Here is a 282,987-nt window from a genome sequence, read left to right as displayed (position 1 = left end):
AAATATATAAATATGAACACTGCACAAATTGCTGCTTTGTATTTTATGTAAATGCATAAAAATTGGAAAGAAAGAAAGCTTTTTTTTCATTAGTTCCTGCTTGAATCCTGCTTTAGAAACTGGAAAAATACTTTTGAGGGGTAGTTCCTCTCTCCCCTCCTAAAAACACTGTCTTGCTGGTTATGCATGCCCATATTAATCCAGAAAGAGCAGCAGCTCCAGCAGCTCCTCCTCTAGTCTGACGCTGAGGCACGCAGGCCCTCTGACAGATGATTCATGGGCCCTGGCCTCCTGAACGTGGCTTCTGATTGGTGGTTGGCTTGCAGTGACCCACGGAGGCTGTGATGAGGTGCTGGCACACTCACACAGCTCCAGGGAAGGACTACAGAGTCATGCAGTACACTCATGCCTCTGACTGCTCTCTGGTATATCTGCAGAGCCCGTTGCAGTATGGGAATATGTCAGAGCTGCTTTGGCACGCTCGTTTTCATCTGGGTTGTGTTAAGGGTGTTGCCAAGCTGAGGAGCAAGGGTGTGGCTAAGAAATATGGGAGCCATGTGCAGGAGGGGCACCCCTTTCCTTGTCATCTACCTCGCCAAAATGTAGACACAATTATATTTCATGCATACGTTTAATGAGGGGCTGCAACTAATGTTTATTTGCATTATTATTGATTTGATTAACTTGTCTATTATCTTTCAATTTATCGTTTTGACTATAAATAATGTCAGAAAATTAGCTTGTTTTGTTAGACTAGCGGTCCAAAACCAATAGATATTGAGTTTACTATAATATATGACAAAGGAAAGCATCACATTCTCACAATTGAGAATTGCAAATGTTTTTTTTTTTTTGAATGACTAAAATGATTAATAGATTATCGAAAGAGTTTTCTGTCAATCAACTGACCGATTCATTGACTGATTGTTGCAGCTCTAGCAATTATTTTGGTCACTATGTTGCTAACACTAACTGGCTGCTGAAGCCATAACCACAAAACCATGACCAGCTAGAACCAGTTCAAAACAACATAATATATAAAAAAAAGAAAACACATTCAAATCCAGACATTTAAGAGGCCTTCACTTTGCTGCGGGGCCTGCATGGATAATTAGAAGCACTCTTCCCACCACTGTGATGCCCCAGCTGTAGAGAAAAAGAAAATCTGCCATAGTGAGGCACCGCTGTTCACCCTGAAGCCTCTTCAGTATGCTGCTGCTGATGTGAGGACAGTGTGGATGACAGCACATTATAACAAGAGTATGTGTGATGGTGGAACATAATCTTTAACATGTGCGGCTTTGATTAACACCTCATATACCGGTGAGAATTCAGAGGTAAACACCAGAGCTGTTCACGTTAATTAGCTCCCGATAAATGAAAAACAAAAGAGAAACAGCCTTATCCTCAAGATGCAGAAATCTTCTTGAGCTAAATTGAAATAATTAAGTGAATCTATTTCTAAATCAATGCTGCTCTTCATAGAAAAAACAAACTAATAACTGAATACTGTAGTTTTCTGGCTCCATCATCTGGTTAGAGGGACTGTGCACATCAAACACAGGAAATAAACTGCACTTGTATGCAGAGGTCATGTCCTCTGGGAAGGATTTGACAAAATGTCATTATATTCCTCACTGGACTGACTTAGTGTTACTACAGCGGTGATGTAACACCTCCTGCTGGTGTCTCCTGCACAGGCCTGCTGGGGCAATATCATCATCCTCATCATCAGGATACGAGAGACTCCTCAGTAATTATTTGAATACATATATAAAAAAGTAATTATTAGACCTTAAGAGGAGCTTGTGTGTCTGGAGAAAGGAAAAAAAGAAATGCTGAACCCTTGTAAGTAAGAGTTCAATAGCAAACCTTTTTTTCTAACAGTGTAGATTCAGAGAGTAGTAGATTCATACATTATTAAGCCCCTATGCAGCTTTATGACCTCTGTGTGACAGAAGGTCATAAATCTCTCAGTGAGGGATATGTCATCATTATTTATTGCAAACAATGCACATTCCAAGTGGTTTATCCATAACAATATTTTCTTCTGTGTTTTTTTTTTAATAAACAAGGAAAATATTGAAACATTATTTGTTGCAATAACCAAAAAATATGTAAAATAGAAGACTTACCCATTGTAGAACTTTAATAAATCCCAGCGGTTGTTTGATTATTGTGAACTGCCCTTGGGCCACCAACTGTCGAAACAAAACAACAATAAAAATCAGAAATCAGCATCAGAGTTTCTCGCATTTCTATAGTGACTCTCGCTCTCACTAGTGTCTCAGTAGACCGGGCATGATGATGACGACACGACGATGCTGATGATTAAAAAACGTAAACCTAATTACCTCATTCTCATAGCCCACAGGCCTGGCCTACTGCTGGCACCTGCAGGTGTTTGTTATATAGCAAATATCTGCCTGTGAACAAAGTGACTCAACTACCACAGCTGGTATCTCTGTGGGCATATGAGATGCTGTACAGCTACAGTGTAGTAATTTATTGAGTTCAAATGATGTGCGTGCGTGTGTGTGTGCGCGTGTGTGCATATGTGTGTGTGTGGACCAGGTATTCCTCATAAATCTGTTTACACAGTCATTTTGTGGGCACTTATGGGGACAAAAAAGCAAGTCCCCTTAACGTAAATCATTAATTTTAGGGTGAAGACTTGGTTTAAAGTTAAGGTTAGTTTTAGGTTATGTGAAGGTTAGATTAAGGTTAGGGTAAGTCTCCAGGAAATTAATGTAAGTTAGTGTAATGTCCTCTGAAGTGATGAAAACACGACTGTGTGTGTGTGTGTGTGTGTGTGTGTGAGAGAGAGAGAGAGAGAGAGCGAGAGAGAGAGAGAGAGAGAGAGAAAGAGCTCCTGCAAGCATTACAATTAGACAAAGCTGATTAACTGGCTCTTCTCTCGCTGCACGCTTCACGCCAGTCTTTTTATTTATTTATAAGAAAATCTCGCGAAATGTGTTTAATTGACGAGGCGTAGAGAGGGGTGGGTGAGTAGGGGGGTGTAAAGGGGGGTGGGCATTTGTGAGCAGGTGAATGCGACACCGCAAAGAAGGCGGCGTGTCCCTGCGTGCATCAATAAATGGCCGCACAGGAATAAGCAGCAGTGATGGGTTTTTCTCTCATGCTGTGGGGGGCCACTTTCACCCTGAACGCTCGCTGCTTCTCCCAGAAAAGCCAGCGCTCGCCAAACATCCACATTAAACCGATGACGCATGTGCGGACAAAAAAATTCATGTGTAGGACAGCCTGACAGCCTGATATGCGCGCAATTTACCGGGAAAACCTGGTTGGGCTTTGTCGTAAAACACACAAGCTATGTGGAGAGATGAACCGTGGCCATAGAGATGCAGGAGATGTCCTTTTCAGTGTCTGGCCTACTGCGGCTAAACGAAAACACCAAGGACCTTAGAAATTAATTAGATTCCTGTTTGTTATCTTAGCAACGGCAGGCTAATTGAGACGTGAGCAATCCGAATCAATTAGCGGAATCTCAGGAGATAATAGGCTACATCCTCTTCTTCGTTCACTAAATGTCATTGCTGCAGCAGATCTCTGGACATCCTACACATTTTGGACTGTCAGCGGGCCGCTCCATCATATCGACGGCAGCATCAGTAGTGGAAAATTGTCCAATTACGTCGCGGTCCGTCGTGCCTTTACACAACGGCAATTTTTTAAACATGCATTAATTGCAATTTCGACTCCAATTGATCGAAAGCATTGCATACAAACGGTAAGGTTGGCGGATTTGTGATAAAAAATATCTTTATTAAAGCGCAAGACAAAATGAAAATGATAAAAATAAATGAACATCAGCTACCAATAGAAAACAGTAATGAAATAGACGATTTCCCCCTTAAAGCCTTACCTGGTTTACAACATCCATCTTGGCCGCTTACTCGCTGATAAGAGGATCAGAGGGGCGGAGGGATGGAGGCGTCTCATCCGGAACAGCCCAGGGGAGGATGACGCCCAGGAGGAAGAGCTGGACTGCGTCACGAAGCTGGGCGAGGACGTGTGAGGCGTCGTGACGTCAGAAAAACTATTGGACGTGGAGTAAAGACGAGCGGAGCCGTCTGTCCAATCGCGGCGCCGCTTTATTCTAAGGCAGCTGAGATTGCCCGGGGGTTATAATGAAGAGAGGAGCGCATGGAGACTGTTCACGCTTTAGTAGGCAGGAGGCGTGATGTAGAGGGGGGACATTAAAAAAAAGGTTCGTGGACTGCTGCTGGTCATTAGCAGACAGCACGATCACTTGACATCAACGAAAATATGTTGTGTTTTTAGAAAAATATGTTTTCCATTTTAGTAGAACTTAAGCCTTATTGTGCAAAATACAAGTTCAGTAAAGAGAGGTTCAGGTACTCTACATTCATGCAAATACTACAAGGTGTGAATGTGAAATGTGTAATTTATAACTGAACAACAGACACATATAGGTTATTGTTATGCATGCTTCTTTTTCCTTTAAAAGGCAGAAGTGAAATCCAGATGTTCACCATCTGTCAGTCCATTAATGGCCGATTATATAAGTCGCTCTTTTGTATTTTGCTGCAGTTTTCAACATCAATTGAAACACTGCTGTGAACAAACAAAAGGACATTTGAGCTCAAGTACACTGTTTGGAATATTAATCACATTTTTTAAAAAAGCAGCATACATTTGAGAAAACTTGCTTTATTTGTACACATTAGTTGACAGTTACAAAAATCCAAAAGCAGATTTTTTTTTCTATTAGTTTGCATGTTGCATCTTAGAGGATATTCATTATATTTAAATATTTCTCTAAAATAGCTAATGCTGCTGGGAACTCACGAAATCAATGTTTCCGACTGGATCTCTGATACCAAGTGTGTTACAAACTGTGTTTAATGTGTTTGAAATTTACAGTTTATGTGCCATAATTGCAGCTGAACATACAGTAAATAAAGGTATATAAAGTGGTAACAATTCAAGTATAGTACAAAATGAGAATACAATGCAAAAAAAAAGTTCTTTTGTCATAATAATGCTAAGAGTTGATCATATGCAGCAGTTATAATGTTCATAGGAATCCTTGTTGAGTCCTGCCATATACTGACATATGCTCTTAAAATCAGTGTGTGTGTATGTGTGTGTGTGTGTGTGTTTTGGCATTCACAAACAAAAGCATATCATCAGCATCACCTTTTACCTTGGGACATCATGGTAAATAGACGAAACGGATGCCCCATGTGTTAAAATCTGATACATACAGTATACAGACATGCTCTCAAAATCTCATTTGTAGGATGTTTCTTTTTTTTTCTCCATGGCAGATATAAACACACACCACATAAAAAAGATTTTGTTCTCTTTTTTTTTTCTCTTTACAAACTTCATACCTCACTTTCTCACACAGTTATTTCAGTTTTGCTGATCTCAGTAAGAAATCACACAGTTCATTTCATCGGCCAGTTCATCCTCAAAGCGTGAAATCGACTGACTGGTTCCCCGAGCTATCAGGTCAGCGGCAGCATTCTCCATTTCGTCCAGACTCATGTGACAAGCTTCAGCAATCTCCCGCTTGGCAAAGCTCACAAACTTCGGGTCCCTCGCGTAGACACCGAGACCCTCGGAGATCAAGATCTGACATAAGCAAGAAAAAAAAAAAGCAGTGGAACAATGATGTGAAACCGGGATTATGCTTGCAGCCACTTATTCTCTCTCGCACAAAAGCACAACATGCATTTTAACCTGACATTCACAAAGTCCAGGCTAAAGAGAATTTTATCAGCTGCCAAATCCAAGAGTCACTCAGCCAAATTGAAATGCACTCTTATCAGCAGCAATGTTATTTCTTTTATTTCCTCTATAATAATGTAAACAGTACAGAAGCAACAAACAGACTTTGATTTAAAGCACACTTAGGGGAATGAGAGAGTACTTCTCTAAGAAGAGTTTCTCTCAGTGGTGCATTGATATATATATATAAGTGTAATATCATATGAGCTGATATCAGCATTAAAGTCAATATAGTGTTTTTCTTCTGATATTGACAGTGAGATTTGCACTTTTCCCTGGTGAATGTTTGTTTGGTGGCTTGTTCAAGCTGAGGTGCAGGACAAGACGTGTGTTCATGTTTGTTAGTTAGATAAGAGGGAGACTTTAGCAGGAAAGCTAATGCATGTTGTTGTTCAGAGTCCGTGGCTCTTGTGTTATGTAGCAGGATGCTATCAGGCTCAGTGTGACTGTCTGCTCTGCCTATGATGATATATTTATATACAGTAGATAGAGATCTAATATCCAATGTACATTTCTCCCTTTGGGTGTTCTCAAAGGAGAACACATGGCAAGGGATTTGCAGAGTAGTTCTGTATGTTGTAGCAGACAAAAATGCAGTTTAACTAATGCAGTTGGACTTTAATATGTATAGAATATAGTATATAGGAGGATGCATATCCAGGTATCTTAAGACAGCTGTTAAAATGCATATTGGTATCAGCAGATGTAAGAGGGAAAATGTTGGTATTAGCTTAAAAAAACTCTAAACCACACCACTACAGGGCTCAAAGTCATGTATAATATTGTATAGGTTTGTATATGATTGCTGTAGGTTTCTCATCCACAAAAATCACCTGCTCCATGATTACTCACCGACTCGACAAGACTGTCTGCACTGCCTTTATCTACGAAGCCCTGGTTGACAGGCGGCACCCTCATGCTGGTGAAGGTCCTCGTTTGACCGGGGTACCAGCCGGGACGGCTTCCTACAGGGAGGCTGGCAGAGCCGTCGTTCCACAGCGGCTGGCTGGTGCCGGTGGCTTCGTCCACCAGGATCATAGGGGTGTAGATCAACTTGCCCCTGCGTGCCGAGGGGGTGATTATTCCTGGAACAGGAGTGGTGCCAGCTGCTGTTGTGTTAGCCCAGGAGGCGGACGACATTGAGGAAACGCTGCTGGGCCGGGAGTCCAGGCTGTGCTGGGTCTGACACAAGGAGACAAAGGAGAAGATAAGTGAAACAAGATGACACAGACTTAATGGTTGAAAACTTTGAGAGAGTGTATGTTCCACTGTTTTACCTGTAGACGGGATCTAGTTGGAGATGTGTTCCCACGGTAGTTTCCTGGGATGGGGACGTCATCCACACTTCTCTGTGGCCTCAGACATTGGAAGTTAAAAGCAGGCTTATGGCCTGAAACAATGAGCAGGAAGGTGTTAGGAAATCGACAAGGACTATATATACATGACTGTAACCCTGTGTGGAGGAATTTAATATTATTAGGTTTACTTCAATCCCATGCATATATCATACGTGTGTATTCCACAGCATAGTTACCAGTAAAAACCACTCAGTGAACTTCTACATCCTACAGATTATTCTAGTAGCCTCCAGACTGATTGATGGTATTACACCTATAAATAAAAAAACTAGGACCCAAGCCACTCGATCAATATCGGCACTGATACTGACCTGATTAAGTGGACTGGATATCGTCCATGACGTCATCAGTCCACATTAAATACAGTTTCTTCATCAATGTCATCATTAAATTAATTGTTGCCATTATCCAACTCAGTGTATAGTGCCACAACCCTCCCCTACATGTTTCCTTACATGAAAATGAGTTTCTCACAGTAAAGTATACAGATTTTAAACTTTGGGGAAAAAAACAGCACTTGAATTAGATCAATACTTGGCAGATACCTGATCTGAGGTAATGGGATTGGTTTGGGGAGAGAAAAACTTGGATGGGTGCACCCTTAAAAAACACTTTGTATCCTGGAATCTGATGTGAAATGTAACCTTACTGTCCTTTAGTATAAATCCTGTTCTACAGAGCTCAAAAAGAAGAAAAGCAAATAAAAGTGAAAACAATAAAAAAAATGAAAAAGTAAATTTCTCACCTCTCGGTATGGATGGAAGTAGCCGTCTCCTGACAAACTGTGTGTTGCCGTTCTCATTTCCATTGTAGCCATTCCCAGTGTAACCACTGACAGTGCTGCCATTTTCATGGCAGCCATTCACAGTACTCCCGTTGCCATTGGCGCTGATAATGCTGCCATTTTCATTGTAGCCTGTGTATCCGTTCCCATTATATCCATTTGTGGGATAAGGACTGGGACTTGCAGCAACACTCCCTCCATTCATGTTGGTGCCATCGTAACCGTTGCTAACGAAGCCGTTGGTATCATAAGGTATCTCCCCGATGCTGTTAGCTCTTTCCAGACTCTGTTCATTGTAGCCTGTCTCAGTTGGTGCAGGAGAGACGGCCTCTGGATACACATACCTACAAGATCCACACCAAGACTTTTAGCATGAGTTAACATTTCTAAAGGAATAGTCTGACGTTTCAGGAAAAATGCTTATTTGCTTTCTAGCCGAGAGTTAGACGAGTAGATCGATACCACTCTCTTGTCTGTCCATTGAATATGAACCTAAAGCCAGGAGCCAGTTAGCTTAGCATAAAAACTGGAAACAGCTAGCCTGGCTCTGTCTACTGGCACCTCGTAAACTCATTTATTTAAATGCTGGGACTATTTCTTTGCCAGGGGCAGTGACTTGTCTGCAACCTCAAAGTGCCATCAAGACACCACGCAGTCACTGTTCCCGGCCAACAAATACTGCCCCAATAACCCCATAAAACCACAACTTGGTACTTAGTTATATTATGTTTATTAGTGAGCGGATTTTTTAAACTTTTGGACCGAGCCAGGCTAACTATTTCCCTCTGCTTGCAGTCTTTATGCTAAGCTAAGTTCAGCTAGGCTCCAGCTTCATATTCATCATACACACGTGAGAGAGGCATTGGTCTTTTCATCTAACTCTTAGCAAGAAATCAAATGAGTTTATTTCCCAAAATGTCAAACTATTTCTTTAATAATTTATTTATTACATATATAAAGTGCCTCTGTCTTCACTTTGGTTCTTGTTTCTTACCTGTCTACTGATGCTAGACTTGCAGCATCTCCCTCACTGCAGTAAACCTGCTCAGCTACTGCGGTTGTAGCTGCTACGACTGGTTCTTCAGCTATGACCTGTTCAATCGTTATCTCAGGGGTAGGAGGAGGAGGCAGCTCACTGATGGAGTCCACCCTGTTTGCAGAGAACAAATAATTTAGGGGGAAAAAAATGCATTTTGACTTTCTAAAAAAATAACAGGACCATTCTGTGAATTTACAAATAATGCAAGAAACACAAGTTCAAACTAGAAGAGAGCACTCAGTAGAGTTCAGATCTCTGCCAGGTGTGTACAGTAAGATGGTGGCAAAGATACCAAAAATGGGGATTTATTCATCTCGAATCGTGCCTAACTTTAGTGGATCATAACATATCAGGTATGGAATTAATGTGCAGATGCTCCAGTTCAAGATGAGACCAAACTGTTCTATGGATGCCAGTGTTTGAGCCACGACAAAGGCCAAAATTTGGCCTCCAACAGACTAGGTAAGCTTTGTTTTTAGCCTAGCCGATTGCTGGAAATGCCTTTTGCTATGTCATAATGCAATGCTGAAAATACACAAGTCTAAACTTTACAATTTACTCATAAGGAATCTTATCAATATTTATTTGAATTCCCAACATAACCTGCTCTCAAAGTAACGAAATTTGGCACCAATTGATCTAACGTGGCAACAAGGCATGATTGGTTGTCCCTGGCGGAAACAAGCTTCCAAACTGAAGCAGCTGTTGATCACTTGTGTCTCCAACCGGCTGGTTAAGAGGAATGAAGAGTCAGCAGTCAATGGCGGTATAAAACAGAGCAGTCAATAGTGTAATAAATAGATTTTTCAAAAATTGTGAATCACCGTAATCACGAGAGGTCCTTGAGCATACAGTCATAGATGTGCACAAAAAGTATTCAACTGATGAGATTCAGTGCTATGCAAGATGGTGGAGATATTAAACACACCTGATGGGCAGGGGGTCGGACTTCACAGGCTGCTCTGTTACAACGCTGACTCCAGCCAGCTCTGATCCTGGTCTCTGGTGCTCCTGCAGGCCCGTCACCTGCTCTGTGATCACGCCCCCGTTTTCTACCTTGGGCTCTGGCTCGACGATCACAGTTGTCTGCTCTATCAGTGAGTCTATAGGTGGCATCGGCGTGCTGGCGGGCGTAGTGTTCACTGAGGTTCCAGGCTCGCTGTCGAATATCTCATCACCTGTCATCTCTCCGTCCACACCCTCCTCTTCTTCCAGGTCACAGGCCATTGCCAGACGCATCTCTGGAGCCAGATCCTGCAGTGTCCGCAGCCCTTGCTAAGAACACACAGATATACATATAAACATACATACATACAAGGTACGCGCTAATACTGATTATCTAGCAAATATCCTAAAGTGGAAAGCACAATTTAAATCCTTTACCTGAAGAGAAGCTGCCTTGTCCTTCTTTTTGGATTTCCTCTCCCGCTCCTTTCTCTTGCGGAACTTTTTAAAATAGTCCTGAATCAAGAAGCTGGCATAAAACTTCCCACAAGTCACCTCATCGCCTGAGAAGGTAAAGGAGAGTGGTAAGTGGATAGTACTACTGTACAACTGTACTGTTCTACTCCAGTAATACAAACGATTTCTTTTGGATGTTGAGATTTGTATTTGTTTTAAATGTCTCTTTTATTCAGACAGGCAGTACATTTTTGAAAAACCTTGACAGGACCAATGTGTGCATCTACTGTCAAAAGCTTTATTAAATGTTTTCTCTCTTTTTTTATCATAACTGGCAGCTCTGTAATTTTTTGATGTACCTCTAGGTGGAGGAATTACTTCATCTATGAGCTTGGGTTTAGTGCGCTTCCAGAGCTTCTTAATGATCACCTTCAGCTCTTCATTCTGCTGATCGATGGGGCCTGAAGGGGACACAAGCAGCAGATCCTTTAGGGAAACCAGCAGCCAAAGCATCACCGAGTAAAGATTTGTCTTACAAGTACGATGAGCATGACTCTGTGTGCGTATGTGTAGAAGCGCTAACCTTCAGTCTTGATCTTCAATGAGGTTCGCACAAGAGCAAACAGAGTAGCGTTGAAGGTGACTGTCCCATCAGGGTGCAGTGGGACGTTCATACAAACCAGTCTCTGAGAGGACAAGAGGTCGAGACACATGGAGTGAGATTTATCTGTCTATTCCTGCTCCGAGTATCAGGTGTGCAGCCCTGAATGCATGTGACTTACCTTGCAAGCGACACGATGAGGACACAGTTTTCCAAAACCAAGAGGTGGCTGAATCCTACGCAGCATAGTGACTACATCAATGTGCTTTATTCGACCGCTGCAAGAACACAAAACAGACATTTACTGACAGATTAAAAGGAACTAAGAACATTTAGGAAACATTGAGAGGGAACGAAGACAGAAGAGCTCAACAAAAGTGGCAGAGGATGTGAGAGAAAAATGGGTCTTACGTGGCTTCGGGATCGTAGTCAGACCAAACTCTTTTAAACTCATCCAGGTGGTGAGTACCGAGGACGGTCCAGTCTCGTGTCAGGTATTCAAAGTTGTCCATGATGACAGCAATGAACAAGTTGATAATCTTGATGAAGAGAAGGACAGAAACACAACGACTTGTGAACAAGTCACATATAAAAAGAGATTTGATGACTGATTTAAAAACTATTAAGCCGGGAACATTATTGTCAATTTTCAAATCCTACACATACAGTGACTTTAAGGCAAATTAATAAAAGTGACTAAAAACAGTCAGAAAGATCAGACATCGTTTTACATTACTGTGTTATTATTTGCTTGTATATGCATATGTTTATCAGTTTTCATGATGATTTACTAGTTACATGTCAGTTTACACTGTTCTATATAGCAAAACCCAGCAGGACACAGGGGTCTGGGTCTATTTTAGCTGCCAGGAGGGTCTCATTGGTTTTTTCGCTAAAGGTCGAAGACCACACACAGACTGATGGATGTCAGCTGTTCATGCAAGACACATGTAAGGCGACAAGCTGAACCTGGACACTGAGGTTGTAAATCTGTCACCAAAGGTCTACAATAACTAAAAAACATATGAGCCTCCACTTTCAGTTTTGTTATTTCCAAATTAGAGTCTAATCTGCTCTTGCACAATTTCCAGATTTCTCTCCTTCATTGAACCTGGTTAATGTTTTAAAATGGCATAGAAAGGTCACAGAAATGTTACCAAAATATTTGCACCCTTTTAAATCAGGATTTTGTGATTTAGGTGTGCTGGCTGGATTAATGAAATCCACGGATGTGGGAGTTTGGTGTTCTCTGAAGAGATGGGAATTGAAGAAGACAGGATAAGCTTTTAAAACTGCTACTACTCAGTTTCTGTAATACTATCCTCTCTACTTTCATCTGACTTTGATCCCATTTGACCCGACAGTCTGTAAAACACAAGTGTGAATTAATTATGCCTAAATTTAATTTGGGGTCAGGAGGCTGAATTAAGTGATATCAAAGGAGGGAAAATGTTTTACTAAATGATCTGAGAACCGAGCGATTAAAAGAACAAAATCGAAGCGGTCCTTAATCCCCCTTGGCTTCACTCACCAGGTAAGCACAGAGCATGAAGAAGCTGATGAAGTAGAGGTAGGACAAGTTGCTACCGCAGCTGAACTCTTCACCAGGCTCAGTGTCGGATTCTGGGTCACAGCGTCTACCGGGCAGAGCTGCCAACATGATCTCCTGCCACTGCTCTCCAGTGGCACATCTATAAGGAGACAGAGACATTTGTCCTTTATTTACACATCCAGACTTGTTTTAACCCCTTAACATCCACCCTTTTTATAGAGTTTTTGCCTATTTGGCACACCCAAATGGAAAAGCTTATAACAGAAGAACTGTAAGGCCACGATGCACATATTAGGCTTCATTTGACATCTTCTAGTTTCTGGAAATGTGTTTGTTTAGCATGTGGCTACAACACAAACAAAACTACATCAGTTCAAATAAGGCTTAAAAAAGTGTTTTTGGTCCTCGTCTATCATGAGTCATATTTGAATAACAATAATTAAGACATGCTTTATGCCAGAACTATGCAGAACACCATAAAAAAACATATAATTTTCCAGACCTCTAGGCCTAACCTTATGGGAACTAGGGAGTTTTTAGTTTGTGGTGTCACTGGTGTCCCCGAACCTCTCCAATCATCTCCAATAGGCGAAATTGTGCCAATTGCTTTTACTCATTACTGGGTGATGCTACAACTGGCTTAAGCGGGTTGCTGGCGACCCGGTGGATTTTAAGAGAATAAAGGAGGAGAGTGGAATTATTTGGATTTTCCTCCAATTAATGGAGGAAAGAGAAAATATTGTTTTGCTGCATAAAATGCAGCTCAAAGTGCATTTAAAACAAGAAATAAAACATTAAAATAAATTTAAAAAGATGTACTTCAATAGCTAGTGCTGTAACTGTTGTAACTAAACTGTGAAAATCATTTATTTGTTTCTAACTAAAATAGCTCACCTGAAAAGCACCAGAACAGCCATGAAGAAAGTTTGGAAGTTGCAGTTTCTGTTGATATGTGTGTTGTCGTCAACGGCCACTTTCCCAAATGACTAAAAAGGAGAACAGTGCATAACAGTAGGTGGTTAAAATGAAATGATTTTAAAGTAATTCTATTTAAAACACTTGATTTGATGAAATAATCCTGAATCACTTTGATGAGAGAGACTCACCTGCATGCCGATCACAGCGTAGATGAAAAAGATCATTGCGATGAGCAGACCGACGTAAGGTAAAGCCTGAGCGGATGAACGTCAAGAGCACAGTTACAAAAAAATAATTTATAACTCTCATGACAACATACTGCAGTCAGCTCTTTGCTTTGTGTTATGTGAATTATTTGCACTGACCTGGAGGGACTTGACAAAAGTCCAGAGGAGGGTTCGGATGCCCTCTCCTTTGCTGAGCAGTTTGACCAACCTCAAGACTCGGAACAAACGGAAGAACGTGATGGACACTTTTCCACTTTCTCCTTTACCCTGGAAACAGGTAGATAAATACACGTGTTAATAGTACTTGCACATCTAAACAAGAGAGGAAAAGTAATCACAAAGTCAGTATGTAATGAGATAAAGGCCTGTGAGAATAATTTGGAGTTCTCACCTCTCCGTGGCCGCCTCCTCCCTGGATCGATAATTCAGGGGATCCACGAAAGGAAGAGACACCATGTAGGAGGAAAGAGATTAAAAAACCATCAAGCACAAATGTTTTATTTTTAGAGTAAGAAGAAGAAACTACTTTAATGAATTATGAATTATGTTTTCTGTAATACCGTCTCATTACTGCTGGTATAAATATTGATTTTTTTTGTTGGTCTAAAAGTAGTCAAATTTCAACATATTTATTCTAACAATACTGTTATTGGCCTATAAAATATTCAGCAATGTAAATTGGTATTTGTACAATATGAATTTCACCCAAGTTAAAACTCAGAAAATCCCAGAAATACAGAGGACATGACCTCAGTGTCCTAAATTTTAGATATTACACTTTTACACTTTTTATAACTGCACTACATTTTTTTATTCTGGTAGCTGTATTCTCTTCTGATATTATTCCCAGTATCAATTTAACTGCTTGTTATGGTATATAAAGGGCCTTTAATACTGTATTTGAAAATGATACAGGAATTTCAGTACATTTGTTTGATTTGACTCCCCTCCCAAATAAATCCAGGTGATGAATTCTCAGATTGGTGTTATATTTTTTTCACAGCAGAAGAGGATGCACTGCTTCACATATGAGCTTTTGAAATGTGTCTATACAATAAGCACGCTGTGATTCTACAACAAGTTTTATGACCTCTACTTTGTGTGGACAAACTTACACTAAACTCAGAGACCGCAATGTCCAACACGCTCCCGACCACAATCAGAGCATCGAATGAATTCCAAGGATCAATGAAATAGTGCTGAAGAAGGAGGGAATAAACAAAGTGAGTCAACAACAGATAACGCTGATGGTTGTCGTGAAAGTTATTTTCAAAGGTTAAAGAGTGAAATCTCACATGAGCCCGGAGCGCCAGTAACTTGATGATCATCTCTATCGTGAAAACCACAGTGAAGATCATGTTGAGGATGTCCATGATGGAAGTAAATAGTTTTGACTGCTCGTAATGCTAACGAGAGAAAAAAAACAACAACACAAACCTTCACATCACAACTCTGACACAATTTCTGTATTTTTTCTTAATGAGAGATTTGTGGAAAATGGTACCTGAACAGCCAGAGTGAGGGTGTTGCCCAGAATCAGCACAAACATGACGTACTCAAACTGGCTGGAGTTAATGATTTTCCAGAATTTGAGCTGGGATGGGTTTTTGGGAATGTAAATCTTTATAGGTTGAGCTTTCAGTGCATAATACACACACTGGCGCTGGGAAGAGCAAAAAGAAGAGAGCAAACGTTATTCACGATGAAACCACTGAACAAATGTATTTCATATTTAAGAGCATTAAAATCATGGTAACACTTTATGTACTATTTATTTATCTATTTATCATTTATAAGCAGTATATAAACATTTAATAAACAGTTTATAACACACTATAATGTAGTTATAAGCAGATTATATTTCAGCATATATTTATGGGTGTCCACAAAAGGGGTTGTAGTTGTTGACAAAAACATTAATTAGTGTGTTATAATCCATTTATTAACTGTCTTTATACTGCTTATAAATGCTAATTTGGGGGACTTTAAGTACAGTGTTAGCAAAATCATTGAATTGGAACAAAATTATTAAAGTTTTGTGAATAACTAACTTGATTTTTGTTGAGTTCGCAGTTTTTGAACTCGGCCTCTCCTTGTTCTCGAAATGTGATGATGACAAAACCCACAAAGATGTTCATCATGAAGAAGGCAATGATGATGATGTAGATGATGAAAAAGATGGAGATTTCTACTCGGTAGTTGTAAATGGGTCCTCTGTTTATGGCATTAGCATCTACAGCCCGGTAGAGGAGCCTTTATACCAAAAAACACAAACATGTCAATTTCACAGAATGCAAAGCTTAAATTAAACACAATGTAAGTAAAAAGTCGCTACTCACTGAGGCCAGCCTTCAAATGTTGATACAGTAAACAAAGCCAGCATGCCCATTAACACATTGTCAAAGTTGAAATCGCTGTTTTCCCAAATCCTCTCTCTCACCATGGGGTGGTTCATATCCCCGTCTTTATAGACCACAAAAGTTCCCCTGAAATTAAACGCATACACACGTTTTATGACATAAACAGTATGAGAAGAGACTAGCAAGTGCTGCATATTGTGTAAATAAATGAAAAAAAACACTGACTTGCACTCATCAGGAGTGTGTTTTGCTTCATCTGTGCAGCTGTAGAATCTGCCCTGTAACATGATCAAGTTTTTACTATTAGAAACACTCACTGTGCATTTATTTCCTTTTTTTTAAATCCTGCGGGTAAAAGAAAAAAATACAGTAAGGACATAGAAATGAAAAGACTGAAAGCATGAACATGTACCTTGAAGAGCTGCACTCCAATACAGGCAAACATGAACTGAAGGAGTGTTGTGACAATCAAGATGTTGCCGATGGTGCGGATCGCCACGAACACGCACTGCACCACATTCTGTGAACATACGAACAACAAAGCTCACGTGTTACCTTGATTACATACATAGCAAATAAAAATAGCAACACCTATATGATGTAATATGATGCAATCCAATAGCTTTGCAATAAATACTTAGTTAAAATATAATGAGAATATAAGAAAGACAAACACAAAATTGGTCATTACAGTAGAGCTGCTTACCTTTAGTCCCTTGGCTCTGTTAATGGCTCGAAGGGGCCTGAGCACTCGAAGTACTCGAAGAATCTTCACCACAGAGATCGCACTTGAGCTGTGAGCAACAAAGCAAAGGATTTAGTTAAAAAAAAGATGATAAATAAATAATAATTAGTAACAAGGGGTAAAAAAGTGAGCATATTGTACTGGAAAATGGAACAGATGTGAATCTACAGTAGGAAACTTTCTCTAACTAGACACCAACAAACCCTTAACTTTTTAAAAGATATATCCCTTTTTATACTTTTACAGTTACACAACTATTGATTTTTCTCTAAAAAAAAAAAAAAAGGACTGTCAGCAGATTGTTTCAGGTTTCTACTCACTGTAGAAAGAAGGATGTGAGCGACACACTGACGACCAGCAAGTCAAGAAGGTTGAAGGCGTTTCTACAGAAGGAGCCGGTGTGCAGAAAAGCTCCGTAGACTGTCATCTAGACACGACCGAGGAAGTGAAGAAACAAAGATAGAAACAATCTGATCTAATTTTGATGACACACTCTCATGTGCTTTTGAATTATACCATGTTTCAAGCACATCATTTAGTCAATTTCAGCTACTGAAGCCGTTACCTTTAGTACGATCTCCACTGTGAAAACCGAAGTGAAAACATAATCGGCGTAACCGAGAACCTGCAGACGACAGAAGTTAGATTAGTATTAAAGCTTGTTTTGTTGTGAAGTTGGACGTGATGCTGATGTGGTTAGTCTTACGATGTTCCTGAATGAGTGAGATTTGATTGGATCCTCAGCAGCCAAGGAAATACTACTGAGGATGATGAAGATGAGGATGAAGTTGGTGAAGTAAGGGTGATGGATGAGGTTGTGGCAGGCGACACGCAAACTAAAAAATGGGAGAAAATTGGACCAAAAATTATTTGACCATGTAGAAAAGGGTACAAAACAAGTTCATGGCTTGTTTTGTTGAAAGTTTAGTAGGACGGAGACAATGTGACACGTGTACTGGATGATCTCGGTTTACCAGTTTTTCTTTCCAAGAATGAAGAAGGAGCTTCCATCTGGGATTGGGACGATCTTTTCTTTGGGTCCTGAGAACTCTGGCTTCAGTGGAGCAACTCCTGCAATAAAGAAAAAAAAGAATACAAGGAAGATATAAGCACATCTAGTGTTCCTCCTGCAGGGCGTGATGTCCGTCAAACTCACCTTCCAGTCCCTCAATGGCCCTCAGCTCCTCGTTTTCCTGCCAATCATCCTCTTCGTTCTACACACAAGACACAAGATCAGCTGTTGTTACTGCGGCAATTCGCAATTTATAAATGTCCAACATGGTGCAGGAAAAGATTAAAACACTCCGTACCCCTGCATCTTCATCCTCTTTCTCTTCATCCTCATCCCACTCTTCTTCCTCTTCCTTTTTCTCTCTGAAAAAACAGACAACAGGCAACTACTGTTAACCTAAGGCAGATTTGCCTGAAAGTAACAAGTTTTTATATACTTATTTACACTAGTCATTGTACTTGCAGCCGGAAATTAACAGATGTGTTTGATACCTGCTCACTATCACCTTTTCTTATGTCAAACTTACTCGACTTTTGTCTTTCCGCCGCCTCCTGCCAAGTTGTCTACAGCGATAGCCAAGAAGACATTGAGCAGGATGTCTGATCACAGAATGAAGGAGTCAAACTTGCTCTGTTTGGATTGAAATACCTACTGCATCATGCATTCTCAAACTGCAATAGGAATCAGACAGTAAATGCACACACACACTGGCGATGCGTTGATCACTTCATGGAAAAGGATACAGTTACCACAGACAAAGAGGATGACAAAGTAGATGCACACCACCATGTTGGGGAAGATCGGCCCTCCGTAGGCCATAATGCCATCGTACATCACAGCGTTCCAGTCCTCTCCAGTGAGGATCTGCAAAGAAATAACAGAGACAGAAGAAGACAGACAGAGAGAGAGAGAGAGCTGTAATTAATACCATGATACAGAAAAGAGCCGATAAATAAACGTAGAGAAGATAGTATCACTGTGAGATATTGAAGAGATGTTAATCACCTGGAAACAAGTGAGCAGAGCCTGGGGGAAAGAGTCAAAAGTACTTCTCTTCATCTGAGTCTCGTCAAAGTTGAATTTGCCTCCAAACAACTGCATACCCAGCAAGGCGAAGATGATTAGGAAGAGGAAGAGCAGGAGCAGAAGGGAGCAGATAGCTTTCATGGAGTTGAGCAGTGAGTTGACCAAGTCAGATAAGGCAGCCCAGTGCCTGGAAATAACAAGACAGTGCAGATACACATGAGGAAATGCACAGAAGATAAATTAAATGCCTTAAAAAAAAGGTTGTGATTAAAATCAGTGTTTCCTTCCTCATGCAGCTGACTGAAAAGCTCCAGATGTGTTACCACTAAACTGTCTCACAGCTGTCCTCCTTAAAGCTCTGGTGCCAATTACCGAGTCATCTTGAATATCCTGAGCAGTCGGATGCAGCGAAGCACGGAGATGCCGATGGGCGGGATAACTTCCATCTCTACAAGCAGTGTCTCGAGGATGCCACCGCACACCACAAAGCAATCAAAGCGGTTGAAGAGTGCCATGAAATAGATCTGCAGGCCAAAGGCGTACATCTTCATCAGCATCTCCAGGGTGAACAGCAACAGCAAGATCTTATTGGCTCGCTCTGAGAAAGGAACAGAGGGAAAGATGTGGAGTCAAGTGTTGTTATTTTTTCTGATTATTTACAGTAGAATCAAAGTGTAAAGCTAACCAGAGTTCAGTTCTTACCTTGCATTTCTGTGAGCCACTTTGGCTGTCCGTAATGCTCGGAGGCACTGGCCACAGTGTTGAGAAACACCAGCAGAAGCACCAACCAGTAGAAGTTAGTGGTCTTCACGGCCACACGGCAATTCTTCCTCATGGTATGGTTCAGCTGGCACAACTGGTCACTAAAGAAAGAGTGGAAATAGTATCTTGACTGTAGAAGTGCATCTGGAGGAGTTCTTCTGATACATTTAGTACATTTACAGTACAGAAAACAATAAAGAGTGCCTGAGAATCTGCCCCCCAGTTAGTGGCTAATGTAGCCCCAAATCTCCAACAACAAGTAGAGATGAGAAACAGGCGACAGAGGTCTGGTAACCTCACTTCTTTCTAACTCCACACACCAAATTTAATTTTATTTTCAAACTGGTAGTCTTCCTCCACAGCCAAGGCACTTTATCTGACTTTGCGCCACTCCGTCTGAAGCTAGAAAAGGCTTTTTACAACTTTCTTCACATAAGTAGTTGCCCTCCTGAAAGACCTGTAAACGGACTTTGATGTGTAAAATTGGTGTTTCCCTTTAATGTTTGGAATATAGACCTTAAAAATCCATGATATAACAGTAGACTGGAATAGAGTTTGAAGGAACATTTCTTTTTTTTTTCTCAACAGTCAGATCTGACACATTTAAATCATCCATAGATATTTTTTATCACCTTGTAAACATCCCTCACAAATGTTCTTCTAGTCCTCTCTGTCTTTGTCTACAAAAGTCATCTACTAATTATATTAATATGTTTTAGGAATGTGAAGAAGGGTTTTAATTTTGGGCACAGATAAGGCAAACCTTATGAGATATAACGCTCTTTATAATACCATGCTGCACTACTTAATAGGTTTTAAAACAACATGACATTGTGACACAAACAGTGATTGACATGATGGAACGTTACAAATCATACAAGTAAATCTCTCTGAAAGTTCATGCTCTTTAATATCTTTTTACAGTGTATGATGTTGAAAATCTTACCAGAAGCTATTGGCCATCATCTTCGCCCTGAGAAAGAAAGAAAATGAGAGAGATTCATTGAAAGGACTTAATCACCTCCCGCATGCCAATAATGAATCAAAACAATGTTGATATTTTACTGTCGCCTTACATGAGAGAAGCACAGAAGCCGTTGTCATCATCGAGGTATGCTATATCATCATCAGAGTCTGACTCTGTTGAAAAGACAGGTGAGTACTGACTGTTAGAGAGCATCAGATATAGCGCTGTCATTGATTAATCTGCAAATTATTTTCTCGTTTAATCAATTAATCGTTTTGTTTACGCTTATTTTGTCCAAAACCCAAAGATTTTTAATTTACTGTCACATATGACAAAGAAAAACAGCAAATTCTCACAAGCTGAAACCAGAGAACTTACTTTAAATCACAGAAATGATTATTCGATTACCAAAATAGCTGCCGCTTAATTTTCTGTTGATCAACTTATTGATCAACTTACTAATCATTGCGGCTCAATCAGATAAACATAATGAGAGACAGTGACAGCTGACATACCTCCTCCATCCTCACTATGTTTATACCAGCCAAACTTCTTCATCATCTTTTTCTTGGCGATCGCAGCACCTTTCGAGACAAATAGAAGCAGATGACTGTAAGCATACAAGAGTAGATGTTTGGGTTTAAGTGTGAGAGTATGCCATGTAGATGTGTGTCACACTGACGTTTATTTCCTTCTTCATCCACATCCTCGGCCTCTATGAGCCAGTCCATGTAGCCTATCATGTCCTCCTCCATCTGCTTGCTCTCCTGCGCCTTCTGCAGCTCCCCACGCGCCACAGCCTTTTCTCTTTCCTTAGAGAACTCTCTGTGCACATACACACGTAAACGAACTTAAGGAACTCAGGAAAACATAAAAGACATGTCTCTGTTTATTATTACACAATAAAGTTACAGAAAGCTGAGGCCTGCAGTGCTGCGACTACCTACCCGCTCAACACACCCAATACAAGATTGATGATGAAAAATGATCCAAAAATGACCAGAGAAACAAAGTAAATCCACGGAATCTCAAATCCAATGGCGTCATTCATCTGTGCAGAGAGACAGAGACAGAAAGTGTGAGTATTTTCAATCAGCAGTCAAAAACAGAGAAATAATTGGAAGATTGAGGATCCTGGAATATGTCTGTGTACCCAGTACAACACGTCTGTCCATCCCTCCATAGTGATGCACTGGAAAACTGTCAGCATGGCGAAGAAAATGTTGTCGAAGTTTGTGATGCCGCCATTGGGACCCTCCCACTTGCCCCTGCACTCAGTCCCATTGCCGACACAAAAGCGCCCGTTGCCGGCAAAAGCACAAGGTGTCGGGTCATCTTCTATAATGAGACCTAAAGCAAACAAACAGCAGGAGACAGACAGGAAATGAGCCCACACATCTATGAAATATAAACATTTATAAAAATTTCACTTGCTTATAGTTTAGAGAGCACAGACCTGTGACCGTGGAGTAGCATGTCTTGTGCATCCTGCCGATAAAGAGCTCCAAGCCGACGATAGCGTAGATGATGATGACAAACATGACCAGCATACCAATGTGGAGAAGGGGGACCATGGCTTTCATGATGGAGTTCAACACAATTTGTAGACCTGATAGTAAAGAAAACACACAGTTTTCAGTAGGTGCATGTCGGATGATCACATGCAAAAAAACACATTTAAACAAACTGTGATAAATGATAAACGCACTTGGCACTCCAGATACAAGTCGAAGCGGTCTCAACACCCTGAATGCTCTGAGAGCTTTGACATCCAGGCCTCCAGGTTTTCCCGCAGCGTGATGGGCCTCTCCTGGTTTATGATCTGTCATGGCCTCTGCTATCACACTGAACAACCTGCACAAACACAGACGATAATTCTTAAACTTTACTTCTTTTGTAGAACACTTATTGATGCAGATAATGACTACATGAAGCACCAAAATACCCGACAATGACGATGACAAAATCAAGAAAGTTCCATCCGCTGCGAATGTAGGCGCTGGGGTGCATGACTAAGCCGTAGGCAAGAATTTTAGTGAAGGTCTCGATGGTGAAGATGACAAGGAAGACGTACTCGACTTGTTCCTGAGAACAAAAGAAAAGGGAGTGCATGGTTAGGCAAAATTGGAGTGACTTTTTTTTTATATCAGTGAGTGCGTCTGAAAGGAACAAATAAGGAACTGAAGAAAATGTCAAGTTATTATCACGGTTAAACAAAGACGTTTAGAAACTTGATTACTCTTCACCACCTACAGCAAAAAAAGGCATAAACTGACTTGTTCTCGCTCCAGTGAAAACAATCACGTGCGTAATCATTAAGGGCCGACTGCAGTGACTTTCTAACCTCTTAACCCACTGCCTAACACATGCTTAAGCCTGTCACCAGATCTCTTAACTGAAACCTTTAGCTTAATGCCTCTAATCACTGCTACCTCTGTCATTCAGCTATAACCCCCGTCTGGTACGATAGCCCAGACATAATGTGGTTTAATGTAAAGATGACTGGTATTCACAAAAACAGTAACGTTCACCAAAACTTGATCTGAAAATGAATGATTTTAACTGATGTGGAGTCTCTTTGAGGAAGTATAGGTTAAACTGTCAGCTTACCTTCTATGCACAATCCAATAAAGGGATCTACTAACATCTATCCCGCAACAAATGTGGTTGTGTGTGTCCCTTTTAACTAAAAACACCTTAACTCAAAAATTTGATCACTTGTTCTCTCTACAAACTCGGTAAAGATTGTTTCCAACAGTACAAAAAATGTGACATGTGACAATACAATGTGAGACTGTAAATATATAAAGCTTTTGTTGTGTCATATTGGATCTTATTTGCAAAATGAAGACTTCTAATGACCTAAAATAACAACCTCTTTTTAGTTAGTTTAGTATTTTTTAGTTTACAGAAAACATGCTGAGGTGGGCGGGGGGACAAGTGACGAAGAGAAAGATGAGGCAGATGGTTGGTGTCTAAGTAAGTCATGATCCCTGAGTGGGTCACCTTGCCATGGTTAGAAGACAACTTTTCCCTCTAATACCATTACCATCCAGCAGAACACCATTATCTTCTCACTAGTTGCCCGTGCCTTCTGACTACAGCGTTTTTCATGAACAACTTTTCACAAGCCAGTAAAACAGTTTTTCCTCAGAGAGGAGTGACTCTCAGGACAGTCAGAGGAGATGTTCTTAGTGAGAGCCAAACCTTGGAAACATAATCATAATATACAGAGTAAAAGTGTTATCCCAACACTTTCACTTTCTCGCTCATCCTCTCGCTGTATGATGTTTCACTATATCTAGGTTTGTATGTATTGCACAGGTGCATGTATGAATGGATAAATCCATCACAAAAATGAGGGAATCACTGGAAGATCCTTCACTTTTGGATGAAGACCTAAAATATCTACAATACTTAATTTCCTTTCTTTCCCTTGTCTTAACCTTGTTTTTGTGATGTATTCTGTGATATTTTTATAATGACGTTACATTAAGTTTCTGTGTCTCCTTTAGAGGCCGTATACAATACACGTCTAGTTCTCATTGGGTAAGATTTAGCCTTCTTACAGATGATATACGCTCACACATTCTGCACTGTAACACACATTGATGAAATAAAGTTTTTTTTACAGTAAGTCAGCTGATTGTTTCCGAGCATTTTTTTTTTTACCACATTTTCTTTAAAGCAGGCCATTAATCACCTCCATGTGATATCAGATCATCTCAACTTCTACGTGAGCCTTATTTATCTTTCATAACACCATGCTCAGGGTATCATGTTAATGTTTTCCTAACTTTCAAAATGAGTTAAGGGAGCACGTTAAGCTGAGCTGTCTCTCCACTGGAAACTCACCAGTTTGTGATTGGTAGCGTTGGAGTCATCATCGGGGTACGGCTTGGTGACCCCCATGGCCACACAGTTGGCAAAAATGGCAAGAAGAATGAAAATATCAAAGGGCTTGGGAACTGCAGTTAAGGGTACAACAGGCCTCATGAATGCATCTTTTTAACTTCAGCTGACCTACATCACAACATATTCTCATTAACACGTTATACATTTGCATCATATGTGGGACTGTCTGTATTAACACACACAAACCAGTATGTGTCTGTGTGTGTGCGTGTGTGTGTGTGTGTGCCAACACAAACATCCTAAATGACTCAGAGAAGGATATTTCCACTCCACTAGGGCCAGTGCTGCCATGCGGATGGGGTTGCTGAGTGTGAGGCAGCAGAGAGCTCGGGGGGCCCTGAGGGCAGACTTGTTCGCCTGCATCGCCTTCTTGGCCCCCCCTCCTCTTTTTCTGGCCGAGCCAGTTGACCCGAGGGTGTCTGATTTTCCTGCATCGCCCGCAGGAGGGGCATCTGCTAAAAAACAGAAAGGACACGGCGATAATTATGCTATTCTGTGTTTTAAACATCCTGCATATGAAATGTGAAATGCATTTCACAGCTATTACATGACCACTGACAGATTTATGATGTGTTTTATGTTATTCTGGGCAAGTAAATACATTATACATGTGGGGTAATAGTCTAGAAATTGATTAGTTTTAGTTGTTTTTTTTTTCCTAATAGAAATGTGGGTCTGTCTGTCTGTCATTCAAAGTTAAAACAAACAGAATAAGTGTGCCCAGATCTGGTTGGTGCTCCTTTTAGTACTATCTCACATAAGGTTATCATTATTAATTGCTACTGTCAGCCCACATTTTATTATCCCACACAATTAGGAAAGGATTTGACACGTGGCTTTAGTCACAGACAGGTATTCTGTCCTGCAGGCCTCATATTATAAGACCAGATGTGACCTACTTCTTTATTGGGAGCAGTGTGGCACTTAGCCCGACACTATCCCCAAGTAGGCCTGTGAACACCTGTTGACATGGCCCTGCTCAGAGAATAAGCCTGCGGGTACATTTATTATCTCATCCATTTAAAAACTACAAGAGTATCTAACAAATATGAACAGATGAGAAGTAAAACACACTGTCCTGTTGTGGAAACCTTTAATATGATGCCAGTTGTTGGTTGACTAATTATTATAGCAGGTAAATACTTTGATTGTAATAGTTGCAAACATGCTTTATTATCAAGGTGAGCTATGTTTGACCAATCTAATCATTCTTTCCTAATTGTGTGGTTCTTTCACCCTCATTCAATATCTGAATCTTTAATTATTTAATTATTTTAGAAAAACAGGTCAATCTTGCACCTACAATATGACACCTGCGATGTTTTTTCCAGCATAAAGCTTTACAATACAGTGAGCCTCATCCAGTTTGTAATGCGTACCTTTGGAGGTATAATGTCAATACTTTTACTATTCTACTTAGTGCAAACTCCACTTCAGAGACATTGTAAAGATTTCCTACCTTTCTTTGCTGGATCCATGTTCGCAGTTCAACACCACGCAATCAATCCAGAAAACCCACCATCAACACCTCAAGGGATCTGCGATGCCTACTGGATCACAGATATGAATTTGGCCCCCCAAAAGAGAGAACTTTCTAAAGGTAAAAAAGGACCATCTGCAGCCTGTCATTTCATATCCACATGCAGCACGCCGGTACAGCTGAGAGGCAACGGGCCATCCTGCTCACCGCCTGCTTGTATCCTAGAAATCCAATTAAAGCCGCTTTCTGGTAATTTCTTAAGCGTGGAAATGAAAACGGCAAATGCTTTTTATCTTTGCAGGCACATAACGGCGAGGAATATTAAAACAAACGTCTCCCCATATCCGCGGTGGTCAGCCGTCGGGATTAAACTAGTTGAGCCGTTTAAAAGGATGACAGTGGAAATCTTTCAAGGGGAAGGTAGAGGTAAACTCAGGAGAAACCTTTTGGTTCTGTGGGATTTTGTTGCGAAGTTAAAATTAAATTGAAGAAAAGAATATAGAGAAGTGGTGTCAGGGTGAAGAAGATGGGATGGTTCACTTCTTGCAAGTCAGAAACCTAATTTCAGGACCTTGGACAGAAGCAGCTGGTGGGTGCAGTACCTGCACAGCGGCGGCAGGGGGCGCACCTCCACAGTGAATAATCACCTGTTATTACCATTTGCTGTATATAAATGGTATTATTAATATATTTATATACAGTCAATGGTTATTACCAACGCCAATTAATAATTTTAAGCTTTTCTAAATCTACAGCCATGACAGAAAAATAACACAAATCCAAATGTTAAAGAACATTTGATGCCTTTATTTGTTTTTAATCAACATTTGCATGATAAATACTGTATATTAAGACATACAGTAAAATAAATAAACATTCTATACATTCTATAGTTTGACAGCAAAACACTGGATCATGCTGCTAAATGACCTCTCTCTGCTGTGACAGATGCTTCCATTTTAAGAAAACAGAGAGATTTCAAAGTGCTCGGTTGCTTGATGGAAAACGCAGCGATCAAAGTGATGAAAGGTCCACAGACCACTAGCTCACTTAACTGTGAGCAACAGTGAAAAGATAAATGTCAAAGCAATTCTAGCAATCATTTCTAGGAGCTCATTCATGGTTTCAACATTGCAAATAAGACATGATTTGTGCTCATCCACTCTAAGATAATTACTATCCAGCAAAGATTTAAAATTACAAAAGCTGCCAGGGGGGCAATAACTTAAGAGAAACTGCAGAGAACAGAATGAGGTTTTACTGAGCAATGACTCATCTTTAGCACACAGATAATTAAAAAATATACACAGTTCTTTGCATTGATTGTCACAGCTGACACACAACTTAAGACTTGGAAACAGATTTTCAGAATACCACTCTCCACGGTAAAATCTCACTGAGCAAAGTGTGATGTCACAGACATCTCATTTCTCATATTACTCTACCTTTCTACATTGCAGCAATTAAAACAATGGCTTTACTGTTTAATAAATCTGTGCATACAATTGTAACATTTTTGGAAGCTTAAAAGGAATAGTTTGACATTTTGGGAAATGTTGTTTAATCTGTATAAAAATCAAAGTGTAAAAATACCAATTTGCCATTTTATGAGGGGTTATGAGCTGGACTATTTCTTGGCTGGAAGCAGTGACGTTCTCCAGTTTTCACTAGTTGCCTGACAACCTCAAAGTAATGACAAGACTCCAGGAAATCACTGCACTTGGCCAAGAAATAGTCTGGCACAAAAGCCCTGCAAAATGGCGAATTATTGTTTTTACAGTTCTGTATTTGTTCAGATTAAACAAATTAAATATAAGAAGTGTATAGTGATGTTTAGAGGTGCGGGTAGACAAATTTCGTTACTTTTGGACAGAGCCGGGCTAGCCGTTTCCCCCTGTTTCCAGCCTTTATGCTAAGTTAAGCTAACTGGCTGCTGGCTCCAGCTCATACCTGCCAACACTCCCGATTTTCACGGGAGTCTCCCTATTTTTAACCTTTTCTCACACTGTGTAAATTCACCTGTTAATCTCTCGATTTCATAGTGATAAAAATCTAAAATCATATGTCGCCTTGATGTTGAATCAAATAGATTTTATAAATACATTTCATCATTGCATATTTAATCTCAAAAGGTCACAGTGATGACACAATCACCATTAATATAGAATATGTTGACGATATTCTGGTGGTGCAAACATGAGGTTAGTCAGAAGGATCCCTATTCACACACAAGCAGTCACTCATAAATAACAGGAACTCACAGTAATTTGCCCCTGAGGTATAAACACATAGTGCAACTATTTGATACCACTGCAAGGACCAGTCTCTCCACGTCCTGGTCATCGTGATACCTGGTGTAATGTCACGTGCCCCTCCTAACTTTCTGGTCTGACTCACTGTGTCAACACCTGGTCTCAGTTCTTGTTTCCTTCTACTGAAACTGCCCCTTTGCCCCCTGCTGACCATCATCCTTTGGAGGTAACTGACTGGGGTCATCTGCAAAGGGAATAGCTGGAGAAGACAAAGAAAAAGTTAAGTCTTTGGTAGCATCTTATATAATTAAGATAAAGTGTATTATACTGTACATTGTTCATATCTGCTGATCAAATAACCTTTTTGGTTCCTTCTGTCTCATCCACATCACCACTTAGTGACTTCCTACATTTTACAGACTGTCTTTCCACTATTCTCAGAGAAAACGTTTCAACTTTTTGCATCCACTGTGTGTAGGTACAATGAAAAAATAGTGATTGTGAAAGAGAAGGATGAAAAATTAGAACCACCTCTTACTCAGAACTTCGTACTTCTGCTTTGTGGTGCATACCGCCTGCTTCTTCCTGTTCCCCCAAGCTAATGCTCTAACCTCTTCACCTCTGCCACTCTCCATGTACATTAAGAGTGACCCACATGATATGTGTGTGTATGAAAGAGAAGGACATCTGATAACACACACAAATGTTTTTGGATAATTCCTTTTCTAGTAAGAGTTGTGCTTCAAAGCATTCCTTGGTTTCAGGCCTCTACCATGAAACCAAGTAACACAGACTTCAAGACTATTTCCCTCCAAAATCTGCACAAACTCTGCCTGAGATCTCAGAAAACCTATTTCTGATGTGCATAGCAGAACTTCATGTATTGGAATGTTTTGTGCATTTCCTTTTTACTACAGTTTGGTGTTTAATTGATATCTTTGACGTGTGTTATAGCAGTAATAATTAATGTCAGGATAACTTGTATTTACACTGTGTACATGTCATGTTTGATGTCACTTAACTGCATAAATAATGACCATTTGGGGAAAACTACTCTCAAATTTACATCTGGTATAGCATTCAAGATATGTCCAAATTTGAGTATTGGAAAATCTGTTAACAGAGGTGTGACCCCTGGTCGCGACCCATTTAACCCAAAACTATAACTGGTTCAGACATCCTTTGTCCAGTCTCTCTTTATTTATTTCTTAGCTCTTGGCTCTCACTATGGCTTTATTGATGCTAATCTCGGTGACGATACTAGTACTGTGTTTCAGCCTCGTCTATGATGGATTTCCTTCCTGAATGCGTGCTGCACTTCAGAGATAGTAGCCTTTGCCATTTGTTTCTACAGGAAGGACAACAAAACTTCACATTCACTGTACTAGTGATGTTTTATACTGTTCAAAAATCTTTTATTACAAATTACTGTAGCTCTGCTGGAGGTGCCTTGATGCCACATTTTCTACATTTCACAGAAATACTAAAAATAAAACACATAACTAAATGACCACTGTGCATTTAAAGTGGATTTTCCTTCAGTGTTGCAGACTGTCACAGTCGACTACCAGTTGCAAATTGCGGTTATTCACTTAAAGTTATTTATAATGTCATTTATTAGTAATAATGCAGTAATAACACTTGAGTGTTTAGGGGGTACTAATCATACCAGAGACTCTAATTACACTAAATGAGTGCTGAGGGACTGAATGATTTTCTTCTGGTTCCTTTAAATATCATTTGCAAAACTCAAAAAATCAGCTTCACTCACGGTTCTGAAACTGCTGTGCTGTGTATCTGGTCAGGAGGATGCCGAAACCCTCAATCAGAGCAAGTAAAATTCCTCCCATCATGGCTGAGCCCATCATAGTTAACGGCCCACCTAGAGAAAAACACAAAATTCATTCATCTGATGTGGGCAGTGGCACAGGAGGCTGGTGTCAAGCTCACTGGTATGGTCAATGTGACTGATCGATACAACAGTAGTATAGTATTTGGGCCTCCTCTTACTGCGTGCTGCCAGGATGGCTCCAGTTAGTGCGCCACTTGTTATGGAGTTCCAGGGATCTTCTTTCCCTCTCACGCGAACTAAACCACAGTCAATTGTGGAGAAGAGCCCTCCCCATACAGCAAAGCTACCTGCAAAAACAAACCAGTGGGTGATAACAGATCTGGGTGAATGTATGATTTTAGTTTTGGACAAAGAAAATATAATCAGCAACAATTATGTGAAATAACTTCAGCTACCTAAATATAACAAAACCCTTTTGCAGGTAAATAATGTAATATACACTGTGAATGCTATGTGCATAACTCTTGATATTTCAGTACATAAGAAGGTCTCCTCACCTCCAATCTGTGGAGCTCTTACCCTCACTGCGTTTGCACTGCCTCTCAGTCTGTGTCCGACACCCTAAAACATTAGATGACTGTTGAATTCTGGCTTTAAAAACATGATCAGAGTCAGAGAGAAAACAATTATGAGGTGAACTCACTGCAGGGGCGTTTCGAAAGCCCTTGACTGCCTGGAACACCCCTCCTCCAATTGCACCCATGGTGAAAGCACCTCCACAGTCATCCACTATCCTCCAGGGACTGCAGGAATGCATTAATAAGAGAGATTAGGAAAATGTAAAGATGAGATAGAGGATGTACCATCAAATACCTCAGCTTTGTTATGTGAGGTCTGTATTTTCAGCACTGCAACTAATGATTATTTTGATTATCAATAAATCTGACAATTATTTTCTCAATTAATCGATCAATTGTTTTGTCTATAAAATGTCAGAAAATGGTGAAAATACTTGTCATATAATTTCTATGAGTCAAAGGTGACGTTTTCAGATGTCTTGTTTTGTGCAACCAATAATCCAAATCCCAAAGATATTCAGTTTAACATCAAGTATGAAAAAGAAAAGCATTAAATTGTCACATTTGAGGAGCTGAAACCAGCAAATTTTTTGGCATTTTTGCTTTAAAAGATGACTAAAACTATTATATGATCATCAAAATAGTTGCCGAATCATTTTCATAATCAATCAATCCATTAATCGCTGCAGCTCTCGTAACCACATACACTCTAACTCACATTAAGTTGCAGTATGTCTGTGCCATAAAAAGAATATTGACACCATAACAAAATTCACCTTTTGCTACTGATGATGATGATTTTGGATTGTAAAGTTAGTATCTAGGAGATAAAACTATTAGTGTGTGGTTCATACACTGCTCTAGCGTCATGATACCTGAGCTGAAACTTTTGATAGAATAAGCGAATAGTTAGTCAATAAACAGAAAAGTAATCAACAACTTAGATACTGATTAATTGCACTCATTTATCAAGCAGAAACATCAAACATTCTCTGGTTACACCTTCTCTAATGTGAAATTTTTTATGCTTTTCTCAGTTTTATTGTATTGGAAATTGAATATCTTTGAAAATGTCACATTGGGCTGTGGGAAATTGAGATTTTTCCTTGTTTTCTGACATTTTATAGACTAAACAGTCAAATTAGTCAAACATTAAAGGATAAGTTCATAATTTCTTTCTTAAAACATCAGTCAGGTGCTCAAATCAACATTGAAACAAATTTTTCCTGCCATAATCATTCCTCCTGTTCCTCCCTTCATAAAGCACTTACAATCTAAGTGATGGGGGACAAAATCCACAAGCCTCCTTCTGAGCAAAAATGTATTTAAAAGTTTATCTGAAGCTAATATGAAGCTTCAGGCAAATCAAGTAGATATCTTTCAACGTCACAGTATTTTTTAAGCGCCAAAGTCCCTCTTTATGTTACTGTTTGACGCTAAAAAGACTGTAAATGTGGCAGATATCCACTTGATATGATTAACTCAGACTGCGGAAGCCTCATATAAGCTACAGATACACTTTATACATTTTTAATACATTTTTGCACAAAATGACTGTGGATGACACACTGTGGATTTTGGCCCCCATCACTTACATTGAGAGCGCATAAACGTTAGGTGCAGCAATATCACACAGCTTATGCAAAATAAATTAAATATTCTTGTACAACTGTAGCATACAATTCACAATATAAGTTTGTATAATTATTTGAGCTCTAATAGCTAGGAAGTCTGGCAAGACCCCCGCATATTCCTGTAATACAATCACTGTCCTGAGAGCTTGTCCAGTATTGATCTTCAGTTGAAATCAATACTGTAACCTTAGTCTGTCTCTGTGCTGCTCAGTGGGGGCTTCACAAATTCTAAAATTTAAACTGAGCTGTAAAATATTATTACAGTAACATGTATGAACTATATTCTACGGTGTGTTTTCAACTTAATTCGGCTAACCATGCCTTCAGCTGTCACTTAAAAACACCCATAAAAGGTTGTTGAAGCTTGACACTAGTTAGTTGCTGCTTTATCTTTTAATATCCCTGACCGTTAACTAAGCTAACCGGCTAACCAGCAAAGCCTCTCTGTTAATTCTACCCACAACTTCAACACGACACTAAAAAATACAAAACAAAGAAAACCATGTCCCGTGTTAACAGTTTTTAAATGTGCAGAGAAGGACAAATGTTTTAAACCTAATCTCACCAAGGTTCACGGGCATACTCCTCCATGTTTGTTGTCGTCAAGAGAACCGTGCTACGTCATCAGTGTGCGCGCCCCGTGTGCTGTTGTGGGAAGTCGTCTCATTACGGACTGTACTGCTGCTGTTGCTCTGCTCGTTACGATCAAAGAGGCGATTTTCTCACTACAGGTAAACATAAAATGATTTTTATTCCTTCCCTTTTTTCCAGAAAAGTGTAGGTACTTAGTGTTTGTGTAATTGGGGGGATTATTTATGAATTTGAGGAGACAGTTGTTGCCTTTGTGTTTAGCCCTGTTGCTGTGTTTCTCACTGTTGCAGCATTCTGCATCCACGGTGGAAATTCAACCAGTTATCTCAATGTTTGCAAAGTTTTGAGTGGAATATTTTTTAAGCTGCCCACACACCCAAACACCATAGTTTATGTTTAAGTCACTGTAGTCGTTTTAAAACTACCAACTGTAGATTTCTCGATTCATCAATTGCTTGTTTGGTTCATAAAATGCCAGAAAATGGTGTAAAATGTCGTTCACTGTTTCCCAGTGCCCAAGGTGATGATATCAAATGTCTTGTTTTGTCCACAACCCAAAGATATTTGGGTTGTGGACATATTAATGTAATCTGACTATTATTTTCCCATATAATTAATGAATCATTTGGTCAATAAATGTCAAAATCAGTGGAAAAAGTCCCATCACAATCTCCTAGAGCCTTATTATGAAGTTGTCAAATTGTTTAATTTCTCCAACCAACACACCTAAATCTAAAGATATTCAGTGTACTGCCACACAAAACAAAAAACCAAAGCAAATCCTCACAAATGATAAGATGGGACTTTTGAATCTTGGGTACTCTTGCTTGAAAAACGAGTAATCAATTATCAACATATGCCACTTAATTTTCTGTTGACTGACCGATTGATTAATCAAGTAATCAATTACACTCTATCAATTGAATAGTATTTTTTGGATTGTGTTTGGAAATTTGGACCAGGGCTGCAACTAATGATTATTTTCAGCATCGATTAATCTGCTGATTACTAGTTTGAGTAACTGATTAATTGTTTTGTCTTTAAAATATCAGAAAATATAAATAAAATAATAAATAAAAATGTTCGTCTTATTTCCCAGTGTCCTAGGTGACGACACAACATGTCTTGTTTTGTTCAACCAGAGGGAAAACCCAAAGATATTCCGTTTATAATGATACAAAACAAAGAAAAGCAGCAAATCCTCACATTGGAAAACCTGGAACCAGAAATGTTTTTTCTTGCTTAAAAATTAATTTTAAATATTAATCTGTTATCAAGATAGTTGAGGTTTGCAGTCATCATGAGTAAATCCTCACTTCTCTGTGTTGCAGGATGCCTCTTCCTGCGGCACTGCTGGCCCGCTTGGCCAAGAGAGGGATTGTAAAACCATCAGAGCAAGGTAGTAGAAAACATTTGACCAAAATAACATGAACATACATTCACATATTTTTCTTTATGTTTTTTAATTTCTTGTGACAATTTTTCTCCTCCTTTTCATCCAGAGGCAGATGAGGAGATTATTGCTGAAGATTACGATGACAACAACGTAGATTACGAAGCCACCAGAGTAGAGAATCTGCCACCAAACTGGTATAAAGTGTTTGACCCCGCTTGGTACGTATACTTGATTTCTACAACAAATTCTCACTTTTGACTGACATTTTAACATAAATACATTTTTTTGCATGTGTGGTTATTTTGGGGCCACAAAAACAGAGATTTAAACTGGTCATAACACCAAAGTCAAGACCATTTACATATTAATTTAAACCTCATTCTGGCACTGGGACTGCCCTGCACTTAAAGCTCAAGAGTAAAGACTGGACTGCAATTCTCAGCATATGGTGGCTGCAATAAAATATTATTATTATACAGTGAAGTCAATCCGCTATTAACCCCAAATAAATCCCCTCCAGATATGTTTTAGGACACGTCTTATGCTTGTAATAATAAATTGTCTTGTGTTTTTTCCACAAAAACTGTTCAGTTACCATGTTAAAAATCCTTAAAATGACATCTACAACATCGCACTCATTGCAACCTAAAATGTCTTGTTTTGTCCTGACCAACAGTCCACAACCCACAGCTTTAAATCCAGTATTCAGTAGTTCATTGGACTCCCTTTGACTGTTAATGGCTGCCATACAGACATCGGTGCTTCACATGACTACTTAAGGTTGATGAGTGAATGCTATGTTCAAATTCATCCCAAATGCATTCAGATAGGATTGTTGTAACCAGACTTCACCTAAATGTTCCTGCATGGTGGCTGTGAATGGATGAACCGCTCTGACATTAAGGCGTCAGTCTCCCGCTGTATGACAGTGTATGACAGTTAAATGACCATGCAGGACGGGTTTATAGCCTCATGTTGTTTACACATAAGTCTAAAACTTTGTGTTGCTGTCAAATTATGGATGTTCTTTGGACACTTGTAGATTGGCACCATTAAAAAACCATTGAACTCCACATCTGGGAAACGTTCAAACGTTGCTCTCCTTGTCTTGTGAGATACATTCACATAGGAAGACAAATGCAGAAACGTAGTGTCTACCTGTAAATCCATATAGAAAGGAAGGGTTGGGTCTCTTTATTTCTCTGTCAGTAACTGTACATTATTTTGCTCTGTAAGATTAGTGTAACCTCTAAAGACACTACAGTTTGTTGTTATTGGAGTTCTGGCTGTAAACTAGACCCCTTTCTTCTCTTTTATCTAGTGGTCTTCCTTATTACTGGAATGTGGAGACAGATTTGGTGGCCTGGCTGTCACCAAATGACCCATCTGCTCTGATAACCAAACCTGCCAAGAAACTGAGGGGTAAGAAAAGTAAACTCATAATGCAGTTTTCCAAAATTCTGACAATGGTTTATTTTGTGACCATTGCCTTTATTCTGTTTTTTTTGTTGTTTTTTTTTAGCTGAGGGAGGAGATGACAAAATTGAGAGGCAGTTTGAGAAGCCGGACAGAGAGCGAGAGCGGGACAGGGAGAGAGATCGGGAAAGAGACCGGGACAGAGAGCGAGACAGAGATGACGGGAGGGACAGAGACAGAAGAAAGCAGAGGAGAGAAGACATCGCACCGTACAACAAGGGCAAAAGAGGTAATGTTTACATCTGTGTCATACTGAACAAGCATTTTTTTTTTTTAAACTGACCATGCTTTTTACATGAATGACTGTTACATATTTATTTTCCTTTTCAGGTAGAAAAGATGATGAAATGGACCCAATGGATCCAAGCGCATATTCTGATGCTCCAAGGTACAATATCAAATGCACCCGCAGTCCTTTTTAAAATATGAGCAGAAAGTCCATTTATTAACACAAACTTGTTCATCTTTACAGGGGCACATGGTCAAGCGGTCTGCCCAAACGTAACGAAGCAAAGACGGGGGCAGACACCACAGCGGCGGGGCCTCTGTTCCAGCAGCGGCCGTACCCGAGTCCAGGAGCCGTGCTTAGAGCTAACGCAGCTAACCAGATACCGAAGGAGTAAACCAAACTCCCAGGAAGACAACAACTCACTCACACAAAGACGCAGCAGCTGTACAGTATGTCTTCCTTTTTGCTCTCTGACAAACCGACATCACTTTAGTTTTCTTTTCATTGTGAAACGTGTGTACATGTCAGAAACGGAAGTGCTGAAGTTTTTGTACCGCCAGTGCATTCATACTCCTGTGAAACATGTAGAACAGTTGTAAATATGTTTTTATAAGAACTAAAGGATAGACTTTCTTGTTGTTACTTGAACCATTAAAGGACGTCATTTGCTAATAAACTTAAAGATCACTGTGGAAATGACTCATTGTGACTTTTTTTTTTATGGCTGCCACCAACGATTATTTTAATTACTGATTAATCGGTTTGTTATCACAATTTCCTGAAGGTGATGTCATCAAATGTCCTTTTTTTGTCCAACCAGCAATACAGATAAAGCGACAAATCCTCACAATTGAGAAGCTAGAACAAAGGGATGTTTGGCATTTTTGCTCGAGAACCTAAACGATGGATCAAAAACTGATTAATTAAACAAATAATGGCTCTACTTTTCTTTATATTGATGTGGTAGATCTTATAATAACATCTGTGCAAATTAAATTCTCAACAAGATTTTTATTAAAAACATTGCAATTCTTTAAAATCTTAAGAAATCCATTATTTTTGGATGTTACAAAAAAATAACATTTGGGGTCAGATGGGGTAAAAAGGACAGGAAATACTGGAGTAAACATCAGAGATCCATCAGTGGTCGGTCGCTCCGACATAATGACAAATCAGGTCATAGTCTAGTGTGAAGATTTTCTCCTCGAACCTGTCGAGCTGGACCATCGCTCTGCACTTGTTCTTGTCCCGCTGGAGAATACGGCCCACCTGAACACATTAAATACTGTGATTAGTAGCAGCGACACTTAATCACATTCAAACAATTATCCATCAGGACAGACGCTCACCTGTCCCCTGTGCTCTCCCAGTACAACCATTATTGAGTCATATTCACTTTTTGGGACAATAGTTTCTAGCATGTTCTGCTTCACATCTGTCACACAGAGAGAAAAAAAAGAGTGGGTTACTCAAAGAGTTTTTGTAATAACAGTTACTATAGCAACAGTGATTCACCAATAACTCAGCAGATATTTAATTTCACTAATGTGTCAAAACAATCTGAGCCAATAAGGCACTGATTTCTGTACCAGGGCTTAACATTTAGGATTATTTTCATTATCAATTTATCTGCAGATTATTTTCTCAGTTAATTGTTTAGTTGATAAAATGTAAAAAAAAAAATTACAAAATAAAGATTTACAGTTTCTCTGAGCCGAGGGTGAATTTGCTCATTTTTAGGGCTGTATTAACAATTATTTTCATTATTGATTAATGCGTTTATTTTAATTAGTTGTTTGGTCTATAAAATGTCAGAAAAAGGTGAAACATGTCAATCACTGTTTCCCAAGATGCCAAAAATTATTGCTGGTTGCAGCTTTTCAAATATGAGAATTAAATGTTTGCCTTTGTCATATTTGACAGTAAACTTATAATATATTATTATATTATTTCAAAGGTGAAATTATAAAATTTTACATTTTTTCCCCCAATTTTCACTATTTCTAACATTTCATTGACAAAGTGATTATTGAGATTGGCATAGAAATCAATAATGTAATTAATCATTAGTTGCAGTCCTACATTAAATCTTTCATTCAATGCTGAAGACAATAAAACATGAACATTTCCAATGGGAGTGATACTTGGTATAGTCACTGTAAAATGTTAAACAAACTTATAGAATAAAAGTATTAAAGTAAAAAAAAAGTATTCTATAATAAGCTGTTTATCAGAAGATGCATTGATCATAAGAAATTTTAATTCCTAACAACGACTATCTGGTATCTATGTCTAAAAATCCCATCTGTTCATCCAAGAACGCTTTTTCTTTGTTTTTGTAATATTTATCATCTAATGTAAATGTACTTTCTAGAAAGCTTTATCCATAGAGACATATATATATACACAGGATCTACGAGCAGGAGGAACGCCCCACCACCTGGCTCTATGGGTGTCACCTCAGCCAGATGCAACATGGGAATTAATTGGCACGGTTACAACACATATTTTGCACATTTCTTGTACAACTCTGACGAGGGAATAAAGACACTAAACACCAAGTAAGAGAGTGAGATGACACTGATGACTCACCCTCTAACAGTCTTCCCTCTTCAGTTCGACACACGCAGGTAGTCGGTGTCAGGACGTCCTCCACACGCATCTAGAGGAAAACATTCAAGAGGAGTAAGGCTACAACACCAATAAGTTATATATTCCCCTTTAATTTTTTTGACAGTGTGACATATCCACAATGTAAGGAAATGTACAATATGTGTGCAAGAAGCTGGGGAATAAATCTGGTTTAACAGATTCCCTCAGCTTTTCCTGATCTGAAATAAACCACTTGATGTCAAACGACTCGCGGGAGGCTTAAAAAAAGCTTTAACAGTTCAAAAGAAGAGAAAGTGCTTTGTGATGATGTGATTATGTGATATCAGATAAGCGGCGCGTTGGTACCTTTGAATTGTAGTACCTGCCCCCTTTGAAAGCTTTGTCTATAAAGCGAACTTTCAAGTCTCTCTGGAGCCAGGAGGGGGGAGCCGCTGGTCTCCTTGCCTCCTTCTCTGGAGGCTTCTCTCTACAGAGGAAACACAAGAAAAACAAATATATTGTATGTTTTCTCTAAAACGACTGTCAAATTAACCAGTTGGTATACAGTCAGTGACAAACATGAAAACCATATCGTTGCATCTTTTTGTGGAAAGTACCTGTCTTGACTTGATTCTCTGTGTTTCCTCTTCCTCTCGTCTCTCTCTGAAGACTTGTGTTTATCACTGACTCCTCTCTTTCTCCTCCCGTCTCTGTCGCTCCTTGTCTCGCTCTTTCTCCTTCTCCTTTTCTTTCTCCTTGTCTTTGTGTGCTTTGCTCAAGCGACCTGGTCAGTGAGAAAACAGTGTGACTAACATGACATGAATTAATATGAGGCACTGCGGTGTCTGTTCAACTCTTCAGTGGTTGTGTTTTTATTCTAGGAAGCATCCTAGATTACTGAAAATGCACCTCGTGTCACTGGACGAGAGGTTAAACAGCTACTAGGGCTGCAGCTTACAATTATATTTATTATCGATTGATTTGACAGCTATTTATTCTATAAATTAATTAATTAATTGTTTGGTATGTCAGAAAATAGTGAAAAATATCCATCATAATTTCCCAAAGCACAAGTTGACATAGACGACAAAGAAAACTAGCAAATATTCATATTTGAGAAGCTGCAAGTGCAACATGGGAATTTTCGGTATCTTTGCTCAGAATATAAGTTGAATGATGAACCGATTATTAAAATTGTTGATAATTAATTTCTGACTAACGCAGGCTGCTTCAGATTTGTTCCTTCAACTGGAAACTTCATACACAGTTATCCTAAATAAAACATATCATTATTCATTACTGGTTATTTCTGTTTCTGTTACAGTGTCATATTGCTAATGCCATTACATACAACTGGTTTACATATTATAAAAAAACATAAATTATAATTGGTTAGAACAGAAAATGGGCAAGCATCACTTTGGTATTTGATGACCTCTGAATGAGACTAATGTGAAGTGAAATGTTTGTCATGCAGGAACATAATCTTCCATGAATGTTGCCCTTTTCTGTATGACTTGTTCAGAGATACTCACTAAGGTCTTTGCTGTATTTGTCGTATTCCTTGCGCCCAACCAGTTTAATACCATACTGGCTGATTGTCACAGTCTTGCCGCCAATAGCCAGCTTTACCATAACTCGAGCGTTGTCTGGATCAACGCCTTCAATCTGTAGAATATGAATGACAGTTGAGACAAGTTACTCTGAGAAAACATTATATAAAAATAAAGCTAGAAGCTGTTTTATTCCTTCTTTCTCTTAAAGAGATACAGTAACTGTTCAGCAGAGGGTGAATGTGGAGACAAACACATTTCAGATCTACGGTACCTTGCCATAGAGTTCTTTATGTGCTCCTGACTCCACCAGCACACAGCCTCCAGGGCCCATCACTAGCTCCTCCTCCTTCTCTCGTTCCTCGCCTGGCTTGGGCGGGCGGCGATGCTTGTTGGGCTCCAGGTCCTTTATCGCTGAGCGATCTGCTCCGAGGCCCAAACCTTTTGGACGGAGCTGGTGTTCGATTGGCTTTACATGTCTGTAGCAGACAGATTCATTAAACAAAGAGGGACATGGGCAGGAAGTACAGAAGGCTAGATTTGTTTTTCTATAGGTGGATACAGCTTGAGCCAAACAACTTTTAATTAAAAATGAGGTTTGTATGGGTAAGATTGAAATAGGTTGATTGACAAATGACTCTGCCAGTAGCTTGTCCTTATGGAAAAAGAACGATTCATAGTTTATTGTTATTACTGCTTTTATAGAGTTGTATTACTCACTGTTTAAAGGTGCGTCCTATGCCTTCCTCTTTGTTCCAGCCCATCCCCTTCAGCATGGCGAGTCCATAAGCTTCAACAGGAACGCTTTCATAATCTGCCTCAGTCGCCTGATAAACACATACAGTTATATTATCTGTTTGGAAAGCCAGACACACATTAAATGCTCAAATTCCCAAAGAAAAACAGACACCACAGTCTACATCAAACATGCGTATCTGGCCTAAATGAGGAGCTTATGTAACCTTTGAGTTCCAAAACACAAAAAACTGTGGCAGCTGACAGGGAGAAGCAGTTTGTGATGCTAGTCTTACTCAGCCTTTTAGCTCCAGGCTGACTATAAGTCACCAGGCAGCAGCCACAGCAGCCATGCTCATCTCTTTCTGCACTGAACGCTGCCCTCGCAGGGAGGCTGGGAGCGAACTCTCACAGAGACGGCATTAAAATGAGCTCAGGGGCACAGTGAGCGAGTTCCCCCCTGTCTCTCATGTTCTGACAGTCACATCCACAGTGACTGAGAGCAGATATGGACTGACAGTGATGAGGCGTGTGAAGCCTCTGATGAAAAGAAACAGAATAAGATCAGATTGGCTGCCCACATGTCTCTGGGGAGAAATGTTGATGCCTGTCTGCCACCCAAGCTGGACTGTACTGACAAAGCCATCCGTATACTGTACATGTGCACAATTGTGTATGCGCTCAGGGGTTTTATCCTGCTCAGTTGGCACTTTCGCACACACTCAAATTTCAATCTAAGTCATAGCAGCCACAGTCTGCCAGAGACTTTGTAATGTCAGGCATTTTCATCTGCTCACTGAAAGGCCTCTCCAGTAGATTATACTATTGATTTCTATACAGATTTGAAGAAATTCAAATTAACAAGGGGTCCATAAGCCAGTTCCTTCCTTAAACAACTATTATCCAAATACCCTTGAGCAAGGCAGTTAGCCCCAAAAATATTCAGGTGGAATTGTCAAGCTGCCAACAGTAGAAAGCAAAATAAATAAAAGTATAAAAGCAATTTCAAGGCATAAATATGTGCATTTACATGAATGTTCATGACGGCATGGTTGGAAAATAAAACGCTATCAGCTAGCAACATCTACAATACTTACAAAAAGGAGTAGTTTGATTTTTAAAATAAAGTCAAATAAAATGCAGTACATGAAAAATGTACCCTCTTCGACTTAGAAAACTTTTGTTCATATTTGGAACTTTATTCAATTAATCTAAACTACCAGGTCTATTATCCATTTCCCCTTTTTTTTAATTAAGGTTTTGCTTTTCCTCTCATTAGTTATTTCTGTGGCATCCTCTCAATTTAGAATTTCATTTGAGACCATGAAACATCTCACTTCCTTCGCCTATTCAAATTTCTCTCTTGTTTAGTCGTACTTTCTGTGACTGGTCCCATCACAGTTTCCTGGAGTCCATGGTGACATCTTCAAATTGTGTTTTCTGTCTGGCTAACAGTCCAAAACCCAACATTATTCAGTTTACAATGATGTAAGACGAGGAAAGAGCAGCAAATTATCACATAGTTCACATCTTTTGTCGTGCACTTCAGCTGCAAATTATTTAGTGTTTCTGTTCCCCGTATCTCTGCAGTGTTGGTCCCTATACTTACAGACTCGGGCCGCAAGTCCACTTTTATGGTGTCTCCATCCTCAAATCCATCTGGCACTTTGTTTTGCATCAACAGGGGGATGCTGAGGTTCAGGTTCTTTTCAGCCTGAGTGCCATTCTGCCACTGATCAAGCTGCCTCCGTGAATCTACAAGCATGAGATGGAGAAGTGTAAAAAGCTTTATCTGTTAACTAATGATACCCTCAGCCTTCCCAGCAAGCATACAGTAAACAAGCACTACGCCATGGGACCATTTGTGCCCACTGCCATCAGACTGTACAACAAGAACTGTGACAACAGGATTAAACAGCTGTGAAGGCCCACCACCATCACAATCATCATCTCCATCCCACCCCACACACCACTTCATGATGTACACTTGTGCAATCTAATGCAATCAAATACAACAGCTCTGCCATAAATTTGACTTTTATAAGGCTTATGCATATACAGTTTTTGTTGACATCATGAGAAAGGTGATAATTCTACTTTATGTTTATTACTGAGATTGTCGGGGATGGTGGTGTACTGGAGTACATTATATTGAAAGGTGTTCCTAATATTTTGCTCTCCTCATGTAAGTTAATGGAGTGGACAAAATATTAGGAACACAATTCAATTTATATATAGTATATATCTATAGCTACATCTTCCAGAACCATTACTTCTGCACATATTTTGCACAGCTTTTCTATTTTTATAACCCACAAGTCAGGTCATGTAACCTAAGTATAGTAATGTGTATAATGTTTATAATGTCTATAGACTGAATTCCATTTACTCGACTTTTTATTTTGTTGTGTTTATTACAGCTAGTTTATACAATAAATCACAAAAAAACAGTTTACACACACCTTCAATGAGTTCTTTGACAGCCTGAGACTCCACGGAGTCGCTCTCCTGGGTTGTTTCCTGTGTTTTGCCTCCTTTCGCCTCGCTCTGGTCCGCTCGGCCCGGTTTCTGCCAGCGGTTGTTCTGGATCAGGGGGATGATGAGCTCTTTGGGCTTTTCAGATGGTTTTGTGCTGCAGGACATAGAGAAGTTAGCGAGCTTCAAATGACGATTTACTTGCAGCGGCCGAGTTTACACTTACTACCACTCTACCGCACATAAAATCACATAAGAGTTTTAGTACTAGATAGTTTTAGTAGAGTGAAAACGTAGCAGTTACGTCAATGTTAACGTATAAATGAAATCAGGTTAACAGTTAGCATAACGTTACCTCTTCAATTCATTCCTGTCGATTCCGGTCAAGTAATCTCTGTCATCTTTCTTGCTCACAGCGTCGACAGGTTTAAATTTACTGACTGTTTTAGTAAAACCGAACGATACCGCGGCCGTTTTTTTCTCTCCTTGCTCCTCTGAAGTAAAAGATTTGGAAGCGCCTGTATCCTCTTCTTCGTGCGACGCCATTACTGTTTGGAAACGACAAACGTTGGAGAAATGCATTCTGGTAGTTGTAGTTTTATTTTTTTGCATCGAACGTGCATGGTGTCAGGCGTTCCAAGACACTACAATTCCCATCATGCATCAGAATTAAAGGCGCAGCAACCCGTTGGCAGAGCGGACTTGAGAGAGATTTAGAGGCTTTAAACCAAAATTTGATTATAAATTATAATCCACAGGGAAAAGAAAACAAGCGAGGCTAGGATACAAAAAATACAACTAAAATACAATAATATGTGACTATGTCAGTCACAATAATCAATCAAATTAAACTTTGTGGACTAAATTGCCAAAACACACATTGCAAGGTAGTCTTTCAACATCTAATAGCATTTTTACAATAATTCTATTTTTCACTTCTTTGTATTTGTATTGACTATCGGTATGGAGCACAGATATTTTGCATAATTATGCTGCATGCTCTTTTTCACAGATTTTCCTTTGAATGTGTCTTTGAAGCCGGAATAGCCCACTAATTGATGTATTCAGACTGATATAGCCTATATAAGCATGTTTTTCATTGCTACACGCGAATACAGAGCCTGTTTTCCCTGTAGTGCTCATTAAAGTTTGATCTAAACTTGCATACCAATGCTTTCCAACTAGCTTTCTTCTTTCACCCCACCCAAATGAGGCTCGCCACAACTGGATAAATATAAGCAATGTAGACTTGAAAAACTGCAGGTTCTAATTTGGTTATCACGCCTTTAAGTGCTGGTTGTAACTCGTAAGCGAAAAGTGATGCTGCTGATGCAGGTAGAGACAGCCTAGAATAATAAGGGGCGGTACTTTTAACTCTTTTTATTCCCCTCCCCTCGACTCCTCAACTTCCCAAGATAACCTTCTCATTTATCAGTGTTTCTTTCCTTCAAAAGTGCCTTTTAGGAGCAGCAGGCACAAAAAACAAATCCACACTTTCTACCAGACATCTACAGCCTGTTTTATCTGATCCATCTAATCTTCGACAATTGACGCTCCGCGCCCTGAGAGCACCGCGCCTGCAGTTCAATGACACCTCTACCCGGTCAAATCGATATTACCGACGTTTGTCTTTTTGCCGGTTATTTCAATAGGATCAACCAGAATATGCATCTGTAAGCAATTAACCTGCCGGGGAACCGCCAGACGAAGACCTGTGGGGAGGATTTGCCGCGTAAAAAAAAGCGAACATGAAGGTAAGACATTCATACTCAAATTAAAGTCCAGCACTTATATTGTTCACTAGTGAAAGACACTCCTCACAAGTTTAAAATTGCACGTTTAGACTCTGACATTTATCCATCCTCCACGTTGCATCGCCTGTAGCGGTGCAGCAGCTGCTAAATTTATAAGCGGCCGCTGTCAGATTTGCCCGATAGTGTGTGTGTGTGTGTGTGTGTGTGTGTGTGTGTGTGTGTGTGTGTGTGTATTTTCCCCCCTCTCTCCTCTCCCTCTCTCTCTCTGACTCTCTCTCTCCCTACAAGATCACCACAGCTCTCTGAACATCACTAGTGTCCAAATATCCCGTCAGCCGTGCACATCTTCTCTTGACTTTCTCTGGGATAGCGTGGTACCATCTACTCATCTCTGCATCCACACTCTGCTCTTTATCACACACCAGGCTGCTTTAAAAAAAAAAATCAGTATTTATTAAGTACAGGATTATTATTTAACCTCAGTCGGGTCAATGTATATAGACGCTTTCAAACGGATCCTCTTTGAAAGGCTGAACTGCTTGAAAAGAATGTGTGTGTGTCAGCGACAAGGCAGGTCAGTATTTTTCCCTAAATATGAGAAATGTGAGAATCTGTTGTGTGTAATCTAAATCTGTGTATGTGTGTGAGAGAGAGAGAGTGTGTGAAAGAGTGTGTGTGCATGTAAACTAGTCAGCAAGTGTGGGTGTGAGTGTGTGTGTGAGACAGTGAAGAATGTGGGTTTGTGATGATGGTGGCAGATCATTGTCTTTTGACAGTTGAAGTTTACCTTTTTTTTTGCAGGTGGTGATTCTCTGTGTGTGTATGTGTGTGTGTGTGTGTGTGTGTGTGTGGATATGAACTCGTGATTAGGTTTGAAAAGTTTCTTTAGGCTATGTTGGTTTTTTTTTTTTCACTTTTTCAATCTCCTGCTCCAGAATTGGTCTTAATGAAATGTAATCAGAAGCCCATGTTCATTGCACCTGCACCCATTTCCCCATAAGAAATAGACTTGACTTGAAAAATCTGTAGTTCACAGCCAGGTGTGTGTGCAAGCATGTGTGTAGGAGTGTTCACGAGTGCCTCACGGCTGTGTGTGTGTGTGTGTGTGTGTGTATGTGTATGTGTGTGTGTGTGTTGTTGCTGTTTGTTTAGGGTGTGTCCCTGCTCGATTTAGGGAGCTTGTTTTGAAGTGATGGATTTGTGACCCTGACTTAATAGTGTACCTTGCTCTGAGTTTGGAGATCAGTCAAGGTTATGCTGTTATTATGAATCATTAATTTGTTGGAAGAGAAAGGTGAGACATGTGGTGTTGGACTGTACACACATGCGCTCACGCTGCTCTGCTCTTCACACTGTTTCTCCACAGCCTCATCTGAGCCCAGCACCTGATTTGCACTGTAACTAAGCAAAGCCTTTGGGTTTTATTCTGCGTTTATCCTCCTTTGATTCCAGTTCTCAGCCCAAGTTTTTAAACCACCAGTAAGTGTAAATGCATGTCGACGTAGGAACACGACTCCGCTCCCACTACTAATGAGAGAGGAGGATGAAGTGAGGTGCATTTCTCCTCTGTCGTAGTAAAGCATGTCATTTGAGAGTTGTTGATTGCCTAATTATGTACCTCCTGTGTCCTTCGGCATCATGCATATTCATGCTGCTGTTTTAAGGTGTGTGGAAAACAAAGTATGCATGTGTGTGTGTGTGTGTGGTCCGTGTGTGTCTATGTGTGTGCAAGGCAGTTTACCCTTGACAGGGCAGGGCTACGCAGGCACATTCTCCCATCTGTGGTCCAAACCTTTGCTCCCAGCCACTGCATTTGGATTCTGCAGTTGTAGCATGCTCTATTCTTAGTTCTCCTCTCAACAGTTCATGTAGAGTCTGATAGGAAATTTCACCGATAACAATAACAACAACAACAACAACATTCCCATGCTGGAACCAACACCAGAGCCCCTGCTTCCCTGCCTGTATACGTCGAGATTCAATTTGGATCGGATAAGCCGCTGTTAAGTGGTTAGACTCCGACTGAGGTAGCAAATCAATAACTAATCAATGATACTGTGTGGACTTACAATTTACACAGTGCCATATTTGAAATGTCAAGAAGGCAATGAATCCATGTATCCTTGAGTCAGATCTGAGTTGGACAACTGGGATCAATATCAGGTGGTGAGACAGGCAGCAGGAGCAGGCGAGGGTCACCTTCACCCATCCCTACTGAATCAGCAGTAGCTCTTTTACACTCACACACATATACTCGAAGACACACACAAACACACACACACACTTGACGTTCTGCTTAGGTTACTAAACTGACCTCACAAAAAAATGCTCATTATAGTGAACCTTCCCTCCTTTCCATTTCCTTATGAATAATTCATTTTGTTATTATGATTTCAGACATTCTTTCATAAGGTTGCCACGCCCTCTTCTGTGTTGCTTCTACTTTTTATCCTCCAATTTACTTCAAGGCTGTATTTCCCTGCATCATCCTCTTTTAATTTCCCTAATTCTCTTCTCTCTTCTGTCTGTCTTATCCATCATCATTGTTGGGGAGCTGATCTGCTCTGTTTAATTAAACTGCTCTCTCTTCCTGATGAGAGCTCATCTCTGATCGCAGCGAGCGGTGTAATGCGTCCTGGCAGATTGAGTAAGAGAACCTGTTGTCACAGTGGTATTCCTCAGAAGAGCAGAGTGTACACAACACAACATGCCCCTCTGATGTGCCCCCCTGCCTTGACCTTGATCCTGTGACGTTAAAGATACGGTTTCTCCGAAGGGAACATCACTGTGCTTGTGTCATTCTGTCAGGTGTGTGTGTGTGTGTGTGTGTTTGGGTGTCAATCCTATGCTCGCAATGTTTTAATCTCACATTAAGTCCCTTTGTATGCAGTCAACACAGGAGCAGCTTTAATAAAATCACACACTGGAGTAGATTTTGGATTTATAGTTGGCGTGCGTGCAGCGAATGTACTTTTCATTCCATGTTTTCTTATCAGCTTTTTCATGTATTGAGTTTATATTGATTGTGTAAGAGAGAAATACTTCCGTGTGTGTCTATATTACTCTGTATGACAGAGGGAGATATTTTGTGTTTTTCAACCCACACGCATTTAATCTTTTATTTTTAAATCTGCCACTGCTGTCTGTTTTGTGTTGAGCACTCCCGTGCCCTAGATTTGAAAGTGAGTGAGCATCAGGGAGCTTTAGTTCACCCCATGTTGCTTGCACAGTTTGGTGTAAATGTTGGGAGGGAGAGGTCAGGGCACAGATGTCAGATAAGACGGTGAAGTCGGAGCTGGGAGAAAGTGCTATTGTGCATTTTCCGTTTGTCTGCCACTCCACCAGTCTATTCAGATGAATTTAAGGTCACTGGTTATTTAAGATGCTTTACTTGGCTGACCTCCATCATCACCCATGGGAGGATGCTGTAAGATTAGGAGCAGTTTGCTTCGCTACAGGTCAGAGTGAAGAGAGAAGCTTAATGTGGGACGGGTTCAACCGGAGGGTCTGTTTTCCACACCTGTCCTGCACTCTGCACCCAATACCTCCCTTAAAACTAGAGCGCCAATTTGGACAGTCCAAGATTTTCATTGTCTTATTTTTGTCTTTAACATCACTAGTGGAAATGTTAGAGAGTTTGATTATCTTAAACTGATGTATTGACAACTGCATTCAAAAAGAATATTGTACAGTACTTTCTTATTAGGGCTACAACTAACAATCATTTTCATAAACGATTAATTTGTCAGTTACTTAATGACATAAACTTGATTAGTCTCGATTCATTGTTTGGTCTATAAAACCATTTCCCAAAGCCTAAGATACATCCTAAAATATCTGGTTTTGTCCTGACCAACAGTCCACAACCCAAAGATATTCAGTTTATTATCATAGAGGACTAAAGAAATCAGAAAATTTAAGAAGCTGGAACTACAACATTTTGGCGTTTTTTCATAAAAAATAACTTACAACAATTAATAGATTAGCAAAATAATTGGCGATTAATTTTCTGTCAATCGACTAATCATTTAATTAACTAATTGTTGCAGCTCTATTTCCTATTAATGAACTGTCGATAAGGTTTTCACCAATGATCAGTCAATAAAAATGTAAAAGACTTGGTTGTTAATTATTATTTTCATTACTGATTACTGACATTTTTCAAATTTACCAATTAACTATTAAAGGTGCAGTGTGTAGAATTTACTGGCATCTAGCAGAGAGGACTTGGCAGAAATGGAATATAATATTCATAAGTATGATTTAATTAGTGTATAATCACCTGAAAATTTTGTGTTTGTTACCTTACAATTAGCCCTTTATATCTACAAAGGGAGCGGGTCCTCTTCCACGGAGCTCGCCATGTTGCAATGTCATGTTTCTACAGTAGCTCAGAATGGACAAACCAAACACTGGTTCTAGAGAGGGCCTTTCCTGTTTTTCACAAGTTTTGTGGCCACCGTAGGTTCTCCTGCCACTAAATCCTACACACTGGTCCTTTCAGTCTATAAATTGTAATGAAGAACAGTTAAACCTCCAGGTAAATCATCACATTGCTTGTTTCCTCTGATCAACAGACCAAAACCCCAAAATATTCAATAATATAAAGAGAGAAGAGCAGCAAATTCTCATATTTGAGGAGCTTGAACCAGACAATATTTGGTCATTTGATAAACAATTACACCACTATCAACATAGTAAGTTATTGATTTTCTGTCTATTGACTAATCAATAAATTGTTTCAGCTCTATTATTAGAACTTACATACGTGAGCAGATGCACAGAATGACTTGCAGTTTTCTTGCTTGTCCTCTTGTTGTAACACACCCTTTTGAAGTTTGCAACATTAATTTGAAAATATTATTTTCTACTGGGTGAACAGTTTTAAATCCACAATAACAGTTGATGAATCAATCAATAAGCCATCAGTCATGCAATTAAGCACTTAGCATGTTAGCACTAATAAAAATGTATACTGATGATTGTTCTCGTTAAGTTTACCTCTGAATGTGCAGTAACAGTGCACTTGGTCAGTAATAACTTTATTATGTAACCATTGCTCATGTTGACTTTCGTCTGGCTTATGCAGACTTACAAAGAGCCCTGAGTCTTTTCAGTTGTTTATTCACTGCGAGCACTTGCAGAGAGACCAACAAATGGGGCTGTTAGGCATGCTGGTCACATTCTAGCTGACAAAACACACAGTCAGTCCATCAATATTCACCAAAAATCACAATTCATTGCCTTGAACTTTCAGTGGGCATGCATAAAATACCAAATACGCTTACATAAATTCGTTCTAGCCGAGCTAATTGAACAGGCCAATTTCATTACCTCATTTAGAGCGGAAACAGAATGTGGACGACAGAGCGAGCGTGGCTCCACCAAGTCACACCAACAACATAGAGCAAGCTTTCACGAGCGTAAAGTGACTGTGCTGCTCATGTGGTGCAGAAAAGCTGTTCAGTGACATGAACATTTAGCATTAAACAATCAGAGTGAGAGCATGACAGTTAGATTAGAGCAACATCTGACAGCAAAAGCTTACTGTGTTAAAGGTTTCTTGGTATTTGCCAACATGTTGTCAGGCCCAACTGGGTACCCCTTTAGCGCCATTTTTCAACGTGCATTTACTCCAATATTAACCCCCCCTGCAGCGCTATCCCACGCTGTGAGCATCAGTCTGGAGGGCAGACTGGAGGACGTGATGCTCTGTAGTATTTTCTTCCTGTATGCTCGTGTTAAGGTTTTCTTTAATGTATCCTCTTTTAATATCTTTAACATTTCTCAACACAAAAACACAAGTGTCCATGATAACTCAACAGTACGATGTTAATGTAAATGTTAAGGCCATCAGTTTTTTGGTATTTGCTTTTAATTCCTGAATTTATTCCAAACTGATTAAGATTTTTCTGTTGGTTAATGTTGGAGTGCTTTATTGGATGACGTGGCTCAATATTAATTGAGGAAGAATATCTTTTAAGAAAGATGATTTCATATTAAATATCCTCAGCCACATATTCTTGGAAATATGAAATTAGATTTCACATTTTACAATCACAGGCTATAAAATGCCTTTTCTTCACAGAGATAGTGGCATCTGGATTCGGGTTGCGGCTTACTGGCGGCAGACAACCCAAAACAGGAGTCAAACGCTCCCAGTCCGCCTGCAACGCATCGCTCTTCCGTAGCTTATCGCTATCAAAAACTGACAAAAAAACTTTGTTTCTCAGAATAGAAGGTGAAATAATTAAAACTGATGGCCTTAACATTAACCTATTGTATTGTTGAGTTATCAAGGACACTTTTGTGTTTTTGTGAAATGTTAAAGATATCATTAAAATAAACCTTAACATGGGCTTTGACAGTGAGGAAAATACTTCTGGGCCGCAGGTCCTCTGGTCCGCCCACCAGACTGATGCTCACAGTATCATATAACTCCGTGGGAGAGTTAATATTGGAGTGAATGGACAGCCCTGCATGTTGAAAAATGACGAAAAAGAGGTACCGAGTATATTAAAAAGTGATGCCAAAGGGGTTCTGACCAAGCGTCCATTTGTGACGAGTTGGGAGTGAGAACGTGTTGTCTTTGCAGAAGTTTCACAAAGTCTGCCGTGGTCAAAGCCGATTATGTCAGAGAGTGATCTACCAGCTGAGGGATGGTTTGATGGGGATGAGAGCCGGCATCTAGATAGACATCAGTAGCATGGGGAGAATCACTAGAGCTGACAGTCACTGCTTTCACCATGAAGCCTCGCTCATGTTATTGATACAAGGGGGATGTTAGAATAGATGGATATGTTGAGCTGCCAAAATGAAGGGGAGTGTCATAGCTACCAGTCATGTGGTTGATGAAATGCTCTCTAATGTTCAGTGCTGCTGTTTCAAGTAGAAGTGTGTGCACCCTGGACTTCACCCTGCTGGATAAATCTGTCACGGCAGGTTGTTGTTTTCGTAGCCTTGCCGGAGCTACTTCTTACTGAGCAATTTAATTATTCAATTGTGTTAATTGATGTGTTTAGCTTACACCCTTTTTTCCTGAAGGTCTTTCAAGATGCTCTCCACCAAGTGCTATTCCCTCATGTCCTTGATTCGTTGCTTGTAGTTGACTTTGAATTATTGAGCTCCATGGCAAGGCTAATCTAAAACCGTGTTCTCTGGGCGTGTAACTTTAATAAATGAACGCCCCGGAGATCCAACCTGAAATAACTGCGTAGTTAATTTGTCCTGTGATAAAGATATTTAGCTCATGACTATGAGCTGCCAGGGGTAAAATGGCCCCAGCTTTTGAAGAATTTAATAGCATAGGACCTGAAATTGTAGCATACGCTAAGCACTTCTGCACCATAAGGTCTTATTACAGTGTAGGGATCTTGAAGGGGACACATTCTGCACATTTCCAGGTCAATATTTTTAATCTGGGGCTCTACTGGAATATCTTTGCATGATTTACAGTTAAAAAAAACTACTCCTCATTTATCTTATACAGACCTTTTACACAGCCACTCAGTTCAGCCTCTTTCTGAAACAGGCTGTTTTAGCTTGTGTCTCTTTGAGGCCCCCCTCCCGATGAGTCCACTCTGCTCTGATTGACCAGCTCTTGGATGCTGCCCCCGGAGACTTCCGCCAGCTCCGGAGGCTCCTTCTTCACTCGAAATGTCAACTTCTTAAATATATCCGTACACGTTTGAGCTTGAATTCAATCTTAAATATCTGAACAACACAAACAATATAAGGAAAAACCTTAGCAACAACCTTAGCATCAAAAGCTACAGAACGGACGGCTGTTTATGGGCATGTGTGACAAGCCGACGTCAGCTCGTCGACAAGATAGAAAAACTGTGGCAAACGAAGTGTTGGGAGCAGGTTAAGTTTTGGAACTTTGACCATGTTTAGCACAGATATCCGACATTATAACAGTAAATAAATGACAGAAAATCACAAAAAACATAATATGCCCCCTCTAAGTTTGTTAGAATGAAGCTGAGATCACTAATTTGACTCTCTTTTAGTGGAAAAAATAATTAGGTCTATTGTGGTTAATTAACTAAGAACAATGAATGTTCTCAGAATAATTCAACCATGAGAATTTATGCTATTCAGGGTAAAAAGACATTTTTCAAACTGAAAACACTACGTGGCACAGCTGTTTGTACTATACACTGTCATAATAGCCTTGAGCATATTTTTTATGCTTTTGAATAAACAAATGTGATGAAGAAATAAAAAATGACCTCTAAGAATAGCATCCACGTCAAGAGGATGTGTACTGTATTTTGCCATTGACAGATTGCTGTGGTTTGAAATTACACTGGAGGACCAGGCTTTGCAAGCTGTAGAAATTCTGAGCAGGTCGCTTGTAGAGAGGAAGTCAGTGAAACTGGATATGTGTTGGTCAGCTCTTTCCTGACCTAAAGGTCAGAAATCTCAATAGTGCATTCTTTTTATAGGGTTAGATATCCTTGAATCTGTATATTGTGTCCTCCTCTTTGTCCAGTAGTTCATCTGGAGTAATATATATGTTGTTTTATTTTTAATTTAAACAGTGTCTTCTCTTCAGTTTACTGTCACATATTTCCATTTTGTATTAGGGGAGGTGTTGTGTGCATTGAAATAATTTGGGGTTATGGTTTTTCCTGTAATATTGCTGCAATTAACATTGTAAGATTTATGATATATCAGTAACTTTGACCTTAATGCACCTGTTGTCACTTTCTATTTTTGACATTTGGATAGTTTGGGGTAATATGGATACTGCTATAATATTTTATGCTCATCAGTTAAGCAAATTTCTGTGGTCGTCTGTTTGAATGGTTGAAGCAGCTTATGTGTGTGTGTGTGTGTGTGTGTGTGTGCACGTATGGAAGTGTTGTGATGCTTGCCCATAAGCCTTATGAATGTTGGACAGACAAATGTCATGAACTAGTTTTTTCTCATTTTTATTCACATATTTCTACTTTGAAATAAAGAAACATGTATGACAGTATGATAGCTCAAATTGATCTAAACAAAGAAAACCGGCTGTGTTTAAATACTTTTAATATTACTTAAATAAACCTTACACTTGAAATTGTATTTATACAAACTGTTGGATTCAGTTTTTATTCTCAGTATAATCCACTGTATTACACAGAATTACATAACTGTGCAACAGCATGAGATCACAAACAGTATATCCCTCCCCAACCTTGATGGCTACCAAACGCTGTGTTTTTAATGGACACACTAAGATGAGTGTGCACGGCCGGTTTGTAGCATCAACAACAACAGCAGCAGCTCGAGAGCAAAGCAGTGTCAGGGTGTGTGTGTCTGCAGCAGGACGAGACCAGGCTTCAGTGAACCTGACAGGCTGTGGCTCATTAAACCCCCATCAGACGCAGGAGGTCAAGACAACAACTACAGCTCAGGCGACACACTCTGTCTCCATGTGTATGATGTAGATACACGCTGCGACTGTGTAGGACCAACAGCATAGGATAATACCCCGGACCTATCAGTTGTTTTATTTTTAGCATTTTAATCATTGCTGCCAACTGCTGAGAAGTTCAGAGAAATCTTTAGATAAAGCATGGAAAGACCAGTGGCTTATAGAATTATTATTCAGGATTGATGCATATGGGAATATATGTGATTAGATGGGAAAAGTTGATTCCTTTTTTTTTTTTATTCTCTTCTCACAACACATTTAATGCATGTTGTATGACAGTGTTTCGTGTGTGGGTGGATGGCTGTATGGCTGGCTTTGGGGAAGCAGGTCGACAGTGTTGCTGCAGAAGGTTTCACAGTGGGGGTAGAGAGAGAAGGACTGGGGGCTCTGGGTTTGGCAATGATGAAGCGATAAGCATAATTTCAGGTTGAAACATGCCGACGTAAACAGCGCTACTTGTTTGATCGTGTTTATTCTAAAGTGCTAGAACGACAGTGACAACCCCCTGGCTTCGAACCAAGACTGAAATGCAAGTTGTGTGTTTTTCTGGGTTCTCGATGTTATGGCAACCAGCTCAACTGTTTTCAAAGCTCTGACTCATGTCGCCTGAGCTGAAGTCCTGCAAGGTCAAACAAGTGAGTCCTATGCCAACCTCAGGCTGTGTGGCGCCTCTCGATCTCTATCTGACCTCTGTGCTTCCCCCTTTCTCTCCTCTCCTATTACTCTTAGAGTTTGGGACAAAAACACACACAATCCTGTATCTGTATTTCATGGTTACACGACTCATTTTATTTCATACATACAGTCTATTTCTGCTTTTTATTTTTTTTGTTTTCCACTCCCTGCCTTCCTCTTCCTCATTTGTCCATCTCTGTACACCGCCTGGGACCCCACTTATTCAGCTGAGCAGTAGGAGAGTGGATGAAAAAAAGAGGATCTCTGTCAGATCTGTCAGTCGAATGGCCAGTCAAGTGGAAAGGATTAGGCGTATCCTCTCCTTCCCTCACTCTTTAAAGCAGTCTCGTTAGGCCTGCCGGGCCAGAGGGCCCGAGGGTGCCCCTGCTAGGGCTGGACTTGGTGTTACACTCACGGAAGCCCGGGTCGTGTTATCCCCACTCAGCCGAGGGTCATCATAGTCACAAAGTCGCTTAAGAGGATTGGATCGTGGTGAGGTGATGTGTAATAGCTAATCTCTTGACCACAATGGAGCTGGGGATCAGTAGTGTCCATAAGAAATATTGTATTTGATCAAGCTTTTATTAGCAGGTGTCCCAAAGTAAGTTTAAAGGAGTAGTTTGGCATTTTGAGAAATATGCTTATGTCCGTCTGTTCAATATGAAACTACAGCCAGGAGAAGGTTAGCTTAATTAACATGCATAAGTGTTAAAACAATTTGTTGAAATTGTAGGGGGTGTTATGTCATATTTATGTTTTTATGCTTCGGTTTTTGCTCGGATTAAACAAACAAGATAAAACATGATAATTAGTGAGCTTTAGAGGTGCTGGTAGGTGAATTTTTTTACCTTTAGACCGAGCCAGGATATCTGTTTTTGCCTGTTTCTAGTCTTTATGCTAAGCTAAGCTAACATCTCCTAATTCCAGGGTCATATTGAATAGACAGACATGAGAGTGGTATTGATCTTCTTATCTAACTCTAGGCAAGAAATCGAGTAAGCTTATTTTCTAAAATGTAAAACTATTTCTTTAATAACGAGCTTTCTCTGTCCTATTATGCACGTGTTGTCTTCGTGTCTTTGATCTTGTTACCCCACCTTGTGTGTCTCTGCTGTCCCTTGTATCAAGGTGACAGTGCTGCTCTGATAATGTCAGAGGAACATTGTCTGCTCTCTCTGGACATCACAGCTGTCACGTCACTGTCGACTCAAACAAATCTTCACCATGTCAGCTACATCCTCAGCCCAGACACTCACACAGCTGCTCTCCAGAAAGCATGTGGCAGTAAAAACACATTATTTTAATTACAGCTTTGCCTTAAGACTTCTCGCCTTAGCTGCAAAAAAAAAAGAAAATAAAAGAAAGAAAATTAAAAAAAAAATGCTGCTGAAAGATGCTGTGACTGAGACAATAGGAGATAGGGATGAAGAATGGAAACAAATGAGGTAGTTATTCATTGTCTAGAAAAATCTATAAAAATCTATATTTCTATGAAGGCATCATGCATCACCGTTGATACAAAAATGATTCTGAGTACTCCGCTGTCCGACTGCAGCTACAGGTTCTCAGTTTGCCTGTCAAAACGTGTGTGCATTCAACGACCCGTACCTTTTGTCAAGCGCAAACTAGATTTTCCCATGTGACTGAAAATGTGCTGGAATGTGCATTAACTCTGATGTTGTGTGTTTACATGAAAACATAACGTCAGCCTGTTAGCACGTAAGCATGAGCATGAGGGAAAGTGTCTCCGTTTCTATTGGTTGGATAGTCACGTGCTGTGCTGTAGTATGTTTGCATAAACAAAGACACAGTTCCCATATTGTGTTATTCCTGACTTTCCGGCTGCCGTGCTCTCGCTCTTCTATGAAGTTGAAATTATTCATGACTTTTACGCATTCTGATGTGAAACACAACAACTCCCCAGATCCTCAGACATTGACAGCTGACAAAGGTTAAACAGCTGAACAACCTTCTGCTGGAAGTCGCAGAATCTCACCATAATTTGTTATGTAATTGACACTTATTTCCCCCTTTTCCTACTTGTCTCACACTTTCTGCTCACCCTCCAATCTTGTTTCCTTTTCTCTCCAGCTCATTTGCCATGTCTAAGACAGCGGTGAAGAAGCTGCACTGGCGTTCCAAAGTGCAGGACAGCTTTGTCCCCTTGCTAGGCTCGTCGGGGGAGCTGGGGATCGCCGTTGGTGGAGGAGCAGATTATGGAGAGTTTCCTTTCGTCACCTCGGCTCCCGGGGGTGGACTCACAGTGGGTGATATCATCCTAGAGATTGGGGGAACACCTGTATTAGGGATGACATTAGGAGATGTCCGTGGTGTCCTTAACTCCTGTCCCCATCCTATCCGCATCAAAACTGTGTCACCAGGTATGACTCAGCACGCTAACACAATCCTCCATCAATTAGTCGGCAACTCATTGCCCATAGCTGCAGACAATTTAACTTGTTGCTATTTATGATACACGCCATTGCACTTGTTTCATCACACTACATCCAGACAATCTGTTACACTGCCATCCAATCTGTCATCCATAATAATCTCGCTCAATAACCCTCCACTGACTCTTACAAGCCAAATCTGCAGACTGTAGCGTTCCGATGATGATTTGCTCTCGTCAATTAGTCTGGATATGTCAAGGCGATCGGTCAATATGTGGGAAGGAGGTCAAAATTGCTGTTGACAAATGACAAGAGTGTGGCGATATAGTTGTCTGTCAACCGCGAGGGGCCTTGATGTTAAGAACAGGGGGCTGTAGAAACGGATGTCTTTGTTGGCTCTGAGCACAGCAATATGTCACCGGAGTGTCACCTGACTGCGGCTCCCGATGGCCTTGCTTACTAGATTGATAGCTGATTTGGCCACAGGGGTGTAAATGGGGACCTTTGCTCCTGGTCCCCCTGCTGCTGGTGAATCCATTATCATTTTTGAAGTCTGCCTGGGCAGCTTGACTGCGTGTAGTGTGGACAGTGATGGATGAGCTGATGCGCCGGGTTGCTGCACCACACCTCCTCCTACTCCTACTACTACTACTACAACTCCCTCTGCTCCAGCCTCAAATACAGAACACCAGGCAGCACTCCGCAGAGGCAGGCAGCAATTTAGAGGTTTTAGCACTAATATTGGTGCTCTCCGGACAAAAACAATGAGTATTGTGGCTGTTTTACAATGTTCCAAATTCCTATAGGCCACTTAAGCCCCTTTCATACATGCAGTCTATCCCTGAAATGTTCAGGAACATTTCCTGCATAGGGTCATGTGTGAATAGCAGTGGGGATCGATATTCAGGGAAATCTGTACCGTCAATTTCCCACCTCAAGACCCAGTAACATTTCAGGGAAAATGCCGGTACGGCTGTGTTGTAAATAAAAGTGGTAACATTGCAGGGACAAGCACATAAAGGGTTATGTCTGTCTGATGAAAGACGCTTTCACGTTGAGCGAGATAACCAGTCACAAGACTCCGCTGATGACGTATTTTAATCCACAACTTTTTAAGGTTATGGTTGCCTTGCCAATGCTTTTGCGAGTGATTTGTCTTGCAAACATGTTGAATATTAAATGCGTTACAAGAACATTGATGTTGCCCACCATGTTCCTGACAATAATAAGAGCCGTCTCCCGCCGCTAACACATACATCCGGCCTGGCTTCTTCTTCTTTTTTTTAATGGTGGTTGGCATCCATAAGTGTTGCATTGCCGCCATCTGCTGAACTGCCCCATCTATTCCAGCATTTCCATGGCATGTGTGAAAAGGCGCAAGACGGAAATGTTCCTGAATATGGACGTTGCCATAATTCCTGTATGTGTGAATAGTAAAAATCACCTGCGGTGCCTGAAAGGTTATCCCAGTAATTTACCGGGAACTATGTGGGAAAGAGACTTTAGTCTGCAATGTTTCTTAGTTTTGACTCGTGTTCCACTGATTTAAAGGGGACATCTGCACATTTACAGGTCTATATTTTTATTCTGTGACTCTACTAGAATATATTTGCATGATTTACAGTTGATTGACAATAAAATCCTTACTTATCTTACACTGGCTCTTTATGCAGCCTCTAAGCTCAGCCTCTATCTGAAACAGGCTATGTAAACAAACAATAGTAGTAGGATCTCAGTTTTTTTTTTGTTGTTTACTCAACATGTCAACTTCTCAAATACATCTGTACATGTCTGAGCCAAAATCTGATCTGAATATGCAAGTCAACAATGCAAACAACCTGTGGAACCTTAGCAACAACCTTAGCAACAAAAGCTACAAAACGGGTGGCCGTTTGTGGGCATGTGCCCACAATTTGACATCAGTTTGATGAGGAAGTAGAGGTAACTTTGCAAATGGAGTGTTCAGAGCAGGCTGAAGCCCCAGATCTTGACTTTCAGGGAGCATTTTTACATACATTCACCTCATGTTTTTAAACTTGACCATGTTTAACATAAACATCTGAAATAATAACAGTATACAGATGACAGAGAATCACAAACAGCATAATATGTCCCCTATAAATTCAACTTGGGTGAAAACCCAGTGGACTCACAATTCCAGGTGGCAGGGAACACTGTCATAACGGCCATAAATAACACACACACACTCACACACACACGCATACACATACATAAGTGGAAGGAGTTTTAAATTTCCATCAATGTTTTATGATATCATACCAAGGCCTGGTGGCTCTTTTTTGTATTGCTATTAACCTTGACATCTGACTGCCTCGCCTTAATGGTAGCTCATACATGATATGTTTGCACAACTTACAGGGGACTTAAAACATGTTACAAAATCCAAGCATAGCTAGCTCATTCATTTTCAGAGAGCTGATGTTCAGGTCTGAATTTTTCTCTTCACCAGACTAGGAAATATCATCTGTTTCGTAACAGGAGGAGCAAAAGCCCATCAATTCTCCCAAAAGGCAGGCTGCTAGATTCATTTCCCTTTACAGGCAGCAGCCATATGTGGCCAGTCATATGAACGTGCAGATGACTGCCTCAACTAATAAAGTTATACCACTGTGACGTGTTTTAATAGCACAGCAAATTCAGCCTGCTACTGGGCAGAACCACTGTAACAGACAGAGGAGGTAGGGGGGGGGTGACAGGGGCGTGGGTGGCTGGGTGGCAGCCTGCAGGGGAAGCACCGGCAGAGTGGTCGTCTGTCAGAGTGACAAGCTGGAGATGTGCCTAGCCCATCCATAACAGCAAGTAACCTGTCATCAGAGGTAGTAAAGCACTTGAGATGATATTAAGAGATCAGAGAGAGGAAACTGAGCCCCGGCAATCAGCTCTGACTCCCCTGGTGAAAGCCTCAACTGTTGTGTCTGGAGCAATTAACCTCAGCAGGTTGTTTTATATGCATGAGAGACTCTGGAAAACACATTTGATACTCAGGATCTATGTGAAGTGACATAGGGAGATCAGTATGTGTGGATGTGAAAGTGTAGGTTGTAAAGTGATAGTGTTAAATCAAGCTGGGAAGCAGTAAAGATTTGTAGTTTTAAGAAATTTATGTCTCTGTTTGACAGGCTACAAACAAATCTTAGAGTAGGAAATCATCAGTCTGTTTACTTATTGAGCTTTTTTTTTTATGTGTATCTCTCTCTATGTGCTCCCGCCTCTCAATGCCACACTTGCTTCTTTGCCCTTCCCTCAGGCTCCACATTGTGCAAGGATCTCAGGTTGTATCTGAGTAAGTGCTTCACACCCGGCTCAGTGGACAGTCAACTTCAGCAGGTCATCCGAGAGAACCTCTACCTCCGCGCTGTACCTTGTAAGTCCCCATCTGTGCTTCTCTTCCTGCCTTTAATATACTTTATCTGTCATATACCTTGTCTCCATATTTCCTGTCAGTCATGCCCTTTAACTCTCCTGTGTGCACCTTTTGTCCTGTGCTGTCATGGGCTGCCATTTAGACACAGTGCTCATAATATTAATTTATTCCAAAGAATATCTCTCTTAAGCTAATGACCTAATTAATTCTTTGATAACACTTCTCGGGATTGCTGCCATGTGAATATCTTGGTGTTAATTGGTGTTTAAGCCTACAGAACTGTTTTCCACACTTCCTTGTGTCAATATATGCAAGCAGAACTGGAATGAATTAATGAAATAATGAAAAACTTGACAAGACTAGACTAAAATATCAACATTTTCTTGCTCTTAACTGTGACAGAAAACACCACAAGTGCAATCAATTTGGACATTTCCATAGCAACAGTCTGTATCTTCACAACACTGGGTTCATCCTCAGTGGCAGTCTCCCCATTTCAATCCTCACCCCTGAGCTGCGGGCTATTGCTTTGTTTGGGTGGTGGTAAGACAGTAGTAAATCTGATTGTAGTTGTGTTTGACAGGTTCTTTTTATTTGTACAGTCTTCCTATAATCCCCTGAGAAAGAGGCAGTCCACACAAGCAGTTTAATTTTGATGCTTATGAATAAAATCAAGTACAATGGCAGCCAAAGGCATCTAGTTGTAGTACATCTGTTGCTATCTTAATCCCCTACAACATGACGTCACTGGAAACGGCCAGAGGATATAGCAGATGAGTGGGGTTTTCTGAGAAGACCTATGTGTTTTCGATGTAATTTTCTGGCCTGTGTTGTGTCTGTTTTGTCTTTTCTTATTAAGGTGGTAGTGTGGAAAAGACAGACCACCTAGTGTAGTCCGTAGTCTTAACCTTGCTGCGGCAGGGAGTGTGGAGTTGCTGCTAATCTCTCCTTTAGTCAGGAAGTAGGTCATGTGGGACAGTCTGCCACCACGCAACACTACACGCTGACAGTACAAGGCACAGGTCAAAACTGCAAGAAAGATAAAACCGTCTCTCTTAGCATACGATATGTGTACTCGTATTATGGGATGATTGCAATTTTATTCAAGCTTTCTCATTACTTAGCTATGCGTGCATCCTGTTATGTCCACAAGCAGCTGCTCAGAGAGTGAAATGCAAGTATGAACATTAGTGCTTTTAGCCATGTTCTAATCAGAACTGGATGGAAAATCAGATCAATCAGAAAATTGATCTTCGGTCAGGAAAGGTCTTGGACTTGTTCACTGCATATACATTGTATTGATCGACAGGATATTGTAACACATTACATAAAGCTGGTTGGCCCGGTCTTCCCCTGCAGGTGGTGTAAAACTTTGAAAGCAACTTCCCGTGTCTGAGTGCTTTCTTTTAGTAAGAGTGACAATAAGGCAGGCTGAGCCCCCGGGTGTGTAATCCTCTGATCTGCTGGAGATGACACAGTAAGATGCTGTTGTTCTCATGCCGATACCAACACACGCATGCTCTCCTGATCCGGAGACGGCGCTGAAAATCATCACATCTCATTACAGACCACTTGTAGATACATAGACGCAGAATGTTCTTCGTTTTATTGTTTTTCTCTCGAGGAGGCAGCTGTGCTTGATTTAGCAGGAACTAAAAGCTGAGGAGATTTCATCACTGGCTCATTGTGGCCCCCTTCAGGACCATATGTATGTTCCTCCTGTATTAGGAGACTTCTTGATGTTGTTGTTTTGTTGATTATTGAAACTTTAAATTACCTAATTTAAAGAGTAATTAGCTTCAGAAGTTCATGCATCATATGTTTTCAAAATGTTTTTACCATAAGGAAGCAAAGAAAGTATGGCGAGGCTTCAGTGTTGATTTGGATTTTTTTTTTTTCCGTTTAGATGCTATTTCTTCTTCTGACACTGTAGTACACCTGTGCTATTTAGAGAGTATCACAATCCTTGTATCCTTTTGATGAGACAATGTTCTCTGATGTTGGAACTGGCAATGATGCAAGTAATATCAATACAAAAGCTCAGTCAGGAGGACAGTGTATATAAATGGAAATGAATGACAGAATTAAGTAAATGCAGGCTACTATATGAATAATCTAGAGGGGGGAATTAAATTAAAAGCAAACGTCTATCAGTGCCAAAATGGAGGAGGGGCTGACTATAGCCTAGTAGCTCTTTGTGCTCATATTGAGGCAGACAGGATGTGTACTATTTGGTGGTAGCTTTTAGGAGCACATATCTAGACAAATAACAGAATACTGTATGTTCAGTGAGCACTTACCAAACAGACTATTTTATAAAATACAGCTTTTTATTTCATGACTATAAAAACTACCCTTTTTTGTCTCTTTATTCAAACCAATTTGTTCTGTGTGCAGGGTTTGCAGACCTCGCATTACCCTCCTGAACTTTCCCATCCATATTTCTATAATCACAGTAACCATTTGTACATGTGCCCTTGGAGGATTCAGAGCCAATGTCATGGTTTCAAGGCTGGCTGTGTCTCTGTCTCCTACATAAAAGACTTTTCTAATTGTCTTCAGAGTGAGTCAGAGATAAGAAACCTCATCATTTAGTTATTCTAATATGCTTGCTCCAATGTTGTCAGGCAGACCATCTGTGGCCTTTTCAGCTGTGGCGTTCATTGTTAGCTATTTGTGTGCGGAGATCTTGACAGACAGCTCTCTCTGGGTGTTGATACAGAGTTCTATGTAATTACCTCTTCAATCCCTATCTCACCCCTGTCCCTGGGGATCCGTGCGTGGCGCCTACAGGGACAGGCGAGGAAGAAGAAGATGTCAATAATCCATCCTGTTCCCCCGCTGACATGTCATATATATCTCCGAGGAGGGTGCATAGATATTGAATCCCTGCCTCACACCATATCAGCTGGAGAGATACTGTGTGTCTTGAGTGGAGGAGGAGAATTATTCACATGTCAGATATCATCAGGAGATTTGCTATCAGATCTTTAATTAGACACCTCTAATTTTCTTTAACTTCACAAACTGCACATGTGGATTTAATCAGTTGGTTTTTGTAGTTTTTGGAGACCAGAGGTGCTTCACAGTGCGGCACAGACTGGAACAGAGGCCGGACAGAATGAAGACATTATTAGGTGCAGTATCAGCAGGTGGACAGGGGTGAACTTTAATGATGGTCAATCACATCAGCTCTTTTCATCTCCTTTAAAAGCAGCAGACATTTTCTTAATAAGCCATGAAGAGAGGGTCAAACCTCTCTGAAGAAAACTGTCCTTCTCAGGGAAACATGGGAAAACTCAGCTAGAGCTAAAACAATCAGGTGATCAGTTGATTAGTTAACTGACAGAAAGGTTATCAGCAACAATTTTGATAATTGACATGAGATGACATTACATTTTTTAAGTAAAAATGCCAAAAATTCAGTAGTTCCAGCTGCTGAATATTTGCTGTTTTTTTAAAGTCTTTTTTGATAGCAAACTGAATATCTAATGGTTTTGGACTGTCGGTCAGCCAGTCGGCTTCAACTTGGGCTGAGGAAAATGTGATTGTAATTGTCACGATTTTCTTACATTTCATAGACCGAATGATTAATCGATAATGAAAATAGTTATTAGTTGCAGCACTTAACTTAACATAGATGTATTTTGTTATTTTTGATAGGTCTGTGTGTAGCCTATACCTTTACCACTGAAAGCCATGAAATTTGCTTTTTGGGTTTACTGTTGTGATTAAAAATGAGTAAAAACAGGTGGAAATTTACTGGGGAAAAATTAGCTGTTAGCCCAACAACAATGGCTGTCTTTTCTGCTGGCCTGAAATTAGAAAGCAGTGCCTCCTCAGTCTGTGACTGATCAGGACGTATACAGTAAACACACTTGGTGCTACAGAAAGAAGAGGTCAGGCTGATGGAGTGGCTCTCTCTGATGTTAATGTATGCTCTTCATGTTTTTCTGTGTGTGTGTGTGTGTTTGTGTGTGTGTGTTTGCGTGCATACTCTGTTCAGTCCTGCATGTGTCATTGTGGCTGGGAGAGCTGCTCCCAGGACAGCAGTGTATTAATCATGGGTTTTATAGGGTAGCTGGGTGTGACTCCCTCCTGCCGGCCCCGTACTGACATCACATGTGGTCTTCCAGGAGAAGCAAAGAGATTTGTCCTTAGTTCAGGCTTGGTGTGATTTTGTCTTGGGAGAGGAATTACTTGTCTCAAGGTCAGAACGGGTGCGTTGTGTCTCAATTTGCAAATTAAAATTATTCCACCAGATTTAACTTAATGGGTAACATAAAATGTGATATATTATACACCACACGCCTGTATATGTATTTACTGGTTATGAGATCTCGGCGAAAACACAGCAAACACTTCGACTTACCTCAGTGATCCTGTAATGATGTGGGATGTTTTTCCTGCTGTGGTTTAGACTCAGTGCTCTCTTCCAGGCGAAGGTCAATGTGAATCAATTATGATGACAGAACATTGATCATCTGAGTGCTCCATCTTTGCTATAGTGATAGAAAGACTTTAAGACTTTCACAGTGCCTCATTAATGTTTAATTCTGTTCTTATTGATCTGTTACTAATAAAGAGGCCTTGGTAAATGCCTACCGTCATCATCATGCTCTTCAAACCAAAGGGCAAGTTTTGGTTTGGGGGTGGTTGCTCTGTTGCCCTTAGACTGATTGTACAACAAGAATGAAACGCTGGTTGTTATTATTCATTAATGTTCCAATTAAATTAGATTGGTACCTTTAAATTTGTTTGTAACTGTGAATACAACCAATATAGAGCCATTATTGTTGTACTATTTCTGTATAATTTGCCAAACTAATGTAATGCTTGGACTAATTATAGCTTGCTGAATCGCTATTTTGTTTAAACACTGAACTCAGTGAGAAAACTAATGATGATTCATCACACCCAGATCCAGATGAGGAGAAAATGCCTTGCTTAATTTGCATATCATCCACATTAAAGCGAGCAGCATTTTTAGCCTCATGGCTCTGATGTATGACACTATTTTCTCTTTTGTTCCTCTCCCAGGTACAACCAGACAGCCCAGAGACGGGGAAATCTCAGGAGTAGACTACAACTTTGTCTCCATTGAGGAGTTCTTCTCTTTGGAGGAGTCAGGAGCGCTGCTTGAGAGTGGAAAGTTCAAAGGTGAGGCTTAATTAGTTGAACTTGTGAACTAGCTGCCCAGGGAACCAGAGACTCCTCAAAGACTGCATGGTGATTTATCATGCAGTGCAGATTGTATAGTTTATCTTAATGCTTTTAATTATAACACACTGCATGCATTTTCTTTTCTTGATTACTTGTGCTCAGAATTTCTGGTATTTAATTAGTGGAAAATGATATAAACATCATTTAAGTGAATTATTAGTTACAACTCAATGCACCAAGCTGAAATTATGCATTTCTCTAAATGATAATTATTATAGTTGCATGTTTTTAGTGATTTATATAATTGAGGTACTGTTACAGTCTTTGTGCTGTGTGTCAAAAAATAGCTCTACATTTTGGGAAATACACATACTCACTTTATTGCTCAAAGTTAGAGGAGAAGATAACACTCTGATGTCCGTTAAATATGTAACTGGAATCAAGAAACTGTTAGCTTAGCTTAGCTTAGCTTAGCTTAGCTTAGCATGAAGACTGGAGTAAACAGCTAGCCTGGCTCTGTCCAAAGGTAACAAAAATGGAAAGGTGATGACAAGACATCAGGAATTCACTGCGCCTGTCCAAGAACTAGTCCAGCACATAAACATCCGTAAAACCACAACTTGTAGTTTTTTACTTCTGCTTTTGTACAAACAAACAAGATAAAATGTGTCAATTACTGAACTTTAGAGGTGCTAGTAGTCAGATTATGTTGCCTTTTGGACAGAGCCAGGCTAACCGTTTCCCCCATTTTCAGTCTTTATGCAAAGCTAAGCTAACCAGCTGCTGGCTCTGGCACATAGACATGAGAGTGGTATCGATTTTCTCATCTAACTCTCAACAAGAAAATTAATAAGCTTATTTTCAAAATTGTCAATCTATTCCTTTAAAGACCTTTTCTTTTCTTTTTCATATACTCCATGTGTTCCTTACCAATTTGTTGACAGTTTTGGGTTGTGATGAATGAAGCTTCCATAGCTAATAATAAGAGGACAGTCAGTAGGAAAGCTATCTCTTATGCATATTAATGCCATCAGGTGTTACTCAACTCATATGTATCCCACAGACTCCTCCCCACGTAAGGGTCAGAATGCCGCCTCTGATTAAAAAGCCTCCATACATTAGCATCCATAATTTATAAGAGATTAATGGGAGCAATAAATGTCATCCTCACCTGCCTTACATGTGACATTGACAGACACATTGCCACAGCAAAGCAATCAGGAGTGTGAGCAGCTTTGTGCGTGCAGTAGCCTGCAGAAACCAGAGTAAATGGTGCCGGCTGGTGACCTTGTTGTTGAGTTCAGTAATCTAATGTTTCCCCTCAACCCATTTGGATCTCTATGAGCCAAATGTACGGGTGGAGGTAATTTCATTTCTTGTTTAGCAGCTGGAGCAGATGGTTAGAATTGAAAATATAAAACATGTACATCAGATGATCTCAGGGGAAACATACATACATAAAGACATGTAGTATGTGTGCATAATAACATGGACCTGCTTTGCTACTGAATATCTGAATATAAAAATCTTTTATTTACCTCATGAACTCATATCAAATTGGACCTAAGATGTTAATGTAGACTGGATGCTGTTACTGAGCACCTTTAGATTTATGTCAATGACTTTTACACACAGCATTTCTACTTCAGTAATGGTATCAGTTATGACATTTGTTTCGACCAAATGTGTAGTTTTTATTTTACAGTTTTATATACTCAGTGCAATTCAGTTTCTCAAGGCAACACGTCTTCCCCTGTCCTTCTCTGTCTCAGGGAATTACTACGGCACACCTCGGCCTGTTCACATCAGTGCAGACAGTCCCCCCATCACCTACCAGGAACATCGCAACCTGCTCAGAAACTTCCGCACACGCAGCAAATCCCTCAGCAACCTGGAGAAGGCTGCAGAGGACGCCGAGAACAGCGAGGACGACTCAGGCCTGTCAGGCAAGGGTCACTAAACCTGGTCTATATGTTGTTAAAGGTGCTAATACAATGATATATACTGTAGTATCTTAAGTGGGTTTTCACATATTTATTGGGGGCCTTTTTAGAGCTCAAGATCCAAAGATGTATCAATAGTAAAAAAACACGTAAAATCAGTTATGCCCTGCACAGTGGCCAGCAGCTAAATACTGCATTGTCCCCCTATCTATAGCTTCAGTCTCTGATACCCAAATTAATCAATCATTAGCACAATTAGTATGCTCTAAACTCTCGATGGGCCTGTGGCCTCATCGATCGCTGGATCACCTCCAAAGGAAGGTCAGGTTGCCTTTAGGGCAAGCAGGCAAGGAGGTAAGCAGATAGGCAAGCATGCACACAAGGAGGTGAGGGGAAAAAACTGAAGACCTCATGTGACACAGAAGCAGAAAGTGTTTGTATTAAACTCTGGAATAGCCAACACACGGTCGATATAGATGTGATGGATGACTCGTTGTACCAGACACTGTTTATTATGTTAAACAGAAGAGCCTAAAAAAGCCCATTTATCACTTCGTCCACGCAGGTATGAAGGCAGTTTTGGAGAGTGAACGAGTGATAAGAAACTAGAACACAAGAGCTGAACAGAAGGTGGGTATGAGATTAGACGGTTAGGGTAAGGGAGCAAAGCAGCGGCATAGGGTGGTGGTTTAGGAGGCAGGTAAGAGGGCTGAGTGTTAGGAAGGGTGGAGGCAGGGAGCCAGAATGGCACAAGAGATAAGAGAGAGGCGGGCAGAGTGGGAGGTGAGAAATGCAAGCAGGCAGAGATCCAGATAGTTAGAGACGTGCTCCAAACAGGCAGGTAGGGCAGCAGGCAGCAGTGACTGGGGAGGTGAATGCAGGATGCAGGCAGGATGGAGTTTGAGAGAGCCATCCAACACCCTGACCTCTGCTGAGTCATCTTCTGAAGTGATACTGTGTGGGTGGATGGGCTCGGCAGCAGTTGTCGTGTGCAGCAGGACTCAGGACGCCCTGTGTTATGTCCAATGCCTCTCAGATCCACGCTGGAGCTCACAGCTGAAGGACAGCTACAAGGACAGCTAGGCAAAAAAATATGCTTATTTTTCTTCCTCTTGTAGTATGGCATGCATGGTCACACACTCTGCCTCCTTAGAGGGAGGACAAAGCTGACTGAGATGCTGACCTCAGGTGTTTTTGCCTGACAACTCCCGATGGAATTGCCAGCATCAGGTCATTACAGCTTTTTTAGATTGTGGGAGAAACCTTTTAACTTGCTGCATGTGTTAAATAATATATCACCTTTCTCATCTTTAACACTCCTTCTTGCCACTGTCATTACAGGAGGCTCTGCAGGTGTCAGCAGCAGCATCCATCCCAGCTACCGGTCCTCCGGTCGGCCCCGGGCATCCAGCGGAGGGGATAGTCACGCCATAGAGAACGGCATCATCAGCAGCAGAGGTGGTGCCAGGGTGAGAGGTGTGATGCCTGATCACTGGGAGCAGGCCTTCAGTGATCCAGGAGAGTCTCACTACATAGAGTGAGTTTCTAGCTGTTCTTTACAAATCTGTTGTACAAAAGGAAATACCTACTCATTATATTGCCGAGAGATAGCAGAGAAGAATGAAACCACTGTCAATATGAGAGCGGTATTGATCTTCTCACTTAACTCTCTGCAAAAAAGCTAATAAGTCTATATCCTGAAACTATTCCTGTACTCTGAAAAGGGCTGCATTGCACAATTATCTGGACTCTGTCTTGGCAGGCAAACTCATCTCTGTTCTTAGTGTAAAAATTCCAGTGCTGTCTTAATATATTGAACGCTATTATGTCTCTGAGAAGGGCGGCTTCTCTTTTGCTTTCCCCTTTGTCTCTTCAAGTCACAACCCAAAGAGGACCAGCTGGCAGAGCCCTCGAGCTTCAAGCAGGGAGACTGTCTACAAAAATGAATGTGAGCCTCTTTGTTTCTTTTATTTCCCGTTTCTTTCTGAATGTAATAATTGGGACACCGGTGACACATTTAACCCATTGAACAGCATAAATGAAGCTACATATTTGTCAAGAACGGAAGTAACAGGCACAGCCAGCTTGTTAGAGTCAAATGAGATGGAATGAGCTTTTAGCTGAACAGAAACGAGTAAGTGATTAAGGCCTAAAGCTCGGAGCTTTTGGCAAATAGCCAGACCTACTGCTGAGGCTGGCAGGGTCAACACACGGATGGCATGTGCATGGCAACTTAATTTCATAATTTGGTCACATGATTGGATGTTAAAAGAACAAGAACATAATCTAGTTTGTGATGCTTGTCTGGCATGGCTGTGAACTGTAAAAAGTCATCTGTTATAATGTAATTTCAGTTTATCTCAGTAAGTTGCAGTACACTCCTCTGGCCAGCAGAAGGTGATATAGTTTCCATCATAGCCTGAGTTACCTGCATGTGAGAGGACTGCTGTAGAATATGGTACAAATGCTATCTGTAATCCAAACTGACACTGTCATAATGTGCTAGTGCAGACGAGAGATTTATGCAACTCCTGTAACCACTTTACAAACATAGAGTTACAATAAGAAGGACAAGTAAGAGGGAAAGAAATGTGTTCAAGATTCAAAATATACACTCACCGGCCACTTCATTAGGCACACCTGTGCAAATCTAATGCAATCCAATACAACAGTTCTGCCATAATTTCTACATTTACAAAGCTAATAGATTTTCAGTTTTTGTTGACATTGTCAGAAAGGTGATAATTCTACTTTATGTTTATTATTGAGGTTGTAGTGGGTAGTGGTGGTGTACTGGGGTGCATTATATTGAATGGTGTTCCTAATATTTTGTCCACTCCATTAACATACATGAGGGGGGCAAAATATTAAACATAAAGTAGAATTATCACCTTTCTGACAATGTCAGCAAAAGCTGAAAATGTATAAGCTTCGTAAATATAGAATCTATGGCAGAGCTGTTGTATCGGATTGCATGGGATTACACAGATATACCTAATGAAGTGACCAGTGAGTGTATGTATATATGAAATATATGTAATAAAATGGATTATGTTGCTGATTTTAAGAAGGTAGTCTGTAATGTATTCTGCTTTTAATGCAGTCTTTCCGCTAAATGCTTTGGTTTGTGTGCATGTCTATTTATTTATAAGTATTTTTGTTAAGTGCCATCTGGCGATTGGTTTGTTGTGTTCAGACTTTCTCTCTCTCTCTCTCTCTCTCTCTCTTTCATTTCCCTCACTCTTAAAACGCCTCAGTTCTAACCATTTAGTCGTTTAAATGTACAGGACTTAAACGGTCTTTCTCTGATGCTGTTCTGGAAGGGGTTTTTTTTCCATCCTTGCTGATTTGAAGACTTTTATGACTTTTCCTTGGAGGTGAGCATCTTCATTATCTCATCCTCGCTCTGTCTCTTTATATTCCGGTGACTTTCAGGGTTCACAGACCAGCCTGGAGAGCTCAGGGGTTTCCCTGTGCACACACATTTGACTAAGGGCTCCAGAGGGTTTGGGTTCAATATTGTGGGGGGCAGCAGGCCAAGAGAGTTCCTCCAGGTGTACAGTGTGACGGCAAGTGGACCCTCGGCACTCAAGACAGGTAAAAATACATTGAACAAGGGGCGATTACTGCATGGGAAAGCCAACTTAAATGTATTGCTGTGTAATAAATTAGATGAATTTTAAGGAATTTTGATCAGATATCCACTGAAGAGAGGAAGGAACATATTCTCAAACAAAAAGACATTACTTATCAGTATATTATTTGCAACAATACTAAACTTATCATAGCTGTACTCGTGGTGGAGTCTTGCAAAATGTTGAAGCAGGAAATATTTGAATCAGCGGTGTGTTTTATCAGTCTATCTCTCTACATCGCTGTCTCCACTCTTTGGGATTATACTTTTCTGATCTCCTGCAGCAAGTGTATATCACAATCAGTCCTTAATCCCCAGGACCAGCGCACCATAATCTAGCTATCATACCACACGCATATGCAGCGCTACGCATCCAGTTCACAAACATATACACACTCACACAGAAATGCCCGTACAGGCAGATATTACCACTCCAGGAAGCCAGAGCACAGGCTGTCTCTGCAGGGACTGATCTAGTTCATATCTGTTAATAGGCTGGTTTAGAGGGATTAGTTGCTTGGATTAGTCCACACCCACACAAAACAACAGACAGCGTTTCATTTGCAAACTACACTGATCTGCACACTCAAGCATATGAAAATGGTCAAAAAAGTTAAAACGATAATGCATAAAAAGAGCTTTTCAGAGTAACCTACACCACCCAAAGGCACATGCGTTTTGACTGCAGATTATTAAAAATGCAAAGTGTTATATTAAATGTATTGTTTCTATACACACCTGTGTCTCTTTCTGCTTTGCCAGCGGACATCCTGGTATACATCAATGACGCCTGTGTGTTGGGAGTGTCTCACAAAGAGGTGGTCGAGATGCTCAAGTCAGTGCCTGTGGGCCACAGTGTGGATGTAGAGGTCAGAAGAGGGTATCCCATGCTCTACAACCCGGACGGTTGTCCCAAGCAGCCCCCGCCAAGGCTACTAGACAGCGGGGAACCCATCCTACCACCCACCACCTCCCAGCCTCAGCCTCTTCACCAGCTACCTCGCCTCCCGACACCGACTCCCCAGACCCAACACTTTAACTTTAACGGGGTCTACAATGACGGGAGCTACATGGAGCCCGGGGTGACTTTAGATGCTAACGGAAATGCCACGTCTTTTGCTACCAGACAGCCATACTCATACAGGCGCTCCAGTATGAGCAACACTGCCTCCTCCTACTCTCCTGCGCGACCACCTCGTTCCGTGAGAAGTTTAGCCAGACTGCAGTCGCTTGACCCGACGCTGGCCAGCCAGAGTGACAGTGAAGTTGTTTCTGCCATCGGTTCACACAGGTAACGCCTGCACATATGACACAAAGGAGATTCTAGGGAGATGAGTGCCTGCAGAGATTGAATTTAAGTGCATTAATATGAAGCAGCTGATTGCAAGTGATGATTACAATTTAAATTAATTTTTCCTAATTGAGACTGATCTCTCTGAGGTCCAGAACTGTGGGAAAGTTAAGATTTTTAAGATTAACTTTATTATTATACAAGAGGAAAATTGGTTTGCAGTGTGTGCACAAAATGTAACATACACAACAAAAATGGCATATGTCCAAAAGTACACTGAGATTAACATGAGACTCAGTGAGAAATGAGATTTAACCCAATAATGAAAGGGGAATTTTAGTGAGGTAGCACATTTTCATCAGCTATTTGTAGATTTAGTAGATTTGATTTATTGATTAGGACAGTGTGAAGTTTTAAACATTAAAGATGCACTGCACCGGAGTTAGCTCGAAGCTAATTTGCATCCGTAGTCCAGCACAACAACAAACAGGACAAAGCAAAAAAAAAACCACACAGATCACACCATACAAAATACAAAATACAAAGCCACACACTACAGCACATCACATGAACCCACAATGTGAGAAAGCACATTTTGTATATATGTGCAACAGGCACCTGGCTAATCCATTTATTTAACATTTTAATATGAAAACATGTGTCAAAGCAAAGATGTATTTACCATTGATTTCAACTCCATTCTTCTATCTCATCAGGGCTTCAATGATCCGTAATCACAACAACAACTCCCTCTCAACACCCCCTCATCCGTTACGTTATGGAACGTCCAAGTCATCTGAGAGCGACTTGTCCACCTGCACCCTATCGGGGTCCCGGCTGCCCCTTCCTCAGTCCCCACGGAGGCCCTCGTCCTCCCCCGTCGGCCCCCGGAGCGCTCACTCCCGTCTCTTCAGACCGCAGACATCCCACCTCAGACCTCCTCCGACACCTGACAGCCCCCACCACCGTGGCTTCAACGGTTTCCATGGCAACACCAGCCCCACTGCCAGCCCTAGCAGTGTGTCCTCCCCTGGGGCGATGAGTGTGGGCAGTGGAGCTGGCGGTTTCAGCGGCGGGGAGCTGGTGCCAGTGGCCTTGTCTCAGTGTGAAGGAGACAGAGGTCTCGGCTTCAGCGTGACAGCCGGCGGTCCGGGAGGCAGCATGACAATAGTTAAAAGAGTCTGGGACAGGAAGCAGTGCAACTCCCTACAGCCAGGGGATGCTATTGTCAAAATAAACGGAGCTGATGTCCAGAGTCTCAGTTTTGCACAGGTAATGAAGGACCAAACAAGAGGGAAGGAAGGAAGAGGAAGCAATGCAAACTAAACAAAATTTATAGTTAATGAGTTAAAACAGCAGTTTCCAACTTTATTTGTTTGTGAGAACTTGATACAAACCCTTTGTCCCAGAGTTTTAAGCAATTAGATCAAAGAATGATTTTTCCTTCTCAGACTGATGCATTTGAATTATTTTTAGGGGCCTGAAGAGCTAAAACTATAGCCTTCGTTATTCTACAAAGAAGGAAACATTTGTGAAAAGTCTGAAAAATAAACATAATTGTGTATAAAAAGAATTTAGTTTTTCTTATGTCCTACAGAAATCATCTTGTGACACTTTCTTTGTGTTTAATTGGTTGTGCGTTCCCACTGGGACCAGCATCGTCTCCCAAGCCTTAAGTTAGCTCAAGAGATGAGCATCTGATTTTGAAAATGTGTGAAATTTAATCTAATTATCTCACATTTCGCTGCGACATACTTATGTGTTCACAGGTACAAACTGTTCTCCAGGAGCACACCAAACAGGGAGAAGTCATCTTGTTGGTTTACAGGGGAGGTAAATGTTTCACATTTGTTGTAGATTTTTATTAATTGCCAACCAAATTTATTCACTATTATTCTCTCTCCTTAATTATCAGGCATCTATCATTCAACCGTCTCCCCCGGCTCTATTCGGAGACTCCCCCCTCCTCTACTTCGCCCTCCTCCTCCACCTGTTGGCTCAGACAACTCCTCTATCCTCCCAGAGGCACTACCTGTGCCCCGTACTTCGATCAGCACCCCTCCCTCCCCGCTTCCCACACGTTCCTCGCTGATCCAGAGCACCAGTTTCTTGGAGTCGATTCCAGTGACCCTGACCATGGAGCCCAAAGACTGGATCAACACGGGCCTGGAGGACGAGGCGGCTGGTGTCGCAGAGCCTGATTCAGGTCTGGAAAGGCAGGGTGTTGAACGAACTCAGCCGCTCCGAGGGTTTGAAGTGGAGCTGAGGAGAAAGCCAGGAGAGGGCTTTGGGTTTGTCATTGCCTCTCAGGATGTGGAGAATGGCAAAGGTGAGAGCCAGCTACCTAGAGACAAATCATTTTGTGTTTCAAGTTAAATGCTTTGAATATATCAGATATTTTGATCATCCTTAGATGTCAGTAGACCTCAGCGGTGTATGTCAGAATTGGATGGGCAATACACAGCATTAGTTTTTAGTTTTCTGGCCCAGTAGAACCATTTGGTTATCTGCCCGGGGAAACAGGTTTTATTTGGATGCCCTTGTGAACAGAAGCACCATTAGGTAATTACAGATTAAAAAGTAGTCACCATGGCCACATGCCACCGGATGAGTCATGACACATCATGAACCCTTTTCTTGTAAAATGTTTTTTTTCCCTGGTTGATTTTATTTGCATTGTTGCAAGAAATCAGTTTTGGCATCCGCTGTTGTCAGTGACCAGTTTATTATGAACTGCACTTAAGCTGGCAAAATATAATTACTCAAGTGTATACTTTCTGTCCATATTCATTTAAAGCTAAATGCAAATGCATTTCTCACATAACCATGAGTGATGTTTGGTTGACGTTTTGATGGCCTAAACAAAATCTTTTTGAAAAATCTAACAAAACCAACTAGACACAGTTGTGTGTCATCCTAGGTCTCACCATCTCATCCCCCTTTATGATATTTCACACCGTGTTGGAAGCCATCAGGATAACTGAAAACAAATAAAAAATGCATGCAGGTACACTCACAGCTCACCTATTAATATGGCACTTCTCATCTCTGTATGACCTTCCCCAGTTTTTATAGGATCTTGCAAAGCCACGTTTTACTTTACACAATCACACGCTTACACACATTTGTGCCTTAGTTTCTGTGCCCGTACACATATATTTTGTTCCATGTGGTTGTGTTTGAAGAATAGGGTGATAGTCACTGAGGTCAATATTCAGAATCTCATGCGTGACGCCCGATGGTCTGGCTTATTAAGAGGTTTACAGGTTATAGACGGGTTTTATATGTGCTTGTGCTCTTTTTAATTCAATTTGTCCCCTGCAGAATGACCTTTTGTTGAAATTATCGCATAACTGAGGTCTTAGTCTGTCTTTCTCTGCTTTGACTTGACAGGAGGCTTGTTTATGTTCTGTCTGGGAAGGGAACACATCCTGCCTTTATTAGCTTTTAGTGAAGGGCTTATGAATAGCAGGTTATCCGCAGCATCCCCATGATGTATTACCCCCTCTCCCCTTCCCATGTCTTGTACTGGCTGCCCTCTGTTCCAGTTTGATGCAGTTCAATTTGCTTTATGGCCTGAGCGAGCACACATTTATGTTTTCATGGTGAGATTAAGGTTGTAGGTGCACCTGTCTCTGCAGCACCTCCCCAAACCTCCTGTCCCCACCGTGTCGTCGTTCTCCCCTTCATTTCACTCTTGTCACGTCACAGAAAGAGGTCCCCTCTGTCTCTCCATATCTCCTTATTTCCTCTATCATTTCCCCCTTCCATCTCTCCCTCTCATCAGTCTTTCTCTCCACCGCTCTTCCCTCACAAGCTCCCACCCACTCTCATCCCCCCTCTCTCTCCCTCTCTCTCTCACACACATACACACCCCTTTACTCTGCAGTAAAAGCGTCCAGTCTGGTTTTTCAAAAGATTAAAACTCTCCCTCTCTCTCCCTATCTCAACCTCCCTCCCTCCGCATCTCACCTACCTCCCGCTCTCTCCATCGCTCTCTGAATGCTTAAGAGAAATGCTACGCTGAACGTTTCCCTCGCAGAGGAGCAACAGAGGGGAAAATCCACAGAGGGACAGCGAACCTGTGTTTTAGCTTCCTGTTGACCGTCACATGTGATTCTCAACACCTCCAAGCTGCCTGACACGGGACTTAGGATTTTATTTTATTTTTTATGCTTTTCTGCGCATGCTAATCAAAGAGCCATGCTGGAAAGACTACAGTCTGCTTTGAAAACTGTGAAGGAGTCTAAACGTAATTATTCGCTCCACTTCTCGTTTCGTGTTTACCAAAAAGAAAAATGGGGAGGGATTGGTGCAGTGTTTACCGTTTAGGTTTGTGCATGAGCTAGAGGTTTTGAATTCTGTGTTGCACTCTGAAGTTTGCTCAGGCGGATGTTTTGACTGTGCTAGCGTGAAAGTTAGATGCACAGGCTCACATGTTCTACATTGTAGGTAATTGATCAAACTGATGCTGAGATAGATATGTTTTATGGTCATTTTTACAGTTTTACCGGCTGATGAAGCAGAATTTACAATGTTTTTAACCCAGTTGGGCTTAAAGCAGCACATGACATGATGTGGTAATAGTGTGTGTATTATAGCCATTAGTGAGCCACACAGGCAGCTAAATGAATGGATTTAACTGATGATATTAGCAGTGCTCTGCAGTGAGTCCAGCATGAACTAACCTTCACACACACTATGAAGGATCCTGCTCAAAATCAACAGTGATCTCTGCCGTCTCTGTCATGTAGTAGGCATCTGCAGGCTGCTGCGGGAAGGTGCATCTGAGCTGCAGAGGGGGATTTTTACAATGGTGGGGAGGGGGTCTGCTATCACTCCTGAGTAGTGATCAGTGCAGCACGTCAGAGGCTGGCTGGCTGGCTGGCTGCTGGGCATACCGCAGTGGGATTATTCTGGACAGGAGAACACAGAAAGCCAGAGGAAAAGACACTACGATACAAAGCAGTCCATTTGGATGCATCTGTGTGTAGTTTAAGTGTGTTGTCTGTTTGTGTATGTGTGGATGAGTACATCTGTTTCAATCCCTCTGCGTGTGAGTCACTCTGTGTGTGTGTGTGTGTGTGTGTGTGTGTTATTTTGCACATGAGTACAATAACACTGTGTGCGTGTGAGCATGGGTGTTGCATGTGTATTCATGTGTTTTGGCGACTGTTGACGTTTGGCTGATGTATTATGCATGATAAGAAGACTATTTGCAAAGCTGCCTTGGCTTTGATTTGACCTGATTGCCGTTTCTGCCTGGGTCACCCAGATTAGGCCCAGATTGGAGATGTGTCTCTGGGCTCTAAATTATAGGCTGCAGCTTTTAACTGGATCATCATTCCAATGTGAGTGACATACACTTCATCTCATATGGCATATTCCTAGCCCGCCAATTCCAATATTAATCTGTTAGCAAGCATTTCATGGCACCCTATAAAACGATTTTGTCATGCTATTTTTATCCTGAGAGGATGTAGACGGAAGAGAGGGTTACAGTATGTACTTCGGCTGAAAGAGAGTCTCAAAATGTTTATGCTGCCTGATGGGTTACATAAGGACACTGCCAAGACTCTAGAGGGGCCAGCTGTCACCAAAACACAGCATACTCTCAAAGAGGGGTCAGCGAGAGAGTAATAGGGAGTTTACTAAAATACAGAAAGAGGAACAGAAGATAGAATTAGACTGTCCAAGCTAAAAAACAGTAAGAAGCTTTTTAGTTGGCACAGGAGATTAATAGAAGCAAATTTATTTTCACGTGGCTCAATATTTTTCTCATCAACCTTAGACACTGACCAGAGTTAAGCCTTATTGTGAGCAATCTTTCCATAGAAAAGATAAGACAAATTGAGTTCATGAAGCCAATTGTCCCTCCTCACACTGTGGTTTGTATCTTCTTTTCAGTTCAAAAGTCAAATGAATCCACCAAACAGACGAGACGAGCGCACACTTGCAGATTATTTTTGACATTAGCTACACAGTCCCGTGGATAATAGCTCAGTAGGAGTGACATGTGGTGTGTTTTGGGGTGTCAGCGGTGCAGAAGCTTGGGAAAGATGGACAGCTTTTTCCCACACAGAGGAGAAAAATATTTTGTGGTGCCAGCATGTATTACAGTGTCTGTTTATGTGGGTTCTTTTTGTATGCCAGCGGCTTACTAATGCAGACAATTTGGGGATCCTAGAAGAATCACTGACGCTGTATAAACTGAACTGTAGATATCTAAAGTCTGCCGTTATGTGCAGTTTGACAGATTGGGGGTGTAAAAATATTGCTGGAAAGCTTGTGCTCCGTGACAGTTTGTTCTTGAGGATAAGACAAATTATTGAACAGCAAAGAGCAGTTCCTGATGTGTCAGCGGATGGAGGGATAGCTTGATAGATGGGAAGATGAAGTAGAGGAGAGTGTTTCAAGGAGACACTGGGGGAGGTGTAAAGAAAGGCTTCTGTAGGAAGTAAAAACAAAAAACGATCCGTAGCTTAATTACAGCTTGTTTTAGGAATTCTGGCACAAACTCTGGTGAAATAAATCTTCCTGCTTTTAGATTTATCTACATTTGACTCCACATATTACTCGCTGCCTTCAGTTAAAAGGAAAGCTCGGGGGGCTGAATAGAGTTTTTGTGTTCCAACTGCAACTTTAGTCCAATATGACACACTCAACAAGAAACTCAAGCAACAAGTCAATTAAAGTAGATGTAACTGTTGGATGTCTTTTTGTCCTCTCTTCAGCTGCTTCTCTTCTCCCTCACCGATTTGTGACGGTCCGGCGAGGCAGTCCAGCAGCCAAGAGTGGTCAGATCCGCCCTGGAGATCGATTAGAGGCAGTAGAAGGACGCTCAGTGGTGACTCTGCCTCATCGGGAGCTTGCTCAGATCCTCCGCCGAGCGGGAAATACTTTACGCCTCACTATTATCCCCCGTCCTAGTACCTGTAAGCTCAAGCAACCAGTAAACACACACATAGACGCTCTTAATTCTTCTTCTTAACTAACTTTTACCTTTATCTCTTGCAGACTCTTCAAGCCTTTCAGAAACCACTGAGTATGACCCTGGTCACAGAAGCAGAAAGGGTCAGAGGTCACGTCCAAAGGTGAGGGCAGCACCGTAACTTAGCATAACATCCTCTCTGCTCCTTTAAACATGATTCTACTTTAGCTCATCCTATCCAATGCCAGAGTATGATATTTCCTGCAGTGATGATTTGGCATCCTCCCTGTCACTCTCTTTGTCCTCGTCTTCCAGCGTGACTCCAGGTATTACAGTGTAGACCTGGATCGTGGCCCCTCAGGCTTCGGCTTCAGCCTCCGAGGGGGCAGTGAGTACAACATGGGCCTCTATGTCCTGGCACTGATGGAGGGAGGGCCGGCCTCACGGAGCCAAAGAATGCAGGTGCGTCAGATTGCTGTCTGTATTTTACAATATGTACAGTCTCCAATTGTAAAAAAGTGATGCAGTTTTGTATTCGGTCTCTTGACTTTGGAACAACCCGAGGAGGTTAAACAACCCCTTTTACTCTAAAATATTTGTATTTATTTCTCTCTTTTCTATATTTGATTGTATCATTTTCTAAGTCTCTACTGTTATTATTTATATAAGTGTTGCTGCTGTATGATAGCATGTGCAGTTGTGCATTGCTTAAACCTTTCACAGCACTACTTCCAACACACATTTGTAATCAGTGTTGATCAATAACAAAGTGCTTGTATTAACGTACCAACATGTCCCGTATTCTGTTCAGTCATCTTAAAAATGTGTTGGAAAATATGCAGATGAGGTTTACTTTTGCTAAACCTCTCCGAGTCAAAGCATGAAAATGAAAGCCCCTGAAAACCTGGTTTCAAATCTTACATTTGTCTCAATAACATTAAATATTCATGACTAAATGAGCAACAATTTTAGTGTTACAAGTGTTGAAAATAAACATCCTTAGGTATTATTTATTGTAAGTTTAACACTCAAAAACTCTACATATCTGCTTCCGCAGAGCTGTGTGGGCAGCCTGGCAACATAAGCATCACATTTTGATTCATATATCGCTAAATTCTGATTGGTGCGCAGAAGTATGTGACATCACGCTTCAAACCACCAAACACCCACAAACCAGTGAGATGAGCACAGACAAAAACACAAATACAGAAATCTCTCATTGAAAATACTTGTTTTCAGGGACTTTGAGAAGCTGCTTAAACTGCAGCAGGTGTTCTAAATGTGAATAATGTGACACAGTGACACACAAAATTAAATAACTTGAACTTGACTGAGATTAATTAGATGCTTAAAAAAAAAGAATGTCCAGATGCGCTTCAAAATAAAGATATTTGTTTTCCCTCCTTACCTTCACAACAGTTGCATATGGAAAAAACTATTATGATAAATAAAAGATGCAAAATAAGCTAGCAGGCAGGTGCAAGCTGTGCAAGATCTAAAGACTGTATGCTTTCCAGTCAGCCACACCACTAGGTTGCAGCACTTGTCCTTTAAAGGAGGATCAGCATTAATAAACACACATTGCACACACAATACAAAATGGCCAGTATATAAAATTAAAGAATATAAATGAATACAAACTAAGGATTTGGCTCCTACAAAAGCTATTTAAAAAGAGACCTTTTGTATTCTTATTACTAAATAAGAATACAATAGGTCTTTATGTATTCTTACATTCTTACACATTCTGACATGTCACAGTAAGAAAACAAAGGTATAAATAGTGAAATTAATGATGGCTGAATTCCCATTTTGCTGCTTCATTTTAATGGTACTACTGGCTCATTGTCACACAAGAACAGAGACATCATTGATGTTATTAGTAACACCTTTCCTTTGGTGACAAGTCAAAATGTCTGCTGTAAAAAGGGCCTATCTCAGCTACTTTTACAACATTATACTACTGAATGTTGAGCTATTTTGATGAGATAACCAATCAAAAGTGTAATGAAAGTTGTTTTTGTGATTTGCGGCTGCAGGTGAGCGATCAGCTGGTGGAGATCAATGGGGACAGCACAGCAGGGATGACCCACAGCCAGGCGGTCGAGCAGATCCGCAGAGGAGGCCACCGAATCCACCTGGTGCTCAAGAGAGGAAACGGCTACGTGCCTGACTATGGTAAGACAGAGTAGGAAGGTTTAGGAAACACCATTTGTTACAAGGAAAATTGTTAACATATATATATATAAGATTTAAAACAGGGAAACTCTTTGGCATGTGACGCGTTTGTCTTGGGTGTGTAATCTCCTTTCTTCTGCTTTTTCTGCGGGACTGATTCTAACTAAAATACCTTTTCACTCTTTATTCACTTTCCCCCTTTTAACCCATCTGTACCACTTTTACTTATTTTTTTTTACTTTCACTGTACCCACCCAACATTTTCCTCCTGCATTTTGGTCTGTCTTGCTTTTCCTCGTTTCATCTTCCAAACATTTCTCTCCTTTCTGCTCCGCTCCTTCCTTTCTTTTCTTTTCCCTCTTCTCTCTCTCTCTCTCTCAGTGGAGCTCTCCAGTTTGTCTCTATGTATGACCAACTCCAAGCTAGGCGAGCCTTGCTTCTATGTCATTGGACGGACAGAGAATACGCGGTTGGTAATGGTTCCTGTTAGTTCTCCCATTTTCTGTCTCTCTACATTCCTCTCCTCAGTCACCACTGCTGTCTCTGCATGTAGTGGAGGATACCTTAAAGCCTGTGTGCTGGACTCCCTCATTATAGAATCATCTTGATTATCAACTGAAGTAATAGCATGGAAATGTACTTTTTAATTTTGTAAGCACACAGTTTTATTTACAAAAAATATACTGTGTACTGAATATACTGATAATTTCTAGTGGAGGGTTATTTGAAGGTTGCACTAAAATAGAAAAGCAAATGTTGTTACACAAGCTGACCCAATGCACTTCAACAAAACAAACAAACAAAAAGATACTTTCTGGATTTCAGAGCTCTTTAATAACAGATTACATAATGCTATTTGCCAGAGATTTTGCTCTTCCTCCCTTTTACCTGAATATTCAGTCTGTTTTGTCCTCTCTCCATCCCCCTCCCATTCAATGTGTATCTCCAGGCCGTGAGCACAGAATCACCTCCCCCTCCCTCCTGCATCACCCCAAGGAGCAGGGTTTGGCTGCAGTAGAGTCCGCTGGGCGGAGGGGGCGCAGCTCCAAGCAGAAGAAGAGAAGCAGGTCTTCAGATGGACGAGAGAAAAGGAAAGGAACAGAAAGGAGAAGGAGACGACGGGGCTCGTGGGGAGGAGAACGCTCGGGTATACGAAGCCCCATCTCTGAGCCTGTGGAAGAGGAGGGAAGGCGGGGAGAGAGGTCTCGGGAGGCCAGGGAAAAGAGGAGGAGGAGAAAAAGAGAAACTCAGAGTTTACCCAGAGATGCCCTCAGGAGTTATGATGATAGCGACGCAGAACGAGAGAAGGTGAGGGGAAGGAAGAAGGAAAGGGAGAGGGGGAGAAGCAGAAGCAGAAGCAGAGGGAGGAAAAGCAGGAGCGAGGAGAGAGTGAGGAGGGCAGAGGATGAGCAACCTGAGCAAGAGGAAGAGCAGGAGGTACCTGCTGTTGAGGAAAGAGTGGAAGAAAAAGTGGAGGAGGTGGAGGAGGAAGTTGATGTAGAGAGAGAAGAAAGTGAAGAGGATGTTATCCTACCCATTCCGAATCCTAATCAAAAGCTTCCCAGACCCAAACAAAACTGGGAGGTGAAGTATGATGAAAACTGGGACATGGCAGCAGAGTACAGGGAACTGAGGAAAGTGAAGGAGCTGGAAGGTGAAGGTGTGAGGGAGCAGGAGAGGTCATGGGATGGGAATAGAGAGACAGAGTTGAGCGAGGATCAGAGAGACGATCACGCACAGAGTAGCGGGCACGTCGAGGGGCCTTTACCGAGTGTTGCTGCGATAGATGTGGTGTCACAGAGAAAGCCCTTCTCCTTCCTCACCTCCACACTGTCCATAGAGCAGCTCGGGGATGATGAGTCAGAGTCTGGAGGCAGCCAATCTGATGGCAGCGTGTCTGCTGCCAGTATCTCAGGCCTTTCTCTGGCCGCCACAAAAACAAACGGGCGCAGGGCCGTGATGCTGCCAGGCCCATGGCTCACACCCAGCCAGCAGAGGGTGGCTCAGGTCTTAGATGAGAACAGGAGCCCCGGGAGCCGGACAGGGCAGGGAAGAGGAAGAAGCGCTGTCTCTTGACTTCAACAGGGAATTAGAGCGTGCAGCAGCTGAATGATACCGTATCAGATTCTGTCAGTTTCACACTGTTAGAGCTCGACTTGTTTTTCTGCAGCTACCCACACTAACAACACTCACGTTTCTTCTCTCAGTCACTTTGATATCTACAGTAGTATGAAGTCATATTCTTTGTGCCTTTTTACAGCTGACCTCTGGCTGATGTTAAATGTCGATATTACAACTTGTAAATGGAAACATTTTATGTCTATTTTGCTGGTGAAACAACAGTGACATTGTCTTTTTTTTTAATGTTGCACATGTCTTTAAGTTTGCAGCGTCTGTGATAGATGTTTCCAGGACAACAAGGTATTTCAGACATCTTGGTTTAAACTACTTCCTATCTCTCTCTCACCTCTCTGCTTCTCTCTGGCTACTTTAGCAGAGTGTCGTCTTTTAAGTACCCCCTGTACGAAGGTACTGTACAAAGACTGCATAGACATTCACTTATACCTCATGAAGAAACTGAGCAATAATAATGCAACTGTCCAAGACTATCAGTCATCCACATCCACTGCGCCATGTCGATCTGGCCTGAGGGGAAACAGTCTAACATGTTTGTACATGACCCGTTTTTGTGTTATCACTACATGTGCACACTTGCCACGACTTGTAATGTTGTTCCATATAAATGAATATTTGATTGTGATAATGCAAATCCCTTTTTTGACAGCAGGTGTGAAATATATATTCTGTAAATATTTGTAGAGAAATAAATAAGAGGACCTATTGTAAATACTACACTAACTGGAGCCAAGCCCCGATTTGTATTACTCTATTGTAATACATCATGATATATATCTATATATATACATATATATATATATGCAGTATATCTATATATTACATACAACAACTACCCATTCATATTATTTATTATTGTGTGATGAGAAATAGTGTGGAAATTGGTATATAGCTTTCGTGAAGGCTCAAACTAAGAACTATATTGTACCTGCCCTATTCATAAATGAATGTTTTTGTAATATGCTGCTTGAGTGTGAATTAGGATGCTCTACTTTGTACCCTACTTCAGAAGTCAGCAAAAGATGCCAAAAGTATGCATCCGGTGTGCATATTTCAAGTACTGTTAATATTGTGTATCTGGTGTCAGAACAAAACCACTATCTATATTCTAGAGAGTGCCGTGCCCATTGTGCCACGTACAGTTGCCTTGGTAACATAAACCACCTTATCCTAACCACTTATTTTTCTTACTGTGAAACCCTTGCTCTGAGGTCTCAAATAAGAGAGGTGGGCGAGCCGTTTAGTAATTTCACTCATGCCAAAAATAAAAAAAAAAGGCCCTTACTGTAAATCCATAGAAAAAATAATAATCATAAGCTTCTGCAGAATCCGAGCTCAGTGTTGTGTCTGAGATGTCATAATAGCACATTATTTTCTTTTGTTCCCTTTTTTTTAAATTCTGTTAAGGGAAAAAAAAACAAAAAACAGGAGTCAAGGTGAATGGATACTGTGAGATGTTATTTTTCTATGAAATTATCTTTTTTGAAATACTCAGGTTTTCAGATACTTTGCTCTAGAAAAGCCATCAGGAGGTAAAGCTACAGAAAGGACTTCACATAATTTTCATAACACAGACCGGATTCATATTATTTAAACGTTGAGGCAATTGTATGTTCCTTACGGCAGCATTAGGAGACGCAGACTGTTATTTATTACCAGCCCGTAATTCTCTAAAGGTTGATGCTCTAAGTGAAGTCATTCCTTCATTTGTTCCCATCATGAACAAATCACACAAGTAAGACGAGTTGCTTGGTGTGCCCTGCCCCGTTTGTTTGCATTGCTGTGCCGCACAGACTGGAAGCACAGTGACCAAACCTTAAAATCCCCCCCAACCAATGACCATACAGTGTAGCTCGATAGCCTATATGTAAGACTTATTTTATAACGTTTGCTAATGTTCTTTTTTTAGACTTTCATTTCCCAAGGGAGATTATATGGCTGAACTGTAAACACATTCTAATAAAACTGCAAATAAACTGCTGAACCAATTTCCTCAGTGGTCATGGATGTCTTTCTTTTATTGCTTTTTTGAACACCAGAAGAGTCATGGACAGCAGATGGCAGCAAAATTATAGGCAACAGTATATTTAGGAAACAAGATGAATGTGTGTGTGTGTGAGTCAGAGATGTGATATTTTTAAGGATCCCATAAGATATTCAGAAACAGTTAGATATGTGCCTGAGAATAAATCAGAAGAAATTAAAGACTGGAAAAAAAGCTGCCCTTGGTTACGAATGAATGAGATCCATCAAGGGGTAAAAACCGGATCATTTTCCATAGATCAATTATTTAACCTGCTTTTTGCGAGAGCAGGGATTTTACATTTTCCAAAGCAGGGACACCACTCAGTCTAATATTAGTTTCCTATAGTGTACAGCATCACCTGTGTGAGATATACACGCAGAAAGAGAAGACAGGGAATATATAGCGTCTCAGTTCAGATATGAGCACTTAAGTACTGCCACTAAAAATAACATCGCTCTGAGGCCTGTCTTTCTCTCATGTTGTCCTAAGCCGCATCCTTCTGTTCAAGTCAGCTCAGACCCAAAAGAAAAAAAAAAAAAAAAAAAAAGAACAGCAAGGAAACCAAAGCTGCTCCCAGTATGACTGCAGGGTGACACTGACTTAAAGAAGTGGACTGAGGAGAGAAAGAAGGAAATGTTCGACAGAGGATGTGGCATTTGTCTCAAAGGCATTGCGGCACACTGTGTAGTGTTGTTTTCTACATGTGCACTCCGGATTCACAGGCGCTCAACAGGGTTCCTCAAGTGTGTAAAGCTACAAGCAAAAAATAAGACTGTGGCTTCCGAAAAGGGAGAGAGGGAATTATAATATATATATATATATATATATATATATATATATATATATATATATATATATGTGTATATATATATATATATATATATATATATATATATATATATATATATATATATATATATATATATATATATATATATATATATATATATATATATATATATACACCTCTGTTGAAAACTGCACATTATTTTTGTTACAAAGTCTACATTGGCTTTTTACCCCTAATGACAAATGCATCTTCTGTAGAGAGATGGGAAAAGACTGTGAGCTGTGTTATTTGAGGAAAGGAAGTGGAAAGTGAGTCCCATTTTATTTTGTGTTGGACATATTATGATGATTTAACAGTGTCAGATTGCCATGAAATGGCTCAAAACCCACCTGAAATGAAAAGATGATCAAAAATTGAAATGGCTGTTCAGATTCGATGCGTTGAAGGTGGCTAGTTTTTTTCAGGTTTGTCTCTCAAAAGCCTGAAAAAGAAGGCAAAACGATTTATTCAACTAGTATTTATTCCTCCATAGCATATGTTTTGTCAGCAATTTATGAATTTTGTTGCAGACATAATGGTCTGAAAATCTGATAACCGTATAAATGATGAATGAATAATAAAAACTTACATTTATTAATTCGCTATTTGGTTTTGTAATTGCATGAATGTTTTCCTGCAAATGCATTCCTTGTATGTGCAACACTACATCTTCATGCTCAGCAGTAACTCTTTTCTTTTGAAAGTCTTGGCAGGAAGTCCTCCATCATTGTGCTGAACCTGACAGTGATGCGCTCCAGAGGAACATCCGCACGCATCGCTGCAGCTCAGACGCGCAACGAGCGAAACCTCTCGGTGTTTGTGCGCCACCGCAGCGGAGATACACCGGCACACTTGTGATGGATTACCGACCTGATACAGCTGAAACTCGTCTCAGATAAGTAGGAAAAGGACGCCACCTGTTCGTGTAGACCGATTTCAAATCAGCGTCGAAAGCCAAAAGTATAGTTTAAAGATTTGGCACAGCCTATTGAGACTTTTGGCACAGCCTATTGAGACTTTCGGACTGTCCAAAAATATTTGTCGACCCCCCTTAAGAGGTGTCAAGTTTTATCTCCAAGACCAGTCTTCATGAATGCGTGACGTGGAAGTAAACTCTGCGTTATTCTTGGATGAAAAAGCCCAGAAACACTCACTATGGGAAATAATCTGAATTGAAAGCACTAGGATGTAGTTTTGGCGGACCTGAGGGGAGGATTTGGACCTCAAGAATGAACTTCGTAAGCCACCACTGCTTACTTTCTGTGCTATAAAGACACATTAAGCCATGGGTTGAAAGCGACGATGATAGACTGCGGGGATGTTCAACGTGGGAGGGAGCAGAATTTTTTGTGTTATGTAATGATTGACAGTGCCTGATAATTAGTGGTAGATCATAACTAGAGCCACCCCCCCATTCACCCCTGCCCCCCTTCCCCTGTGTGTCGAGGAGGCTGAAGAGTGGAAGGTGTATTTGTTTATCATTAACTTAAAGATGATAGCAGAGCTCTTGAAGTTAATGAGCAACATATGTCACAGGTCAGTGGATAAATGAGTATTCTGCCTATTTTTCTGCTTATTTTTTGCTAAAACAAGCTGAAGTTCATTACAGATTTAGTTAATTTAGACAATTCTTACCTCTGTCACTCCCTCCCACCACCTAATCTCATTCTGTTTTTCAAATATTTTCCTTAATGAATTCATATTTATCATGACGTCCCAAACTCCTGAACCGCTCCGTGCTGAATCGGCATGGTCTTTCAAAATGACTTCAGGAAATCAGACAATCAACAGTGTCTTTAGCTTCTTTTTGAACTTTGAACTCCTTTCTCTGCATTGCAACGGTTTTAATGGCTGCTAAGATGTTATAATGCTCATTTCTGTCCTCGGATTTGGGGATATGTAGTCATTCTGAAATTCTCAACCTCTTAATCTCTGTGACTTCCTGTTTCTGAACGTCTGAAGCCGATAGTTAATCTTCACCAGAGCCTTCGTCGGTCCCTCCCTCCCCTCCACTCATCAGGGCTGGTGGGGGGGGTGGATCTCGGCCCCACGGGGTCGAAACCGTGGTGGTGGCTGGTGGTGGCGGTTATACCCCTCGAGGCAGGGCTCCCACCATGGAGACCAGCCCAGAGAGCCCCAATCGGGCAGTGGAGTACCTCCTGGAGCTCAACAACATCATAGAGAGCCAGGCCAAGCTCCTGGAGACCCAGCGCCGGCGCATAGAGGAGCTGGAGGGCCAGCTGGACCGGGTCAGCCAGGAGAACCAGGACCTGAGGCAGGAACGCAGCCCACGGACGCCTGGCTCGGACACCCCCGAGCAGAACCACAACCACAGCCAGCCTCTGTCCCTCCCCATTCATCATGGCAGCGGTGGTGGTGGCAGCAGTGGGAACAGTAGCCCCTCCGCAGTTCAGGCGACAGCTGGAACAGCCGCAACTCCAGCGCCCAGCAGGGAGAGGAGGACGCACACCAGGCTGACCCGAGGTCTCTCCTGCGGCTCCTCTACCACCGAGCGAGACCGGCTTGAACGCACTGACAGCACAGACACCAACACCAGTTCCACTATTCGCAGAAAGTAAGTTCTCTTCTAACACAGGGGCTTCACCAGGGGTCCACAAATGAATGACGAGTGTGGCTTCATGTCAGTGATCTTGTCCAAGCTCCTGCTTAATAAGGTTTGACGCTCAAATTAGTGGTGATGACCACAGGCTGCATAACATCTAATATGTGACAGAACCTTCAAATGCTAAGCTCAAATTATGACAGGCTGTATGGAGCTGCAGCCTTCCTAGTCATCAGAGATAATCCTCGCAGTAATGGGACTAAACCTCAGAAGGGATTTTTTAATAGACCACCGTGAGGAAACACGCAGAGTGCTGGGGGATTATGGGTAGAGTGATAAGTGCTCAAGGTGTCCATTTTATCATGCTGTGTGTGATTTTTGCCTGCGGAGGGCTTGATTTGTGTAATAATCACAGTCTATTATGAGAGGTGCGTAGGAGTTGTTATAGTAGTATGCTGAGGAAAACTCTAGTCCAGGCAGGGGGGTGATGGGTCTTTTTTGCGGTGAACCGAACTTTCTGGACCAGCGAAACCCTTCTGTATGAAAAATCCACCCACTGTTTGCTAAAAATGTTTTTTTCTTTTCCGCTTAAGTCTTGAACTACTTGAACTACTCTGAACTGTAGGCTGATTGGTCTCTAAGAGAGAGTTTTTCTTCCTCCCTCCAAACTCAAAGCTGACCTGTCGTTAGAGTACTGCAAACGCAGCTTTGGCAAATAGCAAGTGCATCTGTCCTCGCTTTTACTTAACCACGCACACACACACACACACACACACACACACACACACACAGAGAGATAGAGACAGCTTTTGTTCTGGAAGCATTAAGCTTTGTGAGTAGGCAGCAATTCATGTGAAAAAGTACACTGAAAAATATATTGTTGCAGTCTTAGTGACAGAAGCCATCAGTCCTTATGCATAATATAATAACATTTCTCTACACAAAATCATCTTAAGCAATTATTACTGGATTTTCACTCGCTTACTGTCAGCACTATGTGTTTTCTTATCGTCTCAATCCCCTTCACAGCGATTGATTCAGACTTGACCAAATCCCTTATCGATTATCTGTTCCTCTGCTGTCTGCCTCTCTGTCCCTCTCCCTTCATCCCTGAGGGTGACTTAGTCATTAGACAGATGCACATATTAGTTATTTATGTGGGTGTTAAATGCAGTGATGAATTGCAAATGTAGATCTTGCTGATTCTCCCTTGTTAATTCCCTGTAGCTGATTTTGGATCGAGGCTCAGACAAGCGTATCATATGAAGTGTCACATTTAATAAAGATTCACCCACACAGAGGAGCCATATTGTCCCTGTCTGGCTGTGACTCAGCCGAACCCAAAACTGGCCTATTAGCTTAGGTCAGCGACAAAACTCTCCTCTCTGATAACGGATCAGATAAGAACATGAATATCTTCATCGTCGGCGCCTGTGACACTCTAAATATGGCTCAAATCAAATGAGGAGACAGAAGGAAGAGAGAGGGACAGGATGAGGAAAAAGATGACAAGGGGGAGGAAAGTGACTGAGCGACCTTACTCAGCGTGCCTCGGTCTAAAAGAGAAAAGGTGGAACACACACACTGGTTCGCCATCTGTCAACAGGGTGTGTAAGAGAGGGAGGGAGAGTAGAGAGGAGAGACTGGGCCAGAGAAGGCAAGGCTCAGAGAGGTGCCTTTGCTTTTGTCCAATTAGTTTCTGTTCCCCCAGCAGGAGTCCTCATATCTGTCCTGTGCTCTCTGTGCCTCACAATTTTGATTCCTGACAAGGAAACTGAATGAACTGTCCCCATTTTTTTTTGCCATGTGTGCATCAACTGCATCAAAGCAAAGTTGCCCCTCTCCTCTCTTTTCTCCCAGCGGCCCGCAGTAAACAGCTGTCCCAAATGCTACCCTATTTCATTCTTCTCCTCCTGTTAATGGCAGTGTGAACAATGTGAGTCTGAGGCCTTGGGGTGAAATGATATTTGACGTCAAGTCCCTCCGCCAAGAAGCAGCAGGGTTGAGGGCATTGCCACAGCTCACTGTGAGTGCGGCAGATGTTTTTTTTTGTTGTTGTTGTTGTTATTTTGGGAGAGGTCATGCAAGTGCATTTTGTCGGAGCCTATGCATGTGTGTGTGTGTGTGTGTGTGTGTGTGAAAGAATGTATCTTCATATATGTGCACAAAAATATGTGAAAGAGGGAGGGAAGCACACACAGAGTGCATGAGAGATTAATTAGTGTGACCAGAGTATAATTACCACTGGCCCAAGGGTGATAATTACTGCTGTGCATATATGTGTGTGTCTTTTTTGTTTGAGAGAGAGAGAGTGTGTGTGTGCACTGCAGGATATCACCTGGGATGTCCATTAATAGACATCTAATATGACCCCATAGTCCGCCATAGAAGCTGTCATGTCACTATGATGTGACAGTTCTCTGCATGGGTGAGAGATTGTAACCTTCATTATGTGCTACATATATGCAGCTGTTCTTGCACAGCTCACAGGATGAGAGGCAGGGGCAGCTAGAGGTCTTGGCGACAGCCCCAATGGTGCTGATACTCAGAGCAGTATTATTATATAACACCAAAAAAAAAAAAAAAAAAACAGGACCAGAGATATCTTTTCCCTTCTTCAGTTCACTTTCACTGTCATGGTGGGAGTGTTCAGAAGCTCAAAAGAGCTCTGTGAAGGTGCTTGTCTCTTTGCTCGTCTCTTTATTCCATCATCCCGCCATCTATCTCCCTCTCCACGCAGATAGAGCATTGTGGACAGGTGCTTGTCGCTTTCTGAAATTGACATTAATTGTGTTCGGGGAATATGGAGAACGGTAATGGGCTTTTGTTTCAGAAGGAGCTTAATTTGTTAATTTTGTGTAGCTCTACTACACATTACCCCATCCCCTTTACAAGCCCCATTCCACCCCTTCTCTCTCTCTCTCCCTTTCTCTCTCTCTGTCTCCCTCTCTCTCTCTCTCTCCCTCTCACATTCCCACGTACACACACTCACTCTCTCCCCCTCGCTGTTTCTGTTTCCCACTGCTGCAGATATGACTCAGAGAAGCTGCAGAAATTACTTTTGTGCTATTCTCTTTCTCTTCCCATCTTTGTTCACCCGCTCTTTTTCCTGCTATTAAGTGAAGCACGGTTATTGTGATTTGATAATTCTTTCTTTACGCTAATAAAGAGCTTGTAATGGTCGGTCAATTTGGGCATTTTGACCAGCATTTTTACATCGTAAAGTACCTAAGATAGCGCAGATAAAACTTGGACAAATGAATTGGCCCGAGGCAAATGTGTGGGTAAGCTCCGCTGAGCCTGTACTGACCTGCTCCGAAGAGTCTGTATGATGTGATGGGAGGTAATCTATTCTCTGTAGACTCACCACGACTTTCTAGAAGAAATACAGAGAAGCAGCAGCTGCAGTTCTCACAAGAACTCACTCTCCTTCATATTTACTATTTCAGGATATGTAGTGGATTAACAATGTTTAATTTTGGCCAGAATGAAAATATCGCAACGGTGCTAATGATTACTGTGATGCAGTTTAGCTTGACGTAAATTTAAATGATGGATGTGTGTGTGTGTGTGTGTGTGGGAGTCAACTGTATGTGGGTGGTGTTTTTGCCTTCTACTCACCATTTCTGAATGCAGCGAGTGTTCATGGCTTCATACGGTGCGTGCACAAGAAACATCATACTCTTTTGCATTTATATGTGGTCATGATATACTCGGGATTCATTAAGCACCTGCATTTCATCCTCAGAGTAGACTAACCAATGACCTTACTTCTCTCTGTAGATAGTCACTCAGGATTTTACGCTTGATGCACAAACGCTAGTTTCTTTATTAGCATGCATATTACATGTAAAGGCAAATGGATGTTTGATTTGACGGTGGTGTTATGTTTCAATACATTGTCAATACGGCAAAAATGATGAGGTCTTCACCTATTCGAACAGTTTCTCAGCAGCATGTTCTTATTAACTCTCCATCTTCCATCCAAAGAAACAGGACATTTCTCAGCAGACAGACAAACTATGGGCTATGCTATAGAATAAAAACTCTTCAGCGACGTATTGTTATACCTACAGACACACGGCCTTGCCTCCGTCATTCATTTACCATAGCTACCCATCCACAGTTATACACAGATGGATGCTGAATGAAAAAAATACCATCAGACCTGGCTTTGTTGAAGCGATGAGGAGACAAGTCAATAGCTGTGATGTAAAGTTTTTTAAAGGAAGTGAAATGTCCTTGGACCAGCAATACTGTGAGAAAAATAGTTGCTGTGGAAACTGTAAAGCTGTCCTCAAGGCAGTTACAATATTACATTTCCATCTCCCCCCCCACCGCCGCCCTCCACGTCCAGCTCCCCTCACCTATCCAGGGGTGGTAGCGGAGGGCAGGCAGCTAAATATCCTGATTCTGACACAACCTCCTTCCCTTTTTCCTCCCCCTCTTGCCCCCTGTCAGTTCTGAGCAGCCTCTTTTGCTTTGTTTTAAGTGGCAGCTGTGAGGAGATAACAGTTGTGTCCGAACAACAGCCGTGGTAAATTAGAGCAGAGATTAGCGGTCTCACTTTGTTATTAGAGAGGAGGGCAGCGTGCTAATCCTGCTGTCCATTCATCAGTGGGTTGAACATCACTGTGGATCTAATGATGACCTCCCCCTGGTGTAGTATGTGTAGTTTTACACATCATAACACCGGCCTCCGTAAGTCAGCATTTTATTAACGCAGTTGCACCTCCATAGTCTTCTCTGTGTTGGTTCTATGACTTTATTCATTGTCTTTCCCGTTCAAATGCAGATAAATGGCACTTTTGAGGCGGGATGTTTGTCAAACACTCATGCGCACGTTCTGTGTAGCAGAATAGGGAGACTGGTTACCGTGGGAACGCTATGAGCTCTTCTGTGAAGAACTCTGTGGGCGAGAGACACAGAATAGAGAGATGAAGAGAAGAGAGGGTAGGAGTGGGAGCAGGAGCAGGGTGAAAGACAGAAGCAGGATTGAATGACGGCTTGATAGGCATGGAGGAGACGTATTGAAGACAGATGAGTGCTGCGACGTTTTATTTATCACCGGTTACAGGTTCGCTCTCATTGAAAAGTTGGGATGTGGCGTCTCTGGCCGGCGAGCACAGACAATTAGTCATGTTTTATGACTGAGATCTGTTTCAGACTTTACAGAACGTCCCCTAGGTGATCTGCAGGGATATCATTTTCCTGAATTACTCCTTCTGCAACTCCCACATCACATTTAAATGAAGTCTAATTGTTCTTCATTGGGTGAATCATATCCATCTACAATCAAACACACACACACACACACACTTATACACTAGCACACACACATACACACACATGTGCACGCACACTCACAGGGTACAGCAGGTGCCTGGTGTGCGTAGTTGAGTCGTAACTGTAACTGTGCCCCTCCTTGTCAGTGCTTTCGCCTGGCAATCAACGCCAAACGCCCACACAGGCAGTCCATACTGTTGCCAAGCAGCAGGAGACTCAAGCTCGCAGTGGAGAGAGCGGGGGGAGTTTGGTTGTGAGCTGCTGGTAGAAGGGGAGGGGTTGGTGTGTATAAAAACACTTAACTTTAGGCTACAACGCAGCGTGTGTGGTTATCAAACGTCTCTGTTTGTCAGCAGGAGTCAGGCGGGTCACATGCTGGAGGTGGGATGACGCAGTGCGCTCCCACACTCTTATTTCGTAGACAATTGTGGGAAAAAAAACGGTGAAAGCACAGTTTGAAGCTCGTACCACATCTGAATTGGGCGGACAGATTATACCCCTCTGGAAAAGCCATGTGGATGTAAATGGGAGTGCTCTCTGACTATTAGGATGCCGGGTGGGCTCGCTTTACAAAACAGGTGTTTTTGGCGTGCGTGTGTGTACAGAAAAATCCTGCCACAACAGTGCAGGTGATGTCTTTCTGTGATCGCCGCATGTGAGCCTTGTTCTTCCTGCTCGTCTATACATAGACACACCTACACACTGACGACCCCTGTGTCACCGCATAGGTTCGAGGAATCACTGACTCCGGCAACTCCACATCCTGTTTCCATTTCACAGTCCTCCTCCCCTCTCCACCGCTCTTCCCTCCATTCCTCCTCTCTTGATTATTTTCACCCTTGCCCTCCTCCGTATTCAACCTCTCCCACTCTCATGTAGCTCTCTCTCCTCCCACTCTTCTTCCTGCCTCCAGCCTCTGTCATCTCACTGCTTTAAATACACGCCACCTCACACATTCTCTCAATGTAGCACTTTTTCTTGTAGCCATGACTTCCAGCGCCCTCTCTGCGCTTCACTAATATTTTTTGATCTGTGGTGTGTTGATTCATATCTTGATCTCTTTATTATTATGCTGTTGTTCTGTGCGTGTGCTAATGACAGAAAGAGAGATATATACATACAATGAGAGTGTGTGTGTGTGGGTAGTATGTGTATTTTGTTCTTCTATGGAAGAGTAGAAGAAGGAGGGGGACAATTGGGGCATTTTACAGCCTCTGTGTGTGTATGTCTGTTTTTCTATGGCGCTCTGGGATTTAGGCATAACTGCTCACAAAGCAGAAATCACATCCTAGATTAGCCTGTCAACACTTGCCACACAGGGGAAAGTCTAACATTAGGCATTAGTTACCGCTGGTAAAATACAAATCTTGGCATTGCAAGACCACAGTGTGTACAAGCATTGCTCAGGCTTACGTAACCGCACCTCTGCCTCTCCTCATATCTCCATCTGAACAGGTCAACAGGTTCGCTGTTCAGAATATTTAGTTTCTCTGTGTTGCAGAGACCTAATAAATACAAATTAACTAGACACAGCTCACATCTTGTCAGGATATTCTGCAAAATAGAATCTGTGCTTGTAAATAGAGCCTGAAGCATATTATTATGCTTGAGGCGCTGACTTGTAAACTCTGTGTAATCTTTAAAAATAAGACTGAACAAGGAGCTCGTGTTCCACATGCTGTTGTTAAAATAGCCTTTGACAACTTATTCTGATTTAATTGGAACTTTTTATCATCTGCACTAAGCAAACGAGCACTCCGCCTACATGATTATATCCTTAAACACTCTCATTTTTATCAGTCTCATTCTCCTCTGGCTAGAAAACCCTGAACTCTTGCTAACAGCCGTGTTCAATGTGCTAGACTTGTCTATATTGCCCCTGTCGGCATGCAGGAAGCAGAGAAATCTGTCAAACATGAGTTGTACTTGTACCCGTGATCAGCTGGATTAAAGGATAAGGCTGGTGATATTTTATATTTTGTCACTGTCAACAAATCCCATGAAAAGACGAAAACCAACAAAGCCTTATTCCTCTCTCACTACTTTCCAACTTCTCCGCCCTGTCTGTGGCACTCAGCCTCAAGCCCATTTGTTCCCACTGAAGATGTAAATCTTCATATCATTTTCTATAATCTCATTTTGAAAAAAAAGTCTTGGTAATTTCCTAAAACAGGCACAGGCACAAGCACTGTAATTTTAGCAAAGGTTACTCAAATAGGAGTAAACAGCGCATTTATTTGGGACTATTTTCAGCCACTGATACGTTGCCAGTGAGTATTTATGACAGCGTGTTGGTGTATGTGGGATTAACTCAAAATAAACTACTGTGCCTATGTTAATAGTAATGAAGCAACATATCACCTTGGTGTGATGCAGTGATTCGTTTTTGGAATATGGAGGTCTATGGCACAGAAGAAAAATCCTTAGCTACACAGACAATACTTTTTAGTAGGTAGGATCAATTTAAAGCGGCAACTGTCAGTCGATTCATTGATTTGACAGAATCAAACAAATAATCACTTACACAATAACTAGTTTGATAAGTAATAATTATTTAACTCATTTTTTTTAAGCAAAAACGCCCAAAATGTGCTGGTTCTAGCTTCTCAAATGTGAGGATTTAATGCTTTTCTTTGTCATACATGATCGTAAACTGAATATCTTTGAGTTTTGGACTGTTGGTCGCCGGTCAAAACAAAACATTTGAAGATGTCACCTTTAACTCTTGGAAATTATAATGATAATTTTTCACTATCGTGTCATTTTATAGACAAAATGATCAAGAAGATGACCAGCAAATTCATCGATATTGAAAATACTGGTTAGTTGCAGCCTTAGACCAATTAATTGAGGGTTTTGGTCTTTTTTATGAGATGTATAAATATATTTTTTTATATTAGTTAATGCGACCATCTTTTTCCCTGTTGGTGAGTCTTACACAGCTTGCACACCACAGTGAATTGCTAAAGTGTTGCAGTATCTTGCTCTCTTTTGCTGCATCGTGTCTCTGTCCCTTTGCCTCTCTGAGAGTGTTTCCATGCTTAAATGACAGGGACTGCGTGTCCTTGACAGCAGCTGGCCCCAGCGAGAAACCAGCCATTTACATGCTAATCTCAACCACTGCATACTCTTCAGCTGCTCACTCACAATCTGCAGATGAAACATCTCTAATTCCTGCCAGAGTAAAGGGGTAGCGGAGAGGCTTTTGTGTTATATGTGCACTTTTGCATGCATTACAGAGAGTGGTTTCACATTTTTACACAGGATGATCTACTGTAGACCAGTACAGAGCTTTATATAATCCATCAGAGTGGTTGGAGTTCCTCAAACAAAACTTTCCTCATTTAACAGCTGTGGCTCTGAGAATTTGTACATTTCAGTCTTTTTCTTAGATTGACCTCGAGCTCTGTATACTCTCCTTATGTGCTCAGTCTTTGAACTCTTTGACACACCTGCAACATCTGCCAGGAGCTGAGTTGCGTTCAACAATACCTTTTCCTGTTTATTATGGCTCGTCTCAAGAAGATTTCACCTTGTTTTTGTGAGAGTTTGTACAAACTGTCACACATCTGCCTCCTTTTTAAATGTGTCATTCTTTGTACTACCATTGCCACTCTATGATTTGTCACTATCAATGTGCAGCTTCAAATCAGTGCTCTCTCTCTTTCTCTGTCTCTCTTTCTGTCACTGTCTGCTTTAGCGCTGACTGTTTGTGTGTCTGTTTCTCTGCTTTCTCCATGCCTCTGTGTGTGTCGTCCGTCTCTGGTCCTTCCTGTCAGTGTCCGGCCGTCGTCTATCTCAGGGCAGCCCATCTCGGCTCCCACCACTCCCACGGCAGCGGGCAGCGCTGCCTTTGCTACTCTGTTCCCCACCAGTCTGACTGTTCACAGCTTCGTCAGTCTCCATCAGTACTGCTGCCCCTCTACTGACCAAAACTCACAGCAGGAGGAAAGGTAAGGGCCACCACGGGGCCTGAAGTACAGTGAGTACAAAAAAAAAAAAAAGAAAAGAAAAAACCCCTCAACCACATAAGATGCCTTGCAACAACCCTTAAGCCTGTCAGTAGACTACACCAGCTCTCCTTGTCCATCTGTCACCACCACTTTCTTCACATGTCATCCTTTTGTGCCTGCTTTCTTATTTTACCTCCTGCACCCGCCCCCTCATCCTAAATCCAACTAAGGGCCTGTGCTTCAGTCTCCCACCACTCCCAGGTGTGACTAATAGCTGGAGTTAGGCCCTTCTATCAGCTAGGAAAAACACACAGCTCCCCACAGAGAGTGAGAAGTAGCAGTCATCTTCAATAAGCAATGGGACCAAGGTGGGCTGAGTCACAAGTGAACCTGGTGAATTTTCACCCTCTTTTCACTCCTTCCTTCCTTTATCCTCCAACTGATGATGCTCTCAGGCACATCAGTGCATGATGCTCCAACACTGCCATCTAATGGCATCAGAAGGTTGTGACGTGCATATACACAGTGAATGGAAAACACCTTCTTTTTGTTTTTTTAATATGCCTGTTATGTCCCTGTTTTAACTAAAAATGCACTAGCTTTTTCTACTTTCCAACTATTCGCATTCTCTGCTTTTTTTGTGTGTGTCTCATTCTCTTTTTCACTCTCCTCTCCGCTGTTTTGTCTGTTTGCCTTTCCTGTGTGTCTTTCTGTCTTTTGGCTCGTCCCGTGTTGCTTTCCAAGAGAGGAGGGTGAGGATGAGGGTGCCCATCAGTTCTGTTGCTCTGCCTCAGGCTGCAGTAGCCCCTCCTCTCGCTGAGCTGAGCAGAACTGAGGTGTGACTGACCCCCACAACAACTCACTCGCCCATTTACCTGTGAAAAAGACTATCACAGTTAATGCTGCCAGAAAACGGGAGACCTCACTGTGTACCAAAAAGACAGTTTTGCTGCATTTTAACAGGGAATAAAACAGAAATGCATGCTTGTAGTCTTTGTGACATTAGTATACATTAATGTAGAGCCACTGATTTATTTATATATCATGTGGTTTGTGCACTAATTTACATTTTAAGGAATCTCAGTGTTGTCTTCTCTTTGCATTCTTTGCTATTTATTTCTTTACTTGCAGCCATATCAGACTGTCAGAATGCATTACCATCGTCTGCTCATTACTGTCGCACTCATGCTTTTCTTGGATCCACTAGTTGAGTCATGTCAGTTTGGATGTGCTCAGTAGTCACTATTCGTTATCTGTGCAAATCACTATACAGTCCTGTCACCAACCATTATGCAATGTCGGAGAAGCTAGCTTCCTATATGATGTAAAGACATTAATTGTATGCAGTTTGTTTAACATGTTGATTTGATAGTTCCAACACATCTGGTATTTACTGTCTTGTCTTATCATCGTGTTTATTCAAGATTTACCTTGTTGATTTAATGCTGAACAAAATAAAGATCTCTAGTTCCTGAAGGCAATTCATCTCTTCCTTTTAAAATGTCTGAAGGTGAAATATTTGTCGGTTTAAATGCTCTGTGTTGTTTCAGTCATGCAGGAATGTTGCTCGTACACACCCTTCACTCATCTCCGCCTCAAGCACAATATACTCATCTTCACACAAAAATTAATTATAGAAATTCTATTTTCAGTGATATATATTGATTGTGTGGTGTGTGTAATCCTGCATGTAGTCCTTGAATGTTGATGAGAATTGCTTTCTCTGCAGAACACACAGTACTATTATTGTCGGGTGAAAATCCGTCCCCACTGGAGTCAAGTTTGGAAGAAAATCAAGGTTTTTTTTAGCCAAGAGTTGTATTTCTTTGTGTTTCTAAACTTACACCAGAGTATGTAATCTTTCATTTAAGGGAAAATCATGAAAATATTTGTAGTGATTGTTTCTCAGGACATTTATACACTAGCTATGTGAACTACTGAACCTCAGAGAGCATAATTTGAGTCCATAATACTTAAATGTTACAGAAAATTGTTATTTGACAGTATTTTCAGGCAGTATAGACTCTGTTTTTTCAAAAAAATGTGACAACTTCCCTCCTTGTCCATTTCATCTACATTAATTATGTCTAATTTTCCTTAAAAAAACTGCCATGTGCTCCATCTCAGCTGTCTCAACACATTAGTCGTGTTCTTTCTTTCACCTGTATTTATATAAACAGTATAAACACTGATGTGTCCCATCATTCATTTAATCTCAGAGGCGAAATATGAAAGCAAACCAGGAAATGACATACATTTCTTTTATTTCTCCTCCCCCCCTTTTCTCAATAAATGATTGTAGTTCTTCTAAATGTGCGTGTGTGTCTCTGTCAGTTCCAATTAACTGTACTGTCTTGACGTGCTTTTGTTTGGTTTGGTGTTGTGTAATAAAAGTTACTGCATATGTCAGTGATCTGGAGCAGGGAGGGTGGAGGACGAAAGCTGGGCAGGGTGAGGGAAGTTCAGAGCTGTCAAAAGACTGTCAAGAATGTAGCCTGTACAGCTTTGCAGGGCGAGCGAGAGAGCCAATGTGAAAGTGTGAGCGATTCAGAGAGAGATAGAGAGAGAGAGAGAGAGAGAGAGAGAGAGAGAGGGTGTGTTTGTTATTACGCTGCTCCAGTTAGTATGGGACCTTTCTCTGACAATAGCAGCATGGTAAGAACTCAGCCTTTTTTTTCACTTTTCTTTTACTTGTAAAAGTGTCACAAAAGAGTGTTTGGTTTGGCACCAGACAGAGATGTTATTTGTTACGCCAGTGTGTTTGTATGTTGGTCTACACCGCAGTGATGTAGTACCAATGACATGTGGTTTGTACAGTAGTTCACCTCCAGTCTGAAACTTTGTACCATCTCAATACAGCACTAGACAGTTTAATACCAAAGATAAATAGTGTTTGTTGAGTGCTGATAATTAATGAGGTGCTTTTTTCCATTGCACTATACTAAAATAAATGATATGGTTGAGTGAGCGAAATTCAAATGGAGAGGAGATAGGAATGATAAAGTAGCTCCTGACAGCTACCTGTTTGACAGAGTGTACATACTGCACAGATGACAGATCACATAACATTCAAAGTCAGTCTGGATAATGTGCCAGCCTGTCATGGGTGTCGCTCTTGAGGAAATGCATCTACAATACCGCATACAGCTGTAGAACAAATAACATAATTGCTTCATGACAAATTACTTTAAGTAATCAATCTGATTTATCTTAAGTAAATTAGTAGTGATTCTAAACACTGCTATAATGGTGTTAGTTTAAATCCCCTTTAGAAGCACTTTGATATGTTCTCTGTAGAGGCCAAATCAACTAGGCTCGACCTGGAAGTGGATCTGTGAAAAAACATCATCAATGAAGGTTTACATATTTTACCCACCCATTTGTATATACAAGACTTATCTCTTCATTCTTTCCTGCCACAGAGATTATCTGATAAATTTGTGCTTACAAAACACTGCCAATTTGCAGCCGCATCCCTGTAACCTTGCAAATATTACAGTTGTGCAAGGGTGTTCTCTTTTGCAGTAATTCACCACCTGGGTTTAACAAGAAGCGTCATCCTCTGCTAACAAAACCGCACAGCTTGTTTGAGCTTTGATGGTCTGCGTCACAGAAAGAAGTGAACAATGTGTGTGTGTGTGTGCGTGTGTGTGCATGTTTGATGGGAAGCTCGCAGCTTGAGACAGCCAAGTGGCCATGAGTGTTGGTGGTGGAGGAATGCTCCGATCTGACCCATGAATGATTTGATTGTTTCCTTTCAGTTTGGCCACTTGGAAGAATGGGATCACATGTGACAAAGAGAACACAAACGGTCCTGGTAGTGGATTTATTTTCATGATGGATGGAGCATTTCTAACTGTGTTTTCGATCTCTTTGGCTGCAGCTTAAGCCCTGAAATTAATGGTAAATATTATCACATCATCAAAGTAATTAGCTGGGATCTTGCTGAAGGCCTTTCTGCTCCCTTTTTTTTTCATCATTCATAGTTCGCATTTGAGTCGCAGGAGTTGTGAATACTGGCAAACAAGCTTTTGGAACAAATGGCACAGAATTGACGCACAAAAAAGATGAAGAGACTGGAAAGGAGATATGAGATAACTACACTGAGTCAATGCTAAGGTGGAAATGAGTCAACAGGCAGATCGATGCAGTTATTGGCATCTCCATGGCAGGCAGCAGAGAGGTTAATCTCCCAGCCTCCATGTCCTGCTGTGGGGTTCGATGGCACTGTCAGACCTACTGCCACTCTTTCAATATTATATGAGTGAGGGACAGTTTGCAGGGGACTGCATGGAGTTGACATGACATGTACTTAACTGTGCACACCCCCCTTTTCGCTTTTCAATACCTGTCATCGGAGCGCTTGTCAATTTCTGCCCACTTCTTTTATTCTTTTAACACTATTAGTAATCGCTCTCCTGTTTATTAGATTCCAACCATCTGTCTCAGCTCCAATTAAATGGTTGTTGGTTGTGAAACTCCGGGTTGGTCTTTATGAGGGAGCCTCCAGAGAGAACCTCTCTCTGGCACTGTAACAGGAATACAGGGTTTCTTACATAAGTAATGAGGTGCAGATGCCAGCTGCGATATGGCCACACTCATGTTTTATACAACAAACTTTTTACTCATATATCATCCTCACCTTGTTTCTCACTGCATATTACTGCCTGGTTCTTGCCGTAGGCAAAACCAAATGAAAGTCCTGTTTAATACATGCACACTTGGAGGTGGGCTGCAGGGCCTTGCGTAGGGAAAAAAAAATCCATGCTGAAACAGAATTCATTTATTTTATCGCAAATATTTGAACAAACATGGAGAGTTTTAATGTAGGTCGTTCTCAACTTGAAAATCTTTCTCCCAAAGCTCAGAAGAATAAATTCGAATCTGTGATGTTTGAATGGTGCATTTACATAGACTGTGGAGGTGAAAATCACTGTGGATTCTGACACATAATCCATACAGTTGATCTCTGCTTCAGTGGTAGTGGAGCCACTGCAGAAAATGTCATTTTTCTCTCAACTGTATTTTTTTATTTTCCTTTTTTATGAGATATGAACAGATGACAGGTGTTGCTTACAAGGATTTAGAGCTAAAATCAATCCAATGATCAGCTATGAATATTCTGAGACAAATTTATGAAACCAGGCTGGTGGCTCCCTAATGTTGTGTTGCATTTATTTTAGGTTTATGTGACTCAGTTGAACGAAAATACCATCTGCTCCTGCTGATGTGCATGGCAGGAAGTTAGAGTGAGGCTGAGTCCCTGTCTGTGTCTACCTGTTGGCACTACACAGAGGCACTTATGTGGCTAGTTTCCATTCCTTAAAAGGAGCAGTTTCAAGCAGCTCTGAAGAAGATAGAATTTTCTTTTCATACAGTTTATACAACACAATATGTAAATAGCTACTAAAAGTGAAATGATTAATTCAGGCTTCCATTGTTTAATAAACTAACAAATTTAGACAATGCTGTATCTGCATGGTTCACCCTCCACAGAATTACTGTTATTTTAACTGTTTTCATAACAAAACAAATATTATGTAGACTGTCATTCACAACCTGTGGAGCATCTTCAACACCCACCTTAATGGTGATAACAGTCAATACATTGTCATGGCAACTACGCTTCTCATCCTAACAACTGCCTCGCCACCCACAAAGGTCCCACAGCAACCGTCACCAAGCAACCCCCTCCCTCTTCTCAGTTTCTCTATTTAAGGAGCAGAGGAGGAGGAATGATATGATGCTGCACAGAGACAAAAAAAAAACCCCAACCTTTTCAAGAGATGGAGTTATGTGCAACAACTTGTTGCTCATAATTGATTTGCTAAAAAAAATGGGAACAAAGCAGAGCTTGTTAATGCTGTCATTTATTTTATGCAAACAGTATGAATATAAATAAATGGATTTGCTGTTAAATGTAAATGTCTTTGCTTGGCTGTGGTGATAAGGGCTTTCCTGTAGATGTCAGAATTGTCTCCTTTTTATTTTTTTTACAGGGCTTATGTTATGCAACATAATGGAGTTGTTCTCATGGTTGTTGTTAAACTCAACAATAATTTAACCAGGTCATGCGTTGCTTGGAGGCACAGGATGTCCTGCTGAAAGACCTCGCATTGTACAACATTTTCCCCTCTGTCCACTCCACAAGATTCTGCATTTTGGTATTACTTTCAAAATCAAACTGCAACTAATTAAAATGCCTACAAGTTATTTCCTTTTTCCCTGAGAAGCCTTTTCCTTTCTTGGCTTGTTTTTATCGACTAAACATTAACACAGGAAGTCTCTGCGATCCAGTGGAACAGTGACAAATCAAGGAGGGAGGAAGGAGAACATTAGCGGACCCTCTCAAAGCAAAAATGGTGGAGTTAACAAGGCACCTTTTTTGTTATCTTCATTAATGCATGATACAGAGCCTAAACTGTGCAAAACGGTAGAAACCACACATGCACTGCTTTGCCACCAACATTTGCTTATTGCATGTGCAGAATGTAAATGCCTCCTCAAAACTAGGCAAGTTCCCTTATTGTGGCTCTCTGCTCTCTGCTTTGTTATGGGACCGTGCATAGCTGACAGAAGGGGGTGTGGCTAAGGCAAAGAGGAAATGTAGGCTGAAGCATGTGACTGTAATTGTTCTCAAAACACAGACTGACTAATTGACTCGGGGTGGATTTTGTCTGGGCACAAGTACATAGCAGGACACTGGAGGATTTCTGGACTTGAATCCTGATAAGTTTTGTGATTATTGCTATGCTAACTGAAAATACAATTGATACCATTTGACTCCAGCTAAACTTTATTGGTGATTTGGTTGCAAATCTTAGCTGTTTGTCGTAACTTCTGTGTAACGGCCTGAGTGAGAGTGAATCTGGGAGATGTTGATTCCATGTGTTCACTCTCATAATATTTCATAGTGTTCTTCAGGCTATAGGAGTCTATTTTACACCTGCTGCTAACGTAACAACCTGGTCTTTCCTGTCAGTATGGTGTTTCTGGTATGTAGCAGTGGAGGAGTGTATTTTAGTAGTTTATGACTCTTCAAAATGTGCCACTGCTGTGTTTTACAGACGAGGAGGCAATGAGAAAAAGTCAAAGACTAGAAGACAGTATAAGGCAGTGATGGCAGTGCAAAAGCAGCAGTAGGCTTGTCTAAACTTAGTAGTATATTAACTCATCCTCTGGACTCGATAAAGGAAGGAGATAGAAGGCAGAGACCTTTATGTCTATTGGATCATCAACTCATAATGTAGACAAGGAATGTTGTGACAATGCTTTGAAGCAACAGGAATTTCTGACTACATTACATTTACTGGTGATAACAAGTTCACCATGAGTTTCACTAAGAAATGGCTGGTTCCCCACCGCGCTAAACTTTACATGTAAGTCTGTAAATGTAAACTATACTAATCCTACATATTCAGTAACACTGAACTTCATTCAGTCTCTAGTTTGCACTTAACACACTTCAGAGTGTTTGGTGTAATCATTGTATAATCAAGCCACTTATGACTCAGTCTGCTTGCTTCTGCTCCTTTTTTCTGTAGTGTGGAAGGGGAATCCCAGTGTCAGGAGGCGGGCACCCACAAAGACAGCTCTTTCAGCCAGACGCCATACCTGCGTGGCTCAGAGCGCTACAGTGACACCAGCAGCAGTGCTCCCTCTGGCTCCAGGGGCCCTTCATGCGTGGCTACCCCCAACTCAGCCAGCTTGGCCTGGGCCCTGCGAACGCGCCACCAACCTGCCAGTCTGGCCCTCCGCAAGCAAGAGGAAGAGGAGAACAAGAGATGCAAGGCCCTCTCAGACAGCTATGAACTCTCAACAGATCTGCAGGATAAGAAGGTATCAATATCAAGGATACTGTTGGTCAGGGGATTTATGTTGCTAATGCTGGTGTTATTTGGATTTCCTAGAAACAAGAAAAATTATGTAAATGATGGATTCCTTTCAGTGGGGGATCTTGGGTGCAAGATATCCAGACAGTGAATACATAATTCAAAATCAATTTTTTTTCTTTCCTCCCACCGTTTGCCAGGTGGAGATGCTAGAGAGAAAGTATGGTGGCTCCTTTGTAAGTCGCAGAGCAGCGAGGACCATTCAGACCGCCTTCAGACAGTATCGCATGAACAAGAACTTTGAGCGACTCAGAAGCTCCGCTTCAGAGAGCCGCATGACACGCCGCATCATCCTGTCTAACATGAGACTTCAGTATTCCTTTGATGAGAGACAGCCTCAGCAGCAGGCCCAGACACAGACGAACTTCACCCACAGTGTGGCCATAGGGCCTCCTCATTCCCCAGACACAGACCGCGCAGGAGACTACACCCACCTAGAGGACTCCTTCTCCAAACAGGTAACATTGTTGTGGGTTTTCTTTGCCTGGTTGGCCCTAAAGTCATCAAGTTCCTTTCATATACATTTATCTATATTTATGACATGGTAGTCTCAAAGGTCTTCACAGAGTGAGAAAGAAACAGACAAAGTAAAGAGGAATAAAAAGAAAAGAAAAACCTGACCAAATTGGACTCATCAAATAACTGAATACTGAAAGACTAAAAGATATATAGATATATAATACTGCCAGCCTTAGATCCTCAGAGCAGCTCAAATGCTGTTGACACAAAATTAAATTTTTTAGACCCATTACACATCTATTTTAGATGTGTAACAGGTGGACTATAATGAGTTTTACTTTCTAACATGTGCTGAAGTAGAAAGTGTTGCTCCTGAGCAGTCCTACTAACCCCTACCCCACTTTTCGTTCCCTCTAGGTCAAGTCCTTAGCTGACTCCATAGACGATGCCCTTACCTGCCGCGCGGGTCGCGATGACTCCCAGGAGGGCAGCAGGGAGGGAGGAGGGATTAGTGAGGACTTTGGGGAGTGTGTGTGGAGCAGCAGCAGCAACCCCTCCTCTCAAAGAGGTTTGGGAGAAAGAGCCAGGGGAGCTGGAGGAGGACTCAGCATGCATGGTGACAGTACGGCCACCTCATACAGTGACGTGACTCTTTACATGGATGATGGCATGCCATCCTCTCCTCTGTCCTTGGACCGGGCACCCAGCAGCACAGATACAGAATACTGGGGCCCCGGTGGTGGTGTTGGAGGGCGTGAGGACAGCAGGGACACTGAGGGAGGGGGCAGCAGTAACAGTCGGCGCAGCACCCCATGTACCGAGTGCAGGGACTATCGTCTAAGAGGCGCACATCTGCCTCTCCTCACTATTGAGCCGCCGAGTGACAGCTCAGTGGATATGAGTGACCGTTCAGACCGGGGCTCCCTGAGCAGACAGCTGGTCTACGAGCAGGAGCCTGGGGTAGGAGCTGGCTCCCCTCAGGGAACCCTCAAACATTCCCCCAACACAGGCACCCGCCCTTCCTCCACAGCAGCTGCCCAGGGTCAGATTCGGGCCCCTGGCAGACCCATACCCACACACATCCCTCACCAAGTGGCGGCACACCACCACCATCACCACCACCCAATCCACCATCATCAGTACCCTGACACACCTTCTTCTTCCTCATCCCCCCAGCAGCCCCCCACCACCCCTCTGTCCTCCTCCTCCTCTACAGCCCTGCCCTCTGGTGGTCTGGAGCAGCCGTGCTGCTCAGACGGAGACAACGACTCACTCAACTCCACTACCAACTCAAATGAGACAGTCAACTGCAGCTCTGGCTCCTCGTCTCAGGACAGCCTGCGGGAGCCTCTGCCTCCTCTGGGTAAGCAGACCTACCAGAGAGAAAGCCGCCATAGCTGGGACTCTCCGCCCTTCAACAGTGATGTGGTGCAGAGACGCCAGTACCGCATAGGTCTCAACCTCTTCAACAAGTAAGATGCTTGTAACACTAATAAGCACAAGTACCTATAAGCAACTGTTTTGATGGCGATAATACAAACTGAACTGGTAAAGTTGTAGTGAGAAAGTTCTTGTTCACTTCTCATTGATTATAGGAAGCCAGAGAAAGGGATCCAGTACCTGATAGAGAGAGGCTTTGTGTCAGATACTCCAGTTGGGATTGCTCGCTTCATCCTGGAGAGGAAGGGTCTGAGCAGGCAGATGATTGGAGAATTCCTTGGAAACCGACAGAAACAATTCAACAAAGATGTTTTAGAGTGAGTATGGGAATAGAAAGCATGTGAGAGATCATTAGCAGGAATTTAATTAATATTCGATCTGAAAAGATTAGACAAATATGTTATACGAGATCACAATTAATGCATATTTATGTATCTTCATAAGGACAAAAGATTAAAGTTAGGCCAAATACAGACCAGCATACGTGCAAACCACATTTTAGCTCACATATTTCCTGCCAAGTCTAGATAGATGGACAGTTAGGCAAACCTGGTCCCCTCCCTATTTGTGCAAAGATGGTAAATGCTATGTGACGATGTACATGGATGGTTGACTGTTACTGAGTCTCCAGGATATGGAATAGGAGAGGTTAAACTGTGATCTCTGCTGTGTGTGTTTCAGCTGTGTTGTAGATGAGATGGACTTCTCAGGTATGGACCTGGATGACGCTCTGAGGAAGTTCCAGGCTCAGATCAAAGTTCAAGGAGAGGCCCAAAAAGTTGAAAGGCTCATAGAGGCTTTCAGGTTTGTGTGTGTTGTATACAGTGGGTTTACTGTAGAGCGATAGCTAAAAAATACACTGAATTTACAATGTTTGAACATGTCGTTTCCTTCTCTTTTGCAGTCAGAGATACTGCGTGTGTAATCCAACTCTGGTTCGGCAGTTCCAAAACCCCGACACCATCTTCATTTTGGCCTTTGCCATAATCCTCCTCAATACAGATATGTACAGTCCCAATGTCAAAGCCGAGAGGAAGATGAAACTAGATGATTTCATCAAAAATTTGAGAGGTACTGCTGGACAAAAAGACATTTATTTCATACATGGCTTTATGAAACACATATTACAGAGTATTAATGATGTAGCGTGTTGTATTTATGAACACTATCTACAAAGGTCCCTTTTACATACATTAATCAAAGTATGTAATGGGATTTTTAGGTTTTTGGGGAGCTATAAGTGTATGTAAGGGTTTGCTTGTAGGAATTCAAATGCGTCATAACCGCAAAATGTGTTGAAATTTATAAAGTTATAAATATAAGTATGTGTTGATTAGTAAGAGGGTTTTTTAGTAGTGTTTTAATTAACTTTCTAATAGGTTTGGCTCCCTCTCGTGTGTGAAAACTAGGAATATCATATTAGAATTTTTGGATCGGATACACTGTACAATGTGTGATTTGTATGGTGCGGTTTGATTAACATCATTTCCTAAAACCTTCTTTTTCCTTGTCTCCACCCCAGGCGTAGACAATGGTCAGGATATACCCAGGGACCTGCTGGTTGGGATCTACCAGCGGATACAGAAATGGGAGCTACGAACCAATGATGACCATGTGTCCCAAGTGCAGGCGGTGGAGAGAGTCATTGTGGGCAAGAAGCCTGTGAGTTTTCTGGGGCAAACTGTGAATTCATGACATTTTCTGATTTATTCATGTTTTTGTTACAGCAAGGAGTAAGGCAGTCAATATGGCATTGTAATATGTTGTCACTACTAGTTTATTCAACTCTCATATCTGTCTATATAGGTGCTGTCCCTTCCCCATCGTAGGCTGGTGTGTTGCTGCCAGCTCTATGAGGTGCCTGACCCCAACAGACCTCAGAGGACAGGAGTACATCAACGAGAGGTCTTCCTCTTTAACGATCTTCTGGTGGTAAGACTCATATTCGTCACTTTTCAAAGGGGAATTCCACCAGTTTCACATCCCAAAGTTGGTTTATAGTCCTTGGGCAGCACTACTGCATATGAAAAAAAGTTGATTAAAGCCTTTTGTGCGTGAAGTCTGACAAATTGCACCAAGTGATGTCACTCGGTTTGGATTGAAGACCACCAGTTTGAAAAACAGCTTGATACTTTGATCATGTGATTCGTTTTAAGGGCCCTCTGAAATTATCCTATCTCTGTTGTGCATCAGGTGACTAAAATCTTCCAGAAGAAGAAAACCTCAGTGACTTATAGTTTCAGACAATCTTTCCCTTTGGTTGAGATGCAAGTGCACCTGTTCCAGAACTCATGTAAGGCACCACTTTTCAATTTGCATATTTCAACTATTAGTAATTATCCTCTATGATGATTAAGTATTCTCTTTCTTTCTGTTTGCATGTCTTAGACTACCCTCACGGTATCCGCCTGACCTCAGCAGTCCTGGGTGGAGAGAGGAAGGTTCTTATCGTCTTTATGGCACCCAGTCAGCAAGACCGCACCCGCTTTGTTAGCGACCTCAGGGAGAGTATTGCTGAAGTGCAAGAGATGGAGAAATATAGAGTTGAATGTAAGTACCCCATCTACTGGCCATTACTGTGAAATGTAACTTTAATGGGCATGATGATGTGTATGGGTTTATACAATGGTTCTATTTATGAGGAAATGGATTGCTGGTCAAGTGTTTGTTGGTATCGGTATATGGATCCTCTCTGCATCGTGCCTCTGTCTGTTTTTATTTACAGCGGAGTTGGAGAAACAGAAAGGTGTAATGCGGCCCAGCTTGCTCACTGGGGGCGTAGTTGGAGGAGGCGTAGGTGTGAAGAGTGATGTTGTGAATGGCACCATGGGAAGGACAAGTTTTGATGACAACTGCTCAGTGGGTGAGGGTCTCAAACGCACTGCGCTCAGCTCATCTCTCAGGGACCTATCGGATACAGGTGAGACAACAATTCCTCAGAGAATGGGTCAATTCCATTTCCTTCCTGTCAGCTGTGTTGAATTTGGGAAATCCCACAGTGATTTTGTTCTCTCTTTATATTGCTACATCCTGTTCCTCTTTCTTGCTGACACTCAGACACAGCTTATGCAGTTCTTTTTCCAAAAAAACAAAAACAAAAAAACGTGAACAAACATCTTCCACTCTTTTCTAACCTGACTCTTCCTGGTGGGGTGCAGGGAAACGTGGTCGCAGGAACAGTGTTGGTTCTCTGGACAGTACCATGGAAGTAAGTCTCAAAGACTAGATGTAGACCTGTAACCTCTAACAGACCTGCATTTCCCCTCACTGGTGCTTTATCTTCCCAGCACGCTCAGTGTGTGTACAGTGTGCATATAGATGGTGTGCGCATGTACATGCATGTCCGTGTGTCCAAATGTACCTGTCCTGCACTGACACCCTTTGCATGGCTATGTGCGTTAGAACTTGCAAGAAAATAGTCATAGAAATATTTTTGTGTGTGTTGATGTAAGTGGGAACAGGGGCTGTATTGCGATTCTCCAGTGATTTTTCTAAAGCATGGTGATACTTTATCCTCCCAGGGATCCATCATTAGCAGCCCACAGCCCCACCAGCGCTATCCAGTGCCAGGTGTGGTCCCTGGCTGCTACGGAACAGAAGACTTCCGGCCTCACCGCCCCATCCTGAGCCCCGGAACGGGGGTGGGGGGTGGGCCGGGGCAGCAACATACCACTGCTGGGACAGGAGTTGGGGGAGTCTCCAGCAGTGTAGAGAGAGCAGGAGCGGGGAGCGGCCCTGGGGGGAGCAGCAGCAACAACAGCGGCTCCTTCCTGGGTTCCCTATTCGGCAGCAAACGCGCCAAACCACCTGGGCCCCTTATTCCACCGGGGCCACCCTACCCCGCACCTGTCCCCCCACCGACTACGGGAGGGCCCCCTCCTCACTCCCCTTCATCTCTGTGCCAGTTGGAGGGGGGACCTTCCAAAATCCAGGCGCTGCACGCACAGTACTGTCACGCAGCCACCGTGCAGCCCCCACCACCTTACTACCATCACCATCGCTACCACATCCAAAGTGTCCATCCTCCTACTTTGCAAGGTGTGCCCCCTCATACTATACAGAGAGGCCCACTACCCTGTCGTCCACCGCTTGGCCCCCCACTCGCGCAGCACCCACAGCTGGCCCATCTCTCCCAGCTCTCCCAGCATGGCCTTCCGGGTCGTTATGCCAACATGGTGGTGGGATGTCCCCCCCCCCTTTCTCCTCTCTCCCAACATTCCCAGAACCCACAGTTCGCTCTCTACCACGCGCAGCCCACACACTCTATCAGAGTGGGCGGCGGCCCTGGTACCAAACTTCCACTAACCTTGTCTCACTCCCACCCGCACCCCCACGCACACTCCCAAACCCACCCCGGACACGTACACACACCACACCCAGCCAGCCACTCCACCCATCAAACACACTTCATATTCGGCACTCTGCCCCACAATCTACCATCCGCCTCCGTCAATGCGCATCACACAGCCTCCGCCGCCCCGTATCTGCCCCAGTACCCTCCTCTCTCTTCCATCCCCCCTCCCCCTCCACACTCCCCTTTACCCCCCCCTTCGTCCCCCCTTACCCCTCTTACACCTCTCTCCCCTCACCCCCCCCAGCACCCAGGGCAGCCTCAGCAGGGGCCACAGGTGACGGGGGCTGGAGCGACAGGTACAGGGGGCAGCTCCAAATCCAAGCCTATCAACCGGATAAGTACCGTGGTGTGAGCAGGATGTGGGGCCCCAGGGGTCAGAGGTCATATGATAGAGTGGAGGAGGTTGGCAGAGCTAGGGCTAGGACCAAGTCTGCCAGGACAGAAAGTAACAGCAGCAGCGCTAGTGACAAGAGGAAACGCAGCTTACTCCGTCTCTGTTACTTTCACCTCCGTTTCCCACATATGTAGGTGGAGATAAAGAGCACAGCTTGAGTTGAATGGCATGTGCACACATCCTTGAAGCCTGCAAACACAGAAACCCACATGTGCACAGTACATGAACAAACACTGCACACACCTCCATATACAATCAAAAAAGTTTATAGCCATATAATTTAAGATAAAATTAAATCTATATCTAGGTATATTGCCTCAGTTTTAATTGTTTCAAGTCTAGTTGAGTCTGTATGAGACTATTTATATGTACAGTACCAAGATGTGATAATGTAACACTGGAAAAACAGAGACCATATATATCCAGCTGCTTACATGGGGATGTAAATAAAGACTAAACCACCAAATGCAGTCCAGCGGAGTTTGGAATTAAAAGCAGCAGAGAGTTGCAAAAAATGTCCCTTGACTTTGCAATAATTTACTTGGCTTCATGATGTCTCTGTCCATTCTTGCAGGTTCCGCTTTGCTGACAGGCATCTTTTTTTTCTTTTTTTTTTTCTAAAGAAGACCTCAGATATGTTGCTTTGTCTTAAACTTTTAAAACCAGTGCACGGTTTCCTGACAGTCTTTTGCTTAATGGTCTTTTACATGTCAACAGGAGCCAATTCCTTGTGGGGTATGGGAATTAATGATACAATCAATAATATATTTTGAATGTTTCTGAAGCTTCTTGCTGTTTTATCGATATTATAATATACCTGCTATGAGTATGATGAATATTGTCCAATAATTGTTTTGATCAGTGATTAATTATATCAGCAGATGTTTGTACATGGTTATAGAGAGTATATGCACATATAAATTCCCTCAGTTTGACATAATCACTAGAGGGTGTTCTGATATGTGAAGTGTGATTTATTTCCATCGTACCATGGTTTCCATTGAGTTCATCTTTTTAATAATTAGTATTATTGATTGTTTAAAATAATTAATGAGGTTTAGTTTTGTTCAATTTGATTTGAACACCGACAATATTCCTCCTTTTCTGTTTCGTTAGATGTGAGCAAACAGGGCACCCTTTTTCAAATGGGATCTTAAACAAAACTTGAACTTGCAGAGTGGCTTTGAGTAAAAGTTTCATTTTTGACTTTTTATGACGCTCCCAATATTGGAAAAAGGCTTAAACATGGCTGTGAAAATTGGAAAAAGACATGGATTTCACAGTTATATAGGGCACCTATGCTTACTTCCTCGCAGTCATCAGAGTTACTCATTGTGTGTTTTTCTATGTTTTGAAGAAGCACGCTTTTACATGAGGTTTTGTGGTTTTGCACACGTGATGTCTTAAGTCAGAAATGGCCTTCTTCTAATCCTCCCTCTCCTGCCACTTTTAGAAATCTCTTACTACATTTTCTGATGCCGTGGCATCCTGCTGAGGGCTTCTTGTTTAAAAAACATAACAAGAGTCAAGAATGTAAAATAACCTACAGGTACATACTGTATTTCCCCCCTTTTTTTCTGTGGGCTTCGTGTAAGTGTTACCTCTTTTGCTAGTGCAATTTTTGAGGTTGTAATTGAGCACTGATATGGTTTACCTTCAGTGCCATTGATTACCAAGGGAAAACTATATGTATTATGATTCATGAGAGAATGAATGGTTGAGGACAAAGTAAAGAAGGATGTGAAGTCTATGGAATAAGCTGCTGAAAGAGATGCTGAAATTGAAGAAGATCTAAATCCTCAAGAAAAGGATTTAAAGGGGGTTTGGAGCAAGTCAAGAATATCAGATGAAGATTTTATAAGTATGTGTTGGCTAGGCTTTTCCTTTTATGGTGTCCTTTTTGACTCTTCTTGCATGAATATATCTGCACTTATTGAATAGATTGTACTGTATAAACCTGAATGTACATATTATACTATACATAGGCTTCTTATCATAACTATGGGATGAAGAAATCCCATTCTGTATTCAGGTGCGTGCATGTGAGTGCCACTAAGTATGTACATATAAAGGAGGGACAAGGATAAGGAAATGTTGGCCAAAAGGAATATTGACTTCTTTTTCTTTTCGTATTATTTTAGACTGAAGGTGAGAGAATGAGTTACCGTGATATAAATTAAAGCCTAAAAAAAAGTTTATATGTCAGTGCACTTATTGATATTATTTTAAACAAATCATTTCCCTTTTTCTTTGTGTATGTATTATGTGTACTGAAAGAATAGAGAATTGAGATGTGAATATTTATTGCTTCTGATAAATTAAAGTGTCCTTGCAGTGAAGTGGCCTGTGTGTGTAGTTTTTATGTAACATTGAAGTCTGCTTCCACCATTAAAATGCTCAAAATATTGGGTTGTTTATAGCATTAGTTGACCTTACCAGATATCAGAAGAGGAACATAATACATTAAAGATATATCGGGGGATGTAAGCTTAGCATATCGACTCTTTGAGGAGGGCAAGAGGGGGTCACTGTGGCATTAAAGGACGGGTTCACCATTTTTCAAGTCTATCTTAAAACAACAGTCAGGTGCCCAAATGAACATTGAAATAAGTTTTTCTTTCCACAATCATTCCTCCTGTTCATACTGTCTATTAGAAGATCCCTTCATAATGCATTTACAATATAAGTGATGGGGGCCATAATCCACAAGCCTCCTGTGCAAAAATGTATTTTAAAAGTTTATCTGAAGCTAATATGAAGCTTTAACCATCCAAAATAGTCAAATCAAGTAGATCTTTCAACGTTACAGTCTTTTTTGTGCCAAAGTCCCTTTTTTTATTACTATACTTCCACCGCAGCTCAACAGGGAAACACTGTCTGAGGAAACACAAAGAGGGAATTTGATGCTAAAAGGACTGTAAATGTGGCAGATATCCACTTGATATGACTAACTCAGACTGCTGAAGTCGAACATAAGCTTCGGATAAACGTTCAAATGCATTTGTGCACAAAATGACTGTGTGGACACACTGGAATTTGTCCCCCATCACTTACATTAAAGTTCATTTGAAGGGGGTCTTTTAACAGCCATTATGAACAGCAGGAATGATTACAGCGAGGAAAACCTCTTTCAGTGTTCATATGGGCACCTGACTGTTGTTTTAAGACAGAATTGAAAAATTGTGAACATATGCTTTGAAGTAATTTCAAATTACTTTTTAACAAGTGGGCTACACTATCACACTATCTTATTATGAAAGTTGGAGTGACATCAAAAACTATAAATGTATAACCTTTTTATTACCCTTGAACCTGGCTTTAAAAAAAACAATTTAGTGTAATTTCCATTTTCCTAGTTGAATTTCCATTTTATTTTTATTAAAATTGTGCTCTCCACTTTGCCAGCTACTGGCCTCTGAAATTATTTGCAATTTAGAGATTATGAAACGTTATAGAACCACCAAGCAGCATATAATTAAGGTAAAATTCACTACAACTCAACCAGTTGCCTCAGCCAAGTTCTGCTTGCTCATTACTAATGACACATAATGAGATCCACCCATGTGAGTATGATTTTCTTTTTATAGCATACATAATTAAATAAAAAAAAAAAATTAAATGCTTTTACTTGTAGTGGAGTAAGGCTCTAAGCATTCCACCACTGGGTCCAGTAAGTACTAACATTAATATTACTGTTATTTTGATTTTCACTGTCTATTGGAAATCTGCCCCCCCCCCCCCCCCCCCCCCCTTATGGATCTTACATAAATTTTAAACGTCTTAGAAAACTTTTATTCATTTTTACAAGAATTACCAATAGGACTCTTATTCCTCATTTAAAAACTAACTCGGCTGTGATGGATTCTTGAAAAACCATTTAAAAGGTATGGGGGCGTACGTGGGCACTACTTTCAGGGAGTGAACGTGAGGGACGTGCAGCGAAGATTTGGGGTTGTGCTTCGGTCGTGAGAAAAAACTAAGATGGCGTCTCGTTAAGAAAGATAGGATGGCTTGATGAGAGTGATGATGTTGGTCGAGAAAATGATTGATAACGACATAACTGATAAAGTTTGAGACTCTCGTTTTCTATTAAACGAACGTCACAATCGACGAAATCCATGTTTTGAACCTGTACTTTTTTGGCTGAGCGGATTATATGGAGAACTGAGGCCCACAACGGGTCAACTTTGCTAGCAGCGGTAGCTAGCCAACTGGACCGAGCACAGCTGGCCAACGTTAGCTAACCAGCAGTCATCACAACAACAGAGGAAGGAGAGCGGCCACCAGCAACTATCTTACCCCGGGACATCGAGGTGTCTGCGGGTCAGTCACGGGAATGCAACGACACAATGTAGTGTTTGTGATGCTACAAATAACTGCCTTCCTTGATGCATTTCTTCTTGCACATAACGTTGTATGACCAACGTTTACTGTGTTAGCTGACTGATAGCGTCGACTTTGACTATGTATTGTTTAGTTTTCTCATAAAGCCCGTTAACATCTAACAGTTAGCTAACTAACGCTGGTTATTTAAACACCGTGGGTGGTTGAGGATAAGAGGAGGCCCCGATGCTAACGTTAGCCGCAAGTAGCGTTATCGCCACTGATAGCCGAACAATAGACACAAATAATAGTCTTCACGGTTGCCCCGAAGAAGAGAAATGAATGACACCTAGCAAAATACTATAAATTATTCAATTCGAGGCATTTTCTTTTCCTTAACTTCTCTTGTTATGGTTCTCGCTGGATGGTACAGTTAGTTTTTACGCCTGTTCTTCTAAGTTTAGGAGCTAGTAGCTAACAGTTGTCAGCTATTGAGTAGGCTAACATTAATGTTAACGAGAAGTAAGACAACATCGACAGTTAAGTGTGACCAGTGTTTTTGCGTCTGTGGTCAAATTATTTGCGTATCTATTGTTGTTTTGTCTCGTTAAAGCTTATTAATTGATCTAGCCCAGCCCACTTGGGAGAAGTGATGCCTTCATGGCCTTCTATACCTCAGGGTTCATGGCCTCCACGCCATTGTTTGTCTGAAGGCCTATAAGGAATCTGATAGATGGTATACATATTACTGAAGTCCCAGCATCCAGTTCTGTTTTTATTTTAAATATGAACTTCAGTAGGAATGCCCCAGGACGAAATTTCATAGAAAACGCTCCACATACAAATTATCTAAAGCAGTGGTTTGTTGCTCAAGTGCATACAAACATTTGACTATCACTTGTGTATTTCAATAATTTGATTATTGCTCTGTACTGCAACTGATAAAGCATCACTTCCAACTTTGCCCCTTTCCACACTAGGCAGTGTTGATTCACTAGAGCATGGCATTTGTTTTGTTGTGTCTGATGATGGGGGAGGGGTTTTGAACAAGGACCACTTTGAGGACAAAAAAAACCTACCTCTTCCTGGATTTCGTCATATCCCTTGTTTTTATGTAAAGTGCAGTGGTAAATGACACGTTATGAAAGCAAAAAAAGAGGAATAGATTGTTGTATATTTATAGGTGAAGATATGATACGGCTGTGCTAGGCCAGGAAGTAAAGTTTTTTTGTTTGTAGTAACTGTATTATGCACTTTTAATTTTCTCACACTGGTCCATTTTTCTCATCACTGAATTAAGCTGACATACAAATTCTAATTGCCTTTGTTGCCACTTATCAAGATATGTGTGTTATGTGAATTATATTTCTGTAAACAAAGTGCTGGCCTGTGATGCAACATCAGTGCCTCGATTGATGTACATCAGTTCTACACAATGGGAATGAATTCTTTAAAAAGTATGCAATGTGTTAGGGTTTTTGATTGTTCTTAACATATGAAAAACAAGATCTGCTGTATTCTGATGTTGTCATGCCCAGTAGTAAGTCTACTAGAGTTCATTAACTTGTTTTGCATTGTCAATCTTCCTCTTTTCAGGGCAATGGAAGTGGAAGAGTTTGTACCTCCTCCGGAGTGTCCAGTATTTGAGCCGTCATGGGAGGAGTTTCAGGATCCCCTGGGATACATCGCCAAGATTCGTCCAATTGCAGAGAAGTCTGGTATCTGCAAAATTCGACCTCCACAAGTAAATATCTGCTTGGATTATGTAGAAGAAATGGCATTTTCCTGTGTTCTGTGTGTACCATTTGTCCTTAGGCTGCATTCACACCAAATCCGGCAATGTGTGAAAACTGGCAGTCCTCCCGTTCATTTGAATGGGTGTAGTGCGTTTACGCTGCGGGAGTGGGGACCACATAAGGGTTAGGGGGTTAGACTGCAGCGGTCGTCCAGCAAGAAGTTGAACCAGAGTCAACTTTTGCAGGAATACAACCTTATGTCATGCTGCGATGGCCAATCATGTAAGCTGGAGATCAGACCCAAAACACCCACAGGAAGAAGAACCTTGTTTACCATGTAGCGTGGTAGCATTCCACTGTTTACCGAGCAACTGAGGAAGATGGAAGTGAGACTGATAGCTGCTGTGATGACCTTTCCAGAGCTGTACAACCCTGCCATGAGGGAGTACAAAAACGTTAATTGTCGTGCACTCGCTTGGCGTTGTATCGCTCTACAGGTTGGGATTTCTTAGTATTTCTATATGTACTACAATCAGCACAGCTAGCAAATGCTAGCAGGTCAAGCCAGTTTTATTTATATAGCACCAAATCACAACAGAAGTTGACAGCATGAATGACCAAAACACGATGGAGTGTAATGTTATGTTGCACGTGTATTCACTCAATTTGGCCTTTTGCACCAGTTTAAAACCCACCATAACAAAAGGCCTTGCAGCCTGGTCACAATTATTATTATTAGTAGTATTAGTATTAGTATTATTATTATTTTTATTATAGTTCACAGCGTGATATTACACAAATGGACCATGTAGTGACACGGCTACACTTCCACACAACCCTGCAGGGAAGTGCCACATTGCCAGAATTGGTGTGAATGCAGTCTTACCCCAATTCATAACATGCTGAATGTTAGCGGGATAATTGTAAACAATTCATAATTCACCAGCTCCAGAAGTTGCTGTATTCAGAAATTCTACCCATGTGGTTTCATACTACCTGGGAACTAACATATTACTGTTTATTTCATTCTAACAATACAATGAACTCTGACAGCAAAGTAAGAATTACTAATTTGTATGTGTTACTAACTTGGTATTTGCAATCTTTAGCTTGTTTACAATGGTGGTTGTGCTGGTAAGTATTTATCTAGAAGTACTAAATAAAAAGGCACATAGAATTTCTGTTTTAGTCCTTGAAAATGTTTCACTGATCATCCAAGAGTCTCCATCAGTTCTGGTGAGATGGATGACTGAGAATCTTCACAGACACATCTCTGTTTTTTCTTATTTTGCTTTGTTTGGCTATTTTTGAGTTAGCAGGCTTTACAAAACATAACCCCGGTGATCCTGTATAACCAGTCCGACAAAGCTAATTATCAAGTGGTTCTGTCAACTGGGGTTAATCCAGTTATGTGTATCACAAACAAAAAACAGCAGCATGTTTAATAGGAGATGAACGATTAATTCCGGTGTATTTATATGTTTGTGTGTGTTTGTGTTGCAATGGCAAAACTGATTGAGCAGCGTTACATATGTATATATCAAATATCATCACAAAAAGAACTATAAAAACAAAACAGCTACAAGAAGTAATTTTATTTACACATACACCCCCCCATTGCATTTATGTTACATAAATTACATTTTGTACTCAACAGATATAACAAATACAAATATAAGCAGCACATTACATTGTAAGAGTTACATTACAGAAGAGAGCATTTTAACATAAGTAAAGCAAAGCTTAACATAAAGTAAAGCTGATGCAAATGTTAAAAGCGTGCAAATAGCAGCCCTATCACTGATCATCTTTAAGGCTCGATTGACGTACTAATAGAGTTGCACAATGTCTAACAAGGCTGTGTTGTGAAGGAAGCATGTCAGCAGCAGCAGCTTTAGTCTTCAGTCAGTGTCTACACAAATGGGTTCAGACGTAGAACTGTGTGTAGGTCACTTGAGTTTTGGTAGTGCGTAGAGACCATTACACAATAACTTTAGTTATGCGTAAGAATGGAAGATTGAATGAAATAGACATGACGCCTAAAACTGCGCTTCAGGTTGCAGTTACATGCATGAAGTGCAGGTAAAACATGCAGCTGAAAGGCCTCCAGCGTAGAAAAGCTGTTGTACAACTACATGCCATTCATATTGCCGACAGTGCAGTATTTTTCTACAGCCAGATCTTGTATGGATTCTCATTTTTCCAGGATTGATTGGTGAGGAGGCGAGCCTTTAAAGTCCCCTTGCATTCATCTGCTGAAAGTGAAAAGTTTCTCTGTGCTGATTGACAATCTTGAGTGTAAGGGGTGGGTCTAAAAGCATGATTTGTGACATCTGGTCCAATTTTCAACTCACACAAGCGTGATGTAGAAACTTGAAGCCTCGAATACACAAACACTGAGAATGGACTTAACAGTGAAGTAGGAGACATCTTGTGTCCAGCAGTTAAACTTCTGAAATGAAATTTATTTGCATATTTATAGATTTTGGAATTTTTAATGGGGGAGTAGGAGTAGATGCCATTTTAAGGACTTTAATATGATAATTACACTCGCTCTGGAGCAGATGACCTCGGTTATCCTTCCTGGTTAAAGCTGAGCCAAGTTCTCGAGTCTGAAAACCAGGGTTAAGCCCAAACTAAGATCACTTATCTCATTATCTCCCATGTCTATGTTCATATGTTTTTAGTAAGCTCTCTGAATGATAGAGGTCATTGAAACAGAAAATTGACACAGTGCTATGTCACAATATAGATGCACAAGTTTAATTGCATACCTTTGCTCTTAAATAGGATTGGCAACCACCGTTTTCAGTGGAGTTGGATAGCTTCCGCTTCACGCCCCGCATCCAGAGGCTTAATGAGTTGGAGGTAAGTTCCTCTTAAAGTTGTACATTGTTGACAGATGAATTGAATTGAGTTGATGATGGAACCGGCCATAGTGATCATGATGGTCCCTCATACATCCCATTACAGGCGGAGACCAGAGTGAAACTTAATTATTTGGACCGCATCGCCAGGTTTTGGGAGATCCAGGCATCCTCTTTGAAAATCCCACACATCGAAAGGCGCATCCTTGATCTTTTCAGCCTTTCAAAGGTGAACAAGTTTTGAATATTTTCTACTTAAAAAAAATACATTTTTAAAGTAGATGTTGTTATGTGTTCCTTATCTATGATTTGCTAAAATTGTCCAAAAAAAAATGATGTTCTGTTCCAGGTTGTAACCGATGAAGGAGGTTTTGAGATGGTCTGTAAGGAACGGCGCTGGGCTCGTGTGGCTCAGCGGCTTGGATATCCTCCAGGCAAGAACATCGGATCTCTGCTCCGCTCGCACTATGAGAGGATCGTCTACCCCTTTGAAATGTTCCAGTCTGGTGCCAGCTTGCCGGTATCACTCTCATCTATCTTTTTTTGGGTTACCAGTAATGATCTGTTAATAACTAGCATTCAGAGTGAGTCAATCTTTGAAGGGAAGTTACGTCACTAAATGATTCATTGTTTGATCTCTTTAGCTTAAAAGCGAAAGAATTACATTTTTGTAGGACATCTGTTATTTTATCTAAGCTCTATCTCTTTTACATCAATTCTAGCATTGCAAGCCAAAGCACTATGATGGTGAGGATGTGGATAAAGAGTACAAGCCCCACTCCATCCCCCTGCGACAGTCTGTCCAGCCATCCAAAATGAGCAGTTACGGACGCAGGGCGAACCGCTGCCAGCCTGATGTGAGTGAGAGTACATGTCATTACCCGTCAGTCTATAAATTTGCATAGTTGCCCACTATGACTAGTAACCTTGTACTGAACTGTAAGTCTGAATACTTAAGTCACGTAAATATGATTTTAGGTCACATTTCAATGTGCGCCTGACTTCCTTAAAACAAGCCTAGAAAATGTGATTTCACCAAAGTTAAAGATAAATTTTTTTTTTATCTAGTCGTCATTTATCAGATGATAATCACAAACATCACGTGTTAGGTGCAGCTGATCTATCAAAGGGGACTTTGTTTAAGCAGTTGCACTGCATTAAAGGTGTGAATTTCAACATGGGCATTAATTTAACAGGCAGTGAGGCCGTCCTGACATATAATTGCTTTTTCAGTGATAGTTTCCCCACAGGACTCATGACACATGTCAAAATCCTTTCCACTGATGATATTAACTGTAACTCTCTAATTACAGTTTCATCTTAACATACACTCCAGTTTCCAGGATTTCCAGGAATTGTAACCTTTGAGTCTGAACCTCAGTGTCCAATAAATAAATACTTATTTGCTGACCTAGATTGGACAGTTAACTCAGAAGGCTGCCAGTCTCTCGTTGTATTAACATTGCTAAGTTTTAGTACTGTTAAATAGTTAACTATCTACTACCTGCTGATCAGCTAAATAAAATAAAGTTGACATAGCTGTCAACATTACTGGCTAACAAAAATATAAATCCACAACCTACAGAAGTGTTTGATGGATGACAACCTTCTAGTTTGTACCCCGCTGTCATATTATTAACTGTTCTTCTGTGCTGATCCAGTGCTGATGCATGCGCCCCCTGCGCATCGGTTACAATGTGTTTGTTTGGAAGATGTGACAGTGCACTCAGAGCGCATCCCAGCTTGCTTACTCGCCATCCCGCCACGCTGCTCTGCTTAACCTGTGCTGTTACTACTCTCTGCTCCATGTCTTATTTTGTTCCCTGCTTTGTCTTTTCCACTTCCTTCCATCTCACAAATAGAGACACATGTTCATTTCATAAGCCACAAATAGTTATAAAACATTTTTTGTTTTTTTTGTTTTTTTTTACATTAATGTTTTTAATAGACAGCACAACTGGACCAGCCTACATTCTCATCTCATGCTTGTTACATAAGCTAATGATGCTTCATTTTCTATCCTAAACCCCCCTCCTAGGTTGTTAGTGACCTAGTCATAATAGTGTGAGTATGTAATGCTTGCCAGTGGATTTTAATTTTCCTCTTTTATTATGCTGTAATGCAACTTTAGTTTTGCATATTTAGGTATATTCCCCAGTTGATGGGAACCAAAAGCAAGTTTGACACAGATTTTTGAATTCAACATATCAAAATGTCATCAGATGGTTGCCATAATGATACTAGAATAACAAAATTATACAAAATACAGCTGCTACAGTTCGATTAATCAATAAGTGAAATAACAGAAAATTAATCTGCAACAATTTTCATAACTGAATAATCATTTTAGTCATTTTTTTTTAAGGAAAAATGCCAAACAATTGCTGGTTGCAGCTTCTCAATTGTGAGGATATGATGTTGCTATTTCAGCATACTTAAGCAACACATCATTTCCCAAGTACCTTGCATGATTACAAACTAGTCAGCAAACACAAAATTCCCAAACCTATTTCTGTTTGGTGCCAAAGCTGCCCCCCTTTTTAGAACATATGCTGATGCAATAGTTTAATTACCCGTCAGACAACTTGCAAGGTGTGTGAATGTACCTTTTTAAAAAAAAACAAAAAAAAACATAGCTTGCATCAGAAAATATAGAAATATATCAATAAAGGCCTGGCGACATACTGGTCTACCAGACTGCAGAGTAAACAAAACTGACCTTAAATGAAGCAGCCAAAGCTTTACTACATATCTTACTTCAAATTGAAAAAGGCTCAAATGATTTTTATCAGTAATTTCTAGATAAGAATGTAGAAGAATTAAGAATTTAAATCCACAGTCTCCACATCAGTGATATTTTCCCTACAACTACTGGCTCTGTTCTCTCCAGGGTCTCTTCCCTTCCTCTCTCATCTCCTTTTCTCCTCTTGTCTTAGTTTATTGTTGCTGTTATTGTCTCCCCTTGCAGGGTCCAGAGGATCTGGCCCCCCATCCTCTCACCACTGGCTCTCAACTCATCTCTGCGGTACTGCCTCTTGAGCGTATGAGCTCACCTTCCGCCCCTGCTCTATTCCTGCCTCTTTTCCTAGACCACCTCACCCCTTCTGAAGTTGTCTAGATGTTTTGTTGTTTTTTTTTTTTTAAATTTAAATTAACCACTAAAACATTTTCATTAACATGCAATCATACTCCTTGTCAGCGATTCGCACTGTAGGAGTGGCCACCAATAATGAGGTCACATGGCTGTTGCAGACATGTTGACATAAAAAGCCTGCTGTGGCTTTATGATAATAGTTGGTGCAAGTGCGTAAGACGTAGTTATCTTAGATCTCTAGACCAAACAGTGAACACAGATTTGTGGAAGATTTCCCTGCTCCGTTAGCATTTAAGCTGTTTTTCGCAGACTTGCTTCAGTTGCACTCAGGATTCTGAGCACTATATGGTCTCATGTTGGGAAAAAGGTGTTTCGGGGCCATGTCGCTGTATTTCACGGTGTATTATTCGAGATTTGAAAAAGATTTTTAGAAGTAGAATTTTTTTTTTGGTCAACTGGTATGTAGTTTTGGATCCCAGTGCCAATGTTGTTGAGAAATGTTTCAGATGATCTCAATAGCAAAGTTCACTTCCTGAGGAAATTTTCACTTTATCCCCAAATGTCAATTTGATTTCTGATGCGGTCTCTAGCTTTCTCTCTTTTACTCATGCTCTTTCTTTGTGGTTGCACTTGGCTTGAAATGCTTTATCGCTGGGCTGTCTGTGTGCCTTTGCACTTTTGCTGTTTTGCCTTGTTGTTTACTCACTACCGCAGCTGGCAGTATGACTGCATGTATTCTCTGTGAGTGCACTCACACAGACAAAGCTAGTAGGTTTAATTTCATAGTTTTATTTACACAGTACCATGTCTGTTGGAAAACAGTATATCAAGAGCGCAGTAAAAGCACAGAATCCTTAAAAATATTACGTTTTTTTTTTGAGCATGCAGTTGTTGTTGGCCTTTAAGTCTCCCTAGGTTTGTTCGCTTGAGTCCAACCTTTCAAGCCTTGCTGATCTGCTTTCATTATTGTCTACTGCTTTCAATCCGCAGCCCACTTGCATAGTTCTTTGGTCAACAAAGTTTGGTTGCCAAGAACGCAGAAAAAATGGAACAAATGTATGGGCAGCCAGAGTTATGTCTGCACGACTGAAGGGAGTCCTACTGTGTATATAGTCTTCAGAGACAAACACATTACCCTCTTAGGAAACAAATATTGTATGTTATCAACTTCGGCTTTAAGATTATGTTCTGCTCATACATGAATGAGTCTTTTTGTCCCTCCCATTTTTGTGCTATGAATCCCACTAATAATGTTGTCATGATGCCATTCTTGCTGTGGCAATACGGATTGCATTCTGTCCGCACACAAACTACCGGTTTCTTGGTGCGCACTCGGATGGAAAAAGTGTTCGTATGACAAAATTTGTAGCCAGACCGCTTCCAGATTAGGACTGCCAGTGTAAAAGCTCCTTAAAAGGAGTCTGATTTATCCTGTAATGAAACTTGTTCTAAGTATTTAAGAACATGGATTTGTTTTCCTAACTTTGTGTGCTTTTTATTTCCTCACACTGATCATTGGAAGTGACGTTAAGACCTACTGTTTTCCGTCTACATTGCAGATTAACATGTTTTGTGTAAATTATTTGCAATGATATGGCAGACTGGAACTATGCACCAAAAAGATAATAGTGAAATGTCATTATTGCAAAAAATAATTTAATGCAAGGGAGGAGTTTTTTTCCCCCACATACAGCATATAACCCTCATTGTTTTTATGTTTTTGTTTTTTTAAACAATTTTTCTAAGGGAAAACTTTTTTTTTTTTTAAAGGAGCAGATTACTTTAAACAGATTTTCACCTGGATTTCTTCACACAGTCACGGGTTGATGGGATGAGAACAGCTCAGATTATGACTCCACTAATAGAAAGTGAGAAGAAGGAACATGATGGTGATCCTTTAGCACAGGATAAGAACGCAACAGTGACAGAGCTGAAGTCTCGAGTCAAGAACGAGTCCTGTCCAAGCTGAAAGTCTTTAAAAAAAAACAATGCCCATTCAGTATTCTTCCCACTGAGCTATCAATTATGTAACTTCAATAATGCAGTACAGTCCTTTGGATTTAAAAGTTTGAAGTGTGATGGCAACAGGAAACAACTCCCAAACAAAAAACATGTAATTATAGTTGAATCAAATAACTTTTGGACAATGTTACAAGCATAATGTATGACACATTTTTGCAAAGGAAGGAAGCTTGGTTATTACAGGGCAAAGAAAATGCCTCGTAACAACTATGGAAAATATTCATTACCTGCCTTTGCGAATGACGGAGCAGAACAATAGAGGTGACTGAAAAGAATTTAGAGTTTTGTGTTTCTATGGCGAATTGACGGGAGGGTAACCTCTCCGGTCTGCAATGAGAGCAGCCAACGACTCTGGACAGGATTGGCAGAAACTGAGATAAGTTTTGATCTTAACACCCAAAAGACAGAGACAAGTCTGACATTAAAAAATAAACATCTCAAGATCAGAATTGTGAACTGGAGCCCAGAATCAGCTAATGTTAACAAATCTAACTTGAGTCAAAACTCCTAGAAATGTAAACATTCGACTTTTGCAAGATGTTTATATTTTGATTTATTTTAGATTTAAACAAAAAAAAAACAAAATACTTTTTTTTTAATGTGCGTTTCTTATCAAAATGATCCTCAAAGGACATCAACCAGGATTTTATATAAACTGGAGTCATAATCAGTTAAATCTAAATGATACCCTACCCCAACTGTATGGTTGCAACTGCTGGTGATTGTGTGTTCTGGTGGTGGGTCTTCACCTTTTAGGCTTTCAGTGTGATATAGGATAACTTTTCCTTACTTTCTAACCCAGCATAACCCCTGCGTGTGATGCATTGCTATGCTTTCATGTTTTAACTGTTCTGCATTTGGCCAAGACCCTTGCTTTGCTCTGTGTGCTTTGGAGAGTAGCTGCAGTCTGTCCGTTCATTCATGACCAAAACGTGCTTTTATCCACAGCCTGAACCTACAGAGGAAGACATAGAGAAGAACCCAGAACTGAAGAAGCTACAGATCTATGGCGCAGGACCTAAGATGATGGGACTTGGACTAGTGGCGAGGGACAGAGGCATCAGGAAGAAAGGTAAGTGCCATGACCACACACAACCTCATTTAATCGCCTTCTCAGACATGTAAATGTGCTTATCAGGTCTCTAAAGATGTTTCAACAGTAAAAGTAATGTGGAAATTTGACTGCTACTACTGACATGAAAGGAGTCTTTGTTGGCTCAATAAAATAACTTGTGGGCACTGGCGAGGTTGTGTTTGGTGTAGATACAACCATCCAGCCAACTTGGAACCCTGCACTGTAAAAAAATTTTTACTGTCAGTGATAAATGACTGCCTCTGACTCTGAACACTCCTCGCTCTTCCTTTTTTAGATGAGCTGCCTCAAACTGTTACCGTCAAGGACAGTGTTTCTTCTGCTCCTGATGATACCTCAGTCAAAACAGAGCTACTGGAGCCTCAAGAGAGGCAGAGCGATGGGAGTACATCTAGTCCTCAACCACCTCCCTCTAGCGTCACAGTCAAGACAGAAGTGAAGACGGAAATGAAGAAAGAAGAACCACAGGAGGATAGGAAAGAGAAAGATGAGCAAGAAGATGATGCAGATGGACCTTGCACCAAAATGACCATGAGGCTTAGACGCAACCTCAACAACCCGCAGTGTGTAAGTTCACCAAAGGATGATTCTAAGGGGCTATAAAAGGCATTGTACTTATCACACATTACTTATCACTCTAATGTCAATGCAGTGCTTTTGTGCATAACAGAACAGTGATTTCTTTTGTCTTCAAATTCTGGTCCTTCTGGAGAAGGTTACCATTGGCGGTGCGTCACAGGGCTTTGTTGTTGTTGTTTGTTCCAGTTAAATGTGAGCCAGGTTTATGCAACCAAATTGCAAAAAAATAGTAAAACCCAAACTTAGCAGACTAACACAGTCATCTTGACTCATTAGAATCAACGAATCAATCTACTTCTCACTTTGTCAAAGGTGGATTCCTTTGTGTGTCGTATGTGTGGGCGGGGAGATGACGACGAGAAGCTCTTGCTGTGTGATGGCTGCGATGACAACTACCACACCTACTGTCTACTCCCCCCACTCACTGATCCTCCCAAAGGCAATTGGCGATGCCCGAAGTGTGTGGCAGAAGTGAGTAAAAATGTTTAAAGGCGCTTGTTTGTGTCCGTTATACTCAAAGCATGTTTTGTTAGGATTCTCCGAACCGACAAGACTCACCCTTTGTTTTGATTTTTCTCACTTTTAGGAGTGCAAGAAGCCTTCGGAAGCATTTGGCTTTGAGCAAGCTACACGAGAGTACACTCTGCAGAGTTTTGGGGAAATGGCTGATGCCTTCAAAGCAGATTACTTCAACATGCCAGTCCATGTAAGTGCACCCACACAAGACATAATGTATTCATTATGAAGCACAGCTCTGCCCTGACTGGTGATAATGTGAGAGAGACTAATCTCTAGCCTGTGTGTGGTTGTCTCTGTAGATGGTTCCTACTGAGCTCGTGGAGAGAGAGTTCTGGAGGTTAGTCAGTAGTATCGAGGAGGACGTGACCGTTGAATATGGAGCGGACATACACTCCAAAGAGTTTGGCAGTGGCTTCCCGATGAACAATGGCAAGAGGAACCTCACAAAGGAAGAGGACGTACGTACATTGTTGCTCTCTTTTGTTACATCATGAATTCTTGTGAAATATTTGCTTGAATTACTGTCCTGGTTAGAGTGAGGACAGCATCCTGCTTTAGATTACATGTGTTGAAATCCACTACAAGTGCATTTTAAATACAGCATAATGCTCTACCTACTAATCCCCTCTCAGTTCAGCAATGCTCTTGAAAACAATGTGCTCGCATTAACAGAATGTTAACTACACAGTTGTGATTAAACCAACAAGAAGAGCGAATGAGAGACCAGTTAGTTTGTAGTAATGTCGTCCGGTTGTTTATGGAGATTAGCAGGCACATAGCTGAGATATGGTTTGGTTAACATGGAAAAATAACCCTAAGTCTAATTTCTGATAATTGTTTATTGCAACCTAAATCATCAAATAAATCTGGATTTAGCTTTCAACATAATTTTTACCTCAACATACTTGTTTTTCTTGCTAATATGTCAAGAATTGTAATCAGGAATCAAAGAGGATACAGATTGATGAGCAGAATTGGAATCAGAATCAATAAAATCTAAACAAAATCCCCGTCCCAGAATATAAGTTTTAAATGAACTCACATTACAGCAGCATAACTGTTATTCAGACTGTAGTTGGGTAAAATAAATCATATGCTTTTAACTGAAAGTAGAATTCTTAATTTCATAATTAACTTAAGAAAGTAAAAATAAAAAGCTACCAGTACATAATAAATTCCTTCCAACCCCGTTCATAATCACAGTCCAGTGCTTATTTTTTTGTGCACACTGTTTTCTTTGTCTGCTAGGAATACGCCCGCTCCGGCTGGAACTTGAATGTGATGCCCGTGCTGGAGCAGTCACTCCTGTGCCATATTAATGGAGACATCTCTGGGATGAAGGTGCCCTGGCTGTATGTAGGCATGGTCTTCTCAGCTTTCTGCTGGCACATTGAAGATCACTGGAGCTACTCCATCAACTACCTGCACTGGTACAGAATACTTTTTCTGTATTGTTATGAGTTTAGCGTTACATGTAATAGGCTAAAATGATTGTAGCTTTTAATCTAGAGGCAATAATAATGTCATGTCAAAGCGTTCCCTCCCTGTTGTTCACTTTGCATTTATCTATCATCTTTAGGGGTGAACCCAAGACTTGGTATGGGGTTCCCTCTGTGGCAGCTGAGCGACTTGAGGAGGTGATGAAGAAGCTGACGCCAGAGCTGTTTGAGTTCCAGCCTGACCTCCTGCACCAGCTGGTCACCATCATGAACCCCAATATCCTCATGTCTCATGGTGTACCGGTTAGTCTCACATAAACATACATGCACACAGCAGAAATAACATCTGTTCAAATCTTTTCTTTGATCGACCTCTGCGTTTCTGATCGGCAGGTCGTACGTACCAACCAATGTGCTGGTGAGTTCGTCATCACCTTCCCCAGAGCCTACCACAGTGGCTTCAATCAGGGATATAACTTTGCCGAAGCTGTCAACTTCTGCACTGCAGACTGGGTACGTCCTTTAACATAGTCTGTCTCTAAATTGTCTATTCATGCAGCCCTTTAGACTGCATGATCATGATCACTCTTCTCTCTTCTTTTCTAGCTTCCTGCTGGTCGTTCCTGTATTGAGCACTACCGACGTCTAAGGAGGTATTGTGTATTCTCACATGAGGAGCTTACTTGTAAAATGGCTGCTAGTCCAGAGAAACTAGACTTAAACCTGGCTGCAGCTACACACCGGGAAATGTTCATCATTGTTCAGGAGGAGAGGAAGCTACGGAAGGGTCTGATGGAAAGGGTGAGACACAGCAGAAGATCTTATATATTGTTTGTTTTATTTCTTTCTCTGTTCATTCATTTATTTTGTGTGTAGTTCAATGCTTCTGTATGTGTGACATTGGGGTGTGACATTGGGGTGGTTCTGAATGTGACTCTTGGAAAGAATCGTCTCATACAATCTGTGTGTTGTACCTGCAGGGCATCACTGAAGCTGAGCGTGAGGCTTTTGAGCTGTTGCCCGACGATGAGAGACAGTGTGACAAATGCAAGACCACATGCTTCCTTTCTGCTCTGGCCTGCTCAAACTGTCCGGAGCGTCTGGTGTGTCTCTATCACACTCAGGACCTGTGCAACTGCCCCACTGAAAAACTCTACCTCAGGTATTAATCTCTTGTATAGCTGTGAGTGTGCGTATGCTTTGCAGTGAGCCATAATATATTCAACGACAAGTGTTCACAATGTTATTTTGATCTCCACTGGCTGCATTAATCTTTTCTGTTATCTCTTCACCCTGCAGGTACAGATATACCCTGGATGAGTTGTTAGCCATGTTACACCGATTAAAGGTTCGGTCCGAGTCCTTCGATTCCTGGGCCAACAGAGTAAAAGAAGCACTTGAGCAAGAAGAGGGAAACAAGATAGGTGGGTAATCAACACAAATTAATCCCATAAACGCTTGAAATTTCAGACATTGATTTAAAAGAATGTGCTAAGGCCAAATGGTTATTGAATTTTAGGAAAGGATGACCTGGAGATGCTTAAGATGGAAGCAGCAGAAAAAAAGTTTCCTGACAACGAACTTCTCCGGAAACTCAACACTGTTCTTAAAGACATAGAGCACTGCCAAAAGACAAGTACTGAACTCCTCAGTAACTCAAAGACCAGGTAAGATGAAACACAAACAACATTTACACCAACTGATCAGTTACATGTACTTACACATTGCTGTCTTTTAGTGAAGCTAAGATGACCTTGGCAGAGCTGAAATCCTTGGTAGATACGATGCAGAACCTGCCCTGTGTGATGAACCAGTTGGAGGAAGTGCAGGTGAGAAGTGCAAGTTATATGTCACACTAAACAAAAAAAGACAGTAATGTTTTATTAGGTTTATGCTGGACTGTTCTAGTGCATTTACGGTTTCACTCTGTAAATATGTTCAAGGCGGTACTGCAGACAGTGGAGGATTTCCAGAGCCGAGCTCAAGTACTGGTCAACGACAGAGACTGGAGGAAGGACTCTCCACCAACTGAGCAGTTGCAGACATTGTTGGAGCAAGGGGGCAAGCTGCCTGTTGTGGTGCCAGAGTGTAATTTACTCCAGGGCCTTCAGGAGCAGGGGCACTGGCTGACAGAGGTGAGGCGCACACTGGGAACAGAAGGAGGTGAGAGGCAGGAGGTGACGTTGGCTGTGCTGAGGAACTTGATGGAAGCAGGCTGCAACGTGCCCCAGAGCGTGTCTGTGGAGACGGCCATGGCAGAGCTTCAGGAACTGCTCACAATTGCAGAACGTTGGGAGGAGAAAGCACAGATCTGCCTAGAACAAAGGTAAGACAAACAAGTCAAAGCATCAACTTTTCTCTGGACTTACCCTGCCACAGGGGCTCTCATCATTTTACAACCAGTCAATGCTGTTCTGAGGATGTCAAAGTGTCTTTGTCATGTTTTTTTTTTCTTCTAGACAAAAGCACCCTCTCTCCACACTGGAGGCAATAGTAAACGAGGCCCAGCTTATTCCTGTCAAGCTGCCCAACATCCTGGCTCTGCAGGGCTGTCTGAACCGTGCACGGGCCTGGGTAACAGACCTGGAGGAAATCCAGGTAAAACACATTTCTGGTTTCTTTTAAATTGGCCCCATTTTTATTTCTTTAACCTCAATAATGGCATGTTTCATAATTAAATCAAAATGCCTGGTATTTTTAAAAATATGTTGTATCCTGAATAATTATTCTATCATTATTTTGTTTGTTTGTTGTAGAATGGGGAGCATTACCCATGTCTGGATGACCTAGAGGGCCTGGTGGCTATTGGACGGGACTTGCCCGTCTTCATGGAGGAGCTACGACAACTGGAACTGCAGGTGGCCAGCGCTCACTCCTGGAGGGACAAGGCCAGCAAGACCTTCCTGAAGAAGAGCAGTCAGCACAGTCTTCTAGAGGTCGGTAATGATAGGAAATAATATTAAAAATGTACTAAAATAAATTTGTGTCAGCTTTGAACAACAAGAGAACTGTCTACTTATCTCAGTAATAATAATAAACTTTATTTATAGAACACCTTTCATGACATAAAATGTAGCTCAAAGTGCTTTACAAAAGAAATATTAAAATAAAAAGATATATTAAAAACAGGATAACTATTAATGAAGACAGTAAAAGAATAAAATCCTGGAGAAGGGATAAAATCAGAGGTAAAACAAAATCAATTAAAGGCAGCACAGTATTCGTCTTTAAAAGCTGAGCTCTTGGTGAGTCGACCTTCATGAAAACATGCATTAAACTCCAGTGTTTCCCTGCAGGTGTTGTGTCCGTGTGCAAAAAGACGAGAGAGGCGAGATGAGACTGAGCCGTTGGATGAACCGTTAGATGATTCTGACACCAACACTCTGGGCCTCTCTGCTCAGGACCTGAGGGACCCTGCAGCTATTGTGAGTTTACGAGCATATCATTATCTTTATAATCTCTCCGAGATTTAGTTCTGTTTTTGTGGATGTGCTTTTTTTTTTTTGCCTGAATACTAGATTTTACATTAACCTGATTTGTCTCTAGGTGATGGCGTTCAAAGAAGGGGAGCATCAGGAGAAGGAGGCACTACTGAGGTTACAGAAATCGAACATGTGTAAATCTGGACTTAACACTGCAAGTTGCAAGGAGGACAAGGAGAACGGGAGGTGGGACGACGCCATGGAAACGGACACATCCAGCCACTCAGAGAACTCTGTAAAAGAGAACGGTAACAGTAACCACACCCATGCCACCACCCCTCCTCAGTCAGTGTGCGTGTGCGCCAGGCAGCCTCGTGACCCTCAACTCCGCTGCCATCTGTGTAAGGACTGGTTCCACGGTGGCTGTGTTCCTTTCCCCTCCCTCCTCCCTTCCTCCGGACCACCGGTTAACCCCCTCTGCTGGTGGGACTGGGACTCACGATTCTTGTGTCCGCGATGCCAGCGGTCGCGGCGCCCACGCCTGGAGACTATCCTGGCATTACTTGTAGCCCTGCAGCGGCTGCCAGTGCGTCTGCCTGAGGGAGAGGCGCTGCAGTGTCTCACAGAGAGGGCCATCACTTGGCAGGGCCGTGCCAAGGAGGCACTCGAGACAGCAGAGCTGCAGCAGGCGCTTCAGAGGCTGCAGGAACTCAAAGAGACTCTCCGTTGTGAAGCTAAGAAAGAGGAAGACATGGAAGGGAGTTCAGTGATTGTTTTATCAGACTCCGAGGGAGAGGAAGGAGTCATTGATCTGACTGACGAAAATACACCTAAAAAGAACAAAGACAGCAACGGCACTCAGGTTAATGCCTTATTCTGATTCTTAATTTTAATATTAAACCAACCATATACTTCTAGCTGTAAGCTGTTCAACTGACGACATCGTTTTAATCAAAATATTATTTGATGCATCTTCATTTGATTAAATAATTTCATCACTAGTTTAGATGTTCTATATCGTGTTGTATCCAGCTTGCCTGTCTTAATATGATGTTTGTTCGCCCACAGGCCGGATGTGAAAATGGTGTTGGCAAGAAGTCAAATGTTACAGGTAAGACTTTGTTGTTTTCAAAGTAAAAATCAAAAGTGGAGTTGTTCACTGTGTCCGATAGAAACCAGACCTGATCACCGTTTTCTCTCTGCACACTTGTCAGGTGTGGGTTCTCTGCTGGCACTGCTGCCTTTGCTAAAAGGCCAGGTTGTGGAACTCTCCCCGGCCACCAGGGAACGGCTGGAGGAGCTGCAGCTGGAAGGAGATCTGCTTGAGGTGTCTTTGGACCAGACACACATCATCAGTAGAGTCCTGCAAGCTGCCTCTGATCCATCCAGAGAAACACTGCAAACGCTCATTAAGGTCAGCAAAATTACTTTACCTTTGACCTTTGTTAATTTTTTTTTTTTAATGGATCTATAAAAACACACCACGCATGTTAAAGTGAGGACACTTTATTTCCTGACATTTTCCTGAGATATTAAACAACACATGTAACATGACATTGTATGCAAAGCTTACAGTTGTGCAGATCTCTCTATTCTAATTGTATGCAATCTTAAAATAAACTCAACTAAAAGCTAAAAAGCTGCAACAAAACGCCTAAATTGAACAAAAAGTTCAATCATTCAAGAGCTTTCATATTTTTAGAATGTTTAAAAAACTTTTATCAACGCATGGCAATGCCATACATGCATACTTACCTAATACAGGAGCCCATTATGTGTAGTTTCATTATGATTGATATGAAGTACTGATTTCTTATGTAATTGAGCCAAACTACATAACCTTCCAATAGTCTGTGGAGAGTCCTTAATTTGAATTGATTGAATGCAATATTGTAATGACATTTTGCATATAAATATGCATGAATTTATACTTTTTGTTATTCGATTGTACAAAAATGAAAGTCTGTCTGATTGTGCCTCGGCAGGTGTTTGAAGAGGAAACAGTAGATGTGTTGCCGTGGTCACGTTTTGTCCTCCTCAGCTGTTTCTTTTCTAACATTCTCGTCCTCTCTTTCTCTCAGATCGAGCTCGAAGACCAGAGACGAACCAGCCGCGGACGGAGCAAGGACTCCAAAAGGAAGAGAAAGAGCCACAGAGGTGGCAGTGGGGAAGGGGCAGGAGCCAGATCATTGGATGCCTCAGAGTCAAAGAAAACCTGTCCCCTCAGCCACAGCCCCTCCCCTCACTTACCTGCCCAGATCCATCCAGAGGTAACAGCCCCCTTCACTTGTTTTTGCTATAAGTTCTTTTAATTCTCTGAAAAATTGTTTAAACTCAAGTTTGATGTCCCACTAATTACATGTTTTAATTTTTTTGTCTTTTGACAGGTTTTGTGATATAGTCAACGCTGGAGCTCTGTTGACATTGATTAATTGGAGGAATTGAAGGGACAGAGCATTCTGTGCCAGAAGACAATGTCAAGTCATAGAAAGATGCAGGACATCCCCCCCAACCTTCCTTCTCATCGCCCCCCATCCATACATTCAGACACTAACAGAGCAACGACTCTTCTACACTCCTGTCTCACCTTTAACTCAGCCATAACGTGCCCCATGATGTTTTTTTGGGTTTTTTTGCCCCGCCCCTCCCTCCCCCAACCTCGCCGTCTTACCTAAACTTTATTCTCCACCCTCCCCTGGACACATTTTTCCCTGTGAACATATTAAGACTGTGTTGGACTGATGTTGGACTCCCCGTGATAGCAGTGTCTTTGGTCTAGAGTTGTCTCTGAGGTCAGTCAGTATGCTATGTTACCCCAACTGTATTAAATGCTAGTTCAACTGAAGCCCGTCTGAGCACTGGCAAGTTGCAGTTTCAATTCACTTGAGCCCACCCCGTTGAAGTTGGATAAGCTATGGGTTTATTTAGACAGTTGTGTTAGGGCATGGATCCTGAAGCTGAGGTACAGCAGAAGGTTTTGACAGCTGATCTTAGATAACAGCACCATGGTTACACTTGTATTTTTTTAGTTGTATTGAATCTTGTGTTTGATGCTGTTTTGAGGGGGGACATGCATTTTGAATTTTGAATGAGTAAATTTTGGGAAGTGTTAAAAACAGGCATTAATGTTTTTGGTGCTACTTTCCCAAAATGGATATCTGTACCTCTTGGCTTTGTCTTTCTCTTACCCTCCCTTTTCATGTGATTTTTTTTTTTTTTTTTTTTTTTTTAAGCTCCCATCCTCTTGACTCCATGTTTTCTTCCTTTCAATATGATTCTCCCTCGTTATCTCTTTGCAAATTAAGGTAACTTCACTGTAACTCACTTTGTCACAATTTATTTTGTTTCCTGGTTTCAGATTATTATATTATTATTATTATTATTATTATTATTGATATTGCAGACACACAGTTGTCGTGAGTTTATGTATAAACTTTTCATTTTAATGTTGCCTTTGTTTCTTTTCACTCTTGTTAGAAAAAATAAAGGTTTAGAATTGTTTAGGATATGTTGACTCATTATTTCTCATCTTTAAAACGCTATAATCCTGTCACCAATAACGGATTTTGTCACATTTAAATCGTTAAAATCTTAACGCACACAGCGGCAGTTACGTAGCACCAAAAACAGTTTTCATGATCACAGCATTTATTTAGAAAAGCTTTCACTGTAAAATGGCAGACACTGGACATCACAATATTGAACAAACAAGTACACCATGTGGCTATGCTAGGATTTTGAGCAAGTTCATAGAAAGACACATCCACAATTACAGTATGTCAAAGGCTTTTTAGTCTTTAAGTACATGGAGAAAAAAATGGGCCTCAATATCAAACACGCATGCAAGTCAAATGAGGAAAAAAAAAAAAAAAAAAGCAGACTTTGTTCATTTAGTTTTGTAAGTAAGTCGCCCCAATCTTGGTCATTCCAACTGCAGTCAGACCTGGACTCTCTTCTTTTTATTATCCAGAGGCTAATTCTAAAAGCGAAAACTTGAATCAAGTTTGGGAAGAAAACCTATAAAAGAATTATAGTCGATCCACTTTTGATGTGAGTAGCTGCAAACCCAATAAATGGATTTTTTTTTTTTAGCCAAGAATAATCTAATTAGCAATGAAACAGCCTTGTTTACAGTCAACATTAAAATAAATAATTTTGCATACTGACGTCTGGACATTTTATGAAATGAAGCAGAAAATATTTGATTGCATTATGTTCCTTTACACGACAAATGTAGTTTTTTTTGAATGAAATATCAAACATTTTATGTGCTTTATATGATACAATGTGCTTTAAAAAAACATTAAGCCCGTCAGCTGTTTTGTGCTTCAGTATTTTTCTCTGAGCTACAAGTTTTCCAGCCTTTTTGTATCACCTTGAAAATTGTGCTCTACAGTCAAGTCTGCCTGACAGGAAGGCACCGCTCAGCTCCTCCATTATCAAAAAGCATCTGTGGTCTGACAATGATGTTGCATTTCCTGTGTCGAAACATGAGCACTGCAGGAATGAAAAAAAAAAGTCATATCTACATTAATTGGCACACGCTGTTCTTTTGAAAATTAAAAAGTCCTTTATGGACAAACGTCCACAAAATACACAATTTTATGGCACAGAAGTGGCTTTTCCTCAAAGTTTTCACAGCTGCATGGTTGTTAGCCTCACTTTTGTTTTTCTCTGTTCTGTCTTTCACAAAAATTAAAATACAATAGAGACCTGCAAGATATTTTCTACCTTTCAGTTGTATATCTTTCTTCTAATGACTCAACAGCAGGTGGTGTCATCTCCCCTTCTTATAATACGACAGATTTCAAGTGGTGATGTATTTCTCTCCCTTGCTTCAGCCGTCTGACTGTACTCCCTCTGAATATCTTCAAAAAATCTGTGGTCTACTTCTTGTGCATTGACAGTGACAAGCTGGTACATGTTTCTGTGTAAAATGATTCACATTCTGTGAGAGGTAAAGCATTATGACAATGGCTGGAAAAGCATTTTTCCTGACTGGTTTAGGTCCAGCCAGATAAAATGGAAGAGGAATACAGAATTTTTAAAATATACTGTAGTACATTTCTGAAATTTGCGATTTTTGTAAATCTGCATTTGTGATTATGGAATGCATTTCTTAAATGCAGGTTCAAATCCACAATATTGGAAATGTGTGTTTCTTTTCTGTTTGGGAAGATAGATCTGTTTAGGAGCTTTTTTCCCTCCATAACATTTTAAGCTGGTGCCTTGGGTATGCTACTTTATATTACCACCAACTTAACCACTTTGTGTTTCATGATGTCGCTGCATCCTTGCAGACAAATATTTGTGCCAAGGTGTACTGAAGCAGCTTGTGTTCATCTGACAGGCCCTATCAAAACACTTTGGCACTTTTTTTATCACTCCCCAACTCTTTTCCCCCTGCTCGTCTCAGACTGTGGTGACAGACAGCAGGGGGTTATAGACTTTCTTCCCATCAGCAGACCTGGACCCATGGGCCAGTAGTTCCTGTATAGTGATCCAGTTGTCCAGAATTCTGCGACTGCGCTTCTTCATGCTCCTGCGGTGGCACAGCTCCAGGATGGTGGTTGGCTCCTGCTGGTTTGTAGACCCCTGCTGTCCTCCACCACCGCTGCCTTGCTCCTTCTCACGCTCTCTCAGACAACCGAGGCGGCTCTGCATCATGAACTCCCTGCGCCGCCGCTGTTCTCGGGCCTTTAGCAGCTGCTGCTTGCGCTCCTCTTTGCTCCAGTAACGGCCCATCTTCATTTCACTCACCGCATCATCATCTGTTGTCATGCCACTGCGCTCCTCTCTGATCTTCATGGCGCGTGCCTTCAGGAGGCGATCCCTCACAGGCCGTTTAGCCACGTAGCGTGAGCCATCGCTACGGATCTTCACTTTCCACTCCATACGAGGGGAAGCAGGCAGCAGTGGAGGGGACAAGGATATGGGTGCACTTGGGACCTGGGCAACATCTTTACACGTGCTACCCAGACTCATTGGGCTGGCGTCACCCTCAGTCTCCATGCTGCCTTCTCTGAGTCCAGCGAGCCGCTCAGACGTGGAGGGAGACCTCAACTGCATGCAGCTCAGGTAGCGTTGAGGCAGCTTTGTTTCAGGATGACGACGGGACAGGTAAGGGCTGTTCTCTGCACTGCGTCCACCAGCCCTCTCAGCTGTTCCATTGGCTTTGGGGTTACGTCTCACTCCTCCATCTGAGCCCCTCCTGGTTCCTCCATCCCGGGACAGGGATCTAACCTTAGCTCCCGGGCTGGATGTCTTACCCTCGGCTGCTTTCCTGTGACTGTGGGGAGAGTAGGATTTGTTGAGGTTTGCTTGTACTCCGTCCCCTCTTTCAGCCCTGGTTCCTCTCTCTCTTTGCCTAGTGGAGGTTTGAAGCTGCATACCCACTGAGAGAAGAGATTCTCCTCTTTCCAGGCTCTGCGTGGAGTGTGAAGGGTACTGTTCATTAACCAGAGGGGTGCTCCTGCAACTTTCCCCTCCAGTGTTGTAGGCACTGGTACTGTCCTTATCTGAGCGCTCCCTCTCTGGGAGCTCATTGATATCTGACAGAGCGTGGTGACATGACTCCTCACTGACTAAAGTACCACTAACATCCAAGCGTCCAGCTCCTACACCAGCGCCTGCACTTGCTCCATTCTTGTCCTCGAGAGGCCAAGCCTTCAGACAACGCTCCCTCAGCTGTTGCATCTTCTGCGCCCTCAGGATGTTACGACACTTGAATTCCAAGTGACGCAGCTCCTCTTCCAGAAGGGCCATCTCATGCTGTGTCAGACTCTCATTCCTATTCACATCAAGTGAGACACCTCCTTCTTCCTGTGCCTGCCCCTGCTCTCCCAGTAGCAGCAGAGCGTTACTGTTCTTCTCATAGTAACACTTGATTTCCAAGAGCTCTTTGTACCTCTCACACTCCTCCTCAGTCAGCCCAGGCATCATCATCCTCACAGGATCTGCCATGTAGGCCCTCTCCAATCGCTCCATCTGTTCCAGCCCTCCTCCATTAACACAGTCTAGACCTAAGAGGGAGTCAGTACTGAACTGGAGGTCTTGAGAGTGCAGCAATGGCGGAGTTTCCCCTCGGCTGGAAAAAAACTTGCGCATGCTGCCAGGTGTATTGGTGGCATTCGTATTGGAGGCACTAGTGTGGTCGTCTCCCAGAAGATCATGTTCTGAAGATTCCTCATAACGTGTGCTTTCATCTGTCCGTCCCACCCCGCTGTCCAGCTCCTGGCTGTTGCTCAGCACCGTCTGGAGCAAATCAGGTGAATCCCTGTTAATTGATTGACCATGACCACCTAGTACACCTCCACCAGCAACACCACCTGGTCCAGCACCCAGTACAGAGGCGCTGCTCCTCATTCTGTGGCCGCTGGGGAGATGGACAGCGTTGTCCAGTGGCTCCAGATCCAGCTCATCTGGGTCCAGCTGGTTGTCATTCTGACAATTAAAGGTGAATCAAGCACAGGTTGTTGAATTTAGTTGATGGCATTGCAGTAGAGGTGTCAAGTTCATTGTTGAGGAGAGACATAAAAAAACAAAGGAAATGCATTAGAAAGATGCATGAGGTTTTACAATAAATATAATAATGTTTCTAAAGCTTTTAAGAAATAAAAAAGCATGTTTAAACCTGCATTTACAGATTTTTGTACACTTGGGGGCAGGGGAAAGAAGCTGTAAACACAACACTGACTTATCATTACCTTTTAAAGGTGCAGTGTGTAGGATTTAGTGGCATCTAGCAGTGAGGTTGCAGATTGCAACCAACTTAATACCCCTCACCCTCCCCTTCCAAGCATGTAAGAGAACCTACAGTGGTCGCAAAAAACTTGTGAAAAATGCAAAATATGCGAAAAACGCGAATAAAAACAAAAGGTCCTCTCTAGAGCCAGAGTTTGGTTTGTCCGTTCTGGGCTACTGTAGAAACATGGTGGTGCAACAGGGTGAGCTTCGTGGAAGAGGACCTGCTCCCTAAGTAGATATAAAGGGCTCATTCTAAGGTAACGAAAACACAATGATTCTCATTTTCAGGCGATTATAAAGTAATTAAAACATACTCATGAATATGATATTCCATTTCTGTCAAGTCCGTTCTGCCAGATGCCACTAAATTCTACACACTGTACCTTGAAGTTGATATAATAAACTCGTTAGCAAGCAGGTGCTTATTTAAACGTCCAGCAGAAAAAGGAACAAAATTAGCATTTCCATTAGCATTTTGTGTCGTATTTCTGGCCACCTGGTGAATCTAAATCCAAATTCACTCTCCTTTTAGCTTTGTTTTGATCTTCATCAGAGAAATATCTGGCTCTTTAGTTGATAAATACTCTACTATGTTCACCAGCTAGTTGCTAATTTAGTCTGTCTGCTGTGGTGTTTTAAAGCTTTTCGGCTGAAAATAGCTGACTACTGTGTCTGGAAACGAAGCTGCTGAGATCAGTGAGAGTGAACCAAAACAGTCCAACTAAAACAATAAGCTGAAAAACACTAACTCTCCACAGAGATGAGCTAAATTGTTGAGTTTGGTGACAATTATCTGCAGGTTTTTTACTATGAGCAACCCCTTTCAGATTACAAATTGTCATTTGATCTACTTTACAGTATAAAAATATTGATTATAGCACCTTTAATATTGCATAATGAGTGCAGCACATTTTTGCACTTACAGTAAAGAGAGTAGTGCTCTTTTCTGTCACCAGATGGAGCTAGTGCAGTGTCAGATTTTAACACAGTAGCTTTTAGTTTCCATTGAATGAAGTGTCTTGAGAGGGAAATAACAATGCAGATCCAACAGGAGTACATCCAAACATGATCTGCCTCACAGTAAGGAAACTGATTTTTCCTAGTTTGTATTTGGTATCAGAGGATGAAATGTCCATACAGAGTGATCCAGTCTTTAGTAATTAGTGATAGTTATGTGCATACATACTAATGTGTTTACTCTGCTGTTTTGATTGGCATCCCCTCAGAAGCTGATCAAATATAATGCAAATGTTCGTTCTTAAATTAGTAAACAACTCTACCCTCAGAGCACAGTTGATCTTGCCTAATTGGTTTTATTTGAATGTGAATTGCATTTAGACTGTGAGACGGAGTATTGATTATCTTCATCTTCATTCTTATTCTTCGACATCCCCTTTAGTTCTCTCTCTCTCTCTCTCTCTCTCTCTCCCCCAAGACAGCAGATCAAGCTTTAATCTTTGCTTGTGCATTTCCCTCTGATGATTCTACGTCCTCCCCTCTCTCACTTGAATCTTAATGTGGGCCCATGCCTTAGCAATATAAATCTTGTCAGCCTTTCACAGGTAGTAGGACTTGTGCTCCCCTCTCCAAATACAAGGACATATTTAAACAGAGGTGTGTGTGTGTGCGTGTATGCGCGTGTGTGTGTGTGTCTTCTACTTAGACCGTTTTAATGAGTGCCTTTTAAATCTGCCCTCTAGCTCCTGTACAAATGCGGCCAGCATACAGATTTTTATATTTTATACCGTGTCTGTCTCCATCTGCAGCCCATTTTTACAAGAGTATGCCATGAAAATCCATTTTTGGGTCCACATGTTGTCAAGTGGTGTGTTTACAATGAATTTGGCAGAGGTGTGTTATTGAGGGGTGTCCAGTTTGTGTTACAATGCCCTCATATCTGCTACAAGAGTGACCTTGAGGGAAACAAAGCAGCTCCACATTAGCACTGTGAGTACAAGCACTATTTGTCTTCGCCTCTCTCTTCGTGCTATCTGTGTTCTCATCATGTTTTTGCACCTCTTTGCTTTTTTGCCTCCTCACAAGAGTCAGCCTGCAGGATAGGACAAAGCAGAGCGCCGTGCTCTTTCTCGTGTCCCCAATTTCTCTTCTGTCTGTTCTGATGTGACTGTACTTGTCTCCCTCTCAATCTCATGACTAAATGTTAAAAACAGGCTTTACACATCAAAGCATGTAAACTAATTAAACTAAAACTAATTTCTTGCTACATGAAGAGAGAGATAAAGAGAGAGGAACGCATTTTTTAGGTCAGTATTCAGACTGAGCCTTGCAGCCCGCTCCCCGAAGACTACATATCCAATTTCCTCACCTCTATCTCGGGTCGTGCGAGGAGCAGGGAGACATTAGTGCTGTCCTCTCTGGTGAGAATAGCTACCGCCTCCTCTCTGTCCTGGATGTCCACTCCATTTATCTGACAGAGAAAAAGGAGCATAAAATTGAGCTAATGTCAGTTAGTTTAAGACCCTTTACACCAAGGCTAGATTCAATTAAATTACCCGATTCAGGAAATGGTTTTTCCTTAGAATTTCCAGCACTGACAAAAAAAAAATCTCTGAGCTTAATATAATAGATAATAATATTCAACCTCTTATGAAAGAACTCAAAATAATTGCTGCACTATTAGTAATTTGTTTGGAGTATTGCTGGATTAGTCTTCACTTCAGTGCATTACATAATTGGACAAAATGTTTTTAAAGAAATAGGTTTATCCCTGTAGTATTGATGATGTTCCTTTCATTCATGCAATTACAGCATATAAAGAAATAATAGCTCCAGTGCACTATTCAGGAAAACTGTACCTGTAGTATTCTGTCTCCCTTGCGGATGCGGCCATCTATTGCAGCAATACTGTTTGGGTTCACCTGGAAAAAAAGGATTTGTTAAGCCTTTTTTTTGGAAATTGAAGTCATTGCAAACTGCAATAGTTGATAGAGTTCAAGTTTTCACCTCTCCTACATAGATCCCGAGGTCCTCCTCATCATCGGTTCTGTAACACACTGTCAACCCGAGTTTATCCTGCTGACGAGACTTATACAACTCCACCTCCTAGTGCGGTTAGAGAAAAGTTGTAGGATGTCAGACAGAGAACAGTGGGGCAGCTCTTGGAACTAGAGTTTGAGTAGCTAATGGTCTCTCACCTCGTATTCCAGCTCATCCTGCCTGTCCACTTCATGCTGAGTGATATCGAAGTAGTCAGTGGGGTCATAGTATACAGGCTCTATAAAGCTGGGGATGAATATATACAGGAAATAATATTTTAGTCATTGGGGCAGCTTCAGACTTCAAATGTGTGAACAGAATGGCACTCCCTTCCCACTTACAGTTCATTGAATAGATATGGCTCCAGTAGCGGTGGTAGCGGAGGGGACGGCGGAGGGTCGGGTGGGGGTGGTGCACCACAGGGATGCTGGTTGCTCTTGCCCAGAGTCAACATATGCTGGAAGCTGATGTCTGTTTGGGTGCAGCTGTCTACGCAGTCGGCCATGCCCATGGTCACTGGCACTAACCCTGCAGGGGCTCCCGCTAGGCCTGCTCGTCTGCGGGCCCCCCGCCTTAGTATGTTGGACAGCACGGGGTCCCGTATGTCCAGGGTGGGATCCCCAGAAAGGCGAGATAGCTCCTTTCCATTCACCTGGAAAACACAGGTAATAAGGATCAGATGGTGGAAGAGGAAAAAGAAACTGAATGAGGGAGGATTGGTGGAGGGAGAAAGATGCTGTAAAATGAGTGACATCTAGTTTTAACGATGTGTGACACAGAGAAACTGCAAAATACACAAGAAATAGATAACGATTTAGAAAAGGGGCATCAACTGAGAAATGAACAAAATAGATGCTAACATGAATAACAGGAAGAGGGGAAGACAGGAGGATAGACGAACCGCTTCAGCAGTTTTATGAGACAGGCAAGGTTAGTTCACAGAATTAAAGCTGTCTCACAAAACACAGGAGCACAGGAGGGGCAACTACAGCTACACACACCTAAAACAAAGAGGGACTGAGGTCACGTTAGTCAACAAAAAAGTAGAAAAAAATACACTTCAGCAGACATATAAGTGTATTTAATGTGTCACACAGTTGATAGTGTTTCTACAGGCACACAGAGACCAAAAAAAAGAAAGAAAAAAAACAGGTTTATGTCTAAAAGGTTTCAACACCACATCACACCAAGCAGCAGAGCAGAAAGCCGTATACTGAGACCTTTAATCGACCGTCAGCATCGAAAGAGCACAGCATGTTGCTTATGTGACCCTTCTGTGAAGAGAAGGAGAGAAAGTGGGAAAATGTTGCAAGTTAGAAAGTAATTACAAGTGTGAACAGTTGTAATATGGCCAGAGGATTCCTGAGAACTTATTTTTCTTTAAAGGACAGAACCAAAGGTAATGCAAAAAGGAAAAGCACATACTGAAGCTTAACAGCAACGGAGATAAAAATGAGCTGTACCTTATACATTAGTCTTGTGCACTCGCGTCTACAAAACACAGAGAATTAGAAATGGTTCCTCTCTGCAAACGTGTTTAGATAAAGAAACTTATTTATATGTTCTGGAAAAAAATGTTCTTTTTTGAGCAAGGGGGAGCTCGTAACAAAACATGATTATAATTTCACATGAGACAGATGTTTGATAATTCCTATTTCTCTTTAAAAAAAACCCACTCCCTCTCTCTCTGTGGACACTGACAGTTCGTTTAAACAGTCCTCATGCAGTATTTACAATATAAATGGTCATCAGGGCACCACAACATGTGTCCTGACTCTCTGGTGCTGTTGAAAGCCGGATCCTGTGGCGCATGAAACATCTCCCCTGCTTTCCCTCTACTGCTGGTTCATACACCAGGAGGGAGAGAAGGGGGGCATTAAAAATGAAAGATTATTGAAAAAGCATCTGGAGAAGGAATCAAAACAGTATATGGATTGAATCCTGAGCCAAACCAATCCTGGTCAATTTAAACAGGACTTCCTACAAACGTAAAGGAGGAAGATTAGTTCAGCATTTAAACCTGTTTTTAGTCACGCTAGTCCACCACCGTGGTAGAAATTTACAGAGAATCTGTACTGAAATGCTGAATTTTTGTAAGGTCAAGATGTCCTGTATGGCTTTTACAGATATGTAAACCCTGTCACACTCAGCTGTAAGGATAATATGTGGCTTTGCAGGGGCTTATAGCTTTTTAGTGTGTGTTGCAACGACTGGCTCCAGCCAGGAAATAACTTGGGAAGCCGTTTGTGTCAGTTTATGACCTTATTGTTCTCTGTGCTGGGATATAAGACATTGTCGTCTGGTGTTGATCTTTAAGCTTTTGTATGTACAGCATTGTGTGTATAGCTTCCTGGGCACAGAGTTAAAATACAAGAGAGTTTTCTTTTATTATCCACCAACCACTTTGGTCCAGAGCCCAGACTGAAATATCTGAATTAACTATTGGATGGATTGCCATGTAATTTGGTACAGACAGTTATGGTCCTCAGAGGAAGAATCCTAATGAATTTAGTGATGGAGACTCGTCATCTGGCACCATCAACAGGTCAAATTTTTAATTTGTTCAATACTTTGGTTGATTTATGACAAAAAAATGACCATCAGCCTCAGCTGTACTTTGTGTTTTGTTAGTTCTTATTAGCTCATCATATCACTGAACATGATAAAAATTGTAGCTCCATTACAGCTGCTAAACATCATTATAGCTGTGAGCATGTTAGCATGTTGAGGTTGGCATTTAACTCAAGCTCACAGAGCCGCTAGCGTGGCTGTAGACTCTTGTTTGAAATTAAATGGCACTCGTCTAAATTTTGCTGCGCTTTCAAATGATCACATTAAAAACAAACTCAATTCCCTCTCTTGATTTCATTACATGTGAGACGGACACTAACATGATGATGTTCATGTGCTGATGAGAGTCGCAGGCAGTCGCTGAGCCAGACAGCCTTTGTATCGTCTCATTCGTGTTGCACACAGTCGCTGACCTTGGCTGTCTGCGACTCTCCACATCTTTACCACCCTGCTTCATTCTCCCACTCCCTCTCTCTTCTCTTGTCCCCTCCCAGTAATTGCATGTCAAATCTATGTTCCCATGTGCAGTCAAGCACAAAAACTTTCTTGCCACATTCAGCCCCTGTTCCTTTTCTTTGATATGGTTCTCTCTCATGCTGTTACGCCACCTCACCCTGTTCTTCCACCACCACCACCATCCTTCTAGTCTATCTTCCCTCCCTTTCCATTGTGTTTCCATGCTCACATTCATTTCCCTCTTTCTCCCTCTCTACCCATGTCCACGCCTTCTTCTTCTCTCTTTTTTCACCAGACTCTGGCTCTCTTATGCCGTGCTGTCTCAGCAGTTCTTTCTGCTCTGTGCCTTCACACTCCACTATCTCCATCTATTTTAGCCAGTCCATCTCCTTGTGTGTGTTTGTCCGTCCTCACACTAATGTTGCTTCATAAATCTTGCTGTCTCTCTAAATGAGCCTCCTCACTTAATAACAAATAAGATAATTCCCTCCACATGGCCTACTGGCGATGAAAGAATTAAGTCTTTGTAGTCTGCATGTTAGATTAGAGAAAAACGCACCTAAACATTATTCACCAAAATGCATTTTCTTTTCAGGCCTCATCTCCTAATATTTTTTCTCTCCTGACAACAGGATGTATCTATTATTTCAGCACTCTGTGCTTGTGACCACACGGCACCAGCTCTCCAGGATCAGAGAGAGGCTATTAGGAAGCAGCTCTGTGGCCATGAGTGACAGGTATGAATACTGAGAGAGCGGAGAGAGAGGGGGGTTTTCTCATTCATTATCAATGAGAGGTGCTGAGATTGCTTTGAAGATGACTTCATGCAGGGTAATGGTTGTTGTGTGTTCGACAGCTTTCTGTCCTGATTTGATGAGGAATCCATTATATACTTGCCATGTTCTGTTCTCTATTATCTCTGGGTTAGTGGGTCATTACATACCACTACTTTCTTATAAGCTACATATTCTATGCAAATTATGAAGCTCGGGGTGCACAAATCCCCCACACTCCATCCTCATTCTGTATATTTGTGTTTAACCCTCATCCTACTGACATATTCAACATGCACGGACTACAGACAGGGGCCCCTGGGTGGGGACCCCAAGAATAAGCTACTGCAAGAAACAACCATCATAGCAAAATGTTAATTAATTTCTTCTTAAAACATTATTAGTTATGTAATTAATGCCATCTGAAAAAACAGATTATTATTATTTTAGGAAAGTTACAGTTAATTTATATATTGTTTAAAATGAAAATATATACTTTTCTTTAATGCAAATTGTAGATTTTATCCCAAGAACAATCTTTCCACAAAGCCTTCAAAATGACTGACAGAGCACCTCTACCCCCGAATCCCCCGACAGAGTGTGATACTTTAAAGTTAGGACCCATGGCAAACATGAACTCAATAATAGTTCCATCTTTTAAAGCGGTGGCCTAAAGGTTAGAGAAGCAAGCTTTTGACTGGAGGGTCGCCAATTCAATCCCCTGGACTGGCAGAATAAATCTGGGTGGGGAAAGTGAAAAGCAGCATTTGCCCCCCCCCCCCCCCCCCCCCCCCCCTCATTACCACCACTGTGGAGCCCTTCAGCAAGGCCCTTAACCCCAACTGGTCCAGTGGGGTTGCTCAGTGGCCAGCAGATCAGACTGTGGTTGTACTGGGCAGCTTCCAGTTGTGACTGTATAACTGTGTGAATGTGTTCAGGGCGTTCCTGAAAAAGAGAGCATTGCTCTCAGAGAAACTCCCCCATGAATCAAGAAAAAAACTGCATAAGCGGAATTAGGGGCTTTTGACTGAGGTCCCCCAGGAGCCCAATACATTTAAAAAGCACTAATTAAAAGAGAAACAGAAATCAATGATATGAAGTCATTAAGAACAAATTGATTGATAAAGTCATGAAAAATTAGAATGATAGAATAAAGCACCTGTGAGGGGTCTGCAGGTACCCTAGTCAGTAGGATTAAGGTTAAGATGGAATTGAAATTCAGACGAAATTGTGAGGCCTCCAAAAACTCAGCGTTGCACAGTAGGGGGTGGGCGTTGGTGATATCTGCGGAGCTGAGGGTGGGGACGATGTGGGTAAAGATGAAAGAGATGCAAAGAGTTCAAAGAGTAGAGAGAGAAAGCAAAGGAGGAGAGACACTGGAGGAGTTCACGGGGAGCGAGGAGGAAGGGAGGTGAGGAGAGGGTAATGATGCAGGAGAAATGTGGAAAACAAGCTTTCAAGGAATTGCCGAGTGAATGTAAATAGCCTGGAAAAGGGTTCAACACTTGTATGTAAACACACGCACAATGGGAGCTCATGGGAAATAGCTAAGTGGTTGATGCATAATTAGTTTTTATCTGAAAGCCCTTTAAAGAGTGAATTAATCTCATGTGCTGTACAACAGGCTGAGATGAAAAAAGGGGGGAAGGTAACGACTAACTCCACAGTAGCACACATTATCCCACACATAGCCTTCAGTGTGTGGAAAATACACACAGACTTTATCTGAAGTGTGCCCTTGTAAACTGTTTTAATGCTGAATTTTTTCCTCTCAGCATCACAGAGTTTTTTTTTTTCTTCCTCAAATTTATGTGCATTTTCACATGCAAAAGCTCCTGCATGACCAATACCTGCACCCTCACATATTGAATTCCACTTGTTCGGTAATTGATTTTTCTCATCTCCCATGCTTTGAAGGCTGGAGCAGTCACCTCTTCAGAAAATCAATTAATCTGGAAACAGAGTTGACCTACTCTGGCTCTAACCCCTGTTGTTTGATATCGCTGAGCTAATTTAAATAGACAAGCAGGGAGTGGTAGGCCTATTATAAACTGATAACAGTGAGAAGGTATTGATTTAAAAGGCAGCTCAAACATTCTTTAAAATGATGCAGATGAAGTTAACAAGCCTCAGCGGGAGTATGGAGTACATGAATGTACATCAGTTGTTAGTACACTCATCAGGTAGAACAAAAGATGAATTACGGGCAGATTTTTTATCAGTGGCGGTGGTGGAGGATTAGCAACTAGGTCTGAGATAGAGCATGTAAACTTTAAAAATACACTCTAAACCTTAATAGAAAATGACACTATGTCACAGACTATAAGACTTATCTTCTCTGCCACTCCTGTCCTATTAAGTGAAATGACATCCTCTCCATCAGTATCTTACTTCACCCATGTCAGTCATATGCTTGAGAAGTCTGCAAGTGAAAGAGCAGGAGGCTGACAGACAAACACACTTGCTCTTGTGCGCACACACACACACACACACACACACACACACACACACACACACACACACACATACACACGTTATGCACACTAGTGCACTAGTCTACACTTCACCTGAGAGAACAGACAGGACACACTCTTGACATAAAAAGAAACTGACGAGCCAAAAAGTAATGAGCAGTCTGTCAGGTGATTTAATTAACCAGTTTTGACTGCTTCCTCTTCTTTTCAGAGCGGTTACAAGACATCTAATGCTTTGATAGAAATATGTCAATCTCATCGAGTTGACATGATTAAGTAAAAGTTATAAATAAATAATTATATACTATATATAAATACAAAAGGTTAGATAGACATTTATATATGTTTTAGTTGCATGTGAGAGAGAGAAGGTAGAGTGAGAACAGATGAAATGCACTTTATTTTTATCCCCCTCTTTAGCATTTACAAGCAATATATGAATATATTAAATATTTATATATATGAATATTTAATACATGGTTTATAACACACTATAATGTAGTTGTAAGCTGATATAATGTCTTTAACTTTCAATTAGCACACAATTTTATTTGCCTCATCGTTGTAAAGCGCATTAGTGTTATATAAATAAATGTATTATTATTATAAAGGGATGCTGGTGTATAAACAGATAACGAGTGAAAATACAATACAGTTATTTTTAAAATGTGTCTTCATGGGAGAGGTTATTATTGTTGAAAACACTGCACATTAAGAAAAAATTACAACAACAACTACATTATAATGTGTTACAAACAAAACGGTGAAGTGATAATGCTCAGAATAAATGGAACAATGGAAGAAAGAGCAACATTTGGGAATATTGTATCATAAGTGAAAGGTGTAGTGATGGTACTGCTTGCTTATACTGAAGGGTAGACAAAACAAAAGGAATATGTGACAGTATGATGCAGTCTAATACAATAGCCCTGCGATACATAATGCCTTTGAAAAGCTTACAGTATAATGCTCAGTGTTCGTTTGTTTGTGGTGCTCTTGTGTTGCATCACATTATATTGTCAGGTGTTGCTTTTATTTTGTCCACCCCCCAGCATGGGTTGTGCATTTATCCGGATAAAGTCAGCTGGTCATTGGTGTGTATTGATTCTCGTCTGCTTGCCTCATTGTGACCGTCAGCATGTTTCTTCGTGTCATTGTGAATAAAAGCACATTAGGTTTGTTTAATGACACCGGTTGCCATGGAAACAGCCTCCCTTTAAAACCGGCTTTACAGTGACACAGAGAGAGAAAAATAAGGGAGCGGCTGAAGGGCTCAGGGGGCCAGAGGTTTAGTGTGTCAGGTACTCTGTAAAATATATGTAAAAATGCAATATTTTACTCAAAATGTTTTTTGTGCACACAAGCCTAGAGCCGAGCCTGTAAATTCATCAACTGAAAGATAATATGCCTTTTTACTTGGGGCTATGGGAGGCAAAATTGATCAGAAACATGCCAATGGGTGTGTACCAAACACGAGTGTGCGGAGTATGTGCAGCAGAGGCCCGATGTATAATGCATGAATTATATTCATTTGGCAAGAGAACCAAGTGTTTTGATATAGTCAAATTTAACAGCCTGGTTTTCCAGTCTGATGTAGCTGTTAGCTGTTTAGTGCTGTATTTATTGTCTAAAGACAGACGCAGTTACTCAGTAGACCGCATCTAATTTGAAGGTGTAATTAAACATGTTTGTTAAGGAAAACGGCATAAAGCTGCAAATCTTCAAAGGAAATATACAAAAAAATGGAAAGCCATGAAATTTGGGGGAAATGTAATTATGTTTCCCCTGTGTGATGATTTCTTTTAATGATTGGACACTGTATACCTTCATCTTTTGGTTGGCATGAACTTTAGATTAATCAGCCATCTGCACGGCAAGAATTGCTACATTTCTAATCATTTCATGTAATGAAACGATGATGAGATTGAATTTTATAGAAAAAAACCCAGCATGCAATCTGTGATTACCTTTAAGCTCCCTTTTGGATTTTTTTCCTGTATGTTGGCTATTTTCTACTTTTTTTTTGCAGTTTACCAGACAACAGCTCATGCTTTTTATATGAGACCTCCAGGTTTCGTTGAATATACCCTCATTACAGTGTACGAGTCAACCTCTCAAAGCCAAAGGCTCTGGCTCTGAATTCAGTGCTCCATCTGCGTTTGTTCTCTCTGTCTCATGCCTCTTTGCCTTCAGCCAGCAATGTCGTTTCAGGCTTACCAGACCATAATATATGCAGACTTACTGCTCCACCATCCCACAGTATCTGCTCTGCTTACACAAGAGCTTTGCATACAACATGACAACTACTCTGCATGCTCAGAATCGAACGACATATTTCCTGGCTGGCTGGCTGGCTGTCTGTCTCTCCAGGAATGACTGTTCACTGCGCTTATCACCACACCCGTCTGGAGACCACGTGCAGGTACTCTGTCTGACAGAGCCGAAAGTGTTTCTGGGATGACAGACCTATAGGGACACAACCTTCAGATTGACCTCACATTCCCAAATTATTTGATTTCCACTTTCAAAGATTTCGACCTGCATGTGGTCAGTGTCATTACTGCTGACCTCTGTTAGACGGGGTCGTCAATTATGAAATGCACCTGCTATGCTCTGGTTTTTATGATCACAACCCAGACTGCGTACACCACCTCGCTCCTTGTTCTCTGGCACTCCGCCCTGTGGATTTGTGAAGTCACTCAAGCCTTTCTATTCACCCCTGCTCCATGAAGCGCTCAAAACAATTACTTCTGACGTCTGAAGGCAAACAACAGAGAAAAGTAAACCTGAAAGAAAGAAAGAAAAAAATCGGACTTTTCCTCCCTCTATTATTTGCCCATTTCTTTTCTATTTCCCTCCTCGACTCATTACTGTGCCTCTTTTTAGGCTCAGTCTCTTTCCATGTTTTCCTCTCTCTTGGCATCGCCTCTGGCACCAGATGCAACCCAGTTAACTGGCTCAGACCCTGACTCCAACAGGCAACAGAGACCCAGCTGAGGCTTCTGGTGCCACAGATACTATAAGTGTTGCACAGCATACCCATGAGTGCTGAGGACTTTACATGCTTAGTAAGCATGGGGCTTATTTTGGTCACCACATGGATCCAGTCACTGAACAGGAGCTTCTTTAGGCACTGCAGCCAGATGAGCTTACTCAGATACAGTCTGTGGTCCCAGTTGGCAGGTGGTACTGAGGCTGTAACCGTGGCAACCCCTCTCTCCCATAACACTTTAGTCCAGCTTTAACAACCCATCCATCCTGCTGCCTCCGTGGCTCTGCACCACTCTACTTTCTCCACGCCAGCGTATCTCTCCGTCTTATGCAATTTAGCTCTGCTCTGCTCTATCTAATCTCAATTATTACAATCACTGTGAAGTATCATTATCATAATTATCGGTTTTATCATCACTGAATAACTATTCCAGTGCAGCAATTTATAGCCTTGCTCGAGAAGTACAAAATGATTTCCAGATTATTTTTTTTTTAAGCTAATTCATACAAGTAAAATCTACAAAAAGATGGGTTTTTGCAGAGATGTGTCACATAATCTGGAGGTTATATGAAATACATCAATCATGTTTAATGCATTTGCTGCTTTGATTCACTTAATTAATTTTATTAATTACCCAATGTAATTATAATATTTTTGATTACATGATATAATGGTGCCAATGACTCATTGACTCATTCATGAATTACCTGATGGTGCAATCGGGACAAATGACTGTAGTTAATATATAGATTCTACTTGGGATTCAAAACTGGTTATTATTATTATTTAATGTGTGAATGGTTTGTAACAAGCTTCTGTTAATTTCTGTCTGTTGCTGCAGAAAGAAGCACATGACATTATCATGAGAGCTGTTTTGATCATCAAGAAGCATCACTGTGAGAAAGGGCCAAGTCAAGAAAAAATAACAAAGCAGACTTTAAAGGTGCACAAAGGAATTATTATCAAAGAAGGAAATGAATACAAGTCAGACAGACAGAGAGGATAGGAGACAGAGAGCTCACCTGGAACATCACCCTGTATTGTTCTTCAGGCTTTTGAACCACACACATGTTGCACCCCATTGTGACTTTTGACACTGTGCTGGACTGTGCAGGTCCAAAATGGCCCCAGATGACCAGTTCTCACACCGGAACTCTCTCTATCAAGGTCTTTGTCTGTGGCAGTGGCAGAGCCCCACCCTCATTCGCAGGGTTGTGGTATATTACTCGACTCCTCCTCAGAGTAACACACAGCACATCCCCGCCAGGGACGGATACACAGTTTAATTGGCTGCACCACTCTTCTCCTCTTCTTCTGTGTTGTGTTGACAATTCAAGTGTTATAATCCAGAGTAAATTTAAACGTGGAGCTGCAAGTCTCAGTGTTTGTTTCTGTCTCCTTCTCAGGCAAAAACAGTGTGCTTGTTTAAGTTGGTGTGCTCATCGTAGATCATCCAGTTTCATTGCAATCTTGTCTTTGGATTGACTGTGGAGCTGTTGAAGAGTCCTGCTGGTTTGTGCTTGTGTCATTAAATAGATTAGGCGGTTGTTTCAGACAAATCAATGCTTATCCAGTGTCTTGTCAAAAAAGATCCTACAGTGTACTTGCTATACCCGGTCTTGTTTGATCTCTAATGTTGACAACAGCAGGATAGAGCAGGTTTTCCCAAAAGAACTCTAACTGAACTCCCTCATGCTGTTCCTGAGTTTATACACTCGAAGCACTAAACCTCCTAAAACAGCACACTTTCAACAAAGCTCTTTGAACAAGTTAGATACAAACAATGCAGCTATCAAACAACTTGCCTCAGTCCTGTTTTTCCTCACTCCCACACTGTGCACCCCACCTACTACCTTGTGCTTTGCAGGATCAGTGAAGGAGTGCTGAGTGTGGCTGGTGAGATAAGTTCTCCTCCTGAAAGCCCTGTCAGGACTCTCTTCACTTGCTTTACTCCTCCACTTCTGGATCAATGCATTGTTAAAAGGTATTTCCTAATTTAACTCTATTGAAAGTTTAGAAGTGGGACAGGTTGGGTGGTGCAAGGTGGTGCATATTACATAATTTGCCAGGATCTTTAAGACCTTGCTTTACAGCTAAAATAAGCTGGGGAGTCGAGCCCAGAAAACATGCAAATCTGCACACGCATAAAGACAGACAGGCAGTCAACACACGCCGTTTTCAACTACAAGCCTCACTACACAAACAAGCTGCCAAATTTCCTGTAACTGTGTCAGCAGAACTGCCATCACTTTGAGAAGTCATCGTTCATACTGCCTCTCCAAATAATACAAGACACGTAAATAAAACATGCCCAAACTGTAGCTTTGTATATATTATTATAGTAGACTGCAGCAGAAACGTATTATATTTATCTGCTCTGTTGTCAGATATCATAAAAAGTATTAGACCATCGATTCTCTAAGCCACAGCATACTCAGCACTCTGGATGACTGCTCTAGGCTGAGACTGAATGACGGACTATAATTAAATTAGTGACCTCTTAAACAGAGATCAGACAAGACTCTATCCTGCCTCGGTGGAGAAATCAATAGTCACGGATCGATTGGATTTTGTGCTGGGTTATTGGTGAAATCAAGACTGTTTATCACAAATACCATCAATGTTTACTTACTTTACTAATCCAATGATTTCATTTATGCAGGCATTTTTATCAACATGTAGAGATAATCACAATATTCACTGAAACTCAAGCTCATTCTCTCATGTTTTGATGTTTTAATTGTCCTTCCGCTATTATAAATGACCTCCGTCTATTGATAGCAACTCCCACTCCCTCTAAGATTAGCCTCAGTCTGCATCCCTCAAGGATAACCTGCAATAAAAAGGAAACTGAATTTCATTCTAACTTTCTCTGCTGTCTTCCTGTCCCCTCTCCTGCCCTCTAGGTCTCATCGTGTTGGTTAAACCTTTATCTGTAATCCTCCAGCGAGAATAACTCAGTGTGGTCGTAGCTTGAGAGCCTTGTCTGAAAGGTCCATCGCTCTGTGTGCTGCCAGCGACAAGGTGTTAGAGCAGCTAATCCTCATTCAAGGCTCCACTACACCTGTATCCTTTGCAGACGCAGTGTAATCCTAGACCCTGGCTCCTAACGCAAACCACACACACACACACTCGCAGTCATATACTCTGACACACACAGGCACACTCCCATAACACTTTTTTTCACATGAGAAGCATGAAAACTTGGGAAACGACAACCTGATAGACAAACTCTGCAGAGTAGGTGCTAATCAAGCTACAGTGAGGTGTCAGACATGCTCAGCGGGCAGGTATGCTCCAACTGTCATCCTTTCTCTCCATCTCTATCTTCTGCCCATCACCATATATGTACATTTTTCTACCTGAGTACCAATCCTACATGATTATTGCAGTGCAGTGTCCAGGATCATCCCCTGCTTGTCATGCTTTCAGAATAACAGAGCTACATATGGTATGAAATGACAAATAATTCTGAAAAAAATTCCCTTCTATTAAAGTACAGAGGATAAAAGGATGTCCTGATAAGGCACAAGTCCACCTGTAAAAGTTAGTCCATCTTCAGTCTGCAGAAGGAAGAAAAAAAAAGAAGGAAATTCAGTCCATTTTAATCCTCCTTTTGTCTGCTGGTCATTCTATTTGAAATATCCACAGGACGGTATTTGTGTTTAAGAAGAGAAATAAAAACCTAAAAACCATGGTGAGTATTCCAGGTGGTTAGATTGTGGAGCAGAGTGTGGCGCCTGTCTCAGGTCAGTGATAAATCACCATGAGCAGCCTCACAAGATGAGAGAAATCACTAACGGCTGATTGGAGGATACTTCTTGGCTTCTCCCCTTGGGCGCGACGGTAAATGCACTCCCCCCACTGCAGCGGGGGGAAACACAAAAGGCGGCTGTTCCCCAGCGGTGAGGGATCCTGCTGATCTGCACGCTGCACTACACTACTACTAAAGCTGAAATCTTCTGGATTTTACACTGTATAATTTCTCTCTCTCTCTCTCAGTCTCTCCCCCCACCCTCTTTCTCTCCATTTCCAGGGATGGGCTTACTGCTCTCTTTTCTAGTCGCCCATAATTTTTACCCACACCTCATTTGCTATACCCTCTCCCTCCTCCTTACTCTCTCCTCTCCCCTGCCTCTCTCTGCTTGTCTGCAGGCAAGAGAGCAAGAACTGAAAAGCCTATGCGTACAGTTCGTGCAGGACAGGACGAGATAACCACCAAAGCTGCATAAAAGTGAATGAAATATCAAGGTATTCAAACACTGCACTATCAAGACACACAGACAAGCAGGGAACAGGTTGATTCATCTTACGGCATGTAAGCAATTCCATGTCACCTTGAGTTATTATAAGATGGATAAGAAAAGGATGCTTGCACTCTTTCATAGCAGTAAAAATGCCCAAAGCAGGTAGAGAGCTCATGACTGGCTGTGCATTTAGATGAGGTTCTGCACTGCCACAAATAAGGAGGGAAAAGAAATGGGTGGAAAAAAAAGAGAGAAAACAAGTGGATAACAGGTGTGACAGGATGAATTGAAAGATATGGAGGAGAGCCAAGAGAGAAAATGCAAATGACTGTGTGGGAGAGCAGTGGAGAAGCGGAGATGGGGTGGAACAATAGTTTTCTGCAGTAATCAAAATGACCTGCTGAGGAGGGGTGGTGAGGCGGAGGCATATGGAGGCATTTCATGTTAAATATCTCCCCAGCCCGGGAGATATTTGTGAGTGAATTTCCTCTCTTTCCTCCTCCTTGTTCTCTCTGTGTAAGTCTACACATGCACTAAGAACACCACTTGTGAGCTAATTTTCAGTTTAAAAAAGGCTTTACTGGCACATTTACTGCAGTGGCACTGCCAAGTACCTCACGACTGGAGAAGTGAGACAGTAGAGTCACAGATGCTGGGAAGAATTTTATTTACAGTACGCAACCACACTCAGGGTTGATGTTTGACCTTTATATTGGGATCCTGTAATTTTCTACCTGTCAGTTTCCTATTTTTCATTTTTATGTGCTCCAACTCTCTCTCTCTCTCTCTTCTGTACATCAGACAGCCATTTATCAGCTGCCAAGAATTGAAGAACAACTTCTGTAACCATGCTTTGCTGTGTCACTTTTTTTTTGTGTTCATCTGCTGCTCTCCCACACATACACATTTGCAGCCTCTTCTATTGGGTTATTCGTTGTAAGCCAGTCTGAAACAGGATTTCATGGTGGCTGTGTCTGGTTCAACAGGCTTACACATATTTTAGCATGCCTCAGAATGCTGCAGAGCCGCTAATACTGAATGCACCCCACACGCTGAATACTTACATGCACAAACACACACACACACACACACACACAGACAGACATCCCCTTGTCTCGTTATCTGTTACACTCATGCATCAGTCAAATCCAATCTGCCTGCTTTAGATCTTCATCTCAACACAAAAAGGTCAAAGTGCTATGAGGAAATACTCTGAAATATCAACTGCCTGTTTCACAAAACAGAGAAAACTAGAGATTATCACATTTAACCAGACAGATCCGCCTTGTACATACAGCGTTCCAGCTTAAATACCAGCGCTTGTCGTGTCACATTATCCATTACTGTTTCTTGCACTTCTTTCACTCTCAGCTAAACAAGGAGAAGGTAGACTTGAGAATGGTGCCCTCATATTTCCCCACTGAACTCTACCTTTAGCCTGACATTAAGTTACCTCCACAGATCTCAAGCGATGACATGGTAAACAGAAATGCAGAGCAAAAGCTGACAGATATTCACGTCTCCCGTAATATCCGTTCTGCATGTTGTGCATTACCAAAATTCACGAGAGAAGAATTGAGTTCTTGTCTCACAAAATATATTAATGGAAAACATTATTCATGCATGAGTAAAGGAAAAAGAAGGTAGCAAAAGCAGTATTTGACTGAGGCACGGCGGAGAAGTTTTTCAAAGGTAGTAAAAATGGAGAGAGAGAGAAGTAAAGGAGCTGAGAGGGGGAGGAGGAGGGGGGGGTGATTAAAGCAGAAGGAATAGGAATATGTAAAAAAAAAAAAAAAAAATAGAAAAGAAAAAAGAAAAACAGCTTCTTTTCTTTCTCTTTTCTTCCCAGTGAGGCCCTCCTTTTCTTTAGAGAGAAGCAGTGGGCTGATACCAGCAGAGCAATGGAATACTGGCAGAATTTTAACAGTGTTCTCATTATTTATTTACTGCTCTGAGGAAAAGACTCCCAGTACATAATACACTGCTGCAAGGACCATATCTTGTGGTTTTTGCATATGTGTGTGTGTGTGCGCACGTGTGTGTGTGTGTGCTTGTATGCGTGTGACGTGATTGCCATATCACAGTAAGGGTTATGATTGACAGGTAGTAGAAAACGACCCGGCGCAGCGACTTCATTCACATTCCGGAGAAGTCACCGTGTGTGTGAAAGCCATTTCACAGAGGAAACGATGAGGGCCGGCTGCCTCAAAGCAGCATTGAGGTGGCATGAGATGAGGACTCAGATAGACTGGAGAGACGGATAAATGAAAGAATGAAAGAAAGAAAGGGAAAGCCAGCAGCCAGACTGAGAGGAGATGAGACCAAGCGGTACCTGTGTCTAATTGGACCTGAATGGTGGAAACTTTGGCCAGCAAGAGCACAGAGTAGTTAATTAACTGGCTGAGGAAACTATAGACTCCAGACAGGTATCAACAAAGAAAACCTGAGTGCAGACACTGTGCTAACTTTAAAAAAAAAAAAAAAAACTCTCTTGCAAAAGTAAAGTTATTGCCAATGTGTTTTTAATTTGGTTTCTGTGGATGACATTGTGCTGCACTCTTTGCAGATCTGGCCGAGGCTTTTGATATTATTGATCCTAACATTTTGTTAAATAAGCTGCTTTCCTTTGGTTTTGATAATTCTGCTTACAGCTGGTTCAAATCATATCTTTCTGATAGAGTTCAAATTTGCTGATGGATTCAAAACATGTCCCAGAATTTTTGATGAAGGTGTCCCACAAGGTTCAATATTAGGCACCCTGCTATTTACTCTATACGTATTGACTTGTTGGCTCTACCACGAACCAGGCCTTTTCTGGATTATAGTCTGCTTTTGATGACCCCCCCCCACACACACACACAGACACAAAAGACTAAACATTGCATACTAAGCATTTCACAATAGCACGAACCTTCGATGTCCCGAAGTGTAAGTCTTGGATTCAGTTCAGCATTATAACAGCCACTCAAATTGGATTTTATAGCAGGACATAGCTTGTTTCTCCTTTCAAATCTACACTTTACTAACTATACTTGATTATGGAGACATACTGTACGCTCATGCTGCTTTTACTACCCTTAAACCATTGGATGACATTTACCACAGTGGCATTTGATTAATTACTCAAGACAGCTATTGCACACGTCACTGTGAGTTATATGAAAAGGTTGAATGGCCATCATCGCTGACATCTAAAAGGCATCAGCATACCTGTTTTTTTTAAATTGAACAACTAAGACATCAGGTCACAAGAAAGGTTAGCTTTAAAAGTTCCTCATATACCAACTCCAAACTGGGGGAGACTGGTTTACAGACTTTAAAGTTCTTATTGCTGATGTTTTCAATAATATTTGTGATTTCTTGTGACTAACTTGTCATGTTGTGATGTTGCATATGTATAATATTGTTCTCATGTCTCTCTCATGCAAACCAGATCTCAGTCTTTCTGAATAAATCAAGCTTAACTAACTCACTAATTTTTGAAAAGTAGAAACCATTTTGACTTTAAGCAGCATGTTTAAAAGAGAGCACCAGCCAAAAAGGGGTAATACCATGTAAGTAATGATGAGTATGTTTTTATTATAGGGGAGAGAAGTGAGGCAGAGATGAACACACACACTTGAGAGTTGTTGAACACTACGAAGAATTGAATAATCTGTCTATCACAAGAGTCTGACTGGCGTGTGGGACATGTAAGGCCTCTTACACAAATTAACGGCTTTTCATGGTAGTCAGGGAGTTGGGGCAGTGATGGGAGGGGCATTATTCCCTAATGTCTACCCATCACTGTTCTCAAATCCTCACTCATCACAGCTCTGTACTCTGTATTCCCAATTCTCACCTCCTTCTGTGTCACAACAGACTTAACACAGAGCGACAGGGAGTAAAAGGGAGGCAAGGGGTTGATTTTGTACACCACAATCTAACTTGTGAACAAGGAATACTGTAGATACCAGACAGGCTGAGACCAAAGAGATTTCAGCACCTATAATCTACTGCTTGTGACATCTTTGCAATAAAAGAAAAAGAAGTGAACAAAGGGATGAAATGGGAGAGACTAAACAGAGGGAGTAAAGTGAAGGTGAAGGGAGCATGAGAGAAAGTTGGGCGCAGGAGGAGAGTCTATAACTGAAGCAGCAGGTTGTGAAACAAAGGGATTTTTAGAGACCACAAAAAAGAAGTGCAGTGGGCGTTGATTCAGATTTTCCAAAGGGAAAGGTGATTACCACAGTACCGTAGGGGAGGAGGAAGGCTTAGTGAGAGTGGCCTAATTAATTTGAGTGCTAATACAGAGACCACAATATGGAGTCTTCATCTCCTACGCCTGGATGAATGCTCGCTCCAGCCCCTGTCTCAGTCTGTAGTCATTCAGTATTACACATGAATTCAGATATAACAGCATGGACGGAAACCAGGCATCGTATTAGCACAACAGGAAAGTGGATGGCTCAGCTACAACAGCCAGATAGAAAATTGTATTAACAAAGGCCCAGTATGTGCTAAATTAATTTCCTAAATTAATATGTTATGTCAGATTTAAAAATTTTAAACCTGCTGGCTGTGTGATGACTCCAGCTGTGGGATTCCAGATTATTCCTGAGCAGTTCTCCTATCATGGTGCTTTATCGTCACTGACTCTTCAGATCAATAATCTAAATAATATCAACATCTTTTACCTTCTTGCCCACAGGGACATATGTGCACGGATGCATACATACATACACATAAATGCACACCTAGATGCACTATGAAGAGCAAAATCCCATTAATTCCACTCCATCTCTCCCTCTCCCCCCTTAGTGATCTCACCAAATGTGATCCCCAATGACCATCTTCTGTCTAAACGCCTGCTTTTATAGCCAGAAGCTTTGATATTATTCAAGTCCAGCTCAGCGCTCTGGCTGACAGCTGAGCAATCATTTTTCTAAAATAAAAAAAAAAATTAAAATTCCCTTCAAATTGCTCTTCAAATGCAAGCGCTGCAATACAACGCTGACATATAAATGGTGTTTCTGTAAACAAGCATAAGACTTGCTCAGACGTTACAAATTGTGTGTCTGTTCCCCTTAGCAGAAGCATATAATGAACTAAACTTATCCCACCCAGGTGTTTTTTAGACATCTGCAAGCTGTGACTCTCCTCCTCCCACATACTCCTACTTATTTGCCCCAGGCTCAGCCAAATCAATATATCATTAGCCAGTCTCTCCACTCACCCCCCGCTCTCTCCATCCAGAAAACCTTGCCTACCTCCCACTCTACTCTTACTGTGTCCTCCCCTCACATTTCACACCATTTCACGCTGTTTTTCCTGTTTTTCTCCCTTTACCTTACCTCTCATTTTCACCCCTTTGGCCTCCACCTCCCCACTCTCGCTCCTGCTCTGCTTCTATGCTTTATGCATTTCTTTCTGAACCTGCCACTGATGTGTTGGATGGTGCGAATGAAGGGTGAAAATGGGAGACAGAGGAGGGTTAAAGATATAGGGGCGGCAGGGGGGGGGGGTTTTAGACATATCAGGTAGAGATGGAGATGGTGGGTGAGGGCAGGCGTTGCAGAGATATGAAAGCGGGGGACCGGAGCAGAGCAAAGTAGGGAGGAGATGGGGAGCATGAGGGGGAGGGGAGCCTGACTGGCTGGCTGGCTGACTTGCTGTGTGGGTGAAATGAATGTGTAATTGCGTTGTAGTGGCTCAACCCTTCACCAGACAACTGAGTGATGGCAGCAGCGACAGCCGCTGGATATGGCTGAGCCTGTGGGCTCCTGTGCTGTTGGGTAAACAGAGAAGGCTGTCAGCATTAGTGTTCAGGCACCAACACCACCAGGTAGCAACACGCCCATCCCCTACTGCCAAGTGTCAAACATGGCAGGTGATGTGCATACATGGGTCAGGAATGCTAGAAGCCAGCATGAATACGTCATTTTGATTGACGGAAAGAAAAGTGTATAGAAAGAAAATAAAAAAAACTACACTGTATATTTCAGCTATTAAAAATAGGAGCCACATTATTGTCCCACTTGTGAAGAAAAACGAGGGATATACCTCCATCTCCCTCCGCCACCCATTCACTCACAGCCCACCCCGCCCTTCTTACATATTTTTTTAATATTCTCTCCTCAATCTCCCCTTTTATTTTCCTTCCTTCGCTCCGTCTTTTACTCCACCTACAACGATACGAGGAGGGGTGAAGAAGAGGGTAATTAAAATGGGGAAACTGTGCGTGCAGTCAAATGAAGCCAGACACACCTCACAGTAAAAAGATGAAAATGTGAATGGAATAAAAAATGATTGAGTGTTTTTTCAGGCTACAGAAAAAGGTAAACAATACATTATTTTCAGTGTTATTTTCCTCCACGTTTCTTACACGGAGACTAGAAATATCCAACTTTTATGACCCACCTGTCCCTCTTTCTCTCTCACACGCACATGAGGAACAAAGCAGCAGTGCAGAGCTTTGATTGATATGTGTATAGCTGCGGGAAAACTATCAAAACAGGTGAGATAGTGACAGCTCTCAAAAGGAGAGTGGAATCAGATCTCAGTTACTGTAACATGTTTACTGCAAAGAGAGGGATTGGCAAGACCAGGGAGGGTGCAGATGGAGGAGTCACCTTGAGGGAGAAGAGGGGGGGAGGCAGGGAGGGAGGGAACAGCGTGGCAATGCCAGTTTATTTCTTTTCAGGTCATATGCTCGTTGTAGATATTGAGGAATGCACTTGATAAAAATTTAAACTGTATTCTGAGGCGGAGTGTGGAGTTCACAGTTGTGCAAAAAGGTTATAACTACAGTAGAAAATCCTGTAATCCCGACAAAATCCTCACAGGTGTCAGCTACTGTTTATTTACTGTTTGCAGCCTGTTCACTGCTGACAAAACACTAAAGTCAGTGGGACTCCTCCGCTGACTTCTCTCAGCGGAGGTGCGAGTGGAAATGAAATAATATTGATTTAACTCTGAGGCACAGCTTTACAGATTGATTTTCATACCAGAATATGAGTGCACTTCATGAGAAGTCCGAGTAGCATTTATCCACAACAGTGCTGTGCTAAAGCTCAGCTGGGTTTTTGTTTATCACAGGAACAGATTCAGGTTTGAGCTCTGTAGTGAGATATTATAGAGGGACTCAAACAAGCCAAGTCAGTGGGAAGGATTAATCGAAGAGTTTGTGACACATTACTGATTGTAAAGTATAATATTATACATTTTAACATGAATTACCAGAGTTTGCTTCAAATAGTTCTTTTATAAAATGGTGTCAGGTGTTGCTGTTATCCTAACTGTTATTTTTAAATCCTGAAAACCAATAAGGATCCAGTTTCCCCACATTAAACAACAGTGACATCCACTGGTGATGTACTGACACTGACTTCACTTCATTCAATCCTGCTAAGAATTATTATTGTTAAAAACATGTATTGTTGAGCAGACACCATGCCTATTGGACACCCATTGGGTGGGCTGATGGTGGTAACTGGAGAGCTGAGATGAATCTTCTCCAGTTACCTTATAGCCTTTTTCATAGAAGACCATTTCTGCCTCAGTTTCATGTCATGGCATTGTGCGTGTTGGCTCACTGTCACACAGTCATAGCTTACTGGGACACTTGAATATAACACAGCTATCGTTAATATCATTAGTAACACCTGTGCTTTTCCTACTATAACAAGTCAAAATGCCTCCTGTGAAAAAGGCTTGTTATGTTGCATTGGATCAAAAGGAGCCTACCAAGTATACAATATTGTCACAACGCATATGAATATGAACAAAGAGTTTTAGAAATGGACGGGGTAACACTTTAAAAAAAAGATAAACAAAATCTTGAGTGTAAGGAAGGTGTATGAACACATCAGGAGCTAATTAATAAATAGCTAACAAACAATTCCTGGATAACCCCTGAATGAATTAAAGACTAGTAAATATTGATAAGTTGTTTAAGAACAGATTGCTAGACGCTATGTTAAAGAACCGTTGTCTGTGATTTGTTCCTCAATATCTACTGACTGTACTGTATATACATACTAACCATTTCTTAATGCATTATTCCTGATTAATGCTCAGTCAGCTGCCAAATATTATGTACTTATTAGTTACTATTTGGTATCCCCTCAAGTAAAGTAGCCCATCATACAGAGTTTTAACAAAAAAAAAAATCATTAAGTCATGATTCATCTTCAATTCATGCCTTTTCATGGGCTCTCACTGCATAACTATCATACTTGATTCTGAGTTATTTGGGAACTAATTGTTAGCTGTCCACTAATTAGTTCCTAGTTTGTTCTTTATTAATTATTTGGTAACTACTCAGGATTTTGTGTCCCTCATTGTAAAGGATTATCATGGGGAGGAGAAAGCTCAGAGGCCATTGTATGCAAACCAATATCAATGTCTATGAAGAAGGTATTAAAGAAGTTATTGCACGTGTCTAACAGTGTTTTAAACTAAATTCAATGGGACTTCAAATGTGATGTGTTTCTGGGTGAAAATTGAAATGAAGTTGCTAAACATAAAGACAACACAGTAAGTGTAGTAGTGCATGTGAGAGAGTAAAAAACAGGACAGGTAAGAGATTCCCAGCAGGTATTTGGACAGACATAGAGCACCAGCTAGGGCGTAATGAGCAATTCAAATACACCCAAGACAGCAGGAGAAATATCAACATATGGCAAATGATTACAAGCTGTTCAAAAGACAGAGGCCATCGCAGCTGTGGGGGTATTAGGAATATGTATTAGGTATGGCTCTGCAGAAGGAACCATTTGATGTTGAAATGCTTCATGTTTTCAAGTGCCCTTGACAACGCTGAATATTGAAAATGATGTCAGTAAAACCTTTGTTGAGAAGACCAAGGACACTTCACTTTTTGAGTGCTGACAAACAGACATCGATCTAGTATAAATTTCAGAGTGCAGACACACACATACACACACACACACACACACACACACACATACACACACTGTACAATGCTATTTGAACTGAAAATATTTGCATAAAAACTACATCTGAGAGAAGAAAAATTATAGTTCCGACTAACACATTTATTATTATGTTTTCCAAAACAATTTAGACTACAATCTTAGAATCCATCACAGTGAAGTGTTTCAAGATAATGCAGTAATAACCAAATCAATCTTCATTACCACTTAACGACATTGTTATTTTGAGTTATATTTGCTACAACATGTAAAATAGGTGTTATTGTTCTGTAAGTAGGCTATGGGTTACTGCACAGGTGTTTGGAGCTGCAACAATTAGTCCATTAATTGATTAGTAGATCAATCGAAAATCAATCAGTCATGTTTTAAGCAAAAATGCCAAATATTTGCTGGTTCCAGCTCAAATTTGATAATTTAATGTTTTTCTTTGTTTTATGACAGTAAAGTGAATATCTTTGGATTTTTGACTGTTGGTTGGACAAAAATGAATATTCAAAGACATTTTTCACTATTTTGACATTTTATGGACAAAATGATCAATCAATTAATCGAGAAAATAATCAATAATGAAAACAATCATTAGTTGCAGCCCTAGAGGTGTTGCAAAAAATTCTGTGGCCCATCAGATTCTGTTTTTGTCATCCTTTATCACATTCTGTATTTTGATAGCTGTTACCAAAAGTTGTGCCTCCATAATATTTAGATAGGGTATAAATTGTGATAGGTGTGAACCAAAAAATGTGATCTTACAATATATAGATTAGGTCACAAATTATTTAAACTATAAGGGGGAAAAATAATGGAACCCATGGATACAGGGGGTCACATATTTTGGTGAGTTGAGGACTAACAAATATAACAACTAACGTCAGATTTGTGATACACCTACGGTACATCACAAGTAATACATTTTGTGACCCTGTCTGCATCTATAGGCTCTTTTTTTATTTGAGGAAAGTTAGTGAGGAAATTCGGCCACAATCAAACTGGTCAGAGAACCTGGTGGGTCACAGAATTTGATGTAACACCGGCCAGCAGGGGTCCTCAGTGCACCGTGTGGTGGCCAGACAGAGTGCCATACGTAAAGGGACCCATAGCAACAACAAACGTGTAACTGATATACTTCACGTAACTGTTTTGGTTGAATGAATACCAAAAATAACGGCTCACGTACATCAATGTTATGTGTACTGGAAAAAAGTAAGATATACTACATATACTGTTCTTAAATATTGTTATTGAGCGGTTGTTTAACATTAACGGTTAAAAATCGGTCCTGAAGTCCACACGAGGATGGTCGTGCGTAGATGATAACCCTAGATTTACGACGGATCTCGCGAGAATGGTCATTCTACCCCAAACCAAGGTCTTTCCCTAACCCTTACCAAGTGGTTTTTGTGCCTGAACCTAACCAGACCTTACCCTAAGTGTTGTCACTTTATAAAACATCTCTGCCTTTTTTTCAGTGACAAATAACGCGCACAACGAAGAAACAACGCGTACGAATCTCGCGAGACTCTTGCAAATCTAGGGTTACCGTCTAGACACGGCCAGGGGGTGGACACGACCCACAGCACGAGGATGCGCGCGCGTCTTGGCAACGGAAGTCGAGTTTTGTTACTGCCGATGATAACTTCCTCAACCGAAGCTAAAACACAAAACCATAACTGTTTTAAAGTAAAAATGTCCGCCTGCTGCGTGTCTGGTTGTAAAAATCGACATTCCTCATCCAGCAAACTCAAATTTTACAGAATACCATCCGGATCCAGGCCGTTTCAGGCCAACCGGCGGCGTTTATGGCTAAAAGTTATCAAACAAGCGAACGGCAGCACCGAGGAACTCAATGGAAACGCTCGTATCTGTGGCGCTCATTTCATATCAGGTAAGATAACCGGTTTGCTTTCATTGTAGTAGTTTCATGCTACTGCAGCTAGCTGACACATCTGCAAAGCTGGTTAGATTTAGTGGAAAATGTGATGTAAAGTTGTCTGAAATCTTTTGTGTGTTTACAGGAGAAGCGTCCATGGACCACGACAGTCCTGACTTTGTGCCTTCTGTGTTTACATGCACCAAACCTAAACAGAGCCCGAGCCCCAAGAAAAAAGCGAGAAGGAGAGACATGTAAGTTTATGTTGCTAACTACAAAACGAGTTAGCGCTAACTGCGAGGACGTACTGTAAAATCGTCTTTGTTTGTAGGATGGTGGCTTGCAAACCAGCAACAACAAAACACGATGAAACTTTACATTAGCTTGTCATGCATATACTTTATTACCGTAACTGTGTTATAACCCAAATCTAGCTCCTTGTCATTTTGGCTCGTGAGGACATTTGACTTGAAGACACAAAATTCAAGTTTTTCATGTAGAACTAAAACGATTAGTTAGTTAATCTATTAGTTGGTCAACAGAGAAATAACTATTTTGATCATCAATTAATCGTCTCAGTCATTTTTAAAGAATAAATCCAAAACATTATGTGGTTGCAGCTTCTCAGATGTGGTGTTTTTCTTTGTCATACATGAAAATAAACTGAATATCTTTGGGTTTTGGACTGTTAGTCAGACAGATCAAGCATTTTGAAAACATTGGCTTGGGTAATTATGATGGGTATCTGTCACAGTTTCTCACATTGTACGGAAAGAACAGAGCTGGATAAACTATTGTAATTCACCACTGTCACAACTGAACATGGTTTCTGTTTACAAGTATTGTGATTGTCATTTTGCATTTGTGCCATTGTAAACAGTCTGTAAACTTTAGCTGTTAGTGGATAATGGTACAGTACAGTAGCTAACTGCTTCATATTTTAGTGTAAATTTACAGCCTGTCACACCTAATACATCTTTATTTCAAATGAAGAGTGCAAACTTTTCCTACTCCTCTTCGAAGAGTACATATACGTGACACACTTATTTATAAGGTATTTAAAGAAATTTGTTTTCACTATTTTTTTCAAAGGTTTTACAGCCGCAGAAAAAGGCGCCATCGAAGCCAAACAGCCAATGTGGAAACAGAAGAAACTCCACCTGGTGCTGATTCTCATATGGACCTTGAGTCCTCTGTTTTAATGGAAACTACAGGAAGTGAACTTTCAGAGGAAATACAGACACCATCAACCCCAACAGTGTCAAAGGTAGCAGTCATTATTTTTTTCCTGCATTTATTCTATGTTTTTTTTAGAACTTTTTTTTTTTTTTATTCAACTTTGTGTAATTATTATTTTTAGGAAGCATAAAGGTTTACTCGGGAGGGTGGACAGCGGGACTAGTAATTGTTGGATCAATAGAGGATTTTTTCTCTGCTGTAAGAAAGAGAACATGCAGCATCTTCTGAGCTATATTTTTCTGCCATATCTTATGAAGAAATAGTTTCTTATTTTATTGAGTTAACTCCCCCACCCTTCTCTGTGTCTATTTTTTAGAAGAGAGAAACATTGATTACAGAAGCCAAGACTCCACAAACAACACCCAGCCCAAACAAGACATTACCTTCACTTAAATTACCAGCAGGCATCCCAAAACTAAGCAAAATGAGCCCTGTTGTGCTGCTAAAACCTCTAATTTCACTGTCAAGTGGGTATCAGTGTGAGCAGTGCGATCAAAACTTCACCAATGTCTCACAGTTTATAAAACACAAAGAACAGCATGAAGAAGAACAGTCCGCTCCCTGTGAAATTTGTGGAAAGCGCTTCGCCAGTCAGGCTCTTTTCACTGAGCACCAATGTATCCACACGGATGAGCCTTCCTTTCCGTGCAACATGTGTGATCGATCGTTCACTTCAAGCCATAACCTCAAGCGTCATAAGCTGCTTCATGTCAGAGATGGCAGGAAGTGCAGCAAGTGCGGCGTCCTGTTCTGTCGACGTCACAACCACGTTTTATTCCTGCCACAGACGGAGTCTATAACTGAATCGGAGCAAGATTCTTCCATCATTGAGTCACAAAATTTGATGCCAGAAAACGATCTGCCGGAGGAGCTTGAGCCAAACCAGACAGCTGATCTGGCTGATGACGCTAAGAGCTCCCTGACTATTATACCTCAGCTGTCAGCTACTGACCAGACTGTTTTGCCCACAACCACAACCCCTGAGCCTTTACCCAAGAGCCGTAAAGCCTCACTGCTAGCCTCACACGCAAGAATCTTAACAGAAATCCCTTTACCCAAGTTGATAAAACCCTTACACTCCTCTGTGCCACCAGAACCCCAACAGTCAAGTAACCCAAGTACCTCCTTTCAGTTTAAGCCACCACAACCACCCAACTACCCTGCAGACTTCATTCAGCCGCATCTCCCCCTACATCCACAACTCCCATCCTCGCTACAGATCTTTTCACCGCAGTGCCTCACCTCAGCATTACTTGAGGTTAAAAGAAATTATAAATATATTCTCAGCAAAGAAGTGAATGTCAAGGAGAAGAAAAGGAAGAAGCAGGAGAAGGATCATGTGAAGGAGAAACCGTGCGAGACGCCACTGATTCCTCCAGTTGAACAAAGCAGTGAGCAAGAAAAGAAGGAAAGAACAGCTTATGACCTTGAGATTGTGCTCTGACGGAAACAGTGGAGGAAGATTTTTACACTTTTAAAAAACAGAGGCTGTACTTTGTGTTACTGGGATTTAGCCTCTGAATGGCTTGTTTGTCTCAGCCGTGATGTTTCACATTCCACCACTACTTGTACCAAGACTTGAGCTTTCTATCATTAAGCTATTAAGCCGTTCTGTCAGACTCAATGGTGTGTTTGGACGACACAAGATAAACATGAGTTTCTTTGGAGTTCAACTGTTATTATATGCTGCACTTTTGCGTCCAGCATGAAGTGGTTCCGTTTTTTTAGTGTTCCTATGATATTACTGTTAATGTATTGGTTGCATGTTTTTTTTCCATACTTTTTTTTGTTTTTGCATGTAGACCTAACCTGGTTCAGCACACTGATATATTTTAAACATGCTGCATTAATTAATGTGAGTGACTGAACTCTAATGCTGCTATTTTTATTTACTGATGATTCTGTAGTTGAGATGCTGCCACTTGTTACACTGATGAGGTGAAATTTATTTGCCCACTGTGCCCACCATTGGTAAATAATACTGTTCTGTATGTAGGATCCGTTTCTGACCCGGATTGCAAAACTGTGCACCAGGTGGCATTTTGACTGCAGGCTATATTCTGTGCTTGGCAATTTGTGGAGTAATCAGTTTTGGCTGTGAGCAAATCCGCAGTGCTATGACTTGCAAGAATATGACTATCATTATCTAGCATTATATCTGAAAAGAATTGTCACTGAATTTAGTTTTCCCCGACTACCTCAGCTACCCAGAGCCATACAAACAAACGTTTGTTGTTTTTATATTATAGAAATATATTTGCATACGATGTATAGTTTTGTTCTCTCACTTTGTAAGCAAATACAGCAATTCCGGTATTTGGGATACACAAGTGTTGCATTTTTCCGTTTGCTTGTGTGGACTAAAATCTGGAAGTGGCAGAAAGCTGGGTGGCATACTGAGAAAAGAAACTACCTTTCATTTCCTTACCAGCAAGCACATAACCTGCTAAACAGTAACTGAGCAAGACACTAGTTCCCCACCTGCTGCAGGGCAGCTGTTTTGTAGCTAACACTGACCCCCAAGTCCAACATATTGCATTATAATACCATTACTGTGTGCATCTTTTGAATGTAACATACTCACTGACTCTGAAGTCAGATGTTTAAAACGGTTTGTTAACGTAATCTTGTATTTGTGTAGTTTTTAAATCTACTTTATATCATTCAGTCAGTCAGTCAGTCAGTGAATGACACTTTTATAACATTAACTGTTTCCAAAATGTTTTCTTTGCCTCATGCCACGCTCACTGTGATAGCATTTGGGTATTGCAACAGTCATCAAAACACTCCATTTGAAATAGATGAAATTGCAAATGATATTTTGGTGGCTGTGCTTCATTTGCTAAATAGATTCACTAAAGTAGACGCACTGGAGTTGAGAAAATCTGAAATGGACGTATTACTAGATGATTGCATTTGTAGATGAGACTCCAAACTACATTGCGACCATATCAGGCTGATTCTCACTTAGACACAGAAAGAAGAGATGAAAGAAATTAACGTTGCAATATGTCTAAACTGAAATATAGTCTGTACGTAACGATGTATGCAGAAATAAAATGAGCGTACTATATTTGCTGCAGTTTTCTTGAGTTATAGAGCTCTGGGGAGGGGGGGGGGGGGACAGTTTTGTGGACAAACTGTCCATGGCCTGATGGTGGCACTGGAGGGATTGTTAAATTGACCCAAAAATGTCTCTCTGCTTTTCTTGGATTGGACTCTTGTCACTGTGTCATATTGCATTGTAATGGCCAGTTTGTTCTGTGAGCTGCAGTACAATTCCATAGCAGAAAAAAGCCCAGAGTATAATAACAAGATGCCTTCTTTCACTGGGTCTTTTTGTCACTGTGTTTAGTTGTGGTTCTCAAAGGATACTTTTCAACTACTGCTCGGTTTTGAAGTAAAACAAAATAAGGCAGCTGCTCAAAATTACAACCTATAAACCAGTCTACATAGTAACATGTTTATCAGAGTCAGATTTATTGCCAAGTAAGTTTGCACATACAAGGACTTTGTCTTAGTGTTGTGCATGATAATCAAAGAATAGAAGGTAAGATAAAAGGATCTATATATATATAGTAAGAAAAATACCACAAAAAACAGGTGGTAAAACATATAGATAAAATTTACAATAAAGAATAAGTAAAAATCTATGTTTATTTGAATGTACAAGTCAGATTGTTAGAGGACTAATTGAATATACTTTTAGGTTGCCAGGTTGTGATAAATCCTTCTGATTGGTGTTTATCCTCCTCCAGCATCTGGACCAATGTATTATTCATTTATTAACATCTACAATGGCGGAAAGGTACAAACGGTTTATTAGAAAGTTCAGCCCGTTCAGCACATTCATGACTTACTAACATTTATAACTGAATTTATACTTATTAGAAAGAAGGAGGCCCATGGCTTTTTAACATGCAGAATGTATAATTTATTAGAAAGTTAGATCTGTTAACCTTTATTAAAGGATCTTTTCACAACCTGGCAACCCAAAGGTTCTTATTAATAGCTTATTACTGACAAGTAGACAGTAAAAGATTTTAATCACTAATAAATCCACAACTTCTAAACCCTTATTAGAGAATGGTACCAATATTGTTTGCATTATGTAGAATGTAAAACTGTAGTTAAGCATAGTTTAAAGTAAATAATATACACTTACCTACAGTAAAAATACACAGGACAGTCATATTGCTAAGGAACAATATTTGTTTTTGCCTGCTGTTTATGTTTTTCTACAATTTTACTTTTGGTGCTGACAACATATTGCACGACTTTCTGAGCCAGAAATACAATTTGATTTCTGTTCTTAAATCTGGATTTGTGAATAAAGAATTGTGGCAAAAGAAAAAATGGGTCAAGTGTTTTTATTGGTTTTTATTACTCATGCCGACAGCGCATTCCTCCGCAACCTCTTGTACCACATCTCAGAGCCAGATGAGAGTTCACAGTCTGCCGTCTGACTCCATCTGCACGCTGTACACGTCCAATTGGTGGGAAGGCACCGGGGAAACACTGGTAGCTAATCCTGATTGGCCATCTCCGCTGTCACTTAAGGCTAACGGCGGCAGTGATTGGCTGACATCCGAGGATCTAAGCAGTAGATTGGTCGGTACGTCTTCGCGTGGCTGCATAGATGACAGGCAAGTGGTGCTGATGCTGTGACAATGGGAGTCATCCAGATAAGCATCATCTGGACCGAGTACGCTTAAAACACAGCGGCAGCACACACGCGTAACTAACTGTACTGTGAAGGACGTGGAAGCAGCTGTGTAGAAACACATAGAGGAACCTCCAGCTGCTGCTCGGAAAAGGGGTAAGTTTTCTCCTGGAAAACAAACTGACATGCCCGGGGGTTGGGGGGTGGAGGTGGGGGGGGTCCAGTTAGCTGTTTTTGATGTGGGGGGCTGGGGAACAGCTCTCAAGTACGTTGGTAACAAGACTGTACATCCGCTGGCTAGGTGAAGCAAGGTTAGCAGTCTTTAGCAGCTTTTAAATCTGAGATGCTTTGCTCTATATATGACATACTGTAATATAAATGCGGCGGTTTGTAAGGCAGCTGCGAGTCAACTCATCCCCTTGGTCGACTGCATTGCGGAGAGCTACATTAGAGCATGCCTTGCAGAATAGCATGTGTCTAATATTCTTCTTACTACCCAGTAAATAAGTCTTCAGTACAGCGGTCACTAGGCCTAAATCTGCATGTTATTGTGCTCTGTTCTTCATGCTTTCATTCTCACACGTGGATCCAGTTTGATGCATTTGTTACCAAATAAAAATATTATATATTTAGATACCAAAAACTAAAAAGACAAAAAAAAAAAAAGTCTGACAGCTATTGCATGGATATGCACAGATTTGTAGTTGAGTTGCTTTGCATGCTGGGATTTGAAGTTTGAGACGGTGTGTGTTGCAACTTCTTGCAAGTTTGCGTATGTGTGCACATACAGTATGATGCACAGATATGCAGACACTGCTAATACAGATGCCATGTTTCTGTTGATGTAACAATGCAGTCTTTGGCGTCTCTTGCTTTTTTAAGTCTAGTGATGGGAGCGTTCAGCCGACAGAAGTTTTTCCAGGAGCTTGCTCACGGCTGCCTGCTGCCCACAGCTCAGCAGGGTCTGGAGCAGGTATGGCAGCTGCTGGTTATCTGCCTGCTGTGTCGGCTTCTCTGGATGTTGGGTGAGAGTCTTGTTATTTTGTGCCTCGTCAGTGTTATTCACCCCCTCATACAGCCTTCATCATCATAGTCATCTCCTTGATTTTCTTTATCTTGCTCCGTCAGGCCTCCCATCTTTTGTGAAACACCTCGGCACAGTGGCTGGAGGTTTCTACACCCTCTACCTGTTTTTTGAGCTTCATATGATCTGGGTGGTGCTTCTAAGCCTACTCTGCTACCTCTTCCTCTTCCTGTGCCGCCACTCTACCATCCGAGGCACTTTCCTCTCCATCACTGTGCTCATCTACCTGCTACTGGGGTAAGAGGCAGCTGATACCTGATAGCTCAGCAGCATATATCAAGAGAGCCTTTGAAGTGAATGCTTTTCAAAGTCAGTGTTGCAGAGTTTAATTTGCCGTGAACTGCATAAAAAACAGACTATTCTTGTATAATTTCATCAGAGAGCTGCACATGATGGACACCACCAACTGGCACAAGATGAGAGGTAGGGCATGCATCTTTTCTTTTGGCAGCAGCACTTGACACATTTCTGCTGGATAAAAAACATTAAGTGGGATTATTCTAGGTATTCATTTATATTTGGCATCAATTATGGTTTTATTTAGTTTTCTCGTGACTATTTAAGTGCCGCTGCTGTCATCCAGGTTCACAGATGGTGGTCGCTATGAAAGCCATCTCTCTGGCCTTCGATTTGGACAGAGGTGTTGTGACCAGCGTACCCTCACCCATTGAGTTCATGGGCTATATTTACTTTGTGGGCACAGTCATCTTTGGTCCTTGGATCAGCTTCAACAGCTACAAAGAAGCTTTAGAAGGGCGTAAGCTGGTAAGTGTGATACAGTATCTCTGAAGTATGGAAAAAGGTGAGGATTATTTAAAAGATTTATTCTGGGACTAGCTGCTAACTGTTCAAATCTTTTTTTTCTCAGAGCTTTTCGTGGCTTTTAAAAGTGTCTGTTAGCTGGGTGAAGAGCCAGATCTGCCTTGTTATTTCCAACTGTGTGGCACCCTACCTCTTCCCTTATTTTATACCTGTTTATGGAGACAAGCTGCTACGAAGGTAAGTGGAACATAGATGTAAACAAATCTAAATGCCTGTTTCTTCTCTGGCTTGCATTACACATCATCACATATCTCTTTTCTTCTATTACCTGCTTCGTTCACAGCAAAAAGAGGAGGAAGATCAGGTAATTGCATCCCTATTTTCTGATCACCACCCGTGTAACGCCCTGACCTGCATGCATGTACCCACATCACTCCCCCTCTCTGTGCAGCCACATGTGTACCAGGACACTCGTCTCACCCCTTCATTAACCGAAACCGTTTCACCATCTTGATAACCGTGGTGAGACGTAGATCATCATATGGCAAGTCAATAAAACATTTGTATCAATATCAAAGTGTCACTAACATTAACTACTACATCTTCTCTCTTTATCCCGTTGCTGCTCAGAGGTACAACAGCAAAGTATGTCTTTTAGTGTTATAGTGTAATAATTAATTAATTTCATTGGATTTTATCTGATATTGGAATGTAATAGCTGTGTGTTTTTTCCTCTTTTAATGTCATTACATCAGGTGGTTGCTTGCGTATGAGAACACAATGTCTTTCCACTTCAGTAATTATTTTGTTGGTTACTTGAGCGAGACTACTACTACTCTGGCTGGAGCAGGCTTCACCGAGGAGAAAGAAAACCTCAAATGGTCAGAATTTCATACACAACATTAACATCACAAGTGTGTTTCTTTTTTGTGGACATTTTTAAAACAGTCCGCCACTTCTTTACCTTTTTGTTTTCTAGGGATATGACCGTATCCAAGCCGCTGAATATAGAGTTTCCTCGGTCGATGGTGGAGGTGGTGACGTCATGGAATTTGCCGATGTCTCGCTTTCTGCACACCTGTGAGTTATAATGTTAACACCCATTGCTTAATGGAAGCAGCTGTTTTTGCTTTTCGTTATAAATGGGATGATAATGAGTCGTTTAAACAGACACTCAAGCAAACCGACGTTCTCATTTCACAGATGTTTTTAAAAGTGCTCTCAAATTTGGGACGTTCTCCGCCGTCATGGTCACATACACAGCCAGCGCCCTTCTGCATGTGAGTGCTTTGTGGAAGTCTTACATAAGAAATTGTTATGTATCTGTGTCAACAAGTGGATGGTTTTGATTCTAACTCATGTGTCTGGTAGGGTCTGAGTTTTCATCTGGGTGCTGTACTGATATCTCTCGGGTTTATCACGTACATTGAGCACGGTAAGACACCGCTTAATGTCTCTTTTCCACATTAGAACATTTCCATTTACAGAAGGTGCTTAGCTTCACAGTAATGATGAATTGCACCTGCTATTACTCTCTGTTTCTGTTCACCGCAGTGCTGTTTTTTACCTTGTATGGTTAAAAAGAAACCCCTCCTCTGGCTTTATTTTAATGCTTTGGTCTTGTTTTGTGTTTCAGTGTTGCGGAAGAGGCTTGCAGCCATTTTTAATGCCTGTATACTGTCAAAGAAATGTCAGCGTAACTGCACTCACCAGCACAAAAAGGTAATACGCACCTTTCTCTTCCTTTCTTTTTCTTTTTTTAGAAAATGGCCTTTATTTCCCATCATTTAAGATTATCAGTTTTGTTCAGGTTTGCATAAATATTAAAGGGGTACTTATTTGCTTCCTTCAAAAGAGTTACATGAGAAGATTGATGGCACTCTCTCTGTCTGTAAATAGGAGGTGGATTTTTTTTACCTTCAACCAGAGCCAGGCTAGCTGTTTCCCTCTGATTCCAGTCTTTATGCTAAGCTAAGCTAACAGTTTCCTGGCTCCAGCAAGTGGTATCAATCTTCTCATTGTACTGAGCAAGAAAGTGAATGAGTATTTTTTCCAGATGTAACCTATACTCATAGTTTTTACAGCTGCACATTTAAAAAAAGGTTTGTTACATTGTTTATGGGTTTAATTTTCATTCTTGTTTAGATATAATTTTAGGATTGTTCCTTGCTTCATGTTATACAAATAGAAATCCCAGTTTTGACCACAGGACTGCAGTGTTTTGTGCTTGTTTTTAACATATTGTGGTTTCCCCTCTGCTATTTGATTTGTGCAAATGGCCATTGTACTGGCATTGCTGGCACTTCCTTACAGAGCAGGAGGCGCTCAAAGGGGGCCTACCTAGTAGATCTTCTGCCTAGTTAGCATTCAGGAAAAAAATATGTTCTCTATTTTTACCCTGCACATGAACAAAAATATGAAAACTAAGCCCCTTAAAAATTTTCTCCCTTTGATTTAGCCTATAATAAGAATACTCCTCAATGGGCCAAATACCTATCATATTAGAAAACACAAGAAATATTATGACTGTTAAAAAGATATAATTACTGTATTAGTAAAGTAGTGCGGACATCAGGTTCTAATGCCAGAAAAAAACACATCTGCTGCAGTTAAATTACAGCAGCCTCAATGCTCTGTCTTTCAATTGATATATTTTGGGAGTTACCTGGCAAGATGCCCAGCAAAAACCCCTTATGTTAGATTGGTTATACACATCAAGAGCAGCGGGTAGAGGGAATAATGACTCATGCCAGAAAAAAGCAGCCTACATGGACTGTACAACATCACAATTGAGGCAACAATACATTTGAAAAAGACACAGATTACAGTGAAAAGGATATGGATGAAATTGTCTAGAATCCTTGTTCCCACATGATGCGTTCTCTCTCTCTCTCTCTATCTATCTCTGCAGGAGCTTTGGGTGTATATGATTAATATAGCATTCAGCGCTTTGGCAATACTCCACCTGACGTACCTGGGCTCTGTGTTCAACTCCAGTGTGGACTACATGGAGGAGGATGAGGTGAGGTCACGACCTGACTATATTTATACACTCTGTACTCATGAAATGTACAGCACACTATCTGACATGGACGTGAACGCGTGAAATGCTGTATAGGAATGCAACCTTAGCTGGTTTGTGAATGAGTAGTTTTGGATTATTCTTTTTTAGAGAGTGAGAATAAATGCAACCAAGAACATATTAATGATTTGCATTTTTATTATAGAAATGTTTTCATAAAAGGTATAAATAAGGACAGATTGAGCTTACATAGTATGTACCGCCCCCTACAGGACGATATAACCCATCATACCATTCAAAAGTGGTCAGAGCTGAGCTGGACGAGCCACTGGGTCACGTTTGGATGCTGGATATTGTACCGCCTCATCCTCTAATAATAAGAGACAAGAGGAAAAGTGAAAGAAGCAATAATGAGAGATGAAAGGCTGGTTCTCCACTTCTGCACTGTGACTTTTAACACGCATCAGACCGAAGAGAACAGAATCAACCTTGTGTACAATAAACCAACACGCAGCGTTCAGGTTACGCTGCATGTTGGCTGGGTAATCTATTATTCTAACCTGCTGGGGACTAGTTTTGATATCCATGAAATGATAGCCCGCTCCTCCCTCTTTCTTCCCCCCGTATCGCATCCTTTTTATCTGAGCTGCAGTTGACAAGCCCTCATGTTGTGACAGCAGTTACCGATGTCTCACTGTGAGTCACAATCGATACCTATCAGCATGGTGGAGATTGGCTGCTCCTTTCTGTGGACCCACGATAGAGCCCATTATCTAGGTTTCAGAGTCAGCCGCGCCAGATGTCCTCCAGATGTGGTTTTCCCTTCACCTCAAGTGTTTTTACAATCGTATTTTTAGGTTTAAAGGATAAGGCTGGTGATATTCTCTAGTTTTCCAACAATTCACATGAAAATACCAAAACCAGCCTGCCTGTGGCTTTGAGCCCTGAGCCAATTCAACATAAATCTTAAAAAAAACAGATCATGAGTATATACTTTAATTTTTAAAAAAGGCTAAATCATTACGTTAAACACCTGGGCACTGTAGTTTTTAGCAAATATTACTTGAATGGGAGTAAATAGTGTATTTGTTGGGATCTATTCTCAGCTGCTGATTTACGTTGGATTGACACAAAACAAACTAGGGAAGGGAACATGTCTCCCAGCGCAACTGTGTGTGGCTCGTTCATGAGGATTTAATCGTTTTCGGACAACAATGGAGGTCTGTCACATGGAGACAATACTAGTAGGCTGAACTGATTTTGGTTTTGGTCTATTCATGAGATTTGTTGGTAATAAGAAAAATACTTATCCTTTAACAGAGCTTGTTTGTTTGAGCATGTGTAAGACAACAAAGAGTTTACATTTGAAGGAAAAAAAGCACAGGTTGTAAGGCAGAAATGTCATTGTTGTCATTTATTTCCCCTTTTGTGAATTTTAGATAAAGAAATTTAATCAATAAGGCTATGAATGGATTTTTGTGGTATCCTTTCCTAATAGTGGTTGTATTTTGTTTTGTGTTATTTTGATAATTCTTTTATAATTTGAGTTCTTTGTCTTTGCTTAGAGAAGGTCTTGTTAATATTTGTGAACATTTAAAACACCCATTCACTCTTCGGTATTGATAATAAAAGTTTAGAATCAGGGTATTACACATGTTAGTGTAGGACTAAAAATGTTTCTCTTCCAATTCATGTTACACATTCAAGATGAAATTATAGAGTACATCCTATTAAATATTTATCCTTAACCACAGATTTTTATTACACTGCTGCTTTTAACGATGCATTTACGTAATTGATAATTACCTGATAAAAATAACAGGAGTGTCTGTGTCAGATTGTGTTCACATACTATCTATATCTTTCTTAAATCTAGAACATCAAAGGATTTGCTTCTTGAGAGTGCAACAGATGTAGTGTTTTAGATTAGAGCCTGAATGTTTGCCTGAGAGCTAATACCACTCAATCCAACAAGTACTTTAAATACTATTCTAATATTTACTTTGAAACAACTTTTTTTTCCCCCTGTAAATGTGAAGGCACTGATACACCTGTGATATTTTTATAAAATTTTACATGAAACCTGGTTTGCTGTCTTTGTTTAATTGAAAGTGAGAAAAATACAAACGTGTCTGAGAAGATGTGAAATGTTCAGGAATAAACAAAAGTCAGATACATGCTGGAGTGCTTTACGAAATAGTCGTTTATTTGAATAATTATTTACAAGAAGAGTGTATGGACTGTTAGACAGTCAATCCTCAGGCTAAATTAGGGGAAGATTGCAAAAGGGTGACAAACTGGTTTTTTGCTCAAAGAATTTGTCCGGTTTAATCTGGAGTCTATTTTTGAGCATCCAATAATCCAGAGTGGACAGTGTGGGGAAGGGGACAGAAAAAGGTAGGAGAGAGGGGAGGGAAGGGGTGGTGGGAGGGTGGTGGGGACAGAGGTTGAACTACAGATGGTGATGGATGGAGATCAAGTTCACTTTCTGCCTCTGTGAGAGGTGAGCAGATGCTGTATTGGAAGGCCAAACAACAGCCCAGAGTGAAAGCTCAAGGGGAAAGTGCGCAAGGGAAGTGCACTCAGCCCTGTCTGCCCCGAGGACCTCCATGTTTACGACGGCAGGACCCCAGCAGTGTCTCCAAAGCCATCTTCACAAATGCCTGGAAGTTATTGCTTCTCTCCCTTCGGCTGTCCTGCGAGGGGATGAAACACAGACAGATACCTTCACTGGGGACACAGCAAATCACAGCACCTCATTTCCACACTGTCTGCCACATATAGGTGATTTCCAGTAGTGTCCCAAAACACTGAAAGCTTATATGAATTCAGCACAAAACTGTTTTTTTTTTTAAAACTTGGGTATAGTCTGTGCACAGATTTAATTCACTGGGTTGAAAATAACATGCGCAAGAAATTTTATAAATGCTTACCTCCTTGCTTCTTGTTATCATCTCCTTTCTGATCACCTTTCTTCGGCTGCTCTTTAGGACTCTGAGGTTGCTGTGAAGTGAAAGCAATATTAAATATATAGAATAAATATTTATAGATTGAGAGATGAAAATAAGGATTTTGTACTACATAATAATTTTCCTACCTTGGTAGTTGACTTCTTGTCCGACTTATTACCTGAAAATGGCGGAAATAATCACATGGAAACCAGTTTACTTTTGCTACACAAAAATATCATTTTTTTTTTAATTCAATGAACATGCAGCTTCTCTAGTAGTAAATTAAAGAATTATATTCTTTTTTTTTTTTTTTGGAAATTAATGTTTGTTTTACGTTACTTACCTTTTGTTCCGGGCATGTTTGCTGTACTTCAGAGTCTGTGCTGGTTTCTGAGAATGCTGTGCTTAATGTGGCGCTCAACTCGGGCATTTATGGACGGAGCTTGTGAATGGCTCTGTCACTGGGGCCCCTTCGAGAAAGAGCACCATGAACAAGCAAAGAGCCCCGTCAGCTGAGCAGCATGCCCCACAGCTCTGCAGGTCTTTGCTGAGCCAGGCGAAACCTCAGAGCTGACCTTGTAATACTGCCATTGTGAACCCACTGGAACTGTGTGTTCACCTATTGTCCATGACAAGAAAGCGTTTCCATCATGTTACAGGCGAGGTGACAGCTTATGTTCATTTCTTTTAAATAGGGACTTTTTTAAATGTTATATACTGAATAGAGGATAGCAGATTATTTTTACCCCCTTAGAAACCATATGTGACTTCTCACATTTGGTTGTTACATATTATTACAAAAAAAATTAGTCCTCATATGTGTCAGCACTGTTAGAGCTGAGGACAATAGTAAGTGTGCTCAAATGTGTCACTCTTTGCATTCTTCATTGTGTGGACTTTCATGCAGGCTAGTAGGCTAATTATTTATGTGCTGATATTAAGCAATTGATTATATTTTCACCTCAGCAACCCGTGTAATCCCTAAAGACAACATTGTATGCAAACATAAGGAGTGCCATTGTTATCAGCTTGTGCTTAAACAGAATAAAATCATAATCCAGCGAGATTTTATAGTGTTGAAAATGTCTTTCCTATGAAAACATGATGTCGTAAATCAGGTTTGTGTCTGTTTCTGGCTGTCGGTCTGTTAAATATGAACCCTAATCCAGTCATATTGTGATTGTTTGGTCGTGTTTTATCCAACGATAAAAACAATCTAACTCAATATTGTGAGTCATCATGTAGCTGCACATCAGTCAGTGGGCTGGTGTCACCGTGTCATGTGACTTTACTGAACAGGCAGCGATGGAGAAAAGCTAGGAAGGTGAGCCGTTTCCACATATATTTCTCGGTGTTTCTTCGCTGTATTACCACAATAAACGCCCTGTTCTATGTATATAACTGCCAACTGATAGACTATCAAAGTACATTAAAGAGTGAATGGAAAATAAATGTTTATGCGAGGAGATCGTAGATGATGTTGTGGCTAACTTGCTAATTACTAGCTTGCTAGGTAACGTTAGCTTAGCGACATTAACCTAGCTGTCAAGCCTGTTCTTGGCTGTCTGCAAGGGGAAAAAATGCCCAAACCAATTATCTTTTGACTCCATTTGACTCCTTCGGTTCACCTCAATAATTATTAGCAGGTGTCAAACTCACATAGCTCAACAGCAAAGTCTTTTCCTGTGGTGCTATTAGATTCTGCACCATCACTTGGCTCTGTGTTGTGGAGGGAGGGTGGGGATGATACTTCACTTAAATGAATGTAACATTAATTTTAGCTAAGCTACACTCTCACACAGCACATAAATGTAAAGTTTATTAGTTAAAGTGGCTAAAATGTGAACTGAGTGTTGTGTATTTTTGCAGGAACGTGCCCTGGCAGTGGCTTCCTCTCTCTACCCAGAGTGCTTGTGTAATGGCAGCAGTTTGGCAGCAGGTTTTGGCAGTGGACGCAAGGTGAGACTCAGTCAGGCAGCAGGCTTTAATAGTCTAAACTGATGAAGAAACTGTTCAGACATGTAATTGCTTATGGATCACTTGTGAGTTATTGTGCGTGCTGTGTCACTTCTTTTCCCCTCCAGGTACAATGCTTACCGCACGCCTACCTTCCCACAGTTCCGAACTCAGTACATCCGCCGACGCAGCCAGCTGCTCAGAGAGAACGCCAAGTGTGGCTTTGAGCCGGGGCTGCGCAGGCAGTACCTGAGGCTGCGCAGTCAGCTGCTGGCCCTGCGCTATGGGCCCCTGTCTGAGCAGAGCAGCTTCAGGGCCAGCAGTGTGCGCAGCTCCCGCACCACACTGGACCGCATGGAGGTCAGACCCAAAGAAACAGAGAAAGGACAGGAACACAAAAAGAGAAGGAATAGAGGGGGGGGTTTCTGTACTAATTTGGAAAAAGAAATATAAAAACATCTCAGAGTTACAACATATGAGAGCCATATGGATGGTTTGACTTTAGTTGTCAACAACCAGCAGCATAGCAAAACAAAACTTTGGTTGCCCATGCATATTAAGCTGAGCAGCTTGGTTGAAATGGCTGGCACTGCCCATGTGAATGGGATATATGACTAACTGAAAAATGCATGCTAATTTCAGTAAGTTTTCAAGATTTAATGATGGCTAATTTCAAGATTATTTGTGGTCTGAAGTTGTATCCACTTGTACTCACTCCTACGAGGTTCTGTCTCCCCCTTTGGCTGTCTTCTCCCTCTCTGTTCTTGAGCAGGACTTCGAGGAGGACCCCCGCGCCCAAGGGGCTCGTGGTCACCGCCGGTCCGTCAGCAGAGGCTCCTACCAGCTACAGGCCCAGATGAACAGAGCTGTCTATGATGAGAGGTACCCAGAAGAACACTTCACAGAGATGCTCAACATGCATCCAACGTCTTGTCTCATCGCCTTGAGCAAATGAATTCTTCGATTTATCTCTCTTTTGAACTATTGTGTTTTTTTTAGATTTATAGGTTGTAATTCAGATTTGGTTGCACTGAGTAATGATCAGACCTCTCATATTGATTTGTCAGCTGTGGGGAAGGGTTGTGAGGTGTGTTGTATTGATTTTATGCTTACATGGTGGTTTTTATTTCTGGCCGCAGGCCTCCGGGCAGTTTGGTGCCCACCTCAGTGGCAGAGGCCAGTCGTGCAATGGCCGGGGACACAACTTTGAGTGAAAATTATGCTTTTGCTGGAATGCACCACATATTTGACCAACATGTAGACTCTGCTGGTGAGTAAATGGTTACTAAGTTATAATAATCCATTTATAAACATTAAGCTTCAACATTAATTTCACCTTATTTGATCTTTTTGTCCTTCCCCTTGTGTTTTTTTTAGTTCCACGTTTGCAGTTTGCCAATGATGACAAGCACCTCCTTGCTTGCTGCTCACTGGATGGCACCCTGTCCATCATGACGTTGTCCCCGCCTCCTGCCAGCGTGAAGGTGACTCTGAAAGGTCACGGTGGTCCGGTCACAGACTTTGCTTGGTCCCTCAGCAATGACATCATCGTGTCGACATCACTAGATGGGACTCTGCGTATCTGGAACACCGAGGATGGTCGATGCATACGAGAGGTCAGAGACCCAGAATCCAGCGAGTTGCTCTGCTGCACCTTCCAGCCCATGAATAATAACCTTACTGTGGTGAGTCTCATATATTTTTTAGTACTAATTCAATACTGTCACAAAAAAAACCTTGAGCAAGAGAATTGTTTTCAATTACAGGTAATTACATTAAAAATATTTGTAAGACAAAAAAAACATTTATTGTGATTTATTGTGTGATCATTTATTTCATAATCTAATTTCCTTGTTCTGCCAATATTTCTTTTGTGTCCTCCTTTAAAATTGATAGATGAGGAGGCATTGTTTTTGTCAATATTCTGTGCCGTCACTCTACTAGATTTTTAAGAATATTTAAATATTTTCCCTCTCTAACCTTTAGTTTTTTAAGGTGTACTACTGCACTACAGTCATCATATGAATAAAGCTCTGATTATATGTTTGCAGCATCATCATCTGCCGCCTGCTTTCATGTCTGTGATTATTTGGGGAAAAACAAATGATAATAGTTGTGTTTCTGGAATAAATGTTTAAGTTACCTTATATTGATATCACAGTAAATTAGTGATCACTTCATCTGCTGATTTTATTCAAGGATTTATTGATTTGTTTCTATAAAATGAAATGAAAAAAATCACAATTTCTCTGCATGTTTTATCTGTCCGTCAGTCCAAAACCCAAAGAAATTCAATTAACTATCATATTAGATAAATGAGTTGAGAAGCTGGAACCAGATAATGTAGATAATTTGTGAAAATTGATGATCGATTAACTAATCGTCTCAGCCCTAAATATTTGGCACTTGAAATGAGTTGCGTAGCTGTATATATTACTGTAATAAGTCTCATGAGAGCCTCAAATAGAACATTAAACATTCAGTATGTCACAAACTATTTTTACATTTCAAAGGTCTGAATTTCTATCCCAAGCCCACATGGTGCAGTTTGAAACTGTGTTAGCAGATTTTGCCTTACAGAGAGGACTGGAACCAGTGAGAAAGACGTTTATATATCAGTATTTGTGTCAAATGGCAAAAAGGCTGTGAGGCAAGGTGCTGGTTAAACCAGAAAAATGCCAGAAATACTTTACTCTTGTCATTTGTCTGTTACTTTTTATACTTACAGGCACAATTTTGTTACAGCTGGGCCTCTGTGATCCTGGTATAGAGAATGACTTGTGCAGCTTTTATTTCCTCTTCAAAGTTCATAACATGCTGTCAAATTAATTAATCATCATGCATTTTATTTTATTAAAACCTTGTCTGATTTTTTTTTGTGTGATGTGTATTCACAAAACTTTGCATACAAAGCTACTGTGCAGACATTGATTAAAATTTCAGAATTAAATGTCATCTTTTGTAACTAAAACAAAAGTGGTAAATGTCTTGGATAATTTGGATTTAACTCTGCTTTTTCAGTGGGAAATACTTTTAATTGATGAGCAGAATGTGAAATGAAAGCAGAGACTTGCACACCCGTGTCCATTTATGCCTCATTAAATTGATGAGGGAGATAGATATTTGTTTTTAATTGACAGTCAGTGCCAACAAGAAGGACTATGAGTGGAAGAAATAGATGTCTTAAGCACAGACATTCAAATCTGGTTTGTACAAATTTAACTGACTGGTCTACCAGAGCAGCCATATATTGGTCTCATTTGCATGAACACAAGATGAGAGTAGATACTTTCTGTTTCTACATTTCCAACACATGGCACATTAATGCACATTATGCAGAGATTATAAGATCAACCTACATGGGGTTTCACCTAGTCTAATTGCACCAGAAAAAAAACATCTACCAGTGCTTTTCTCAGGGCTACCCTATGGAAATAATAAAGGTCCTCACTACCAGTTCTGTGTTGCAGGTGGGGAACAGCAAGCACCACCTGCAGGTGGTGAACATCTCCACTGGGAAGAAGGTGAAGGGGGGCTCCAGTAAGCTGACAGGCCGTGTACTGTCTCTCTCCTTTGATGCTCCGGGGAGGATCCTTTGGGCTGGTGATGACAGGGGGAGCATCTTCTCCTTCCTCTTTGACATGGCCACAGGTACGCTTACAGTATCTCCATCTGGCAGAGGGCAAAGTGTTTCATGACTGAATTACAAATTACTATCAGGTTTTGCGTTGTGAATTAATGGTGTCTCTGTTTGAGAGGGAAAGTGGTTGATGTGTTACTGCCGGTCTCCGCTGTTTCTGCCTGCCCCCTCCCACAGGGAAGCTGACCAAAGCCAAGCGTCTGGTGGTGAGTGAAGGCAGCTCCATCTGCAGCATATCTGCTCGGTCCTGGATTAGCCGAGAGGCCAGAGACCCCTCCCTGCTGGTCAACGCCTGTGTCAATAAGCTTCTGCTGTACAGGTCAGTTTGTAAGGACAAGTCACTGTTTAGTAATGGACAGTTTTGTCTCTGCTGTGCAGAAATAAAAATCAAAGCTATAACGTCTTCACTTGTGATGCGTGTATGTGATGATGTATTTATATTGTTGCATTGAATATGATCCGTTATGCCACCTTTGCGTTTGCAGGGTGGTAGATAATGAAGGCACACTACAGCTGAAGAGGAGTTTCCCCATCCAGCACGGTTCCCAGCTCGTTCATAGCATCTTCTGTCCCCTCATGTCTTTCAGACAGGGAGCTTGTGTTGGTAAGAAGTGTTCCTGCTGTGATATTTGAATAGAAAATTAGTCCACAGTTCATTAAATGCTGCAGGCAATCCGGTGTGAAAGAAAGATATGCAAAAAATAGCATAGTGCTGCTTTTGGATAAAACAAGCCAAATTAGCAACCTTTAAGCAACCTATCTTGTTTTTAAGCTTGAATGCATTTTGAGTTAATTTGATTATTGTTCACTTACCAAAAGGTTGCAGAATTTTCAAAAATCACAGGAGTATATAATCAATTGAAGTTATACAGTGAGTTGTTTACATGGGAGCATTAATATTTGACACCGTTCTACCTCAGAGCTTCACCTTCCTTGACTTTCCTCACCGTAATTATTCCCCACAGTTCATTTTATTCGAGGCTTGTCAGTGTTTAAATTATCAGGTTTGCGTCTCCAATTAACAGAAGTATCTCAGTCATAAAAAATACCCTTGAGAATCTTCAGTTGAGGCTGTGTTGTAATTTAATTGTTACAAAAGCCACTGATGTTTTGCAACATGATTGCTTACATTACATTTTTAAAAAAAAAGGACACGAACTGACAAACAGTGAAGGATACCTGAGAAGTGCTTCGGCCTCATATCTGTAGCTCTGGAGTGTTGAGCAGCATCTCTATATACTTATTTTTTGTCTGATAGAAATTTAAAGGGTTTATTGCACATGCAGGGCATTTTATGGTTGTCACAATAATAATTGTGTCTTCAGATTGTTTAGAAGCAGTGTGAACTACAGAGATATTCATTTAAAATTCAAATTCTCATCGAACCATTGGAGGAATTGTCATAACAAGACATTCATCATTTATTTATTTAGTTGCCGTGGTCATTTCTCCTCACCAATTCATTTCTTATTCTTTCCCTCTAATACAGTGACCGGCAGCGAGGACGCCTGTGTCTACTTCTTCGACGTCGAACGCAACACCAAGGCGATAGTGAACAAGTTACAGGGTCACGGGGGACCAGTTCTGGATGTCAGCTTCAATTGTGACGAGAGTTTACTGGCCTCAGCTGATTCCACAGGCATGGTCATCATCTGGAGGCGGGAGCAAAAGTGACTGATCCACCAATAAAATGCTTCCATCCAACTGCATACAAAAGGCCTGCCGCTCCTTAACCGTCCAATAACAACGTCTGTAGATTTTCACCGGGATGTAACAGGCTGCGTTAAACGTTTAATGTAATGATACTCAAGTGCAATCAGTACACCATGTTGTGTAGGTGGCTGGGATTTCTTAATTCAAGGGGTTTGGGGGGGCGGGTTATGTGTGTATGTGTCAGTACTCCTACAGCTGCAGCTGAGGAAATTGCTTTTCAACACAAAAAGAAAGAGCACTACTCCCATGCATGTGTCATGGCTTACCTACTTGTAGGGGGTATGACTGAATTCATGTGAAGAGGATACGATGCAATCTTCCAGAGAAACCAGTTCCATCACTTTGTATCACACTGACAGTCCCTCTGGCATAGATCTAGTTCACTATTTATGTAACTGTTATTCAAGCAGCGTAATCAAGTGTAGTAAAAAACCGCCTTATTTGATTTCAGTTCTGCAGTCGCCTGTTTTTAATTTGAGACCATGTGCATGATGTTGAACTCAGAATCGGTCAGTCGGCATATCAAGCTGATCATCGCAAAAGATAAACAAGTGTGTTTTTAAGTATGTTTGTACTTATTTGTATGTGTGTGTGTGTGTGTGTGTGTGTGTGTGTATGTGTGTGTATTCAGTTCATGCTGGTTGCTTATTCATATAATTTATTTAACGCACATGTATACAGAATAAAACTACTGTAACTGTCAGTAGTCTTTGTTTCATTTTTTTTTTTTTTTTTTTACAAAAATATATTTGAAACAATGGGATATTTTAAAAAAAGAAGAGCTTAATGTAGTGGGTTGGTGAAACCTTCAGTGTAGGAGAGTATTAGTCATTGTGTGGGTCTTCAACATCCACACAGGATTTCCCCTACATGAATGACTAAAAGGTGTGTAAAAATGTACTGCTGCATTTGGACCTGAGCAACATATCTATAATATTGTGTCATGTGATAAGATGATGTTGGCATTTTGGCATTATAAAAGAGCTTATATGTTCTCTTTTTGTGGATTTAAAGGTTCAATAATACTTGACCTTTGAAATGTGTTCTAGCTAAGAAAAATAGTCAATTCTCCTGCCAGTTTAGCCATCAATCATCATAATTGCATTAATGATTGTTTTAGCCACGCTAGCAGTGTTGGTTTGTCCAATGCTTTGGTCCAGGCTGAAATATCCCAAAACTACTGCATTGATTACCATGATTTCTCTGTTTGTTTACAGACATTCATGTTCCCCAGAGGATGAATCCTTAGGACTTAAGGATTCCCCTCTTGTCTAGCACCACCAAGAGATTTTTTGTGACATTAGTGGTTCAGAGAGAAATATCTCCAAAACTATTGGATGAATTGCTGTGAAATTTGCTACAAATGTTCAAATTCCTCACAGGATGAATCTTACTGACTTTTCATTTAACGCCATCATGGGGTCAAAATTTCAATCTGCTTATTTGGTTTATGACCAGATACCTGAAACCCATTACTCTCAGCTGTTCTATACATTTAGTGTTAATGAGCAAATGTTAAAATGCTAACACGCTAAAACTAAGATGGTAAACCCGGTAAATCTTACCTGCTAAAAATTAGCATTACGAGCATGTTAGCACTGAGCTCAAAGCACTGCTGTGAAGTCTTGTTTTACTTGTTCAATTTCTTAGTATCTTCTTAAATCACCATTAATCATCCCTAAAATGTCCTGACATCATCAATACTGAATTTTGTCAACATCACCAAGATGTAGTTGTAGGCACACTGCCAACATTAACCATCAGGTAGATTCCCAACCTTTAAAATAAAGAAATGTCTACTTGTATAACCCCATATGGTCTTAAAGCTGACATGAGTTGTGAGCAGTTCAATCAAAGAGTGATTTTTTCTTTTCCAATATTGTTTCATTTGATGGATTTTTAGAGGCACAAGAGGTAAAAGTATCAAGTATTTCACAAAACAGCAAAATCAGGGGGAAAAAAAGCTTAACAGAAGGGTCTTGTGACCTTCATTTTTTTTTCTTGGGACCCTTTGAGGGGTCCTGACCCCCAGGTTGAGAACCACTGAGGTAGATCAAATCACACAGCTCCTACACATGAAGAATTTCTATTTTCTAGGCTTAGACAAGCTATAAAAATGACATATTAGTCCTGCATTGTCAGACTAATGTATCATGGCTATGCGAGACATTAGTCTCACATTGCCATTTCCACACTGTTTGCACCGTCACAGCTCACGAAAAAGAAATACATAATCAACTGAAAATTGTAGAAAGAGATTGGAAAAAAGTCACAGGGAAACATATTTTTTGTACATTTTTGAACAATTTTTGTACATTTTGTACAAAACTGCATTTGTATGAAAGTGTAGTTTTACAGTTGGAACAGATGTGTGATTTATGCACAAATGCAGCATCTTGAGACATGATTGTTTTCCTCTCAAGGTTGGTGAGGGTATTGTGACGTACAAATGTGGCTGTGTGGGAGTGAAAACACAATGAATGGTTGCTGTCTGGGAAGGTCAGGACAGGGGCTTTGTTTAAAACAGGCAGGATAGGTGATAAAAGCAAGGAAACCTGTCTAAGAGAGCTACACAAAAACTTCTCCTGCATGAACCTGAGTGCTCTGATAGGACAATGCAACAAGGCCTCTGCACAACTCTGTATCTTCAGAACATACAGTGGGCGAGGATAAGTTTTCACAAATGAGTAAGACGGCCTTTGTTGTGATGTATCTTAGAGAGAAGTGGGAAGAAAACTAAAAATAAAAGTACTTGGATGAATCTTCAACATCAGTTCTGGGGAGACAGAGAGGCACAGTCGGATACAACCTGTTAAACCTGGACTATTTAGAGGATGTTCACACAGTTGATGCTTCTCACTATGGAAACATCTTTTTCTATCCGCCTCTGTTTGAGTGCGCAAATACAGACAATGGAAATTATCTCTCATTCAAATTTAAAATATAGGCTAATTGTTTATTGAGAGAATACACAATCATACGACTGCTGGATTTCAATCAGGCTATAATTAAGATTGAATTTCTTTTCTACCAACCCTTTCCATTTTATTTCATAATGCCAGAAACATAATTATGTGGTATGGTTGGTTGCATAAAGTTTGCTGTATATATGGCATCTGTATGAACAGTTTTTTTCCAATAGGGATAAAGAGATTCAGGACATTAAATGTTTTATTAATGTGCTTTAAGTTCCTTATCTTGCAGAGGAACTATTTACAACAACATTTAAGATATTCTATTATTAGCAGTAGTATTCTTAAAATTTGTCAGATTGTGGAATCCTCATACCTGTAAAATTAACTTTAATTCATCCAGACATCATACTGTAACATATGTCAGTTTAAACCTTCCTACAATTTTGAATAAATGAGAAAATATTGTTTTTCTGGTCTGTTGAGTGATTGGATATATTTCGCCTTAAATCCATCTCTCTGTTTGCACAAAAGATTTCACATCTGCTACTTGGAAAGCCTGGGAGAGAGTTGCAGTTATTTTTATTTATATGATTTTACAGTCCTCACTTCTCTGATTTTATGTGGTATTAAATGTTCTCTTCTGGGATATGTCATTTGATGTAATGACACCGCATATCCAGGTTCTACATCTGAGCATCAACATCAAATGCTAGTTTTAAATGTCCTTAATCTCTGGGGTTTGCAAGTCCTTCAGTACGTTTATACTTGAGTGCTCTCATTCTTTTGCCTTTCTTATCTGTTTTTGCAACACATTTTTCAAGGACCTCGCAATTTACAGTATGTGTTTATGCTTCATCGGTTAAAGCGAGACTAGGGTAACTTTTATAGAAAGAAATACACATTCTTGAATTCATAAGAAATAAAATGCATCCTCATTCAAGTCAATACACTCAAGGGTTTAGCTCCTTGGTCTGGTATGACTGGTAGCTTATGGTGGCTAATGTTAGCAAACTTTAGACATTGCTTTGTCAGTTTGTTGACTTTATTTCTCTTCTCTATTTGTGCTACTGTGACGCTATGTTTTAGCATTTAGTTTTATTGTAGGAAGGTTTAAGTAGATTATAGACCACAAGCTTCAGAACCTTAGTTGGATCCACACATGCCACATTATTTGTTTCTATAGTTGTTCACTTCAAGCCTCGTATAACAATTCAATTTTGTAGATATCTCTTCACTCTTTTGTGTATTTGTACACCTGCCTCCACAGATATGAAAGGTTGGTACCAGAGTAAGAAATCACAAACCCTTTTGACTCCACAGAGATTGTTGGTCAGTGCTCAGTGGAGGGGAAAGAGTCCAGACATCTTTTTCATTTCATGCAGTCAAGTGTGCAAAGCTAGACTGATGTGTCACAATTTTACCTTTTTTTTTTGTTGTTTATGTTCAGGGACTGAAATGCACATAGGATGTAATTTGTGCTACATGTAAATTGGTCTATTTCCTGTGAAGTGTTTCTCCACAGCGGTCGAGCCATTTCAACATCCAGGCAGGTCATAACTCAGAATGCATCAAAAGTAGAGTCTTTATTGATGAGTGGGCAAAAGAACCACCTCAGTTAAACTGTACAGTTACAGAATATCATCTCGCGAAGGAATGCCAGACGTAAAAATTATGGACCTCAGTTCACTTTTCACTTTGTCTTTCCATATCAACATCTGTACAAGTTGTAATCCCCGGTCTTGAATCTATGAAATGCAGTGGAATGCATGCTAATACAGTATGCTGTGCAAGTGTCCACATTTAGAAAATTTACTGCACAAATATATCTATGCCTAACATACTGTAGGTCAGACTTTTGCATTACATGAATCATAATTTGGAGAGACAACTCAATGTAGTCTAAGTCGGTTTCCATACATCAAACATCTCTGGGGTCGTATCCAGCCTGAAGACGTTTAGATTTTGAACATACTGATCCACACACTCAAATGGTGACATTAATGTTGAGGGGAAATATAAGAGGGCCTGGTAACATTCAAGTTTCCTTCATATTAAGTGCCACTTCATTTCTTCTTCATTTTTCTGTATTCTGGTGAGAGCATAACAGTACTTTAAATACATTCCCAAGATCATCATTTGCAAATAAATGTTCATTTGCAAATGATTTTTTTTTAAAATACGTAATTTACATAATCATTCAAGTCATTAAATCCTATGGATTGTTTGCAATGTACAAGTATAGTTTTCTAATTATTCGGTCCCCTTTTTCATAATCCATCTGTATTTAACATTTGCTTGTACATTAACATTAAAAATCAGACATTTTCAGGTATGAAAATCAATTTATAGGATAAATTTCCATATGATGACTACTCAATTTTGCATGATTTTGAGACCGCAAGATGAGACTGCTTTCATATTGACTCAATATTACTGGAACCTTTTTCATCATCATTATTTCTCTTTTTTTCTTCCTCCCTCCTTCTCTTCCTACCTCTCACGCACACATACACACAAATGCTATATAAAAACACACAAGCAGGAATATACATTCCTGTACAGTCTGTACAATATGAAATCAAGTCATATTTCAAAATAGTGTCATCTGCTTAACATGTATTGTTTACAAATAAAGGAAAACAGGCATTTTTTTATGATACAAAGAAACCTGACACGCCCTAAATCAAGTCCAAAAAATCAAGCATGTTAGGGGCTTCTTGGGTTCACAACAGCTATTTAAATGTATCCAAGGGTACTGGGTCCATTCGATATTCTGCAGTCTCCTTTGAATTACATGAAAAGGCGTCCAGGGTGGTCTATCAATCCATTTAGACCCTTTGAGTTCCTTGATGTGTTTCAGAGTTAGTAACGCTCTGATCAACACTTTCTATTCACAGTCCACAGCACATTTCTTCAAGGATTTCAACTCTCCGTGTGTCTGTTTTGTGCCTCATGTGACACAGAAACTAATTTTCGGTTGAAAGCTCTGGGGCGTGTCCCTCTGAAATAAGGCAACAATATTTTTAAAATGGCAACTGTCACACTTACTTGGAGTGGTGATTGTTGTGATCATTCTAGTACCTCATCAGAAATACAAGCCATTAAAGTGTTACCAGGGCTTTTTTTTATCGCCCTGTTCAAACCTCCGCACCTTAAACATTTACTCGAATATCAACATTCTTAATAAAATGGCACTGTGCCTGCATTTGTTGGCAAAAATTTGATTTTGTAGTGCAAAACAACAAAACAGACGCTGACACTTAACCAAGGTGCATTACATCGCTTCTATTCTCCAAATTTCCCTTAAAAACCTGAAACATTCTCTTTGTTAAGCTTATATCTTATCACATAATGCAGTAGGCCTCATCTTGGGGCAGGTGTTGTTTAGTCCTCCAGTAGGTGGGCAGGTGAGCTCTCAGCACTTTTCTCAGGTCCTCGTTGAGCAGGAGACAGAAGATGGGGTTGACTCCAGCCTGGGCGAAGCTCATCCACACTGTGATGGAAAGATACCTGTGAGGGATGGTGCAGGACTTGACAAACACCCTCCAGAAGCATGCCACGATGTAGGGAGCCCAGAGGACCAAGAAAAGCAGGGTGATGGTGTAGAACATCCTGCCCAGCCTCCTCTCTGACCTCACCTCTTCCATCCCAAGCAGCCGCCGGTGTTGATTGTGTAAATTCTGCCTGATGCCCAACAGAGTGGGTGGCATGGGGCCACGACCGAACCCTGCAATCCAGTTAGCTGCAGCTTGACCTGTTGCCCCAGGACCGTGGAAGGTCCAGTTCTGGCTGATAGCTGGCACTAGCTGGACAGGTTTCATCTTGCGGTGCCTGTACTCAAACAGCAGCAGCTTGGCGTAGAAACCGTGGGTGGCCAGGACCACCACAGCCAGCATGAGCATGAAGCCCAGGGTGTCGTTGGTCTTCAGGTAGCGGTGTTCAAAAATGCACTGGTCCTCATCACGGATGAACTTGTATGTCCCCACATCAAAGACAGGTGGGAACGCCATGGCAACAGCCAGAGTCCACACCATGCAAATGATGGCGGCGCAGGTCCAGATGGTCATGCGCTTGGCGTAGAACCGGTGGTGGGCGATGGCAAGGTAGCGGGTGACAGCCACACAAAACAGCATGAAGGCAGCGTGAAAACAAAACAGCACAGCCATAAAAGCCACAACTTTACAACTCAAGGCACTGTAAGTCCAGGCCGAGCTGTTGTGGACGGAAACCAGCACAAATGGGAAGCAAGCAGCAGAGCGAACTGCATCAGCCAGGCACAGGTCCAGGAGAAAGAAGTAGGGGGCCTTGTGAAGTGTCCTGTCTCGTAGGACTAGCAGGGAGACCAAGAGGTTGCCTACAAGGCTGACACAGATGATCATCCCCAAGAAGACCAGCTTAAAGTAGGCAGACACATCTGTGGCAGAGGTTCCTCCATTGCTGCTGCCGTCACTGCTGCTGCTGCTGCTGCTGCTGCCGCCTCTTGCCAGTCCACTCTGTGAAGCCAGCACAGCCAGTAAACTACCTGGGCCATCGATGGCAAAGCTTTGGTTAGCCATTCTATCACCTTCCACAGGAGCCTGCCTGGTACAGGCCCTTTATAAACACTACTGATCCTCCTATAGCCGTCGTCTCCTGCGGCTCTCTCGTCTTTACAAGGAGAGGCCGTAAGGATCCTTTCTACATGACAGACTCATCTTTCCTCTTTGTCCACAACCTCACCACCTGTGAACAGAGACACACATTTTGAAGAATGAAAAACAAGATGTCTGACATGCACTCCACTAAATGGAAACAAAACTTACAGTTACCAGCATGGATACAGAAGTGCTGTGTTGGGCAACACAGTGGAAATCTTTGCCTTCCTGTTTCTCTAAGGCTGGGATCAGATCAGCAGCTCTACAGCATGCCAGCTCCTTGGCTCTCTCAGTAATTACCTTGCCCGTTGCTAAGATACAACAGCTCACATACTTTGTGCAAGTGTGGGTGTTTGAGTGAATGCATGGGGGTGTACAGGGGGATGGAGCAGACACAGTACAACCAACACTGGGCATGTCCAACAAACAGAGATGTTGTAAATGAGCAAAGAACATTTTATGCTTTCTCTCTGCTGCTCTGTGTATGCGTGTGTGTGCACGTGACAAGTCAGTTTAAGAGCAGAGGGTGTAATCTGTACCATTCACAGGATATAACAAATGTAAGAATACAAAGGCAGGGCAAGGAGCAATTCGGTTTTTACCATACAGGCCTACATATGAAATGTGGAAGAGAAAAGGATCAGGCCTCAGTATTTTAGAAAGGAACCTAAAAAATGAGCCATATAAAGATTAAAAACATTCCAATAATACTAATAAAAAAAACAGATCTGAGATGCAGCCTCACCTAAAAACTCATTTATAGGCATAAGGTAATGATGATGCATAACTGTGCTTGTCTGGGTGGGCCTTGTCTATGTAGGCCATGAAACACAAAGTGATTTGCTGTAACTATAGGCTTCTCTTCCCCCCCCTTCACCCCCCCATACATAACAGCCCTCTGCCACCTTGACAAATATCATTTCACCTGATTAGATGGCTGCCATGTCAGCTAGGCCGGAAACACAGGCTGAAGTGGAAAAACAGATGAACAGGTGTCAAAATCACCTCTGCTTCGTGTGTGTGTGTGTGTTTCTATGTGTGTGTGCGTGTGTGTGTGCGTGTGTGTGTGTGTGAGAGAGAGGGAGAGAGATGATAACCTACCTTTCATCCCCTCATTTTTTTTATTTATTTTTTTGGATCTGTTCTTCTGGCACGGCAAAAAAACAAAAAAAATGACCCCAGTCGCTTTGTTTCACTGTTTGTTAAATCGAGAGAAAAACACATAATAAAGCCTCATGCTCTTGCTGTGCTCTCAGGCTCAAACAACACCTGTTATGCATAAATCCATCGCAAGGAAATCGAATAGAGCAACATATAATAAACATAAGACGTTATAGAGGCTATCTAATAATCAACAGCTGATCAAACAATCCAGGATGAGGAGTCTGCTGTTAAGCCAGATATATATTTAAAAAAAAAATCCACTGCCACCCTTTTACTGTTTCATAGAGAGGGATGTGTTCATTTGGTCTGTGTCTGAATATCATCCGAGAAAACAGATTTTATGTTGCATCACGTCGAAGATGGATTTCCAGAAGACTAGAAGCAGACGCGATACAAAAAAAAATATATCTTGTTCTGTTCATATATCCAAATGATGTCAGATTTTCAATGCTTATAATAACCCACCCACAAACGTTAGAGAGGAAAAAAAGATCGCGCATCCCCTAAATGAACCGTCTTGGCATGTATATTGGCTAGTGGCACCAGAACAATTAGTCCACACAGACAACAGCCTCGATACGTCTCTTTTTCCCATCTTTCAGTCACAAAAAAAAGGCGATGTATTTACCCCGAACAGTTAATATGCAGTCTTTGTTTTGCTGTCCAGCGAAGGTGGGCTACATCTTAATAGTCCACAATTAAAGCCTCCATGACAGAATAAATGCATGTTTCGACAAATCCAGCGATGCCACAGGGAGGGGGATTCACATCGCCGACGCTGTCGAAATCACGATTTTATTTTATTTTTTTAATAAAAAGAAAAAAAAAGAAAAGAAAAACAGGAAAAAGAAAAACAACACGGCTGGATTAGGCGAATTATTCCTGAATAATCCCAATTATGGCTGCTTGCAAGGAGGCAGCTCGCACATTCGCGGAATCCGTCGGTTTTATTCGGAGAGAGGGAGAGAGAGAGAGAGAGAGAGAGAGAGGGAGGGAGAGATGGAGGGGGGAGAGAGAGAGAGAGGGAGAGAGGCGGACCTGTGCAGTATGGTGGGCCATGTAACTTGAAAGTGATGTTTTATTCTAACCGTCTCTCCCGCATCATGTATGACGCGTCTGTTTTCTCCAGTACGAACACAGAGAGGAGCTCCAGCTGTCAACAAACTTGCGCATGTCTTTCATTGGCTCCCCTGCCCTTGGTGACAGACTGGACCTAAAATGACACAGACAGGCCTGACAGGGGCGCAGCAAGGAATTCTGGGTCCTCTGGAAGAATATATAGGGCCTCCATAAAAACAACATCATCATCATCATCATCCCGTACGGTTAATACAGTGTTTTCATTTTCTGTTCTTGATATTTTAATGTTTGTGATTTGTAGCAGTGGGAACACACTATGCAGCTTTCTGCAGGGTTTTTTTTTTTTACACTGTATCGAGTTCCCTGCATTTCCATTAATGTGATGCACCATCGTTTGTACTTTGCACCTTCCTGTAGTTTATATTTTCTATGTTTACTTCATCCAGTATTATTATAGTATGTGTGTACTTTTTATTTGCCACGCTTGCAAATGAAAAATTATAAGATGGATCAGCATTAAAATTTGTACAGACATTCATGGTCATCTGACAATGAATCCTACTGATTTAAAGGGGCAATGTGTAAGATTTAGTGGCATCTAGTGGAACAGACTTGAAAGAAATGGAATATAATATTCATAAGTGTGTTTTAATTAGTGTATAATCACCTGAAAATAAGAATTGTTGTGTTTTCGTTACCTTAGAATGAGCCCTGAGTGGGTCCCCTTCCATGGAGACCGCCATGTTGCACCACCATGTTTCTACAGTAGCCCAGAATGGACAAACCAAATACTGGCTCTAGTGGCTCTGCAATTTTCGCAACACATAGATGTATTACTTTAAAATTAGATAGACACATTTGTGTGCTCCACATGATTAACTGTAATATCTTTGATCCCTTAACTTATCATCTACGCAGCATTAAACTGCTGCTGGTTAAATTCTTAATGGATGACGGGACAAATTTGTTTTTATGACCGTTCAGTCTGCATTTTGGAACTCTAAACCATCTGCCAGAATGTAAACACTCGTATTCAAAATGATGAATGTAAGAGGGATAATTAGATATTTTCTGTGCCCCTCTAAGCACAAACTTCTAAACCTGAAGAGAATCCAGTTCTTCCCTCCCTATAAGCTTCATAGCAGTCTGCACAGATGACTAAACTTGGATTTTAATTGGACTGACAGGTTATTAAACTAAAATTTCACTTATTCAGACACCTGCAAAACTGCATTCTCGTTATCATCAGCTTGTGTTTAGTGCTCATGTTATGCTAATACACTAAACTAAGATGGTGAACATGGTAAACATTGCACCTGCTAATCAGCATGCTAACATGCTCATGCTATTAGCATGCTGATGTTAGCATTTAGCTCCAAGCACTGCTGTAGGTACAGTCTCATAGAGCCTCCAATGTTGCTGTAGACTGTTATGTTTGTAATTTGTAACATTATATGTAACACAGTAACACAGATGCACCTTTCTGCACAGTTGCTTGTACATGGTAACATTGTAACTGGTACAATACATGATTTGCACCATCATTTCTTCTTTGCAGCCCCATTTTTTATTATGTATGTATACAGTATGTATATTTATACTATACATAGTGTATTATTGTATGGATAAATACTATGTAGGCTATATAAATAAATGTATACATGCACACATTTATTTCACTATGCATCCCAGTTTTCCTCTGAATAAAGGTGTATTGTATACACTGGAGATTTACACACTGTAGAAGGAATTTAAAAACTCACAATCTGATTTGTCCTCAAACTCAGTGACCTTAACCAAAGTTAAAGTGTTAATGTTGCCTCTTTTTTATACCAGACAGAAGAGAGGTGACAGGAAATGAGGGCAGACGTCTTGCAACAAATGTCCCCAGCTAGACTTGAAGCAGGAACATTGCAGTCGCAACACCAAAGAAACCTGCAAAATTGATGCACTAACCCCGAATTGGAAGCTTCGTTTTCTGATTCTCAGGCTACAGTCAACCACATTATTAACAGTGCGAGAACAAATGCTTGGCAACGAACGACACCGAAGTATCATGCCTACAGTAATGTAAATATAGTTTAATGAACATTTATGCCCTCTTCATTTTTCAAGTAAATGTTGGAAACATGTCTTGTCAGTCTTTAAAAATACAAATATTTATAGATTTTAAGGAATTATATGAACATAAAAAGACTAAACAGTCAAATTTGGGTGTGATTGACAAGATAAATCCAATAAACATCCATGGATCCTGTTCTTTTTTAGTACAATGACATGTTAAATAGGGGTGATATAGAAAACAACATTTTGTCTTGTCTTGGGGATTTTTTGCTGTCAAAGACGTTACTGTATTTAAACCTACTCCTCACTCTTTCACCTACTGTTTCTTGGTGATGATTACCACCATTCAAACAAGCCAAACTGTCTCTCAGAGTGATGCCACACTGGGTAAGAGAGAAAGAGTGAGAAGAAACCCCCTTAAACTGCTGTTTGGTAATAATGTCACAACACTCTCATAACCTCTTTTGAAATTACTGCTTAACATGGCTCTCAGTGGTGTAGATTATTGCTTAAAAAGGCATTAATTATTTCAAAGTGAATGTCTGTTGTAGAACTCACACTGATTATCCTCCTTGGGTCAGTTTTAAGTCTGCTTAAATTTTTAATACATTCCACACTCAAGCTATGTGACCATCACACAAATGAATCACTCCCGCCCTTTTTTTCCCCCTGTCTCTGAAATGCAAGTGTGCTCTGATTAATAATTTTGTTTCAAGGCCAAATACATAATCCACACATAATCCAAGGGATATCTGACATCCAAGGACTGACAGAGATAATTATGGGTTTGAAGTTATTTAAATTAAATACAAGATTAAGTCGGAAAATACTGAAGTAGTGTATATAACTCTTAAAGACTCTACAGTATACAGGTATATACTTATGTCTTGCATGCTCAAAAAATAATGATGATTTCAGATATAGTCTGTGACTTCTCATCATGTATCATCCCAGGAGGTTTCCTGGGAATTGTCAGCCTTCAAACACTGATATCAGTTTACACTGGCCAGTGTGTACTATAATCTAGCATGACACCATGACTTCAGTGCAATGCGTGACCTTTGGCTTCTATCTGCAGCTCATGTTGCTGTGTATTTCCACTTCAAGCAAAGCTGAGTGCGCTCCACAGATGGCAGCGCTAAAGGCTCCCGTGTTATTTTAGGGGTGTGTCAGTCTTTCCAAAATGTTCTGTTCTGCACTGCGGTGTCATTACTTTGCATGAAACTCTCATGCACATTTTTCTTTTTTAAGAATGGATGAAAAGAAATAAACAAAGACACGTAGCAGTGCAGGGTATAAGACCATGTTTAATGGCAATACTCTGCAAAAACTTTCATCACTTCAAACATGTCATTCAGTGCTTCAGTTTGTTTGTGAGGTTGTCAAAGTGGTGCTATAAAATGCTGTGTTGTGCAACAACAATATGGGTTCACTGGCAGGAATCAACAGGAAGACTTAATGAAATGTGCAATAGTTTTTTCAGAAGTCACACTGGACAATTTCTTACTTGTTTTGTCCTCTAGGCAGCATCCATTTCAATCTGATGTTTACTGAAGCTCATCAGGTTAGCATTTTTTAAGCATTAAGGCAAAAATACTTCACATAACCATGTTTTGCTTTTGCATTTTGTAAACAAAATATTATTTGTGTAACAAGTCTCTTAAGTGTCCCTCTATGGTAATGTTTTTTGTCCTTCATTAAAGACATAATAACACATGGAATTCACAAAAGTTAAATTCATGGTGGTGTGGTTAGACAACAACCTTGGCTACACTGACAACAACAACAACCCAAAAAAAACCAAAAAACAAGTGCATTATGGTGCTGATGAATTAAATCAGAATATAACACCTTGTACACTATCAAACAGGACAAGAAAAAAGTAATTACAAACCACTTACAAAACATTTCTGACAATATTCTGTGCTTAAGCACTGGACACAATAAATACTAATCACAATGATGTGGGGTAATGAACGACTTCTATTTCTTAACGCTTGTTTTTGTGTCATGTCTTCTGTACTGTGCAATATGTCAGGAGTTTTTTGACAAAATGTACAAAAATATCTCCAATATTTTTAGAATTACTTAGTCCTCGCTTTTGACTTTGTATGGAAATACTCATAAATTGTACCCCATATGTCTTTCATTTGATGAAAACATATATTAATCTAAAGACTCACACAGTGATACCTAATGTAGAAATAACCACAACTACACTACGACAGGAGACATGTTTTTTTTAACTTGTTGGCTTACTTTGGAATCATGAAAAGGCACTTAACTTGAGAGGAGATCGGACAGAACTATTTTGGCACATTCACAAACGATGCAAGACCAAAAGTAGTCCCATGATAAAGAGGGCACTGGGTTCCTGAAACACTATCGAGAGGGAGACAACTCCACTCAGAAAGATGATGGATGGCATCAGATTCCTGTTTACGTCATGCTCAGACTGCGCCTCTGACAGCGTGTTTGGTAGATTCTCTAATAATGTATCAGGGGAAATCTGGGGAGCATCTTCCTTCTCCTCCAAGGTCGAGACAGAATGAACAGCTACATTTTGGCTCACCTCAGTGACACCTGTACTCACTGAGGCGCTCTCCGTGAGTTCAGGTGACGGTGAAGCTTCACCGTCTGCTCCCAGAGATGCTGGACTTTCTGCCACAAGAGACGAGAATGCAGGCGTACTGCCTTCATCACGTGCTGCAGACCTGGTGGAGTCTTCTGATAATTCTGCAACAAGTTCACTCAATCCCATTGCAACCTCTCGCTCAAAGCACGGAGTCACACTGGGAGAAGAGACACGCTCAGCAGGCAGTTCAAGACAAGGACGACTGGCTGGGCTGTCGGTCGATCTGTCCTCTCCTGTCGGCCACAGATTCGTCTCTGAAAGATGGATTTCCTCTCTAGCCTGGGAGCTGTCTGATCTTGGCCTTGACTCTTGTTGTAGAGAAGGAGTTGAGGCAGGCAGCAGTGCAGAGGGACTATTGTCTATGGGCTGCTCTGAGGTCTGGTTGCCTAATTCACAGTGGAGTCTGGGTAAAGGCTGTGACTTATTTGGTTGGACTGATTCACTGGCACCGAGTACAAAGGATAAATTAGTTTGAGGTGTGGTTTCGGACGACATACGAGGGAATTGTTCACCTGGGGATACATTGTGGGAGGACAGTACGCCATCAACAGATGGAAGCTCTTGGTTGGATGGGACAGAGGGACCAGATGGGTGAACTGCAATCTGTTAAAGTAAAACAGTGAGACAACAGTGAAAGCTAGGAGAGTAAAAAGACAAAAGGGGGAAGATTTGTATTCCACATTAACATTGCACACAGAGAGACGAAAGGCATTTTACCGCATACTAATGCTTCTCTGTGAACTGGATCCCATGCTGACATTGTAATTGTAAGGAAATGCAAAAAAAAACCCAGGAGCAATATCATGGAATCTTTTTAAGATTGTTGGCAAAAATGTACATCCTAATGTTATGAATTCCCATCATGAGTGCAAAATACTATAAAGGGATAGTACAGTCCATACAGTACAAGGGCATCCAAGGGAGGAGGAAATTAGATCAATGCAATTTTTCATAATTATTTTATCCTCAGGTTCAATATGAAAAGTGCAGCTCCTCTGGCAGTTTACCCAATATACATTTTTTTTCACATATTGAACTAGGGGGAGATTATTTTTTCATTTAAACATCAGGAACTGGAGCTAATACCATCCCTAAAAGAACCTTATTTTCATTTGCACTCAAAGCTCTTCAATAATATACCTATATATAGCTATACCAGCTATGAGGCTGCTGTGTTAAAAAAAACATTCAAGGTAACATCAAGATTAAATCATCAACAATATAAAACCAAAAAGACAGATAACAAAATCAGCATCCATGAGAACAAGTGCAAATGCAAAACATAAAATACAATGAACAAAGAAGAGCTAAGATAGAGCATCTAGGTGTTAGGCACTGTAGAAGATACTACAGATAGATATAGATCTAGCATTCAATGTTATTCTCATATTTCCAAGCAGAAATCCCATTTTGACCTAGTATCATTTTTGAGGGCAAAAAAATTTACAGAATTACAGCAATTCTGGGTGTAAATCATTTTTAACAAGTCTGTAATTTTGTGTGCTGCTATTGGAATTGGAATTCAATGCTTCAAAAACTTTCCAAGAAGACTTGTTTTCAATTTGACTCGAGAGAGCACTTACTGTAAATCTCAGAGGAAAATCTATTAAGTAATTACTTCATAGCATTATAAAATGACTAAAAAGCTGAGAGGAAACCAAACTTCAGCACACAAGTGAATCACTGAAATGAAGGCTACTGGAAATTATGCCGCCAACATTTAACTTGAACATTATTACACAAAACCTGGAGAAAGAAATTGTCATTGCATTGCAATTGCTGACAATTGCAATGCAAATTTGAAAGTTTAAAATACTACATAACATCCTTATATTAGATTATTAAAGTACATTGGATGATGTGAGGATTAAGGAAAAAAAACAACTACCAATTAGAGGGAGATGATGTTCATACACAGTAGTAGATTGGTTCACCTTTATTTCTCTTGCTCTAGCAAAAGGGAGACAGCATGCTTGTGAATACTGATGTCATACAAACATGAAGATGAGCTGGGTGAGTACATGCCTAACAGATACATCTGTCGCATCAGTGAGACATTAATACCAGATCACATGTTATTCTGTTATTCTGTTCGAAGTTGAAATGTCATAATTTTACTGACTGACTCTGAGCTGTCTGAGGTAATTCTGAGGTAATCAGTGTTATGCAGGCCAACTGTAACTTCCCTTTTCTTCTGAAGTAACACATTTATTTCAGTCCGATATGTTTTACATACGGAACTGTTACAAAATCAACTTTTGCTTGCCAAAAAAAACTAATGCAAGGCCCCTGGTAATCCCCGTTTTAAGCAACTCGACTGTTCTTTCTTCCACCATTTTACTGTAGGCTAAAGAACAAAATTCATAGAAAGTCGCCTGCATTGTCTTTTGCATCACTGTGAAGCTTAATATTCACACTTGGGGAATCTACATTTAAAGGAATAGTTTGATTAGAAAAGAAAACATTCTTCAGGCACTCTGCAAGGAGAGAAGTTGTAGTAAAAGCCTTTATTGAGTCAGGGATATTGTTAAAACAGGGGCGAAACTGTGGAGGAAAAAAAAGCTAAAATAGTTTGATTTACTCACTTTCTTGGCAAAAGTTAGATGAGAAGACTGATACCACTCTCAGCTATGAGAGTGGTATCAATCTTCTCATGTAACGCTTGACAGGAAAGTGGATATTGTTTCTTAAAATGTCAAAATTTTCCTTTAAGAAGGTCACACTGGTTGAATTTGGTTTTCTCTTCAAAGACTAAAACTATATTCTGTCACAATTGGATACAAATGATTCAATATAAACACCTATAAACACAACAGCACATTACATTGATAGTACTGGATACTAGACATGAATACACATGGTTACACATAGTCACACCACACTGTATTTTTTTAATATTAGTGTTCTGAACCACTTAGAAATTAAAAAAGACATGAATTAACATCAAATAGGGACAAAATCAGAAGGTGCAATGACATAAAGAGCATGCATCATGTTATAAGAATCTGACAAAGAACATAACATTCTCGTGCTACAGCGGTAAGAAGCGAGACATTACCTAAGTTTCTGCAGAAGCTTCAATGAGCTGTGAACAATATAAACAACCAAGCCAATGATGATAAGCTATAAAAATTGAAAAGAAATGTTTGTTATGTTTTATTAGACACATGACTCGCATAAAGGGATAATGCATTTAGCCTGCTTACCTGTTAAATGTGAATGTGTCAACAAATGCATGCAAATCAAGATAATTTGAACATAATCCAACAAGTAATTTGCTAAATGTGTGCCCTCTGCGTTGGCAAGTAAGCCAACAAGCTCGCACACTCTAATCATGATGGACTATTTTAACTTCTGCAGGTCATGGAAAGTTCATAAAGAAGAATAACAACAATGAAGCTTTCTGTTAGTTTATGACTTATTAAATTACTTTAAAGGCTGTTCCTTTCCTTCTTATTTTACACTTACCTCTATGTCAATCTCGGGCTGTATGATGACTGGGCAGACAGGTGCAGGTCGAACGATTCCTGAATTGGAGGTCCCCGCTTCATCTGCTCATTTAAAACAAATAAATATGCTGGTTAATTCATGATGAATATGTATAGAGAAAAAGATAAAACCCTGTTTGACAGAACACATTATAATTATTATTATGAACTGCACTTTTTAATTAAATAATAAGTAATTCATTGATCAATTTTTCATCCTATGCAGTCCCACTATATGTAAAAAGGCATTACATGAAAAGAATAGTTTGACATTTCGGGAAGAATGCTTATTCGTTTAAAGTTAGTTGAGAAGATTGATCGCACTCTTATATCTGTTGGAAGGTCCGGATGAAAGAAATGAGATATAACATGTTAATTAGTGAGCTTTAGAGGTGCTGATAGACGGATGTTGTTATCTGACAGAGCCAGGCTAACTGCCAATCTTTATGCTAAGCTTAACTCACCCACCGCTGTCTCCGGTTTCATATCTAACCCACAGATATGAGAATGGCATCAATGTACTCATTCAACTCTTAGGAGGAAAACAAATCAGCATATGTCCCAAAATGACCAATTATTCCTTCACTATTTAAATACTATATTAACATTTCTCTTTGTGTATTTTTCTCATATAGTGAAACATCTGTTAGATATTGATAAAGGATGATAATATTTCTGTTGTACCGTCAATCTTTTCCAGCTCGTCCTCTGAATCGAATTCAGTCTCCATACTGAAAGAAAACAGAGAAAAGACAAATTTATTAAAAAAGTTCACTATAAAGCACGCAGCCAAATGTCTTCATGATTTTTCACGTTTACATACAATTGAAACCTCACACATGTATCTCGTGTCTACAAAACATCATTGTATTTGTGCAAAATATAAGGCTTGATACTGATTATACTATTAAAATACACAGTGAGTCATCTTTATACAAACTAGTTAACATGTGGGCAGATACAGCAGGGGAGACCTTTGAAGTAAAAATATCTTACTATACTCAGTTTGTAGCTAAGGATGGACAGTACTGTACATTTGCAGCACAATGGCTTTATGGCCACATCCTCTACAAGTTTACTCAGTTTTGTACTTCATCTTGTGCTATTTAGGTAACATCTGAATCAGCTAACAAATGCTAAGAAACACCATTTTGGCCTCCAAGATGGACTGTAGCTCGTGTAATAAGGTGGTCATATACTATCATGAACACCTGTTTTGGATAATTAGGTGTATTATTTGCTGATGCAGTTCAACTGTTAATGCGCTGAATTAGCCATTTCAATCTAGCACAGCCGAACATCACTTTGTACTGTATTATGCTGTTTGCGCAACACTGTTTTTGTATTACTGCACCAGTTGACCAAAGTGTTTAGAAGCCAGAAGCCTCAGCGATGACTGTTTGTTAAAATAGACGGTTATAGATATTGTGAGATATTGTTCCCTGAGGGTTGGGGTCACTGTAAAGTGCAAGAACAATATAACCCAGCAGAAATCATATTTCTATATTGTTGTAATGTAGTTATGGATCTAATGTAATTGGAGTGACAGTGATTACTGGAGGAGATATTGCGCTAATTCAGTTAAATGTTTTTCTTTTCCTATGCCTCACTGACATACAGTGCATGTTTTACACACCAGATCCTAAATATTAATACATTAAGGGGAGAGCTAAAGGTAAAAATAACCTTTTTCAAAATCATGAAGCAGAAATGTCTCCTATATGATGGCATGTATGTTGCAAGAGGGTGGATGTAAATTTGGCAAGAGTCCTGCAAAGCATGCCAAATGAAATAAAGGTCAAGAAGTGTGACAAGCATGTGATGAGAGCTACGCAAATAGAGTGAAGCAACCTGCTCAAACTCCATGTACTTATTGCCCTTCCAGTTTTATATCCACCAGGCAGATAAGTATTTAAAGACTGATAAGAGATCTGACAAAGATCTTTGCATTATACATGTCTGGTGACGTGAAGTCATCTTTTGAACTCTGCACACCCTGATAACTTTTTACATTAAGTTTTCAAGCTCCATTCAGGCGTGCAAAGTATCCTCAACAAATAACCACAACATTTCTTCTTTGTAAGTTTGGGGGGAAAAAACAACCCCTGATTTCTGAAAGAAGCAGACACAAAGGTATTCTTGTGCGTTTGAAGGTTACATTTGAGAGGTAAGGTTGACATAGCCTCACTCTGCCCCTAGACACTCAGGCACGTCTGAGCTTGATATATGAGTGCAAATGTGAGGGCAGGTGTGTGCACAGGTGTGTGCATGGTATAAAAGATCTAAAAAACTAATTTAGACCAAGTTAACAAAACTAATTCTGTTGGTTTGCTTGAGCTGCATTTGAGCTTGATCTAGAAACATGGTCACGTTGCAAAACTCTAGACTGACTCAGCAGCAAGTTGATGCAAAAAAAAAAAATTCAGACTGAGGCAAAACTCAGCAACCTCATCACTTAGCGATCAAGTCAGATGACATTGAATTAGAGAACAGTATTGTTCCTGCTCTGCAGAGTGAATGCAGTACTTTCACTATCAGATGAAGGGCACTGATACCACTAATGTTTCAGTTAAATAAAAACTAAACGAGCAGGATTAAATTAAATTGGAGCAGATACTGAATTTATGCATAATTCATATCAACGTATAGTAAGTAATACATTCTGGTATCTAAAATTGTTTCATCCCATAGTAACCTGTCATCTCACATGGCTGCCCCTTTAATGTGTTGACACCCAATTATCAGTTAACTTCAAAGCACCTAATGCATCTATAATGGTTGCTGCGGTGGGAGTGTGGGTACAGTTGCTGCTCCCCAAACTCCTTTTCAATCAGTGACTCATCCATCCCTAACAACCCATTTGGCACCTTCCTCTCTCCAAGCAGCTATGGCTGTGAAGACCCACATGACAAGTACATCAGTTGATACCCTGTTTGCTCCTTTTATGGGTGCTTATAATCTTAAGGAATCTTTCCGGCTGTCTGCGTCATTGCGTACTTTAAGATTCATCACGCACTTCCACGTTGGTGTAACAATAAGTCAGGCATTTAGGGGATGCCAAAATGCAGGGATTAGTTGACTTAAATGGAGTAAATAAGAGAAGGGGTTTGTGTGCCAGCCAGCAGCTACATCAGGAAAAGAGGCTAATCTGTTCCAATGACATTGCTCTGCTCCCCCTTGACTCTGAAAGAAAAGGTCAGAGGTACATTTTAGTGCAGGGAAATGCAGGGTATGAAAACGACACCTGCCCTTTGCCTATTTTGATCGTCCTCACACACCATTGGATGATTGGCATTCTAAGGGGGGTGTGTACTCTATAAAAAATCGTCTTTATCATTCACTGCAGATGCTGAAGACGTCAGACTGTAAACCAAGCCACACACTTTATGAACACTCAGCGACTTCAATACTCCACTTATGCTCTCATTACACAACTTAATGTTGTTTTTAAGAACCTGCTTTGCTTTAGACTTGGGTTCTTACTATGCTTAATGCAATCTCCAGGCAGAATCACTGATACTTGCTTGTTTACTTGCACTTGAACGCTTGTTTCAGCCACAAAACCACACATGATATTTAGTAGGAAACTGGAGCCCTGCAGCTGTTGCACAGCCCCAACTCCTGTGCTTTCGAGGTTTTCTTTACACTCATCTTTATGATTTGATTGCTAATATGGAACTTATGCCCAAAATTAGGTCATTTCTTGGTTTCCTGACACTGAAAGTTTTGTTATTCATAATTTATTGTGCCTTTTAGCATCTTAATTTTGCCTTTTATTATAATGATTGACACTTTGCAAGGTCCTTAAGGAGACTGAGGTTTGACCGCCAATAGTTAACAGTGAGCTGTGAATCTGTGGAGGTCAGAGGTCAATCAGAGGAATTTTACTGTTAGACAGTGGACAAAATACTCCACAAATAGCCTGTTAAATAGCCTTTATCTCATGATCTTTGTCTGACAAAGGAATGCACACACATTTGACAGGGAATTTACCTGTAATCTTTTGGAGGTCTCAGGATACTTTTAAGTTGATGCATGTCCATGTTTGTCTGATCAGAATCATCTTCATAGGCCAGGAGCAGAGTTACCACATAATTCATAGAGGAGTTATTGGCCCAGTAATCACCATCAGAGGTTTCATAGCGGATGACAAACTCAATGCGAGAGCCCATTGTGATGTAAGGTGGTGCAAAAGACAGCTTGAAGGTGAATTTATCAGTGTCACCATCATTGGATCCCTGGACATAATCTGCTGGGTAATCAAAGTAAGAAGCCCAGTTGTCCATGGTCGATCTGATATAAACTGCTTTGTGGAAGGAGACGTTCAGGACTCGTACTAACCCAGTGAAGGCAAGGGGTTCATCCTCTACTGGAGACATCTCCTCAACCTCCACTTTATTAGCGCGCACAGCCTGCAGCAGGGCACTTTCGGTGGGAGCGATAAACTCTGGTTGCACCAGATAAATCGGCTCTCTCTTTGGCTTTCGATACTTTGCCTCCTCTTCCTCCCACCTTGCTTGCTCCTCTTCATCCTCGTCCGAATCAAAGGCAACAAATTCCTTCACGTCGACCAGATCCCCACCTGTTGTATCGGCAAATAACACCCTCTTTCCGGCCGGCAGCGCCGCGTGGGTCCGTATATACTCAGCAGTCTCTTCGTAGATGGACAGGCCTCGCTTTCTGGGCACCGGGGAGCATCTTGGGATGAGGTGGACGTCCTCGGAATCATCATCCTCATCATCATCATCCTTATCCTCGTCGTCCATGGGGGACCTACTCTCTTCGCCCTCGGCTGACTTGCCACTTTTAATCGTGGTAAAAAGGCCCTCTTGAGTTGGTATGGTTAAAAAAGACATTTTTGCAGAAGGAAGCTGTGCGCGGAAGACAGTACATATGGCGTCTCCAAAAAGCACTACCAAACACTCATGGTTTGCGCAGCAATGTCCCGTGTGGATCCGGCGCTGTCCCTGCGTTACGCACAGAGCCTCCCCTGTCAACGTGTGGCGTTAAATGTCACCCATGGAAAACTTGCCCGTACCGCCAGCCCTTGTGATAGTGTATCCCCTGGTTTACATGTTTTTTATGTATCGCAGTTTGGCTGCTGTCGCGGAAGGAGCAGCGTCTAATTTTAGCACTGACCTACCGGGCTCTCCATGTCCCATATTTGTCTTTTAAATTGGTATAATCCTGCGACTCCCCCTTGTTCCGTTTGGTTCGGGCTGGCTAAATGCTCTACTGGGAATAGGACATTAAAGTAATATCCCATCGGCCAATTTCCAGTCATGTTTGACACTTATTTCAATCGATGTATAGCCATCGGTATGAAAAAAAATCCTCTGCAGGCATCATCAGGGGGAGTTTATTTTAGGATGGAGCCTATTTCATCACTAGGTGACAGCCTAGTGATGGTTTAAAGTGCCAACATGAAAATACATCACTTTTCACGAACATACATGTCATTCATTTAGACTCTCGTATAATATTAATGTGTTACAACATGCATATCGCTGCAAGCCAAAATTATCCACATGCTTTGTATATAGGCTAATAAATGTAAGCCCTGTTTGGAGTTTGTGAATTACACGGCCGACCTGATGAAAGTTTTGTCATTCAATAGGCTACTCTGCTGTTTGTTTATTTCATCTAAGCAATGGAAGACATATGGGTATTTGATTGCTATGAATGTTATGTAATCCCGCTCACGAAGCCTGCTAAAAGTGTGTCCTCTATTTGAGGACTAGGAAATCAAGTAAACCCCAGCCGAACATATTAGTTAACATAAAGATGATTTATAGGGCTTATAGGTATTTTCATAGGCTACGTAAAGTAACACGAATCTGATGGATCTCTCCAAAGACTGTGGTACTGAAGTAAGTGCTGACAATTTAGTTGTTTAAAAATTAGTAATTTAAGCACTTATTACTTCACCAAAAGGCCATGAAAGAAACATTTCAGGCAGTAGAAAAAAGGACTGAGTGTAAAAATAACCAAGCTGTGGGAGGCTAAACGTTATTTTGTGCATTAAAATCGTTTCTAATAAACATGTCATTCCAACGTGTGGGTGCTGTCCAAACCATCGCACAGGCCGTTGTTTACCGTCTCATTTGGATTCATAAGCAAAGTCAAGTCTTGTTTATATCTGGCTCGACGTTTTAGGTCTTGAACCATGTGTGATTAATTACAGTTTTCCTACAGTTTAATGTCACCTCTTCAGCAGCTAATGCCACAGATAGAGAGATAAAAAATATTGTGTAACCTACAGTCTATTATAGATGTATTGTAAACGTAAAGATGTGGGTTTTTATGTACATCTCTTGGCGTTTTGGAGCCTCACGACAGTCGTTAAACTGCTGCGCGTTCTCGCTGCGCACGCACCACTGCTACAGATTGCCATGTAAACACACCCTTGCAGATGATTGGTGGGGAGGTTTTAGCGCGGCGTACTGCAACCAATCAGAAGATTGTTTTTCTGTCACGTCGGTGCACGGATAGTAAGCTAAAGGATAATGCAAACATAAACTAATATAAAGAACACGGAGTGAAAACTAAAGGATATATAGAACAGAGAAGTTTGATTACTTGGACCGGGTCTTTCTTGTTGGGCTTGTATTCGTGAAAATATGGTGCAGCCATTACTGCGAGGACACACGACTTAGGTAATGTAAGCTAACTAACGTTAGCAACAGCCTGCTAATTTTTAACGTTCCGCAAGGCCGCGGAGAAATACGAGAGCTGCTTCCTGTTCTAGGTTCATTGAGGATGTAGGTTACATTACGATCCGCGTAACACAACCACAACCGTTATCCAAGTAGTCAGTTCAGTGGTGTAATCGATTGCATTTACATTTCTTTTAATTGAGCTTGCGGGCTACATAGGTTGTTAGCTATTTGGCTAGCTAGCTAGCATGAGTGAACTGACGGACCGCAAACAGTCCGCTGACTCTGCATCGAGGAAACGGTGTTCATCACCCGACCAGGATGAAGGCAGCACGATCCCCAGCAAGTCCACAAAAGTAAGCGACACATCAAACGAAGCTTCGGAAAGTTGCAGAAACAGTGAAGCTGAGAGTAAAGAAGCAACTGGGAGCGAGGGCCAGTCAAAAGACAGCGAGGAACAACCAGCTGCCGTTCAGACTTCAGACAGTACGGGTGGCACCAGTACAAAGTCTGTCAACAACTCCAGTGCTGATGGTCACGATGCCAGCAACACCGAAAAACCACAGTCCTCAGATGCGCAGGGATCTGCTGACGGTGCAAAGAACTCAACTCCTCTGGACCAGTCCGACTCAGCAGCCATAGCAGCTGCTGAAGCACTTGCCAGTCTCACAGGAGGAGACGGGGAAGACAGCCGAGAGACTCCTTGCTCCTCTGAAAAAGCTAAACATGTGAAACAGGGGAGCAAACTCAAACAACGTGGGGGGCACCAGTCCTCAAGAATAGGCTCTAAAACACAGGCAGCTGCAGCAGATAGCTCCACGTCTGTTCATAGCACTGACAGAGAAGATGCAGATGACATGCCAGACGCAGATGAAGGGGATGAATCCATATCTGGATCTTCCTCCACACCCAGCTCCTCTTTCCCATCAGATAATGAGGACAATGATGATGGGGAGTGTGCCATTGTGTCAGTTAAGATGGCCCCAGAGATGAGACAATCAGTGGCTCTCCTGGCGCAGGTACAGATGAGACTGGAAGCTCTTGAGAAGAAAAGCGCCCGGCTCCACCAACGGCTGGAGCTGAAGATTAGCCGTTTGCGGCGCCCGCATCTTGACCAGCGCAGCTCCATCACAAAGACTATTCCTGGCTTCTGGGTGACAGCTGTATCCTTAAAATGAAAACATTCCCTCTCTCTCTCTGTTCCTACTCAGTGTTTGAGTTACTGGAGTAATTAAAATATGTTTGTGTTTTACCTTGACTTAACCTTGCCAGCTGTTGAACCACCCTCATCTCTCAGCTCACATTGACGAAACTGACGAAGATGCTCTTAGTTATATGACTGATCTTGAGGTAGGAAATGCTGGTGTTGTTACAAAGTCTGGTCATTTTTTTTTATGCCTTTGACTGTTGCAACAGTCAAACATTTCTGTCTCTTTCAGATTGAGTCTTTCAAGAATAACAAACTGGGCTACAGGATCCGCTTCCACTTTAGACGGAACCCGTACTTCCAGAACAACATCATCATGAAGGAGCTGCACCTCGGGATGGGAGGTAAAAAATAAGCATGTGGTGATTATGTCAAGGCATACAGTCATTGTCATACATAATGAATGCACAGTGTTGTGATGCAGTGAGTCAGACTTTGCAACATGGTACTGTAAATGTCATGTATATTGTAGAGCCATGTGAGAATATATTGCTATAATATAATCTGTTAATATATAATAATGAATTATTTACTAAAACCAAATATTGTACATTTTGTTCCACATTTGGTAGAAGACCCATTTTGAGTGGTTCGCAGAAATGAAATTTCTTAACAGTACATGACATCGAAAGATGATTTTATTTTGAGGACGCCTAAAATCTACATGGCAATGAAATTCTAATCCTGGCTGCCCATGTTTCAGGATCTCCTATGTCATTTTCCAACCCTATCCTGTGGCATCGTGGACAGAACCTGACAGCCCACAGCGAACCCAGGAAGTTGTCGCGTGGGGTCTACCAGACCTTTTTCAGCTGGTTCAGTGACCATAGCAACCCAGGACAGGACGATGTAGCACAGGTACTAGCTGACTGCACCCTCCCAGTGAACCAAGTTCATGATGATAGCACGTTGCATCAACACTGCCACAGTTAGAGGTTTGATTTGTAAACTGGGGTCACTCGTTTTTGAGGTGTACTACATGTGTTCAGACCTGCCAACCAACCTGTATCTGTTTTTCAGTGGTATGTTGATACCTGAGCAACATTTATCCCACTAGACAACCATTGTTTACCAAATGTGTGCGGGAAGAGGGTTAAAGCATGAATGGTTTATCAAAATGTGTTAAAAGGGAAATATAGTAGGCCTACAGTGTGTTGCATGGTTGGCAGTGTTCATAATTTCTTCAACTTTGACTGCAGTTTATATTAAAATGAGTTGTTTGTCTTAGGTTAGCAGGACTGTGTATGGTGTAGAGCCTGTGTACTCAAACATATTGTAATTGAAATGTATTGAAATGACCTCTGTGCTGCTGTTCAGATACTAAAGGATGATCTGTACAGAGACCCTCTGAGATACTACCTCACTCCGCTTTGGGAACCGAGGGAGAACGGCAGGTACGGCAAACAGATCCCACACTGTAGCTGCTTCTCAATGTGTGTTTAAGCTACTGACACATTTGAATGTGTAATCAGTGGACAAACCACTTATTAAGCCGTAAATTCTAGAAATATTCTTGGCCTCAGGGCCTTGAAATTATAGCTCAAGTGGAAACTTTTAACATTTTCCTATTTTTTTTTTTTCCCCATTGCTGGTAAGACCAGATGGGATACATACCGAAACAATGAGTGTGTTTACCGTTAACATGAACAAATATGTGTACGTGTGTGTCTCTCTTTCTCCAGTAGTGCCAGTGGGGCCAGAGCAGCTGACAATGGTAACGGGGACGACTGTGTGGTAATCTCCGACTCCGATGACGAACCCGGTGAGGAGACTGGTGAGGCTGAGCAAGGCCACAGTAGGGAGGAGGAAGAGGAGGAAGAAGAAGAGGAGGACAGGGGGCCAAGCGCAGGTCAGTGTATTTATAAATATACAGATACACTGTTCACATGAAATTATATTATATAGACATATGTATTTTTGAAGTTTTTATTTTAGTTTTTTTTTTTTAATCCTAGATGTCTATAAAATCTTTTGTAAGAATGGTTCTGTGTATGAACTCTGCAGTGTTTGCTGTTGTGAATGAGAGGCCAACAGCTTTTTTAGCAAGTTAACTGTTTTTTGTTGTAGCTGAATGATAAATGTCTGAGTTATGCTTCCTAAACTAACTAGACCGGAACAATCTCCTCCTCAGATGAGAGCCCAGAGGAAGAGGACGATGGTGGAGAAATTGTGATTGATGGTAAGATATCGCTCTTTAACAGCAGTGTTGCAAATTCACAACTATAACAAACAATCAGTGAGGGGTGGAGTGGCGGCTCATCTTGGTGTTTTTTTTTATATATTCTGCTGTTTATTTTATAGTCTGGCTGTGTTTTGGGTTAACCCACATCCCATATCAGCAAGGATCCCTTGAAATGATAATGTGTTTTGTCCGGTAGGCTCTGATGACAGTGACCAGGAGGAGGAGGAGGAGGAGGAGGAGGAGGCCTAACGAGGAGGCCTAACGAGGAGAAGTGAGGGCAAGTCATCAAGGGACCAGAGACCAGGAAGATGAGGAGGACGCTGAGGTTGTTGAAGAGTACCAGAGCAAATGTTGAATCCTTCTTCCTGATGTTGGTCATTTTTATGCACAGAATATCAGTTTTTTTTTTGTTGTTTTGTACCTAAAATACATAGAAGCATTTTAAATCAGGGTTAACTACGACAATAAAGCCAAGGCATCATGTTTCCCCTCTATTTTATACAGTCGGTACTGTGTATTCTGATGTACACATACTGCACTTTTTGCAAAAATGTTTTTTTCTAGAACAGGTTCTTAGGCATATTATGCCGATCAGTTCATACAAGAAGTGTTCTTCTATTTAATGAAGAACATTGTATGACAACCTACACACACAAACACACACACACACACACACACACATACACGTAGGTGAGACTGATTGCCAATACTTGTTGGCATTAAATTTTTGCATTGCAAATTCTTCAAACAAACAAAACGTTCAGAGGCATTATCAGTGGTCATTTCAAGACAAAGTTTTGGCTGTTTTTAGAAGCGATGTGTGACACTTGAACGTGTCACAAAGTAAAAATGATATAATGACAGTACATTTCAGATGCACTGAGTACTGAACCAAAATTTGTTCTCAGGGATGATCATGGTGGTAGTTTTATTGAAAGAACCTTACTGATTTTGAGACATTTACACACTCTGGTTATTGTTGGCTGTGAATAAGGAAACGTGTACTCTACTGTAGTAAATAGGAACAAATATTGTTTTAATATGCTATCTGTGTTTTTCCTTCTTGTTAGACACACCAGCCTCCACCCCTGTTAACGATCTGTAAACCATCTCTGATGTTTCCAATCATCGTGTAGTTTGACCAATGTTTCTGTGGATTCCCACATTTTTCTAACACGCTCCTACTATATGTAGCTGAGTTTTTTTTTTGTATTTTCTTTTCTATAGATTTTAACTTAATTTGATTTTGCTTTTTAAAACATCCAAGGTTTGTTTTCATGTAATGTGTTTAAAGACTTGTGTTATCTTCTTTTTAAAAAGATGGTATTTATTACATTTTTTTCTACACGTCCACATTATGGCATGCCTGTGAGCATGAGATGTAAGACAGGATGATTACATTATTTACAAGGCTGTGTAGAGGAAATAATTTGCTGTGCACAGTGTCAGTAAATGTTAAAATTCACAGCAGCATTATGGGGTGCACTGTAACAAAACTAGTATGTGTATTTGCTTACTTTTCCTAGCAATGACCTGTAAATAATACTTCAGCATTGTCTTTTGGATAAGACAGTACACGTGTTTAATCCATGGATAAATTTATTGAATAATCTGGAGTTTTTTCATAAACATGATCAGAAAGTTATATTTTGTGTGCTGTGTTTTATAGAACACTGTAGTTTAAAGATACTTGTTTGTTGCTTTAATTTTGTTTGCTTAAAGATAAATGTCCACCTTTTGACTCAGACCTAATAAAATAGGCAGTTGTTTCACCTTGCTGTCGGCTGTGCTTCACATACAGTAACATTCTGCAACTAAAGCTAATCACCTTTCTGTATTTTCTCTAAAATGAGCTACACTAAATGAGTATTTGTGTAGAAAAGAACCACAAGATGGCAGTGTAGCTCAGCTAATAGTCTTATCTGTTGTTCAACTGTAGGTGTAAATTTTATGGGTGAATACAGTATATCTAATTGCTCTTTGATGCCAGTATTTATGTGCCCAGATGTGCGATAATGAGCAATAGTTCATTGTGCTTTTAATCAGCTGTTTCAATCTTAAGAACTCCTAATAACAAAGCCTACGGGTATGACTTATGACATCAGACTCACCCACCTGGTATGCTCGGCTGCAACATGTTCTTCGTAAAAGAGAAAAATCAAACAAAACCTGCAGAGATACAGCTGTACTTTAATGTATTTCATCTTTGATATGATGGCAGTGTGTGATATCGCTGACATTTTGAGTGTAGCACTGCAAATAGCCCCGGGCAAGACATTTTTGGACAGGCCCAGACAAAGGAACAGCAGTGGTGTTGCAATGGTACACTTAAACCCTTGATTCCACTTTTAATGCACAGCTATAAATATTCCACGAGCAAAAACCTGTCCTGCTGTAGGCCCAGCAGCACCCAGGGTATGCAGTCTAGGATGGGCATATACTATTAATACTGATGATGGAAACACATACCCCATGAAATGATCCCACGTGAAACACAGTGTTTGTCTCCTCTTTGAAGCAGTTTTACGCAGCCCACCTCAGAGCACAACATGTTTATATGACGATGAATTAATAATGGGGTTGGTTCCTACAATATTGATCGTGACAAACTAAGTACAGATTGCTGGGACAACAAAGCCATCCTCGGGCTGCTTTGTGGTCTGGGGGTTGTCTGTGAAGCCTTTGTTGTATGGGGTGGCAAAAGCCTAAATGGATTCCCTAGTGTAAACTACACTCCCTTGGGTTGAGCTGGTGTTTGCTACTGTACACAAATCATCTTGTCATGCTGCTTCATGCTCTCGCATTTCACAAAGTAGTTCCTTGAAAACTGCTACTCAGACGGATTTACTGTAGAATGAAAAATGAAAAGATAACACACCGCAGCTCGTTCTTCATCTGTGTGATTGATGTTGGGGAGAATATTTTCTCCTGTTTAGTGGACAAGAAAAGGGCTTGTGCTGCTCTCTGAGGTTCATCTATAGTAGGTAATCTGATAGGTTGAGGCAGGGCCCCTGAATACCAACTACCTGTGTGTGTCTCTGCACAGGTGTACATGCTTATAGACTTGTTTGTTAAAGCGTTCCTTCTTTTGTGCACCTCCATGCATGCATGCATATATGCAGAGGCTGCACGTCACAAACTTATTTGCAGATTTTTCAACACCTCTGTGCACGTACGCGTGATTGTCAGCTAATCAAGATTAAACACAGCATTTGAACTGTGCAGAGGGGCGGGGCAGAGAGGGATGAGAAAAGAGAATAGAGTAAGCATGATTGAAGGAAATGGATGAGTGCAGTGATAAGCGGAGCTGCCTGGGTCCTGACAGATAGACACAGCAGATGGATGACTCTTATCTGGGAGATCACAGAGTGCATACTCACGCCTAGGCCCAGTTACAGAGAGCCACGATCACACCAGACAGATGAATAGGCCTACCCCCCACCAATCACACTGCACATACAGTACATACACACGCACACACGTGTACGCGCACACCTACACACACAACCACTTGACAGAATGAACAGATTGCAGCTCTTGCGTTACCTTCGTGTCTTTGACATTGAAATTCACCTGGAGTCCAGCGTCTCAAGGATGTGCGCAAAAGAGAGGAGGGAGGAAGGCTGTGGAGAGAGAGATAAGAGAAATCATTTTCGATTTAATTGAAGCACCAGAGCAAGTGCATGTGTGTGTGTGTGTGTTTGTGTGAATCCATGTCTGCATGCACACAATGTATAAATGTATGTCATCATTCAAATTAGTCTGCCAAAGCGAGAGCCACATGCACGCTATTCTCACTTTTTTTTTCCAACATGACAGATTTTTTTTTCACAGATTCTTTCACAGATTTTTCACAGATTCTCTGAGCACAATGCCTGTCATAGAGGTTAAGATGGAGCTGAAGTCAAAACAAAGCCATTTTGGTCTGTTTTTTTTTGCTCTGGGACACTAAACTGTTTGCAAGAGTGCTGACAGATTTACTTTTTTAAGACACAAGCCCTGTACTTTCACTCATCCACCTCACATCCTCACTATCCTCCTTTTCATCTACAGTAACTCCCTTCCTCCCCTCCGTCTTCAACACGCGCCCTGTGTTATTTGAAAGGAGCTCTTCTTCAACAGCTGTTGATTCTCCCAGCTGCATTTTATAGCGAGGGAGAGTGCAAGTCTTGTCTTCAAGGCAGATGGTGGCTGGCTGGCCTGCCCGGTGGACACGTGGCACGTTGGACGACTGCAGACGGTGCTCCATCTCAATGAAGCTGCAGCTACAGTATGCCTGTACAGTGTAAAAACCTGCAATCACCTCACTTCCAATACAGCATGAGGCGAGCAGGCCGAGACTGGAATGCACCCCTCAAGTGAAAGATGTTTTTGAAAGTTTCTTTCCTTTGGTAATCATTGGTGTGTGAAGTTTATGGGTGTCACACAGCACCTGTTCCCTTATCTTGCATTTTGATGTTTACATTTTTTTCTGACCTGCAAGATAATAATTAGAAGCAAAAGAAAGTATTGTGGTTGAAAACTGTTAAATATTGTACCTTTATTTTCTCTACCCTATAATTTCCTCTCAGGGTCATGGTAGTCTATCCCAGCATGCACCGGTGACGCCCTGAGCTTGTTGCCTGTACGGCAGGCATGTTCAAACACTCTTCAATTCATCAATACAGGAAAGACCATAAGTAAGTCAAATAATGGGTTGTTTTTCCTTGAAGGCACAATACTCTGCCCCTAGGATTGTCTTGATTGATGTGTCTGAGGGCCCGAGATTCATCTGGAGCCTTTGGTTGGCCTGCAGGGATAAATGTCTACCTCACATTTCACATTACCTATCCATTAGAAGAGAAGGTCCTTCTGACAGAGCTTTTTGTGGACCAGAAAAACAGACACAGTGTTTGTTTTCTAATCCATGCTGTCTGTCTCCATGATACAAAATCCATCCATCATGTTGGAGGTAGAAAGCCTGTTTGGCTGCTATTTCCTGCCTTTGCTCTCACGTACACAGGGCAAAAATACCCATTCTAGCTGTTGTTATCTCATCAGCACGTTGAGGCAACATTGGTGGGTGCATGCTGGTCAGATAAGCCCGCAGGATGGTACAGTAAGAGATAGAGATGACATTAAGAGGTTCTCATGAATCACGAGTGGGAGCTGGTCAGTGTGCTGATGTCTATGGTCAAAGTTGAAAGCACACGGAAACCTGAACTCAGCACACACTTTTGAGTCATTTCCTTAGCTGGAAACTGATGGATACCTCCTGTGGGGTGGGAACGAAAGACTTCCTCCTGAACACATTTTGACACACCGCTGACTGTAGATCATGTCTGGCTGATATCCAGCTTGAGATAAGGTCACAGCTTACATACTCTGTGTGGAGATGAATCAAATCCAAAAATGTGCATCAAAGATAAATTCAAAAAAGGTTAGAATTAAAGCTTTCCTGAGAATTGCCAGGATCTGCCCTCTTCTGTGACCTATTACACACTGACAAACCACATTGCCTCATTTGTTTATTTTACTGTCTTGCAGGGCCGTCGCTCAGAATATGTTCACCCTCTGCTTTTGTGTCTTGAGAGCAAGCATACTGCGTCAGAGCTTACCACAAGGCCAGTAATGATGAAAGCCGCTCTAAATGCAGTTTTAATTTCATGGCTCTGTTAACAGGATGGATGCCCTTTACCTCCAGTCCCAGTCCACCCCCAGCACCTCCAACCCCACCCCACCCCCTCCTGGTTACTTTGTCACCGTTGTCATGAGCGCTGGAGCCAGCTAGAGAGGCATCCCAGGAATCTTTTTCGGCTGACCTGGCTCTCATGTGGAGTAATGGTGACATTGTCCAAGCGACAGGCTTGGCTTCTCTTTAATAGTGAATTTCAGCCCCTGCATCATGTATAAGAAGTCTGTGGCCCTCCTGGTGCATGAGAAAAGCATTTATATAAAACAGTGACTATACGCCCATCACCATTTCACTGAATTATTAAGCTCAAATAAACTTTCCAAACAAAGAACTATTAAACTGACATGGAGTAATAACAGTTTTACAATTGACTGGAGCAGTGTGTTAAACCCACCAGCAGTGACAGGGTTAATCATACCCATATGGTGTACCAAGAGGTTTGGTCCAATGCTGCTGTGGGCCAACAGGAGAGGAAAGGCTGGGTGGGGGAAGAACAGAAGGGAGAGGACAGCGGGGCAGACACTCTCCAACACCTGCACCTGGTCACTTGATTTACACTCAGACACCCTCAAACTCCCTCTGAAGGATCAATGGACCAACATCTTGATCGCATCTTGGTGATGGTTGCTGCCATCCAGGCTTAAAGTTTTGGAAAGAGAGGAAGGGAAGCGTTAAGGGATCAGCTGTGTGTGTGTGTTTTTTTTCTGGCTTTTTAAATGTTGAATGGAATAAATGCCTTCAGTTAATAGCGACTGATTAGGCAGCGTTTCTTTTTCCTCAAAAGGGAATTTGCAAAGCTATCGGATTGTTTATGCCTGCGCAGCGCTGCTGAGAGAGATTTTCCAATCCAGCTCCGAGGCGCAAAACGCGGGGTATGCAGCGGTAACATCCCGCAAGTTTTGGATCTCAGAGGCGTAGCGGGTATCGAGAAAGTCTGAAATCAAAGGTAGGACCTTTAACTCGCTTCTGGCTTAACTTTTAACTCATGTTTGGTTACTCTGTATCGGAGTCTGAATGGTAGATGACTGAAGTGTGCACACATTTTGTTCGGTTATTTCTGGATGTTGAGTTCACAGGTAAGTGCGCACCCCTCCGTGGAAAAACAGAACGAGGTTAAAGGAATCCTATAATTATTTTTTAAAAGGGAAACCATATATATTATTACAGCAGAAGTTTAATCTGTTCTGCAGTGAACACCCAACACAGAAAACCAGCAGAAATACCGTCACTCATACGAAGTAAATTCAGGCCACCATACAGGGAGCTTTACAGGCACATGATAATGTTTTAGTCACATTTCCTGAGTGCTGATTTTAGATATTTCAAGGTTTTTCACAAGATGAACGCTTATCCTTAGATTATTTTTCTATCTTTATTTAAATGATGGCATATTAAATAAATAGAGCCCGAAGTTTACTTCATGAAGTAGATCAAGCCACAGACATTTTCCCTAGTTGTGTTGCTTAACCATTAACAAAAAAAAAAATCAAAAATGGACTTGTAAACGTGTCTGTAGTGTTCATTTGATCATACGCTCATTTTATTATAAATACTTGACTCATAACATCTCTGTGGCAAAGTTTATTCTTTAATGCATTTATTTTTTATGAGTCAAAGTGTTGCAGTGCTGTTTTAATGGGTGATCTTTTTTTTCCAAATACCTGTGACTCTCCATAACAAAAAAAAAGTGTCCACATCCTTTTGATTTCACATCTCATGGTGTAGATTTACAATAAAATATACAGTGTTTTCATAGGAGGGACAGAAATCAAGCTCCCCTGGTGAGCGGATATATGGCTACTGTGTGATTATGCCAGGAAGGCTGTGAGGCAGCTTCTGTTTTTCATTTCTAAATGTTCAGCAAGCCAGTCTTTTTAGCTTCATCAGAACCTTCTGATTTTCATTTTTCAATGTCGTTATCATGTAACGTGTCACACATTAAATGAATGCCATATTGTGAGACGTAATGAACATTTTGTGAAATCCCACTAGTTTTTTCACCCTGAATACCTCTTCTTCTAAAAGCCCTTGTTTCGAGGCATGTACCATGTGCCACTGGAGGCCTTGGCTACATGGATGTCATGAGGAAAAGAAAAGCCCGTGGGATGGCTTATAGCCCGAGCAAAGCACACCTTCAGGGAGACAATTTAATGGATGTTATGGACTCAGCTTTTAGTATTCATAATTTATATGGGATCCTCTCCAGCAAAGTGCAGATGCATAATGAATGCTTGAGTTAAGGTCTAACAGTTAGGGTACGTTTCAACACCCCTAAACTGTCAGAAATTGTTTCAGCGAGGATACCTGTTTCTTTGATCTGTCATGTATTTCACTCGTCAACTTCTGGAAGTACGTAGACGTGCTTTGTTGAAAGACAAGAGGGAGAGGCAGAGGGAATCACTGATGTGCACTGGAGTCTTGTTTTATGCAGTTTTCTTTGAAAATGCGGGATTAAATATATGTTTAAGAAAAGGTAATATGTTTAATAAAATGTACAAGACGCAGACAAGAGGACGTTAATCTCTTTTTTTTAGACTTTTTCCAAGCAACTGTGCTTGCAAATACCATTATACAGTCTTAACACATACCTCACTACATTTACACTTTAAATAAATAATAGGGCTGTCATATTTTCCAGAGCAGGTGTGAAGATTTGGACGTTGTTCTCTCCTGCCAAACTATACGTCTCTTAGAAGGCTTCAGGCCAAACTTCTGATCAGAGAGATCAGAGAGAGAGAGAGTCTCTCTTGCCTGTCCTTCCTTCTTTTTCTGTCTCATATTTCTCATGGGGCACTCTATAATAATAGTTCATTCCTCCTTTCTTTTTTCATCCAGATTTAGATCTCTGTGGGCTACCTGCATGACTGTTACCATGACAACATCTGGAGCCCAACTCCTCCTGTTGGCCTTATGTGTTTACAGAGGCTCGGGCCTGCAGCAGTCTGCTCCGCGAGTTCGCCTCTCCTTCAAAGGTGAGCTCATACAGATTAACTAAAACTCTTTTGACAGCAGGGATCATCATAATAGTTTCTTTTTACTTGTTTGGGTTCTCCCACAAAGTCACTGAGTCACTCACTCACATTACGTGCACACCCACGCACGAACACATCCACACCACCGGTTATGTTTCCTCTTTATACATATGTAAAGAACGTATTTCCTGCCACATGTCAAACAGTGCAACACTGAAAACAAAAGGTGGATATTACGTGTGGTTTGTTAATGCTAGTGCCCTTCGAAAAAGTTTCTCTCCACACCCTAAAACCCACACGCACTACAGCCTGACTTGTCATTTCATCTTTGTCTTTTGATGTGTCTGATACGACGACACGTGAAGGAAACACCTGAAATTCGATCAGTAGAGCAAAATGATATCGTAGAACTTTAATGTTTTGGCTGCAAGGTGTAAATTCAAGATGAGGGGAGATAGTGTTTTTAAAGTCTTTTATAGGCTTTTGGGATTTTCCCGTGTTGTCTGTTCCCTTCCTCATTGACTCTAATAGCAGAGATTCATGTTACAAATATGCGGATGACACCTTTGATCAAAACATTGTTGGATGATTACAGTTATTTCTGCATCTCTATCATGTTGTCACTTCAAATGCACCCACACATGTGTACACACTCACAAACACACACGTCACACCTGAAGTGCCTGCAAGTAAGAATTAAAGGTGTGAATCAGATTTAAAAACATTCTTTGCTTTCATGTGGTGCTGAGGCAACACGTTTTGGTTCCAGGTCAGGTTTAGGGAGCGGTTTGGTGATATATCATGTTAAACTACAATGATTCAGTGAGAAACATGGCTTTTATTTATGATTTTGCACAATCTTTACAAGAACCATCTGAAGCAGATTAGAGGTGAGCTAATCATGACATCTGTGGTTGATAACAACCGGCAGTTGGAGTCGTCATGCAGTGCTGTTTTGAATTCAACTGATTTTATAAGACTGAAAACAGCTGCTTACATGCTGTACGTGGCCGTTGTGTGTTTGAGAATAATTGCTCTGCGTTTTTGTATGACCTTTAACACTAATCCTCTTTCAGTAAACAGCTTATATACACCAGTATGTTTTTGTAGAAGGGTGCGCAAAGTAGTAGTCTGACCAATTACACAAGTTTGGTCTTGAACTTGATTACGTTCCTCCTCCTGTGAAGGATACAGGAATTCACATCTGTACAGAGTTCTCCATAACAAATTCTAATAGGAGCTGGTCCAGAACAGCTGATAGGTGTTGAATTATTAGATTGTTGGTGAGGTCTTAAAGATAAAGCAGGCACATTCACAGACCTCAGTCACCCTTCCCCCTAATACCAAACAAAAAGGAGAAAAGTTGGATTTACTCCCCAACTGTTTTCTGCCACTCCAAGGATTTATTGTTCATTGTTTGTGACAGCGAGTCTCTTTGTTCCCAGAGGCGCCTGTGGAGGAGGTTTCGGGGCGGCTGGGGGACATGTGACTCTTTTGAACGAATGAGTCGGCTTGAGTGACACTCTGGGGTACAGGAGGCCTGCAGAGGATAGAGATCCTGTGTTGTTTCCTCTGTCACCGGGAAGTTGTGTCAGTTATTCGCACTTCAAAGGGATTCTCGTTTGACAGAATTAGTCAGCGTTGCTAGAGAGCAAAATGTGCAGTGTAATTGAAGCCACGTTTTTAGAATCTCGTGCTCTCATGGTGCTGTCACCAGTTTGTTCATACTTGAGATAGGCCTGGGACTAAACAGCAGCCGTCATTAGTGCCTTTGTGACAATATGTTGTCAAGTTGTAACATGAGAGCTTATAGTGGCCCAGCCACAGCTTCATACTTGAATCGTATGTCCTTCCCAGTGTTTCCCTATCAATGTCAGAATGTTGTCAGGGGATAAGTGTTTGCTGAATGTTTACCAGATGATGGCAGTACATTGTTTGCTATTTTTGGAGAATGGAGACATGTATAGGGGTGTGGTGTTTCTACATTTAGCCTGTTCAGTGAATCCACTATGGCCCAGTGGAGCTTGGCCAGAGGCTTGTTATCCTGTGTTTACCTCTCAGGAACAGAACCGGACCTCGTCCCACCTCAAAGACTCCATCCCGTGTTGTCCGGAGATCCGATTGCATAGATTATTTTAGCGACACCTTGACTGCATCCTGTTAACAGTGACCTCAAAAGGAAGATGGCAGTCACTTTGATGTAAATAAAGATTGTGCTTCCTGCTGAATCCCTGTAAGCCAGCTTCTGAGAGTCTCTGCGAACATTTGTCATTGTTTAAGCCTGCTGTCTTTAACATGCCTCTGCCATGTCCCAATGTCCTGTGCACATATGGTGGTCGATATCTTACACATGCCACAGATGTGTGTGTGTGTGTGTGTGTGTGTGTGTGTGGGTTGCTTTTTGTGTGTTCACAATATTGCAATAAATTGTTGGCTGGAAGAATGAAAATAAATAACACTCAGAGGTAGAGTGCAGCGCTGAGTCCATTTGTCTCGCAGTAGATGAAAATTGTTCAATCAAGGCTTTCAGGAGATGAAAAAAGGAGAAATATTTTCCACTGCAGCGTGTCTTAACAGGTTATGCTCTGCTGAACACAATCCTGATCTTAAGAATTAACTCTGAGTTCCACTGACCGTGTTTCCTAAGGGACCTGCTTTTTCGTCTAACTCCACCGGGCATGTGGTGCCTTAAACTCAATCAGACAGTCAGGACACATAAAATATTGAGATCTTAAAAGCGAATATGTTTTTTAAAACGCCTGAAGTTGAGTTATATTTAATCAGTGACACATTTTCCATAAAAGAAGTGAGAAGGGTGTTGTTCAAGGGACCATAAGTTCATCCAAGTCAGTAATGAAACATGTTAAAGGTATAAAGGGAATAATGTGAAAAGATTTTGAGAGGTAACCTCTGCTCCCCCTGCTGGATAGGAAATAATAGGTTTTTCAAATGGTGTAGATGTTTTTTAACAAAGCTGCAACACTTTTCCCACAGAACTGATGGACACACGGGCAGCGCGACCCTTCAGTTTCTCCTTCAACACCAGCGACTACCGCATCCTCCTGATGGATCAGGACCAGGGCCGTCTGTATCTGGGCAGCAGGGAGTACCTGGTGGCTCTGGATATGCAAAATGTCAACAAGGAGCCACTCATAGTGCGTAAAAACTCCACCACCTTGCTTTTCCTTACATCCAGTCTGCTATTTGATATGTGGCATTAAGTCTCTAAAATTCAGCGATCCCTAATAATCCAGTATTCTGCTGTTCTAAAAAAAAAAAACAGATCCACTGGCCAGCATCTGCTAAGAGAAAGGGAGAATGCCAGATGACAGGAAAGGGAAGACAGGTGGGGTCATGCATTTACATCCTGCTCTTTCAAAAATCTGACACTTCTGCTTTCATGACAGGACAATCACGATGATGATGTTTGAATTCCATTTGCGTTACTCTTCTTTGTCCAGGGGGAATGTGCCAACTTTGTGCGGATGATAGAGCCGTGGAACCGCACCCACCTGTACACCTGTGGAACGGGGGCGTACCAACCTATCTGCACATTTATCAACCGAGGCTGGAGGGCAGAGGTGAACACAAAGACATTTACAGTTCCCCCAGTGGGATTTACGGCAAAAATCCCTCTGGAGTAGGCCTGGAAATCTTTGTCCTGCTAAATATTTCAGGACTACAAACTGGGACACTGATTTGTTTATGATTTTCCCCATGCTCCCTTGTGACGTTTTAGTAATCTATTTTTATACATACTTCTTGTCTAATCTGCTTCTGTAGGACTACCTGTTTAGGCTGGTCCCCGGGTATGTGGATTCAGGGAAGGGAAAATGTTCCTATGATCCCAAACAGGAGAACATTGCAGTTCTGATCAGTAAGACATGCTTCATTTATAAGTAGAAAAAAGTCTTTCAATTAAAATATCTCATGCTGCTGAATCACAAAGTCTCTCCTCTCTATTCTCTTATTTTCTCACCACTGCAGATGGTAACCTATATGCAGGGGTCCATATTGACTTCATGAGTACAGATGCTGCAATGTTTAGGACCATGGGAGGGAGAACGGCAATCAGGACAGAACAGTATGACTCCAGGTGGCTCAATGGTAAGTAAGTGTGGGTGTGAGGAGGTAAATGTCGTTGATTACAGGTTATGGCTCCTCTCATTTTATTTGACAACTACTTGCCTCAATCCTCTCTCTGCTTATCTGGTGTTATTCTCCAGAGCCCGTGTTTGTTCAGATCCAGCAGATCCCTGACAGTGCAGAAAGGAACGACGACAAACTTTACTTCTTTTTCCGTGAGAAGACTCTAGACTCCAGCGGTGGGGCAAGCCCCAGCGTTTTAGCCAGGGTGGGAAGAGTGTGTCTGGTGAGCCGAACCATATTGTATCTATCTAGCAAAAATACAGTACCAGTCAAATGTTTGGACACACCTACTCATTCAAGGGTTTTCTATGTTGTAGAACAATACTGAAGACATCAAAACCATGAAATAGCACATATGGAATTATGTAGTAATCAAAAAAGTGTTAAACAAACCAAGATATGTTTTATATTTTAAATTCCTCAAATTATCCACTGTTTGCCTTCATGAGGTGGTCACCTGAAAGGGTTTTCAATTTACAGGTGTGCCTTGTCAAATTTCTTGCCGTCTTAGGGCGTTTTCCCCTTGGTTCAGTATTTTTTCACACAGAGAAAGGGAACCAAAAAAAATCACATGGGCGGTGCATATGCAGAAAATAATAGACAAGTGTAAGAAAGCATTAAATGTAATGAGATGTTTGGTTGGAAGTGAAATGGGGACAGAGAGAACAATACTAAGAACTGTTTACACTGGATTAATAAGATCAGTATCAGATTATGGGTGTGTGCTGTATGGATCTGCAGCAAATACAGCTCTTAAAAAATTGGATCATATACAATATCTGGCTTTGAGACTGTGTACATGTGCATTTAAGACAACACCGACATCAGTATTACAGGTGCAAATGGGAGAAATGCCACTAGGAATAAGAAAGACACAGCTTTTACTGGTAATTAATGGGTTCATTTACAAGGACAAAGTCAAGATCATCCAACACAAGGAACTTTAAAACCCTGTTGGGAAAAGGAGAGGAGGGAAACAAACAGTTGAGGATGGATTACTGCACAAAAAGAAAGAGAGCTAAGAATATCTCAACTTAACAATAGTCCAACAGTAACATTACCAGCAATACCACCTTGGGTACTTCCTGATGCAACAGTTTTACCGGGAAAGGAAGGAAATAGTTAATAAGTTTTAAACACAGCTAAATTTATAGTTAGATGGTTTACCGGTTTACACGGGAGAAATGCTTGCTACACTATTAGTAGCACAATGGATAGAAGAAGCATGACCATTAAAGAGCAGTTGTGTGTTCACATTCATTTTCACATTCAAGTTTATCATTAGCCACTTTAAGTTAGTCATTCAGAGTGTAGACCAGATATTTTGGCAGAGATACAGCAAACGTTATTGAGAATTCAAATGATGAGACTCACTGTGAGATTATTATGGATACCAGCACATATTCATATTAAAGGAAAGAAACTAACAGACAAAGTTGCACAGAAAGCCACAAAAAAAGAACCACATTGATATTACCAGTAACTACAGCAGGACAGAAAATAAAGGACGGGTTCACAATTTTTCAAGTGTGTCTTAAACAGTCAGGTGCCCAATTAATATGTAACATATTAAGTTTATCTGAAGCTAATATGAAGCTTTAGCTGTCCAAATTAGTCAAGTGAAATAGATATCTTTCAACATTACAGTCTTTTTAGTGCCAAAGTCTCTCTTTTTGTTTACTTTACTTCCACCAAAGCTTAAATGGAAAACACTGTCTGAGGAAACACAAAGAGGGAATTAGATGCTAAAAAGACTGTAAATATGGCAGATATCCACTTGATATGACTAATACAGACTGCTAAATCAAGCAATCAATCAAATTTTATTTGTATAAAACTTTTCATACAGGTTCACAATTCACAATTGAAAGTGCTTCAGTAAGACAGAACAAATGTAGACAGTAAACAGTACAACAATTTGAGACTAATGCACATGAGAAATAAAAATTATGAAAATGTAATAAAATAAAACAGATTTAAAAACTATAATAACAAAATAGAGTGAAATAAAAATCAGATTAAAGAACTAGATACAATTGATAAAAAACAAAAGACAAATAAAATTGACGAGGGAAAAATAATATATTAATGATAATAAAATAAAAAATAAAAAAACATCTTACAACATTAATACAATTAAAATAAGTGACTGTGTGGACACACTGTGGATTTTGGCCCCAATCACTTACATTGAAGGCACATTTGAAGGGGATCTTTTAACAGCCGGTATGAACAGGAGGAATGATTACAGCGAGGAAAACCTCTTTCAGTGTCCATATGGACACCTGACTGTTGTTTTAAGACAGACTTGAAAAAATTGTGAAGCTGTCCTTTTTAGAAAACGAATTTAACTGAGAGAATTTGAGGGTTTTATTTATCATAACAGTTGGTGGCAGTAATGCACCATTTTGTTGTTTGCAAACTGCCAATAAACCTCACGAAGAAGAAGCGAACCAAACTGCATCACTACAAGCCACGTGACAGCGTTCTCCCCGCTCATTGGTCAGATATGTCAGAGGCAGGAGCGAGAGCGTAAACAAAGGAACAAAGGTCCTGAAGGAGCCATCAGCCGGGAGAAATTACATCTGGAAGAGCTGAGTGTCATGAATACATCAACGAATAGCACAATTATAGCAAAAAGAATGGGAGGAGGGAAATAAAGGCAGCCAGCCACAGACAGTGTGGTCATTAAATAGGCTGAAAAATCGTGCGCTGGTTGGTAAGCACCCGGATGGCAATGAAAGACGCATCATGCAAGCTGAATTATAAGAAGTTGGGAGTTACAGATCATTCATTGGGAAGCAATACTCATCGCGGAATATTGTGAAACCACAGAAGCTGCAGCAGTACGTCTAGTTTACGGGGAAATTCATCCGAAGAATAAGGTCCTGCAGAAGGCCTCCTGGGAAAATATAACGTCACCCTAGTCCAGGTGGGATCTCGAGCAATTGTTAAATTTAGGTCGGATCACATCGCAACAAGGTGGGAAAACGAAACGAGTCTCATTCAACCGGACCAGGTCTGAAAACGCCCTTAATGAGAGCATCAGCTGTGTTGTGCAGAGGAAGTGTTGTTATAAAGCACATAGCCTTATTCGACTGTAGTAATCCATATTATGGCAAAAACCACTCAACTAAGTAAAGAGAAGCGACAGTTTATCATAACTTTAAAAAATGAAGGTCAGTCAATCCGGAAAATTTCAAGAACTTTGAAGGTTTCTGCAAGTGCAGTCGCAAAAACAATCAAACGCTATGATGAAACTGGCTCCCTTGAGGACCGCCCCAGGCAAGGCAGACCGAGAGTTACCTCTGCTGCAGAGGATAACTTCATCAGAGTTATCAGCCTTGAAAATCGCCAGTTGAAGGCAACTCAGATTGGAGCCCACATCAATGCTTCCCAGAGTTCAAGTAGCAGACACATCTCAACATCGACTGTTCGCAGGAGACTGCATGAGTCAGGGTTTCACGGTCGAATTGCTGCAAAGAAAACACAACAGAGGAAGACCAATAAGAAGAAGAGAGGCGCTTGGGCCAAGAAAAACAAAGAGTGAACAATAATCCAGTGGAAATTGTATTGCGGACTTTGTGTTCCCTCTGTGAAGCATGGAGGTGGAGGTGTGATGTTTTGCTGGTGACACTGTTGGTGATTTATTCATAATTCAAGGTACACTTAACCAGCATGACTACCCTAACATTCTGCAGCGACACGCCATCCCGTCAGGTTTGTGCTTAGTGGGACCATCATTTGTTTTTTTAACAGGACAATGACCCAAAACACTCCTCCAGACTATGTAAGGACTATTTGACTAAGAAGGAGAGTGATGGAGTGCTGCATCAGATGACCTGGCCTCCACAATCACCCAATTTTAAACCCAGTTGAGATGGTTTGGGATGAGATCAGCCAACAAGTGCTCAGCATATGTGAGAACTGCTTTAAGACTGTTGTAAAAGAGTTCCAGGAATCTAAAATATGAAAGATATTTTGGTTGGTTTAACACTTTTTTGTTTACTACATGATTCCATATGTGTTATTTATTAGTTTTGATGTCTTAAGTGTTGTTCTACAATGTAGAAAATAGCAACAAAAAATAATAAAGAACCCCCCTTGAATGAGTAGGTGTGTCCACACTTTTGATTGTTACTGTACATGCAGCTTATCTTGTAATAGGAAATGTTTTGAGCCATGAGAGAATTTCCTTCCTTTTTGTGATCAGTTGTTTTTTCAATTAACCTTTTCAATATATAGGAAACAATGAAACACAAGACCACTTATTACAGTAAATCATTGGAAAAATAACTAACAGAACAAACAAAATAAATATAGGCAAACAGCATTAGCTATAAGTACAGTAAGAAAAAAGACAGTAAACTGTGGAGACAAATGAAAAATTAAAAAATAAGAGGGCGCTTATCAACAAATACATAAATGAGGTGACACATTTTCCCTTAAAAATTGTAGGAATATTCTTCCCTTTATAAACATCGGAAAATTAGACCAAACTTCATAAAACCTCCCTTGGTATTTATTAGTCTGTGCAATTAGAGATTCCAAAGAGGCAATGTCTGTCATCAATTTAACCATTCAGTAAAATCTGGGGTTTTTTTCTGATTCTTCCAATGATGGAGAACAATCGTTGAAGCGGCAGCACAAGTCCAAATATTTGTTTGTATATACTGGTGGCAGGAGAGACTGGTCTCCTAATAAACACAGCCAGGGAGGTTCTGGCAGTGGTCTATGCAGCCACTCTCCAATACTTTTAATAACTTGTTTCCAAGTAGGAGAAACAAAAGAACATTCCCACATTAAATTAATAAAAGTACCGGTTCAATTTTTACACTTCCAACAATAATTGTCATCCATGAGTCCTATTTTTTTGAAGTTTAACTGGTGTTAAAAAAAAAAAAAAAGTTTCCATGTTTTTCTTAAGTTTTCACAGTTTCCGTACAGTGTTTGCCATCATTTAATAAAAAACTGATGCTGACTGTGCACTCCTAGGCAAATTAAAATAGGGTAATAGGTTGTTCTCCTTTCCACTTAATATAATCCCCAGACTCTTTATGCAGCTCCTTATTTGTAGATACCTCCAAAACTCCCTCTTCTCTGCTAAGCCAAAATCCTTTTAAGCTCTTGACGGGACTGAGAAATGTTTGCTCTGTACAAATCACTTTCCTGATATTCTTATCCAACCATGATTTCACAGAATAGTTTTTTTTTTTTCCTATCAAGATTAATGGGTCATTCCAAATTGATGAATATCCTTGCTTATATTAAGAGATATGTAACAACTTATGAGCGTTTACCCAGATCTCTGGAATGCTCCGAGATTGGGTTATTATTAATGCTTGGTACATTTTTCTGTGACAACGCCTCTCAAATCTGTATCCATTATTCCAATGTTTAGACAATTTTGTCATTTTAAATGATATTCCATACAACTCTACATTTGGTAATCATGCCCCTCCTAAATTCCTTGTAGTGTATAATTTAATAATGTTAATTCTTGGTTTGACCTAATTTCCTTCCTGTCCAGAATGATGAAGGAGGGCAGAAGTCCCTGGTGAACCGCTGGACAACGTTCCTGAAGGCTCGCCTTATCTGCTCAGTGATAGGCGAAGATGGAGTGGAGACACGATTTGATGAACTACGTGAGGCCACAATAAAAATAAGCACTTTGGTTAAACTGACTGCATTTTAATTGCAGCTGCTTTTATCATTGTCTTATTGATTTATGTGTCATTCGTCTTCCAGGGGATGTATTTATTCAGCCTACACAGGATGAACGAAACCCTACGGTGTACGCTCTCTTCACTACAGCCGGGTGAGTCGATGGAAAACGATGGAAAACATTTAATGAAATAAGGAACGTTTACTTCAACGAGTTCAAGTAATTTCAGATTTCAAAGAGCTTAATGACCTCTCAAAATTAAAAATACTCCTAGGAGAAGGAGCCCAATATGTATCAATATGCCACATCCTGAGGGACAGTGAATGACCTAGACACACACACACACACACACACACACACACACACACACACAAATTAATTTCTTTCATTCAACCTTTATTTAGACTCGGAAATATATTGAGGTAGAGACGTCATTTACAATATAGCCAAGCAAAAACACAAACAACACATCCTCTGTGCCAAGAAACACAGATAAAATACTTGGATAAAAATGCCAATAAAAAAGTAAAAGTAATAAAAAAAAACAAATTAGTAAAAAAAAAATACAAACATATTAAAACCTAACCTAAACATATTTAAAAAAAAAAAAATAAAGCACTGCAAATGAGTCAGCTGAAAACAAGGGCAGTTGGAAGTGAAATAAGATGAGGTTAAAAATTTATATTGCCCTAAGGATAAAAATGAGGTAAGCTTTAAAATGTTCTGCATGTAATTCCAGGTTGCAGGTGCACAGTGCAAAAAAGTGGATTTTCCAAGCTTAGTTAAAACAGCTGGCACCTGCGTGTTGGATAGGGGCCCACATTAAAAGACAACTACGAAATAATGTAAGGGGGTAAAAAAAAAACCCAGTAAGGGCCTTTATAAATAAATAAAACCCAGTGTCTGTCACGCCTTACAGGGAGAGAGAGGGCCACCCAACTTTAGCGCACAGCTCACAATGATGACTATTACAATTATCACCAGTAATAAATCTTAGTGATAAACAGCGTCCAAGGACTTCAGAGTCACAGTTTAAGCATGCTTAAAATGTCACCAGAATCCAATACTGATAGGAAAGTTGCCTTAATAAGCGTCCTTCTACAATGCAAAGGAAAACAAGTTTTATTCCTATAAAAGAAACCTATTTTTTTCCTCAAATTTGCTCACCAGATTAGTCAAACGATATTTAAAAGTTATCAGTTAAATACATAGTATTATTAGTTGAATACATGCATAGTATATACTGTATATATATAATTCATGTATATCAATCTATTAATGTTGTGTTAATGTTCATATTATTGTTATTTTATCCTGTCCAAATATTTGGAAAAATTGTATTTTGATACTTTGGCAACATTGTTTTTGAAACATTTATGCCAATAAAGCTCATAGAATTGAATTAATAATTTCACACCTCACGCAGCCTCATCACCTCTTTTTTTTAATTTTTATTTTTTTACACTTTCAAACATTTCTGTGGCCGATTCATGCTTTAATTTCAGGGGTTGGGTGCAAGCTGCCTCCTACCTCTACTCTTAACTTAATTGTCTGTTTCTGTTCTAGCTCTGTGTTCAAGGGCTCAGCTGTCTGCGTCTACTCAATGGCTGATATCCGCAATGTCTTCAATGGACCATTTGCCCACAAACATGGTCATAATTACCAGTGGACAGAGTATACTGGCAAGATTCCCTACCCACGGCCAGGAACGGTATGTCTCGGTCATGTTATCTGCAATGTGATGCATTTAAATTACACTTACACAAACCTGTATCAAAAGAAAACCTCTTCTTCCTTTCCACCCAGTGTCCAGGAGGAACCTTTACTCCTGGTATCCGCTCCTCCAAGAACTTCTCAGATGAGGCTGTGAATTTCATCAGAGCCCATCCCCTCATGTACCACCCGGTGTATCCTATCCACCGCCGCCCCCTGGTGGTGAGAACTGGGGTGGATTACCGTTTCACTGCCCTGGTGGTGGATCAGGTGGATGCCGTGGACGGACGCTATGAGGTGCTCTTCCTGGGGACAGGTGAGACAGCTGCAGGTCTGATGGCTGAATGATTATAAACAAGTGAACAAAAAAAAAATGTAGATCTTAAATGTAACTTCTCTCACTCTCAGATCGAGGCACTGTCCAAAAAGTTATAGTTTTACCCAAAGACCCAACCAGCATGGAAGAACTGACACTAGAGGAAGTGGAGGTTTTCCGGGTATGTCAGAATATGTGGTTCCCCAAAGACTAAAATACACTGATCTCAAAGATGAAGTATTACTGATTTATCTTTTTTCTATTTATCAACTCACAGACCAGAGCTCCTGTTAAAACAATGAAAATATCTTCTAAAAGAGTAAGCATCTTGTTCTTTTAAGACAAATCTGATACACATTTCAGTGCGTATACTGAAACTGATTCCTCATAACCACGCTGAGTTGAGTTTGTTTTGCTTTTGTTTCCGCAGCAACAGCTGTATGTGTCATCAGACGCGGGGCTGACCCAAGTATCGCTGCACCGCTGTGGTGTGTATGGCAGGGCCTGCTCTGACTGCTGTCTGGCCCGGGACCCCTACTGCGCCTGGGATGGAGAGAGCTGCTCTGCCTTCACTCCGTCCACCAAGAGGTCAGGGACATCTCATATCTTCACAGTGCGCTGTTTCTAGACTATAAAGTGAGGATGTGTCGGTTAAACTTAATCCGTATCTCTGATCTTTGTCTCAGGAGGAGCAGAAGACAGGACGTTAAACATGGAGATCCACTGAGGCAGTGCAGAGGCTTTAATGCCAAAGGTGTGGCAATTTTTTTGAGTTTAAGGATAGTTATTATGAATTATAATTTTTTTGTTTGCTTAAAGCAGATGTCACTATTTCTTCTCTCTATATCTGTGCAGTGGAGAAACGTTTGAGAGAAACAGTGCAGTTTGGGGTGGAGGGCAGCAGTACCTTCTTGGAGTGTCAGCCTCGCTCTCCTCAGGCCACCGTCAAGTGGCTCTTCCAGAGGGAGGGAAAGAGGAAAGTGGTGAGGAAGAACATTTATATTTTTCTAAATGTTAAAGGAATAGTTTGATATATTGGTAGATATGATTATTCGCTTTCTTGCTTACCACTCTCATATTTGTCAGGTAAATATACTTGTTGACACCAGGAGTAACTCTGACCAATAGTCCGGCCTGTACCTCATGTACAACCGCAGCTTGCCATATTTGCACTTAGATTTCTTTATGCATTAAACCAATGAGATAAAACATGTTTATTATTGAGATTTAGATGTGTTGGTAGGTGGATTTTGTTACTTTTGGGCAGAGCTAGGCTAGCTGCTTCCTTCTGTTTCCAGTCTTTATGCTAAGCTAAGCTAACCAACCTATTTACCGGACAGATATGAGAGTGGTATCGATTTTCTCATCAACCCAGTTGTAATCTGTACATAAATTCAAATTCATTGTTCCCTCTCTTTGACTTTCCTGCTATTTCACTCTTTTTTTTTTCTGCAGCTCAACCGTGTAGGAGGCGTCGTGAAGACCAACCATGGTATCCTTCTTAAGTCTCTTAACCAGTCAGACGCGGGGCTCTACCACTGCCTCGCCACTGAGAACAACTTTAAACACACAGTGGCCCGTATGGCGCTGCGCATCCTGGATCGAGACATCGTTTTAGCTCTCACTGCTCAAGATGAGGACGAAGAGCCAAAAACTCGCCAAGCGGGACCTTACCCGCAGCCTTCCCTCGTCTCCACTCCCTTCCCACCTGAGATAAGACTGATTAACCAATACTGCCAGTCCTACTGGGAGCAGCTCAATCCCAAACAGCAGCAGCAGCGTAAACGCACCAGCCGCAGGCACACAGAGAGCCAGGACCAAGGCCTCGGCTAGAGGACAAGACTGACGCTGTCCAACACTGGCCTGTCTGGACTTCATGGTGGACTTTTATGTTTTACATGCATGTTTGTGCATCACCTACTTGCATTGCAGGTGATGCTGTCATGCTGTACTATACTCTTGGTTTTGTCAGTGTCAGCCTAGTAAATACATATGTATATTTTACATCACTGATGACCACATTCCAAAGATTACCGTACATTTTTGAATACTCTATTTTTCAGGTATCAGTTCATGTTAGTTTATCATAGAAATCAGCTTACAGACTTGATACTTGATTGATCACCTACCACAGGGATTGTTTTAAAACTTTTTTCTCTTGGCGCATCAAGGTGCTTTGTGGGATCATGTCACTATCTGAGACTTCAGAATCACTGTTCAATGCTTTTTATTGTAAGAAACTTTTAAAAAAAACGCACATTATCCATTTCACAACGTTCATGTTTGCTTGTTATTCGTCTTCCAGGTTTCATTTTACAACAGCTCGTTTTAAGCAGGGAGTTTTACCAGCTGATTGTTAAATGTCAGTCCTCGAATGCACCAAGAAGGAAGAGTTTTCAGAACACAACTGGATTACCATGCAGTTACAATTTTACCGTGACAAAAAAATAACAGACACTGTTCATAGTTTGACTTTCATGCTACAATGAACTAAAACCAGCTGCTGCCTGGAAAATAGTAATGTTTTGGAAAATAGTTGGTGTCATGTAGGTATATGCAACATGTAGTTAACGGGCTACAACATGCAAAACCACAAGTATGGTCCTTTTAAGTATCTTGAAACAGAAATGTAATATATTGATTGTGAATATAATATATATGGTCAGGTCATTGGATTACTCTTGTATTGTATGAAGATAATATGATGATATAAATGCATAGGTTGCATGCGTATCTGTTGTTGTTTGTTGCAAGTTGTACATTTTACTGTTGTTCTGTTCTCAACCTTGGTGTGTAATGATGTTTGTAAGGTGTAATGTGTTCTGTTAAGCTAATTCCATTGGATGTTGTCATATAAAGACTCCCTTACTGCCATGTGCTCTATAGTGACCTACAGTATGTGAGTGTTGAAGATATGAATAGCATACAGTGTTCTTGCAGTTATGCACTTTGTCGGTGGTGGTATTAGAGGGAATTGGGATGTTTGCACAGATGTATGAGTAAATGATACAAGGAACATAATTTTATATGTACAGTATGTTATTATAAAAACGGGAATGAAAATGGCTCAGATTTAATATTGATTGTTGGTGTTCTGTCATATGCTGTATTTTTAAATGGCTCTTTTTAAAGGAAGTGCAAGGAACAAGATATTTTCCAGTCAGAGCCACCATTCACCTTCATTGTGAGTAACACAGTGCTACGTATGTGCCGTCATGCTGATAAATCCCTACACTGGAAATGTTCGAACAAATATATAAACATTTCAGAATCCTCTTAAAATTGTCCTTTCCAGTCCTTTGTATTGAGTTTGATTGTTTATTCATATAATCAGCTACACAGTTTCAGTCATAAACAAGTCATACCCTAGTTTGCAATAACTGAGCATGTAACAAGTCCAACAACAGATATTGTAACAGTGTTACAATTCAGAGGTTTACAACTAAAATCGTACAGAACAAGGCTCAAAATCCACACTAACCAAGGACCTTTAAACTAGTCATCCCATTCGTCGTCGTCCTCATCTTCATCTCCACCATCCTCTTCACTTTCATCTGAAAGAGAGGACAAAACATGGTCAGGAAAACAAACTTTTCAACCTCACCCTTTATGTAAAGGTGGAATTAATGTTCTAATATTTACCAGAGGAATGGATGACTTTACTCCTCTTCTGCATGACCATCATGAGAGCACCAACGATGCCCTCACCTGACTCCGGCGTTGTAGGTGGAGCTGCATCAGGACTCTCTGTCACCTGTAACACACACCAGGATGTGTTGTAGTATGACAAGATGTGTATGTTTATATATGGCATATATGAAATGTTTTGGAGAAAAAGAAAATGAAAAGAAGTATGCTTTACATTTCTGAGCTTCTTCCCCAGTCGGATCTGATCCAGCAGAGCTCCCCTGCTGTCTCCTCCTCCTCCTCCTCCTCCTCCGGATGAAGGGGGAGGTGGTGGTGGAGCACCAGCGAGGGGAGGAGGTGGTGGGAAGTCTGAAGTTTGGGGAGGTGGAGGGGGCGGAGGAGGAGGAGGAGGAGGAGGAGGCCCTCCACCTCCTCCTCTGTTGGGTGTAGATGGTGCAGGAGGAGGTGGGACACCCATAGAGCGCTGTTGGTGAGAAGGTGGTGGGGGAGGAGGCGGGCTTTGGAAGGACTGAGAAGACTTCGAGGATGGCGGTGAAGGGAAGTGAGAAGGTGCAGAGTATGCTGGTGGCGGCGGTGGTGGAAGACCGCCTCTGCTTGTCGGAGGTGGGGGTGGCAGGCCTCCACGTTGCGGAGGTGGCTGGGAGGATGGAGATGCCCGCTGTGACTGGCCTGGGACAGGAGGCAGGGGGCCAGAACGACCTCGTGGAGGTGGAGGGGCTGGACCGGGGCCTGGCACGGGAGGCAGAGGCCCTTGTCTGCCAGGTGGAGGGGGTGGAGGTCCAGAAGCTACAATGCAGTGGCACAAGATATGCATTACAGTGCAGCCCAGCTTTACATTAGTCTGTAGGGAGTACTGAGATTGATATGGAGGAATAAAATGATGCCGTCTAACCTCCTTTGTTCACCTCCCTTTTGACTGCGTCCATGCCTCCAGACTGCTCAATGACATTGTAGATGAGCTGGGAGGTCGCTTCATCCCTCATCTCAGCTTCACTGATTCCAGCTTGGGAGAGCAGCTTCCACAGGTCGGGATCAAGGTTGTTGGGATCCCAGCCAACATGAGTAACATGCCTGACAGGAAGGAAACAAAAGGAGACAATAATACGGTGACACTTGTGGAAAGTCATTGTACAACAACATCCTCTGTAGATATTAATCAAACTTCAATGCGTGAGATCAAGGCAACACAATAATTGGCTCAAACACTCACTTAAATCCACTGGGTGCTCCTATGTCTGCTTTGGAGAGTTTGGGGCCCTTTTTCTTGCTCTTCTTGTCCTTCTTCCCTTTGCTGCCCAGAGGTAAGGAAGCATGAACAGGTGCAGGCATTGAACGGTAGCGTGAGGTCTGGATATCTGGGTTCTGGATGTCCACAGTGGCCATGTGAATATTACCAGGACTGGCAGATGCTTAGATGTGAGATACAGAGAACATGCAGATTAGTATTGATTTAATGTCATGCATCATTGGTGGTAGTAATAGTTACAGTAGAGACATGTTGAGGCGAAGGAGCTACACACTTTTTTCATGTGGGACTGGAGGCAGGGAACCTCTGTCTACAGTTATGGGAACAAAAAGAAGAAATTAATGCATTTACTCTTTTAATATGCTAAATATTTGAATGACATATAATATCCATCAAGTTTATTGTATCTTACCACTATGCTGCGGGGGGCGCTGTTTCTTGTCTGTAAATAACAAGGAGGTGAGAGAAACCATTTTGAATCAATTTACACTATAATACAATATTTATAGGGATGAGAACCTTCAATATTGTCACCTATTGTCTAAATGAGGAAGAAAGAAACAATTTATCTAATAGAATTTAACAATAACGAAGGACTCACTTGGCTAAAAATGAATCTCATTTAAGAAATTAATTTTTACTAGAAACATGCATAGAACATATCAGCCCATAAATATATAAAATAACATATTGCAGTATAGCGAATATGGCAATGAAACATAATGTTGAAAATGTAGTTTATGCATGCTCATTATAAATATAAACAACAACGTGGCAGCTATGAACTCACTGACCTTGTCGGTTTTGTCTTTGGTTGATTTTCTCCTCGACAGCATTTTGGAAGGCTTCTGCTTCCCGTTGCTCAGAAAAGTTCAGTCCAACTTGACAGTCCTGCATTGTGTAAGAAATGAACAATGAATCATATACACATGTCTGTAAAACTGTCTGTCTCTAAAATTACATCAATGATCTAATGATGATTTAACACAAATATTTTCAGGGCATAACATCATAACCGGCCAAAAGAAATTAAAACCAAAAGTTGAATCTAAAGTTGGAGGAAGAGGTCATATGAGGGTGTGCTTACATCTGCAGCAAAGGTATGAAAGTACGGCAGTTGTGGTGAGTAAACAATTTGGTTATAGAGCTCCTGCTCCCAAATCAGCCTCCCTGCCTGTGGAAAAAACATTATTAATATTTCAGTCTCTCAATAATAATACTGTGAGATGTGAGCCATCTTGTTACTTTAGTTTCAATTCACAGGACAACATACTGCAAGCACAGGGCCTAAACATTGTTATGCAGCATTGTCATGTAAATCTTGGTATACTGTACACCATTGTCTGAGACGTTACCTTCAAATCAAACATCCGTATGAAGTAGGAGCGCTGGGGGTTGTCTTTGACGAAGCAGACCACTCCAGTGTGCTGCAAGCTCCACATGGATGAACTGTTCGGCAGAGCCATGAACAACTGTGCTACTCCGGTGGCCATGGACTAAACACACAGACACAGATATATATTGAAAGCAGTTCAGTGCTGATAGGGCTCTTCGTAGCATTTTATTACAGTTGAAATGTAAATTTGCAGTTTTGTGGTGAGGATTCACTTCCTTGTTTGCTTTCATTTGTTCAGATAACAGCTTTAAGTGCTGTGGTGCATTACATTTACAGATGTCTAAGTCATTAAAATGTCATTAAATGTCATGAAAAAATGGTATTCTATTGCTTCCTTTGTTAGGCCAGTCTGACACATCTATGTTTATCTTGGTAGCTAAAAGAAATCAAGGAACAAAGCAACTTCTGCTATAGCGTAACACTAAACCCAACGATAATGTCTAATTCTGACAGCAGAGGAAGAAATGGTTCAGTCACAATTTCCTGTTACAGCTACCTCCTTTTTGATGACCTAATGTAAGTTATTATTTTAAACTTCCTTTGCGTCAACTTACAGTAGATTACCTTAAAGTCACTTGAAAGAAAATATATGTCAGAATAATTACAATAACCTGAAATTTACCTGAATATATAAAAGTGATTTTAAAAAGTGAGGAAATAAACTAACAAAAAGCTGTTGAGAAAGAGTCAAACTTAAACATTTTTGTTAGTTAAGATGAGTATATAATGTAAAAGTTCTCAACTCGGTGTTAAACTATAAACTTTGCTCATTCAGATTCAGGAGATGATGTTTAAAAACCAAAGGCAAGAGAGAGAAGTTTTCGAAAGCTGAAACAATTTCCATTTTCATGCGGCAACCAGAACAACCTGTGCTATTTTGGATACCTCCTCCTCTCAATTTGTGAATAAAACCTTCTATCTGAGAGCAACACACAAGTTAGGACACGTACAGTGGATATCATACCCGCAGTGGGCAAACCCCCTCCCTGGTCAGTCCACAACTTACAGCACACCTTCTGCCCATCAACTCCTCCAGCTTTTCATTTTCCTGTAAGGTCAGCAGAGAGCTTTGGACGCCCTCCAATTTAGCTTTAGATCCACGACTCATGGTCCTCTGATAAATCCTCCAGTGTCTCTTAAATTATTGTGTACAGCATCTGAAAAAGGCGTCCTCTCAACACTGTCAGAGTACAAAGCTATAAACTATAGCGTCAAGGAAGTTTCTCTTCTCTGTTCTATGCACACATCTACTCAAAGCAGGAAACGGACAACCGCACTTCTCTAACCCCCGCTTTTCTTCTGTCTCTCAGACGCAGTGTTACTTCCATTTTCAGAGGGAGGCAGTGCACTATTGCATTTCTCATGTGTGGGTGCATTCATTTTAACAGCGATACAGATAACTTCTTTGTGCGCTTAACACATTATGTAGATGAATAATCAACTCAAAACAGATATACAAATGAAAGACATATTTTATTGACAGATAACAACATTCAAATTAATTTAAAAATGTACAGGATGAATAACAAAGTATTTTAGTCAAATTTTAAACAAACAAAAAAAAAAAAACAAAAAAAAAAAAACAGAGAAGAGACATTTTAACTTAAAATCCATAGATCATTATTTGCCATACTGCACAGTTTATGGGACTGCTAAACACACACAAAGCATTTTTAACACATCATTTTTCAAGCACAATTTGGTTGGTCTTTGCTGAATATATGTGTTATTTCCTATCTTTATGTGACACGTTAATTATATTCTTTGGTTTGCAACAACAGACGATATACAAACACTTAAAAATTGTACAAACCACCTTCCTGATTGTCAGTAATCATCTGTTGACCTTCATGAATAGCAGCAAAACCCCACAAATTGCACTGTATCTGTTGCATCATTTATAAAAGGTCACCTCAGACTCTTTGAAGATGATCACCTTCACAATAGTCATGCTAAGTGTCGGAATACATTAATAAAATATCTCATTAATCCATGTAAAAGTCATCAAAAATTGCATTTTGACAGATTGGAATGGTTGATGTGGTACTGTAGACTAATCCTGGCTGGTCATATTTAGCTGAATCTGAGAAGTTCGGAGTAATTTGGATAACACTGTACCAGCAGATTTGTCTTTAATGCACAACAAAATAAAAACTGATGAATGAACAAACTGAAATGTCTTATTTGGTATGATATAAAGCAAACTCCCGGGAAAATGAAATGATTGTCTTATGACAATGTAGAATTTACGTCCTGTAAAATCTAAGATGGTAGGGAAGTAGATAGTTGATTTTGGCAGTGACTGAGCTATTCCATGGAACTGTACACATTGATACTCTAAAATGGGATTTCCATTTGAGTCATGCTGTTGCCATTCATCCATTTCTACACATGCCGTCAAACAACATCCTCACTGGGGGCCATCAGAACACAATGCTTTGTTTTGTCATGCATCTGTATTCTCGCCTCCGTTACAGGATCTTTTGTTTCCCCCATCACATGTCAAAATACTTTCTTTTTTTTTTTTTTCTTTTTTTTATGTAGGCGAAGGTTCTTCACATATCCTTCGTCTTATGCAGCCGAACGTTCCTGTCTGGCTTTGGTTGAGAATTCGGCAGATCAGGGGTAATTTAATGAAAGGGAGAGCTTTGGTTGGCTTTCTGTTCGTAATACCTTTTTTCTGTCACAACAACTAGTGACCGCCTCGACTTTTAGACTCTCCAGTCACCCAGTCAATGATGATAAATGACAAACTCATAATCATGAAGATGAATCCCACTGCAGCAAAGACCGCGGCCTATAGGAAAGGAATGAGAGAAAACATCTTTATCAACAACAAATAAAAGTACATTGATGTTAAATCTCCAAGATAAATTCATAGTATTTTTATGATTCTTTCTGACCGAAGGAACTGAGTAGTACCTGAATCTTAGATCTGGACATCAAAGGCTCCTGGTCCTCAGGAACAATCCGGATGTAGAAGATTCCAGGTAGGATAAAGATGAGGCTTGGAGCAGATGTGGCTCCTGCAGATGAAGGAGGAGGAGGACAGAATTGAGTTTATGAAGGTTGTACACAGTAAGTGATTACACACAGATGACATAGTGCAGGGAAGCCCAGACCAGACAGTCTTGTGTACACATACCAATGAGGCCAAAAATGTCACGAATGGAGGGCACGAAGATAACAAGAAGGTTGACCAAGAAGATGAGACAAAATGCAATGGCGATGTGTCTGGCCCAGTGGAAAGGCTTCTCAGGGAATATGATCTGGAGCACGGCCCTGCGGATCTGCAGAAGGAAGGGAGGAATGTTTAAATCTATAGCATCAGGATACATAAGCGAAACTATAGAAAAGTAATGGCAGATTTTCTTTAATCACCACAGGTAAGAGTGAACAGTAAAATATCACAGAAATGCTGTTGGATAAAGCCATGTGTAGCATCAGCTTCTATACATGTCAACACAACTCTATATCAACAAGCTAACATTTTAGCAGTTATTTTCTGTCATTTTGACATTTTGGGGCATTTCTGGGGGTTTTTTGGATAAGAAGGTCAACTCTCATATCTGTCTGTTTAATATGAACCAGCAGCTGGTTAGCTTAGCTTAGCATAAAGACTGGAAACAGCTCGCTGGCTCCTCATGGGTTAAAAAAATCTGCCTACCAACACTTTAAGGCTCACCACAGGCAACCTGTGGAGAATACAGGAATTCCTTGCTCAGGGCCTAAAAATAGTCTGGCACATGAAAATACCCCCCTAAAACTGCAACTCCACATTTTTACAAACAAATGAGATATAATGTGTTAAGTAGTTGACTTTAGAGATGCTGATAGACAGATCTTTTAACCTTTGGACAGAGCCAGGCTAGCTGTCTCCCCATATTTCCAGTATTAATGTTAAGCTAAGCTAACAGTCTCATGGCTACAGCTTCATATTAAACGAACAGATATGGGAGTGGTATCAATCTTCTCATCTAACTCTGGAAGGAAACAAGTAAGCGGAAATTACTCTTTTAATTTACCCTGTAAAAGTCTAATAACCACAGTATGTGTTTGTTGTGTGTTCTCAATAATTGCTTGAAAGTGAATGTTTAAAAACGGATGTAATCTTGAAACGACACCTCTGGTAATTTTTATCATCTATAGATAATTCAGAAGTTTGATGGCGAATGCTTAAAAATCTCGATACAGTCAGCACACTACTGAAACAGAAACAGCTGGAGGTTTCACTCTGGCAGACACAGCACTAAAACTGTAAAGCAGTTTCAATGCTTCGATGGAAAAAAGACTAATTTGACAACATATATTATGTGGTGTAGAGGCTGCATTAGCCATGTTCTGGACTTGCAATGTGCAGGTAGTGAGTTCAAGATCTGCCTGGACGACACTGTAAGAAAGTGAAGTAAGAGACCTCGGGCTATTGCTATACGTAGCTACCTCTATGTCACTAAGTATCTCGTTTATGTCGCTGAATGAAAAAATGTATGTCAAAAGTATTAAACTGGTTTCAGGCCTATCCCTCAATTAAGACTTTTATTGTAGCAACCTGGAAAAAATGTTGCATGTGGAGTGCCCCGTGGCTCGATTCTGAGTCCAATAACCTTAAGTCTTTACCACTCGCTACCATCATAATGTTGATTTGAATTGCTACACAGATGACAATAGTGTACACTTTGAATTTGAATCGTTAATGTATGGTTATCTCATTTTTTAAAAATAATTACTGACTACAGTTTATCCTATAAAACTTTTTCTTAGGTAAGACCTTTTCTTTAGATAACTATTTGTTAGAAGAGGTGTCACTTTAATGTGGTGATGTCAAGGTTCTTTTACATACTGTTTTTACTTTTATATATTCTTGGAATGTGTTTTTTGAAAAGTTAATATTTTCATGTTTGCTTTTAGGGGTGCAAGTATTATTTTTGTTTTCTTGATTAATTGATTGGTCAAAAGAATGTCAGCAAATAGCAAAAAAAATCAGTCCACAGAGCCAAAGGTGACATCCTCACAATGTCTTGTTTTGTCCAATCAACTGTCTAAAACCCAAAGATATTTAGTTTACTATCACAGAAGACAAGGAAATTTGAAAATATTCACATTTGAGAACCTGAATGCAGTGATTTTTTCTTCCATTTTGGCTTAAAAACATAACTTAAACAATTAACTAATAATCTAAATAGTTGCCAATTAATTTCCTGTGTATTTAATTGATTATTCAACTAATAGTTTCAGCTCTATATTCTTTTCATCTCTTGTGTGTGTGTAAATTGTATTTAATTTATCTGTACCTACTTTTGTTTTTTATGTAAACTGTGTTTATTTTAATGTGTGGAAAGTGTTAGATATTTAAGGAAAGTATAAGAACTATTTCTATTACTGGTGCTGTGGTTGATCTAAATATTCACACTAAACTAACAGGATAGATGTCTTACCGGGAAGAGAACCACAGGGACGGTCAGAGTGACAGCCATCAGCACAGCCAGACGCACACAGAGGATCAGCACATCCGAGAGGCCCTCTCTACTGTAGGTGTGTAACAGCTCGGACTCCACAGCACCTACCCACAGAAAACCACACACCCCCTTACATATCTTGCATGGTCTAGTCCTTCATTTGTAACACTGCAAAATATGTGCCATGACTAATGTGAGGTGAGAACAAGTGGGTCATTCATTTCACATCTTGTGATTCAAAAAATAGGAACAAGGTGACCTTTATTCTCAGGAGTTCAGTGTATCTTACCATAAAAGGTGAGGTAACCAAAAAGAGCAGTTAGCAGGTACATGACAAACATGGCCAAGATGGAGATGTTGGCAACAGCCTGCATGCGTTTCTTGGTGGCACTGGGTTAAAAACAAACAGAAAACAACATTAATTTTAAAATAACTTTCAGCAGCTCTGTGTGTTTAAGTAAAAAAACCACGTTTGGATTTTGTGAAACGGATTATGACATTCTCACTTACTCTCGTAGCTCAGTGTAGATTGGTAGCACTTCAGGGTGGCAGACGAAAGCGAAGGCCAGAATTGGGATGGTGTACGCTGTCTAAAAGCCAAACATCCAAAGGTCAATGAGTAACCCACAACTCGCTGTTTAAAGAAGACTGCACAGCATTTTACATCCATCAATTAAATGCCTGTTTTATACCCAACGTTTCTGTTGACATAACACACTTTAATGCTGTTGACATATCACGCTCTAGTGCAGAACATGTGGCTGTGAATCTGCTCTGCTAACCAAGAAATAAAAACATAGCTGACAATTTCAGGGAACGAGAAGCAAAAAAATGTTTTTCCTCTAACCTCTGAGTTCGTGGTGAATAGCTTGGGCTTACAGAAGTCCGTACTATTAATGCCAGTGTAGTTGTCAATAGGAGTTACGTCATGGTTTTTCAGTGGACACTCGATGTCGAATTTCTTGTATATAACCTGGGGAGACACACCCATTGGTTAATCAAAGATAAATATTTAATGGAGGACCAGTTGATGATATTGCACGTATCTGTGTCGGCTCAACAGTATAGACTCACCGAAATGAGGAAAAACAGCATGCAGGAGAGGGAGAAGCCACTCGTATAGCCCAGGTAACCTGGAGTGCAATGAGCACAAGATGTTGCAGAATAAATTTATGTCATTATTTATGTCACAGACAGAAAACAGATTCTGAAAGTGATCATGTTTCAATTTTAGACATGAAAGTAAACACAACAAAAACAGGTAGTGGACATGATGTACATGTACAGAGTATGAGGAATATAAAAAATGAAACTGTGATGACAGAGTGAAAAACATACCAAGTTCTTTCATGAGTGCAAGAGGAAGGATGATGAGAACGCTAACGATGATGATCAAGTAGTTTCCATTCAAGAACCACTCTCTAAGAGATGGCCAGACAAACAGATGAAAAAAAAGTCAGTACACCACTTAACAAAAAAATGAAACTACTGAACTACACATGGATCAAAGCCAGAATATCACTTTGACACTCACCCTGTGTGTGTGTTTTCACTTTGAAGGAAAGCTCGAATAACCAATGGTAGCTCAGACTTGACGATGAAGAGGTAGCTGGACATTGCTAAAAAGGAAGTGAAAACAATCTTATCTTATGCTATTTATTTATGTGTTCAATCTTATCTGATTAGATATGCTTCCACTGTCTGCTGACGGCTGTTAAATTAAGCAAAAAAAGGTTGAAAATGGCCTGAAAGTACCTCCAATGTTGTGTATTGTTATGATGCAGCCGGCCAGCATTTTTCCTGGGGAACCAAAAGCCCGATTCCCAAGCTGCTCGTATGCCCGGATGCCTGAAAACACACAAACATTATATATGATTGTAATAAGTTATGAATACAGAAATGACTACGTGGCTTTATATGGTAAATTATATGTGCTGATTATGGCTCTGCCTTACCGACAACTCCAGCACTTTTCAGCAGGAGGTGAATTGAATATGCAGACAGAATAGCAATGCTCAATAACAGGATTCTGAAACACAGAACAATGGAGATCTGTTAGGAGATGTACTTCGTCTGTAAAAGGTACATGACAAAAATATATTAATGGGCTCACAAATCTGGACATTATTGTTTTAAAAGTTAAAACAGTGATCATTATATAATGTCGTGGGATTTCTCCTCTGTTGCTCTTCCTGAGGTTTCTCAATTTTCTCCCTGTTTAAGTGTTTTTTAAGGGAGTTTTTGTCCTTATTTGAATGGACAGTCTAAGAATAGGGGATGTTGTTTTGCTGTACAGTTTGTAATGTCCTGAGGCAAATTGTGATTTGTAATACAGAACAGAAACAAAAACAGAAATAAAATTATTTTTAGGAACTTAATTCTGTTGTTAAGCAATTCTTGTGATTATCTGTCTCATTGTCTTTTCCCCCTACCAAACAAGAGAGCTCAGCTTTGCGCGACTGGCTTCCACCACCCCCCCCACCCCCGCCACATAGTGCAGGACTGATCCAGGCAGGCATGTCTTGGATCTGATCACTACGAGCTATATTTAACCACTCAAATCTGATTTAGGGAAGCTGCGTGTGTATGAGCTCTAATGTACATTCTGACAGATCAGGCTCCATACTGTTGTGTACACCTACAACTCGCACAGGTAGACAGACGGAAATACACACATACTCAAATACAGAGTCCCTCTCCCTGCCAACACACATACCTGTGCAAACACAAATAAACACAGACAGCTAGATGATACACACACACACACACCCGTGTGGCCCTACTTCTAGCCTTATAAGGACCCTCCATTGACTACATCCAATCTGTATACACTGACAAACTTTAATCTAATCTAATTCTAATATAAACCTTGAACCAAATTTCCTACCTAAAATAGCCCCTTAATGAAGGGGTTGGTATACAACTTTTAAAGTCAAAACACACACAAGACAAACAGCCCAACTCTATTCTTGTAACCTTGAGGAATGTGCATATTTGCCTTTACACAAATACTGAATATAAATCACAAGAAGCCAGAATGAATAGTGCCCCCTTTGTAAAAGAGGGGACAATATTAAAGGGGAAACAGTGCTGTAAACGAATACATGCACCTGTACAGGTAGAGACAAACACGCGCACTGACAAACACGGCAAGAGAGTAAAGTTAAGCCCAAATCGCAACTGCGTGATTGGCTTCCATACTCACAGAAAAAGAATGATTCCGGTGTTGGCCATCGCAAAAGCCAGTCCCAAAATTCCACTGCCCATTATGGCATTGCTGAGATTAAAGATGGACATTCCAAATGAAGTTTTCCCCTCGAACTGCGGAGGACGTTCGAGAAAAATCAATCCATGAGCAAAAAAAAAAACACATCAACAGATACGAAATCTCATTTTACTCCGGTAAATCAATCTGCATTTTCTAACATATGACTGAGTAAAAGCACTTACATCTGTGAAGTGCATTTCTTTCTTGACACCAGGTTTATGTGGGAGAAACTCCTCTTGTTCAGCCAGGGCATCCAGCCCATCGAAGCTACGATGAAAAACAATCTTTGGTTAGAACTTGGAAAAAAACACATGATCGACTTTGAGTTGAACTTTTAATGCTTTTGTTGTGATATGATATACCCATCTGTAATAACTGTTCATCTGTGAGTCTTACCCCTCTTCCCTGCTATGTCCATTCATCTTTTGAAGCTCCATTCTGGTTTGCTTGAGTTATGACTTTAGAGACTTTGAAGATCTACTTTTGCTGGGCTGAATTCCTCTTCAAACTTTCACCTCGCTGGAAGTGGAGAAAAACATGTGTTTAATTTATTATACTTACTTACTCATGAAACTCTCCCACAAATGTCGCCATTATGTATACATGGAGGAGGTATGATGTCAACTGGGATTGTTTTTACACCACATACACTACATTCCAACACACCTCATGCACTTATCTTGCCAATCTTCCATTATTTGTGAAGAAAATTGCAAGCAGGCTGACCTCAGTCTTTAACGCTTTTTTATGTTGTTTCAGTATGCATCACCTTTCCCGAGATCTTGTCTTAACTTGTTAACTCTCAGACAAGATCTCAGAATGGCTTTTCCCAGAAGTCGTAGAACAATTGTGACGTATGTATGTAATGCTTTATGAGATGGATGTAAGGCTTTGGCTCTGGTCTATATTATAATGACTATAGAATAAATTTACACTGTCAGACAGATGTCAAACACTAGCTACCTGTACTTAAACAGAACGAAGCCATGGCACTCCAGGAACACTGAATATGACTAATGGAAACGAAAATGCTATGCGGCTTGAAAAGGACAGCCCTATTTATAAAGTCTTGAGACGCATACTCTGTAATTTTTCTACTTGCCAAGGCCAACAAGAATGTTTCTTTTTTTCTTTTGGCAATGTAGTAATCCTTTGACAAAACATTATTTTGGAGGTTTACTCCCTACTTCAGATATGAGGACAGAAAACATCCAGATTACTGTGATGGTTCACAAAATACGATTCCAGCAAAAAGGGAAACTTATGCTTGGGATGAAGTCCATTTAAAGCTTGTGTGACATGAAAGGCTTTAAATAACAAATGTTGTCAGAGGACTTATGTTGCTCTAATCTGCTGCGGGCCACACAAAGCTGGCATGGACGGGCTCTGGGAATGAGCGTAGGTCTGTGCTCTTGCCACGGGGTCATGGGATACTTGCCTTCTCTGTGGGCCATACTGCCCTCAGGATTTTCACATCTGACCCCTAAGGACACATTCACACTACATTGTGTCATTCCAAAGGAGTTTCACACAAAACCAGAATTTCCTACGCTCATCACTGAACAGGCTTGCTGACGTACAAAGATCCATACAACTTGGTGGTTGATAGCACTGTGCCACAGATATAAACAAAGGATTCCTGTGTAAATGGTGCTATTTAGTCTAAATACAGAGTAGCCTTTTCCCTGCATACTGGCCTCAGGTCAAGTTTGGTTTGAGTAACTTTCTTTAGCTACATACCCGACAACTTTCCCATGGCCTGTAGCCAACACACACAACCAAAAAAGCATTGACTAAATGTCAGGAATACTTTCAGATTTCACAAAAAGACAGTTTTAGTGGATTGATACCACTCTCACAGATTTTACAACTTGGCCATGCTTTGCATTTTAATGGTGATGGGTAATGAAGTAACTAGACAAACCTGGTTAACTAGAAGCTCATGTTACAAATTTCATCAGCCAAGACAGCTAGCAGCTGCTACAAACAGTGAAAATAGAGTAAAAAAGTAATAAAAAGGAAAAAAAAAAAATACCCCTGTACTTTCCATCTATTTATATGTTTCCCAACAAGCAGCCCTAATGCCCTTTAAAAAGTGTGCCATATGGTGTAATTAGAAAATGTATTTGTATAATACATTAAATAATCTATAATTATATTTTAAATGAACAACACATGTTAAGGTAAACTAACGGTAGATATCACAATAGCTTTACTATCCAGCAGTGTGTACCACATGGCTCTTGTCTGACGCAAGACCAGGTCACTATTGACAGTTAGCCCTTCCCCTCTCTTCCTCAACATCTAAAACACAAGGACACACACACACATTTTAAAGAACTTACCTTTGTGGACAAGAACAAGGCTAGTTTTCACAGAGAAACGTCTTGAATATTGACACAATAAATCCTTGCACAAGTTAAATTTCAATTTTCTGACTCTTCCAATGTTTATATATAGCTTAGTTCTTAGGAGGCTCTCCAAAGCTCCTTGGTAGTGAAGAGAGGAGAGAGTGAGAGAGATTAGAGGCTGGGAGGGAGTGAGCGGGAAATGGGAACACCCACACTTAACCCTTTGTTATACCAGCCACAGGTAGTGTCCAATGCAAAGAGACTGCAAGGATTCACTCATCCTGTGTCTGCACTCAAAAGGTGTCAAAACTAATGACTAAACAAAAAAGAGGAATTGCTTGAAGTTTTCAGGGACAGTCTGCAGTTCAGGGCTACAGGTAAACCCAGGAGCCCATCAATTCAACAGGGTCTTTCTTTTGGTGTTCATACTAGAGAATAATTACCATGTCATTACAGTCTATGCAAGTAGAGAGGAGGGGCGCAGTGGGTGTCACCTGAGGTGGGCTTTGTTACAGCTTGGGGCGGATACTCGCAGACAGTTTGCATCCTGCTGGAAGTCACAGTGATGTTAATTAGCTTAGGAGATAAGTGCTTTTTTAAGATAGCCCACATGTGATTGTGCTTAAGAGTGGAAACATTGTGCATGTTTGCAAGTTATCATGTGCTTGATCCCAAACAAACAGTAAGACCTGGACTGACATGAGAGGAGGAGAAATGAACAAGTCATGCAACATAACACATATAGAAAGCTCCTGTAAATGCTCTTTCACACTTCCAGCAGCTTTTTTTTCACTTGATAAATAATAGAAAACCCAGAGGACATCTCCATATGTATATATCAGATAAGGAGATTCTGTGATCTGTGATCTGTGATGCGGAGATTCTGTCAAAACTCAAAATGTTATCCACTTCTCAGGGACATTTCCGTTGACTGATAAAGTTCAGCCAACTGCCATACGGGCTTTGCCCGCACACCCAAGAAACACCCATATTCTCTTTATCTCAACATGACACAAATCCTTCATGGGTAAACGTGTCTTTCTGTTAAAAAAAGATCTCATCTAGCGGGAGCACACAAAGATGACAGATTATTTTCTTACCTTGTAAAGAATTTCTAGGGCTCAATTTCAGAAAACGGGACATCACGATATAAGAAAAAACAAAACATCACTTCCACACTTCAATAATTTTGTCAAGGTCAGGCTATCTGGAGCAGTTTACACTCAAGATGTGAAGATTAAGGTCTGTACAGATTGAGTGAATTTAAATAATGAAAAGATGATGGTCCCCTCATTCACCTTAAATGACCTAGAAAGTCATTCCAGGACAAATCAACGAACTAACTTACTGTGGAATGACATATTTGTGTAAAACACAGTTGATCAGGACACATTTTGTACCAGTAAAACCATGGATCAAACATTTAATGTAATTTTTATATCTAACAGTCATGCCAGCATTCAGAGCCAAGATCTTCATCCCATTTTAGTGAGTCATTTAAAATCCCACCTCTGTGCTGTGCATACTGCCAGCATGTCACAAAAAAACTGCGAATGAGAGCATTAGTATATCCTCAGCTGAATGGTTAAAGTAGAACCTTGCTGAAAGAGTGTTATCCTTAGTTTTACTGTAAATACACAGTGCTTTATCAGTGGAGCTAATAATAACAATTTTTTTCGCTATTGTTACTTGTGTATGAATGGGAAATTGTGTTCTGGCAGCTGCAGAGTGCTGGCCTGGAAGCCTTCGTCTGGTACTCACCTCTCCAGTAACAGTCAGACAGAGGGATGTCTTCAGTTTAGACAGACGTAACAGTGTATAAGTTAAAACTGGTTGGCTGGATCACTTCACAAAAATCTGCTCTTCACAGTGCCATGACGTTCTCTGCAGCTGTAAAAAGAGAGAGGAAAATGGGGGAAGGAGGGAGGTAGTAATTGCGCGCGTTAAGAAATTTCCTGCCATGTCACAAGCCTAGCCACTCCCAGTTCCAGCACACTGATCAGGCCACATGTGGTGCTCTGTTGCTTTATGAAATACTGTAATCTACTTTTACATACCTTTCATACACATACACATTTTTCACAGCAGGAGAACTCTGAAATATTCAAGAAGTCTTTCTAATATAGGCCTAAAGCTGAGACATGAAATCTAAATTCTCATTAGAATACTGCTTACTGGCTGACATGGCAGTGGTTAAACTGTGGGTGTGCAGTTAGTAGTGTCAATAAAATTCTGTGAAAAGTTACTTTCCATTTCTCCTCTGAGCTTCAGTTTTCTGTCATCATACACTAACGTTACAGTACCATTGCCATCTACTGGACACAATCTAGATTGCTGGTTATTAAGGTAAATCACACAAATAGACCAACAACAGCATCCATATGAGAATATTAAATACTCAATCTGCAATCCTTAATAAAGATCACAAAATAACTGACATATGAGGCCATCAGAAGCCATATGATATGAGGTACTTTGACCCAACCACTCTTACACAGACCAATTTCATACTCTATACAGCATCATAAAATGAGGGCAAGAAGAGTTGAACCAATTATCATATATCTTCAACTAATCGATTAGCCGCGGGGAGGGGGGGTAATAAAGGGACAGAGTGCACAGGCTAACCCATTGTTGCTAACTTTGGAGCTATCCCCCTTCACTTTTCCAGCACTTGGGGAAACAACAGACTTTTTTAGCATTTATTGACTGTTCACTGGAGTCTGTGTTGTACATTTACTGCCAGACAACTTACTGCTAACCTTTTCCACTGCTCCGCTCACATCCTTTCCTAACCTTTCCTGCCGCTCAGTTTTTCCCGCTCGCTACGCAAACATACTACGCAATGCCGTATTCCTTGGCGGAGTTACGCTACCAATAGTTTCCCAGGCAACGACACAGAGGTAGACTCACGTACCGGAACAGCACTGCGCAGATACTCCCAAACACTTTTGATTTCCGAATGAATGGATATTTGGCGTTATTTTTGACATTAAAAAAATATTTTTTTGGCCTGGCGGAAGTTCTTGTTGTTATCATTATAGGAGAAACAATGATTCATTAAACGCTCAGTAAACGTTGGGTACAGTTAGACCTAGCAGTCTCCATTAGGTTGGGCGAGTTCAACGTTGTGAAAACAACGAGGGTGTTTTGAATACAAGTTTTCAGGTAATTTGTTAGTCTGTCCCTCCCGCCGCAAGAAGTAATGGATTAATCCCGGAACTCTATTGATGTAGCACTTTTCTCTTTATGAAAGTAACAAGGCAATTATTCAACCTATGGTCGGACAAGAGCATATCGACCAACTAATCGACCAGTCGACCAGAAGACTACGGCCCCATTTCTATCATTAATTTATATGCTGATTACTTTCACGATTAAATAATTCATCATTTAGTTTGGAAAACATCAGAAAATAGTGGACCCATCACAATTTCCAGAGCCTCAAGCTGACATCTTTAAATTGTTTGTCTAACAGTCCAAAACTCTAAGATAATCAGTTTACAATCATTTGAAACAGAGAGAAGCAACATATCATTACATTTGAGAAGCTGGAACCAGATGATGTTTGAGCATTTTGAAAAAATTGTGGGGAAAAAAAATCATTGCTGATTCATTTTTTGATCAACTCCTCTATTTATTGCCTAATTGTTGCAGCTCTAGGAACAAGAAACTCCCAAAACAATCCCCAAGTAATAGAAAACTAACATTTTTTATTATTTAGCTAAAAAAAAACAACAACCACATAATCAACAAGTTTTTTTCACATTTGTGTAGCATTCTTACAGTACTAGCTGGTGCTACAGTTTTTGATGAGTCAGGAAAAAAAACAACATGTGGTCTTTACAGTAAACGTGTCATTTCCCCTTTTCAACCCACGCAAAGAAATTACACCGAGCCTCAGGGTTGGAAGCATGTCCCTGAGGACGGGCACACACAAAGAACTGCTTGCCCATGTTTGGCCCCTCCTTTTTTACAGTACGGAGCACACAGGGTTCCCCGTGCACTTTACAGGAAGGTGGTGGGGGCGGTCCATGAAGCACTGACTTCCAAAACACTGATGATGCCCCTTTTTTTGCAGCCAAGTGTCCCACAGTGGTCTGAGAGGTTAAAGGTTCAGATTTAGTCTTCATCTGTTTGTCATTGTCCTCTGTGGTACTGCTGGTGCACAGCTGTGGTGAACTATCACAAACAAGCTCAGTATCCTCAGTTATCCTTCCTGTGACTGACAACACATCTTCTTTAGTTGTGGACCCTTTGTGGGAATTGTTTGATGAGGTTACTTCATCCAGGTCGAGTGTTTTTTCACACTGCCTGACAGATGTTTCAGTGGGGGGAACCACATTTGTGAGCTTTGGTTTGAAAAAGGAAAGGAGGCTGCCCTGTGGCTTTGAAGAAGTCTTTACTGTCTTGACCTTTTTCCCCTTTGGAACAACAGAGTCTGCTGTCAATATTCGCTTTTTACCAGAGATGTTTCCAGCTCCAGAGGGGTTTATATTCTCCCTTTTTTCCCCCTCTTCTTGAGATCCAGGTAATGCATCCTTTGGCTCCGATTGAATTGATTTCTGGTCCACCTTAACAAGGAAGCGGGAGAGTTTCTGCTGCTTGCCTGCAAACTCTGGCAGGTAGCGTGTGCAGAGGGGAGGAGGCTTGGAGCTGGGCAAGAGAGAGCAGCTCAGTTGCCCCCACACAGGGCAGTGGTCTGACCCTTCCACCTCTGGCATGATGTCCGTTGCCAAAAACTGCTCCTTGGCTAGCTGACAGTCAGCAAATATGTAGTCAATGCGTGTGCCATAGTTGGTCTGCCGAGCTCCAGTGAGAGTGGACCAGCACGTGAAGGCGTTGGTGCGAGTTGGGTGGAAATAGCGAAAGGTATCCATAAATTTTCCACTGTGGGTAGTATCAGTTACCTCAGATGCTTCATCAGGTTCCTCCTCATTACTTTCCTCGTGTGCGCAACCATGCAAAAAGCCATTCAGCCATTTCCTGCCAGGATTTTCCTCAAAACCATCCTGAGTAATGAGAAACAAAAAAAGAAGTTATTCAAGATGTGTATGCTGATACACTGTGCACATCTGGCAACCTATCACTGTACATTTAATGTAATATTAAACATGAAGTGTGTGTGACAGTGTGACAGTGTTCCAACCTTTTACTTACAATGTCACTGGGGTCACAGTGGTCTATTGGTCGGTGAGATGTATTTACATCTCCTAAAACAATCACATGGCTGAAAAATAGAAAAGAAAATACAGTTAAGAAGGAATAACAGAGTAAAAGCTGCAATATAACAATCTGATGACACATTGTCTAGTTAAATTTTCTTTCTAAATACAGAATTTCTTTATATACCATTACTCTTACCAAATTGTGAACTGCTTTAAGTTTCACTGAATTTTACTAACTTCTGACATGAATCATGCATAAAAGTTCACATACAGTAGTTTTGCTTTAAAAAAAAAAAATGCAGCCATGAACTGGTTTGTTTAGAAATTAGAACAGTTCCATAGCATCTGTGGTAAAAGCAGCAGGATACACCTGTGCCCTACTGTAACTACTATCTTTTTTTCAGTTTGTGGAAACCGCCTCAACTCTCACCTCCCATCTTTCAGTATTGTTTCAGCCCGACACTGAAGCAGCTTGTAGAACTGCAGTTTGAACTGCTTTCGCTCCGGCTTTTCAGGGTCAGCTCGTGGACAGTATACATTAATTACAGTAACGGTTTGCATTTTGTCCTGACACCTGTAGGGGTATAAGAAAATCAATAAGAGATACGGACATCTACAGTTTATATCTTATTTACAAAATGCACAAACACATTGGTAATGGCATCTACAGTTTACAACTTGAAGTACAAAATGAAGTACACACACATACTGGAATTCCTCTTCTAGCCTTTGTGAACAATGACGTTTTGATCAAAGACTTACATGACTCTTGTCAGATGAAGATCTAAATCTAGCTGCTAGAAAAGGCTGCAAGGGATATTCCAGTGCGTAGATGGTTGCTCAATTCTTTTCTAAGACATCCATACATGAACACAGATAAATACTCATTACAGACACAGTAAAACATGCTTCCTTCAAGGACACCTCAAAGTAGATTATTTTTTCTTACATGACTCTGTGCTGTGTGACAACAGCTCGTCCTTCATTGTCTAAAAGCTGCAGCTCCTCGCTAGAAAACTCAGTGTGGTCACCGTAGCATCCAACTGCCCCCTCATGGTTGGTCAGCAGACCTGTGAGACCCTCCTCGGCAGCAAATGGAGTGGCACTGTCCTTACAGTAAGTGGCAACCCCTGTGCACATCAGGAATGGGAGGTGAATTAGTTTGCATGGTGCAGCTTGTGTGTCAGCAGCAATCAGAGCAGGTGTAACAAGGGGCAGTGACATTAACAGGGATCTTCTATTAGACTTAAAAATCACTGCTCATTCAGTGAAGTTTATTTTAGGTGTCTTCTTGTCTGGGGTCCCTGACTTTACGTGGGGAGGGATATTTCAAAAACAAAAACAATTCTGTCGTGATTGAAAGACACGAGATCAACTGTTATGATAGTGTAATGAACCTGAGTAGCCGCTGCGTCCTCGACTGAAGCTGAAATAGGAGTTGTAGCCGTCAACAATTGCAGTTCTTTCATCAAGCAAGTCTCCTGTTAGGGGGATAAAGTTGGGCTTTAAATGTTATTTCTTTCATAACAGTGGCACGTTGTATATCATCCCGCGTTTTGCAAACTCCTAAGCTAACCAACTTACTTGTCACTTTTGTCTCCTGAACACATATAACATCTGCGTCCAGTGAATCAAGAGCCTTTTTGATTCCGCCTCTGAACGTCCTGATGCCATTTATATTCCAAGTGACGACCTTCATTCTACAAAACTATATGTTGTAGCAATTGATTGAGCAATTGTTAAACTAGCCAGCCCGGAAGTAAAAAGGAAGTCAAGAAAGGCATGAGCGGAAGTGTATTTGTCGACTTATATTTCGTCATTTTTCTGCCATTTCATGTTTGTTGATAAAGTACAATTAGTGTGTTAATTACATCAAGGTTCAATTTTTATACGTAGACAGACAACATAGGTCGTGTCCGGCTAAATAAAGAAAATAAAGACAGTTTCTTCGTGAGGTTGCATTGCGCCGTTGCTAAGCTAGAGGGGGTACTCGTGCTTTCACATTTTCGGCGCGCTTTTGACACTCGACCTCGCTGGGAAACGAGAGAACCGGGTGGGAGGAAGGGAAGCGGCAGGCGGCTCAGTCACCCTGTCCTCCCGGCTGCGGACGTGATTAGCAACCGTTGCTACTGACAGCACCCGAAGCGTAGAGTTAACCTAACGTTTGCTGGCGACCGGCGAGCCCCATCTTTGAAATAAAACCGAGAGGGTAAGTAGCTAACGTTAGTTTGGCTGATGGTGTAGCTTTATAAGTTAGCTAATTAGCCTGACTGGGATCCGAGTGACGTTACGACAAGAGAACAACCCTGTGAGCCGGGTAATAGATCTCGTGTATGCCGCTAAGCCTATGTAAATTTAGATAATTACACAGCTACGAAGCTAGCGAGCTAAATTCTTCTACTACTACTGTGGTGTCATTTGCTGCGTCTGCGGCTAAAGCTACTCTTGCTAACCCTCCGGCCGTGTCATGTTTGCAGCCTGGTGACGTCTCGTATCTTGTATCCCTGTCAGAATACGTTTCAATCCTTATTTAAGATACCTTACTTTGCAAACTAGGGGACTTGTAGGCTGCCAAATATTTAGTAGCCCCTCTTAATTCGCTCACAGTTGAAGCTGCGATGAACAGGTTTGTGGGCTGGGGGATAGCAGATGCTTACGGGATACATCATTTGGAACCGGACAACTGGCAGCTGGTGTGTCCATCTTCGGTCAAAGAAGAGGATGTGAGGAAATAGGGGGGGAGTCTGCCCCACCCATGCAACACGGATGCATTTACAGTCACTTTGTGGTGGACACTTGGGGGGCAACGAGACTCACACCAGCTGTCATAACCGTGTAGCTAACATTAATAACTCTGCTTATTCTGAAAGATAAAATGGTGCTGATGCGACTCTGTTGATAATAACGTTGGTCAGTGATGTGTACAGGCTAGACTTGCATCCCAGTTTAATAGTGACAGTCTATTAAAGGATTGGTTCACAATTTTTCTGTCTTAAAACAACGGTCATTTACGCATATAAACAGTGAAAGAGGTTTTCCTCGCTGTAATCGTTCCTTCTGTTCTTACTGACTTTAAAAGATCCCCTTCAAATTCAATGTAAGTGACGAGGGGGCAAAATACACACAGTCATTTTGTGCAAAAATGTATTTAAAAGTTTATCTGAAGCTTATATGTGGCTAAAATTCCATCTTTGTGTTTCCTTGGACAGTGTTTCCCTGTTGAGCTTCTGTGGAAGCACAGTAACATAAAGGGGGACTTTGGCACTAAAAAGACTGTAACATTGAAAGATATCTACATGATTTGACTAATTTGGACAGCTGAAGCTTCATATTAATTATGAACAGGAGGAATGATTATGGCAAGAAAAAAACTATTTCAATATTCATTTGGGCACCTGACTATTGTTAAAATTAAAATACTTGTTAAAATTGTGAACCTGTCCTTTAACTGTGGGGAGCTGAGGAATCATCAGTAACAATCTTTAAATACAACAAGCTACTAACTGCCTACCTAACAAGATGAATACCAGTCACATTTTTGATGTTGACTCAGATTGTATGTAATAACTGGCTGGTATTCACCCGTAATCAATATTTACAAACTGCAGCAGTCAAGTAATTTATGGCTTTAGTGGCCATTTGGCCTTTTGAGCTGAAATACAAGTGTTTTCCCACTCAACCAACCTCAAAAGTTAATCTTGCCCTATGCATTTTGTTCAATTGGTGTCACATGATTTATACAAAATCTCTGCCACCCTAGCTGTTGTTCTAAGTAGTTTACATAACCACCATCTTTGTGTTGTGTGCTTTGTAGTGTGGAGTAATGAGAGTGGAGGAGTGAAGGACGTAGGTGTCCCGGGAGAACATTGGCAGACAAGCAGGAGGTCAGGCAAGGATGCTGGAGGCAGATGCAGACCCAGCAGGTGCAGCACTAGTGGGAGAAGGGGAGGCAGAGATGGGGAGCGTAGACATGAAGGCTGAGGTGCTCCGGCTGACTCTCGAGCTCCAGGAGGCCACAGAGGAGAAGCTACAGGCGGCCCGCTATGGCCTGGTGGTGCTGGAGGAAAGCTCTGCTCTCAAGGTGAAACACAGGCAGCTGGAAGAGGAGCATGAAGCCCTCAAAGTGGAGCTACAGCAACTGAAAGAGGTAGGAACACCCAAGGCTTTCTAGTTATATTTAAGCAACATATTGTATAGATTTTTCATCTACGCTTGTGAAGTTATCTCCACCCGCATTTCAAGTGTTATTTTCTGATAACACACTACTGCTTTCTGAGCTTTGTTTTTCCCGACACATTTGTTTTGCACATTCCTTATTTTATTTGTTTGCCTTAATAAATAAGATTTAATCTTTACTTCAAACAGGTTTTGGTTTTATGATGTGCTGTTACTAATCGAAACAAGCATTTCCCGAATTCATATTTCACAATGACTTTGTCAGAGGACTTCATGAAGACTAGATTAGATTTAAGATTTTTCAGTTAGGTGAATTTCTCATGTTGACAGCTTATTCCAGTGTAATCTGGGTCAAGCATGTTCACAGGAATTTCACAGAATGTTCGAGGATGTTATTTGGAACAGGAGGAATGAACACAACAATGGTTACTATCTTTTATATTTGTGAAATATACCATTGCAGGATGCAATCAACAAGACAGAGTAGAGCAGTAATAGCATGGCTTTCTATTGTTCACCTGCTTCACCATTGTACAAAAATGATAAAATAGAATTACCTGGTTTCAGATGACAATGTTAGCAAAATGTAAATACAGTGAAAGTGTCAATGGCTGATATTTTATGAGGACACAAACCCTCTGCTGGTGCTGCTCATTTTAATTTAACACCTGGGGAGCTGCCTTGCGGTGTGCTATTTCTATAAAGATACCATTGTCCCTTAATCTGTGCAAGTGACCTATGACGCAAATTCGATTGCTCATCCCTTACGTGTTTTTTGATAAGTCTGTCTTTCAGTGTTCACAATAACCATTCTGTTACAGATGTGAACCCATATTTTACTTCCAATGAAGAGACTTGTGATCGCATGCTGAGTCAGTTTTGCTCTCATAATGTCATCTGATGCTGATGGCATCGGAGAGAGAGAGGGGGGGGGGGCTGTTTAGTGACTAGGACAGCCTCCTTAACCAGTTAGTCAGCATATCCGGTGCTGCAATTTCTCTGTCCATCTTAAACTGATTTTGATACGTTTTGACGGCATTATAGGATTGAATTAGAGCCGGATAGTCAAAATAAAAAGATTAGACCGATGTGTCAAAGCTCAGATTATAATGTATCATAATGCTTTTCACAGATGTATTAAAATTGGGACATACAGTATGCTTCTCATTGCCTTAATAACAAACTGTAACTCCCAGTATTTTTTATTTTCATGTATTTTTTTAAATGCTCACCCTCTCTCTTATTAATAAGTGACCATTCTGTAGTAAAACTGACAACCACCACATCAGCTGTGTTTACACAAGTGGGGAGTATAGGTTGCACAGTTAGGCTGCAGCTAAAGGTGCATTTTGTAAAAATATTTATGACATCTTTATGTTCGTGCATACGTTGACATAGTACTGAAATGACTGATCTGTGAAGGGTTTCCTGAAGTAAATGTTGTCATAAATGCACTATATGGGCCTTAAAGGTATTTAGTATCAGCGGAACAGGCTTTATAAAACTGGTTTATGTAAGAAGCTAATCCCATAAAATTCAATCTCATCATGTGGGCAGATTTTTGGTTTTGCAATAGTTCTCTCCACCTGGTTAAATTGAGAGAAATAAATGTTTAAGACCCTGCTTACAAACTGCAGGACATTTAGCAATACATTAGTGCCAGAGAAACAGTAAAATTGGTCCATACGGATGTTTTATAACCGCATGTCAAGCAAAGCTCTTTATGTCTTAATGGACCTAGTGGTACAGAATTTCAGCTATTTTTTATAATCTGCATAAACCTCATTTCTTGGCTTTTTACCTACCTAGGCTTTGGCAGGGTTTTAACAAAGCAGAGCGGACTCATGTGTTGTAAATTAGAATCATTATATAACCACAACATGATGTTCAGTTGAGCATGTTTAGTAGCATGTTCATTTCATTTAACACCTTATTTGATAGTTCTGACATCCACAGTCATTGATGCATAATGTGTCAAGGTTACTAATTATGGCAAGCTGTGAAGAAAAACCTGGTACTACAGTGTTAAGTGTAATGTATTAGGCTCATATCATCACATTGGCTACATAAAAATATATTGTGGAGCTGCTGTTGGCGTGTAAGGTTACTGAACCATAACAGCTATTTCCTCTGTGTGATCAGGTTTCAGATGATGGTTGTTGGGGAAGTGGTATTTCCTTTCCTTTGTCTAAAATGTCTTCTTTGCTTGCCTTGATATGAGTAACACAGCTACTGTTGTTCCAATGTGTAATATACTGTAGCCCACAAGATACCGCAAGTTTTGCCCTTTCCTGAACCCTTTTTTGTTTCTGTAAAGGCATTTGCAGATTCTGTGAGTAGCCAGAAGCGTGCAGCTGCTGATGGAGAGTGCCGGGAGGAGAGCTTGCTGCAGGAGACTGCCACTAAGGAGGCTGCCATGGCAACCCGCATGGATGAAGTCCAGGCAGAGCTAAAGCAAGCACGCCTTGCTCTGAGCAATGCCCACGCAGATATCGATAGACTCGGGGTGGTCTCCACCCAGCTAAAGAAGGTACAGTGTGCTCAAAGTGTACACCTGTACACTGGTGGTGTACTGCATACTATCAGGCCCCATCTCCTCGTCACCAGAATCGCTGGTGGATATATTAATTGTGTAAACTTACTTCCAGAATAAAATAAATCTAGCTTGACATGGCATTGGCAAGTGTGCAGTTTGGATTTTGTACTTTGCACTGATTTCACACTGGAGTTTTGTTCTGCAGGAGTGTGAGTGTCTGGAGGCAGAGAAAGGCCATCTGAGGGATGAGATGAAGGAATATAAAGTACGTGAGCTGCGCCAGTTGCAGGATAATGGCGAGCTAGAAGAAGAGAACATATCACTGCAAAAACAAGTCTCTGTGCTCAAGGAAAACCAGGTCAGTTATCACTCAAGCTACAACTTTTCCAAATACATTTAAGTTGAACCTACATGCTATAATTGGAAGTGGATATCCACAATGAATAACACTAAGCATACAAAATAATGTGGAAAAAGGCATTTATATCAACATTGTCCTATATTGTTGTGTTTTCCTGTTTATTGCCTGACATTTGTTCCTGGATTTATATACTATTTGTGTTAGTCAAGGACCATACCATCACGCACTTACCTTTCCTGCCTGACAGCAAAATTGCTTTGTATGCAACAAACTTCTAATCTCTCTCACGTGTTTGTTGACATAACGTCACAGCCGGGTTACAAATTGCCCTCTGTTGAAGATAATGGACCAGTCTGTTCCTGGGTGATTAATGTAGTTATTTCCAGAAAAAGAAGTAGCCCTCACAGAAGAGGAGAATAATTCATCTCCTGATTACCATCTTTTTCCATTTGTCAGTGAATTCCCTGAGAGCCAGACACCATGTCCAATGAAACATCTCACTGGCAAAATGCAGTAAGAAGTAAAGACATAATTCTAGCTACAAGTAGCACTATGCCAACAAGGGTCCAGTCTAGCAATTTTACAAATGATTGTGGGACACTACATTTCACAGTATATATATTGACTTTTGAGTGTTAAGAGAAATAATGTCTTGGAAATGTATTATTACATTGTTTTACTTAACTTTAGCCTCGAACAGTTGGCAGCAACTGACAAGGCTATGTTCAAGACCAGATAAGCTTCAAATGCTTCTTAATGGATGAGATTATTTTGAAGCCGGCAGTATTTAGTTATGCTGGAAAATGCTCTGAACGCATCACGATATTGTGAACGAAGCTGAATGCAGAGCAGCATTTAATAACTTATCAAGAATGCCTCACAATCTAGAGTAAATGTTTTTCTTTTCAATTGATATAATTCAAATGGTGATAGTGTTATCTCAGAATAATAGGAGATTACATTATTAAAAGGATTAAACTAATTCTAATGTGTCCCTGAAATTCTAGTTGGCTGATTGGTTAAAAAAAACCTAAATAATAACATTAATAACAAAAAGTGTTACTTTTTGCACTTAAATCTTTGTTGGTAAGAAAATGAAAATATGCACATTTTTGAATTTAAATTATAGTTGTGTATCATTCAATGGACTTATCTTTTTGAAGGATGTTTATAGGATTTACCATAATTTTGCAGAATTGCAGCATTAGAAACATTAAAAATGTAGGTCAAGAACATTCTTTCAGAGATAAGCATACCTCTCAAATACTTCACACATAGATTCTTGGACATAAGTCTCATTTTATGTTCTGCATCATGCTCCACAATGTTTTTACTGTTTCCACACTTTGATCACTGTTAACAACTGGATATTACTGGTGAATATGGTATGCCAGTGATGTTGGGTGCATATATTGGTACGGTTCTGCTCATTGAACATAAAAAGGACTTTTAGGTGATAATCGTCAAATGTCTGTTATGAAAATGAAACCTTATTAAAACATCCCAAAGAGCAGCTGTAATTGCTTTGACAGGTGTCTGCAAGCGAGTTCTGCAGTTAATCACTTAATAGGTTTTAGTGTTTCAAATGTCAGATTAAATGTCATATGTTCTGGCTCCGCTGATCTCCGTCCATGACCACTTCTAAGTGTAGCGCAGGCTTGTTAGAGTGTGAATGATCTGTTAGTTGATTTTAAGGTATAACCTAATCTAACCTCTACTTGTTTTTAATGTTTACCCACAAATGATCAGGCATACACCATCAGTTCTAAGATACATGTTTTAATTTAGTATATATAGTATTAGTATAGATCAGAGAGGGGGACAGAGGACATGCCATATGGGTCTCTAGCCAGGAGACCATCTAGGTGTGACTGTAACACTAGTATACTGAATGCACTGATAGGTATATTTGCATGTTGGGGCTATAATGTGCACACATATTAAATAATACTACATTAAATGTCTTGTGGTTGTGCCTCTGGACACATTTCAGGTTGAGTTTGAATCGATAAAGCTGGAGCTGACCCAGAAGAACGAGGAGCAGGAGGAGCTGCGAGCTCAGATGGATGAGGCAGCGAGGCTGAGGGAGATTGCGGAGAAGCAGCTGGATGAGGCCCTGGAAGCCCTGAAGGAGGAGAGGGAGCAGAAGAACACACTACGGCGAGAGCTCTCTGCCCTGACCCTTAACCCCTTTGATTCTGTGGGGAACCTGGAGCTCCACTTGGAGCAGCTAGATGATAGCCAGGAGGAGGGCCAGGGGGGAGGGGGAGAAGGTGAAGCTGAGGGAGAGGACCAGGACAGCGGCTTTAATAATGGTCCTGGGTCTGCTCCCGGTTTTGCTCACCCTCCTCACTTGACGGGCTCCAAAAGTAATGGCCTCATCCATCGCTACTCCACTCCACGCAACAGTGACGTGTTCCTGCGTGCGCCAGCCTCTGGGCTGGTGTCGGACCTGCTGAGTGAGCTACACTTTTCAGACAGTCAGAAACTTAAGCAGCAACTCCTACAGGTAGGCAACAAGACAACATGCAGCACTCTTTTAGATAGTAGCCATGGTATAGTACCAAAGAAAAATACTAGGAATCTTTCATTCTGTTGTAAATTGTACAGCCTATCTTGAGGATTTCTGGCTGTTGGTCAAACTAAACAATTTTAGGACCACATTTGGGCTCCTCATGCTTTACGCTTCAGATAGTTAGTTGCCATTTTTACAATCTATACAGTAGAACAGTTGATAATGAAAATAATCATTTGTTACAATCTTACTATTATGTCAAAAGGAGGGAGAGTTTCCTCATCACCTGCACAAGAACATTCTCTGAAAATAGTTCAGTAGTTATTGTGTTATTGAAGGTAGAATCAGTGATTGTAATCTAATACAGTAGCTGTCTGTGTGAGGACATGAAAGTCTCCCGTCTCCAGCAGCCGTTGATTGGTGGGGAAGAGAGCGTTTTTTCACGGAACAGATGCGCTTACTTTTTATTAAACGTGTCAAACCACATTGAATCTGAGACAGTCTCACGTTTAGTGAAGCATAATCTGAGCAAGCAGCTGTTTAAATCACACAAATATCCCACTGTTTATGTGTTTTGAAGTTATTAACCGTATCAATTAATCAATAACTACAAACACTATCAATTTCTTCCCGTGGAGCTGACATGCAAACTATTTTGGTTCAGTAAATTTCTGCTGCCTGTCTGTCAGCCTGGGGAAGGTCCTCTCAGCTCCCCAGGGGCTGCAGCTGACAGACGGCTGCATCTGTGGACAGACGCTGAACGCAGGTCGAGTGAGAAGTGGGGAGGCCGCGGAGAGTGTAGACAGGCTGTTGTGCTCACATGAGTTTCGGAAGGAGCATGAAGGGAGGGCTGTATTTGTGTGGGTGTTTAGTTCAAATATCAAAGATCTTTCTCCAGAGTGACTGATTCTACCTTTAACCTTATGGTGACGTCTTTGGGGTTTTAAATGTGAGCTTTTGAAAGCATAGAGAGTCGTTGGCAAGGAGCACCAAATGGCTCCTTCACAATACTTATACTAATACTATACTGCTTGTACTAATACTTAACGCTCATTTATATAGAATCTATATTGAAATCATTTTCATGGTTTACAGAAATACATTTATATCAAGATGAAAGCATCTGTTCTTATCAGGCTAATTCAAAAGGCTGCCACCTTTTTGCTCTGCTGAGTAGTGAGTTGTCAGGCAGGTTAGTTTGTTTGACTTTGTTGTCAGGGCTGTCTGCTTCCTGCTTTAGACCACATCCGCTGCTGAAGGAGTGAACCTTTCTACATTGAGAAAAATCACCACCAATGGAACCAGATTTTGTAAACTCCTCATATAGTTATACTATATTTGACATACTGTAAATATATATATATATATATGTATATATATACATATATATATACTTGACAAATAAAGGGCACTAAAGAAAATTCAGAATGTCTTGAACTGTCATCCATCTCAGCCTGAAGGAAATATATTATTGATGATGCACTTAAATTGGGGGTTGGGTTAGCAAGCTTCTACCCAACAGATGTTGGGAGTGAGGAGCTGAATGGGGTCAGCCACTGTTTTACATGAAAAATGCATTAAGAGCAAAGGTAGTTGGGTGAGAAATTCGTGTCACGGAACTGTCCTTTTGTTCTGTGGAAAATAATTGGCAATCAGTATTGGTTTATATTTAAACCTTAGTGGCTGAAATGGATGATTACTTAAATTTATGTTCAGATTAAAGTAAGTTTGTCTTCAGACAATATTTACATTAAATATGTTTTTGCTTTCTGTAATCATTCCTCCTGTTTATAATGGTCATTAAAAGATCTCTTCCTAATGTGCTTTCAGTGTAAGTGATGAGGGACAACATCCACTCCTTTCATCCAAAAATATTTTCAAAAGTTTATCTGAAGCTAATATGAGGCTTTAGTTGTCCAAATTGATCAAATGAAGTGGATATCTTCCAAAATTACAGCCTTCTTTGGACAAATTTGCCTCTTTCTGTTACTATCCTTCCACTACATCTCAATAAGGACATATGCTATCCACAGAAGAAACAAACAGACAATTTTGCCTCAGATTAACTTCTGAATATATTTTTGCACAAAAGGCGGAATTTGTCCCCCATCACTTGCACTGAAAGTGCATTAGGAATCTTGAAATGGTCAGTATGAACAGCAGGAAGGATTACAGCAAGCAAAAGCTGTTTCAGTGTTCATTTTGGCACCTGACTATTGTTTTAAGACAGCTTGAAAAATTGTGAACCTACCCTTTTAAGTAATTTTAGCAAATTTAAGACATTTATGTGCATATTGTTTTCTGAGAAGTTTTTTTTGTTTGTGTACTCAGGCAGAACGAGAGAAGTCATGTCTGACTGACAAGGTGGAGGAATTGCAGATGCAGCTGGTAATGTCCAAGCAAGCCCTCAGTCAACAAGAGGACAAGGTTGGATCTCTCACGCAACAGCTAGAGGCTGTGCAGAACCGCCAGCAGCACAACCAGGAAGCAGACGACCGGGGTGAGGATGAGACAGAGAATGGGGATGGTGGCGATGCCGTATTTGACTACGAGGTAGACACCAAGGGCAAGGAGGTGCTGGAGGCACGCATGCGTTCGGCCAGCGAAGAGCTCCTGAAGCTGCGAGATGAACTGTCTCAGGCAGGTTCTCGTTATAACACCCTGGAGCAACGATACAAGCATGAGAAGGATCGGTGGAGGACAGAGGCCCAGGAGCTGGCTGACAAGATCCGTCAATGCATCAAGTCCAGCAAGCAGGACCAGGAGCGCATCGGTGAGCTGGAAAAGGAGATCGGAGCCACACGGAAAGTGGCAATTGATTCCGAAGGGCACTTGAGCGTGGCCCAGGAAGAGCTGCTGGCCTTCTCCGAGGAGCTGTCCAACCTCTATCACCACATCTGCGTGTGCAACAACCTGACACCCAAACGGGTCACCCTGGACTATTACCGTGATAGTGCCAGGGCAAGTGGTGGAGGAGGAAGCGTGCGAAGGTTACATCACGTCTACCCCCAGCAAAACTCCCAGAAGAAGCCACGAGCCAATGACATGTTCGTCTCCAAAGCTGCAGCATTGCAGTTTATGGGAGAGATGGACAGCGCAGGACCCAGTGGAGACTCTCCTAGTTGCCCTGGATCCCCCACCTTGGATTTCAGGGACCCTTCCAACGTTCGCAATTTGGTAGCAGTCATCCGTTGCCAGATCAAACACCTCCGGGTAAGATAACATTGCTTATTACATACAATATGTCAGACATTCATTAGAGCGCTGCTTTACTGCTACCCGACTGTTTGTGGACTGAAAGTGGAAACTCTCTAACTCCCTCATTATGCCTAAATCCCTTAAAGCCAGGCTCTTGCTCTGGGCAAAGGCCATTCCTCCTGAACATATTTCTTGCTGGACCTAATGCTCAGCTCAGACTGTTAAATGTAGCTGAGTAGCTCCCGTGTCTACAAATCCAGTGCCTGGTGTGGACCTTGTTGACACGTGTGTTTGGGTTTGAATGGATTGGATTATCAGAGTTCAAAGTTGAGTTGCGGCTTCCACTACAGACAATCCTCTCAAAAACCAGCAGTGTCTGGAACATTGGTAATTTGTCTTTTTAGATAGTGAAACACATTTTTAAAAATGCATATAGTTGCTATTTTACACGTCTTAAGATTAATTTCACAAGTGTATAATATTGTTAAGAAGTCTGATATTTATTTTGAACATTGTAGACAGGTTATTTTGTTTTGGGCAATTGTTGGTAATGTGATATTTTGACATATTGTATATGAAAAATACACACACCAATTAGGGCTGTCGTGGTGAAGGAATCCCCCCTGCGGTGATTCAGGGTGGCTCACAGCAGTATGTGGTCTATGCGGTATTACAACTTTTTGTGTGTGTGAAAATCAAGGTATGTTGGTCTGATTATGTGTCAGGCGAATGGAGCAGCAGTACCTGACAAACACAGAAAACACTTTAAATTGTGTTGTGGCAGGAAACAACGTTGGCCTACAGAGTTCCCTTAAACCGGTTGCTTGCCATCCACCATAGTTGGCTTGTCTATAGTGCAATATTGCGGTTATTGCGACAGCCCTCACTCCAGTTCTGTTGGACAAAAAGTTTCCCCATGCTGAACTTGAGACCAAATTTGACCTTGTCAGTGAAGCATGAAGACATTTAACTCACTTTAATGAATAACTTCCTTTATATTCCCTCAGGTGGCAGTGGACCTCTGTCGTCAGAGGGGTGCGATGCCATACTCAGGACTGAGCAGCAGCGGAGAGTCAGAGCGTGATGCTGAAAGCCTGTTGGATGAAGTATTAAAACTCAAGTCCCTTCTCAGCACCAAGAGAGAGCAGATTGCTACCCTCAGGACTGTCCTCAAGGCTAATAAACAGGTAGGTCTCAGCAAGCACTGGCTACGCTGTAATGTTTTTTTTCCCCACCAAAGGTTATTGCTCTCAGTCAACCTGACTCATCAAGGACTTTCCATAAAACGTAATCCTGTAATGTCAAAGGTCAGTGTGCAGCTTTTTGTAGCTTGCCCTTAAAAACAAGCTTTCCCTAACTCTCTGATATGAGAGGCCTCATCTATTTCTTTGTGTATGTACAAGAAATTCTGAAAAACAGCTGCCTTGATACAGAGAGATTGTTGCAGAATTTTGTTTTCCTTCTGTCGCCAATATTTGTTATTCATTCTTTTTAAAACTGACCAAATTCAGTATTTTTAAAATTTAATTGATTGTGCTGATAAGGTAAGAGAGCAAGTCTTTTTTCCTTCAGCATTATGCATGTGTAATATTAATATAAACGATACAGTTGACCTGGATCATCAGTGTCTAGACAGTCCCTGTGGCTCACATGGGTCTGCACCTTGACTAGTGTGATGTTTCTCTCCTCAGAGATTGAGCTCCTTCCCCCTTCCCTTTCCTGTGCTTCAAGCAGTGCGTGACCTGCTTCTGTCATTCTCTGAGCTGTCACTCTCTCTTTTATACACACACACATGAGCACTCAAGGTAATCTGTTTAGCTGGGCAGTGCTCGTACACAGTAGTTTACCTTCTCTCTGATTTCTAGGACTTTGTTGGCTCCAGTTTGTGCCTCTCATGTGATCATGGTATTTACTTTAAAGACTTGATGATAGCACTCAATTCATAGACATGTAAAAGGTGTTCACAAAAGATGGGAAAAGTAGGGCATGTTGTAGTCACATGAAATAGGAATAAAGGGATGTAGTATTAATACATTCATAGCATTGTAACGGTAATGACAGTTATGGCTTGTTTGATCATATCAATGTATTGGGTAATCAAATCTAGAACACACAGAACAAAATGTATTTTATAACACTTGCACCCTGCATCAGGCATCTCCCTAGATTTAGTGGGTATGATGATGCTATCAGTTTGAAATAAGTGTATTATTAACATACTTTGCCTATTCTATAACTGTAATTATGCACGAGAATATACAATTTAACACCCTACTTTGAAAGGGGTATGATGATGCTATTGTATTTTTGTCAACGCAGACCGCAGAGTTGGCCTTGTCCAATTTGAAAACCAAGTATGAGACTGAGAAGAGCATGGTGTCAGAAACTATGATGAAACTGCGGAATGAGCTCAAAGCCCTGAAGGAAGACGCTGCCACCTTCTCTTCACTCCGAGTCATGTTTGCCAGCCGGTAAGATGTCCTTTTTATTTAATTTGCGACCAGACAACTGAGAGAAAAGCATTACATTCAACAAGGTTATAAAAGAAAAAAAGGAGATGAAGAAAGGATGAAGCGGATGTTTGCTTTTAAAATGTATTTGAAGTGAAAAATGGGAATTAGTTCTGAATGTCTGGTCTGTTCTTCTTTGCCAGTATCCTTCATGCATAGTAATGGTGCTCTTGTTGTGGTACAGCTTTTGCTACCACTCATGTAATAAGCTTACCATGCTTATTACGCCTGTGGACAATCCACTGGTTCATGTGAAGATTACAAACCACATGCTCTGCCCTGTGCTGTCGGGGGAGGAGGCAAGGACAGATTTTTCCCATCAAGCCAGGTCACCTTAGAGAAGGAGAAGCCTAATGTCTGTGGGAGAGGGATGGGGTGTTGGATTTGTGGGAAGACTCTGTCAAGGGTTAAACTTACAAACCACAACACTTTACTCACTAATCAATAACCTCTTCCGAGCATCAGTTTGCATGAGTCATGTGGGAAGAGTGTTTTTGTACTGGGTGGAGTGCATTAACTAATGTTTTTTTTCTTGGCTTTTGCACTTTTTTTGTAATGGGCAGCAAAGGTGTGTGCATTATTAGTTATTTAATGCCTGAGACACTTCTTGGAAACTTGTTGCATCAGACTGTCTAGCCCCTCTTCAGACAGTTATGAGCTGGTATTTGATTATCCTTAAGAGGGATTGGAGCACAGACAGTGGTCAAGGACTACTGCTGTCTGTTGCAATAGGCTAAAGATTACAGCTTAAAAAGATCCGCTTTCTTATAGTTATGTTTCGTAGTGCCATCATGTGGATGGCTGAAGTTACTGCATGATTTGTAGAGAATATGGTGCCTGGGGATCGCTCATGTTATTCAACAAGTAAGAATATAAAACTTTTTGGTACCAGTTTCTCAAGCATTAAAGATTTGCATATTTTCTGTTTCATATCAAGGTAAATTCAGTTTTTGCAAACAAACAAACATAACCAGTGTGAAGACGTCACTTTTTGCTTTCATAACTTGTGATGGTATTTATAATTATGTAATTATTTGGGTTTTTTTTTTAATCTAACAAGTAATTCATTAATCAAAAAACAGCTAGATTAATCAATAATGAAAATAATCTTTAGTTGTGTTTGGTCACAGTTGGTTTGTGTCATGTTTAACATGTTTGCTGTGTGTCTCTGGCTTTGTGCTCTTAATTTATTTGTGCCTGCTTGTGCATGTTGCATCTTTTTATTTTGTGTGCGTCTCTCAGGTGTGACCAGTATGTCACCCAGCTGGATGAGATGCAGAGGCAGCTGGCAGCAGCCGAGGATGAGAAGAAGACACTGAATTCTCTGCTGCGTATGGCCATCCAGCAGAAATTAGCTCTTACTCAGCGTTTGGAGGACCTGGAGGCCCCTCTGTCTCCCCACAGCTTGAGCAGCAGCCCCCGTCGCTCCAGAGCCAAGGAGTTGGCCACCAAGTCAGGCCGAGGTCCACGTAGCCCCAGAAGCAGTCCTGCGCGCCCCCCAGTGAGGAGCAGTCCACGAGCTAGCCCGGTTCTCGGCAGTAGCGTTCCTGCCATGGCCACGCACCACCTGCGAGCTCTAACCCGAAGCCTCCACACAAGCCCTGTAAGAACCCCTCTCTCTCTTTGTCCTGACAAGCCCATCCAGACAAGCAGCAGGTCTCGCCGAGGCAAAGGTCTGCCACGAGATGCCACGTTCATTAGAAGCCATAGTGTCAGTGATATTTTTAATACAGAGTTGAGTCCTGGCTATTCCCCGACACGTAAGAGCTCCACCAGTTCTGTAAACAGCGAGTTTTTGGTGAAAACACAAACACAAGTCAGTGATTCAAGAAAGGGTGCGTCAGGCCGGAGAGCTTCAGTCCCTACACGTCAGGACACCTTCATCACAACTCGTGTTGTACCGGCCTCTTCCACCAAACTAAAGGCCTCTTTGTTTTCATCCATAGATAATCTAACCTGTTCTAATGCTTTGTGTGTGTATCCTAACACGTCTAAAGCATGGGTTGAAAGTAAACAAATGCCTGATGTAAAGCCAAACTTAGATGTTTCTGTGAGAAGAAAACAACAGTCAGCTCACAGGTCTAAATCTGTGCAGGCAGCAGCTGCATGCTGTAACACCTTTCAGTCAGGCACAGTCTCTTCTCAGGTGAATGCAAAATCTCCAGAGGCCCTGACAACCACATCTCTCCCTGGTCACAATCCACGTAGTAAGACCAGGATGACTGGGATCTGTAGAGAGTCCAGGGGTATATCATCCACCTCTGTTAGTAGAACCGTGGAGGAATCACACACTAGTGTCAATAAGAGTTCTGCTAACAAAGCTCAGGCCCCATCTGCCAGAGCCAGAAACTCACACTCTAAATCATCTCGCAGGCGATGAGATAAAGCACCCAGCAGATTTATTCCCAGCACTAAACTTCTTATCTATATCAATACATTATGTCATACTGTAAATATTAAATAAGCTTTACTTCATGCTGTAAGATATTAAATAAGTTACTACTTGGAACAATCACATGTTTTTGCAGATTTTGGTTAGATTATAATTTATTGAGGTTACAAATTATTTGTTTTTAATACATGTGTTACATTTAAACTGATAGAGCCCCTAAATTGCCTGATCCTTTAATAAGTCAGTGTGTTGTACTAATCTGTTTATCCTTATTAATTATCCTCATTTTTCTGTTCATTATTTTTGTTGTTGAACTAAATATGTTTTCTTTCTTGTCTCTGTTTCACCCTTGTCTCTGTAGCGCTGAAACACTCCTTCCATTACTCCAAACCCCCTCTTCTTCATAAGGACCTGTCTTCATGTTGACTCCCCGGCTCCCTCCTCCTTTCGTGACTCAAGACATCCTGTCCATCCCAGATGTGATGCTACATTCCCCACTCTACCCACCAGAACCATGGATTAAAAAAGTAAAAAAAAAAAAAAAAAAATGTAAAAAATAATCAAAAGAAAAAATTTTAAATCTCTCATCCCACCCTCTTGGTCTTCTCTGCTTAAAAGCGGAGAAGCCTGCATGCAGCCTGGAGAAAGATGTTATTGACTGTGTCTTGTCCCAAGTGGTTTCAACTTCCATCTGGTCTTGTTCAAGGCTGTGTGTTGTGGCGAACCATTGACAGTATTTATTCCAGAACACCAGACTTTCATGTACAGTATTTTCTGTCCTCCGACTATGATTCAAGGCTATAATCTGTTCCAAGGCTGTATGTCTTTACTCTCTTGCCTTTAGTCTGGCATCCTGGTCAGGCCTGTCTGGCGTCTTTTAGTGTCAGTAAACCATTAGCTCATCTGTAGTAACTTCCCCCCGGTAGTGTTTTTATAGAACAATGCAGCCTTACTAACAGGACTGCCACCCCAACAGTAGAGAGCTTGCTATCGTCTTGAAGTTCCTCCCTTTTACTCGTGGTGCAGTTACATGCCCCTTTTTTTTTTATCCCCGTGATGTGTCTGACCCTTTGGCTTTGGCCTATTAGCCACACCCTTTAACAAGAGGTCAGTAAACATGCCATTTCATTGATGGAAATAAATCAGCCATAAGTTCACCACCTCAGGTCAAACACCAAGTAATTAGATACATGATTTGGGAGATATTTAATGTGCATCTTATTTTGCAAACTATGCAGACCAATTCAGGACAGTGCCTGTATACTTCCTGTTGTTCAATAGGATTAAGGTGGGTTTTGAAACTTGCCTTCACTTTCAGTCAATAACAGTGGCTGGCTGCAGCTAATTTACAACAGCCATTTAGCATCTCTCACAATAACCAGCTTTTGGAAGTCATCTATGGGTGCAAGCATCCCCATTGGCTGATAATGTACTCTCCTGCTTCTTGGACGTTGGGTTTTAAATGATATCATTTCATATCACTCAAGAATTTCAGTGGCTCAGTTTACCTGAAACTAATATTAACACGTTGGACCATGCTCGTTTCTCTTGATGACATAGTTACGAGAACAATTCTCATTCCACTTCTGCTTATTCCTCACTCCTTTTAACAGCTAAGCAACAATGTTAAAGTGTTGTGTTTCATAATTTAATATCACCATGCTTTTGTGTGCTACCAAAGTAAGCATGTTGTAATGAACTAGTATTACCCACAGAAAGCTACTCTCTTCTGCTGTGGCAACAGCATCCTTTGTTTTCAGTTAGGAATACTAATCGCGCTTGCAGGTTGCCGTTAGGGTTGCTGCTTGTAGAAAAATGAAATAATAATAATGATACTAATAACAATGTCCCGTGATTTCTAAAAGCATTACACAGTGCTTTACATCCAGGAACACACAGTTCAAATACTCACAATTCAAATAAAGAATAAATAAATTCATGAAAATAAAATATTTCAAAGTGAGAAGTAACTCAAACATGACATTGCTTTGCTAGTTGGAGCTCCATGAACATGGGCCCTGGATTGCCAAGAAAAGACACAGAAAAAAAATACATTAGTCACCATTTAGATATATATATATATCTGTCAATTGGCCCGACATGGGTTGCTTATAAGTAGTTTGATGCTGGGGCTGTGATTTGAGAACAGTACCACATATATAAACATTGTCACTGTAACGCATTAAGTCTCATTAAGTGCAGTTTAAATTCAAATTGAATTTACCTGATGAGACCAATTATCATTTAAGACCACATTTGGAAATGGCTGTTTAAAAAAAAAAAAGAAAAAAAGAGAGAACTGAATACAAGGCAAGGAAATGTTGAAATGTCCATTTTTAAATCTCAACTGTCCTGTGGTTTACACATCCTGCTGATTGATCCCTGCCGCTCCCCAACCTTTTTTTTTTTTTTTTTTTTTTAATTTTTAGTGCCTTGGTTTTGATCTTGTCTGTTTTTAGACTACATCACATTTTCTAATTAGATGCAACTATTCAACACTGTAGTTGTGATTTTTTTGAAGGTATTTGCTTTTGAGGAAACTCATTGAGCAATGTCAGCACTGAATAAAGTGATATCTCATTTTGGTAGAATATTTTCACTTTTTAGCTCACATTCTTCGTATGAACTCAGTATTAACTAATGAATTAACAGATAACATTTGACATTAGCATCTCGAAAAAGTGGTTAAAAGACAAAGTGACTGAAAAGATCATGAATACAGAATTGTAAGTATAGTGTGTTAAAACATAGGTACAATGTTATGATAATGTTTGGAAAAGTGACAGTTTTTGAACTGGTCTGCATAGCTGACTGTTCATGAACGTCTGCTAACAAGTGAAAATGTTTTAACATGATGTCATATTGCTCTGAAGGTTGTAAATGGATTTCTTAATCTATTTAATTCACTCTGTTCAGATGTGTGTGTATAATTTAATTACCATGGTTGTATAATATTTTAACTGTATGTATTTATGTGGTCTGCATTCTGTATAAATTGTTCTAGAAGATGTCATGCAAACACTCCGCATAACTTTTTAAGTGTATGCAAATTCCTTTCATTGACCTGTGAACCACTTTTTTCTTGAAGAATAAAACAAGCCAACACTGTATATCGATGATTGTTTTTGTTCAGTTTAATATATGGGATATAAAACAGGCAACTATTATTTGTGGGAAAGTGTAAAATGATAAATAAGGTGGCCTTTCTGTGAACAGAACACAATCTTATGCAAAGGTTTCTTTGTGATTTTGAACTTTAATGTCCTTTAGTGGATAAAACCAATAACAAAAAACATTTACAACTAACATTAATATCTTATATGAGTATTAAGCTTCTGAATCTGTAGTAGACTATTCCCTTGAGCATGGAGTAACACATTTTACAGCAGACTATACAGGCTAGTTACTGGTGGATCCTGTGACTGAAGCCAGCCAGAAAAACAAGTTTGATAAGCTCCAGATCCACTTGTGAGAAGTTAAGATAAATAAAACAGTAGTCTGTTTAGAGAACCCTTTATAAGCAAACAAGAGGCACTGACGCAGTCTAATACAGAGAGGCCAGGCCACATTTCATAAAGATTTAAGAGGTGTCTATCATACAATTTTCAGGTTATGAAGCTAATAACAGAGTGATAAACAGGACCGAGAGGTTTTAGGCAGCTGTGGCAGTTCATGCATACAGTCAGATGATACCACCATGATGTAGGACTGAGAGAAAGATTGCTTACACAG

At 40.9% G+C, this 282,987-nt stretch overlaps 19 protein-coding genes across 41 annotated transcripts in view; 9 read left to right on the top strand and 10 right to left on the bottom strand.

Annotated features, from left to right (window-relative positions):
• sypb (synaptophysin b) overlaps positions 1–3,957 on the bottom strand; it is an 11,702-nt gene extending 7,745 nt beyond the window's left edge. Inside the window, exons 1-2 of the mRNA XM_042408540.1 lie at positions 3,887–3,957; positions 2,136–2,201 (exon numbers count right to left, since the gene is read on the bottom strand). Coding sequence (XP_042264474.1) covers positions 2,136–2,201; positions 3,887–3,904 — 84 coding nt within the window. The 5' untranslated portion in view covers positions 3,905–3,957. The remainder of the gene's footprint in view (positions 1–2,135; positions 2,202–3,886) is intronic.
• cacna1fa (calcium channel, voltage-dependent, L type, alpha 1F subunit a) lies at positions 3,907–26,281 on the bottom strand. Its single transcript, XM_042408541.1, has 47 exons — positions 25,908–26,281; positions 24,697–24,903; positions 24,389–24,501; positions 22,479–22,618; positions 22,242–22,387; positions 21,990–22,142; positions 21,687–21,883; positions 21,481–21,584; positions 21,216–21,358; positions 21,049–21,117; positions 20,643–20,706; positions 20,513–20,539; positions 19,507–19,667; positions 19,177–19,402; positions 18,784–18,991; positions 18,522–18,642; positions 18,305–18,377; positions 18,077–18,140; positions 17,923–17,980; positions 17,741–17,837; positions 17,473–17,602; positions 17,332–17,391; positions 17,087–17,193; positions 16,728–16,815; positions 16,434–16,541; positions 16,247–16,299; positions 16,001–16,147; positions 15,713–15,914; positions 15,166–15,324; positions 14,957–15,067; positions 14,777–14,860; positions 14,053–14,073; positions 13,800–13,928; positions 13,623–13,688; positions 13,411–13,502; positions 12,496–12,655; positions 11,376–11,503; positions 11,146–11,242; positions 10,947–11,049; positions 10,723–10,824; positions 10,346–10,470; positions 9,891–10,237; positions 8,918–9,073; positions 7,885–8,267; positions 7,059–7,171; positions 6,634–6,963; positions 3,907–5,625 (listed from the first exon to the last, which is right to left on the bottom strand). Exons 1-47 carry the CDS (start codon positions 25,924–25,926, stop codon positions 5,419–5,421), a joined length of 6,198 nt encoding a protein of 2,065 aa, XP_042264475.1. The 5' UTR covers positions 25,927–26,281; the 3' UTR covers positions 3,907–5,418.
• A 433-nt stretch (positions 26,282–26,714) lies between these two features.
• On the bottom strand, positions 26,715–32,852 carry timm17b (translocase of inner mitochondrial membrane 17 homolog B (yeast)). Its single transcript, XM_042410346.1, has 6 exons — positions 32,750–32,852; positions 30,676–30,775; positions 30,530–30,593; positions 30,191–30,319; positions 29,952–30,062; positions 26,715–28,439 (listed from the first exon to the last, which is right to left on the bottom strand). The coding sequence occupies exons 1-6, from the start codon at positions 32,773–32,775 to the stop codon at positions 28,360–28,362; spliced, it is 510 nt and encodes a 169-aa protein (XP_042266280.1). The 5' UTR covers positions 32,776–32,852; the 3' UTR covers positions 26,715–28,359.
• On the top strand, positions 32,834–36,568 carry pqbp1 (polyglutamine binding protein 1). Its single transcript, XM_042410345.1, has 7 exons — positions 32,834–32,915; positions 34,107–34,174; positions 34,278–34,389; positions 35,493–35,593; positions 35,694–35,876; positions 35,978–36,035; positions 36,120–36,568. Exons 2-7 carry the CDS (start codon positions 34,108–34,110, stop codon positions 36,268–36,270), a joined length of 672 nt encoding a protein of 223 aa, XP_042266279.1. The 5' UTR covers positions 32,834–32,915; position 34,107; the 3' UTR covers positions 36,271–36,568.
• A 299-nt stretch (positions 36,569–36,867) lies between these two features.
• On the bottom strand, positions 36,868–43,813 carry gpkow (G patch domain and KOW motifs). The gene is given in 12 exon segments (XM_042409501.1): positions 36,868–37,145; positions 37,226–37,311; positions 38,469–38,538; positions 38,835–38,955; positions 39,086–39,154; positions 39,156–39,252; positions 40,004–40,136; positions 40,296–40,500; positions 40,742–40,848; positions 42,366–42,511; positions 43,219–43,388; positions 43,587–43,813. Coding segments are annotated over 12 exon segments (1,560 nt in total). The 3' UTR covers positions 36,868–37,016.
• Positions 43,814–43,879: 66 nt separating this feature from the next.
• Positions 43,880–86,133, top strand: LOC121895938 (membrane-associated guanylate kinase, WW and PDZ domain-containing protein 3). 3 transcript variants are annotated; one of them, XM_042409498.1, is made up of 17 exons: positions 43,880–44,985; positions 57,179–57,468; positions 60,749–60,865; positions 65,906–66,025; positions 67,801–67,974; positions 69,313–69,508; positions 69,849–69,919; positions 71,407–71,568; positions 72,368–72,896; positions 73,613–74,168; positions 74,666–74,729; positions 74,812–75,225; positions 79,631–79,831; positions 79,914–79,990; positions 80,143–80,289; positions 81,867–82,005; positions 82,955–86,133. In XM_042409498.1, exons 2-17 carry the CDS (start codon positions 57,189–57,191, stop codon positions 84,079–84,081), a joined length of 4,374 nt encoding a protein of 1,457 aa, XP_042265432.1. In that variant the 5' UTR covers positions 43,880–44,985; positions 57,179–57,188; the 3' UTR covers positions 84,082–86,133. The 3 variants fall into 3 exon arrangements, with proteins under 3 accessions (XP_042265432.1, XP_042265433.1, XP_042265434.1); XM_042409499.1 differs by lacking the exon at positions 43,880–44,985 and adding an exon at positions 55,551–55,584; XM_042409500.1 differs by lacking the exons at positions 43,880–44,985; positions 57,179–57,468; positions 60,749–60,865; positions 65,906–66,025; positions 67,801–67,974 and adding an exon at positions 68,498–69,201.
• Positions 86,134–87,721: 1,588 nt separating this feature from the next.
• On the top strand, positions 87,722–113,369 carry iqsec2b (IQ motif and Sec7 domain ArfGEF 2b). 4 transcript variants are annotated; one of them, XM_042409006.1, is made up of 15 exons: positions 87,722–88,532; positions 88,959–89,571; positions 106,343–106,637; positions 106,831–107,148; positions 107,567–108,621; positions 108,745–108,906; positions 109,271–109,393; positions 109,494–109,660; positions 110,112–110,251; positions 110,396–110,521; positions 110,783–110,882; positions 110,978–111,139; positions 111,315–111,509; positions 111,748–111,797; positions 112,111–113,369. In XM_042409006.1, the coding sequence occupies exons 2-15, from the start codon at positions 89,111–89,113 to the stop codon at positions 113,293–113,295; spliced, it is 4,539 nt and encodes a 1,512-aa protein (XP_042264940.1). In that variant the 5' UTR covers positions 87,722–88,532; positions 88,959–89,110; the 3' UTR covers positions 113,296–113,369. The 4 variants fall into 4 exon arrangements, with proteins under 4 accessions (XP_042264940.1, XP_042264943.1, XP_042264942.1 ...); XM_042409008.1 differs by lacking the exons at positions 87,722–88,532; positions 88,959–89,571 and adding an exon at positions 101,430–101,453; XM_042409007.1 differs by lacking the exons at positions 87,722–88,532; positions 88,959–89,571 and adding an exon at positions 105,462–106,177.
• A 3,920-nt stretch (positions 113,370–117,289) lies between these two features.
• Positions 117,290–137,937, top strand: kdm5c (lysine (K)-specific demethylase 5C). Of its 2 annotated transcripts, XM_042408792.1 has the most exons (29): positions 117,290–117,660; positions 119,257–119,404; positions 122,187–122,264; positions 122,370–122,492; positions 122,613–122,783; positions 122,986–123,120; positions 125,232–125,288; positions 128,328–128,451; positions 128,750–129,039; positions 129,364–129,522; positions 129,638–129,757; positions 129,870–130,028; positions 130,819–131,000; positions 131,150–131,312; positions 131,403–131,522; positions 131,616–131,810; positions 131,990–132,171; positions 132,309–132,433; positions 132,529–132,676; positions 132,748–132,838; positions 132,953–133,335; positions 133,469–133,607; positions 133,766–133,945; positions 134,306–134,434; positions 134,556–135,293; positions 135,500–135,542; positions 135,646–135,845; positions 136,513–136,701; positions 136,819–137,937. In XM_042408792.1, exons 2-29 carry the CDS (start codon positions 119,261–119,263, stop codon positions 136,825–136,827), a joined length of 4,776 nt encoding a protein of 1,591 aa, XP_042264726.1. In that variant the 5' UTR covers positions 117,290–117,660; positions 119,257–119,260; the 3' UTR covers positions 136,828–137,937. The 2 variants fall into 2 exon arrangements, with proteins under 2 accessions (XP_042264726.1, XP_042264727.1); XM_042408793.1 differs by lacking the exon at positions 125,232–125,288 and having other exon boundaries at positions 117,291–117,660.
• Positions 137,938–138,018: 81 nt separating this feature from the next.
• On the bottom strand, positions 138,019–158,678 carry LOC121896421 (PDZ domain-containing protein 4-like). 2 transcript variants are annotated; one of them, XM_042410303.1, is made up of 8 exons: positions 155,463–158,678; positions 146,395–146,448; positions 145,516–145,826; positions 145,333–145,420; positions 145,142–145,240; positions 144,994–145,056; positions 144,504–144,605; positions 138,019–141,874 (listed from the first exon to the last, which is right to left on the bottom strand). In XM_042410303.1, the coding sequence occupies exons 1-8, from the start codon at positions 155,520–155,522 to the stop codon at positions 139,844–139,846; spliced, it is 2,808 nt and encodes a 935-aa protein (XP_042266237.1). In that variant the 5' UTR covers positions 155,523–158,678; the 3' UTR covers positions 138,019–139,843. The 2 variants fall into 2 exon arrangements, with proteins under 2 accessions (XP_042266237.1, XP_042266238.1); XM_042410304.1 differs by lacking the exon at positions 146,395–146,448.
• A 10,041-nt stretch (positions 158,679–168,719) lies between these two features.
• LOC121895427 (protein-serine O-palmitoleoyltransferase porcupine-like) lies at positions 168,720–182,373 on the top strand. 3 transcript variants are annotated; one of them, XM_042408558.1, is made up of 18 exons: positions 168,885–169,505; positions 169,636–169,744; positions 170,583–170,757; positions 171,046–175,548; positions 176,275–176,417; positions 176,521–176,713; positions 176,856–176,899; positions 177,060–177,241; positions 177,345–177,475; positions 177,582–177,602; positions 177,869–177,883; positions 177,994–178,119; positions 178,218–178,318; positions 178,442–178,518; positions 178,610–178,673; positions 178,875–178,960; positions 180,150–180,260; positions 180,533–182,373. In XM_042408558.1, exons 5-18 carry the CDS (start codon positions 176,282–176,284, stop codon positions 180,632–180,634), a joined length of 1,389 nt encoding a protein of 462 aa, XP_042264492.1. In that variant the 5' UTR covers positions 168,885–169,505; positions 169,636–169,744; positions 170,583–170,757; positions 171,046–175,548; positions 176,275–176,281; the 3' UTR covers positions 180,635–182,373. The 3 variants fall into 3 exon arrangements, with proteins under 3 accessions (XP_042264491.1, XP_042264492.1, XP_042264490.1); XM_042408557.1 differs by lacking the exons at positions 176,275–176,417; positions 176,521–176,713; positions 176,856–176,899; ... (9 more) ...; positions 180,150–180,260; positions 180,533–182,373 and adding an exon at positions 168,720–168,823 and having other exon boundaries at positions 169,375–169,505; positions 171,046–173,802; XM_042408556.1 differs by lacking the exons at positions 176,275–176,417; positions 176,521–176,713; positions 176,856–176,899; ... (9 more) ...; positions 180,150–180,260; positions 180,533–182,373 and having other exon boundaries at positions 169,045–169,505; positions 171,046–173,802.
• A 1,454-nt stretch (positions 182,374–183,827) lies between these two features.
• Positions 183,828–191,223, top strand: wdr13 (WD repeat domain 13). Of its 2 annotated transcripts, XM_042408559.1 has the most exons (10): positions 183,828–184,535; positions 185,081–185,170; positions 185,296–185,527; positions 185,940–186,049; positions 186,307–186,437; positions 186,545–186,852; positions 188,638–188,818; positions 188,985–189,126; positions 189,293–189,411; positions 190,297–191,223. In XM_042408559.1, exons 2-10 carry the CDS (start codon positions 185,130–185,132, stop codon positions 190,479–190,481), a joined length of 1,449 nt encoding a protein of 482 aa, XP_042264493.1. In that variant the 5' UTR covers positions 183,828–184,535; positions 185,081–185,129; the 3' UTR covers positions 190,482–191,223. The 2 variants fall into 2 exon arrangements, with proteins under 2 accessions (XP_042264493.1, XP_042264494.1); XM_042408560.1 differs by lacking the exon at positions 185,296–185,527 and having other exon boundaries at positions 184,425–184,535.
• A 3,797-nt stretch (positions 191,224–195,020) lies between these two features.
• Positions 195,021–201,047, bottom strand: LOC121895877 (probable G-protein coupled receptor 173). 7 transcript variants are annotated; one of them, XM_042409396.1, is made up of 4 exons: positions 201,012–201,047; positions 200,322–200,446; positions 198,995–199,036; positions 195,021–198,157 (listed from the first exon to the last, which is right to left on the bottom strand). In XM_042409396.1, the coding sequence occupies exon 4, from the start codon at positions 197,989–197,991 to the stop codon at positions 196,780–196,782; it is 1,212 nt and encodes a 403-aa protein (XP_042265330.1). In that variant the 5' UTR covers positions 197,992–198,157; positions 198,995–199,036; positions 200,322–200,446; positions 201,012–201,047; the 3' UTR covers positions 195,021–196,779. The 7 variants fall into 7 exon arrangements, with proteins under 7 accessions (XP_042265330.1, XP_042265329.1, XP_042265328.1 ...); XM_042409395.1 differs by lacking the exon at positions 201,012–201,047 and having other exon boundaries at positions 200,272–200,537; XM_042409394.1 differs by lacking the exon at positions 201,012–201,047 and having other exon boundaries at positions 200,322–200,537.
• Positions 201,048–203,666: 2,619 nt separating this feature from the next.
• On the bottom strand, positions 203,667–213,546 carry si:ch211-167b20.8 (protein phosphatase 1 regulatory subunit 3A). 2 transcript variants are annotated; one of them, XM_042409618.1, is made up of 5 exons: positions 212,494–213,546; positions 209,185–209,231; positions 208,481–208,563; positions 208,071–208,097; positions 205,530–205,615 (listed from the first exon to the last, which is right to left on the bottom strand). In XM_042409618.1, the coding sequence occupies exons 1-4, from the start codon at positions 213,354–213,356 to the stop codon at positions 208,071–208,073; spliced, it is 1,020 nt and encodes a 339-aa protein (XP_042265552.1). In that variant the 5' UTR covers positions 213,357–213,546; the 3' UTR covers positions 205,530–205,615. The 2 variants fall into 2 exon arrangements, with proteins under 2 accessions (XP_042265550.1, XP_042265552.1); XM_042409616.1 differs by lacking the exon at positions 208,071–208,097 and having other exon boundaries at positions 203,667–205,615; positions 212,494–213,540.
• A 1,426-nt stretch (positions 213,547–214,972) lies between these two features.
• Positions 214,973–220,317, top strand: tspy (testis specific protein Y-linked). Of its 2 annotated transcripts, none has more exons than XM_042409620.1 (8): positions 214,973–216,319; positions 216,429–216,506; positions 216,596–216,707; positions 217,067–217,221; positions 217,681–217,757; positions 218,049–218,212; positions 218,495–218,542; positions 218,742–220,317. In XM_042409620.1, the coding sequence occupies exons 1-8, from the start codon at positions 215,405–215,407 to the stop codon at positions 218,792–218,794; spliced, it is 1,602 nt and encodes a 533-aa protein (XP_042265554.1). In that variant the 5' UTR covers positions 214,973–215,404; the 3' UTR covers positions 218,795–220,317. The 2 variants fall into 2 exon arrangements, with proteins under 2 accessions (XP_042265554.1, XP_042265553.1); XM_042409619.1 differs by having other exon boundaries at positions 214,974–216,319; positions 218,046–218,212.
• Positions 220,318–224,713: 4,396 nt separating this feature from the next.
• On the top strand, positions 224,714–241,151 carry LOC121895913 (semaphorin-3F-like). 2 transcript variants are annotated; one of them, XM_042409455.1, is made up of 19 exons: positions 224,714–224,904; positions 225,004–225,165; positions 227,055–227,191; positions 230,186–230,346; positions 230,475–230,537; positions 230,653–230,772; positions 230,975–231,068; positions 231,179–231,298; positions 231,418–231,563; positions 236,871–236,985; positions 237,089–237,158; positions 238,572–238,716; positions 238,812–239,034; positions 239,127–239,215; positions 239,312–239,353; positions 239,465–239,622; positions 239,721–239,788; positions 239,890–240,017; positions 240,490–241,151. In XM_042409455.1, exons 3-19 carry the CDS (start codon positions 227,080–227,082, stop codon positions 240,865–240,867), a joined length of 2,232 nt encoding a protein of 743 aa, XP_042265389.1. In that variant the 5' UTR covers positions 224,714–224,904; positions 225,004–225,165; positions 227,055–227,079; the 3' UTR covers positions 240,868–241,151. The 2 variants fall into 2 exon arrangements, with proteins under 2 accessions (XP_042265389.1, XP_042265388.1); XM_042409454.1 differs by having other exon boundaries at positions 224,714–224,908.
• Positions 241,152–241,244: 93 nt separating this feature from the next.
• LOC121895914 (wiskott-Aldrich syndrome protein-like) lies at positions 241,245–246,580 on the bottom strand. 2 transcript variants are annotated; one of them, XM_042409457.1, is made up of 12 exons: positions 246,331–246,580; positions 245,284–245,424; positions 245,016–245,102; positions 244,723–244,819; positions 244,341–244,370; positions 244,203–244,238; positions 243,893–244,091; positions 243,575–243,753; positions 243,091–243,468; positions 242,897–242,958; positions 242,677–242,788; positions 241,245–242,588 (listed from the first exon to the last, which is right to left on the bottom strand). In XM_042409457.1, exons 1-12 carry the CDS (start codon positions 246,430–246,432, stop codon positions 242,530–242,532), a joined length of 1,482 nt encoding a protein of 493 aa, XP_042265391.1. In that variant the 5' UTR covers positions 246,433–246,580; the 3' UTR covers positions 241,245–242,529. The 2 variants fall into 2 exon arrangements, with proteins under 2 accessions (XP_042265391.1, XP_042265390.1); XM_042409456.1 differs by having other exon boundaries at positions 242,897–243,468.
• A 198-nt stretch (positions 246,581–246,778) lies between these two features.
• Positions 246,779–259,497, bottom strand: LOC121896308 (sodium-coupled neutral amino acid transporter 3-like). 3 transcript variants are annotated; one of them, XM_042410107.1, is made up of 17 exons: positions 259,155–259,497; positions 258,161–258,289; positions 254,445–254,567; positions 254,231–254,315; positions 253,986–254,101; positions 252,736–252,809; positions 252,536–252,628; positions 252,315–252,399; positions 252,119–252,201; positions 251,855–251,913; positions 251,628–251,753; positions 251,291–251,370; positions 251,070–251,170; positions 250,760–250,884; positions 248,470–248,614; positions 248,247–248,350; positions 246,779–248,121 (listed from the first exon to the last, which is right to left on the bottom strand). In XM_042410107.1, the coding sequence occupies exons 3-17, from the start codon at positions 254,483–254,485 to the stop codon at positions 248,017–248,019; spliced, it is 1,422 nt and encodes a 473-aa protein (XP_042266041.1). In that variant the 5' UTR covers positions 254,486–254,567; positions 258,161–258,289; positions 259,155–259,497; the 3' UTR covers positions 246,779–248,016. The 3 variants fall into 3 exon arrangements, with proteins under 3 accessions (XP_042266041.1, XP_042266040.1, XP_042266042.1); XM_042410106.1 differs by having other exon boundaries at positions 259,162–259,497; XM_042410108.1 differs by lacking the exons at positions 258,161–258,289; positions 259,155–259,497 and adding an exon at positions 256,394–258,127.
• Positions 259,498–259,999: 502 nt separating this feature from the next.
• On the bottom strand, positions 260,000–263,356 carry apex2 (APEX nuclease (apurinic/apyrimidinic endonuclease) 2). Its single transcript, XM_042408570.1, has 6 exons — positions 263,152–263,356; positions 262,965–263,048; positions 262,517–262,697; positions 261,998–262,141; positions 261,560–261,629; positions 260,000–261,411 (listed from the first exon to the last, which is right to left on the bottom strand). The coding sequence occupies exons 1-6, from the start codon at positions 263,264–263,266 to the stop codon at positions 260,257–260,259; spliced, it is 1,749 nt and encodes a 582-aa protein (XP_042264504.1). The 5' UTR covers positions 263,267–263,356; the 3' UTR covers positions 260,000–260,256.
• A 6-nt stretch (positions 263,357–263,362) lies between these two features.
• Positions 263,363–282,365, top strand: zgc:162200 (uncharacterized protein LOC558638 homolog). The gene is made up of 10 exons (XM_042408569.1): positions 263,363–263,776; positions 265,382–265,714; positions 268,061–268,273; positions 268,485–268,637; positions 270,634–271,149; positions 273,487–274,368; positions 275,361–275,540; positions 276,673–276,824; positions 278,106–278,466; positions 279,617–282,365. The coding sequence occupies exons 2-10, from the start codon at positions 265,463–265,465 to the stop codon at positions 279,620–279,622; spliced, it is 2,715 nt and encodes a 904-aa protein (XP_042264503.1). The 5' UTR covers positions 263,363–263,776; positions 265,382–265,462; the 3' UTR covers positions 279,623–282,365.
• The last annotated feature ends 622 nt before the right edge of the window (positions 282,366–282,987 follow it).

Source organism: Thunnus maccoyii, chromosome 4 (genome assembly GCF_910596095.1).
Source record: "Thunnus maccoyii chromosome 4, fThuMac1.1, whole genome shotgun sequence".
Lineage (NCBI taxonomy): Eukaryota > Metazoa > Chordata > Actinopteri > Scombriformes > Scombridae > Thunnus > Thunnus maccoyii.
The sequence above is the reverse complement of the archived record's forward strand: the minus strand, read 5'-3'. Positions and strand labels throughout refer to the sequence as shown.

What these genes read in the sequence shown, in the direction of transcription:
- pqbp1 (XM_042410345.1), top strand. Translation starts at nt 34,108, where the DNA reads ATGCCTCTTCCTGCGGCACTGCTGGCCCGCTTGGCCAAGAGAGGGATT. An exon ending in AAAGTGTTTGACCCCGCTTG is followed by an intron (nt 34,390 to 35,492) that starts GTACGTATACTT and finishes TCTTTTATCTAG; the next exon opens with TGGTCTTCCTTATTACTGGA. An exon ending in GTACAACAAGGGCAAAAGAG is followed by an intron (nt 35,877 to 35,977) that starts GTAATGTTTACA and finishes TTTCCTTTTCAG; the next exon opens with GTAGAAAAGATGATGAAATG.
- timm17b (XM_042410346.1), bottom strand. Translation starts at nt 32,775, where the DNA reads ATGGAGGAGTATGCCCGTGAACCTTG. An exon ending in GAGTATGCCCGTGAACCTTG is followed by an intron (nt 30,776 to 32,749) that starts GTGAGATTAGGT and finishes GCATTCCTGCAG; the next exon opens with TCCCTGGAGGATAGTGGATG. An exon ending in AAGAGCTCCACAGATTGGAG is followed by an intron (nt 30,320 to 30,529) that starts GTGAGGAGACCT and finishes TTGTTTTTGCAG; the next exon opens with GTAGCTTTGCTGTATGGGGA.
- apex2 (XM_042408570.1), bottom strand. Translation starts at nt 263,266, where the DNA reads ATGAAGGTCGTCACTTGGAATATAAATGGCATCAGGACGTTCAGAGGC. An exon ending in TCAGGAGACAAAAGTGACAA is followed by an intron (nt 263,049 to 263,151) that starts GTAAGTTGGTTA and finishes TCCCCCTAACAG; the next exon opens with GAGACTTGCTTGATGAAAGA. An exon ending in ACTGTGACCCCAGTGACATT is followed by an intron (nt 261,412 to 261,559) that starts GTAAGTAAAAGG and finishes CTCATTACTCAG; the next exon opens with GATGGTTTTGAGGAAAATCC.
- zgc:162200 (XM_042408569.1), top strand. Translation starts at nt 265,463, where the DNA reads ATGCTGGAGGCAGATGCAGACCCAGCAGGTGCAGCACTAGTGGGAGAA. An exon ending in AGCTACAGCAACTGAAAGAG is followed by an intron (nt 265,715 to 268,060) that starts GTAGGAACACCC and finishes GTTTCTGTAAAG; the next exon opens with GCATTTGCAGATTCTGTGAG. An exon ending in CTGTGCTCAAGGAAAACCAG is followed by an intron (nt 268,638 to 270,633) that starts GTCAGTTATCAC and finishes GACACATTTCAG; the next exon opens with GTTGAGTTTGAATCGATAAA.
- LOC121895427 (XM_042408556.1), top strand. Translation starts at nt 169,205, where the DNA reads ATGCGCGCGCGTCTTGGCAACGGAAGTCGAGTTTTGTTACTGCCGATG. An exon ending in TGGCGCTCATTTCATATCAG is followed by an intron (nt 169,506 to 169,635) that starts GTAAGATAACCG and finishes GTGTGTTTACAG; the next exon opens with GAGAAGCGTCCATGGACCAC. An exon ending in AAAGCGAGAAGGAGAGACAT is followed by an intron (nt 169,745 to 170,582) that starts GTAAGTTTATGT and finishes TTTTTTTCAAAG; the next exon opens with GTTTTACAGCCGCAGAAAAA.
- LOC121895914 (XM_042409456.1), bottom strand. Translation starts at nt 246,432, where the DNA reads ATGAGTCGTGGATCTAAAGCTAAATTGGAGGGCGTCCAAAGCTCTCTG. An exon ending in GGAGCACCCAGTGGATTTAA is followed by an intron (nt 243,754 to 243,892) that starts GTGAGTGTTTGA and finishes CCTTCCTGTCAG; the next exon opens with GCATGTTACTCATGTTGGCT. An exon ending in AAGGGAGGTGAACAAAGGAG is followed by an intron (nt 243,469 to 243,574) that starts GTTAGACGGCAT and finishes ACTGCATTGTAG; the next exon opens with CTTCTGGACCTCCACCCCCT.
- LOC121895913 (XM_042409455.1), top strand. Translation starts at nt 227,080, where the DNA reads ATGACTGTTACCATGACAACATCTGGAGCCCAACTCCTCCTGTTGGCC. An exon ending in ACCGAGGCTGGAGGGCAGAG is followed by an intron (nt 230,773 to 230,974) that starts GTGAACACAAAG and finishes CTGCTTCTGTAG; the next exon opens with GACTACCTGTTTAGGCTGGT. An exon ending in TGACTCCAGGTGGCTCAATG is followed by an intron (nt 231,299 to 231,417) that starts GTAAGTAAGTGT and finishes GTTATTCTCCAG; the next exon opens with AGCCCGTGTTTGTTCAGATC.
- tspy (XM_042409619.1), top strand. Translation starts at nt 215,405, where the DNA reads ATGAGTGAACTGACGGACCGCAAACAGTCCGCTGACTCTGCATCGAGG. An exon ending in CTGGCTTCTGGGTGACAGCT is followed by an intron (nt 216,320 to 216,428) that starts GTATCCTTAAAA and finishes TAACCTTGCCAG; the next exon opens with CTGTTGAACCACCCTCATCT. An exon ending in GAACCGAGGGAGAACGGCAG is followed by an intron (nt 217,758 to 218,045) that starts GTACGGCAAACA and finishes CTCTTTCTCCAG; the next exon opens with TAGTGCCAGTGGGGCCAGAG.
- iqsec2b (XM_042409006.1), top strand. Translation starts at nt 89,111, where the DNA reads ATGGAGACCAGCCCAGAGAGCCCCAATCGGGCAGTGGAGTACCTCCTG. An exon ending in AGGACTCCTTCTCCAAACAG is followed by an intron (nt 107,149 to 107,566) that starts GTAACATTGTTG and finishes CGTTCCCTCTAG; the next exon opens with GTCAAGTCCTTAGCTGACTC. An exon ending in TCATTGTGGGCAAGAAGCCT is followed by an intron (nt 110,252 to 110,395) that starts GTGAGTTTTCTG and finishes CTGTCTATATAG; the next exon opens with GTGCTGTCCCTTCCCCATCG.
- wdr13 (XM_042408559.1), top strand. Translation starts at nt 185,130, where the DNA reads ATGGCAGCAGTTTGGCAGCAGGTTTTGGCAGTGGACGCAAG. An exon ending in CCACACTGGACCGCATGGAG is followed by an intron (nt 185,528 to 185,939) that starts GTCAGACCCAAA and finishes GTTCTTGAGCAG; the next exon opens with GACTTCGAGGAGGACCCCCG. An exon ending in CAGACAGGGAGCTTGTGTTG is followed by an intron (nt 189,412 to 190,296) that starts GTAAGAAGTGTT and finishes CCTCTAATACAG; the next exon opens with TGACCGGCAGCGAGGACGCC.
- LOC121895938 (XM_042409498.1), top strand. Translation starts at nt 57,189, where the DNA reads ATGTCTAAGACAGCGGTGAAGAAGCTGCACTGGCGTTCCAAAGTGCAG. An exon ending in GACTGTCTACAAAAATGAAT is followed by an intron (nt 69,920 to 71,406) that starts GTGAGCCTCTTT and finishes GGTGACTTTCAG; the next exon opens with GGTTCACAGACCAGCCTGGA. An exon ending in ACCCTCGGCACTCAAGACAG is followed by an intron (nt 71,569 to 72,367) that starts GTAAAAATACAT and finishes CTGCTTTGCCAG; the next exon opens with CGGACATCCTGGTATACATC.
- kdm5c (XM_042408792.1), top strand. Translation starts at nt 119,261, where the DNA reads ATGGAAGTGGAAGAGTTTGTACCTCCTCCGGAGTGTCCAGTATTTGAG. An exon ending in ACTTCAACATGCCAGTCCAT is followed by an intron (nt 129,758 to 129,869) that starts GTAAGTGCACCC and finishes TTGTCTCTGTAG; the next exon opens with ATGGTTCCTACTGAGCTCGT. An exon ending in CACTGCAAACGCTCATTAAG is followed by an intron (nt 135,846 to 136,512) that starts GTCAGCAAAATT and finishes TCTTTCTCTCAG; the next exon opens with ATCGAGCTCGAAGACCAGAG.
- si:ch211-167b20.8 (XM_042409616.1), bottom strand. Translation starts at nt 213,356, where the DNA reads ATGTCTTTTTTAACCATACCAACTCAAGAGGGCCTTTTTACCACGATT. An exon ending in AGACCTCCAAAAGATTACAG is followed by an intron (nt 209,232 to 212,493) that starts GTAAATTCCCTG and finishes GTTTTCTTTCAG; the next exon opens with TATGGAGACTGAATTCGATT. An exon ending in AGCCCGAGATTGACATAGAG is followed by an intron (nt 205,616 to 208,480) that starts GTAAGTGTAAAA and finishes TTACTTTAACAG; the next exon opens with ATTGCAGTTCACCCATCTGG.
- LOC121896308 (XM_042410107.1), bottom strand. Translation starts at nt 254,485, where the DNA reads ATGGAGCTTCAAAAGATGAATGGACATAGCAGGGAAGAGGG. An exon ending in ACCGGAATCATTCTTTTTCT is followed by an intron (nt 252,810 to 253,985) that starts GTGAGTATGGAA and finishes TCTGTGTTTCAG; the next exon opens with AATCCTGTTATTGAGCATTG. An exon ending in AACAATACACAACATTGGAG is followed by an intron (nt 252,400 to 252,535) that starts GTACTTTCAGGC and finishes CTTCCTTTTTAG; the next exon opens with CAATGTCCAGCTACCTCTTC.
- cacna1fa (XM_042408541.1), bottom strand. An exon ending in GGCCATTGAGGGACTGGAAG is followed by an intron (nt 17,838 to 17,922) that starts GTGAGTTTGACG and finishes TCTTTATTGCAG; the next exon opens with GAGTTGCTCCACTGAAGCCA. An exon ending in CACACTCCTGATGAGTGCAA is followed by an intron (nt 16,148 to 16,246) that starts GTCAGTGTTTTT and finishes GTTTAATTTCAG; the next exon opens with GGGAACTTTTGTGGTCTATA.
- LOC121895877 (XM_042409396.1), bottom strand. Translation starts at nt 197,991, where the DNA reads ATGGCTAACCAAAGCTTTGCCATCGATGGCCCAGGTAGTTTACTGGCT.
- LOC121896421 (XM_042410303.1), bottom strand. Translation starts at nt 155,522, where the DNA reads ATGGGGTGCAACATGTGTGTGGTTCAAAAGCCTGAAGAACAATACAGG. An exon ending in ATGCTGACGGTCGATTAAAG is followed by an intron (nt 145,827 to 146,394) that starts GTCTCAGTATAC and finishes TGTGTTTTCCAG; the next exon opens with GTGAATGGAAAGGAGCTATC. An exon ending in TCGGGATCTATGTAGGAGAG is followed by an intron (nt 145,057 to 145,141) that starts GTGAAAACTTGA and finishes CTTTTTTTCCAG; the next exon opens with GTGAACCCAAACAGTATTGC.